The sequence below is a fragment of the Anopheles funestus genome, chromosome X (assembly GCF_943734845.2).
Source record: "Anopheles funestus chromosome X, idAnoFuneDA-416_04, whole genome shotgun sequence".
In the NCBI taxonomy this organism is placed as follows: Eukaryota; Metazoa; Arthropoda; class Insecta; order Diptera; family Culicidae; genus Anopheles; species Anopheles funestus.
The window spans coordinates 9,216,321-9,468,652 of NC_064597.1; the positions used below are offsets into that span (position 1 = coordinate 9,216,321).

At 42.9% G+C, this 252,332-nt stretch overlaps 15 protein-coding genes and 1 long non-coding RNA gene across 32 annotated transcripts in view; 5 read left to right on the plus strand and 11 right to left on the minus strand.

The window, feature by feature from the left end:
* Positions 1 to 47,603, minus strand: part of LOC125766591 (netrin-A-like) — a 61,851-nt gene extending 14,248 nt beyond the window's left edge. The window contains exons 1-4 of one of the 2 annotated variants that reach the window (XM_049432759.1): positions 45,416 to 47,602; positions 17,371 to 17,559; positions 719 to 868; positions 521 to 646 (exon numbers count right to left, since the gene is read on the minus strand). In XM_049432759.1, the coding sequence (XP_049288716.1) occupies positions 521 to 646; positions 719 to 868; positions 17,371 to 17,559; positions 45,416 to 46,733 (1,783 nt within the window). In that variant the 5' untranslated portion in view covers positions 46,734 to 47,602. Of the gene's footprint in view, positions 1 to 516; positions 647 to 718; positions 869 to 17,370; positions 17,560 to 45,415 lie in introns of both variants that reach the window. The other variant, XM_049432769.1, reaches the window with a different exon arrangement.
* Positions 47,604 to 62,098: 14,495 nt separating this feature from the next.
* Positions 62,099 to 62,558, minus strand: LOC125766945 (uncharacterized). Its single transcript, XM_049433058.1, has 2 exons — positions 62,295 to 62,558; positions 62,099 to 62,221 (listed from the first exon to the last, which is right to left on the minus strand). Exons 1-2 carry the CDS (start codon positions 62,466 to 62,468, stop codon positions 62,174 to 62,176), a joined length of 222 nt encoding a protein of 73 aa, XP_049289015.1. The 5' UTR covers positions 62,469 to 62,558; the 3' UTR covers positions 62,099 to 62,173.
* On the minus strand, positions 62,504 to 63,494 carry LOC125766853 (uncharacterized). Its single transcript, XM_049432922.1, has one exon. It carries the CDS (start codon positions 63,492 to 63,494, stop codon positions 62,568 to 62,570), a length of 927 nt encoding a protein of 308 aa, XP_049288879.1. The 3' UTR covers positions 62,504 to 62,567.
* A 443-nt stretch (positions 63,495 to 63,937) lies between these two features.
* Positions 63,938 to 65,727, minus strand: LOC125766969 (odorant receptor 67d-like). Its single transcript, XM_049433121.1, has 3 exons — positions 64,466 to 65,727; positions 64,300 to 64,399; positions 63,938 to 64,212 (listed from the first exon to the last, which is right to left on the minus strand). The coding sequence occupies exons 1-3, from the start codon at positions 65,299 to 65,301 to the stop codon at positions 63,949 to 63,951; spliced, it is 1,200 nt and encodes a 399-aa protein (XP_049289078.1). The 5' UTR covers positions 65,302 to 65,727; the 3' UTR covers positions 63,938 to 63,948.
* An 8,552-nt stretch (positions 65,728 to 74,279) lies between these two features.
* Positions 74,280 to 135,320, minus strand: LOC125766634 (netrin-B-like). 3 transcript variants are annotated; one of them, XM_049432855.1, is made up of 8 exons: positions 134,968 to 135,320; positions 132,812 to 134,169; positions 81,443 to 81,631; positions 78,880 to 79,029; positions 78,336 to 78,431; positions 77,183 to 77,248; positions 76,845 to 77,046; positions 74,280 to 76,768 (listed from the first exon to the last, which is right to left on the minus strand). In XM_049432855.1, the coding sequence occupies exons 2-8, from the start codon at positions 134,043 to 134,045 to the stop codon at positions 76,627 to 76,629; spliced, it is 2,079 nt and encodes a 692-aa protein (XP_049288812.1). In that variant the 5' UTR covers positions 134,046 to 134,169; positions 134,968 to 135,320; the 3' UTR covers positions 74,280 to 76,626. The 3 variants fall into 3 exon arrangements, with proteins under 3 accessions (XP_049288812.1, XP_049288821.1, XP_049288802.1); XM_049432864.1 differs by having other exon boundaries at positions 134,924 to 135,320; XM_049432845.1 differs by having other exon boundaries at positions 134,787 to 135,320.
* Positions 135,321 to 138,240: 2,920 nt separating this feature from the next.
* On the plus strand, positions 138,241 to 139,880 carry LOC125766805 (uncharacterized). The gene is made up of 4 exons (XM_049432919.1): positions 138,241 to 138,375; positions 138,446 to 139,145; positions 139,211 to 139,412; positions 139,492 to 139,880. The coding sequence occupies exons 1-4, from the start codon at positions 138,273 to 138,275 to the stop codon at positions 139,738 to 139,740; spliced, it is 1,254 nt and encodes a 417-aa protein (XP_049288876.1). The 5' UTR covers positions 138,241 to 138,272; the 3' UTR covers positions 139,741 to 139,880.
* A 68-nt stretch (positions 139,881 to 139,948) lies between these two features.
* On the minus strand, positions 139,949 to 142,380 carry LOC125766866 (glycine receptor subunit alpha-4-like). The gene is made up of 3 exons (XM_049432928.1): positions 141,356 to 142,380; positions 140,620 to 140,800; positions 139,949 to 140,525 (listed from the first exon to the last, which is right to left on the minus strand). The coding sequence occupies exons 1-3, from the start codon at positions 141,433 to 141,435 to the stop codon at positions 140,016 to 140,018; spliced, it is 771 nt and encodes a 256-aa protein (XP_049288885.1). The 5' UTR covers positions 141,436 to 142,380; the 3' UTR covers positions 139,949 to 140,015.
* A 1,335-nt stretch (positions 142,381 to 143,715) lies between these two features.
* LOC125766506 (uncharacterized) lies at positions 143,716 to 177,584 on the minus strand. 4 transcript variants are annotated; one of them, XM_049432559.1, is made up of 13 exons: positions 176,962 to 177,583; positions 176,482 to 176,649; positions 160,366 to 160,793; positions 158,697 to 160,229; positions 158,336 to 158,432; positions 157,351 to 158,260; positions 156,991 to 157,288; positions 156,737 to 156,906; positions 156,378 to 156,488; positions 154,610 to 154,792; positions 154,362 to 154,544; positions 151,576 to 153,030; positions 143,716 to 151,507 (listed from the first exon to the last, which is right to left on the minus strand). In XM_049432559.1, the coding sequence occupies exons 4-13, from the start codon at positions 159,150 to 159,152 to the stop codon at positions 151,444 to 151,446; spliced, it is 3,927 nt and encodes a 1,308-aa protein (XP_049288516.1). In that variant the 5' UTR covers positions 159,153 to 160,229; positions 160,366 to 160,793; positions 176,482 to 176,649; positions 176,962 to 177,583; the 3' UTR covers positions 143,716 to 151,443. The 4 variants fall into 4 exon arrangements, with proteins under 4 accessions (XP_049288516.1, XP_049288502.1, XP_049288494.1 ...); XM_049432545.1 differs by having other exon boundaries at positions 154,362 to 154,547; XM_049432537.1 differs by having other exon boundaries at positions 154,362 to 154,547; positions 157,351 to 158,432; positions 176,962 to 177,584.
* Positions 144,739 to 227,830, plus strand: LOC125766898 (thymosin beta). 2 transcript variants are annotated; one of them, XM_049433004.1, is made up of 3 exons: positions 144,739 to 144,844; positions 224,274 to 224,621; positions 225,735 to 227,830. In XM_049433004.1, exons 2-3 carry the CDS (start codon positions 224,366 to 224,368, stop codon positions 225,872 to 225,874), a joined length of 396 nt encoding a protein of 131 aa, XP_049288961.1. In that variant the 5' UTR covers positions 144,739 to 144,844; positions 224,274 to 224,365; the 3' UTR covers positions 225,875 to 227,830. The 2 variants fall into 2 exon arrangements, with proteins under 2 accessions (XP_049288961.1, XP_049288956.1); XM_049432999.1 differs by lacking the exon at positions 144,739 to 144,844 and adding an exon at positions 216,508 to 216,641.
* Positions 183,861 to 194,184, minus strand: LOC125766531 (uncharacterized). Of its 4 annotated transcripts, none has more exons than XM_049432581.1 (11): positions 192,499 to 194,184; positions 190,637 to 190,869; positions 190,508 to 190,557; positions 189,987 to 190,431; positions 189,070 to 189,904; positions 188,861 to 188,995; positions 188,014 to 188,795; positions 187,882 to 187,941; positions 187,216 to 187,802; positions 186,820 to 187,144; positions 183,861 to 186,749 (listed from the first exon to the last, which is right to left on the minus strand). In XM_049432581.1, exons 2-11 carry the CDS (start codon positions 190,676 to 190,678, stop codon positions 186,582 to 186,584), a joined length of 3,429 nt encoding a protein of 1,142 aa, XP_049288538.1. In that variant the 5' UTR covers positions 190,679 to 190,869; positions 192,499 to 194,184; the 3' UTR covers positions 183,861 to 186,581. The 4 variants fall into 4 exon arrangements, with proteins under 4 accessions (XP_049288538.1, XP_049288548.1, XP_049288529.1 ...); XM_049432591.1 differs by having other exon boundaries at positions 190,637 to 190,872; XM_049432572.1 differs by having other exon boundaries at positions 192,097 to 194,184.
* LOC125766749 (serine/threonine-protein kinase S6KL) lies at positions 194,301 to 213,430 on the minus strand. 5 transcript variants are annotated; one of them, XM_049432916.1, is made up of 10 exons: positions 212,965 to 213,430; positions 210,548 to 210,793; positions 209,401 to 209,597; positions 209,096 to 209,342; positions 208,887 to 209,010; positions 208,404 to 208,502; positions 208,055 to 208,213; positions 201,331 to 201,419; positions 194,604 to 194,894; positions 194,301 to 194,519 (listed from the first exon to the last, which is right to left on the minus strand). In XM_049432916.1, exons 2-10 carry the CDS (start codon positions 210,704 to 210,706, stop codon positions 194,448 to 194,450), a joined length of 1,437 nt encoding a protein of 478 aa, XP_049288873.1. In that variant the 5' UTR covers positions 210,707 to 210,793; positions 212,965 to 213,430; the 3' UTR covers positions 194,301 to 194,447. The 5 variants fall into 5 exon arrangements, with proteins under 5 accessions (XP_049288873.1, XP_049288871.1, XP_049288870.1 ...); XM_049432914.1 differs by lacking the exon at positions 212,965 to 213,430 and adding an exon at positions 212,349 to 212,646; XM_049432913.1 differs by lacking the exon at positions 212,965 to 213,430 and adding an exon at positions 211,107 to 211,626.
* On the plus strand, positions 198,384 to 201,280 carry LOC125766837 (mucin-21-like). Its single transcript, XM_049432921.1, has 3 exons — positions 198,384 to 199,268; positions 199,827 to 200,814; positions 200,904 to 201,280. Exon 2 carries the CDS (start codon positions 199,841 to 199,843, stop codon positions 200,789 to 200,791), a length of 951 nt encoding a protein of 316 aa, XP_049288878.1. The 5' UTR covers positions 198,384 to 199,268; positions 199,827 to 199,840; the 3' UTR covers positions 200,792 to 200,814; positions 200,904 to 201,280.
* LOC125766873 (autophagy-related protein 101) lies at positions 201,792 to 207,939 on the minus strand. Its single transcript, XM_049432942.1, has one exon. It carries the CDS (start codon positions 207,534 to 207,536, stop codon positions 206,874 to 206,876), a length of 663 nt encoding a protein of 220 aa, XP_049288899.1. The 5' UTR covers positions 207,537 to 207,939; the 3' UTR covers positions 201,792 to 206,873.
* Positions 227,831 to 229,839: 2,009 nt separating the features above from the next.
* Positions 229,840 to 232,010, plus strand: LOC125766928 (AP-3 complex subunit delta-like). 3 transcript variants are annotated; one of them, XM_049433035.1, is made up of 4 exons: positions 229,840 to 230,037; positions 230,110 to 230,551; positions 230,852 to 230,987; positions 231,056 to 232,010. In XM_049433035.1, the coding sequence occupies exons 2-4, from the start codon at positions 230,464 to 230,466 to the stop codon at positions 231,129 to 231,131; spliced, it is 300 nt and encodes a 99-aa protein (XP_049288992.1). In that variant the 5' UTR covers positions 229,840 to 230,037; positions 230,110 to 230,463; the 3' UTR covers positions 231,132 to 232,010. The 3 variants fall into 3 exon arrangements, with proteins under 3 accessions (XP_049288992.1, XP_049289001.1, XP_049288984.1); XM_049433044.1 differs by having other exon boundaries at positions 230,852 to 230,981; XM_049433027.1 differs by lacking the exons at positions 230,852 to 230,987; positions 231,056 to 232,010 and having other exon boundaries at positions 230,110 to 230,460.
* Positions 232,011 to 233,405: 1,395 nt separating this feature from the next.
* On the plus strand, positions 233,406 to 235,740 carry LOC125766975 (uncharacterized). Its single transcript, XR_007418708.1, has 3 exons — positions 233,406 to 234,035; positions 234,100 to 234,799; positions 235,415 to 235,740. It is a non-coding gene; the product is annotated as an uncharacterized LOC125766975 (long non-coding RNA).
* A 3,123-nt stretch (positions 235,741 to 238,863) lies between these two features.
* On the minus strand, positions 238,864 to 240,857 carry LOC125761885 (uncharacterized). Its single transcript, XM_049423446.1, has 2 exons — positions 238,981 to 240,857; positions 238,864 to 238,933 (listed from the first exon to the last, which is right to left on the minus strand). The coding sequence occupies exons 1-2, from the start codon at positions 240,855 to 240,857 to the stop codon at positions 238,864 to 238,866; spliced, it is 1,947 nt and encodes a 648-aa protein (XP_049279403.1).
* Between the last annotated feature and the right edge of the window lie 11,475 nt (positions 240,858 to 252,332).

Here is a 252,332-nt window from a genome sequence, read left to right on the forward strand (position 1 = left end):
CGCTCATTAAAGTGACCGGAGGCTGAAGATATCTCTGTATTTCGTTGCTTCTCCTACTTCTGGAGGTGTATTCCCATGTTCCGGGATATTCCACACGCTTGGCGATCAGCTCGTGATCGGTATTTGTTTGGACATTAATCATACGGGTGTGTTTGGCTACTGGCATGCTGCCAACGGACCGCTACCGTTAACGGAGATCTGGGAATCTTTTAGGCATTCCTGTATACCCGTTTGCTTTGACATGGTTGTTACGTTTTGATGAATAATTCTGTTATCGAATATTGCTCGCTGGGTACCAATTACCGGCCCTTGTACAGATTGATCATAACAAGCTTCTGGAGATATGTTAAAAGCAGTAGTCAGCTCTAGGTACTTCAAAGATTGAGCAAAACTAACAGATGTCTCTAGAGAGACCAGATCACGTGGGAAGACTAAGACATTGCTAGGCACGATGAAGGGGACACGCACGGGATCGGGGACAGGTTAGATGAAGAGTGATGAAAAAGCGGCACTTACTTACCCCGTCCGGCATGCATCCGGTAGGAGGGTGCTTCCGGCTCATGATTTCCACTGCTGACGGCGTACTGGTGATTCTCTTCCGGTGCTGTATTTTGCGAATGTACCATGTTTATGACCCTCGGGATTTCTGGAAGAAGAGGTAAGAATACAGCAAGTGATCTAGGCAATGCCTTAAAAGACGCTTCATGCTGAATCTTACTGATACACGGTGCGATGTGTGAACGACTCTGCTGGTAACCTCTGGCACACCGGTTACAGGTTAGCCCCGTAACGCCATCTTTGCACGGACACTGGCCAGTTGTGTGGTTGCAGGTTTTACCAGACGATCCAATCGGGTGACAGTCACAAGCTGAAATGGAAATAAAGCAATATGTGTGCTATTAACAATTTAATTCGTAGCGTTGTCGCCCGCTATAGCATTCTGAACAATATTGCTCGAATGAGGAGGACTTCATTATTATCTTCTAATGGTAGTTGGGTTCTATAAAAATGGATTTATTGAATGTCCATCATGGATGGATGGGAGATCAAGTTTTTTCTTCTCTCTCTCTCTCCTTCACAAATAGCTGTACACATCTGGTTCCCATACTCGTACCATAAAATACCTCAGATGACCATGTCCAGAAGACCTCAGCAAGAAAACCGCTTACATTGAAGGTGTTGTAAATTCCGAGCGCAATATAATAAAGAACAAAACCAAAGCTAATACATTTATCGGCAAAACCGGCAAACCGGTGTATGTTCGTGCCGAAGGTCTATTAAGTTTTTAACTCGTAGCAAATGGATGCGACACTCTGACCTCCAATCAAGAATAGACGTATATCACGAATGCTCGCCCCAAAAGGGATCGCAACGGCAGAAAACAAAAACAATATATGTATAAAGTTTATTTTTATTTGTTTTCTATGTTAATCTACGAGCATACACATTTGAATTCCACTCCCTAACGAGCCATAACGATAGGCTACCGGAGCTACGCAAACCTCCATCTTGCCCTGTCCGGTGAGTGCCTGTGTGTTTGAGATGGTTCGCTGGCATCTAATAACGAGAACACCCCTCGGAGCATAAATCAGCAGTTTATTGGTTTCTAATACAGATATATCATACCTTAGCCAGGGCACCTTCCCTGACCAACGTGGGTTCTTGTTTAACGCCACGTTGAGAGTAATCGCTTCGTTACTGAGCAAATGGAGTTGCAATATCTCTAGGGGATATGGATTTTTGGGACGACCGGTGTATTGCGTACCTGTTTGCGAAACGATATATAGAGTGCTAACAAAAATTTTCGCACAAATATTCTCTTGTGTATAGAAGTCAATTGGATGTTTGCGAGGGTTTTTCTCTGGTACGGTGTGTTACGGTCACTCTCTAGCTCATAAAGGAACTTACCGGGTACCTTAACATTGGAACAGGACCAATGTGAGCAATAAAACTTTATGAGTTTCCTTGCTGATGATCGGTTGTGCAAAGCTGAGATCCTATCATGCAAAAGGGTGTATGTTTATTGAAGATGACTAGACCTGTTCGATTGCTATTTGGACTGTTTCTTGCAAACTCCAGGCTTAATGGTGTACAAATGATTGAATGTTGCATACATGCAGGCGTTTTACTGTAATATCCTAAAGAATTTGAAGTCTTATGTAAGCAATCAGGACTGAGATAACAAAGATAGAATCAGATGTAAAAGTGCTTCTGAAATGCAACCAGAGTTGCAGCAGTCTTAACTATTGATATAGGAAAAGAAAACCCCAAAATAAAAGAAAACAAACACAGAGCAAACCACCCTCCGTATAGCTCTACATCTTCGTCGAATCGAACTGTTCATCATACAACACATCCTCTCCTGCATCGTATCAACCCTCGCCGTGCCCCTAACCGAATCGTTCCCGAAATTGGCCCCCAGGAATGGATGGAATTTATTGATGTTGAAGATATTCCAGTAATTGGTGTAATTTATCACCTCGTTTCTTTCGTTCAGTCAATTTTGCCCACCCATTTTTGTTTTCTCGTTTGCCTGGTCGTGTCTCGATATCGTACAGTAGACGATGGTGGTAGAATGTGTGATATGTCTGGACCATTCTTTTCATGACCACCCTCGTGATCTGTGCCGTGTGTGTATGTGTGTCCAGCTTTCCGTGCCCCGGTATGGAGGTGGACGTGTAGTACCCGTTGAGAAATATACCAACGTATTTTTTTTTGCCACCCCGAAACGTTGCAACACCCAATCACTCGGCACTTGTAATGATGGTTGTAATAAAAACGATATGAAATATATGTTATCGTTATCGCTGATGCTTTCGCATGCAGTCCACTGTATCCGTTCAGCCGAAAGGAAGAGAAACACAGGTTCGGTGGATTACTTTCTGTCTAAAGTTACGAACCATATAACGAAAGAGGTGTCTGGTTGGTTGGGATGGTTCAGGTTGCCATCACCTGGAAGTTCGTCTGATGTGAAGATGTTGTCCAAAAAAAAAAAAAAAAGGAAAAAGGGTGTCAGTGCATCTCGTTTAGACAGCGAACGGGCGCGACCCCGCGAGATGATTGGTTTCGCCCGTGATCGGACAGGGAGATGATCGCAGCATGCAATAATTTATGCTAAGCAGAGTCAAGGAAGATGTTATAAAGGTTTATCGGTAGTAACGGAGATTTTTCTGTTAGAGATATCGGTGTGTCATAATCGAAGCCACCGTGTAGCAATTTGCCTTATCCACTCATGGAAGTGAGGTTAATTTTTTTTTTTTGAAGGTAGCCGTCGGACACTTTACAAATCCCGGTGCGAATTCAATTCTTCTTCGTAAACATAAAATTGCGTTGGTGATTTACCTTTCCATACGTTCTAGCTTTCCAAAAAAGCGTGTGAGATATTTCTCGTTATCGAATCGAATGCAGGCCAAACGGTTTCTCTCTAAGTTCTAGCGTCAGGAAAATAGCACGACCATTTATTTGCAGATTTGTCACTGTACACTGACCTGGAAAAGAGCAACACACACACACATACAAGAAAACAAACCGACAAGAAAAGGGTAGCTTTTGCGAGAATGCCCATAATTTTATCCACCACACAAATTATCGTTTTCTTTCATCCAACCACCCGACAAAAAAACAATTTTCAGCATGTTCAGCTACAGCGCAAGAGCGAGAGAGAGAGAGAGAGAGGGTAGTCACTTTAAGCTGCCCCAAGAGTCATGGGCTGCTTCCATTGATCACCTCAGTTGCCACCTTCGCTCCGGCTTCGACAGGATCCTCGTGCTAGACTTATGCATCGCATGAAATATTTCAAGACTTTACATCCTGTCTTAATCTTGACCATAAATAGGAAGCTTAACTCTTTTTGCTACTTCATGCTATGAGCGATATGCCCGAAGGTGTGGGGAGAGGGTAGAACTCTGCAGAGAAAGCTAGCACAGGGTGAAGAGAGCAACAAGGAAAGGATTTAGTAGTCCGTGTACTCCCCGACCGGCTAGCAATGGAAGCAAACTGAAACAACAATGTATTAAGATACGGTAGAAAAGATCTCCTGCAGTGTTTTGGGTTTGAAGGAACGTTGGTGGAAAAGCATTCAACATTTTTATTTTATTAGAATGTTAACTACAGTAGATAACGAGATCATTTCCGGCTGGCGAATGCTGATGGTTGTGGAGGAATTTGAATGTGGTTATCAAACGATATCAACAGCATTGGTGGGCAAGGAGATGAAGAAGAAAAAAAAAGTACACGACTCCATAGCATTCCCCAACACTAATCGATTTGTATTCGGCTCGTTGATGTCGAAGATTAAACTCCTCTACCCAGCTTCTTCAACTCACTGCCACACATACCGTTAGCAGTGCGCTCTGCCACGGCGTTTTTGGCCCCGGAATCACAACACTGTGATTAATAAATTTAAATCGCGCAGAAAAGTATGCAATCTCCCCAGCAAGGAAAATCAATTACCACCCTTAGGTTGATGCGGACGGAAGGTATGGAGCAGTACGCACGGTCGAACATCCTGCTTCGAGGCTTTTTTGAAGTTCTGTCCCGACGATAGGAGCGGGCGTGATACTTACTCGACCGTGCAGAAATAATGAAATCAGAGGCACGTCTAATGTACAAGCGTACGACGTAACGTAAACGTTTTACACACCGAATGGCAGGAATCCAAATCCACCGAACCCGGTAACCATGTTCGGTTCGTAAATAGCAAGAGTTGTACATAAATCTACAGCAGCTTAGCAAGAAAGAAGCAATAACAAAAAAAAATACATACCATCCACCCAAGCACACAGCATCGTCGTCTTTCACATTGATTGATTCACAGTTTGTAACCTTCCTGCTACTTTAGCACGCCGTTGCATGATGTGCTGTACCGGAAATGTCACAAGCGTACGCAATCCGTGAGCTTATCTGACGTGAGTTACTGGCTAATTTTGGGGTTAAGTGTGAGACTGTTTAGTGGGTAATTTGAAAAATTAGTCAGCTCGTAAATCGTGCACCGGAAGTGGCCTGCTTTACCGAAGGCCTGGTAAAGCTACGTGCGAAGAAGGAACAGACCTTCGGGAACGGTTTACGTTTGTGTATATATTTTAGCATGGTTTTATTGCACGCTTAACCCGGGTTTAAAATGAACGCATTGCTGGTACTAGAAGGCATCTTGTAATTCTTTTACCACACGTTACGCCTACTTGATGTATGGTTGGTGAGTCGAGTAATAGACATTAAATTAATTAAAACAATTGTACTTCTTTCTTCTCAGATATTTATGATGGAGAAATAAAAAGCATCTATGGATAGCGGTGCACACTACGGCGTAGTATAATTACTTGTAAAATCTCTTGTGAAGATAGGAGCGCAACTTCTACAACTTCATGGACTTTAGTTACCCAATATTGAGCATAAGAAGAAGCGAAAAGACAAAATTAATTGGAGAAGATTTTGAGGAAAATGCGAAAGGGATTCTCAGAGAAATAGTATTAAGTTGTTTGAAGATATAAGAGCACCTATGACTGATATTAAAATTGGAGATTTGAAGAAATAGGATAACCCTTCATACATAACCTGGACATTGAGGTATTCCGGTACCTGGAAATTCAAAACTACATTAGCTAGACTTGATCATAATAGCGGACTAACCAGAGTAATAAGTGCTAAAGATATCTTGAGCATCCTTGAATTTCCGATTTCCTGAAGTACTCAAAGACACCCTTCAACACTAAGTTAAAGGTTAACGTCTGAGACCTTCATAAGTAATTCGAATACCCACAATCCATTTCAACTTCTTTAGAGTTGCCAGATTCTATCCGATACCGGAAGTCCACACACCGGTGCATGTCTTGTATAAAGACTCTTTCATCCATTAATCAGTCAGATTGATTAAAACCATTTCCGGTGCAGGTCACACACTCGTTTATACGGTTTCTTTCGTTGTGTGTTTTTTGTTTTGCTTTTCACACCGAAATCTGCGATCCTCCCTAAATCAACTGTGCCTAAATCTTAATTTAAACTGCATTACCTGAGCATTGTTCATGTTCTGACGCTCGGTGCGTGGGCGTACGAACAAGGCTTCGTGCAGTGCGTTACGGAACAAGACAGTAAAGAATGGGTGTCTCGCCAGTGTCTCAACCAGAACAGGTTCGCACCGGGAGTGTTCATCACCGAATTTGATACACCGACCCGTGGACGGGGTGCGGGCGGGGAGGGAGTTCCTGCTGATGGGTACACCAAGGCAACAGGACCAGCGATCGCGAAGTCGCCCGGAGTCGTAAATTGTGCTCCAATTATTTATGCACTGTATCATCTTGAAAAACACCGGAACTGTTCGTACAGTTCCGCAACCGCTGCATGTGCGACGCAGGGAGGCATTGGTTTGTGTGGGTTTTTGTGTTCGATTGTTTGTTTTGTGCTTTCTTTCTGCTGCGGCAAAACTGCGTCATGGCCGTTTTCGCACCAACCGGTAAGCACGATCCCCACGGTCGTATTTACGTTTGTTCTTGGTGTGTATTTATCGGCTGCCTACTTGATGCTAGCGGATGCCAAAAATAATAGTTGATCACTGCTTATGCCACTCGGTTTTAGATTCTCTGCTTTTATAGCACGTTGGAGGTAGTATTTTTATAGCAAAAAAAATAAAAGTATAGATGACCCTGAAAACTTATGTTTAGAGTAAGAATTTAATTGATGGAAGAACAATTTTTTTTTGTAAAAATAATTCACTCAACTGGGGATATAGTATATACAAGTAATATAAAAAAATATGTAAATTTATATAAAAAAATAGAAAAAACCAAATTACCCTTAAAAATTGGTCCAATTAAATTTAATGTAATGAACAATTTCAGATTAAAAAAAAAACATTATAAAAGTAAATTAGCCAAAAAGAGATCGATTTGAGGGATGGAACGTGTGAGTTGTGAGAATCATCAACATATGATAAGCACTTCATTCTCCTTTATTGAATCGTTCACATAGACAATGTATCATAAGTTAGCACACTTCAGCCTATTTCCGAGGGTAAACGGTAGCAGAAATTCGTTATTCAATCATGCTTCTTCCTTCCTTCTTTGCACCTTTGCTCAAACCCTGTTCAGCGTCCCCCCGTCCCCAAAGTCCGCACAGTTTAAAGTGAATAGCAAATCCTTCCGGCGAACATAACCGGGAAATATAAATCGACCCCGGAGATAGAGAGAGAGAGAGAGCGAGAAAAAAGTAAATAAGTGTTGGTTAAATTATTTGAGAAAATAACTCGTCTTCCAGCAGGCCAGAACAGATAAATAGAAACCGTAGGAAAAATCCACAAACGCTTTGCATCCTCTCCTGCACCTCCACCATCCCCAGATTGAACGGTGGTGGTGAAATAAAGGAAAATCCATCAAAATAACACCGAGCAGGGATTTGCATCATCCGGTATTCGGTTCAGGTTTTTCGCATGCGAGAGCAATTTGCCGAAGGGGGAAGTTATCGGTACGGAGTACGGTTATTGAAGCAACAGTGAAAGAAAAACGCTCGTGTGCGTGAACGATTTTGTTAGCATTCGTTTGAAGTCCTTTTGCCAGCCGTTGGCGGAATGTGCTGTGTTTTTTTTCCTGAGGTGCGTTCCTGTTTTCCTTTTATTTGGAATGGGCAATTCCAGTGTGATGGATTTATTCCCCGTGCTTCCTGCCGTTCGCAGGAAAGAGTTTAAGCACGTGCCAGAAGACCGAGTGTCGTTATGTTACGTGCACGAAATGGAAGTTGTTTGGTATTTACTGAGTTTGCTTGAGAGCTTTAAAAACTTTCCAAACGTCATCAAGAGATCCCGCCGTAAAATGCTAAAAGCAGTAACAGTGCTTTTTACTATTAATTTTAAACATATTCCGTACGTAAGCTACTCCAGAAACATTCAACCCAGTCGTTTCATCTTGAAGTCTCCAACTCCAAAAACACTGGACAGAAAAAAAATCTGTCACGAAAAGTTTCTTCCCGCTTTTCCACCAGGAGATCTCTGTTTGGAGTTTATCACACGAGCGAAACAGCTTCCCAATTCCTGCCCCAAACTCGATGTTTCATGTTCCCCTGTGCTGCGTTTTTTTTTGGCGAGTTCATGGTGCATTCCAAAGGTGTGGAAGTCTTCGGGGCACTCCGGTTCCGCCTAAAGTCTGAGCCGAAACCACGGACGAATACCGACGCAGCTTGGTGCGAGGTTATAGTTGAAGGCTGCGAATGTGATACTTTTTCATGCCTTAACGCACACATGAACTCGTTAATGATGGTAGGCATTTCTGCGTTATTTTTTGCACCCCGCGTATACCTTCTCCTGTGTCTTGCCGTTTTGCTCTTCCCATTTCTTCCCATCTGCCCAACGCAAAAAAACCCATGAATGAATCGAGTCAATCTAGGAAGGACAATTTCTGTGCGCTCCATTTGTGTTACGCATCCGGAGTTTTGTGTGTGTGTGTGTGTACCCAGCCCACGGTACACGTAAAAAGGGGTGTTTTTCGGAGGGGAGAGGGGAGTTTCCCTTTATTGGGGAGGATTTTTGGAGGCGACGATTGAGACAGACCGGTTGGTTTACTTTGTACGGGAGGTTTTTTTTTTGGGAAGAGCGTACGGTTGGAGCATTTTAACGAGATATGGTCGTCGAGTTTTTTTTTGCTCACCCTGTATTGTCACGAAACACTGGTCCGAAAGTCCATCCATTTCCTGTTGCGTACGGATCATTTGCTTTGATCTGGAGTTTAACCGACGGTTTATTGGTAGATGGTAGATTTGGGAACTCTTTCGCCAAACATTGATTGGTTTCCGAGGTTTAGCAGTAAATGACAAGTTATTGTTTTCGTGGGAATGGATCTTTAGGAGTTCTCGCTTACTCTTAGTAGATAGAGTTGGATTTTTTTTGAAGAATTTTTTCCCTAGTTTCAAATACATCGAGGAAGCAATATCCAGAATATCCTGAGATATCTTGAGCAGAGATATTCTGGACATCCTAGAACTACTTCCAACTAAAACATATTTTCAATTTTTGAAGACCATCCTTTGAAGAATTTGAAGAATCCTTAATCACTGATTTAGACCTATCTGGAATAGCAAAATTTTCCAGAGTACTTCAAGAATTGCAACAAAACTTAAAGAGTTCCAATAAAATTTCTGTTTACAGCAGAGATGTTTTACAAGTGAAGAAACAGAGTCAATATCTCAGGTATTTTATCTCTATTATGGAGGTATTTACTATTTGTAGGAAAGATCCTTTAATGCATGCATTAAAACATTTAAAACATTTAAGTTTTTATTAAAATCATTTACATCATACGAATTATGGTATAACTCCACGTTGTTTAGTTTGAACTCAGCATAATTTAAATATTAAATATAAAACAAAATATTAGTAGCATTACCGTTCCCAAAACCCAAAGCAGTATCTTCAATCAGTGTGAGCATACAGAGTAGGATAAAGGTATTAGACGACCTCAGCGATGAGTCTATCCATTTTTCTCGCACTCTATAGACTGTCTGAGTGTCCTAGCTGTTATCCCCTTTCAGTTCTATTTGTATTCATTGTGGGAAAAGTAATAAAAGAGATTCGTTTAAGTATCTGCATGATAGGAGTAGATATAAACGCACCACAGCTCGTATGTTATCTACAAACAACCCCTGTATGCTGCACGATCCCTTTTTTCCATTTCGCTTGATTTTCATTATAGATTCTCGTTGTTTGGCGCTACACCCATCCACAGCCACAATGATTTTGCATATCTAGGCAACTTTGTACAACTTGGAAGGATAACCCAGGGAGTACCTTATCGCCGAATCCTGACTGTATATTTTTTTTGTGTGTGTTGGGAAACACGTACTCCTTCCCACAAATACAAATAGAAAATAGGAAAAAAGTAACATAAACAAAACAAAGAATGTGACTTTCGTTTCGGAATAGGCAGAAAACAAAAATTGACACATAAAACCCATGGAGCACCTTGTCAACGGTAACGTCTGTATCTCTGGTTGTCTGGTTGAGCCGGCTATAAACTGTAGGCAACCAGTCAGTCGAACGAGGAACACCAGTGCGTACGGCTATAACGTTGACGAAATACTCTGGGGACACATTGCATCTCTGGACGAGCGTGCGTTTCGATAATGAAAGTACGCCATAAAGGTCGGCTCGATTCACCTTTTTCGCCCAGTGTTTGGTCTGAGGGGTGAGTCGTAGACCTATCGGGCGCACAATTCATCCGGGGGGTTTTTGTTCGATGGTTTTTGGTCCGTGCATGTCAAGAAGCCGGTATCCATAACAAGTCATGGAAGCTTACGAATGCTTTTGCCGATTCTGTCACGAGTTTCGAAGAACGAGGAGCGCATTAAATGTTAGCTGTTGGTCAAACGTACGATGTTGGGCCTATGGCACACTGGGGAATTTTCAAGTATGTGACAGCTCGAACTAACTGGGCTAGGTTCCATTTTCTGTGCCGTTGGAAGGAACTGTTCCAGCTTGGACTAATTCAATTTCAGTTGGAATTGAAAATCTTTCATAAAATCTTTGTCAGCTTGCTACAGCCGATGGACGCATTTTTTGCGTACGTCAGCTTATCTAAAGTGCGAAACTGCGTACTACAACTATTCGCACACATGTGTACGTCACATCCGCCCAACGCATGTACATCATCCCAGGAATGTATCTTCGTACGGGCATAATCGGCAAATCTCACCTCACACTTGGTTGCGGCGGTGGTCTTGCCACGATTTAGATTATCTTCCCCAGATGCAAGAAGCTGGTACGGTGCACCAATCTTTGCCGAATGGACGACCCCCACACCGAAAAGCTGCAAGTGTCCGGACCCGGGGTACCGTGTATTAAATCAAAACATACCTCCATACACACTGGCGGGGGCCGCACACGATGTCCGAAGCTGGACAACGAATGTTTGGGGAATTTCCGACATGGTGAAGGGTGAAGGAGGCACAAGAAAAAACACTTTGCTACTTTCAAGCAAAATTTTTGCAACCAGGTAGCTATAATAGCGATGATGATGTTGATAGCAATATCGCTGCTGGGCTAGTGACGGGACAGTACACCGAGTACTGTACCACTCTGCGACGGCAGAACGAGAGACAGAGCTGCTTGGTGTTGGCCATGTATCCATGCAATTGAACCGGACCCGGGAGTCTACAACGACAAACGACCCCGCCGGCACTTTGGGAAGCGCATGTACATTAAAAATTATTTAATGCGATATTTTGGTGCAGCAAAGTCATAAATATTTTCACTCCTTCTTCGCTAGCGCTTGCTGCCAAGCCGTATTACTGTACGTTTCGCTGCAAGCGTTGGAGGTTAGGTTTGCGACCCGAAACTGCAGGAACACGTCACGGAAGCTAAAGGTGCGAGAAAACAGCGAGTCCAGAAACGAGAGAAACGAGAGTGAAGATTTCTTGCCTGTTGCCTTTTTGCTAATGTTGTTGTACATCTTGAAGGATGGGTTAATGTGTTGTTGCTTCAACCTTATGAGATGCCTTTTTGTTACAACGATTTCTGAAGATATTGGAAAGTGACTGATTTTATTGCTATTATAGCACATGGTTTTTGGTAGTAGTAGACATTGCGAGTCTTTCTGGAGGTTAAATTCTCCAATAAATAAGACCTTTGTAGACAATGTACGCTTGGAAGGGTGTTCAGGAATTTGTAGTACAAACTGCTACACAAAACAATGTAGTAACCTTAACAATAATTCATGGGCAATTTGGTACACCCTCGAGTCAGGAGTATAGACGACAAAGACCCCATTACTGGGGAAGATGTATCCGAGCGGCATGGAAGCGATACTCGTCCATTCACTGGAAAGTGCTAAGTACACCTGGACATCTGCTAGAATATTTATAAATTCATTACCAAACTCCCATGTCGTACCATAAATCGAGCGTGTTACCTCCTGCGTTGATGTTCACAGGTGCGGTTTATCTAGTGGTATCGTTCGATCGAAACCAAAACCTCCCAACACACCATTACCGGGCATAGTTTGTAACCTCCAACAAGGGTAGGCTTCTGGGAGCGTTTGTTTTTTTATTTGCTGTTATAACACTTCCGTGTGAAACGGCGCATCAATTGCAGTCCGATCGATTAGCGCACAAGTTGACAGATTCATTTCAAACCGTTCATCCATTAATGAGGACAACAATTAAAACTGACCAATCACACCGATTGTCAACTGCGGTGTGTTGCGGCTTCCGGTAGCCGATATGTTCCAAGCGTCCAGAAGAATGTGATTTTCCACCGTATTTATGTGAAGTGCTTTCCTCAAACTTTTGCTCTCCATGTGGCGGACCGCTGCTGGCAACAATGCCTTTTTTGGGAAACCATCTTTCCTGCCCGTGTATCCCGGCCGAAGACGATGGACAGCGTTCGGTGTACGGTAGACGGGTGAACAATTAAAATTCAATCATTTGCAAAGCGCGCTATGGTACCCCGTAGCCTCCGGTAGCAATAAGTGCGCCGTACCAGCCGAACGTCGGTGCGTGTATCTGTCGGTGGCTTTCCCATTCCTCCCTTCGGCCAGGAAGGAAAACGTTGGAACCAGTGGAAAACTCTTGATCTGCCTCGTAATTCCGGGTTTCAGGTAGTTTTTGGGCCTGGTAGCCCGCCGCAGGCTGTATTCTTTTTGCATGCCGTTATCGGCTTTTACCGATCCCGATCCCGACGATGCACGAATCTCGCCAGGACCTGGTGAAATTAAATTTTGGGCTCATCATCTGCCCCGCGGCCATGCTAGACGGCAACGCCGTTTCGGGAAACGGTTTCACGATGAGACTCTAAGCTTACAGTGTTTGCCGTACGACCAGCCACTCTAGGTTGAAACGTTCGTTTGACAGTTCTTTCAGCAATCTGACGGATGGCATATCACATACGCTATTCGGGAAAATTGGACATACATATTTTCAGTTCTTCAGTAATGTTTGGAAGTACCTCCAGAAGTTACTGTTGAGAGATAGTTACTTTTTTGCAGTTTAAGCTGACTTTAAGCGGTTCTCTCTTTAAAATGGACAATACAATTGGAAAATTGGACATACATACATATTTTCAGTTCTTCAATAATGTTTGGAAGTACCTCCAGAAGCTACCGTTGAGAGATACTACTTTTACTTAGTTACTTTTTTGCAGTTTAAGCTGACTTTAAGCGATTCTCTCTTTAAACGTTATCATCAGCAGTGAAGCGAATGTTCGGGACAGGAAAATGCAAAATGGCTATTGCGGTTCAATAGTGATAATGGTTTTATCGCATTTTCGCTTGATGAAGTTTTGCAAAAATTCACCAATCGGAACATCTCGCCCTGTTGTTCTATCCGATTCGACTAAATAGATTTTAATCACCATACCGCACATACACATCCACACACACAAACACACGCTAGTTATCATCCCGATTCGAGGTATCAGACATTCGCCGTACCGTACTTCGACGACTTCAACCCAAAAATCCAGTAACGAACAAACAGTCTGATGACCTCGAGTCAACACCAATCCGTCCAATACATTCATCGGCAATACTGGCTGGTGCGGATAGATACGGAAAATCCCTTCCCATGCCTTCATACAGACAGCCTGCACGAATTACCCTGGGCCTTTTGCTGTTTGCACGTTCGTGCATGCGTACGCAATAAAGCACAACACATTCCGGGCACACTGGTAAAACAAATTTCGAAGGCCAACTTCGCCATACGGCCGAACCCGGCATACCAGACCACCGTACCACGTTCAATGCAGTCAATGCCTGCGCACCACAGCCGGTCCACGACAGATTTGTAGCTGATGCACTGGGACACGCTGGTTGTTTGTTTGTTTGTTTCGTCCATTTGTCCGATGCTCTCTAATGTTGATATGATCCGAAATTATGCCCTTGAGCAGGGCGGGCAGTACAAAACGCTTCGTCAATATATCGCACTCTCCCCGGTCCCCACGTCCACCGTCCACGTTTTCGACACGCTCACCAAACAATTGGTTTACGTTTGAAGTTCCTGATCCTGAAGGCAGGACAGGCTGGATTGGTTGTGATGCTGGCAAATGTGCTGTGCGCCTTATCGTACCGCTGGGCACCGTTATCAGGTAGACCGTTCTGGGATGCGTTAACTTTTATCCCTTGCCTAATGTCGTTTGTGCACCGCACGCTTGGTAGGGAGTATTACGTCCAGCCCCGGGGCAGGATGACTGCTCAATTTCAAACGTAAGTTCTTATTTCGGACACGTCTCTGTACGATCGGTTGTCACACAAAAAAAAATTTATCGAACCGACTCAATTTGCAACTAAGGAAACATTGTTTTCTCACTCCCTGGCAGCTCTGTTTACAAGCGCTAGTAACGCTCAGTCGAGACCAATGCCTCGATGTACTAATTTATTTTTAAAATATTAAGATGAGATCAAATTTAACATTTTTTTCTTTCTATTTAAATTAAAAGTGAACTCTGCTTATAACCTAACTTCAATCCAAGTCCAACTAAGGACAATCAAGTTGTTTATATAAGTGGTGGGACCTGTTAAGGGGTCATATATTATGAGTTCTGATGTGAATAAGTCAAATCATTTCAAGAGCAGTGAAGTAGTTATGCAGCTTAAAGGTTTCAATTATAAAATTTAGATAAAACAAAGGGGGACCCGGTGGTGCATGTGATAAACGGCGCCCGTCCACACGGCAGGACCGGGTTCAAATCCCATCCGGACCGTTCCCCCGTAGCAAGGACTGACTATCCTGCTACGTGGTAAAAATAAGTCTAGTAAGCCAGAAATGGCCGGCGTGACCTGTAAGGATGTTAAAGCCAAGAAGAGAGAGAGAGAGAGAGCTTATAACCTAACTTTAATCCAAGTCCAACCAAGGACAACCAGTGGTGGGACCTGTTAAGGGGTCATATATTATGAGTTCTGATGTGAATAAGTCAAATCATTTGAAGAGCAGTAAAGTAGTTATGCAGCTTAAAGGTTTCAATTATAAAGTTTAGCTAAAACAAAATATACAAAAGTCAGAAAATCCTATTTTCGTTAGATATTGTTGGAAGAAATACGCATCTTATGCCATTTAATATGAAGTCAAGTTGAATACGAAAATTCGCAGTCCAAAATCCTTCGAACCGGACGTTCCATTTCGTATTCCCGGTACATTTTCATAGCTATTTAAAACGGAAACAGCACACCCCAAAAATGAATGGGTTTTCCCACATACAGTGGGTGTTGCGTGCTAAAAATACCACAGCTACTTAGACGCGAGACGAGATCGGCAACCTTTTGCGGGAAAGCAAACATGGTAGCGGCTTAACAGCCGCATCCATAATTCATCTATAATCGCTGGTCAGCCCCGTCAAGGAAAGGGGGGGTGGATAAAGCTGACAGACATAATAACGGTCCGGCACAATACGGGCCGTCCCTAGCCCCGAAGAAACAAGCATTCAAGTTTGTGGGTTTTCGGAAAGGTTTATTCGGTCGAATTCTTGGTGAAGTTGGGTTTACACGAGCTTTTCCCTAGACCGCCAAGTCCTTCAAAATGGAGTTGTTTTTTTTTTGTTATGCTTTTGGAAGGAGTTTAGTTATCGGAAATGTTCTAGAAAAGAAATTTAAATACTCATCTAGCTACCATATGCTATCGTTTAACCATAGCTTTAGGGTGATTTATTTCCCATTTTATATGCTCACCATCGGCCTATGTCAGTTCGTCAGTCACAAAAGCTAGAAATTGTTGCAAAGATTCCCTCATAAAAATGCTCTCCAGTTTTGGCGTGGGTTGAATGAAGGATGTCGAATTTTGGTTTTTCCACCCCCCATTTTACTCATGCTCTCATGTTTGGAGAAAAATGAGTCGGAAAGGAAAATGCAGCCAGACGTGAAAACGTGCCCGTATCCAACAAAAAAACCCCCAAACATTGGGCAATCCTCGACCTCGGGATGTGAATGTAGAATTTCTGATTTCGATGAACTGCTACTTCGTCCCTCCCCAACCCCCAAAAAAAGACGAGAAAACGTGCTAATGAAACTGACGGAAGAAACCGAAACGGTGAAGCGTAAATTGAAAACGTCCTGCCGGGGCCGAAGTAACAAATCGGAAAATTGCTTCGAGTGTGAAGGTTTTTTTTTCCCTCCCCCGCGCGAAAAACCTCCCCTTGCTCGGTTTCGGTAATGAAAGCTTCCCTTTTGCTGTGTTGGTTGGAGCGAAAAATTCAACAATACATTTACCGCGCCCGCTACCGATGATGGATGGGTGCACGGTGGGACGGAAAAAGCAACGCAAAAAGCCCCGGGTGCTAGCCTGTCTATTTTCCGCCAAAATCCAAAAAAAAAAGAGAGAAGGTGCCAAGATCGATGGTGGAAGGTCTAGGGTTTGTGCTGCGGCAGAAAACACACCAGCGCATCGAGCGTGGTGATGAATTATTAATAATCTTCAGAAAGAAATTACTTTCGAGCGGAAAGAAGACCCACCACCGGAAATCCGGAATCTTTTTTCTTCCCGGGGAACGCACACCGTGGCCCACTTCCTGGGTCGGTCTTGTGATGTTTGCAAAGCGTACTACCGGTACGGTGGTGATAGAAGTCGAATGCGTGCTACCGTGGACTAGCGGAGTGCTTCAGCTCAACCAAGTCAATCAGTTAAAGAGCGTTAAAGTGGAGATGGTGGGAGATTTATGATAGAATTTCTGCTATGATAGACTTTAACAATTACAGAAACTGAAACTGAAGAAAATGGTTCCGAAAACTTGCCCGTGATGCGTTACCAAGGAATTGTAATTAGGAAGATCCGGACATGCGATATGTCGTAGTATTGCCGGTGTCCTTATGGACTTCAAGGATTTCAAACATTGAGCAACTCTATCCACAATGTAAAGCGCGGCAAGATAAACTACACCAATAAATAAACCGCGGTACCGCGATAAGTATGCCAACAGACGAATTTGTCACCTTTCCGTTGGTTGCATTTGGCAAGGAATTCAAATTAGTTACCGATTATGGCAATACGTACGCTTGCAAAAAAAAGAACTCCCCAATGTGTAGGCTTCACAAAGAGTGTTCGTAAGCACAAATGGTGGCTCCCAGTATTGGATTTGCCGTGCTGCCGCGTGAGAAATGATTAATTGAGTACGTTCGGCGAAACCGTGTGCGAACATTGTCGGCTATCACGCCTGAGACAGACATCATAAATCTTCATTAAATTATGTGATCTGATGAAATTTCGTTTTCTTCTACATCGGAAAGCATATGACGGGAAAGGCGATGAGAAGCTGACGCAGAAATGAGCATTGACAGCAACAATTTGCAAATCCTTTTTTTTTGTTTTTGTACGGAGATAGTTGGAAACTAACGAATTTGAGGTATCAATTAATGTTGAAGAGCTATCTGAGATGTGCGAAATGTATGTATTGGAACAGAACCTGCTACTTACCTTTGCAAACCTTCCTGTGGCTGATTGGTTTAGTTGCGTCCCGATAGTAACCCTCCCGGCAGTAGTGACAGTGACGTCCAGTAGTCGCATGGCGGCAGCTTAGACACACGCCACCGGATATCCGGCCGGACATCTTGTACAGCTCCATGTTGAAACGGCAGCGGCGTGCGTGTCCGTTACAGTTGCAGGCTGGTTTTTAATGTCGACAATAGGGAAGACCATCCGGAAATGAGAGTAAAAATGAAACGATGCATGTGAGATTAGCAGAGAATGGATACGTTTGGGATTTGAAGAGATATAAGAGTCTCGTGTTTTTTTTCCCCCAAGAACAACACCGATTGGAGCATCCTCAGAATTCTCGTCTAAAGTCACTAGACGAGATCTGCCACCCGAAAATAGACCTCGCAATACGTGATTCAGCGTCGCTTGTCCAGATTAACCATTCCGTACTGGTCAAAGTGAAGAAAACGAGTCATATCCAGACGTAGCTGTAGCACCTGAAAACTCTGGATACAACGCCACCTCTCGTAAGCCAAAAGCCAATGAGTCAAACAATGATTCCCTCCGATAGGGAAAGGTATGTAGGCTTTTGGTCGCTATTTAATCTTTAATTTCCGTAGCGAGACTCCGGAAAGAGCTGCCCTGGTGACGCACCCAAAGTTCCGACACCGACGCACTCTGCACTCAAAGCCAAAGGAGTCTCTCAAAAAGCGGATGAAGCGGGCGGGTGTTTTAAATTATTCATAGTAATGCACCCGGGGAATGGTACGAAGATGATGTGCCCTGGGAACGCTGTTTGAAACTTCCGTAGATTTGCACGCAAACCGACAGGGGTAAAAGGGGGGTTGAAGCACAAAACAGCGGTAAAGAGCAACTGAACACCGATCCGTAGAAACAAAGCCGACCGGGTGACGGTTGCGTTGCTGTGACAGATTCGTTTGTAAATAATAATTATTTCAGCAGTAATGGCAGCGTAACAAATGAGAAAAGCGCGTCCAACATTGTCGGGGTGGGTTAGCAACAATGTCAGGAAAGCAGGAAGCAGCGTTTAAGTGTGTGTGTAATTCGTCTCGATTATATATTTTTTATGACATATCTGTCACAGTACGTGAAGAACTTCGCGTAATGTACTCTCAAACAAAAACGCTTGCCCACCTACGCTCCAGTGGAAAGATTCTGAAAGGTACTACCGAGAAAAGAGGAGTTCAGGAATCGAATAAATAATGCCAATTTGTGCAGAGTGTATCACAACATCTTCATTGTTGTTGTTGTTTTGCGCCATTCTGACAAAACATCTCAATGTTTCTATTTATCATACCAACAAGAAGAAATGGTAGGTAAGACCAAATCGGGGGGCATTCCTCCAACAAAGCCAAGGATCTCTTTCAAGACTGGGCTATGATTCCCATGGGCTATTTTGTACGCCAGCCTGAATTTCTAATGGATCTGATATAGCTCATCAGGTACCTTGAGAGTTCTTGAAGAGCAGTATCTCTATGCAGTGGAACACTTTCTCCAAGGTGGACTATTCCCCAAGTCAAAGCCTTCGCAATCAGGAGTTCCAACAGGAGTTCCTGATATAAATTGATGCTAGCGTCCAATACTCTCGTCTCGACACCTGTTGGAGCGTCGCAGTGGAATACAAAATTTAGAAATCTCACTCAATTAGGACAAATCGTATTCGCAACAGATACGGCAAAATGTGCAGAAAGCATCCCACCACAACGGCAACAACGCCCGCGGTGAGTGTGGAAAAGTCCGCAATGTTGGGCGATGTTGGGAGCAGCTAAATCAAAATCGGCCCCCGGACGGTGCGTTAGCGAAATCTCACGATGAGTTGCTTTAATTCAAATTTAAATGCAAAAAGAGGGAAGAAAACAAATACCAACAACAACGGCTCGAACCGATCGTTTTGGGGTCGTCTTGGAGTGGATGGTGAACGAACGATTGAAACGATGCGGTGAGTTTAATCAAGATAAATGGTCACACGATAATCTTCTCATTTGAGCCGTGCCTCCTACAAAAAGGCGTCTGTGCTGCTGTTCAAGATTTCTCCCCGCGGTGACCTGTGCGGATGTGTGTTTGTGTGTTTGTATGTTGATGCTCTTCTTACAATAAAGTACCGCGTGCGAGGTATTTTGGAGGTAAAAACGTCAAGAGTCCCTCGCATCAGATATACTGCTGTTGTTTGTTGCTTTTGGACGTTGTACGAAGCCGAAGGGATGTGACGGTGACGGTGGGTTGTTGTGTTTGTTTCTCTCACTGTATTGTTGCTACAGCTTCAAAGTATCGCATCGCTGCGATACCGCCACCGGCTTATCCGTCTCCATGACAGTGCGTGGTACATAGCCCAATACGAGATCGTTTGCCGGCGTACCTAATTTCAATTAAAAGATGTTTGTTTTTAGAGCGGGGACCTCGGCTATACAGTTCGCTCGCATTGAGGTGTGATTGTTGGGCGCGAGGCTTCGCATACCCACGAAAGACGTGGGCCAGATCTGGTGGATGACGAGTTTAAGGCATTATAATGGACGACGTTGGGGAATGATGATGATGATGAAGCAGCTTTTTGCGGTATGTGCCACTCACTCGGTTGCTCCAGATCCTTCGTAACGTCAGCAGGTGGCACATGCTCTTCGCCATCTTCGCTATTAGTGCACAGTAACCAAGACACCACTTCACCACTTACAAACCCACGGTTACTCCTTGCACTAGCCCGCACCCATCTGTGCGGAATCATAAAAAAAAAAAAACGTGAGCTCATTTCAAACGTGACCACCCAATAATGGTGTCACTATGATACGTTTAATTGTAATTTGGTGATGTTTTCTTTCGCTAACGCTATTCGCCACAGCTTTTGCCTCATTTGAAGCGTATTGCCGTACGTCCAATCATTTTCTCGGCAAGTTAACATGGCTCAGTTGATTATCTGCCTTACGCAAAACTAATGTGGTAAAGAGAACCAGGATGGAAAACATCTTCTTTGTTACATCATTTAGCTTCATTTATCGACTTTTATGTCATGTGTGAAATCAACTACTGTTTTCTTGTCTTCTTGTTTAATGTTTTTTTTTTTCAATTAACGATCTAGTATGTTCATTATTACAGCTTATTATGTTTGTTACTCCATCTTATTTTAATGTTATTCAATTGTTTTATATGATATAAGGCATGAATAGTTCATTTTTCTTCTCATTAACGTGTTTTTATGTATTTTTAAACTCTTTTGTATATTAAGCAATTTTGTTACGTTTTAATTAAAAGTATATATCTACTTTTATATCTTTTTATACGGATCATTGTATTTGTCTGTTTGTATGTTTATCTTTTTTCTCGTCAGAGTTTGTTATTTATAACTTAATAGATTTTTATCTTTAGGATGTTTTGTGTTAAGTTTTTTAGAAGAATTTTCAATTAAATTTGTTTTTTCTGTTCAAACTTGTGTTACAGTTCTAGATGAGAAAAATGTAGAGAATATCATTTATTGGAATAATGGATTTTTATTTTTAACCAGCACTGTATCAATCTGATTTTTTACTACTGTACGGATTGATTTTTTTTTTACAACACCTTATTCCATTATACCTCCATCTTATTTTAATTTTATTCAATTGTTTTATTTGTTCTAAGACATGAATAATTCATTTTCTTCTCATCTCTTACGTGTTTTTACATACTTTTAAACTCTTTTGTATGTTAAGCTATTTTATTTCATTTTAATTAAATGTAAATATCTACTATTATATCTTTTTATACAGTTTATTGTACATGTTTGTTTGTATGTTTATCTTTTTTTTTCTCGTCAGAGTTTGTTATTTTTTTCTTAAAAGATTTTTTATGTTTAGGACAAGTTTTTTAGAAGAATTTTCAATTTTTTTTTTTTTGTTTTAAAACTTGTGTCTTTGTGTTTTTTATTTCTTCTAGATGAGAAAATTGTCGAAAATACAATTTAATGGAATAATGGATTTATATTTATTGTCCGCACTGTAAACAATTTTATTGTTTAGTACTGTACTGATTGATTTTTATTTTCTAACAGCTTTTATTAATCTTTTTGCAAAATAAAGAAAATCATACTATAAAGCCTTAGGTCATAACTAGTAAAATGATTTTATTACACATCAGACATCTTTTATTATGCAGCCGACCACTAGTGTTGACGATCCATTGCGGCTACCCTCTTCTGTTACATTACATTTTAAGCACATTAAACTTTACCATCGTACCGTTAATGGATGCAAATTTTGCCTTGTCTGACCCTCTGATCTGGGCGGAATTGCTTCACACGCGTATCCACCCACGGGATAGATAGAAAAACAAAAGGTCACCCACGAAATGGGCAAGCGTGCTGTTGCAACTGTAGCACAGAACAGTGAAAATGGCACGAAATGTTTGCCACGGAGGTACGTCAAAAAAAAAAAGATATAAAGCCAACAACCGGGAAGGGATTGGTAATTAACTTTGATGTGGTTGCCTCCGTATGCCGGGGGTAGATCCTGTGTGACGTTAAAATATGTTGCATTCCACCCATCCACACCCGTTTGGGAATGTGTTTCTTTCCTTTTTTTTCCCCCCCGGTCGGGATGCTGGATGGTTTTTCGGACGGAATGGCTCTTGCTAACAGGTTGGTGAAGTGAAAAACTCACCGCCGCTAACAGCGATATTTTTAATGACCTCCAGCAGACCGGAGCGGTGCGACTTGTTGGACACAATGTGTGGGGTGTCAAATTTTATGCTCCCGAAACCCGAAGCACCTGTCCGACTGTCATAAGCCGTCAATGGGCAGCCCTGTTTGTTCGCTTTGTACTTTGCGCGCACTTTGTTTGTTCTAGATTGCTGTGTTCCGTTTCAGGTGATGGTGGGTTGTTTTTTTGTGTGTTTGGTGTTGGTGTTATTTCATCACACGTTTACATTGGTTTGGACGTGGTCAAGCCGTTTTGTTGGAAGGTTATGTTTTGTACGTTAATGTTTTTTTTTTTTGAGGGAGAGGGAGGTTTAGATATTTAAGCAGCATAAAAGGGAATTTTACTATAGAAGTCCGCACAGATGAACTGGGTGCGGAAGTAAATGTTTATGATTTATTTCATGTGGTATTTTATTAGCTACAAAAAGGGTGGCAATATAGCGCTTGGTAAATAAACGTTAAGAGAAAGTGGGAGGGAGGATGATTAAAGGTAGTTCGCTGGTCCTATTTCAGCCAATCTGAGCAAAGGTTGTTCGGTGTCATTCGAATGACATTATCTGGCATCGTTGTGGTCGTTTTGAAATCAAGCTTTATTGGACTGTAATGGAGGAGTTTAATAAACTTTTGAAGTGAAAATTTGAAGAACATTTAATTTATTATAAAAATTACTTTTACTAAAAATTTTAAGTATAGTTAATAAAATTGTAAAAATATTAAATAAAAACTAAATTGTCTTTTTAGTCTTGAATAAACTTTTGAGTTGAAATTTTTTAGAACATTTAATTTATAATGAAAATTATTTTTACTAAAAATTTTAAGTATAGTTCATAAAATTTTAAAATTTTTAAATAAAAAATAAATTGTCTTTTTAGACAAAAAAAACAAAAACTTTCTCTTAAAATGTTCCCTTTAAATATTTAAAGAAAAAATAAATATCCTCTCCTTCGTAATTTACATATTGCAAAGAGAATTTAGAATGTGCATTATTTTGAAAAAAAAAACGTCATAAGAAAATATTATCACCAACAATAGCTTAATGCCTTTGTTAAGCAGAGGATTTATCGCATCAGTGACAAAAACGTTCCAACATAATAAGATAGAGTGTCGAAGTAGATCGGCATTGGCACGACCGAATTGGCAAGCTGTTTTGGGATAAGCCGAGATTAAGTTCTGTCCCCTCCCCCCACAAGAAAGTGTTGAAACTTCTATCGTTTCTTCGCCCGAGAGTGTTTTAAGTATGCGAAAAATTGAAACCAGAATACCCGGCGAAACATATTTTCAGATCATTCTCGTTGCGGAATATGAATGGTATAGCCACCCATACCATGCACGGATGGAACTTCCACAAAACGTGTGTGATCAGCTTAAGAAAAAAATGTGAAAAATACAAAAAAGCAACATCCATTCAAGGGGTGTGGTAGGAGAAAAAAAAAGATACGAGTGACGAAATTTACATCACAAAATTGTTCCACAACCTAATCAAAAATGGGTTTTTTTTTTGAGAAAATCTTCAACGTGCGGTATCTAGGCGATAGTAACCGGGGTTTACAAAAAAAAAGGAGCAAAACGCTACGGAAAAGGGTTGGCCCGGTTTCTCAGCTTCCATTTCCTTTCCGGAGCGAAAATCTCACCTCTTTCCCTGCCCCCTCCCCAAACCGTTTAACCCTTTCCGAAGATTACTTTGCCTGCATGCCGGAGGTTTTTTTTAACCTTCTTTTGGGGACTTAGGCACAACATTCGCTAGCCAGACGTGGGGAAGCGGCCAGGAAAAGCAGGAAACTGCTCCCGGATACTCCCATTAATCGGTTCAATATTCCGAAAGGCATTTTTTTTCGGGGTGGTGGTTGATTGAGTTATGGCTCGCTGCACGTTCCCGATCAGGAAATTGCAGTCATGGCCGCTGCCAACGATTTACACTGCGTGATTTATAATTTGGTTGCGAGAAGTGAGGTGTTTAGGCAAAAAAGGGAACGAAAATGTGAATGGACAAAAAGGGAAAAATAGAGAGAGAGAGAGAAAGAGAGAAAGAGGGAGAGAAGGGGTGAAGATAAGTCTATTTTATAGATTTAGTTATGAATATATTTATTTGATTTGAATATGATTTTAATTGATTTAGAAACGTTTTTCAATTTTATTTTTTTTTATATTTCCTATACCTTCCTTTTCTTCTTTTTTTTTAGTTTGATTGAAACATTACACGATGCTTCAAAATATTTTAAAAATTTAAAACCCTACCTTTCTTGTCTTTTTTTTTTGTTTGTTGGCCTCCATTTTCCTTCTGTATCCTTGCTACTCAAACTCGTTTATGGTGAAAGCGGAAAAAAGGCTTTCCATTCATGTACGGTTCCCACCATCTGTGTGGGCCGGTTGTATGGTGTGGCAGAATGCTTCAAAACCTACCGATCAATTAGAGTGCACACATGTTGCAAAATTGCTTCCAATCGTTTGCGGTCTTGTACTTGCTTTTGCCTGGGCGTAATGCAACGGTTACCATTTTCTGTAAAGTGGTGGGCGTTATTGTAGGATTATTTTTTTTTATTTCATATTTTCATAAAGCATTTTATATTTGGGTGTGCCTTTTAGTTAGTAGCTGGTAGATTTATTTTGCACAAAATTAAAAAAAAAACATTTAAATATTTTTTCACACTTGTACTTAAACGCTGCACTGTAGCACATTGCACTGAACGGAAGTCCTGCTAGATACAATTTTAATACCTGTGCACCAACGTGGTACCACGGTATCAAATGCAATTTCCCATACGACTGGGACCGCTGTCCGTGAACGGAAACGGATCGGTAAAAGGGGGGGGGGGGGCTTTTTACGGTTGGTCAAACGCCTGTATGAATGGAACCCGATGAACGTAACACGAACGTACCGCATGGAACCGTACCGATGGTTGTGAATATAGCCGCTGCACCGTGCACCGATTCACCGAGTCGTTTATAAAGAGTGAATGTGGAAGCAGGCAAGGAAGAAAAAAAAATTTAATGCTATTAATCAATTTTTCAGCCCATCACGTACTATTTTGGGTTTTTGCTTTGCCTGTCGCTAAAATATTCATATTTTGACAGCCGGGTTGACAGTTGTTTTACATACATTTTACCGTACAGTCACATACCTCTCCCATTTATCTGGATATGTATTTCGATGTACTGCAGTTCATACGTTTGCACGACTTTTTTTTACGTTATGAGATGGAAATTTTAATTTGTCAACAATGACAGCTGTGAAATCTGTGTATTGTTGTATGTGTGTGTGTGTGTGTGTGTGTGTGTGTGTAGAATATTCCGATGGTGAAGATGCAGATATGAGAGGTGACATTTTTAAAAGAGTAAAATTAGTATCCTAAAAAAATACATAATATTCGACTATTTTCACTAGAAACACAATTCTTCGTTTTCTGTTCCAAAAATATTATTCCCCAAAATCAAAAGATACAGACAACATGAAAATGCATAAATCAACTCTGGAAAGAAACAATGCCATTCATCCACAAAACTCACTCAAAATCTTTGCTTAGATCTTCCTAAAGCTACTGAAGAATGGCGCAAAACAGGGATTGAAATATGTCTTGACTACGGTAGAGGCAACCGTCGGGACTTTTCCACGTAAAATGGCACGTACCACGTGCGGTTACGTACGTACAGTAAGGTAATTTGTACTTTCGACACTTCGCCTAACCGGAATGCGAGCGCAGCGTACTGACATCGTGGCGAATAATCCTGCCAAGACTCACACACACACACACACGTCATCAGCTGATTCGCAAGCTCTACGAGCTTCGTCTGTTACATCGCGAATAGTACTCTGGTTTTGATGTAACACGCACATACTCCGGAATCCTTGACATTCCAGAGTTCTCAAGTACTTCGTCTCGAAACGAGTGATGTCTAGAGTCGCAAAACCACATACCGGTAGCGATCCGGTACGGAACCGTCACCGTGTGTCTGGCCTGTCTGCTCCACATCAGTGCAGTGGTTAGAGTAGCGTGTCCTACGTCCAGCTGTACCAAAACTTGTTACGCAATTGTACGCGAGTAGTTCCAGGCCTTTGACATCTTGTTTGAATGGTTTCAGGATCTTGTTTTTTTTTGGTCGTCGTTGTTCCGTTTCCTTCTATTTTCACTTTTCAAAATACGACAAGCGGAACAGACTGTGCAGTCTAGCCGTTTGGCACGGTGACATGAAATTTCACTTTACAATCTTTTCTGAACGCCGCCGGCCAGATATATTTCGGGAGCATACCGAACAACGCATCCATCTTGTCATGTCTTTCGCCCATACCCACGCTGGTACCTTTTGCCGTAGTACAAAGACCAGCTTCCGGAGTGTGGTCTCGAAAGTAAAGTTATCAATAAGACCACTGCCAGTACTATCGCAACACGTTGCCTAGGAGAAGCGTGTAATCCGACTCGACCATCACTTTCGCTTCGACTCGAACACGATCCTGGTGCTCTTCCTTTCTCCCCCGGGGAGAAGGGTGGCAGAATCCTTTACGCGGATATGCGCCTACAGTTAGCGAACGATTGGCAAACCGAGCGTCTTCTTGCCACCATTAGGCTAATTAAATATTTCCATTAAATTGATTGTCATCGTCTTTCGCACGAATTCTTGGGCACCTTTCTCGTAGCCCGCCGGGCGCTTCCGTGTTGTGACGATAATACCGTAATTAAAGCTCACCGGTTTGGCGTTAAATGCCAACCGGTGGATTGGGCGCCGGTTTTTGGAAACCGTTTTTTTGCCCCCGCCCCCCCGAACAACAGACGGCAAAAGATACAGAATTGGAAGAACAAGCAACAAAAAGAACAATTCTTCCCCCGGTGACACAGAAGGAAACTTTTGCTTCATTAGTGTCGGAAAAGACGAAAGCTTGAGGAGAGCAGGTTGATTAAATTTGAATCAACACTAAGAGGATTCGTCGGTTCAATTAAATGCTTCGTCTCAGAATTCTATCTTCAATCGAAAGGGGTTTTCAAAGTAAATTAAGCCGAAACCAATACGCTTGAATGAGACAAAAGTGTTTTTGCGTGTCGAGTTGATACTTTTCTGGAGAAGAAAAGTGTTTGTTTATTAATGGTATTTCGATCGCTAGAGTATTTTCTGCGCTCTGGATGTATATTATTGGGAAAGAAGGAATTTTTATTTACTTTCTACGTTTTTTTTTTATTTTTATGGACAAACTTTAAAATGGCTGCACAGTCAATGCTACAATCCTCAACATAACTCAAAGCACTGAAATAAAAACTATTCGGTTCAGTCTTTAGTTCTACCAGTGTTTACTTCAATCTCCATTCTGCTTTTGTCTCTAGTCTCGTATCTGGTCTCGTCTTTAGTCTCTCATCAAGCCTAGTCTCTAATCTCATTTTTAGTCTCTAATCGAGCCTAGTTTCTTGTCTCTTCTTCAGTCTCTAATCAAGCCTAGTCTCTAGTCTCGTCTTTAGTCTCTATTCAAGCCTAGTCGCTAGCCTCGTCTTTAATCTCTAATCGAGCCTAGTCTCTAATCTCGTCTTTAGTCTCTATTCAAGCCTAGTCTCTAGTCACGTCTTTAGTCTCTAGTCTCGTCTTTAGTCTGTATTCAAACCTAGTCTCTAGCATAGTCTTTAGTCTCCAATCGAGCCTAGTCTCTAATCTTGTCTCTAATTGAGCATAGTCTCAAGTCTCGTCGTTAGTCTCTAATCAAACCTATTTTCTAGTCCCGTCTTTATAGTCTCTATTCGAGCCTCAAGGATAGTCTAATCACTAGTTTAATATAGTCTCTCGTCTAGTCTTTCGTCTAGTCCTTATTCTAGTATCTAGTCTAGTCTCTAGTTTTGTCTAGTCTCCACTCTTGTATCTAGTCTAGTCTCTAATTCTCTAATCGTTAATTTCTAATTTCAAAAAGTTGCTACTCTCTACTCTATTCCAGTCTTTTCTAGTGTGGTCTAACTCCTAGTCTAGCCTATTCTCTAGCCTAGTAAAGTTGCAATAATGCAACAATAATTTAATCAAATAATAATAAACTTGAAAATGAAGCCAAAACGCCCCAAAAACAGCGGACGTGAGGATGAGATGCAAACTCATACATTCTTTTCTTTCTAAACGCTTCCCGCATTAGACATTAATATCCGTCAGTGAAGATGATCTAGATTATCAATATACTACACGACTTTTTCTTTGTTATTGCCTTTTGTTTTTTGTTTTTCTATCGTCTTATAGCTGGACCATCTCGTCTGATACTGCGATTCCTGATGCAGCACAGTAAAATGTGTTTAAAAAAAAGAAACCAAAGTATGCCTAACATTTGCAGCAACTGTCTGCGTAATTAATCATAGAGGAATTTTCGCAACAACAAAAAAAACCCGTATCAATCTTAGTTCAGGCCGTATGAAAAATTACTTTTCCTTCTGCCAAAAATTAAAACAAACAGCAAGGACACGTCCATTGCTACGACTGCACTAGTGTTCGTGTGGGAGTGCAGTGACGGTACCATACTTGTGTATCAACCAAAAAAATAAATAAATCACACAAACACCAACAAACTTGTCCAGGCATCATCAATCATAGGGCCGATACGAACAAAGACGTTCCCGGTCCTTGCACCTTCCGCAGCAACAAAACACAATGCGCCAAGGAATAATCTTTCCTTAAAAGGGAAAAATCATTGGCCGAATCCACCGATCACTTCCCAAGTGACTCTCGCCTGCCTGCTTCTTTGACATGCGGGAAGTAAAACCTTCATTGAATTTCTATGATTTTCTTCTCCGCTTCTTCAGGCACACCGAATCGCCCTTTCTTGCCCTGTGGCCCTGTCCCAAGGGTAAAGGCTGGAAAGCAAAACAAAACAGCAAAAAAAAGAAATCATTCCCCCACTTGACATCAATTGGCAGCACTGCCTTACGCCATCACAGCCTCCCGGACAGAACATGGAAAACTCATCCTTGAAAACAGTCGTGCAAATATGAAGCGAACGAAAAGTAAAAACAAAACATCTTCCTTATAGACCTCTCAGTACCAGTGTTTTTATACGCAAATCCATCTCAATCATAAGGTGTTTATAAAGCCAGTCCTTTTTTGGGCGTACCGCCCGTGATACAACCGTTCCATCACATTTCGCATTACGTTACGCGAATTTTTTATTAGAAAATTCGTACCGATCGTCGGGCTGCATATGCTGCGGAAGTACTTTTCCCTAGCAAGCAACCGTCAAAATGAATGATAGCCTCTAAATGATTTTTTGCATCATTTTTATTTTGTAAAGAAAAAGGGTACGGAGAGGTTCTTTTTTTTTGGAAGACTTCTTGTGGATGAACAACCGTTTGACTAGGTGGACGAAAAAAAACGTAGCGAAATGGAAAGTGGCGTTCCTTTGCTGTCGCTTCACCCGAAACCTTTGTCTCTGCTCTCTACGCTGCATGTCCAAAAGTTGGGCCTGTGAATGGAAAGACTTTTCCATACTTCCGGCCCTGTTTTCGGCGTAAAGCGACGCTTGAAATGTTGTGTGATTTGGAAAGGAACGCAATGACGAGTTGACGAAGGTAACAAAAGTTTTCCGGAAAGTATGAAAAATACGTCATGAAAAGCTGTAGTACCAAAAAAAAAACAGAACTCAAAATTTCGTATACTTTTTTTTCCAGTTTTTTATTTCAAGAAATAGAAAAGTGGTTTGGGAAAGATTGGAGAAATATTGAAAACATTTATTCATTGAACATATGCGTGGAAAACAAAGTATAAAGTTCCTTTTTTTAAATAGATCGAGAAAAATTCCTTCTTTACAAGATTATATAGGTAAGAAATGGTTAGGAACATTAAATGAATGAGAAGGATTATTTAAACAATCAATTAAATAATCAAATCAAAACTCTAACAAAAAAAGACAAATTCAGCGTAATTTATAACAACCTCGGTGTGAGAAGTCTGTGGTATGATAAAATAGAAAAGAAAAAGAAAACCCTACAGAAAAATCGAAAAAAGCGAAGGGTAAATGTAAAAGGGTGAAGATACCAAAAAAGAAAACAGAAAATCAGCAAGTTAATCAAAACAATAAAAAAAAACAGGAGAAGAACAAAACACACGCAAAGAATAGGAAGCGACATAAGCAAATGTTGACACTTTTGCATCGTTACAAATACAGACGGTTTCACGGCGTGCAGTCAATGTTTAGTGTGTCTAGGAATTGGACAGCGCTAAGCCTAACCTCAAACATTGCACAAGACAATACACGCGACAAACAGCTTAAGCAAATAACGACTCTACCAATGATAGCAACGATAGGTGGTTCGGGGGCTGGATAATAGGCTGAGTGAGAGAGAGAGAGAGAGAGAGAGAGAGAGAGAGAGAGAGAGAGAGAGAGAGACAGAGAGACTCAGCAACAGTAGGAAGAGAAGATCCTTTCCCTGGAGTTTCCTTCGTCAAACTTCGTCCAAATCCCCGTTTCGAAATCGGAAGCGAAGAAAATCCCAACCAAAGAACATAATGGAGAAAGAAGAAGAAGGGGAAAAATGCTTCTCCTGATACTTCCTCCTGGTCCTGGGTTGATGTTTGTGTGTTTATGTGTGCAAGAAAGGACACAAAAGGAAGCGAACCATATCCCGTCCGGCATCCACGTCCCGAGATGCGTCCCGGGTACGATGCCTGCTACGGCAATGATAACCGCACTAATGATATACAAACAAAAACGGAACGGATTTTGCAAATCACCCCCCGGGCCCCGATGGCCCAATGTTCTATCGCCCTGTATATCCGTCACCCGGTGGCGGTTTGTGTGCAGCGAAGGGTTTTTTTTCCTCGTGTATGCAGAGATTGAGCTTTTGCGTAATCTGGTGCCGGTAACCTTTTGCCATTTGCTACCCGCGTACCGCTCGATTTTAATAGTGTCCGGAATAATTAAACAGCTCAACAAACTCGGCACTCCGGTACTGGGATACCGCGCGCGCTAGTTAATCTTTTTCACAGCCTTCTTATCGCTTCGTAAACAAAACTGGCACAACAAACACACGTACCATTTTTGTCTACAACGATGCCCACACGTATGCTTCCCGTGCCTTTGTTTGTGTTGGTAACGTTCTGTGATAGAGCATTTTGTGGTGATTTGTATCCTAGTGATTAGCGCTAGCAGCACTGTTTGTAACTGTCATCGTCTGTCGTCACCTGTCGTCACCTGTCAACCGTCAGGTCGGGGGATTGAGGATTTAGTATACCGGAGTGCATCGGATTAAGACTTGTTTTGTTTGACTTGTCGCATTACATCCGGACGATTGCTTGACTGATTGGTGTCTTCAGGTGAATGTTCCAAATGAGTGAAGCCGTACGTTGCCTTATCTCGGTTGTATTATCCCATAAGGTTATTGGTTGTTGGCAGACAAAAACACCTTCACCAGCCGAAACTGACCACCTTCAACTGGGAGTAACACACACCCCGAAACTGACCACGATCTCCAGACCAGACCTCGCTCTATTGTCCAGAATTCATCACAATGAGCTACTACAGAGTCGCTACCATGCGAACCATCTGAAGAATAGGACGAAAACTGCACAGCACATCAGGAACTCTTTCTGCCAACAAAACACAACACGGAACAAAGTGTAACAACAATTGCCCAGCTTCAACGTGTGTGGCAATCAAACCATCACGCTGTTGCCCGCTTCTTGAGATACAACGTACGAAAGGAATGTTTTGCAACACAAATGCTTACCACCTCCCCGAGGGAGTGATTCCCTGGGGACAATGGACGATGTCCCGTTGACGTTTTACCTTTACCACTCGGTAGTCAGCTGCGGTTTGGACTGTTAGCAACGAAGTGTTTCGTTTTCCAGGTAGGAACAGGTGTGCTAGAATATGTGACCAAAAATACGACGTTCCCTTTTGTTGTGACAATAAAATGTTAGGTTAGCTTTTTCTTTGGATTCTTCTACCTCCTGTAACTTTTGGGATTTTTAATTGCTGCTGAGCTACGGTACTAAGTGATGATGCTGTAAGAGGTTTTTGGGAAGGAATTTGCCCAAAAAACACGGTAGGAGTTCTTCATTGTTGCAAGATGTATAGATCCCTCCCAACATCGCCTATAGTTAGCTTTTTCTGTTTACGTTACCTAACCAGCCACACTTGATTGTGCTTTTTTTGTGACAAATATTCCAGCACAATAGTTCGCTTGCTGTGAAGTTCACATACGTCCATAACTCCTACGCTGGGAACGGTTCGGAAGAATAATGCTTCAGTTCTTCAAATGTGCACCGTTTTAATTATCTGAGAAGAAAAAAACGCTCACTGTTTATTGTTCTAGCAGCATTCCCTCTCAAAACCATCACCAACGAAAGCGCTTCCGGTGTTTCGGTGAAGTATTCCAACTCTCCAAACTGTATCAGTTTGAAATTTTAATTTACTCTTCACCGGAGTGCTTTCAAAACAGTCACCAAACCTAGGTCTTTCTTTGGATGCGTTTCCCATCCACGGTGCCACAGTCGGTCTCCAGCTGGGCTCGGTGGCAATCTCATCAATTAAGCACTGGCAAGTTCTGGTAGACAAACTAGCACCGCTTTTTTTGTTGCCCGCAGGCAATCCGCTGCAGTGATGCATCAGCCTTCATTGGTCATATATTTTCCGGTGTCCGGGATTCCGTTCGGAAAGCTTTGCCGGTTGGACACGATATTTGTCTTGCGCTATTTACCAAAAACCGACAATCTCAATGCGAGGCCATCTTTTGCTGAATGCTGGTCGACGTGGATGGAATATATCGAACCACTGTTTGCTCTCGGCTGAACGTTCTTCGGAAGGCGTTCGTTTTGATACGGTTTTTCCAGAAGATACGCTACCGCTTTGTACGGGGTACCGGTTTGCCCGGGAGGCAGTTAATAAATTGCATTGACTTCCGATTTCCGACATATATTTGACGGGTACCCGGGTAACCCTGAAGCGATTGGAAATCGATCCCGGTGAAATCGAGTACGCTTGAGCCGGGGGAGGTCGGGATTATTGGGGGGTTTTTCGTTTTGCAAAGATTGACCAGATCCTTTGGAACGGTTTGTCGGTGATGGAAGGCCGTCTTGGGTGGGGACGAACTCCACCGAAAGGGACTGTTTTCCTTTCTCCGAAAAAGACAAACAATCTTCCGCAAATCGAAAATGCAAAACGCATCGGACAAAGAGTAGTGCTATTTGAAATGTAATACATATCTCAGGAAGCTAATTGTGTACACCAGCCCTCGAAACGGGTTTTGATGGTTCGCGGTATGCTCGAGCCACCATTCCTGCTCCAATATTCTTCATGATCCTATAAACCCGCAATCAAACAAGAGCGTGAAAGCTGCTCACTGCGTATTGGGGAACCCTTCTCCCCAATACTGTGAAGATATTACGTCTAAAGCGCTTCAGGCAGCCCACCGGACGTGTTGGGAATCGGTTGATGAACGAAGATATGCGGCCACCAAGGCAGTGTTCGGCCGTTTTGAAACATTCAACCAGACATCTGACAGAATCGGTAAGACAAAAGCTAAATAGCCGAGTTTTGCCTAATGGAACATATTAGTAAAAGCTGCAGCATCAGGGCAATATCAGTAGTAGTAGTAGTAGTAGTAGTAGTATTCGTAGAATTCAACGAACACTGTCCACGTTGGATACGGTTCGATGGTAATTTCTCTCACTCCCTTCGTTTATCTTCGCATTGCATCTCAATATATTGTTATAGTTCCCGCCCCCCCTGACGGATATCCTCTTTGCGGATGCCGCATTCTCCAAACTTTAAGCTCTTTTACGGCTTTTACACGCACTCAGCCGCCACCACCCCCCAAAATAAAACCCAACCCCAGGAATGTGTGAACCACATTCGATCCTTCTGCTGCTGTGTCTTCTTTTAACGCAACTCGCACAGATTTAGCGAGGCATCTTTGGCTTGTTCTCATCGGTTTGTTTTGTTGGAGTTTGCTTTGTTTGGTGTATCGTGTTTTTTTTTTTTGTTGGTACTCTCGTTTTGTTTCTTTTGTTTTTCGCCATCTTTGCCTCTTGCGTCTCTTCGACTCTGATCGTTGATTCAGGTATTTTCGTTTCTTCTTCATTTCCCAATCATTCCCTCTTGAAGACATATTCTCCCCGTTCATTCCTTTTAATTTGACGTTTATGGGTGCACCGTTTCATCGTGGTGCAGGCGGTGCGATACATCGATATAGTGCGATGCAATCCAACGGATGCCAACGGTGATGATGGTGAATTCCGGTTGTCTTAGAGATTTGCTGGACAACACGTTTATGCTCGGGTACGGATACACAACAGCCACTTTGCCGTATCGGTTCACATTGTTTCTCGGCTTTATCTCGTCTACTCGCTTCATCTTCGAACAGGCACCCATACATACAGAGACGCACTTGATCTTCCTGTAATCATGGATTCGATCGAAAGTGTAATAAAACGCTCAATCGGTGTTCCGCCTTCATCGCTACTTCCTCCGGGCATGCGGTGAACCTGAATATCCGTTCCCATTCTACCGCATCGTAGTGCAGCGGTGATCAAGTGGAATGGTTGGGCAGTAAATAATACACAAAATTAGCCACAAACAAAATACCGAAAACCATATTTACCTTTAATGCTTCTACACAAATGTGAAAAATATCAACACCGATCAACAACGTGTAATAAAATCGGTTGCGATGAAGTCATTGCTAGTCACGGTGCAACAACAGCAACAAAATACTCATGGACATTACTGGTAAATATATGACTCACTTTGTACCAAAACGTCAGCTAGCGGGGACGCTTAATCAGTGGCGTGTTGGGTGGGTATGAAACCGATCGCTCGACACAGAAAAGCTTCCACCAACCAAGAGCGCTTTTGATCGATCGCGCTGTTACCTTGAATGATCTAACCCACCTCCCCCCGCCGTGGCAGGCAGCCACGGGTATTTGAAATTAAGACAATAAGATAGGAAGCGTGTTAGAAAACAGAACTGTAGAGTAAGAAAATTGTGTTTTGAAATGTGTTCGTTAGCGTTGACCGCACTGCGTCGAATGCTGGCAGCTTCTGAGCAAGCAATCCTATTAGTCGATAATTGATTAAGGTGCAGGATGGAAGTCGCTGAGAGACTTTAAATAGACATTGGGCGGCAGATACGGTGCTCCCTCTTCGCCCGTCTTCGTATCGCACTCGTGCAGTCATGAAAGTCATGTTCATTATCCAAACGTGACAGTAATGATTGCGGAATGCTAAAACCTCACGCTTTGCAGCTGTAATCCAAGCGGTTCCAGCGGTTACTACTGGGCATGATCGATTGCAAATCATGAACCGAAACCTTCCAATCTGTCCCATGTGCCGGGTGTGTTCAATTAGCAAAACCTGCTGGTAATTAAAGTTGCGTACTGTTTTCTAGGAATTCTTAAGACGAGTTGCAAGATTTATTCAAATTCGAATATCTGGACCAGAAATGTTGAGATATTGGCAAAAGTTTAGAAGGCACTGGAAGAAAATGTTGGAGAGCTCAAGTCTCTTGACAGCATTGTCGTCGAAGATCAAGACCAGAAATGTTGAGATATTGGCAAAAGTTTGAAAGGCGCTGGAAGAAAATGTTGGAGAGCTCAAGTCTCTTGATAGCATTGTCGTCGAAGATCCAGACCAGAAATGTTGAGGAATTGACTAAAGTTTGGAAGATACTGAAAGAAATTGTTGAAGAGCCCAAGTCTCTTGATAGCATGGTCGTCGAAGATCCAGACCAGAAATATTGAGGTATTGGCTAAAGTTTGGAAGACACTGGAAGAAATTGTTGAAGAGCCCAAGTCTCTTGATAGCATTGGCGTTGAAGATCCAGACCAGAAATGTTGAGGAATTGGCTAAAGTTTGGAAGACACTGGACGAAAATGTTGGAGAACCCAAGTCTCTTGATAGTATTGTCGTCGAAGATCTAGACCAGAAATGTTGAGGAATTGGTTAAAGTTTGGAAGACACTGGACGAAAATGTTGGAGAACCCAAGTCTCTTGATAGCATTGTCGTCGAAGATCTAGACCAGAAATGTTGAGGTATTGGCTAAAGTTTGGAATACACTGGAAGAAATTGTTGAAGAGCCCAAGTCTCTTGATAGCATTGCCGCGTGATTAAGACTTCAAATTCTCTACTCCTTCCGGGTATCAAGAATGTTTCTTCCATGTAACTTACACAAACAGTCAGGACTGTAGAATTGTTTTCACCTCTCGTGTCTTCACGGTGTTTCCCTCTCATTTCTACCACATCTGCTGAAGGTTCTACGAAATCTGTAGCTCTAATTAAACTGCCCGCAAAAGAACCATCCATACCGAAAGCGTACCATCCAGGACTGGCAGCTTCTTCGCTCGAGAAACCGCTAACTAACCAAAGCCCCTCTTTCGCCCTCTTTCGGTTCGGCCGCCCTCAGGCTGTGGTTTTATTTCTTGAACAAATATTTTCATTCCTAATGAAGATATCGAGCAGGCGGCGGAGGTTTGTGGCTGTGCGAGGATGATAAATGCCACCGATAAGCGGTGGTCGCGCAAGCCAACCGGGTCGGAATCATAAACCCCTACCAAAAAAAAAAAAACAACCCGGTACGGCCCCCGGTACCGGTTGTGGCAGTTACAGCCCAAAAGTGGAATGGCATTGTTGAGGATCCAATTTTTAGATTCCTAAGCTTCGGGCTTTGTACAATCCGGTGCGGTGGTAAAGCCACCGCCGGGGGTCGTCGGCTAGTGTGCTGGATGGTTGTGCTGGCAGAAGATAAACCTAGTTGAAACAACCGAATGGGAAAAAGGGTGTGAGTGTGTGTGGAGCGGTGCAGAGAAATAAAGAAAGAGCTGTGTTCCAGTGTAGCTTGGAAGAAAGTGTTCAGGTGAAAATGATGACCTCCGGACTCGGTTACGATCAACTGTTCCAGGAACATCAACACCTTTTTGACAACCGACACGATACCGGTTATTTTTTTTATGGGCTTGTTATGGTTTGCTCTGCTGTGTTCGTTGGTTCGTTCGCTTGTTGAAGATGTTCTAGTAGCGTGCGAGCATGCTCGTTTCGGCTCAATTTTAGACAGCTTAAGTCATAAGCATTCTGTGTCGATATTATGCTATATTTCACACGGTCTAGTTTCGAATAACTTACACATTCGTTGGAATTATAACGAGCCCGTTATCGATGTATTATTGCATTGTTATGAAAGAAGATTCCTTCAACATTTTTTGTGTCCTTAATAATACTGATGGCTAGGGGTGACCCGGTGGTGCATGTGATAAACGGCGCCCGTCCACACGGCAGGACCGGGTTCAAATCCCATTCGAACCGTCCCCCCGTAGCATGGACTGACTATCCTGCTGCGTGGTAAAATAAGTCTTGATGTGGCCAGGCCGTTCTAACCGAGCAAAAAAAAAAAACAAAAATACTGACGGCTATTTCTCAATCAACTCATAGTATAAGATTTTTTTATAGATCCCACCAAATTCTTTTTTTTTCGTTTGAGTTTCATTTCATTGTCTTTCTTGGGTTTTAAATTTCACATTTATCACCATCGCTAGCTTGTTCACGAAAAGTATGTTTAATGTTTAAATTCTCCAACGAAACTGTCAAGATAAATGACCCAGTACCGTGTAGTTTAGTAACATTCTCCGCACCCTATTATACACTTTGTCAAAGCAAATATTGAATAACAACCATTTAACGTTGGAATTCTGTTTGAAAAACCCGAAGGGAAACTACTGTAAGGATGAAATTAAAATACCATCGTCGCAAAATATCTTCCCCCTCTCCCACCATCACTTAAAAGCAGGATGCACTCATACACACACACTCGCACGTAGCAGCAAGTGCTGCCTTTTTCTCTAGTGCTGCCATCATAAAGTCATAAATTCCTAATGGTTATTAAAATTCATCGACATACCAGTTGCTGTTTACACAAGGCTGCGTACTTCTGGTCCAGTATCCCCTCCCCCCTCCTTCACCCTCCCCTATTCGTCCCTCACCTTTCCCCTTTTCGTGCTTTAGGGTAGCAAAAAAAGGGGTGTATTTTTTCTCTCTCTCTCGCTCGCTCTCTCTCTCTGTCATTTTTGTTGCAGCAAGGAACGGAAACAGGAACGTCGTAAAAATGTAGCAATATGGCAGAACGGTGGAGGCAGGTGCCGGAAGCTCAATGATGGATGTCGGGTATAAGGGAAAAAGATGGATTGAATTCCAAACCGCTCAACCGGGTGGGGGGGGGGGGGGGGGGGGATGGAGAAAAAAGGGGCTGGGGATAGGAATAAGGGGTTTCAGGAAAATAGCGGCTACCCTGCAACGTGCTTTGGTGGCAGGACTACGCTATATCGCTAAGCATTCCATGATGGCCATGATGAAGAGGGGGGGCAAAAATATCGTTTCATTCCGAGGGCAACAAAACAAAGCAAAAAAAAAAAGAGGAAAAATAAAGCCCCAGGACACTCGTCCACTACGGTTTTGCAGGAAGAAAGTATGAAGTTCGAAACTCAACGATTTTCTTCTGCTTTTTGCTTTTCTTCTCTTTTTGCCCCTTTCCCCTTCTCTCTCTCACTCTATTTTTATTTCCCGTTTCTTCCATCCTGCCTCCAGGACGCTCCTAATGCAGAGCAAACTCTTCCGGTGAAGCAGGGAAGCAAACCTGCAGGCAATCCGGTGTACGGGGACGAATGTGTGAGTGTACTTGCCCCCCCCCCCCCCCCCTCCGTCAGCCGGGATCCTTTTTGTTAATAAATTTAATCAAAACACCCCAACTCGTACGCATCTATTTAGCTTTAATTTAATTTCCCATCCCTCCCGGTCGCTCGATCCCGACTGTTGCGGATTTTCTTTTTCCACCCTGCGGTTCTGGAAGTGAAATCTTCGCCCAAATGCAGTTATCTTGCTGCTATTACTAACTTCCTATCTACCCGGCAAACCAAAATTACTCGACTGCTGACAAGATATTCATCGCATTTTTTATCGATTGCAGGTCAGACGACACCCAAGTGCGGGCTATCGTGCGTAAGGTAAGTTGAATTTGATCCATCATTCATCAGCTTTGTAGTCCATTTTTGGGCCTTTTTGAGTCCGCTCTTATTGAAATTGGATATTAATCCTGGCGACAATTTAATGTAACGATACGGCAGTGAGTGTTCATTGTTAATTTTTGATAGATACTGGAACCACTGTTCCGTCTATTTGATGAGAAGTATTCTTTGTGGCCCGTTTGGGGCGAAAGTTTCCGTATTAAGATTGGACAGTAATGAAAGTTACCGCTTCTTACATTTAACTACCACTACCGCTCATCATCCTGTCAAACCGGCATCAGTGGATGCGGCTAGAAACTAATGAATCCTTCAATGTTCGACCGAAGGTGACACTCATCCCCATCATCATCACGTCTTCTTCTATTTCCCTTCCCGGATTTCCTAACCTTTTTGTTTTGTGCGGAACAAAACTTTCACCATTTGCCATAAAATTCTATAGCAAGCGACCATCAAGCTCACTACTTACCCCCATCCCCCCCCTCCCTCCCTCCCCAAAAGGGGAAGGAGTTGGAGGGACAATGTCAGTCGACCTCGGGCGAGTGGTCAGTAAGCTCCGTGTCGGGAAAAGGGTTCGCATCCGGGATGAAAAACCATTTCTCAAACCGGGCACTAATCCGTGTCAGGTCGGCATTAGGTGGAAAAAGGAAAACAGTCATAAATATATCCTGCCACCCTGTTGCCGGCCCTGTGTCGGGTGAGTGAACCGGGTCCATCACACCCGGCTCGTGGTTTACTGTGATGAGTTTTGTGAGATGCTCCAGTAAAGTGCAGGTGCTTAGTGTCTTTAGGTGTTGGGTCTATCTACCCAGTTCTAGGCTAGTTCCCCATTCAAAGTTATTGTGCGAGTTGCGATGATGAAGGATGCGTAAAGCTTTACGAATATGGGATGTATCTCCAGAAGTATTACCGCAATACCGAGCGTCACATCCACCCGGGGGGGAAATCATCAAATCATGCGAGTCATTTTGCAATCATTTCCCCACTTTTACGACGACTAGGAGGAGTAGTTAGAGTTTTATTACGCTGCACCAATAAATGACACACTGGTGTGCTATATGGATTGATTCTACGGCGAACTTTTCAACGAGATGCGAGCAATATTAATATCTCAAAACGCTTTGATTAAACATATAAAAGTTTGAAGCCTGTTTTGTACATTAAACTCTTCCAATCACTTCCACCGTGAGTTCAAATATTTGCACATACCACTATCGTGTGTTCGATTACCAGACGCATAATGCAGCGACTCTTAGCAATATATGGTTGGCTGACCTAGTATGCAGAGGTGCTGTTAATTTGGAAAGGTACTCATTGTGGTGAAGGCGAGGAACCAGTTTTTTGTTGTTGTTGTTGAAAGCTTTCTGCTAGCTGTTCTACATGCACCGGAAAACACACACACACACACAGTACCCATTGGACCTGCTAATGGATTCTTGTTCCTGTCTGTTGCTCCCCACCCATTATTCCGCTCCGGGAAGGGTGCGTGTCATTGCGCTACGCCGCTTTATTATCACTTTCATCTCTTCGAGGCTTGTTCGATGGGTTAAAGGTTTGGTGGAAGGTTGAAGGGATGTATCAGCGATATCTCGCTTCCCCCTCCCCCCAAACCTTTTAAATAGCGCGACTGCGGGTTTAGACGTAAAGTTTGACAGGACGGAGCGCCGCCAAGGAATTGAAGAATGTTGGAGGTTTTTGGGGGGGAGGTGGACTCCACGAGTGGATCGAAGGGTAGAAATGAATCATTTTCATCTAACATGTATTTTGAATTAGTTTGATCGATTTTAATCCCCCATGCCTGTCACTTCCGCTTCCTTCGGGAGCACTACCTAGCGTTGGCAATACTGGGCTATACAACGCATAGACACTATTGTTATGGTGATTTTTTTTTCTCTCTCTCTCTCTCTCTCTCTCACTCCATCCCATTTTTACATCGTACCACCGTTCCAGGCGGACCACACCGACGTTCCAAATGAAACATGTTGAACATCACCCACGTCAACTGCCTGTTGTAAGCTGGAGGTCTAATGTAACTGACCCCATGGGGAATGACTACCGAGGGCCAGAAAATTGGGGAGTTACTCACGGTTGGTTGTCGATCTTAGTTCTAGGTTACAATCGAAAACGAGATCAGGGTTGTAGTGTTTTGATTGTCCGATGTACACGTATTTCTGAAACAGTCAACATCTTGGACTAACAATCTCCCAGCCAGTCATGACGGGCTATCGACGAGGGACACTAAACTGTTTTGGGGTTCATGTATAATGGATGGAAGAGTCTAAATGCCTCATCAAACTATTGTTCGTGTGATCGTTCTACAAAGCGATTGATACACAAGAGGGTTTTGTTTCGTACTTGGAGAAAAAGTGTGATTTATTCTTGATTGGGACTACAAGGTACCTCCTCTAGCTCAGTATTGCATTCAGTAACCGTACTGACATTGGAATTTCCTCCCCAAGAAAATAAAGCAAAACTCTCAACCAAAATCAATCACATGAAATCGGGCTGGTTTAGTTTCGTTTTACCATGCGAGGAAGCTCTCACTTACTTCGCATTTTCACAGCAAACCAAAAAAAAGGAGACATACAGACTTGTGCACAAAAAAACAACTCCCTGCTTTTCTGGTCAGCCAAAAGCCTTCAGGCGTCGGTCAAGCGAAATTTGCCGGTTTCGTCTTCCCGAGCGAGGTACGTGGCTTGGTTGCCAAAAAAACGCACACCACACATACAGACTTCCTTCATTCGGGTAACCGACAACCCATCAAGGATCAGCACACGGGAACACGAACATCTTCGAAACCTCGTTGCATGCTAATGCCCTTGGCTTCCTGGCTTTCGAGCACAAAATCCCACCCCGTAAGATAGAGCGAGACCGAGAGGTAGAGCCGACCTTAGCAAACTCCGCACAAAAATTGCGTCTGATCCTGAACGAATCAAAACCAAAAACCCGGAGGAATCCGTACGAACCCGGGTACGAAATTTTGCAGGCTCGCTCAGGTATGCTAATGAGCTGAATATGATTTTAATGATCACGAGATATTGATGCGATTTTAATATTTAATAAGTTTTTCGGCGAAACTCGCCGGGTTCGGGCATGGGACCGGTTTTATTTTTTGGAGGGGGCAGGTGTAGAACGAACGCCGTTAGACGTACAGAAACGCTTGGGAAAAATTGGACATTGGACGTCTAAGTGTACGAAGGTGTGCAAAAACGGTTGGATACATCAGCTTTTTCATCGGTATTCATGCTGCTTTAGCACGTACTTAGGAAGGGGGACACACGTTTTTCGACCGGAGCCCTGTACCGATCTGGATTTGAGATCTGGCTGGACGTTTATTGGATTTCGAGTTTACCCAGCAAAGACGTTCCTTTCATTACAAACTCACGTGCACGCCAAGTAGCTGTCAGATGATATCACTATCTTGGTGTTCAATTTTATCATACAACGTTGTACCTTTTAAGCAGCAGTAATTTAAAATGAGGTCAAATGAAAAGCGTGATCTAATTCGAAATCGCATACTAAGCGCCACACCAATATCCTTATCCCTTCACAATTTGAGGTTATGTTCGGATTTTGTCACCTTGGGTATTAACATTATTACACCACATCACAGGCATTTCATTCTGATCACGTATTGAAACAACAGGCACATGATTATTGTGTGTGTGATTTACATTTTAATCAACTTTATGTGCAAATATAGAAATGAAATATCAATTTCTTCCCAAAGAAAAAGTTCAAGAAAAGTCAGTTAGAGAAATGTTGTACAGTTGTTCACCGTCTTTGTGTATTTTCACCATAATATTTTGATGGCGTACACAGTGATCTTTGCCGTTGATAGCTGCTATTGAAAATCCTTTCCAAACATGAAGCCGCTCATGCGAATAATTAAAAAGTCCCGCATTCTTCCTTCAACCCTCCCGTTGACTGTGGACGTGGGCAGGGTGAGGCCTACCGAATTGACATTACCGAACGGTTACGTCTACAGTGAACGCGTGCAGGTTCTGCTAGTGACAGCAAAACTAGGCTCTGGGGTATGAGTTCGGGCCCCATCCAAATACAACTCTCACAATAGATAAAGTGCGCAAGATACCGTATATCCCTGGTGGAACCAGGTCGTCGCAAGTCATAAATTGATCAGCAAGAAGTGAACCGCAATTTCTTTATCTTGTGTCCTCAAAAAAAAAACACGCACCAACAACCCGTGGGTCAGCAAATGTGTCGCACTCTAGGCACATGTAAATTAGTTAACCCGCGTTAGCGGGTAGCACCGATGGGTGTATGACATTCCACCAGCCCAGCAGGACGTCCTGGCGACATCGAACTTTGAGCGTACCGCAACCAGGACAACCATCCACCGGGGGTTGCGGTGCTGCTCCAAGGTGGGAAGGTTACCTATCAGCTACTACCCAGATACTAGGTAGGTTGTTTAGCGATCGTGCAAGAAGTATCGACGTTGGCAGGCACCTTAAATTAAATTCGCGATAAACCTAGTGACTGGCGAAGGTTAGTTGAGGTTATTTCTTTCTGTTTCATTTGTATATGGGTAGTTCTCGCAGAGGCGTTCCATTGCCAATGCTTTACAGCTTTAACCGGTAGTGCAATCTGTCGTAGTGATCGCGGATCTCTTCAAGGTGTAAGGAGCGCTGCACTACACACTAAAGATTGATTTATTTGTGTTCCCCTTGGCTGGGCTGTAAGCATTTTGTTGCGTTTAATCTGGTACACATTTAGGCAAAACAACGGGTAAACGGGGATCACATCGGGATATCAAGGGTAAGTGATTTATCGTTCACCGGTACCGGTACGGCTGATAAGTTGTGCCGAGTGCCGAGGTGTTGATCCTACGGGATGAATTAGAACAAATATGCGGCCAGACTTGCTTTTTGTCGACTTTGCTGAGAGGACAAAAAATTACCTCACTTGCACCGAAAAGGGGTAACAGACAGTATAACCTATAAGATCCCAGAAATTAGCAATTCATACGGATATGACCATTCCCGAAACAAATTGCTCAACTCGACAAATTCACCCCAGCATTCGGGGTGGGTTCGGTTCAGGCAAACATTCCTTAATGGATTAACGTCCATTGGAGTTCTCAGCGCGGTTGCATAAATACAATATCTGCAGCTAAATCTGTACGGATCGTATTGTTGAGGTCGAGTACTTCATCATTTGAATGCCCAGCCATGTGTCATCTGGATACGTGCAGATTTTATGTCTCGAGTTTTTACTGCTTATTTCTTCAAAAAAAGGACAAGAAAATGTGTGTTCCCATTCCTAGAATACCTAGCAAAAAAATAGTTTCTTTGGGTACTTCAAGCTTTTAGATATTTGGAATTACCCGAGGCACTCTCCAATAAAATAGCTGATTCATTTCTTTCATAAACTACGTACACAATTAAACGACTACATCTCTGTAAGATTGTATGTAACGTACTACCACCTGTTTGTTACTCTCACCTCCAGAACCGATGGTGATGTTGCGATTCTGACCCTTCGCCATTAGTTGCACGGTTTGGACGATTTTCCAACAGAACACACCCCTTTTTGCCTTACTCCCTTCAAACTTTAAAGTACCGCCAGAACTTATTCACCCACACCAAACCAGACGAAAAGAAAGAATGAAAAACCCCTATCCGCTGGTGAAATGTAAGCGGATAGGGACAATATGATGCCGATGAAACTTCGCTATTTGGAAACTTCGAGTCCCCCGGTTTTTTTTTTTTTACTTGGGAAAATATTATCCATTATCCGGTAGCACGACCCCGGCTCCGTGTTGCGAAGACGCATTAAAAGGGGCCAAACCATTTCATTTTCCCCGTCCCCTTACGACGCGGACCCTTTTACAAGCACCGCCGAGAGTATATTGGACTCTCCCATGCCGTCGTCTAGCGACACGGTAAGACACGCAAAAGGTTGTGTCGGGGTGTGTACAATATTTGCTTTAATTGACCGTAAATCAATTATTTTTTCGCCTACTGTACGCGCGTGCCGCGCGGGGTTTAGTCCACAGCCTAGGCCTGTGGACCATCGTCACCATCGGGATTGGGTTTATTACAATTATGTGAAACAGATTGTTTAGATTTGTCCACTAGTAGGGGTTTTTGCCTGGCTGGCTTAACATTTAATTTTGTGATTCGGTGAAGGGGCCAACCGGAAAAGTGTAAGGGAGAATGCGTACAAACAGTGAGCCATGAAGCAGTTGGTTGTGTATTTTTGGGTGGGGTGCAATAATTTTGTTGGATGCTTATTGTGTGGATGATGAAGAATTATACGTACAGCCTGCGTTTTTTGTTGTTGGACATATAGGAAGAGATAATTTATACACACTGACCATCGAGAAGGATCATCATCGTAAAGCCCACTGCCTTAGTGGAGTCCGTAAAGATACATAAAGCACTGCCTACCTTTGCATTCGTTGGCGTCCCGTGCATTGGCGCGTCCCCACGGACGATCGAAGTGGAACGGTTTGCAGCGTTCGCAGTCCCGTCCAGCGGTGTTGTGCTTGCAGTCACAGCTCACCTCACTCTCCTTCCCGATCGGGATGCAGCGAAAGGCATGCCCGTTACATTTGCAGCGTCCACCGACGGCAAAGTCGGAAACCGCGTAATGATGGTGCGGTTGTTGTCGCGTCGACGACCCAGACCGTCCGCTCGGCAGCAACTCCGCAGGTGGTTTGATGGATGAGTTTACCGGTTCCGATGCGTTTGATTGTGATCGAACCTGGGGCGCTTCCTCGGACTGGTAGTCGGGCGTTGTGGATAGGGTCGGGAACTCTTCCTGCTCAGAAACGTTCTGTTCCTCCTCTAGATCGCGTGGCTGCCGGCGGAAGGATGCCGGTACCTGGGCGGAACTATGCAACAAATACCAAGGATCTTCAAACGAATCTTCCGGCGGCATTTGGTGACGGTGGAAGACAATGCGCACATCGGTAGCGGTGACCCAATCCTGCAGTACGGGCGAGGAATCAAAATCCGGTGCCGACGGTCGTCCTTCCAGCGTGCTAAAAGCGATCCGTGACACACTCGGTCCGGTGCCACCGATGCCCGATTCACCGCCGTGCCGATGCGCATCGGTACAGCGTGCCTCCTGCTCGTTGGCACGCGTGATCGTCGCCCGGTTCGGTCTACCGTACACCCGCCGGCACTGGGAGCTGTAAAACTGGAACGGTTGCCACGACTTACCGTAGTCCGCACTCTTGTAAATGGCGATCGAGTCCGGTTTGATGGTACCGGGACAGAACGTAAGGCTGATGTACGTCAGCTCGTACTTCTTGCCGAGCGAGAGCGTTAGCGTTACGTTGTCCGGTGGATCGTTGATGGATGCGGGTGATCGTAGCGGTTCGGAACGCCAACAGGTAACGTTGTTCGAGTTGTTCACATCGGTCAGCGCGGTTGGTGGATAGCGTTTGCGCGGGTTCCCATCGTCACACTGGACACAGCGCGGCCGTACCTGCTGCACATCGCACAACCGCTCCAGTGTACGCTGGCCGCATGTGGAGGACGCTACCACCGGCATACCGAAGGCGCCATTTACAAAATCGGGCAGACAGCGGCGTGGACGATCCTCATCGTAGCAGGGATCGTACGCGGCATGCTTGGAGAATGTACCTTCGTCGAGTTTGACCGCGTGGGTCGGTGTCGATGCAAGCAACAGCGCGCCCAACACCAGTAGATACATCACCGGTAAGGTGAGATTATATCTCCAGGATACTGGAAACACCATATTGCACCAAGGACACGATCAAAATATGCACTACAAACTAAGATTACACCTTTAGCTCTTCTCACTTCACTACTGGGGAGATCTAGCGCAAAACATACAGTTGTCTATAACTATTGGAGATAGCGTAACTACTGTACTTTGGATATCATTTGCTACTTCCTAAACAAGTCTCAGTTCCTTCAATACGTTCAAGAATAACGATCTAGTGAATTATCGCACGAAACAATCGATCACAAACGATCCTGCGTCACTACGGAACACCGTTGGCGTTAGTATGCCATCACGCTCCACACCATCTGGTATATCCTGTTCGCGGGGTGTTTTTTTTTTGTTATTGCTCTCGTTGGGCCGAAAAGAGGCACGTATACGCACGCCCGTTCGAAGGACTTCTGCGACGCACATGCACCGATGAATGTACCGGCTGGCGACTGACTGACTAGGGGTGCAGAATTCGGCTACGTCAGGCTCATCTCGTACTCGTGCTCGAGTACGCGCGCGAGTTCGGCCGTTCGTCCGGTCTTTTCGGGAACTCCTAACCGGGGGGGAGGTCGGGTGCCGCACCATCCCCCGCAGGATACCGCGGGATGAATCCGTTGACCCGAAGTGTGCGACTTGTTTTGATGTGCTGCTTTGGCAGGTCTCAGGTTTGACAAACGCGCGCGCGGGAGGTTTTGTTGGGAAGACACTGGAAAGGAAATGAGCGAGTGCGTCCCCAGTTTTGCCGATCCAGCTGTAACGAATGTTTTGCGGTTCATTGGCAGCATCCGTCTTCGAGGGTGGGCGAATATTACGCACCACCCCGGAAGGATGCCGGGTGGCAGAGATAAGGAGCAACCACACAAAACCGGAACCGTTACCCCCTTTCAGAAGGTTACAATTTCAAGAGAGCAGGTATACATGAGTGACTGCGCACCGCGGTTTTGGATGCTGTGTCGCTCGTTTATCGTTCGGCCTCGTTGCCGTCCGTCCGTTTGGAAATGGTCGACTGGATCGTCCGAAGCGTACAGCATCTCGCTGAGTTCCACATATTGTTTCCCCTCTTTTCGCTACAGAACCGATCGAGAACGCACGCGCATTCGGACGGTGAGTGGTCTTACGGACGTGTTGCTTTCGTACCGGAGTACCCCGTACGTGCCGACTCTCGCAGACTCACAGGCGTCGTGAAGCGACGCAGATGATTGCTAGACGGTCTGTTTCGCAGTGGTCGCGAGAGACACAAAAACAATTGGAAGATGAGGACGAACGGATACGGTGCTCTTAAGAGCCGGACCGAAAATCATTTGTACACTGTTAAATAATTTTAAAAAAAATTGTGTTGTGAAAATAAAATTATTTTTTGAAGCCGGGAGCAAATTAAATGATTTTCACAAAGTAGTTTTTATATTTAAAAATTAAATTTAAATTATGTTTTAAAATATTATGACTACTTTTTAATGTTTATACACAATGTTTTATATATTTTTATAATTTATAATTATTTTATATTTAATTTTTTTATCAAAACATTACCCTAAAAATAAATTACCCTAAAAAAATTGGGGCGGCCCGGTGGTGCATGTGAAAAACGGCGCCCATCCACACGGCAGGACCGGGTTCAAATCCCATCCGGACCGTCCCCCCGTAGCATGGACTGACTATCCTGCTACGTGATAAAATAAGTCTTGAAACGTGCAGGCCCCAACCGAGCAAAAAAAAAAATTACCCTAAAAATCCCATAAAATCTAATTATATTTTAGACGAAGTTATTTCGATTACATTATTCAACAAAATATTTTCTCTTATTAAAAACGAAACTATTTTTTTTGTTAAAAAAATCATTTTTATCACCACCTCAAGCTTACAATAACAACAAAAAATGTATAAAAAATAATAATTATTTCACTCACCCGTTTTCGCAAAAACAAACAGATTACTCGTAACAACAAGCAAATTGTGCAAAATTCCACCGTGGCTATGTGTGGAAAAGCATCCCGTTTTGCATATGTATCTCCCGGTGCAGCGAATAAGTACCAGCTTACGCACCCATTCGGGGTAGAATACATGTTCCACGCCACGATATTATTGTTGCAGCGTGAATCTTAATCCGCGCCGGGAACAGACTGGATGGAAGTGTGGTACAAAACAAGTGGGAAACTACTATTTTACTGCTAGCAATTAATTCCGCCCGGATCGGTTTTGGGTGCTATAAAGTAAGGTGCACTTGTTCGGGGGTATGTTTTTTGTTTTGTTTTGCTGTTGCTCCTTCTACACGCTACTGTTTGCCGCTACTGGCTCTACTGCACGTACTATTTGTCCGACCGTTTTTAAGCAGCTTTTTGTTCGACCTTCGTGCGCTTATCGAGCGGGGCGGTTTTTCTCTGTGTCATATTGTTAGCTCTTCCAAGCTTATCATGGGAATTATTTACTTGTTGCTTTTTTTTATTAACGTTTGCTAGCTCTGTGTTTGTTTTTATTAAATAAATCTGACATAATAGAAATATGTTACAGTTTCGTTTATAGTTTGCCGGGATGCCGAGTGTTAGTACCGTGTGGAAGACCACCGTGTGGTGAATTATAATATTTTGCATTTTATTAAAAACACATTTTTTTTTAAATTTCTCCAGTTCTATTTTTACACACCGAAAGGTGAAATAGATATAATCCAAACACCCAATCTCATTAATGTGGTGGATTTTTTTCCCCCCGGTAAAACCTTTGCGATTAAAAACCAACACAGGAAATGCATAATAACGTTGTTTATGTTCCCGAAAAACTATCTTTACCTTTGGGAAATTTTTGGCACACGTAACGTTTGTACGCGCGGTATGGTAGTGATTTTTCCAAGGATTTCTGTTTGATTTCGGATCGACTATTACGCTAACGTACATCATCTGCGAACGCAGCAAAACCAGCAACTCGGTCGCTACTGTTTTGCCTTTTGATTATAATTTTTATTGCCGTACCATTTTTGCCTTTCTTCCCGCGGTGTTGGCGCGCATTCTTCCGCTTCGAACAGTGCTCGGTTTTTTTTTGGGAGGCCTTTATCGACTGGTACGCATTTCGATTGCTGCTGTCGGAAAATGCCCAGTGGCGCGGTAAGAAATGGTGAAGCGGAGAGGAGTGTTAAGTATGGCGGAAGCGCCATGTTAATTGAATTTTATCGATTCGCTAGTATAGCCAGTGGCGGTAGCCAGATCGAACAAAACTATGTACGTTTGTGCTGAAGGTAAAAAGACGTTTCTACGTGCTTATTCATTGATGTTTTTCTTCCTCCACAAAAAAAACGCAATTTCCAAATCTGAAGATGTGAAGAATTTAGCTTTTTTTATAGAGATCTCAAAACCAGATCTTTATGGACATTAGTAATTCTATATGAGATAAGTAAACATGCATTCCTGGAACTTCTGCTGTATGTTTGGAGTCCAGTCTTTATGGTTTCTGTTCAAGATCCGGTCATAAATTGCAATTCTGAGGCAAGAATTAACCTCCAAAAACCTAAAATCCACAACTTCTAAAAGTTCAACTTTTAAAGTACACACTTAGAACATCACTCCATTACACAGACATATGCAGACCTCACCAAAGCGATCATCCGACCCCGTGATGATCTTCGACACCTCTTCGATTAGGTGTGAATAGGAGCTGATAAGTGTCGCGGTTTATTCCACCATTGTTATACCTGTCAGTAAAGTCAATCCTGAGCGAGTGCCGTCGGGGTCGGCCAGAGTCACCTGGCTGTACAGCAACGCCTTCAGTCGACTGTATAGTCCTCTTGAGACGCATGCCTACCAGCCTGGACGTCCCTCTTCCCCACGCGCATTGCAGAGGTTCACGCGTCATCCAAAGTGACGTTATAATTGCTTGTACGCTGGGTCGTAGAATCGGCAGAATCTGGAGGAAGTTGTCTAGCCCGTGCACACAATGCAATCAATCGCACTCGTTTCTTCACTGCAAAAACTTTTTCCCACCGTTTCGTTTGCATCTCTTGCAAAATTCCTGTTCCCCGGGCAAAGTTTCGTACGCTCACCCTCCATGCACGTGGAGAGCAGTCGGCAAAGTTTCCAGCCACCCAGCCAATCGCTTCCCAGCCTGGTTGTCAGATTTGCACTTACGGCCGAAACCAGTCGTATGACGGCATAGCTAACATTACACCAGATATTGATTGATATCTGGCGGTGCCGGTGAAGTAAAATGTAAATATTTATTGTTACCTTCGGGTAGGACCGTGTTGCCGATCTGCCATAATGATGGTCTTCGCGTTCGGTAATGAAGATGACGATAATGACAGTGTTGAGGTTTTCTCCTGTTCCGTCTGTTTGTGCACCGGTGCGGCGTTTTTTTTGCGCACGCCTTGCTTTCACGGCAAGAGATGAGCAGAACACACAAAACGAATTGTAGAACTACTCTAGCGATGACAATCCATTATGCTCCAGATTGTCATGCAGTATCTCTGCGCAACGTACGCTTTGAGGAGCAGGACAGTGTTGCCATCTTTTGCTCATTTCTCACCCAACAGTTAAACCATTCATCTAAACATTAGCTGTGACATGTCTATTTCTTTACTTGGATTTCTTTTTCTAATTCCGTGTTAATTTCTTCACAGCATTCCAGCTCGATTGTATATGCTTAATGATTAACATTTGCTAGAAGCCCTGACAGACAGCAAAGTCTGATGTCTTACTGAGATGACATGAAGTCCCAGTACAGTGTTCTGCCGGTGTCAATTGTTTCCGGTTGTTCTTTGTGAGCTTCTATCTGTCTGTCCGTGTGCGTACTTTTTCTTACAGTAGCCTTGTTCAGAAACAGGTTAGCCGTACCTGTGTCAATCACACGTAATGTAACAATAATTATTGTAATTTCCTAATGATGATTAGGACTTTATTGCTCATCTTCGGTACGATAATTTGAGGTTCGTGATGATTATCTGTGTCACCACGGGTATGGTGTAGCGGTGTCTGGAATAGACCACCGAGATTGAATTTTTTTCCTGTACATTGTCAGAATATGTGTAGAAGTCGTTTATCTAATTCAGTCCTTTCCCGGATATCTTAGAGTAAGGGTTGTACATCAAAAATGACTCATTTTATGACAGACTACATGTAATAATTTCTCAAGCAATTCTAGGATTCCTTGGAAATTTTACTGAGCAATATAAAAATTGATAACTGACAGAGTACTGACACATCTGTCAACTTGTACCTAACTTTGCTATACCAAATCGCCTAGTGTCTTACTAGGTCACTCACATCGACTAATCACACCTGTACTCAATCAATAATGGTGTTTCTGGTAAACCGGTCAAACAATTAAGAATTTTCTCAAACCTCTTCCTGCTCTGTGCTTTGTTTAGCTCCGTTAAGCTTATTCTGGTGTAGTTGTCTAACTTACTTCCCTTTCTCGCACACGACTATTCTATCGTTTTGCAAATGAATTTCCCCATATTCATATGCATCCCAATCCTTTCTCTCTTGGGCTCCTCGCAGCCGCTTTTCATGTTCGAGCCCACATGAAAAGGTAATCCATTTTTCCGGTACTAAGCATCGTGCAAGATTGGAAACTAATCTGCCTAGCAGCGAGGTGTGCGGCAACCGGGTGAAATAATCGAAATTACAACACATACATGCACACGCATATCAACACCTTCCAGGTGTTTCCGACTGGAGATGGAAACACTTCAGTATGCATGACTCGTAAGGTGATGAATTTTACAGTGCGCTTACAACGACACCCAATCGCTCCGAACTTGGAGCTAGAAGTAATTACAGCTATCGTTACTATATTTAATTAAATTATGAATAATTTATATTGGTTTTATGGTAGCTTTCTACCAGGTCTTTGCTTTCACACATGTGCAAAATAGGGGTGCAATTTTTGGATCTGGGTTTTCAGGGGTGTGGAGGGGCTCTTCCACCATCGGGTTTCTGACGAGCGGTTACTCAAAAACCACAACTTTCAGATCCATGCACCATGTGTGACTACCTAATATACCAGGCTGTCACACCTGAACGTACTCACCCGAGCACACCATCGCTAACTTTAATACCATATTTCGGAACTTTATACAAATTTTGCCGTAGGCCAGTATTGATGGTAACTAGTTTTGATTTTCAACCATAGTGACTTCCATTTTCGCATGCTCTCCTGGAGTTGCGAAGTTGTGGCAGTAGCCTACCATTACCCCCCAAAAAACACATGTCACTTGTTTGGCTTTACTGACCACAGCTTGTCAGATGCTGTTGAAAATTGTGTTAGTAGGTGGTGAAAAGTGGACAGTGGAGTTGAATGTGTACATTGACACCCACCGGGAGTGACTTCGCAAGTCAAGAATGTCCGGCAACATATATTCTACGCATGGGCAAACTTTCGCTGTCTTGAAAATGGTAGTGTTATGAGGTTTAAAGAGGGGGAGAGGGGGAAGAATTTAGAAAAGTTTCAACAACTTACTTAGAAGCAAAGAGTAAGACAATCAATGAGGAAGAATCCAGCGGAATGTTTGATGCATGTTCAAGAACAACAAAAAACAGGAAGATAAAAGAGTGGCAAAGCAACACAAAAAGAGGCAAAGCGCAGGTAAAGATATTCCATATCAGAGGGAGTTTTTTGTTGTTGTTGTTGCACAACTTCCACATATTCAACAAACGTGACTAAACGTCTCGCTACATATTTTCCTGCCGCCGTATCTTTTGTTGAAATTCTTTAAAACTTCATAAAATATTCACCATTTTACCTCTTCCGGCCCCAGTAGCCGGAGGGGGTTTTGGGGGGGGGGGGGGGGGGGGGGGGGTGGGGGGGGAGGGCGTCCAGCTTTTCTGCCCCCCGGGATCCAGGGTTAGATGAATATACCATCGGCAACGTTTAAGCCGAAACTTCTACAGTGTCCCACAAGCAGCAATGGCGAAACAACCGAACCAAAAGTATGCATATTTCAAGTTTTGCAAATCAAAAACTCCTTCCAAGGGGAGGGCCCTAAGAGGGGAGTGAGCAATATTTGTACCTTAAGACTTCAAAACTTGGCACATTGAATCACAGAAGACTTTCGACAGCTTGGGCCTTATAAGGCGGTTGTAATCGCAGTTTCTACAGCGAAGATTTTATAAAACCTTGAGCTGCTTGTCTAACGCAATACAATCGCGCCCTCATACGATCGTTGGTGGATAGTACCAGTTACTGAAGACATTTGGTCCCAGGGTATCCTCAAACCTGGGATGCTGTTCAATGGGCATAAACCGTGTGCACCGCTCGGAAGTCGCCGGAATGGCGCAAAAATGTTGCAGATATACTGTCCATGTGTACCGAACAGAATCCACAAAAAAAACAACAACAACAAAACCCTCCGTATGCAATCGCACGACAAAAGCGATGACAATCATGGAACATATTTTTCATATTTTCTTCACGCCTTCCCCTTCCCCATGCCACCCTGTTCAATGGCACCGGCTGCACCATTGAACTTTCCATCGTTTTCACCCCTACCTCCCCCTCCCTCCGCCCCCTCCTTTCTTCCCACCCACCAAACCCTTCAGAAATCTTCTACATACCGGTTTATGCTTGTAATTTTCAATTGCTACATTAAACCCGGGGACGCGCTGTGTTCCCATTTTTTTCTCCTCTTCTTCTTCTTGGTTTGCCTCAGAATTCCAGCAGCAGCAGCACACAAACACACAACGTCGCAGTCTGCCACCGGGGGCCTTTGTTGTCGGTTTCGTATTCGCGCCAATGCGCGATTTGCAGATTTTAAAACCCGATCGCTCCACCGTTCGAACCGATCCCGTCTTTTTGCAAATCGTCCCGGTATTGCTACCAATACCGCCGGCCACTCACAGTCGCTACAATTTTTTTGATATTTATCATGCATGTATGCGTGTGTGCGTGCGTGTGTCTGTGTGGTGTAAGTATTCAGTACAGAAATGGTCCGGCAGCCCGAAGTTACAAATGGGACGGATGGGTAACGGCAGCAAACTGTGTAGCCCTTTTGCCGTTCCCGCAAAAAAGGAACGACATCTCGTATTTAATTCATCGATTCCAATCGGAAGATGTGACTGGTAGCCTTTCGGTTACCAGTCGGATATTAAAGGCAAGATCTACTTCGCTTGGGGTTTTTTTTCCCTTTTTGCCTTTTTTCTTTCTCTTCATGTCCACTTGCATGCGACGGCGCAGCAACCGGCCGGTGGTCAATAAGTTTGCTTGCATACACTTTTGGGATCACTTAATCCCCACGGCATGAAGATCGGAAACCGATGGCGTTTTCTTTTGCTTGGTCACCATAGTAAAAAAAAACTGGGGAAGTTTCGATCCATTTTATTGCCCATTGTTGATTTCGTACCAAGAAGCCGGCAGTAATGCCTGGGCCGGGAACGGTACCGGCTGTGGGTGGCTAGACTTCACGTACAATTAAGCTGAGCTGCTTTAGAAAATATCGGAACGTGTATCGTTGACTACATTTGCGGTAGTTGGACGAAAAATCGAAACCAATAAAATCTAATGGAGGTTCGGGTTATGAGGTTATGAGTGAGTACGCGAACGTGTACGTGTACGATTCGGTATACTTAATGTCGTGGGTTGACATCTGTGGCAAGAATGAATATTATATGTATCTTTGGGACTATCTAAGACCCAGCAGACACGCGTGACACTGTTCGGCATTTAATAGAAGAATCCATTAAATTTAGCCTACTTAAGGATTAGGTTGGTTAATAACTATCACGAATTACTGCTGAATTCATACAATTTTGTTGTGCTGGAACTCCCATCAAAACTGGACAGACTTCTCGTTATTTGAGGCTTACGATATGCGGCTTTCGATTTGAAGCATAAAACTATAGAGCCTATACCTTGGAGACTGATAAATTTGGTAAGTTCTTAAAACAATAATCTCGATTAACCTTGTGCTCCACATTTGAACAAATGAGACAAGATCTTCACTGATTCTGCAAATATCACAGGAACTCTGGAAAATATTAAATTTGAGAGCGAGAACCGCCTTTGTGACATGAAGAGCTGGGCTGGTAGCTAGTATTTCTAAGATATCTCTGGATCTCAAGGTATCTCAGGATCTCAAGATATCTCAAAATCTTCAGGATCCATCCCTGAATGCTTGAGAGGGTCTCTGGAAGTCATAGCGCGATGTCTTAGACACTTTACCACCAATTTCTTAATAACTCAAACTTTTTCTTCTCTACTTCATGATGATCTCTTTTGGATGAGATACTTGCAGCCGTTCAAGAAGAATCAATCTCTTCATTTAACTACCAGTCACCCCAAACTAATGGACAAAAGTAATAAAATTAGCACTTCCATACCATTTGTCAATCTTTTATTGGAGGAAATAGAAAGAAATGCATCTCAATGCTCCAAACCGATCTACAAACCTAACACCTTCAACGTCTCAAAACAAGATACGATAGCAATTGCAAGTCTCGCATTGCCCTTACGCTATTGCACCAAAGGTACGCGGAAGCACACACTCGGTCGCGTGGTTGTATCGTTTCGCGCAGTGTTTACATATCGGAGACATTTGTTAAATTATGCGAATTTATCTGTTTTAGATTCTAATCGGCAACCCCCCGGGTTTGACTGTAGCCCATATCTCACACACGGGGGTTTTTTTTTTTTTGCTGCAGCTGGGCCCGGTTGTGTCCAGTACGCCGGAGGGTACCGCCAAACCGTCGGGGCGGCAGTCTGATATGACTGAAATATTAATCAAACCGCCACGATATGATCTAATGAACGTCCTCCTTTCGGTTTCGTCTCCGCCCTCATCCCAAGTTCCTTTCGGCGCTAGTGGCGGTCCCGTGAAACTGAACACGGCAAACCGTACCGGGTTGACTAATGGCCGGCAGCCATTTAGCACCCGCATAAAGCGAGCAACCATTTTGTCACCTGCCACCGGACCATACCGGGGTTGGAAGCCAAACCTGACAGACGGTACGCGGCGAAAGCAATAATAGTTGCCACTTTATCACGCAACTGGTGGACTGAACCGGTGCGATCGATAGCGTGTAGGCGTCAGGAAGCACATGGGTTCCGTGCACACCGTCAACGGGGGGGGGGCAGATAGGTGATGGCACTCGCACCCGCCTCAACCTGGCAGAGGCTATCAGGATCAAACTCTGCTCACGTCCATGCGACCGGCAGGCATATTGATGGCCGTCACTTTGTTAGGTGACATTTGTGAGAAACTGCGTCGTCCAGGCGTTTGCGAACGGTACGCATATACGCACACGCACATACGCAGGCCGGAGCCACCAGCGATGAGGGTTTTGAAATACCAACCGGTGGTACGGTCGGTGCGTAATCCCATGCAACTATCGCCACTCGAAACCATTAGCTAATTGACTTCAGCATCGGCGCGCGAGGGTTTTTGCCTTCAGGGCTTTTTTTCCACATATCGCGCACTTCCCTGCGTACTGCAATGGTGGTGGGTAAGGAAGCGCCGTATCAACCAGCCGTATGGCACATAAATCAAAATATGGAAAACAAAACTGCAACAGTCGCGCCTGCAACCATCCGGTGGAGTTACCTGGCGGGAACCGGGGGGCCGTTAAGGTGTTAATGGGCTGCATGCATTTAGCTAATACTTGTGTAGGAACGCTGCAGGTTGCCGGACCAATTTACACCCATTTGTCCATCCCACCCCGTGATCTCCGCCAGAAGAGTCTCGCATTTGCGTCGTTCGGTTCTCACTACCCTATCGCATCGCGGCTTATCCCGGTTTTAGAATTCTTGTTGAGAATTCTTGAGAAAAAAAGACACACACTTCTCCACTCTTGAGGCTTACATTGTGGTAGGGTTAATTGATAAGCTACAGTAAATCAAATGTTTCTTGGTGTCACGATCCTGTTCCAGGTTGACATCGATAAATCTCGTAACCAACAATTAATCGATTTGCTACGGTGTGTCGCACGGCACCGTCCACAGAGTCTCCAACGTTCTCCAGTAGATTTGACAGGCCTGCGTACCTTTACCTTACAGCTCAGTGCTGTAAGTAACGGATCTGCTTCAACATCATCTGCAGGACCTCAACCTTATCACTCTAACGCCCAATGACTTGGTGATTGGATTTTTTGCATTTTATACCGGCGAATCAAAACTGCACCGTTTGGCCGGGGTTCTTTTGAGACACCTCAGTCACTTCGACACGCTCGCAGCAATACGCAAACAACCCCGTTGCCTGGGAGTTGACAGCAGGAATTCACCCAGAGACAATGAGCCCGTTGATTACTGCTGCGCTCTGATGATTAACAATGCAAATTGTGCCTCTTGCGGAAGAATGCTGCGCAAATGAGGAACGGAGTACTAGTACGCGCGTCACCTTAGCGCAAAAAAAAAAGACTAAAAGAGTGAGAAACACCTCCACCGCGAGATGTTGGAGATCCCGTTTATCTTGCGGTGATTGCAGTGCTCCACCGCAACCGCCCGTTAACCATCCTCATCAGGTATTCCGTACGGTTGTCCAACGGATGTCAACGGTGCCGATGAAATGAGTTATCAGAATTTTATGAAAATGTCCACTGTCTTCCATGGTTCGCCGTGTCACACTAGTGTTCCAAGAATGTTTGAGAATGGCATTGCCTCTGGTAGGGGAGCAGCCTCTGGTAGAGAAGGGGGTAGGCTGTAATCGAACCGTTTGCTATTCCTCCTGCATGGTTGGCTCCGTTTGGCCTCCGTCGTCGATCAAAAACCATTTTGCCCTTCCCGCTGCTAACTCCCTGTCCATGCTTCCAACTAAACCTAGGGTACATGAGCGATTATGTCAACTTAATCATGTTCGGATCGATTTGATTTGATTTCTTGCAACGGGGCCCTGGTCCGAACGAAGTGTAACTCGATGTGGGCTGACTTAGACGTAGTCAGCCCGGTAGAATGTGGGTACTTGACGAAGGGAAACACACAAGTGGAGAAGGAAGCAAAAAAGAGACGAAACAAGATTTTCACTCTTCACCTTCGCCACACACACAAAAAAACCAGGTCCAAATGTACCAGTACCACTACCCTTCGGAGAGGCTTCACGAGTGAACGACACCAAAGGCACACCGAACCGAATGATGCCGTTCGAATTTGCTTTCTGTCACTCGCCGGTGGAGTCAAACCAACCGAACGGACCGCGACGAATAGGCGTCCTCTTCCACCGCTGAAATGGATCTCCAAAGATCTCGAACGGGTGCGCCGGCCGAGGGGGGGGGGAGGGAGCGGGAGAGTGGGCCGGTGACCTTCCGCAACCTGAAGAATGGCTACCATCGAGAAAATCTCCAGCGGTGCATTAAATGACGCGTTGTTCCAAATTTTAGCACTTCGGTGTTATCTTTGGACAACTTTTGATTTCTCTATCTAGCCGTATTGATCTGTAGCCACGCTCGGCACCGGCATGTGATTGCGTGCGGTTGGGAATGTTCCGTCATACCGTCATCCCTTCACGATCGGCACAACACATCGGGTTAACGGTGAACTCGTGGTCGGATCGGATGATGTAGGAGGAGAAACAGAGAGAGAGAGAGAAAAAGGGAGAGAAAGCAAGAGCCTGCCTCAGTGTCTTAGCTAATAGCTTCTTTGGTTGGCTACTTTGATTTCGATCATATTTTATGGAAGTTGATTCCTCGACCGCCACACGCTTCGACATGATGGACGTTCGGCCGTTCGTAAGCGTAATTGACCGGCACCCAACATCCCCAGCACGAACTACGTATGTGCGGCTTGCCGGTAAGATTTCGACGCGTAAAAAACGGTGATCTTTTTTCGGAGGAGACCCTTATATGCGCGAAGTTGCGCCGTGTGGTCCACCTTTAGCTCGAGGCATAAATTAAGCGAGCTGGTTCGGTGTGTCCGGTGCGTGTTTTCGAAGCTTCAAAAGAGGGTAACCGAAGCAGGAAAGTATGTGGAAAAACAATCCATCGGCAAACTTCTGAGCGTGTGATGGCGGAAGTGACCTTTAGTCGGTGGATGTTGCTTGCTGTTCTTCGGTTACTGATGCTCTTGTGTTTTTTGGTGTGCGTTTCAAGAATAATACGCTATTCTTCCACCTCAAAAGAGATGCACAACTTATTTCCGGCTATAGTTTTAACATCTTTTCAGAGTTCTCAAATTTCACAGAGTTATCGACAACAGTTCTAGCTTTTTTTCTAACGTTTGTAGATATCTCGCTTTCTCTCATACAACAGATGCCTAAGTTGTACATCCCTGCTTTACCTGGCTGGTTGCGAGACAAACCGACAATGTTGCATATTCTAATTAGACCACACAATCAGGCACTTGCATACTGCCCATATTGCATGGTTATTGATGCCATAACGCAAGCATTATTGGACAGAGAGGAACATAAACATTACAGCTTTACGATTCATTGCTAATGCAGCTTGGTATCATTATTCTACTGATGTATCTTGCTTATTGAGAATGAGTAACCAGTGAGGATAATTGTTGGGACTGGGACGATTCATTTCTGGTGAATTAGACGTAAGTGATATTATTAATTAAGAAATAGGAATAAATGTCTATAGGGCTGAACTAACGAGTGGAATAGTGTCCTAGCTTTTGAAGTGAAGTTCTATAATAATTACTTCCAAGAATTTGAGATCTTATGCACTAACCTAGAAATGTTGTACTTGAGTTTCTTGGGTTTCTTGTGATAAAATGGTAAACTTCATCAAGAATTTATTGGAGAATCGTTAAGAAATAATGTATACCAGAAGCAGAACAGTTTAGTGACATTGGATCTTGATGATGTCTAGTCCCCCGTTAAGACAAATTAGAGTTATCCTAAACCTAGCATCCAGTCGCTAGCATTCCGTGTAAGAGGAAGCTGTGCTTGCGTATACGTTTATCGTCTGTTCACACTCTCTTTGTTACTTTGCTACGTCTAAACCACTTGGCCAACCAGCTCGATGTTTGAGTTTGAAAAGTTTTCAACTCTTCAGCGCAGCATAGAACATGATGCATAAGTGGCAAGAGGAAACTAGGCATTTGCGTTCGCTTGCGTGTGTGTGTGTGTATATAGATCTATTCTCTTAACGCCCACGATATCATGACTTTAACCCTTGAGTGCTAGGTTTGGAGCAAGCAGAACACGAACTCAAACACGCGGTAGTGCTTTCTCGCGCGTTTACACAGTTCTATTCCTGCCCCGAAAGCGATTGTGTGTGAGCGGGCACAATCGCACACAAAACTTCCTTTCGAGAACGTGCAGCTATTCGTGTTTGGTGCTCATTCAACCTCGAAACCACGGCTAAAAACCGGGAGCGTCCCATCCGCAGCAGCCCCAAGCACACCGGTTAAAGCCGAAAGCCAGGCCGGAAAGTGTTTCATCGATAAACATTCTTCCACCCGGTACCACCCTTGCGGACCCCGGCGGGGAGACGACGACGACGACCGGCGGGATGCGTATATACGTGGTTCTGCGATATGAAATTAATTAGACAAATTAATGTATTAACACGTTTCTCATCAAACAGTACGGGTGATGCGTGCGAACGCTTTTGAGCGCTTGGCAAACAAGTAAACAGAATGGCTAAAGGGCTCACGGCTGCCGTACCGAGAGGGTGTGGAAGGCGGCATATGTCAACATCCGGAATCACGTTTTCTTTCCCGCTGCCTCTTAGCATGGCGAGCCGAGATGTAGCGTGATCGATGGTGGTGTTGAAGAGTAGCGAGAAGGCGTACCGAAGTATATATCGGCTGGTACCTTTTTTGGAAAAGATTCATTGAAAATCTATAACCAACGAAAGCACATAAAGCATTGACTCTACCAGCACCAGTCACACTTACTAGTCAGGCAAACTTACTCTATCGGACTGTAAAAATAGATTTCGGATTTTAAAAAAGACACCAAAAAGGATGATGCAGAGGTCAAGTGCTAGAAACATCCCTGTACATTGCTAACATTTTCAGACTTCAGTATTAAACACTCACAACCCTTGATCCGAGGCTGCAAAGATAATTGCCTTATATTTGTTACAGCTCTTGTGTGTTTCCTTTCGATTATTAACTCATTTTGGGTAGCAAAAGGCTAACAAAATGCTGCATAATGCATGCTTCTAGTCGTGAGTATTGTATTTATTTCACACAAAAAAGGTGCATTTTATTGGGGTTTCCATTTTGTCAGCTTGCTTACCGCCAGATTAAGCCCAGATCAAGCGTAGAAGCAAACCTGATGCTGTGAAACGAATTTCGGATATTTTTAAGTTGCAAATACCCGTATGCTTATGCTTGGCGAACATTGAAGATTGATGTGAGTGGAAATCAGCGGGTGAATGTTAAAGGTTAATGAGCGATCGAGTAATTATAGGTGCATGAGGGTTAAATCAAAAGACCTGCACGCTGCACAGAACGGTGAACTTCTATCTCTCTTTTTCTCTCTCTTTATCTCTCTTTCTCTCTTTCTCTTTCTTTCTCTATCTCTTTCTCTCTCTCTCTCTCTCTTTCTCTCTCTCTCTTTCTCTCTCTATCTCTCTCTCTCTCTCTCTTCTCAGTTACATATTTTCCAGCATCATAAAAATGGAGTACACCTTTTTCATAACCTGTAAAAAAAGAAGAAGAAAATCCCCACGTGAGTAAGATCGCACACGCATCTATCGCCGCTAATCATCGTACGCTCATGAACAGATTCATGTCAATGTTAGCCATTCCGGCACAGGTGAGTCCACTCGGATGCTGACTACGGTGTAGCAACAGGTGAAAGATCCGCTTGTTCTGCTGATGCAACTCGTGCCAGGCAATGCCGTAGATCGTATCCGTCAGATTGGATGCTTTTACCTGGATCAGCATACCCGGTACGCACAGTATGAACAGCTGTATGGTACAGAGCGGTATCAGAAATAGCCCCGGTAGCCACAGGCTCTAAGGAAGAAACGTAATAGCAATAGGTCACGAAGTTTTTGAGTACAGTTGGAATTGTTTGGTATTGAAAGATGAACAACTTACGGCACGAAGAACATATAGCGTTAGCACAAGCTGGAACGTTAGGGACAGTACCTCGACGAACGCCTGTTTCGAATAAACCTGCTCAATGGATTGCACAAACTGTTCCAACCGTCGCTGGCGGACAATAATGTCGCACAGTTTCGCTCGAACCGCATCATCCTTTCCCTCGAGATCCGTCCGCTGTACAAGCACGTCCAGATCGGCTAGATGCAGCTGCAGCACATCGTACTGGATGCAAATGTTGAGAATGAAGGCAAAGTAAATGTTCTGCGTTGCGGTCAATCCGGGCGGTGTCCACAGGATACAGCTCATCTGGTACAGGTAGTTGAGTTCGTAGCCGGTACCACTGTTCGGATCCACGAACGGCAGATATACACCGAACGGTAGTATCTTCTCCCCATTGTACAGGTACAGCAAGGCCGGACCGAACGATGCCATGATGGCGCCAAAGAGAAACATCATTGTGTAGAGCATTACACCGCGCCAGAAGATTTCCGTATACCAGCGCAGGAGGGCTATCTGTCGTTCATCGTTAACACCACTGAGGTAGGTGTCCCGGGCCATCTGCATCAGCTTCGGGACATCGCTACGGTATGCCCACGCACCAACGATACGACCCCAGCCGATAAAGCCAAAGCAGATGGTGGCCATCACAAACGACTTACCGAACAGGTCGTCACGAAACAGCACCAGAACGTCGTAGAACGAGACAACCATAAACAAACCCGCCATCGTCATTATGGTCACGGACAGTGGGTTGAGCGTGAGTCTTTTCGTAAACGCATCCATGCCCAGCATGCGAAGGATGTGGTACTGCCAGGACAGGATACGATCGAACCTATCAATTGGACTTTCGCTGACCACTGCCATATTGGAACAAGCGGATCAGACGTTCAATGAGCTAATCCAAACCAACTGTATTCGTGCGGAATGGTTTGTACAAACACACTTCAAAGCGATTACCAACAACGAAAAAAAAAGGTGGGAAGATAATTAACTCTGGTGAGGTGGTTTATTGAGGATTCCTCATTAGAACTACGGAATGTGTTGCTGAAATATTAAAACCATAATTGAGGTCACTTTGAGTGCTTTGAAGACTACAGACATTCTGGGATGTGCTTGAAACACGCTAGCGAGTATTATAATTACACACTAGAATTCGTTTGGAAATGAGTAGCAGGCACCGCCCTGATTTCCTTGAAGTGTAATGTTACGTGCATTTTACATGTTACGTAACATCATGAAAATTGAGTAGAATTTCTGAGACATCTGGAAGTATGTGTACCATTACAGATTATTAAACCAAAGCAAAGAAATACCAATATTACATTAACTTACGCACATTAACGAACAGATTCAAGCAGATCGGTGTCATTCGCGCGCACGTGAGCGTTTTGGTTTGTTGAGAACTCAGGAGCAATAGGCGAAAAATCTTTTGATCTCCCAACGACAGTTCGTTCCAGGTAAGGTTATATACGCCGTCCGAAAACTTAACACCCTTATCCTCAATGATAGTGCCGAGCAGACAGAACAGAAAGAGTTGCAGTGTGAATGCCGGTATCAGCACCAGACCAGGGATCCAGAGAGACTAAGGGAAATGTAGGAAGAATAGGGCATTAACTAATAGGGATTAACTAATAGGAGCTAAGGCACAGCGTTGGTTGATAATACGTACAAACTGCAGTACAAAGAGCGTGATTACAATCTGTAGTCCAAGCGAGAGTACCTCCACTCCAGACAGTACGGTGTGCGAATCTTCAATGGTCGTGATGAAGCTGGCAGGAAGCGGTCAAGCTGTATTACTGTTCCATTTCTGCAAAGATTTAATCTCCCATCCTTACCTAAAGAGTCGCTGCTGTCCATGCAGGATGGTGCGTAACTTTTGGGCAATCATTACCTCCCGCATTGGACCTTGGGAGCGAATCAGCTCGTCTAGGTCCTGTAGTTGTACTCCCAGGATGTCATACTGAATGCAGATGTTGAGTACCAGCGCAAATATCATGCACTCGGATGCAACCAGCCCGGGCGGTGTCCAGATGATGCAGCTTACCTGATAGATGTAGTTCAATTCGTACCCCGTCTGGGAGGACGGATCGATGAATGGAAGTACCACACCGTACGGTAGTACACGCTCCCCAGTCATCAGATAGATACCGATCGGAAGTATGCCGGCAGCAATGGATGTACCAATAAACACAAGCGTGTACCCGTTGACAGCACGCTGGAATAGCTGGGTGTACCAGCCTAGAATACGTAGTTCACGCTCGTCATTCTTTATCACCTGGTACGTGTAGTAGGTTTGGAGCAGCAAGTTCGGTAACACTTTGCTGTACACCAAAAATACCGATATCCGACCAAGACCGATGGTGGCAAAGAAGATCGTAATCAACACATAGACAAAGTTAAACATGTCGTTCTTGAAGAGAAACAAATCGTACAATGAAACCACGAAAAAGAACAGTGCCAAACACACAAATAAGAAGGTTAGTCCGTGGAAGCGAAACTTTGGATCGTAACTATCCACACCGATCAGCTTCAGCAGCAACCGTTGCCGTTTAATCAACTGATCAAATGTGTAGATCGGATGCTCAACCATTGCGGTGCGATTAGGGGATGTGGTTAGAGTCGAATGTACTCCTAGACTGGAAACGTGGTTTGCCAGCCACGGGTTAGACATTGAGCTCCAATAATTAGCTCCTCATTAATTTTAAAAGTATCCATTGTCAGCTGTTGGCGATTACACAGATATCCCTTTCCAAGGATTGCTATTACCTCAGGGAGGTTTTTTCGCAGTATTCATGGCGATCCAATAAACTATAAGGCACCTCACTCGTCTTCAAACCTATAGGATCTCAGCAAACAGGAAGCGAGTGTGCAAAGATCCTCAGGATATTCATTGCAAACAAGGGCCAAACCGAAATACATTATATCACTTCCAAACCGCTGGTGTACAGCTCGTTTTCAACTCTCTGCCTGCCCTGCTACATTCGTGCAGGGTCCATGTTTCACACCTTCGTACACGGTAGAACGCCCGCTTCACATAAGATGGTGTGCACCTTAGGAAACAGTCAGTGAATTTGCAATTCCACCAGGGGCAAAGTAGATGATGGGGACAAAATGGGCAAAACGACGGTACGTACGGGGTGTGAATTTATCGATCCTCCGTACGCGGTTGTAACGCTATTCGTTACGTTTTGCCGACACGTGGTCAACCGCTCACCCATCCCATCCAGTGACGGCCCATTTAAGGATCAAGCAACGGAGCGCCATTAATTAGCAGCGCACGGTGCGATATCGTGAGCTATAAATCATCCCCACCGAAAGTCTTGGTTTTTGCAAGAATGTACGACCAACGGGGGGAGGCGAGTGAGTGTGCCGGTGTAGCTCTACGTGCGGCGTATAGTTCATCCATCGTAGAGCTTTAATTGCGCGCTAATGCAAGGTAGTAGCTTTTATTTGTTGTTGTTGTAAATGTGTGTGTGAATAAAAGCTTTCATGATGCAATAACTACATTGTGGAGAAGATCGAAGTACTGTACTATTTAATTTAAAAATATAGTTCTAGTTCTTAAGACTTAGGTATCCTGGTCACGGCACCAACTCACCAACATGAAATGTCAAAACAAAAAACGTTTGTTTTTCTTTAAACATATTAAAACGACTGAAAGGAATTCTTCCAAACAAAAAGCATTGAATCAACACGAGAGAATAAAATTAGACCACCGCCTAAACCTCGGGTTTCAGGTCGTACTCTTTCTCGAATGTTTTATCTGCACGCAACTTTAGCTACTTGGACGGCTTTTTCCACATCTTTCGCCCATTTACCAAAATCATCGCAGCAAAAAAAAAACCCGCCCCGTTGTACCATTGTGTGTAAATGAGACGAACCTATCACGGATTCGGAGAAGACGCTACGCAAAACGCATCCGTTTACAAGGTGCGCTTCAGTAGTCGAACACGTATAAAATCATCCTGTACGGATGGAAACATGTCGATTGCCAATGAAAACGATGCCGTTTCGCTACTCTTGTTTCTTTAGTAGAGTTCACCTTCCTCCTCCCCCACCTCCCCCCTCCCCTCCGCCGAAGTCTTTCGTTTCCTTCCGTTGCGCCTTCCAGTCTTTCAGGATGGCGCGGAATGCTGCGGAATGTTAGAATGATTCGCTTCCTTTTAAGGACGCATCGTTGTGCAAATGCGAAGAGTTTTGTTTTTTGTTTTTTTTTTGTGTTCTCTCGTTCAGTTGCATATTCTGGTTCGGCACATTTCTCATCACCGAACTGAATTGTTTGCTTTGTATTGTTGTTCGCTACCGGGTTCGTCGTTTTAATATTTTTCGTTCACGTTTGGCGATTTGGGCGTTTTGGCTCGATTCGGAACCCCAGGGTCCACATAAAAATGGAATATTATTTGAAGAAAAAAAAGAAAAATGCATGTAGGAAATCGAAGCTTTTAAAAAACACACACACAAAACGCGGGAGGAGCAAAAAAAAAAAGTTACAAAACAAAAAAAAACCCTACTCACATGCAGCAATTGTGCAACGCATAATACGATCGTAAATCAGACATTGATCGACGCTTGACAAATTATACGTGCCATAAGTGGACTTTGTGCGCGGTTTGCTGGTTGGCGGTAAAAGGTGGTGCTGCAACGGGGGGTTTGGTTCTTTTTTTTGTGCGGAACCGGCCCGATGACAACGACGTCAGCGGGTTGGGCGGCGAATTTATGGCCGCTGATCGCTATCGCTTTAGCCGCTGCACGGTTTAAAAGGGAAGAGGTAGATACATTTGGTTGAAAAAAAAGGAAGGCAAAGTAAAAATGTAAGATTTATTTTTCTTTACGAGCACATTGTAAAACGCTACTTATGGCACTTTAGCTTCACTGGATGCGGTGAGAAGGAGCCAGAGTTCCGTTTTGGGGGGGTTCTTTTAATGTGCAATGTTATAAAGTTTTTCCATTAATGCTATTATTGGTATCAGTTAAGCCAATTTCATTGGAAGGGGGTTTTAATATTTAACATGTTACCCGCGTACAAAGAACCTTGTTGGATGCTGGAAGTTTGAGAAATTAAAATAACACATTATCTCATAGCCATAATATTATTTATTATTTTAATTTTCATACAACAAACAAACAAACAAACAAACTTTACACGCCATTACGCTTGTAACATCGAAGAGTAATTACAGCCATGATGAACACACGCAGCACACGTAACGCGTTATTTATCACTCCAGTTTATATTCCAAGGTTGATTAGTACTATAAACAACGTTAGCTCAACCGTGCACAACTTATGTGAAGTAATAACGGACAGGCATGCGTGTCTATACACATCGCCAATCTCCCTATTCCGTTCTCCACACACGGAGAGACTTTCACACACATACACACATGCACGCACACGCTCACACAAGTGATCTGAGTTATGAGTAGAAATTTTCTTAACGAATCGGCCCATTTACCAACCAGCATCGTTATTGGTTTTCGCAACAACAACAGCAAAAATCCATCCCAAAACGTCCTTCGAATGGCGCTAGAAGAATGCTAGAATGTCCTGTCCCGCAAGCTTACCGCAAAAGCTGCACGGACGGGATGAGGAATGAGCTGATTAATAAGTCTGCCGTAGCCGAGGCGAATGTGCAACATCTGAAACGCGCTCCTGGAGGCTGCTTAGCGGCGGTTAGCAGTTGTAATAGGATCAATTAATTTCCATTCCTTCGTTTGCCATTGCCGCCAAGAGCACGTGCGCATGATGTAGCATTCGCTACGGCACCGTACCCGCTTCAACTCTAGCCCGGTACTGCACTCTAGCTCTAGCTGTATGAAAATTTGACACTTTTCGAGCAACAAACAGTGTGTTTCACCATTATTGGGGAACATTGGGGACGTTCGGACTCCGTTCCATGATTTGCCGTAACATTGAAGTATGTTTGGACGAGAAAAATACTCCTGAAGACATCTTAAGTTTGGAAATTGGTAGGACTTTCAATGACTCCGCATGGTCGTCGGCTACCCCTCTTTAATACTCCACAATCCGGACACTTGCGACACACGAGCGACTTATTTCAACCTCATCGAGAGAGAGGAAAAATAAAACCCCCGAAATGAAAGTAGTTCAGTTGGCAACACTGAATTCGTAACGCCTAACGTGATTAGATGAACTGTCGAAGCACAAATCGCACCACCTTTAAAAATCATGGCGCAAACCGAGCGAAAATTGGAAAAATGCGCAAAAGGGAACTCCCGTTTCGTCGTCCTTAGGATCTCGCTCCCTCCGTACCATCCGGACGAAGATTGATGTTTTTTAATTAAATTAGGATTAAACGAATTTGCTACGCCGCTGGCGCTGATGGTGGTTTGCCCCGTGCGCGCTACCGCCCCCCATGATGCCCAACTCACCGCACCGCTGATGCCCTGTAAAGGGTCGATAGGTCGTTAGGCAGATTAATATGGCGACCTGTGTGAATGATTAGCTGGGTGGGTAAGAAAGGGCACCATTCCACCAGGACGCAAACGGATACTTGCGTTACAAACTTCTGCTGCGACAGAAGCTGAAGACACCGGGAAAATGGCTTCGTCCAGATGAAGTTGACTCCTTCCCCGCGCCGACTTTTCGCTAAAACGAACTTTCCCTTCGTTCTGCTTCTGAACGCGCAGTAAAACTGCAGTCTCGAAAATCTCACCATCAGACGTTTCGCATTACTTCAGGTCTGCTGCAAACTGGAGCAGTAGCTTTCACACCACTCCACGTACTGAGTGTAGTACGGGGTCTCCAAGTTGCGAACTTCCGGTACCATTTTACTGCCACTTTGCTGACTCACATCAAAACCTCGGCACGAGTGTCTCCCCCAACGGCCGGGTACGGAACGGAGTACGGTATAAAGTAAGGAAACAGCACAGTGGGAAACTTCATGAAATAATTACTGGTAAATCGTTACCAGTGGCAGAGACTCCCGCCACACTTCGGTTCTGACGGGCGTTACGGGCGGCGTTCTATGTACGGCTAATTACATTTGATGACTTTTTAAGGAAGTTTTCCTCCCCCCCCCCAAAAAGGCTGGCGTTTCGCGTACGAGTTAGATTGAACTTGAACGAGTTGGCGGTAAAAAGGTAAACTAACAGACGCACCGTGTCAGTCGCAGAGTGTTGCCATTATGCAATCCGTGATGCAGAATGATTTTGAAACTTTCTTCCAGGTAAGATTTGAAAAAAAACTCCAATGCAGTAGCATATACGGGCGCTCTAGTGCTAATGGATAACTTTTTAAAATCACCAAAAATGAGTGTTATCAAAAGTGAAACAAAAAGTGATAAAGTGCTTTATACAGCAAAACTGTGCGAATAACTCAGATTCAAAAATTCTTCAACACTGTTATGGATTCGAGATTTTAAATTCTTTTTTACAATAATACTACTCAATTCTTCTTGTAAACCTGATTGATTGATTGGATGACATCAAAAAACCTTGGGGAACCTGAAATCCTTGGAGAAATACACCAACGAAGAACATCACAAAGACACACTGGCTACATGAAGATGCCGCGAGAAATTGAAGTCTTCCAACATCATAGTCCAAGATATCTAATCCACGAGGACCTCCAGATCCCAGAATGTGTGATGTACCTAATTAATACTTCTTCCAAATTTCTTACATAAGTTGTTTTTCGGGAGTCCGCATACTCCTTTCCGAATATTGAAAAGTTAGGTTAGGCTCTAGTTAACAATCATTTTGTACCAAAACTAAGTGTACTGAGCATAAGAAAACTTCTGAACATCTGAAATTGAGGTTAGTTAAACTTCACATTTTTCATTACTCCAACTATAAAATCTTCAGTATAAACTTCTTCAATGTTTGAAGAAGTATTATTTCTCCATCTCACTAATCGTTACATCCACGATGGCAGTTTTGCGAATTTGCTATCCCACGGCATTCCATGACCCCGTCGGTAGTATATCCCAAGGAAGAAAAAACAAACTGATCATCGTAAGGTATCTTCTTCACATTCAGCAGCCGGGAACAGTTGAATAACCGCGGGGCCTGGACACAGCAAAGGGTCGCATCTCCAAACCGGAAGATCCACGGGAGGTCTACGCATTCGCGCATTCTAGCATCCGTACCATTGTTACGTCGTCCCGTTTGAAGAGATGTATAAATCAGTCAAGAAATGCCGCGCTACCATCCCGCCCCCTTCAACAAACGTTACCAGCTTCCCGTTTGGGCAGAACAACCGCGATCGGTTTGGTAGCGAGCGCGATGAAGACACCGTAGCGAAACCGATCGGATCGTGGAATAATTGTAACAATACATTCGCTGAAACGGGCAGAAAAAAAATCCCATCCCTGGATGGGAGTTTGAAGTCATTTTTTTTCTTTCTTCGCCCGCATCCTTCCCGCTTTGCTTCTCGCGCGCTTGTATTGTTTTGACGTACAGCAATCCCTTTTCTGCACGGACTACGCCCGGTGCCGAACTCGCCCGTGACTACTGCATTTGCATTGAACAAGCAAAGCAAAAAAAAATAACAAAACGTGAATATTTTAATACCACGTACACCTTCCTTTCGATGTACAACGCTATCGCCTTACATGAAAAGGATGGCGATGAAAAAAAAAATACAACCATCGAGCGCTAGAACAACGCTATCCCTTTGCGCAAGGTAATGCCTTCCCTATCCCCGATCAAAACAGCTTGTTCTGGCGTCCCCAACGTGAAACCTGCACCCGGGAGTTTAACATTTTCTTCCCAAAAGGCAGGAAAAAAAAGATGCGCACGGTGCATTCAGAAAATCAGTCGTGCGGTTTGTCGGTGGCGCTCAGATCCCGTCAAACCGTGCACAAGAAAAGCCGGGAACTGCGGGGTCAAAGATGCGGTCCAAAGGGCGTGCGGTATCGCTGCGGCCGTATCGCGCAGGATTCGGTTCGCGCTACACCCCCCGCTGATCAATGAATGGTGAAAGTTGTTCGGCCGTTTCGGCGCAGCAGGTACTTCGATTGGACAAGCAGCAAAGCGGGATGGTTGTGCCGACTGCAAGTGCGGCATTTCGTTTGCCGTGCGGTTGTGTGGTATGCAAAATAAATGTTTTGTGCATAGGACGGTTGTTTTGTGCAAGCGGGCAGAATAGTTACCGTGGCGGTATGGGGTTTGCATATCTATAGCTATTAAATGTCGATCATTATCATGGGCATTTCTAGTACTGGAAATTCAAGAATTCGTATTTCATGTCCAGTGCTGTGTGAGTGTACTGACGATACTGATCACTAGGTATTGCTCGCTAGTTATTATTTGGGAAGCAACTCAACATGTGTTTAAAAAAATATAAATATAAATTTTAAAATCATTCACGGAAGTCAGTCACAGAGAGGACACTCATCTATCACCTGTAGAAGCGAATGAGGGGTCGCCACCATTACAGCCAAAATACAGCGACGATACAACATGGGGTCTCTAGTTGTATATGAAGCAGCGAATGACAGCAAGAGCTCCAGATCCAGAAGATCACCTTCCATCCTCCAGGTGTAAGATTAACACTTGCATGGCAACAAATGACGTAATCGAAGTGAGCCGTAATTGGCTGAATTCTAAATAAGTAAGTAATTAAGTAAGTAGTTCTAACTAAGTAAGTAATTAAATAATTAAGTAAGTAAGTAGGTAATTCATAAATAAAAGTGAAAATACTAATAACAACTAACAAATCTTTGTAAGACATAAGAAACTTATATAATAAAGAACAACAATAAAACAACAACAAAATGGATTGAATTTTTTTGTAATTCAAACGAAGGAAGAAAAAAAATAAAAATAGAAAACAAACTAATAAATATGTAAACATTGGAAAACATTGGAATAAATAAACATATAATAAATAACAACAATAAAACTACAACAAAAAGGATTGATTTTTTTCGTAATACAAACGAAGGAAGAGAAAAATTAAAAATAGAAAACAAACTAATAAATATGCAAAACGAAAAACATTGGAAAATATTTAAATCATAATTGATTGAACAAATCCCTTTCAAACGCAGAACACTCATCTATCACATCTAGAAACAAATGAGGGATCATCACCACGACAGCCAAAATAAAGCGACGATACAATGATAGCAATGATGATAGCATGAGCTCCAGACCCAGAAGATCACCCTCCATCACCGGATGAAGAAACCATGGAAACGTCAACACAGCAATATCAGATGACCCCAAAGCCACTTTAAAATAAATATAAAAAAATCAGATGACAACAGCGTAAGATTAACACCTGCATAGCAAAAAATGACGTAAGTGAAGTGAGCCGTGATTGGCTAAAAATAGTTTTCTAAGTAAGTAAGTAATTCAGTAAGTAGTTCTAACTAAGTATTTAATTGAGTAAGTTATTCTAACTAAGTAAGTAATTAAGTAAGTAAGTAGGAAATTTATAAATAAAAGTGAAAATACTAATACTAACTAACAGATCTTTGTAAGACAAACAAACTTATACAATAAATAACAACAATAAAATAACAACAAAAAAGCATTGAGTTTTTTCGTAATTCAAACGAAGAAAGAAAAAAAATTAAAATTAGAAAACAAACTAATAAATATGCAAACGAAAAACATTGGAAAATATTTAAATCATAATTGATTGAGCAAATTCCTTTGATAGTAAAAATTTTTTTTCCTTAATTTATGAGAATGATAGATTGTATGTGCAGCAAGCGAAAACCACTTACCTTTGTGAAAGTTTGCACGTTAAGTGCAGTGTGTTTACAGCTAACCATCCTTTGTTTTCGTAAAAAAGCAAGAAAAAAAAATGTTTTTTATAAAGTAGAAGAAGAAAACACCATAACTTAACCATTTTCTTGCATTTGTCGCATTTCACGTTCCTGCGGGTAACTGCTTTTAATAGTATGAAGCAGTAAAGGGCAACTTTTTCTTCCCACCCCCCCTTCCAGCACCGGAAAGACTTTTAGCTACTTTTCTTCCGAGCACTTTTAACATTTTCAGACTCGCTTTTGCCATCCCCAAAATAGTGCCATCCCTTTCGCGAAGCTTTTGTGTGGTGCACGCGGCCATCATGGCAGCCATTTTCCCGTTGCCGCGTTCATGGGTTGGGTTGGTGGGTCGGAAAAATGTTTTCGTGCTTTCACAGGCAAAAACCCGTCAACAGCAGGTGGAAAAACTTTTCGTTTTTCCAAGTACCAGTTTTCTTTTTCTTCTAACCTCACCACTCCCTCCCCGCCAGTTCGGGCTACGGTGGACGACACAAAACTTTCGACATAAAACACTTAATACGCTCTTTTCTTCATTTTGTTGAAATTACCACGTGCGTGCTATGTACAGACGGACGAAGAAAGCCAGCCGAAAGATGCTAGCGAGCGTGCTGCTACGTCAGACGGAAACAACCAAACTATGGCCGAAAATAGCAAACAACACCACTTAACTGCAAGCGTTCGATGTAAATAATGAAACAGCATCTTAACGGTCACGCAATGTAATGAAACTTGAATAAGAATTGAAATACGACGAAAAAAAAGCGAACAAATAAAATTACCTCCACCACTTGGGAAGCCACATACACTCTAGAGCACATTATGAGAATGACACCGAACAACCAGCAGAACAAAAAACAAATTTCTTTCATTTGCGCGCGTGTGGAAAAAAAAACAAAACAACAACGAAATGAGTTATTGGTTAGGAAAACTTTATAATATATACAGATAAAATTCTCATCACAATCGTCATGCAAATTGTTTCCTCGTGTACGTACATCTGCTTATCGTTCTCAGCTTTCTTGCCTTTTCCGTGAGCACATTTATCGTTAGCTTCCGTCACATACTGCTGATCACTAACTTTATTTGCTGCGCTAGATGTTATTCCATTTTGCCATATTTCGCTTCTCGCTTTCCTTTCCTCCTACCTTTTTTGCTTTGTGTGTTAGTATTCGTTCGATTAATTATGCTTGTGTAGGTATGCACTAAGGGACTTCGCCTTCGCACCTTATTATTCGGGGCCAAAGGATGCAAAAATGAAATGATTCACTACAACTAATGTGTTATATATATATGCGTTTGTGTTTGTATATATATATATAGTTTTATGTTATGTTATCGGAAGTAACGCTTGTAAACGAATCTCCTGCACGCTACAAGAGCAAAAAAAATACCCATTGGTGGTTGGCCTATACTTATGGTGTAAAAGTGAATCCTAAAGACGAAACAGCACGGAACACAAATTACAACACGCAAAACGCCGCACACTATCTACCGCCTCTCCTTCCAGTGTGTGTGTGTGTGTGTGTGTGCTTGTTTACATTGATTTGTGCGTGTTTTTTCTTCTTCTTCCTTTCTTTCTCCATTTTGCTTCTATTTACGTTAGCCGTTTTATTTTTTGCTTTTTTTTCTTCTTTCAATCGGAGCTTTTGCTTTTTTTTTATTATAATTTTAGTATGATACATGGGACCCTACCCAGTCAAGTCAATATTTGCTCTGGTCGGTGCGTATGTGGGTGTGTACTTGTATTGCAGTCCACATCTTTGTATGTGTGGCAAAAGAAAACTTTTTTTTGTTTTTCATTTAAAACTGTAACAAAATATGTACAATAGAAGTTATAAAAGAGAAGAAAACAAAAGTGGATAAAATATAAAAAAAAAACATCAAACTAATAAAAAAAAAACAGAATGAAACAAAAAAATAAAAAAGTGAAGTAATAAAATTAATAAATTATCTAAAACGAAGAAAATATATAAAACATAAAGTTAAATTAAGGAAATAAAACAAGTAGCAATTTGAAACCAACAAATGTTTGGAAGCAGAGTATCAAATAAATGATGGAAAAACCGTACCAATTCTCACACACATTTCTTCGCGTAAATCCTTCATTTGTGCATACATGCACATGTATATTGCACACATCGAATGTACTGTAGTTAGTGATCGGTTACACATACGTACACAAACACACACACACACACCGACACGCGCACTGTCCCTTGTCTGAAGTTTTTTGGCCATAAGTGCATAAACGCAACACTGTACCGGGGAAATATGTTCTCCTAACTCTCGTTCCTACAACTTACGCGCTACTATTTAACTTCTTTTGGGGAGGAGGGTTTTCCTTCACTGTATTACTTGTATGTGTGCGTGTTTTTTTTAAATTTGCAAAAAACTCTGCAAAACACTTTCTACTGCAAATGGCACCGGAACGAAACGGTAAATCTAGATTTATTTAGGATGAAGGTATATTGAAGGGAAAATGAAGGAAAGTAAGGATGATTGGGGGAGGGGGGGGGGAGGGGTGTAACAAAACAGTAACAAACGAAATGGTTTTTTGCTTTAGTTTGATTTACCTTTCGTTTTTTTTCTTCCGTCTTCGTTAACAATTAAGCTTCTAAATAGAAATGAAGAGCACATGAACATCCACTTTCGGGTTGACATTACAACTCTCCCTAATGGGTGATTACTCTACTCACCGCTGTTGTGAGGATCATATACAGATCCTCTTCAATAAAAAAAAAACGAAAAAAAAATAATTCCCTCCTACTGATATGCAGATGAAGCGGACTGACACTAGGCGTACAAATGATTAATAGAGATTACATGGGTAATAATAATTTATTGGAAACAACTTCGCACTACTGGGTGGTGCCGGCAAGAAACGTCATGCTTCGCACCTGATTCGGTTGCAGCAAAAAAAAAAGGGATCACAAATCAGGCTGCGAATGTGGCAATGGTGGGGAAAGGGAATTGGATTGGTTTGTTGGAGAGAAAAAAAGGGCGACATGAAGAATACTATTTTGGCGGTATGCCATCTCGCCGGCTTGTATCGGACGATATCCGGAAGCGCCGTTTTTCGGGGCTCACGTACAGCTATAAAAGACATCAACACTCTTTCTGGCACCGAACGATCTTAACGCTACGCCCCCCTCTTACTCTGCCGATGAAGCGAAAGAGTCTCTCGGGTTACCTTTCTATGCGTAGTTGGGACGAAATACGTCACCCTTTCTCTGGTTGATCCCTATCCCTAGCGGCTTAGTAGCAGGAGCCCGCCTGTTGCTGATATCGGCGGAGCCGCCTATTCCAATCATCCTTCCACTCGATGATGATCGTTTTCGGGCCAAGCATCAAATTTTCCGCATTGCTCTTCGCATCCATGCCGAGGATCAGGTAAGATCTGGTGACGAAAAAAAAATACGGAAACAACAGTGTTGTACCATGCCGGTAATGGTCTGAAGAACCCATTCACTTACTTGTTGATCTTGATGTTCGGACAGCGGCAGTCGAGATTTTTCGACGGTACAAGCAATCCAATGCTTGACTTGCGCTGGCTCGCCAGTAGCAGCGGTCCGTTCGATTTAAAGACCGATTGAACCTGAAGATTGAAGCGTACCTCGTCACGGGGTGAATTTTTGCCTCCAGGTGTCGTACGGCCCGTCACCTTCGCCATGATAGCTGTTTAGAAAAAAAAATAAAATAGAGAGAGAGAGAGAAAGAGAGGGTGATATTGTAAACGTAACAAGATACAGATTTGCCGAGACAGAGACAATCCGACTTGTAGTGCAAATTGGAAATGTAAACAACCAATTACCATAATCGCGTTTGCAGAATTTGTTCAGGTTAAGCCGCTTCGTGTCGAATTTGCATTTGCCACAATCTGAAAGTGAGACACCATTAGAAAAAGAATTAAATTATTTAAATAAAAACGGCAGACAAAACCGAAACCCACTAGACCTGATAGCTGATGGTGAAATTTTTTATTGCTTTAACCTGGTACAAATAACCAGGCGCACCCATTTAGTATAAAAATAAAAATAAAAAAATAATTTTAGTATATTTTATAGCAAGTCATTTTTCGGTTTTCCTTTCTATTTTTATCCAAATCGGCATCAAACATTTTAAGGTTTAAAATATAAAGTAACACAATTATTAAATAACTGACCTTTTAAATAATCAAATATGGACATTAAAATTGCTTATATGAATTGCAAAATATTTTGAAGATTCTTTCTAAATGTTTTAGATAATTTCTGACAATTCTTTTATCTATTTTTATGAATTTTTTCTGTTATAAAACTTATTTACCAATAAAAAAATATTATCTTCAACCTAACAGTTTTATAAACAAAACTCCAACAAACCATTGCAGTTTTGTTGGGCAAAAGTTTCTACCGTACATTTTATTTATATGCAAATATTGTTCCACCATTCCCTGCGGAACGGTTGGTTGAGATTTTATTATTGCTTTGCTCTTATTTTTATCTGCACTTCCGCAGCTACAGCACACCGACAATGGTCCCTGTTGTTGTGTTTCATTTTATTTGCACCCGTATGAATTATCAGGCATATAAATTCCCAATAAGTGAAACGAATCGAAAATAACAATATTTTGGCTAACGACCAGATAGTGATAGTGTGCTATAAAAACAAACCGCAAAAACAAAACAAAAAGAAATGAAAAAAAAGTGCAGTCTGGCTACAAAATAACAAAATTGGACAAACAAGACTGGTAAAGGAAATTGCAGGGGTTGAAGAATTGGCATACAGTTTGGCTAAAAAATAAAAAAGTTAAAAACAATTTTTTTTTCGTTTTTTCGTGCTATAAATTTATCTTGAAGGTAGAATTTTGTGGCATTTTTTTTTCAACATTTTAGAGACCAATTGTTTGCCGAACGAAACTTTAGAAAAAAAAACCACCCCCTTTCCTTATCGTATAAACATAAACAATACGTTTGGTTACTTACTTTCTTTGGTGCTTTCGCTTGCATCCGGATCGTACTGGTAGGATTCTGGTGCCGTATTCTGCGCTTGATGGTTGATGTTAATGACGCGAGGAATTTCTTCAAAATTGTACAAAAGCAGGAAACGAAAGAAGAAGGAAAAAAACATGTTACTGATGATAAGAGATTTCAAACTACCTCACAGAAGAAATTTATATTTTTTATCTTTAACAATTAATTTTGCATCTTTATTTTTTTTTTTTTTTTGCTAAAACAGAGCTTTTTAAAGCGATAAGGGGTACTATAGGGGAAAAAAAATCAGTCACTGGAATCAGACTGCACACCGAATGGAAACAGTTTGTATTTTCCTACCCACACCCTGCATGTGTAGGAAACACTGGTTTCGGTTTTAATTAACTGTCTCATTCGAGTGTACAGTTCCGTTTCCAGTGGTTCTGCAAGGTGGAAGGTACAGCGTCTTGCACATTGGTTGAATTGTCTACTACGCTCCTGTACGCTACATATATATTTGCATTGTTCCCTTCGCCCCCTTCGGTCGCTTACGTACTTATGCACGGTGCGATATGCGAGCGGCTCTGCTGGTAGCCGCGGGCACATCGGTTGCAGTTCAGTCCCGTTACGCCTTCCTTGCAGGTGCACTGGCCCGTCGTGTGGTTGCAGCTCTTACCGGACGACCCGATCGGATGGCAGTCGCATGCTGAAAGAGATACAGATACAGAGGAAAGGGAGAATAGTGAGATAGAGAGAGAGAGAGAGAGAGAGAGAGAGAGAGAGAGAGAGAGAGAGGGAGGAAGAGAAAAAAGGGAAAGGAAATGAGAGAACGTCGAATCAAGGGAAAAATAAATCAAACGAAAACTAGAGTAATAGTGTAGTGGAATGATTTATGAAGCTCTGGTGCGCTGTGGTGTGGCCCAACCGTGGGCCAGCGCCAGGCTGCAGTGCAGGCAAAGTACATTGGTGGATGGTACAATTTAGCGTGGTTAGCGCTCGTGGTAAGATGGTGGGATGGTGGAACAGATACACACAACAAAAAACGGGAACGTAAAGATAAAGCAAGATCTATCGATTGTTAGTGTACACCCAGCCGGTGGAGCAAGGCCACGGACTTGTTGTTTATCTTCTGCCCGTATCAGCTTCCCAACCCTGAAGGTTACACGTCCAGCATACACGAGCTCCGGAACGATTTCTTTTTAGGAAACCCCCCTCCGTCCAGGAGGGGTTGCCACTTTATTTTTGTAGCGTACCGTTTTACCGTTATTAAATTGATTTGAACCGGTGAAGCACTATGCACACAGACGTTCCGGAGGGAAATGGATCGGTGCAGTAGATGGTCTGGCTACTGGCGCACTGTCTGGAGCACCCGGGCGGCGGGGAAACGAACCCTAATGATGATTGACTCCTGCAAATCGAGCATATCGTTTCCGCAAAAGCATCACCGGTACCGATGAAGACGAAACAGTAGGCTAATTAGTCCTGTCTGTCTGCATCAGACTCGCTCGCGGCTGTTGTCTGGAGATTCTTGTTTCGCCCTTGACAGTGATCTTTAATCAAACTATTCTTCAAGAGGTACAATCGGGTTACGGGCAAACTAGATGGATTGAAGATATTGCAAAAAGAAACATGCAAATGCTAACAAATCCCTTGGGTGAGATACCTCAGTAAGTCTGAGACTTGAGTTCTCAAGATCCTGAACAGAACGTCGATAGCATCAATTCATCAAGAATTCGTTTGCTTTCGGTTGGCTACCAGTTCCACACGCTAGACAGCTTCAGAACAACATTGTCTATACGTAAAGGAGAAGAAACCAGACACCAGAGCACAGTAGCAATATGATACACTCCAGCATAAATCTTGTCGCGTGTCGCGTGGGCCCACGTACCCACCGCAATTCACTTTCAATGCACTTGTGAATGTCTCTATTATTTACCTTAATTAAAACAAACCATCCGTTCATCACGCACCCGCCGAGAGTGGCTTGAAGTCATATACAGAAGCAGTTGCCAGATGACTTTAACATAGACACTTACTGCCTAGCGGAGTCTGGAACTCCCATTACATCGGCAAAAGGTGAATGCTCCTCCTCGACAACGATTTGAGTTGTTTTTTCTCTCTCCTCCTGACGTTGTTTTGTCACACGCAAAACCGTTTCAAAGTAACGAACAAAAGCAAACAGAAATAGTATACACACGTGCACATTTATCACATATCACTTGACACACGCACGGTGCGTCAAACTTGGAGCACAGATTGAGTGAGTGGGCAGTAAAGGAGCCTCTCCAAAAGTCGGCTAAACAACAAAAAAAACAAGCGTCTCCCTACTCCCTAACCTGGCTACCGAAGTTACAAACGTTAACCTCCAACACACACCGTGCGGACGTTCAATCGCTCAGGTGTTGAAGGACAAACACACCATGGACAGCTGTACCCAAAGGGGGGAGGGCACATGTTGCTTGTTGGATCAAAATTAAGCAAACCAGCAGCAATCCCTTTAACATCAAAGCGGCAACATTTTGCCGTCCACTTGCAAATGTGTGTAAAGTGCTACAAGTCACCCTGGAATAGAAATAAACAGTTACCACATGCTGCTTCAACAAAAAATGGCTTGTGACGTTTGGTTTGATTCAATTATTTGTTAGAAATGAATCGGATAAACTCTAATCCAGTTCTCCAATTCTGCAAAACTCCTTCGGGTGAGTAAATTTAATTTCCATTATGTAACATCTAATGAGTATTGGGGGTGGTTCCATGGTCTTGTGCCTCAGGACTAGTGTCTTGGATACCTAAGATGTCTAGCAATCTTTGATCTAAATCGATGCCAAGGCGAAGGTCTTGCGTGGCGATGACAAATAGTAGCTTGTGCAGCGTGATAATCATCCGTCCGGTGACTATACGCTCACTGGTTCTTCTGGAGCAATGACAGTTGCGTGGGTACTTGAGATGCTTGATGAATGACTCGTTTTTAAAAAACATCTTTATATCTTAGGATCTTTCAAGTAAGCTTCTCCAAAATAAAGCGTTACTACTAAATACATACTTCAAAGTTATGTCCATCTGTCTCTAATAGGTTGGGATATTAAAATGTATATATGTAGCAGTATTGCAGTACTTACGCTTGCAGGTTTTCTTGTGGGTGATCGGTTTGGTTGGATCCTTGTAGAAACCCTCGCGGCAGTAATGGCAGTGGCGCCCGGCCGTATCATGCCGGCAGTCAGTACACACACCACCCGAAACACGTCCCGACATCTTGTACAGCTCGAGATTGAAGCGGCACTTCCTGGCATGGCCGTTACACTGACAGGCTAAAGAAGTGGAGCAGAGAATGGGAGAAATAGAGGGAAGAAACGTTAAACATCGAACCAATGTTACGAATGGTACTGTTTGGGAACAGACATTCCCAAGAGTGTTGTAAAGGGAATCAAGAATATGGATTGGTTTTGCGCGTCTTCCAACAATTCCGTTTCTTCCTTCATCACACACACACGCACGGTTGCGTTTCAAATTGCCTGCAAATTGGGTCGCATATTTTAAAAAATCAAAAAGAGACAGGCCCCCATTTCGACACCCGTGGTGCCGTTGGTTCGGTGCAGAAAGAAAAAGGGACGTAATTGATAATTCATTGCTCTCCCCCCCCAAGAGGATGGGAGGTTCGGCGCGGGTGCGATTGCAGAAGGGCGCCGACATGGACGCATGCAGGCAGCACCCTTTTAAGGCGATTACGCCGATAGTACCCGTTTCCGGAAGGACGCCCGCACCCGGTCCCCCCCCGGGGAAGTACCCTGGAGGCAGCGCGAAGGCGAAAAGGAAGACATCAGCAATTTGTCGCTTCAAATGAGAAAGTGCATTTGCGGTGTGCAAGCGATCCCAGCGACGGTTGGGGGTCTTCTTCCCATGCACATGGTACATGCCCTTCCGCAAACGGGGGGGAACGTACGATCGTTCGGGGCGATCAATCGAGCGAACGACGTCGACGTGTCGACGAATATGGAAACCTGCTCCTGCGTGATGCCATGTCGTCCACCAACAAGGTAATGCGCCCGAAAACGGCATGATAAACGGCAAGATACGTACCGTGTGATAGCGACACGAACTGTAAGTCCGGGCTGTATGCATCAGCCGATCCCCGTGCCGTGGAATCCGTCCACCAGTTCCGCGTACCAAACCTCGCAAAAAAAGGCAAGTCAATCGCGCATCTCGCGAATTGCCCGGGGACACTCGGGAGTTGCATATTGCCCGGTATGGATGGATGCGCTCACACACAGCAAGCCGAAAACTATGCAACGGCATCCCTAGAACGCGTTGCTCCTCGCGGGAGGATAGGTAGAGTTGTTTGCCAAAAATAATACCAACTGTCTGTAGGGACGCTGCCACCGAAAAAAAAACCCCCGGTGTTGATCCGGGTCTTGGATCACAATGGAACAATAAACGAATCAGACCAGCGTCATGTTCGTTTGCGATCGTGTACAGTGTCCGGACACAAACTGCTGCCGTTCGTGACGGTTTCGTTTCGCTTCTTGGGCTTCTCGCTCCCCAAGCACTCTGTTTGAAGGTTACCCGGAGCTCACACAACACAACCGGCCCATAAAATTGTCCTAGTACTTCGGGAGCACGATTTCTGTGCTCCGTATTGATTGTCAACAAATTTGCTCAACCCACTACCTTCAGTTTTGAAGTTGCGCGAGTATCGCCGTACTGGTGATGTACGGCTTTCGGTGCAAAAGTGAGATAGACTGGGGAGGAGAAGTGCGAACGGGACTGCATTTTACCTTCCACACCTTAGCTTTTAAGGTGCATTTCGTGTTACGGGAGTAGTTTTTTTACAATTGATACAAGAATCTCTCGGTAGGTGTAGGTAAGAGTGACAGTGGAGCTCCCTATTAGCTTCGGTACTGTTCAATCGCTAACCCTGTCAAAGGCTTGGTTCCCGCTCTACGTGACCTACACCACCATGCTCACCCCTTCGCACCCAAAAGAAGACCCTTCCTATCTGTAGCGTGTGCAACAAAACCAGAACTCCTAAGAAGGACGTCCCATCGGCACACTGCTTACACACTGATGTCCATTCCTTTCCACACACACACCAGGAGATACCCAAAGAAATGGCGAATGTCGACACGTCGTCGTACATCCTGAGAAGCTGGCAGTAGAAAGAGCAACCTTTTTCCATGCTCCCCCCCCCCCCCCTTCCTCTCTCACCACTTGGTTCCTCGCATCAGCCATTCCGGCATTCGATTCGCACATTCCTGTGGTAAAGGTGTGTGCGGCAGGTGCCCAATGCCCAGAAAAGGCAGTCAAATTAATATCAATAATCATTTGCCACGAACGTTTACGTTTGGTGTGCTCGTTCTCCCTGTTGCGGTTTAGGGTACCCGGCCGGTTGGTCGAAACCAGACCCGGTGAGTGACGTATTGGCGTTGATCGATCGATCGATTCGGCCGCATGCTACGCAACCTGTCCTGCTGTGTCGATGCCCCGACTCATGACAATTCGTCTTCAACAATTATACACTATGTATAGATGGTTGTATGCGTGCATATAACATTGGTACACTTGGCTTTTTTTTTCTTCGGGTTACGCAAACGTGCGGTGTTTGCTAAGGATAAGGAAAAACGGGCAAGATAGCGAAGGTTAACTTTTGTGCCGGGGAATTGTGTCACCGAGGCCGAGGAGAGGATGTCGTGTTTCCGCGTCAGTTGTTCAAACACACTGCTCCAACTACTCGACGGAGGCAATCATCGTACGCAGACTCTTTTGTGCGGCATAAAGGTCAACCAGCCCAGCACCAGTCCACTGTGGATGTACAAGATGGCGGAACGAAGATAACCAGGTACGGCGAAACGTATCTTCGTAATACCTCCGGTACCGTACATTGTAGCAATAAGTTCTTGAATAATCTTCCCAAAAGCAATGATACTACATAAGATATCTTGGGGTTTTTTATTGCTTCCATTTGTTTCCAACGTATAAAACTAATAAACTTTACAACATTCCGAATATCCGTAAAGCCCCAACGCGTCAGATATTCCAGGGTATTTATTGATATTTGTCCTCAAGGTTTTCATCAAAACTCGTCATAAAATGATTGGAAATGTAAATTATACACACGGATGTAGACAACGTAGAAAATCCTTCCTATTCCATAAAGCGCATAAAATTGTCTGATAGAGAAAGTCGGAACGACTTCCTTCTGGAATGACGTCTGAGGTGACAATCTTGGAACAAAACGTTCAAAAATGATGCCAACAACAAACTTGAGTAAGATCTCTAAGAACTCTCTAATTTCCCAAGCATATTCAAAGTGGTATAGCGTTACTATTTGCAGAGGAGTCAACCTGGCATACCATATCCATATATACAGCAGCTACCGGTTGCCTACCAAATTGGGTATTCCATTTCCATCGATTGCCAAACCCAAATATGGCACTAAATCAACACACTGAACATGTGTTTGCTTCTGTTCGAACAGTGTGATTCAGGTCAGTGTGATGCATCACTTCCATTTGCAGGTGTGCAAATAGGTACAATAAGAATAAATGTGTGACACCACGATTGGTTCATCATTAGCTTAGTTTACGACTAATATTTTACGCCAATTTTTTTTTGCCACTTAAAATGCTTATATTTTTATTATATCCCAAATAATAAAAAAAAGAAGCGCCATCTCGAAAATATTTAGGTGGATACCTTATATGTTTCCTCCCTATATCTTTCCTCTTCTCCACTCCGTATAAGTGTAGTGAACATGGGAAATAAAACCAAAACTTTCGTTCCCTCCTTAGCATTTTTAACCGTCCGATGGTGCTCGTGCACACGTCGTCCCAATTTACTGTCGGAACCCCGAAACGGGGTCCACAAACACGGGAAGGAAACAAAGCAAAGGTACAATAAATCAATTAATTAGTGCCTACTAACGCCTCTGACCTGCGGAGTAGACAACAGAAAGTGGCAAACGGAATTAATTGAAATTTAAACGGAAACCTACTGCCTGACATGAAAGTCCCCTTTGAAGAAAAGAAATCCACTCGTCCAATAAAATTACGACATAAAAAAAAATACAACCCACTCCGGTGACTCCAATCAGCTTATGGGAGGTTGGCAGTGGCTATAAAGTTTGGTGATGGATTTATTTTTGGGTTCGTCTGTTTTTGTTTCGCAGAAATCACCAGGTCCACGCGCGTGTGTGTGTAATGTTGCACGACTTTTAGACATTGCAAACTCGTTAAAATTTCTATCCAGATAAGCCGGATGCCCGAAAATGGCTGGAAGCGTTCAACAGAAGTCGTCAAACGTTTACCACTGGGTTTGGTAGCATTTGCAATCCGGTGAAAATCTTCCCATCATCTTCCGTTCCCAGCGAAATAAAAACCTTTTTTTTGCGGACATTAAGATCTCAATGAATCTCTGCGTAAAATACGCTAGAACTGGTAGGTTCTCTGGATGCTAGAATCTCTCCATGAGTTCATACACTATCAAATACTCGTGAAATCAAAATTCTCCTGAACTGTGCCCATCAGTAGCGGTAATCAAGAGATAAAGTTGATTATATTAATTAAAGTTCGATTAGCAACAGTCCAGTCCACCAGGTATTGTAGACTTTAGTGTTAGAAACGCACGCAGTAAAAGGGGAAAAAGCCTCAATATCGAACCAATAATCGAATTCCCCCTTCTGGGATTGCCCAGAATACCTCAAGTATACCGAGGAGTAGAATCGCCGTGCAAAACCCGCTTGATTTGGGACGAGCTCATGTTTATTTAATTTTATTTACGATTTTTTTCTTCTTTGGTCTAGCATTTCCGTCACCTCATCAGAATGCTGCAGGAAATCGAATAGAATTTGGCGACCCGATGGGAAAACGATTGTTGGGTCCGCATCACGAATCCACACGTTAACCGGTTTACTGCGGTTCGTATCATCAGAAAAGCAACCACCAAGACGATGCGACTGTCAAACGCGATGTGACAGGTACGGTCGTCGAAACTGATCGTCCATTTCAAAATATCGACCTCCTCACGGTATGTCCGCCTCCCCCCCCCCCACCCCCCCCCCCCTGCACCTGGAGGAATGGTACTGTTTCGTCTATCATAAATTGCTATCAGCTTCGATTCCCTGTCCTTGCGCTTCCACCTCTTTCACTTTCCAGAGCTACAACAGGTTTCCGGACGCTCCCCCCCGTTTGTACGAGTGGCGTGTGTTTATGTAAATTATGCAAACAGCATAAAAATAATGAACAAACCATATCGCTGATATCAGGCTGTTTTGTTTTTTTTTTTGGAAGGATGGCGCACCGTCAGTGCCGTTTGTCGCTTATCTTGTGCAAGAGACGCCGACCTTACGCCGTGTGCTCGGATTTCAGACGGCTTATCTACTACACCCGGAGCATGTTTGACACCTATCGACACTTGAGACATCATGCGAATCGGCTAGCCGGGGTGTGATAACTCGTAAATATAAGCGTCCTGTCAAGGGAAGACGATAAAGTTGTAACCTGATCTCGCGCCACGACACGTAACGTATTATACACCTAGCATTAGGCGCTTCTGTTTCAATGGCTCCCATACTAGAGACGCTCAAACGTCTGATCAGCATATATCAAACGTCTTATCAGCATATATCAAACGTCTTATCAGCATATATCAAACGTCTTATCAGCATATATCAAACGTCTTATCAGCATATATCAAACGTTTTATCAGCATATATCAAACGTCTGATCAGCATATATCAAACGTCTTATCAGCAAAGGTACAGATAAAATGTGTGTATAGAGTATTGTTTTATTATTCAAACCAGTGGAAGACGAGTTTCAGGAAGAAATGGTAAACAACGGTGTTACTGTTCTATTTCTTGTCCTCAAAATTCCAGCATCCTTAACTTCCCCCGCGGAAGATATGTGACATTAAAAAAAAAGAATTAACACTTAACAACCCATATCGCTATCGGACATAATTACCATGACGCGCATCAGTATTGATCACAAGAGAAATTTAGCGTCCAAATTAGTGACGTTCATTAACCGGTGTATTGGGGGGGGTCTAATGTCACTCATTACTGAGACTCCTCCTCCTCACATTCGCTCACACCTCTTACCTCCATATAGAGGAGACGCGCGCGCGCGTCACCCTATTATACCAAACCGACCGCGGCACAATCGAGACCAATTCGAGAGGTGCAAATCTCCGCCTGGCGATCCCCGGTCCGCCAGCTTCTAGATTTGAACTACGGACTATATACCCACAACACACCCAGGTGCTCGCACGTCTGGCTAGCACGACCACCTGTATCACACCACGCCGAACAGTGCGCGCCCGCAAACGTATGTACAGTATGGTTACGACGATCGTCATTAGCATTAATGACACGCCAATTAAAATAATTCTCACCTCACGCATACGGGGCTCGGCCCCCCAACCGAAACCGATATTCACCGCGCGGAATGTACGTTTTCGAGTCTTTCTCACCTTATTATTAGTGCTTCTTCTGTATGTCGTGTTACTTACTGCCACGGCTTCACTGATCCGAGAGAGAGAGGATTTCTGGCCCGATCTGGCCAAAGGAAGGAAAAGTGGTACGATTATGAGGTTGGCGCTTAAAACGTGAAGCGAATAATAACCCTCGCGAGCGTTTCCTGTCGTTCTCTGTTACACCGAGGTATATATACATATTTTTTGTTTGTTCACCCTTCGTACGATTGCGACCTCGTTGCATACTGCACACGACTAATGCTTTACTTGCACACACACACAGCCTGTGGATGGGCGAATGGATCGGTAAGGAAATAATATCGCAATCGATTCCCATCGACCCGATCTGGAATGTGGCTTGAAACGGTTCGGATCTGACGTGTCCTATCATCATGCCGTGTTTGTACGTGCGTGTACAGACAGGTAACGTACACAGCTCAGTCCTCACCGACATGTTCGCGACGCAACGTCGGAAAAGTCTTTTCAATTCATCAAGCTGCTCACTTCCAGCACCCGAAAACTTCTCCCTGTAGCAACGTTTGGTGACAGTTGGGGTTTTTTTTGCTCTTCTTGTCTTTTCTGTGGCTCGTCTAAAGCTTCATTCCCATACATTGCGCTCAATCGTAAACGATTCATCGGATGTTTTTTTTTGCAGAAAAGGTTTCAAATTTCCCAACAGCAACAGCAACGGTACGGCTGTGTGGTTATGTCGTACCGGGGAAGAAAACACCAATACGTCCGGATTGCGATTGATCGATCGCAAAATGCCGGTCCCGGTTTAAGCATATCACATATACTACCTCCCCCCGGTCTCATTCCACCATTCAGACACACACACACAAACACAAGTCATAGACAGTCTTGACCTTTCATGGCAAGCTGGATCCATCATCGGAAAAGCATCAAATGGTTTTAATGGAAAATTTATTTGAATTCCTATCCTCCAACCGGCCAGGAATTTGTGGCGAGGTCGAGACCCGGACGACTCATCCTCTTCCAATTTTTTTCTTCTCCTGCCGGACGATGCCGGTTAAACGATGCCACTACCCGATTTACCCCATTGAAGACCTCCACCTCCCCGGTCCGGGTTTTTGTGGGACAAATTGGAATTTATGTGAGTGGGTCCGTGTTTATGACGATCCGAGCAATTAATATCGATTTATCGTACGATGTGACGCGGGTCGGCAAACGGAAAGATTTGCTGCCCCGCAAAAAAACCCCGGTGTGGGTTTAGGGATTCCTTGGCGGAGAGGGGGGGGGGGGGGGGGGAAGATTTTATCTACAAGTATGTTCCAAAAGTGGTATGCCTGTACGGTGCAGTAATCTTGAGCTAGCAGCTTGTTTTTAATGTATTTGATCAATTAATCGGATTTGAGACGTATTCCGCCTTCTTGAGCGAAAAGATCGGAATTAATTTAGATTGATGATGATGTACATTGGACACAACTTGGAACGATACTTGGGGACATTTTTGGGCTACATTCACCCACTCGCACAAAGTGCAGTACCTTCCGAAAGGTACTTCACTTGCTTGGGCTTTTCCAAAGTGCATGAAGTACTACGCGTAGGATGGTCGACGTCGATGTTACTCAACCCAATCCATACCGAGCGCAAGATCGTTACCTAATGGTCAAACTACTTCAAAACTTTCCCACACCATGTCCCCCAGCTCATGAACTCCATTGATGACGATTTTTATCACCTTGCTTTTAGTGTTTTTTCGCCTCGTAAATCTCGAACTAGCAATCCGAACTCGAAGGTCGAACCCTAAAACATTGTAACCCCCCCGTGTTGGCCATCTTGCACAAGTGTGCCATGGAAAAGGGGGGGGGAGGTGCAACCCTTACGTACAATTGTACTTCCTTGGAGCGCGAATGGACGCTCTTACGTACTTCGAAACCAACCCCAAAAAAAACGCAGTGTTGTTTGGTGCCAAACCACACGAGTAACGAGTTGTAATGTGGAATGGGTAGAAGACTTTTTTCGCTCGACCAACCGCACAACGTCAGCGATCCTGAATGGGAAGACATCCTGAGAAGACCCCCGTTCGGGTTTTTGTGGATCGCCAGCAATCAAGAAAGCGCAAAGACAAATAAACGCACCGGTAAAGTCGTTAGCATTTAGCAATGTGCAATGATTTATGGCGTTGTTTATCGACGACTTTGGTGCCGGGTTACTTGGGAACGGTGATCAGTAGCGCCACACATCCACAACGTACCGCACGAGGCGTGGCGGAAGTGTGTAGGCATCGGCGGCATCAGATCTAAGCGAGTGATCCAGAGCGTTTGGCAATCGCGTAAATAAACACGGCGACCGGATAGAACGGTAACATAAGCCGTCACACCACATCTGGATTCCCCCTCGTTTTGTTGAGAGGAGGAACCAGGGGGGGACTGCCTGTGGTGAGCTGGTGTGATTCCGCACGATCCCTTCCGCACTCCAGCAACTCCATTGCCCCAAAACCGTGATGTTCCCTCTTCCCTCCGAAACAAGCTGAAACAAACTCTGTTTCGGTGCACCGCTGTGCAGTATGTGCGCCACTGTCATCAACGCCTCTCACTGTGCCGTTCCCGGTTACGACTGCATAAAATCGTCATACCGCACCGGCCCAACCAAATACCCGCACACTGGTCTGTGCGAGCATTCGAGCCTGATTACAATAAAATTATAATAAATTACCAGTAATGGCGATCATTACCAGCGGTACCACCATTATGGTTGCTATTATGAGCGCAATAATATTGCATGCTTTGTTTTCTGCCTCTTCTGCCGCACTTCGGGGTTCTCCGGATTCCCACACCTGGGTGTAAAGCCCGCGCCCAACCGCCTGCAAGTACGCGCCTGGTGGAGGTCTACCTACACATAGCTGGAGCGAGATAACGACGCAGCGTTTTGACTTTTGAGACGATCGCACACGAGGTTAAATGGTTATCCAGAAGAAGGACAATTCGTGTGGAATGCGTGGTACGTACATGGAGCAGGCTTGGAGATAGGCGTTTTTTGTTCACTAGATGCTGGAGATCAAAAACAAACTACAACTAAGCAAAACCGATTAGTGATCTCAGTGATCTTGAAGATCTTGATGTTAGACGATGAGCGGCAATAGTTTCAACCCATCGAAATCGGAGCACCTGGGAATAACCCCGTCACTTTCACCAAATCTTGAAAATGTCTGAGAAGAGAGTTCGAAACACACTGCCCAACATTCAACCTAACCTCAACCTTAACGCTTACCAGCATCATTTCGCACGGAGATCTCAACTCGACGGCGATCATCTAAAGTTCATCCCGAAAGAACATCTCTTGGTCGAAAATTGAACGGTATCAAAAACACACGGAAGCGTTCAGCGTGGGTTGGTTAGGTTGTCACGAGTTCTTCCAAACGAGTTCACTTTCACTCAAATGCTGCTTAAAAAAACGCACCAATGACGATAACGCTAGCCCGCTGAGCATTAAATCCCGTCAAGTGCTGAAGGCGCATCGTCAAAACCTGTACCCAGTGTCTATACTTTTTGGCGGCGGGCCAGTGTGCCAAGAAAGAAAGAAGGATGAACCGCAATTCAGGTCAGAAGCGTGACCGAAGGCTATCCGGAAGGATGCGATTGGACGTCATTTTCGGAGATTGGGGGGGAAAAAAAAGAGTGAAGCTTTGTTCACCGTGGGAACGGCTAAGACGTTTGGATGCCTTTCGAAACTCTACCTTCGGCGGCCAAGTAAACGAACAGAGGCGGTGTGAAATGTGCGTTCATCAAATAGCGCCACCATCTGTTAAACAACTGTGCCGGAACTGTTATTGATATGTACTCACAGCAGATGCTTGCTAATTCTTCGCCGACACGTTCCGTCGACAGCTTCTCGAACGGTCGGTTCGGATGGCTTGTAATAATAAGTAGCATCTCATCAGCATCTTCACCTATCGTGTAAATAGACGATACCGCACTGCAACGCCTGTTAACCTTCGAGTGTCGTGTGTCTGTTCCTTGGGTATTGCGTGATAAATCCAGAAACTCCTATACTTATCAACCAGCGAGAGACTTCCAAGGTAATGGCAGATCTAGCATTAGAACTACTTTTTGCAAACATGGCAAAAGCAAAACATTCCTCAAATGATCTCATTTCTTCCGAAGGGTTGCATTTGTATCGCTTCCGAGCCGCGCAGTAGAAGATCTCGTCTTTGCCCATGATGAAGATTGTTTATTTGGATAGCTTATTGACAGCGATCACTTAATTAGCACCCGTTAAGTACACTAGGCACTAGGGGATTTCTGTTCGTTTTTTTACACCCCAACAACACGCACAGTTTCCAGTAGCGGTTCAGTGGCGTCAGCAGCATGAATCACAAAACGCGCAGAAAACGAGAAAAACCTTAACTGTCAATAAATCAGATTGTTTGTTTACAAGCTCAGCTAAAATTTTATCGGCGGAATGGTATTCGCATTTGCATGTGAGTGGCTCCATTCTTGGAACGGTTATTTTTATCATATAGTGCAGAAAAGATAAAGCAATAGACAAAACATACGGAAATCAGGACAATGCAAGTAAGCGTCGAAGCGATAAAATCGAGCACTGACATTGAACAAACAATGGCTGTATCTATATATCTTGGCTGTACCGACGACAATCACCAGCGATAATTGATCAAAACTGCTATATCATCCGTTTGACGATTTGTTGTTTAGCAATGTGAAATACAACCCATTCCTGATCACATTCCATGTCACATCATTGGGTAGATAAAAATTGCATCCACTGCCTTACGACCGGATGCGAACGGTCGTTAAACGGTGATCTACTGCTAGTACACGTTTTTTGAACTCCGGTGCTATGTTATGAATGGTTACCATCTGCCCTGAGTCAACGCGACACAGCTGTAAACAAAAAAAGCAAAGAAACCCCATCATCGTCATCTTTTGCTGCTTCTCTCATTGCCCTCGGAAGTAACGCGGAACGCCCAAAAAACGACGTAAAGTCGAAGAACAACCGCGCAACCGCTGATGAAGCTCCATGAAACTGGAGGACGGTACTGGTGGCTATTAAAATCAATCAATGTTGACCATGCGCGGCCCGCTTTGGTGCACAAAGTAATACACCCGGGAGGCTAAAGTCGCCGCAATACCGCAAGTAACGCAAGTAACGTCACTAATTACATAAGCACACACCTTTCTTGGGATGAAAGGGGTACAACAACAACAAGACATTCGGTACGAATGGAGGGAAAGCTGCGAGAATGAAGATGCAATCGAATTATACTCATTCCTCAAATTACCGAGTGCCTTTTACCGTTTCCCTTTCATAGTACTTGGGGCTTTGGGGCGTCCGGTGGCGCTTCAAGATGGCGCTGCAAGCGAAAGAAAGTAAGGTGTTCCCTGCTTAAGTTGGTGAGATTGTGAGATTGTGGAGATCCACCTTTCGGTGAGGTGAGCTCTGGAGGTAGCTGAGATATCGCACAGCTGTTTGGTAAGTAAAGAGCACTTGGAACTTTGATTTGATTGGAACACCCAGATCAGTGAGGAGCGGGACTTCAATCTTCCTCAAAGTTTGTGAGAATGCAATTTCTACAAACGAAGGTAAACAAGCAGTCTAATCTATCAAAACCTTATTTCAGCGCCAAAACAAAAAACCCCACTAACAAGATAGAGACCTTGTACCCAACTCAACGTCCATCGCGAGTTTTGATGCAATCGTCAGTGCGAGATGCGTCAGTTAATGGTATTTTATTGAAATGCCACAGTTTCTTCGCGCCAGCTTCGTTTGCTTGTTTAGAGAAATTCCAATTCCAAACGCCGCCGGTTCGAGGCCATGCATGGACGTGTTTGTTTCGTTTGCCCGGTAGGTATCGATTTACCCATCATTGGAAACGATCGAATGTATCATCACACAGCGACATGGGCGCGTTTTTTCGAGTTCCATTTTTACGATCACTATCAATTTGTCCAACTCCCCGCTCTTCACCGTGCGTGCCGTAAATGGAACCCGAGCCTAACCGGGGACAGTTTCGAGTAGCCAGTTCAGTTTCATCGCTTCTTCAACTACAAAACCTTTCATACCTTAATCCGTCAGAAATTTCGATCCCGAAACGGCAACAGAAACGGATTGATACGTCGTCTCCCGTTCTCGATCTTCTTAAATTCACACTCTCTTTCGTGGACGCCTCACTACAACGCGTCCAAATATTAAACGTGTAAGCTTTATTACTGGGCTGCCTAGCGGGGTAGCAGGAAGCTAAAACTAATCTCCCCAGACCACCTACCACACACACGTTAACCTCACAATTAGCTTCCCTTCCGATCAACGGCGGTGGTGATGGATTTTAAATTTATGCCAAAGAAAAAACAAATGTGTTTCATAGCACCAATCCATCTTGCTGATGGATCGTTTCAATCAATCGCCATATTTTATTGTATTTTTAATGGAACAGCATTTTGGTCCCCCCCCCCTCCTCTTCCGAAGATTGAAGATTAGCTCTATCGCTTTACAACGCCATTATTTTGCGTTGTTCCAATTTGGCACGGGATCGTTCTTTGTAAACAACTCACCAAAAACTTTCTCGACATTAAAACTGTCATATCGCCCATCATCGAACACAGTGAAGACCACCTACACGTTCGAGCAGGTTCGATCTGCTCGATTTGAGGTAGCCACTAATATACCGCACCCACGAAAAGAAAAAAAAACAACAACCTTAAATCGCATCACAATGCAGACATAAATGCAGATAATACGAGCCATGAGCACTGTGCCGATAATCTCTCTGCCCGATGACTGACGTTCGATGGGTGGATACTTAGTGGCGGATGTAGCGTTTACGACTCAACCTTCAACGATCGGGTTTAACGACTCGGTTCGTAAGAGTTAACGATCGCGACCGTTCGTAAGATGGTGGCTAGCGACCCGTTGACGTTGGGGTAATGATAATTCCGTACAGAAATTGATTGCACGTTAACGGGCGGGTATCGTAATTTATAAATGTACTTTAGGTTCGCCCCATAGCTGTAATGCCCGGTTCCTGCAGGAGCATTTCCAGCAAACAGAAGAAAAAAAAACCCGTACGTGCGGTAATGATCGTGAATCATTAAATCGGGTAACGTTTAGGATTAAGTATTTAAATAAAAACATAATTATGAACAGCGCCAACGGCACTGCTGCACGACGTAAAACTCCTTGAAGATATCACATCTTCAGAGTACAACTAGGTCCATTCATAAAAACTGGTTGACAACTTTTGCCCTAAATAGTACTACATCCATCAGATTTAGACATCAGTTATTTTGAAGATAAAATACAACTTTTTTTTGTTGGAAAGATCTAGCTACACCTTCAACACCTTCAATTCCTTGCAATAGCAGAAATACTGAGCAGTGTTTCTCAACCATACGGCACATACCACACTGAAGGGAGCTGCACATTTGCTACCTTAATTAGACATGAAGATATTCGGTTACACGATTGATCTTTTCCGCTGATTTCGCAAAACCATCTGTTGATGTTTGCTGCGAAGGTGTTGCTACCCATTTGCCTTATTATCTTTATTACCTTCGCACGGTGGTTGCAAATACATCAGGCACATGAGGCAGAGCGACGCCACTACACCAATGGTACGATTTGTTTCAACAAGTGGCATCGGTATGAAATGGCATTAGGTAGTTGGCGCACAGAAAGCTTTACAAAACCTGGGCCAAGATCTCTGGGCAGAGGTGGTAGAATAACGCGGTTTAGCGTAACGCATTCATCTATCTTCTTCACCTTAATACAACACAAAACCCTTTTTGACATGCTCTCTCTCCATAATCCGTTGCATTAAAGTTAAGGGTAATGTTTTATTCCTCGCCAAATGGATTCTCTGGAACGCGCAGATTAGCAAGTCGCCAATACGTCCAAAAAACCGGTGTCCCACGGGTGCATCCACTCGCGGCACAAATCCAGCAGAGCGTACCCGATACACACCATGGTTTTGCATAAAATTGCCATCATAAATCTTCATTCGAAGGTAATTTAGTCATCATAAACGTCAACCATGTTAAGCCAATGTCACTCAGTGTGGGGTACCCGCGCACGGTGGGTAAGCGAATCGTTTCCCCTTTGGTCAGCATCTACACCTGCACTGGCCATGCCTGAGACGCGAAAAACAAGATCAACTGGCGATGGGTCTGCGGTATCTTTTTCGATATGTTACGTACGGATTCAGTGGACGCTCACCCACTCGGTGTGTCGTCTTCGGCGATACGGCAGACTATCGCATTAGCAACCGTAACGATTACATGCAATTTGCAGCACTTTGCCAGCGCCCCCGGTTGAAGATGAATGTCTTATGGATGATTCAAGTATTACGTAACGCAAATATTGGGAATTTTTATCCCTTCCCTCTCTTCAAGAAAATGCAAGGGTATGTAGAGGCATGGAAAACTAGGGAAAATGCCGGGCAAACTCATGTCAAAACCAGGATCTTTGGAGTATATGTGTAGTCGGACATTAGTTGCGGCGATATCACATTATTTCCGTCTCGTACTGACTTGCATCGCAGAGATCTTGATCTCTGAGCGCTGGGGAGGGGCGTGGAAATAAGAAAACATTTCCATCTAACGCTCACCAGCACAGCATGTCCTAGGGTTCTTATTGGGCAAAGATAGCAAGGACTTAATAGTATTGTGTTTGCATTTTCATGCCATATATGTGATTTTTTTGACAGACCTAGCACCATGTCCCTTGGGTACCTTGTTGGGCCTACACATATTCTTACAAAATGAGCATTTTTTGCTTTACAGAAAGTAAGTGTGACCTCTCCCGTGGATGTTCTCTTGGTGTCGAAGAATCGTTTTTGGTGCTTTTTACCGGACGATCATGAGGAAACTAACGAACTTTACTTTTTATCCTCCTTACTCACACTAACGATCATGTGTTCCATAGCTGGTATTTTTCAAGAATATATTAAAAAACAAGAATTTTTGTTACGTAACACAAATTTAAACCTACCTCCCTCCCCCCCCATTAAGCTCTGTGTAACAAATCGTAACGCTGGCAGTAACGCATCTTCCCTCTTCCAAGTGTTACGTAATATTTGAATGATCCCTTACTTAAAACGAAACGCGAGCGAAGTAGCAAACTATACGAATAACCAATTCCGTGCACGCCTACAATCGGTACCGATGCTGCGAAATGATTAAAAGTGTACGTCGTGCAAAGAGTTAACACCCAGTAAGATAGGTTGCGGATGAAGCTTTCGTATTATTCTCTAGACATTTGCTGTAAAGCAAGCAAGGACGAGCAGCTTCGGTTGGGCGCGATCCATTTAAACAATGAGCTTATTTATGTAGACTGTGAAGTGTATGTTATATCTGATAACATTCAACATCCGCCAAACACCACCTAGACAGATCACTGTCAGCCGAAAGCGACAAGCGGAGGCATTAACACGCCAGCCTAGGACACGTGCTCAAGAAATTTGGTTTTTATTTACCATCATCCAAAAACATTCAAACAGGGAAAACACAAGCGGGAAGTTCTCGGGTGGAATGGCTTTTCGTAAATAAATACCATCCAACCCTCACGGCTCACGGCTGCCATTCATTGCTCACGCACGGATGAAGAGTTATCGTTTTGAAGAAAGAAAAAAAACCCCTTTTTTCTGTTTTCTTCAACCACGGATGTCCTCAGATATATTGGGACGGCGTGCATACGATGCTCCAGACGAGCGTCTTGGATGTAGACGAGCGAAAGGAGTACATCGGAGCACCGTACACACAATACGATGCGCTGTGTGAAAGGGAGAGAGATTTTGAAAATAAAAGTACGCAGTTGCTGCGAACGCCTCGCTTGTACTTTCTTGTAGCGCCTAACGCTTCCAATCGCTTCCACCCGCCCGTGTAAGATCCGGGGCGACCATCGCGAGGGGCATAAATCTTGTGGCAATAAATTAACTGCTCGAGCAACGAATTTGTTAAGCCAACCGGATTAGAGTCGTTGGGTAAACATCCCTGAACTAGGATAAAGATAGATACCGTACGTACTGTCGCACCAGATAGATAGCGGCACTAACCCGCTCGCATCGCCCGTCATGACTTCCCAATGTACGGACTCCCAATGGAGAAGGAGGGAGGAAATGCACGGAAACAAACACGGAATCCAAACGCTAATGTTGCTGGTGGTCAAGAACGTAACCTAAACCCGTTTGCGAACATTCCAGCCATCGGAGAGAGAGAGAGAAAAAGGGTTTGCCCGAGCGCTCCTAAGCGGTTACTAATTGATTTGAAACCTCCGCCGAAAACAAAAAACTGTGTATACAATTTCTCCAAACAAATACCGCAAACGCGTGACGTCCACGCGGGACGACACGGTAGCATGTTTTGAGTGTCATTTGTCAGTGGTCTTAATGCGTAGACCACTCCGAGCATGCATTAAGGTAGCATTAAACGTACGGAAATTATTATCCAGGAGGGGGAAGGGAGGGGGAAGAGGGTAGGGAACGAAACCACTCCAAAGAAATCATCCCAATTGGGGACTTTTCCTTCCCTTTCCATTCCGACTTTATACACCGCATTAGCAAGTTTTAGTGTTTGTTTTTTTCCTTGGGACTTTCATCAACTTAAAGTACCCACCAGATGGCGCATCCTCTTATCTGTCCTCTTAATTGTATTGACCTCAGTCTTCTTTAATACCCACCCCACCCTTGACACAGCCCTTTAGCCGATCGAATATTTCGGTATGTTTATTCCCCTCCTCCTCATTCCCAAGTTCTCCCCTCCCCCTTTTCCTACCCAAAATTTCTTCCCTTCACAACGGACGGTGAATGTATGTTTTCCCAAAAACTGCTTTAATGCACGTAGAAAAACCGCACCGCTTTTGCGCTTTGCCAGCACAATTTATCGGAACTGGGGCCCAAAAGACTAATGAGTCATCCTTCATCCGTTTGACAGATGTTTTTGGTGCGCTTTAAATGTGTAAAGATCTACCAGAGGGAAAGAAAAGGTTTTCTTCTCCTCCCAACCCTTCGTATCCGTATCTCACACCACATCACCTTAAAAAGAGACGGACGGAAGGAAAGTTTTGGGTTGCCCTTTAGCGAAACACGCGATATTTTCCACCCACCCGCGTGTGAGAAATGAAGTTAGGAGAAACAAAACAAAAACAACAACAACAAAAAAGCAATGTTTCGTGTTTTTAGCGTCCTATTAGCGGACCATAAAACAGCAGTGGCATGATACATGCTTTAGTACACCATAAATAAAGCCGACCGGTTACAGCGTCGTCAGGCGCCCCATGTCTAGGTTTTGCGATTTGCCGCCGGCTTTGCTCAAGGTTTTTTTGGCTGGGAACCTTTTTTTTTTCTCGGAGAAAGTCATCCCGTCGTTCAATCAGTGACGATCAACTGAAGCTATTTGAGATGTGCCGTATGTCCACTCTCGGTGACTCTCGGTAAGACATCTCTTGGGAGGTTCTTATCAGAGTTGGTGATACGCACCGCATACAGAAGCAAGTCCAGTAATTCTAGGAACTCCGCAACTGATGTGCGTCCAACCTCCTGAACCACCTTCTTCTGGTACCCAAAGTGAGAATCGCGTCGTGACAAATTCGAACAGACATTGGGCGCACAAGATCTATCGAGTGCGAGTGCGCCTTATCGTGAAACGACACCCATGATGAAATACGCTACGGCTGAGGTTTGCCGTAACCTCCACAACATTTCTGTCCGTGTTTACCTCGCTTCACTGTTTAAGCCAAACGGCATGCAGAACCAAATAAATAACCAAAAACCAACAACAACAGCAAGCAAGGGAAAAAAAACAAGATAAATTTCAAGCAACGTGCAGAATTAAAATTATTGAGGATTATCCCCGTATACCGTATTAACGTCGTAAATGTCAAGGCGTATTTGATTCGGATTGTGATTCTGAGTTGCGCATATAGCCCGCAAAACACGCAAGATCACGAACCCGAAACCAGGGGGATGTGTTCTCTCTCTCTCTCTCTCTCTTCCTCTCTCCCTCTCTCTCTCTCTCTCCTCCCACAGCCCGGCCGCTCGGGTTAAGTGTTTGCTAGTCGTTAAGTCTACCTTTGCACCGTCCGGCACGGATTCGCTGCCGTGTAATTGAAAAGCAAAGCTACTCTACTTAATCTACGCCCGGCGCACACGGCATTGCCGGACGGCCATCCACGGCTCATTCAAAGCGCACGGCTACGACTCAATCAGTGACCGTGGTGTGTAGGGCAACGAGAGCAATAAAAAAAAAACAACAGACGACCATCTTTCCCGTTCCCCTTCGTGTGCAGCTAGCCTTGGTCCTGTATGGAGTTACTGTTCCGTTGCCCTTCCTTTAGGGTTTTTTTACTTGTAAAGGCGCGGAGAGTGGCAGAAGCAGAATAATAAATTTATTGAATGCATCATCCAGAAAGGCACTCTTTCTGGCTGCTGCTCACCAGCCGGGGGGACGTCCTGGAGGGGCCTGGACCCATGGAATCGGCTAAGAACGCGCGTAGCAAAAACGCGTGCAACAATTGACGAAGTAATGGTATGATGGAGCTTTGTTTTCGTTCCTGCCGCCTCATCCGCCTCTGATGGTGGACATACATCCGTGACTGACTTTTATTGGTGTTTACTTTTTGTACCCTTCCAGATGGGGGTATCATTACGCGGCAAAACGATATTATATTCAATTTCATCCCAACAGCGAGTTTGTCCACTAATGAGACGTAATATTACTGAGCACCTGTAACCTGTCACCTGAGAAGGGGTTGCGGGATGCAGGATGGGACACATCTGTGGCTCGGTATGTTAGGTATTTTAATTACATTTTATTACTCCACAAAGTTGATGCACACCTTCGTACACGGATGATCAGACGTAAGTTCCAACTTAAAAAAAAATGCCATATCTTTGGAGATTTTTTTTATTCAGGTAGAAATCTTTGGAGATTTATTGTCTAGAGATATGGAAATTGATCTAAATGGTCATATCAGAAATTTTTTGGGCTAAAGTTATCAAGATTTTTTTTGGGTTTCTCCTATCCCCATCCCCCTATCCCCTTCGCTAGGAGAAATGGATCAGTGAGGTGAAGTAGATACTCGGGTGCGGAACTTAACCGTAACAAATTTATGACCCAAAGTCAACGTGACGACAACTCTTTCCATCTTGATAATAAAAGAGGACTGGCGGAGCTTCGCCAACAACTCCAGTGCACACCCTTCACCATGTTTGTTGTTTCGTGTTCGGGTGGTCGTTAGCGAACATCGTTGGGCCCTTTTTTTTTGAACGCATTTCTCGTACGCCCTTCCCAATACGGCACGTATAAGTCGTCCGAACAGCGTATAGCCCCGTACTCGATCGACACTGATTTCGAACGCGGTTCGAATAAAACAGCACTAAAGAGAATACACCGACACCCGTCGCCCTGATTCCTTGAAGATGGTGGTGAAGTTACCGGGGAGACAGCGGACGGGGTTTTGCCGGTTTGAATATTTTGTTTTGAGGCATTTCATTCTTGCATTCTCCCGAGAGAAGAACTCCCCCTCCCTCCCACTGCTCACCGTACGGACAGCAAGAAATGGGCGTGGTGTGTTGAAATGGAGTGTAAATATCGTCCCTTTTTCGCCTGGTGCGTTCGTTTCGACTGTTTGCTGCTTAAATTGCCAGAAAGACAGAAACCAGATCAGGCGGACTTCTCACGTCCGTGGAATCCCCCCTTCGAAATCTCCCGGACCCGAATCATCCGGAAAAAGGGGACCATTCAATTAATTTTATGGCCGCTAATTAGCGCTTCTAGATGCTGGGGTTTCGTTGGATGGACGGCCTAACGTTTGAGATCGGTGCTCAACATGCGATCCCACCGCGTGTGAAAGGCTACCGGAGTTTAGACGAGAAATTGGAGACCCTGCGTCTCCTCGGCAACTCCGCTCGCGTGTTAATCGTGTTTGAACAGAGCATCGCATCTTTTTTTTTGTTAGCAATTCGTTAAGTCATCGCCCATACGACATTGCACCTTACAACTTGCACCTTGAGGTACGCAGAACTCAAGAATCCAAACCCTGCGCCAGCACACAGCGGGAAGAAATTCTTCTCCACCGAAAAAAAAAATCCAACCAAAACCCCGTCGCACACCACGCCAATTAATCATATCTCACCGACACTGCGATATCCCTGCTGGGCTGGGCAGATTAATGAAGTGGCAGAACGGTCGTATCATCACGTCCACGTCGTCATACGACAAAAAAAGCGCGTGCAAAAGAAATCAATGCACCCGCATCGTACTACCACCACCATCATGCTGGACACGATCCACACGAAATGGTGAAGCGGGAGGGAGTCCAATGACCATGTAACGATCAGCCTGGTCACGTTTCAATGTTTTTTTTGTTTCTTGAAGAAAAACTTTACAACCCAGAGTTCAGTTTTATATATTTCGCTGCGTTTACATTGTTTACAAAACCAGTGCAAAGCATCAACGTATTACAACGCTCAACGTTAAATATCTCAACGATACATCGTGTAAGACACAACACAATTAGGTTGAAAGCGGGAAGAATTACTTTTTTATAGATGCGATAACGACGATGTCTGGAGTGTGTTTTGAGTGGCAAGTCAAAATACGCCTCCAGCTCGTTTTACGACCGGATATTGATGTCTTCGTGTGTCTTTTGCCCTGTGAGTCGCACGTCCAGGATTTGCCTCTTTTTGCCTGTCCAGAGGTGCTCCAAATTGAAACGAATTTGTGGCATTCACTTTGAGTGCAGCAATTAATGTTGCTGGTTGATGGTTGTTTAGATTAAATAGGAATATCTGAGAATGTTGATGTTTGACAGTTCGTTGTCCAACAAGTTTGTATACCGGAGAAAACCATTTTAGGCATTTTCCTGAGATCTGTTGGGCGAATGAAGTTTATGCTATAAATCTGAAACTGACTTTAACCGCACGTGACCGTTTGCAGCTGCACCATATGGTAGTGTACTTAGCCATCTTGCCATCAATCGATGTGACAGCTGGTGGTTGATGATTGGATCGCAAAAACACAACAGTTACTACTTGGGAAACCCGCATTCTAACCCGGTTTCGCTGTACTGATCTTCCACTTATCGATCATCCGAAAACGCATTTGGCTAGGAAATCGCAAACTGTCTTGTTTTTTTTTTTGCGACTACATTCGTCTTATTTCCTTGTAACTTATAATCTGTACTGAATCGAACGTTTAATACGTTTCGCGACCGTTTTCGAATGATAAATCTTGATTTTTTTTTTTTTGCAAAACTGTGATGTTGAAACGTCTGTACCTGTTCGACACCGCCAGGACACACGTTGCGAATGTCAAATAAAACTGTCAGTTTTGCATGTGCACACTTCACGCTGCGGTACACCTTTCTGTGTCACCCTCCCACCCTCCCCTCGCGCAATATTTCCATTGAGGCGTGAGATTTAAATGAAGCTTGTCGGACATACGGTGAAACGGACCGGGCAACAAACGTTCTCGCTGTCGTTCGGTATTCGATTCCCCCAATCAAAACGGTAAATCAATCACACTCGTAACACTGTTCGACACTTTCCCAACCAAACGGGTACCACAGCAAGGTAGAGGATTTTATATTTCGCTTTTCGCCAACCAAGATTGGCGGCCGATCGTGCGTGCCGAAGCAAAACTGACCCGTTCGAAGAAGCGAGGCAAAGAAGAAAATATACAAATACCGATCGAATATCCGGTGCCGATGGTTTTACTCCATGCGGGAACCCTTGTGCGTGATGCGTTTGGACCTTCTTCAAGCTGGGAGCTATAAATTATGGGAAAGGCTGAAGCAACGTTTTTTTTTAAGCATATACCTATTAATTCGCATTATCATGCTACGTGCCGTGCTTATCTAACATCGCATAGAGCAAACGGACCTGATTAGCAATTAAGACATTTTTAGATTAGCACGAAACGGAAGGAATTTGGGACTCGAAGTTAAACGACGGTCGATATTTGCTATAAATCGTAAGCTTATCGACAGACGGTTGCCAACATTTAGGCGAGAAGTGTGACATTTACTATTTTAATGTACCCTTGAATGGCTTGTGTGTGTCATTGTTACAAATTATTGGTAAAATTGATTAAAATAAATAAAATTTAAATAGTAGCAGGAAAGCATAGTTATATCTCTCTAATTTTTATTTCACGCATTAAAAAGATTTATTTTTAATTTAGGATTAATCAATTATTGAACCATAATAAACCGTTTTGTGGTTAGAAGTTCATATATAGTCGAGAATTTATTAGACAGTTTATTAAATTTCAGATAACAACTTGAACAACATTGAAAATTACGGAGATTTTTCTTGAACAGATTAACAAAATATATATGTAAGTCAAATAAGCACATAAAAACGAAATATTGCATACTTTTAGGCGTTGCAAATAAACGCATATTTTACTAAGGTAATTTATTTTATTATTATTTTTTCAAAAATTATTTTTTATTATTTTTTCTCAAAATTAAAAAAAAATCATATTTATAAGTAAACGTTTGCATTACTCCAGAAACCACCCCTCGAAGATTTATTGCCGAGTAATGCAGTCGGGTGCGTTAGAGTCAATTCTTCACTACCATTTAGATATAAATCTCAATTGCAAAAAAAAACTTTATGACAGTCTATCAGTGAGGAGCAAACGAATGAAACCGACCTTCCTCTAGGGTTAATCTAACCCGTTGCTCAGCCCCTTGAAGCAGCTCAAAAAGCCCTTTTAACGAAGGATCACGGACGATAAAGCACGTGCCAGCTCGGTTGGGTGAAGTCCTCACCTTCGAAGATGCTGGCAAAACTGGTGAATCGTTTGACGAAAAAAAACAGATAAACCAAGAATACTCTCCTGTTCGCAACACCCCCCCCCCCCCCCCCCCCCCCCCCCCAAGAAAAAAACCGATCGACAAAAATACGTGACGCTTAATACGCTAACGGGCAGTTTGAGTTCGCCACCCATGGCGACTTTTTTCTCTGGCGAATCGATGAGCCGAAAAAATTTCGTCCACTTATTTACTTTTAGTCTCGTTTGTTTTTTTTTCGGTGTTTCTTTCTTTCCTCTTTTGTTTATGTCTTTTGCTTCTTCTTTTTTTTGTTGTTGCTACGCTTTATAGGTAACAAAGTTATTAACTCGTAAATCGGCTCTCCCTTCCTGTGCCGATCGTTTGTGAATAGCGTCCCAAAAACACGGTCAAGACCGAGAGTATGCAATTTTCGTCAACTCGAACGTTTTCGATAGCCCTTTTTTGTGATGGACTTCTTTTTTTCCAGTGGTTTTCCCATTCCCCGCCGCTATTGTGACGCGATGCAGTTTGCCTGTTTGCGGGGCAGGGGAACACACAGACGCACACCGAAAATGATCCAAATTATTGGCGGAAATGCGCGAACGAAACGAAACCGATTTTGCAATCAGCCCGGGCGACCCCGGGAACTGGTGGTTAACATAATTACTTTGATCGACAATTTGAGTGAAAACTGCGGCACGCCATGGGCAAGTGCAGACACTAACCTGGCGGAAGCAATCATCTCCATTCATAAATGGGGGAGGATAAGGGCGAGGTTTTAAGGGGGGGGTGGGAGGGGGAAAGGGTGAACTGATCGTTCAAAATCGTGGTGAGAAAAAAAAACACACACATAAAGCAACGAGGTAGCAGGGTAACAACGTGGTAAATCTTGTGGACAACACCAACAGCAAAAAAAAAACGTCGTCGGGGGACAAATGAAGGGCGCAAAACCGCTGAAGAAAGATTGGTTCAGGTGCCAGAAAATGTACGGGGACGCGGAACCACACAAAAGTGTCTGGAGTTCTTCGTTCGCTCGCATCATGCTTTGGGCTATCTTTATTTTCCTGGTGTGTTTGTTTTTCTTTTTTAATATTATTTCACTTACCAAACCCGAGTTTGGAAAAAGAGGAGAGAAAGAGAAAAGAAATGAACTGTCGATAGTAAATGAATAATAAAGCAGAATACGAAGGGAAACGAAATAAAACTACAAAAACACACACACACACATCAACCACTGCGCTTCGTTAAAGCGTAATCAAAAATAATCAAAACAAACAAAGTAAAGACGCAACAATAATTTACGAGTTGTGAAAGCACCGATTACGGACAACCAGCTTTAACACCGCTCGTTGCACGGTGCAGCATCCTCACCCGGGCGCGGATGACGTTTACCTATCTTTCTCTCTTGGGGTATTTTTTTCTTAGTTTATTATTTTTATACACTCGTACCACCCAAAACGCACCGGTTTGATTTTTTAGACTCTTTTTTTACTCTTTCTCTCTATCTTTCTCTCTCTTTCTCTTTCTTAGTGCAGTACATTTGTGGGAATAAACAAAAAAAACCATTTTCACTCCAAAGACGGCTAAAATCGTTTTGCAATCACAAGGTTTTAATGAATTAATTGCATTGACACTAGAACTACCAAGCGTTTGAAGCGTTTTTCATTCGTCGTTGGTTTTAAAACAATTTCCAAGAGTTGAAGCATATTTTATTGTTTATTGCAGATCATACTATAGAATATAGCACCATAGGATTGTTTAACCCCAAAAAATAATGAGATGAAAATGAAGCGTTTCGGTCAAAATGACTGGTCCGGTAGTTCTAGGGTTAATAGTGTTTTATCTGGGGGCGACTCGGTAGTGTATCTTAGTGATGAGTAAATCCTCAATTTTCCCGGACTCGGAATAATCCTACTCTGAGACGTTATGGAGTAACTCCCGCATTATAAACGACTGGGGGTGCACTGAACACCGGAGTGTCTCCGGCATTGTTAACAACACGGTGAGATTCCGAAGTTACAATCGGATATTGCTCTGGATGCAGTATCGAAGTTTGCTCCGGAGTAATTCGGAGTCTACTCTGGAGTAATTCGGAGTCTACTCCGGAGTAATTCGGAGTCTACTTCGGAGTAATTCGAAGTATACTGCGGAGTAATTCGGAGTCTACTCCGGAGTAATTCGGAGTCTACTCCGGAGTAAACTTCGGAGTCTACTCCGGAGTAAACTTCGGAGTCTACTCTGGAGTAATTCGGAGTCTACTCTGGAGTAATTCGCAGTCTACTCTGGAGTAATTCGGAGTCTATTCCGGAGTAATTCGAAATCTACTCCGGAGTAAACTTCGGAGTTACTCCGGAATAATTGCTCCGGAGTTACTCAGGATTACACCGGAGAAATTGCTCCGAACTTACTCCGTAGTTAAATCCGAATTAATTCGGAGTTTTTGCTTCGGAGTGTACGATGGAGTAGATTCATGAATCCACTCCGAAGTACCCACCGCTATTGTATATGATAAACGACGCCGGTCCACACGGCAGGACTGGGGGGAACCTTCAAATCCACTTTTGTTCACAAAAATAAACACACACATCTCTTTGCATGCAAATTTTTGGAACAACTGATGTAGCTGTTTGCAGCATTTAAGTTCCTTTTCAAGCAGGGTTACTAAAAGTCGGTTAAGCAAACATAAGCCTTATATGTTGCAAAACGGATTAAAAGTAGCATCTTGTTTTTTTGCATTTAAATATCGCGCGAATAAACTTTCACAAAAGGTTGCATTGTATCCACGATTCAGCGTACGTCCGCCGGGTGGAAGCGTCAGTAAAATTTATTCAAATGTGACGTTTTGCGCGTAGTGATGCGTCACCAAATTTTGCTTCCCACCCGAAAAGTTCGCTGTGCGAAAGCTTCGATTTTGAGCGATCCACATTTCTTACGATTCGTTCGGTTTTGTTTCGTTTTTTTTGCTGCTCGATCTTCAACAATTCTGTTTGCTTCTAGGTTTGCGCTATCGCGCTTTGTTTACGACCGGCAATTAGCATAATATGCTCATAATCTATGCTAAACGGATAAGCCGAAAATGAGTGATCGAACCCGACGATAATGGTTTCTTTTTTTTGTTTGGAAGTAGTGGGCATGCGAACAGGAAAAAAAACGATTTCAGTGCTGAACCTGCAACTCTCGTGGTTTTTGTGTGTGTGTGTGTGATGTGAGGAGTAAAACCAAAAAACCGACCCGCTCAAAACAAAATATAAAAAAGCATCCCCAAAAGGTGGAAGGTGCTGAACGAATGAATTCACCGACCGATTTGCAGAACGAGACAACCGTTTTGGATAAGAAAGATTATAAACCTTGGTGATATGCGGTTACGATTGAGCTTGCGGTAGTGGACGAAGAAGGATAAAAAAAAACAAACCACCTTCACATCCTAAAGCAACGAATATATTCATCCCACTGAGCAGTGAGCTGAGCTTAATTTTTGGTACGGGGCGAAGCGTAACACTAAATATCAGCAGACGATAAATCACGATTCCCGGTTTGGGTTGAAATTAACGATAAGCTATCAGCGAGCGGAGATTTCCGTCTCGGCGGGAGTTCCGGCCGAAGTGAAAGACTGAAGAGCAACAACAAAAAAACTGATGCCAAGAGGTTTCCAAGTTTTACGGCTCGTAAACTACCGTATTACTCTATCACCGGCACACACCGCGGTGCACACTTGTCTAACGATTTCGTTTTTATATGATTTAATGATAATACGGTAAAATATGAAACAGTGCAGTATTTGCAGAAGTGAGCAGAAGAGACAAGAGAGAATAAAAAAAACGAGCGTTTCATGTGCCGTGTGTTCTGTGAACAAACTCTGGACGTCCAGTGGTAACGCTCGAGGATATCGATGCAAGCTGTCAAACGTAGACTTGTTTTAGTTTTTTGCTCACTGAAGAGATGTCAACCAGATCAGACGGCCATAACGCGGAATATCCCTGCTGCGAGACTTTTGAATGGTAATATTGTTTTGATGATGCGCAATAAAAAAAACCCCCTTTCAGGCAGCACTCCTCCGTCTATTCCGACTTGTTCCATATGCAAAAAGCTCCAGCATTTCAATTTACCAACAACAACAACAAAAAATTCCATCATCAGATGAAGCGAAACGCAAAGGACTCGATGCGAAAACAGTCGCGCCCATTGATGCGAACATAAATCTTCATCGTTTCCCAATTTTTGCATTCGCCGACCCTTCCGCGTACTTGCTTAACGCTTTGATTTTCATAGCTTTTTTTTTGTTGGTCTTCGTCTTCTGGTGTGTCACAGCTTTTCACACCTTATCCTCAAAAAGCAACGAAAAAGAAAAAAAAACAACAATCGTTCCGTGTTCGGGTGCGTGTAGGTGTCCCTGCATGTAGCCATCAGTTTTCGATTGGACACCGGGGTTTTAAGATTACAAACAAATACCAAAAAAAACGAGTACGACGAAATCCACCATCTGTCAACGGTTTTGCAGCGGACCCCGGTGTGACACTTCACATTGCCGGCAGCAGGTCTCGTTTTCGTAAAAAGGGACACAACATGCAAGATTCTAAGAAGCGTTGACAGCACTACCAACCAAAACCCAGACCAAGACACTTTGCCGTCCGAAAAATCTCCATGCTCCTGTTCACCAACAGCTTCAGAGCTGTCTGCGGTGTGTGTGTGGTGAAGTAAAAATCGCCACCTCTACATCTGCCGGTCATGTAATCTTCATCCCGCTGCCAATGTTTCAGTACCTTCTCCACTCTTGGAGGGAAAATACGAGATGAGCAAGTGCGTCCTAAGCGTACTAGCCGCTGCAGATGTACGATGATGTACATCTTCACCTTCCCAGATCTACCAGATCTCCTCTATATAAGTAGATGAAAAATTTTGGGTTGATTTATTTTTGCACATATGTTTGTCAGCATGATCATTAGCATGGTGATGCTGCCTTCCGAGTAAAACACCCAGAATCCCTGGTCGGGTAGCGTCATCGTCATCCGGAAAATTTTGCGAAAACATTCTGGAGAAATGTAGCAGAGCGTATTGGTGGTGATTGCCCCGTTCGCTTGGCTGCCAACTAACTTCGTCCCACCCGAGATTCTTTACACTCACGTAACGAAAGCAAAAAGAGGCAAAAAAAACCCGGCAAACACCCATCTACTGAGCTGACTCTGAACGTACGATCAACCTTTTTTGCAGAATTCAGCACCAGGCAGCGACAACTGACAAACACAAGAACTAGAGGCAACACAGACGGAGAATGCGAAAGTGAGACACAGTGATATATGGAGAGCGAGAGTGAGGTTAACAACATAATAAATTAATTGTGGGCTTGCCCATAAAACCCACCGTGGCGATACTGAAAATAGAAATTAAATGTTTGGATAAGTAAGATATTCGGGTGTCAAGTGAAAGCGAACGACACGATCGCTCCGAGCGTGCGTGCTGTTTTTGTTGGGCGCATGCAGATCCCGAAATTAATTATCACCCAACACGGCCGGTACGAGATAGCGTAGGATATCTCAGTTGCACATAGCGCAGCGCAGCTGACGATCTGTGCTGAGCCGGGCAAAACAAGCAAACTCAGATGCGACTGAGTGCACCCGCTATCGCGCGAGTTATTCTATCACCAAATTTTGCGACATGTTCCGCAATGCTGCAAAGTCCGACCTTTCGCCGTACCAAAGCAATTCCTTGGTGTCTTGGGTTAACTTCCCAACAGGAAGCGAGAATCGGTATGTCATAAAACAAACCCAACCACCTCGCCCGTTACAAGTAAGGCAAGCCCAATCAGCTGTCAGCGCGCGTTGGAACAGGTATACTACGCCAGCACACCTCGTGGAAATCCTTGGGAAGCGTGAGTACGCGGGCGCACGATCAGGTCTGCTTCGGTCATCATTAATCGCCACACTTGGCCAACGGTGTCGGTTACCCTCATCGGGTTTTTGATAAAGCCCACACGAAGATTTATGGACGTGACGGGTAGTGGCGTCGACACCATGTCTACGCTATCTGTTGCGTTTCCGCTGCACACACGTCACGCGCTCGATCTGACACCTTCGTCGCACACACACACAAGAACCGATGTGACAGCGCCATTGAGCGAATTTCTTTGCTGGAACAAGCTGTTTATTTATCTACCTCACCATCGAGTCTGATGAAAAGACTGTCTCCAACTTTTTTTTTTGAAACAACTAATGCACACAATAAGCGCATATCATCAGCACATTCCGTCTATATCAATACCGTACCGGGCCCGAAAGGGATCAAAACAAAGCTAAGAAAATGTAGACATATCCGCGCGCACACACCGCGTGAGCGGTATGCGAACAATTTGTCGTGACGCGGATGAGTAGACAAAAACAATCAAACATCAAAATGCGAAGGGTACAAGGAAAAGCGAAGCAACAACAAAAAGAACCGTCCGCTTGACAGAACTGCAACTGGGCAGTGGGATAGACATACGAAAACAGAGCCACGCACACCAAAAAAAAAGTACACAAATTGTTATTTTTAGCTTAAAAACGTTACGCTGTAGCGTTTTGTCAAGTGGTGAAAAATAAAAGCGATATAAACTGTTCGCTTTCCAACTCCCTCCCCAAAAATACATGCATACTGGTACGAGGAGGAGGATGAGGAGGTCAAACACGATGCCGGTATCTAATGTGGTGTTCCGAATTTCAACCTTTAACGCTAGCAAAACGAAAATCGAACCGAATATTTGAATGTACGCAATACATTATATCCGGCAAGTAACTCATTTCATTCAAGTGTTTCCAAGACGCTAACCCTAAAAGTCACATCATATCGGTACGATAATCTCGACCTCAGGGTTGTGTGTTTTTTTCTTGTTGGTTGCCTCGGATGCCCCGGGATGCAGGTAGAAGGCACAGGCACAAACACGAACCGGATGACGATATGGTGCACAAGGTACACAGACAACATCCATAGCGGCCCACAAGCGCAGCACGATGCAGCTCCCAACGCTTCCCGAAAAACCCAATCGAGATAAGTGGTGTAGCATCAACGTATCAACGGCTCGTAATCGTTCGACAAACAAGCAAACATCCATGCACGCACGACAGGCCGGCGACAGGCGCACACACACACACAACGAACCCATTATTGTACGGTGTGTTGCCAGGTTGTATAGCCTTACCTCTGCAGCCTTTGGTAGAGCAGGGCAGTTCACGGAGGCGCAAAAAGCAAAACAAAAAAAAAGGTCGAAGATCTACCCAGGTCGACCACTTGTACGGAAGGAAGCTGCAACAAAATCGCGTAGGTGTCACGTGGCTATCGATAGCGGTTGAAGTTCTTGGTGTTTCGGTTTTTTTTCTTCCGCACCCCTCAAACTACACTCAACACAACGCCATTTCCTGAGGACCTTCAATGTTGAGGAGTATCTCCACCTTTAGTCTGCTGATCTTTCTGAGCCTAACCTGACAGGTGAAAATTGAGTGTCCGTAGATAGACGTGGACGTAGCTGTTGAGTACCCTCCAATAAGAATTTATACTGTAGATCGTTTAACCCGGCTATATAAAGCGACACTCAAAACGACACGCCGAAAGGAGGTAGGAATTTCGATACATCCACAACGTACGCTCTTGAGCAAGTCAAACACTTCCCTCGCCCATGCGAACTACGGTGACTCGCCCGGTCATTATTGCACAATACCCAAACCCCGTAAAGATGTCGTCAAGAATTATCCCGCATCGACATGCGTTCGTTCAGGGAGGGAGTTTTTTTTATTGGATTTTAAACGATTACCCAAAAATTTCTCTACCCTCCCACATCATAAAAATCAAACGCGATCCCAAATAAGATGCGTTGCCGTTTACGCACCAGCTCACCCACATAAATGTGCTCCCTGTGTGTACCAGATCAGTCTGAGAGATGCCAAGAATTGGAAGTTCCCCAAAATTTCCCCAAGAGCATTCGGTGACTGTGGCACGTAAAACCGCGTTCCCACTAATTACTCAAAACGAACTTAGATTCAGACTTTTAATCAGACCATCAAACTCCAACTGTGGGCTCACATACCTGAGTGACTCGCTTTATAGCGAGTCACTTTTTATAGCAAATTCTTTCTTCCGTCTGTTTTCATCCATCACCGCAAAAAGGGAATTTCGTTTCGTATTTCATATGAAAAAAATGGCTTCTTCTGGTGGGTTATAAAGTGGCGGCATGGTTCATCGATCACGATCGAAATCGCATCTGCATCTATATTGCAGGCTGTTCCACATTCCCAACGCATAAACCTCATACACATCGCATTAGGAGCACACGTACGCGGTGCGTGATTCTTAGGATTTTGCGTTTTTTCTACCGGATCAGCCCGGTTTCCCACAAGTCGGGTTTTTTATTGAGCGGGTGAACACCTTTCTTACCATACGGGCCATAAACGTCATCCACAGTCATCTGTTGCCGCCAATATGAGGCGACAGGTAAGTTGGGCAAAACGTGCCGATGCATCTCCGCATGCGACGAACCTTTGTGTGCTGTGTGAACCCACACCGGTGGGAAAATTGATCGTATTTCCTCACATCTTAGCCGTCTGTTACAAAAGCCTTCAAGCCGAAGACGTACATCAATCGAACCGAAGCGAAAATAACTTCCAAAGCGTTACAATCACCCGCTGTAACGTACAACATGTCACACATCTATTGTTTTATGTTACATCGTTACACGAATATATTGGTAATAGCTATCGTAACGCTCTACAACGTCATCTACCGCACAGCTGACTCTTAAATCTTTCCAACCAACTCCATCTCGAAGCGCATGCAAACAGTGAGTGCTTACTTAAATATCCAATTATGGTAGCAACAATCGTTCCAGTGTTGCCGCCGCCAGCACGACTCGCAAGCCGTTAATTCAAGTGAACCCAAAACTGAACAGACGGCTAAGGAAACAAACCCAAAAAAGGGGAAAAACTAAAGGCCCAGGCGTTACGATCCGGTTTAATGTATGGATGCTGGAACTCGCTCCAGTGCAGCTTGTAATAATTAAACAAACTGACGCATGTCTGTACGGTTCCCTTTGCCTTCAGCGCACTATCATATCATGAGAGATGCTTTAAGTGAAACCGAAACCATTCTGTACCAGAGCAGACAGAAACTGACCCTGATATATTCAATTTGTTTTTGAATCTGTTATGTTATTTTTTTTGTTTCGTATAACGTTCTTGATCGTAACTAATCGCAACTAATCACGACAGCTCCCTGTCAACGAAGAGTTTTACCATTCCGTTTGATGCCGCGACCGGTTGGGTTTTTTTTCCACACCTCCTTAATTATACTCCCTCAATTACGCTGTGAAAATCACGGCCGGCCTGATGCGTCCCCAACTGTTTGCAACTGTCACGCGGTATGGTTCGGAAACCGAAATGGAATAACATAAAACCAAACCACTCAAACTGCTGCACATCATCATCGTTAGCACCTTCGCACGGACGGTTTGTGTATATATGTATTGTCACCCATTTGAGCGTGTACTTTCTTTGCCGCGGTCTGGGCACAACCGCGTAAGCGATACTCGCATGTGTTTGTCGTTAGTCATGATTTCAATTAACGAACGCTTTTACAAAAGTGCTGGCTAAAGCAATATGATCTTGTCAAACGGTTTTACATACACTGTCACGGCCATCTTTATGGGGGAAGAAAAATTAAAAACAAAAAACACACCATGCTGCTTCTGGACGAAGACGAGTAGACAAACTAGCAGGGTTTTTGATAGGCAATTGCCTTGTTGAAGTATTATCGTGTCACCTTTAATCACCTTAGCTAGAGCACCTCAGAAGAAGCGTAAAGAGGTTCAGAAGGTGTAAGTATGGCAAGTAATTATTTTTTTAAAATAAATCCTAACTATTTGGAGGAGGATCTTTTCCCTGAGAGATGTCAAGGAGGTGACAGTATTGACTGTTTTTTTGTCCTAATCATGTTCTTTGTGGGTTTCTAAAACTCCTAGCTTTATAGCCTAATAATTATATTTAACATATACTCTTGTACAACGAATTCGCGGAACACACGCTGAGCCCACCCAGCACCGAACATATGTTAACATGAAAGCGTAAACTACTGCTGAAAGTTATGAATTATGTTACCTCCGCATTGTTTGCGCAATGCATCATGATCACGGTGATGCAGAGCACCAACAGGGGGGGAAAAACGCTTTGATGTAGACAGTTGCACATTTCGACCGGGTACCGGGTAGCAGTGAGTAGCTACAGTATATTTAACTCTGCGCTCATAGACTTTTGGCCTTTTCTCCCGGGCGGTTTTTTTTTTGTTTGTAACTGAACCAACCATAACTATTGCTATTGCTGACTACTGTACCCAGGCACTCCCACACAACGATTCTTGGGGTTACATGAACACATCTTCGAACGTTTGATGCCTTTTTGTAGCGATCGCTATTATTGCAGCATTGTACCATGAGTTCCAACAATATTGTTGTCGCACGAATGGCATCGATCCAGATGTAGCGGATATGTTCCAAATATCGACAATAAAAAGAGTTGCATCGGATATCGGAATGAATGGGTGTAACACAACTCTTGAAGCATGTTGTGATATTTTGGAGATGTAAAATATCACAAACTTTGACCAGAGTTCCAGACATCTACATTTACTGAGCACGAGATATCTTGGAGTCCTGAGGTTCAATAATATTGAAGGATTTTAACAAACTATCCCAAATATAATTCTTGTTTTTTCGATATTCTTAAACTGAACTCTGGACATAGAATGATATAGCAGCCTGGACGCATATATGTTTCAAATATCGACAATATAAAGAGTTGCATCGGATATCGGAATGAAAGGGTGCAACACAACTCTTGAAGCATCTTGTGATATTTTGGGGATGTAAAATATCACAAACTTTGACCAGAGTTCCGCACATCTACATCTACTGAGCACGAGATATCTTGGAGATCTGAGGTTCAATAACATTGCAGAGTTTTAACAAATTATCCCAGATATAACTCTTGTTTTTTCGATATTCTTAAACTGAACTCTGGACATAGTATGATTGAGCACAACTCGTCTCTTCGAGCGTCTCATCACATTTTTTGGTGATGACCAACTAACGAACTGTCAAATGTATAATGACTTGACCCAATCAGTTAAGCTGCGATATCCGCGATACTGGTTGTGACTTTGTCTGTGACAGCTTTCCACTCCCATTCCTACCCGGCCGTACCTTCAAAAAACCCGCAAATCTCGTCAATCGACCAGCATGATGCATTGCACCATGAGCCTGATTAATCATAGCCCCCGCCTGGTTCGCGTCCTTCACCCGCACATCCCGCAAAGCCGGCATTGCGCTCACTCGGAACGCAACGATACATCATCCAACAGGCATATCAGCGCACACCCACCCTCGTGCACCATATCGCCGTGCAGCCGTGCGACACTTGCACGCGGATGAGGAGAAAGACTTCAGTAACCAAAAAAAAAAGCACGTGCGTACCCGTCATTACACGCGCGGCTACTATTATTAAAGACGAAAGTCGTTCTCGCTCTCGTATTAAGCAATCGATCATCGACTTCGTCAAAAAGGTTTCTTCTTTGCTCTCCTGCATTCATCACCTCGTCGCACAAACTCGCATCTCGTCGCAATGGAAACCGAGGGAGGGCGAGACAGTTAACGGGCTTGGCAGACCAGCGGAAGACCGACAAGGTCTCTTATATACATCGGCACCGGCATGGACGCCAGCGTAAACGTGCACAATTTGCACTTCCTCAGCGAGTGCGCTCGCTGTGCCAGAACCGCACCGTCGGTTACTTCAAACGTGTTTTCTAAAACGCCTTCCGGACGCCCCGGCCGAACGCCGCCGGTTTTGCGGTACAAGGCGCTTCTGATGCGACATAGATGCGACATAGATGGGATTCCCTAACATCCGTACCAAAAACAAAAAAACCGCGTGCGAACTGGTTGCTCGTTTTTTCCTTCCTCGTCCTCATCTTCGTTGCCCGAGGACGCAATATTGTCGACGCGCAGTGGCAATTAGTTTACTAAGTGCAATAGTTACCACACCTTTTACGCTTGCTCATTACCACGGTGGGAAAGGTGTTTATGGGTTTTCTCGGCATCCGGGCTCCTGCCGCAAAGTGGTTCGACTAGGGTGTCTATTGATGTGTTTGACAGAAGTGTCGCCGAGAGTCGGATACACTGGTTCCGCTGCTAAGTATAATGATGTCAATCACCGAATGAATGTTAGTGCGATGCTTTGATATTGTCCTTAACATTTAGTGAGCGTGCCGGTTTTAAGTCTTTAACCGTGGAGTGCTTTTTTGGGGATGCTCTATTCTACGGAAAAGAGCCACAAAGGCAAAGTTACTGTTCAACCACCAACAGAAGTCACTATTTTGAAGAGCAAGTTTTCACTTTCTTCACCTTGTGCCGACCTCGGCATGTCTATCAGTCATATCACGCTGATAATAATCATAAGCGGCACTACATCACTACAGGACACTCACCGCAACAAGCTCATAAGCCCCGGACTCTTACAGTACAATCCAAAAGTCCAAAGGTATTCTTATTACTGTGAATGCTAGTGTCCGTGCTAATGGTAAACTGCAACGAACTTGAGCACTACAGTGTGCACCTTACGTAGAGAACCAACCAACCAACACTTCACTTGCTGAAGTACGTCTCACTCTACCGGTCGGGATGTATAATAAGCATTAAGTGAAGGTACCGGAAGCAACATCCGGAAAGGTCCTTCCTTTCCTTCTTAGCGTTACTATTACCGGATGACACCTGAATGGTCATTGGTAACTCTCGAGAGGCTTTTCCCCCGGGGTAGTGCTCTTGTGATACTGCAGTAGCACGAGTGAATTGAATGACCTGTAAGCTTCTGCTGTGATACTTTAAGCTACAAATAAATCAGCAAAACACCACAAACCATCCAATGTTCTAGTTGGTTGAAGTAGAAATAAAACAAATAAACCATTTTTGGTTAAAATTAATACGATTCAGGTCTATTCAAGGATTTTCTCCAAGAACGACTTCTTGGAAGAAGGGAAATCCGCTGAATGCCGCTGCCATTTCAAGTGAAATAATTCAACCCACGTAAACACCAACGAAAGATTTACATTTAAAAGCCAAACCAACAAAAGAGCCGGAATGACGGGAAAATATTTAGTTGACACAGCGTTACGACAAGCGCAACCAACCAACCTTAGACGACAGCAAACGGAACGAGAAGATTACAATTAGCTGTCATTAGTAATCGTTTTGCAAATATTTGCGTCTGGTTTTTGGTAAGAAGTAAGATCCATAGTATAAACTCCATCCAAAATAGCTACATTTAATAGTCGTATTACCATTAGCCACCAGAAACTGGGAAAGAAATTCACGATAAAAGCGAAACCAAACATAGCTGGTAGATTTATAGCACCACAGGGTGCCGGACACTGGTCTAGCGTGCTGCTGCTGTGTGTGTGTTTTTTTTTTAATTCACTCGCCTCTTTTCCACCCTGTTGCTAGTTAATAAATGAGCATATCACTCAACCACTTAGGTCTCCTAAGGGATCGTTCTCGGTACGGTGCCGGATGCAGGCATTGAAGGACCTAAAATAGCCAACGCTAAATGTTTGCACCGCACGCTAAAGTGCGTGTTGCTGCCGCAACTTTTAACCCGCCGGAAGCTAACCTGAAACAAAACAGCTCACTTATACACCAGACATCAGTTTGGGGTGGTTATTTATTAGTTAGCAGTCTATCGAACTAGGTACACCTGTTGGGCAGTGTTGGGGAACCATTTTTACAACACAGACACACAAATTCTAACCAAACAATGTAACATGCTATAAAAGATGTCATGTTTTATAGCTTACCAAAATTACGTCCGAAGTGTATGACAAGTGCGTTTGTCAAAATGTCAAAATCTTCATCTTCTTCCTCCATTTTTGTTTACTATTTATTTTTAACTGTCATAAAATATATTGACCATTTACAAATACGTTTTTTTTCTATCAACTGGAACTTTAAGACATAATCGAAAATAAACATCACCCAAAGTCCCACCAAATAAAGGTCACGCTCAAGGTGCGTCCGATAAATCGTCAGCTGCCAAGTTCTCGACATGTACGCGACAGATACCTACGCGAACCATTCATAAATCGTGACGACCATCCAAACGGAGGTTTTTTTTTGAGAGAGAGAGAGAAATTTGCATGTTTAATATTATTTGTCCATCGTCACGTGTCGCTGTGTTAATACATGCAAAAATCAACTCTGCGCACATACCCCGCAGGTCATCGGCTAGTTGGCCACGGCAGTCGTGCAGCCACAGCAAGTGAGTAGGCATCTTCCCGGCACACCGTGTATCGAAACGGTCGAATCGATACGATCGATTGGCTGCGATAACGATCGGTACCGGGTGTCACTCGCCGAGAGAGAGACGGAAACCCGAACGCACCGTCCATATCGTGACAAGCCGAGTTGGTTGGGTCGGAGCCACTTGGAAAACTGGTGAAACTACCTCCGAAGGCAACGTGTTTTCTGCTGGGCTGGATGTACACCGGGCACGTTTCTGTCGAGCTGGTACGTTACCATTGCTAGGCTAATGCTGGAGCTTTTCGGAGCTAGCTGATGATTAATTCATAAGCATTCAAGTGGACCTATAGGAGTGTCTACATTACACCCTACTTGAGACATGGTTCTGGTGCAAGTGGTGCTTACCGCTGGTTCACCTGGCTTTTGAGCCTGCCACTAATCAAATATTTCCCCGCTCAAAGTGATTATCAACGTGTTTTAAACACGTGATTTACTTCTTTCAGAATGTAAGTCATCTCCCCAAAAAAAAACCTGAAAATCTCATTCAATATCACCAACGCCTCTTTGCTACTACTAAAATATTCATCACTCAGTGTCTACTGTGAACGTACAGAGCAGAGAAAAGGGAAGGAGAGAGAGAGAGCATCTACCCAAATTCTTTTCGCAAGTCAGATTCGCACAAACCCGAAATATATGCCAGCTTCCGTGCCTCTTTCTGCCGATCGTCTTGCAACAGTGGAATGTCCCTTCAGTATGCCGCTTACGCCACACGGTATCAGAAAACCCGAGCAAACGCGTACGACGTTCACGGGATGCAAATAAGAACGGGGCGGAAACGAACCGGCCAAAGACGACAACCACTGGTTCTTCGACGTAGTTGTTGCACGGGAAAGTGATGGGTTCTCGCGTCGTTTTCCTTCCATTTTTTTTCGTTCGTTCGTTCGTTGTTGTTGCTTTTGTTTATCACACCAAGGCGCCAAGTCAAGACATTCAATCGACAGACGGCGTTTTGCCATGGTTCCGTACCACGCAGACACACCCGATGCACCCGATTCCCAAACTTTTCGCTGCATCTCACGGGCCCAATTTCCCTAACCAAGGCGTACGGCAAAACGGTGTAGGACGCGGACAGCTAAATTTATGGAAACACCACTGTCAGCCAATCTGGCGCACCCGGCACATACCGACCCCCGGCGGGGCACGGCTGTTCACGGCGGCTAGTGCGCGGAGTGAAAACGACCGTTTGTGTCACTTCCTTTCGCAACATTGCAGCGCGTGCCTGCGATTCCACCTAGTGTTCGCCCTAGACCCGGACTATTCTCTCCATATTGCTTTCTTTTTGCTCGTGGTTTTTCCTTTCTTGCCGCAGCCGCAGTTTTTCATTTCGCGTAATTATGTCTAAGACCTCGGGTCGGTCGGTGTAAATATCTGCGTACGACGCGTAGGAAGCCGGTGTGCCGGGTATGGGAAACAGGACGGGTAGGCATGATTACTCATACCCCGAGTCGCTTTCGCCCCATTTCCTGTGCGACATTTATACTCCCGTGGAGTTCGCGAGAGAGAGAGCACCAACAACAAAAAAGCGATTCCAAAGACGTCATTACACGCTTTGCATCTCATGAAATAGAGGAATTGGGAGCTGTTTTCTTCTGACATTTTTTGTTGTTGCTACATTTGACTTTGAACCCATCTGTAAGAACTTTTATTGGAGTTTCGTACTTTTTACTCAGGATGGAGAATACTTTCTCAAGAATATCTTCAACTTTTCAACATGCCTTTTTTCAATTCCAATGCGTAACTACACCTCAGTACGGGGACCGTCCGACGACATTGCTGGCGATGTCTAGCGAACGCCATAGACTACCCTCTCGAACTTGGCCAAATGCCAAAGTCAACCTGAGCGATCCGATTTATCCCTTTCTGTACAAAACCGTTTGACGTTTCGCTGTACGACTTTTAACAGACCGAACGCAACTCCGCCCCCTCTACACGTCCTCCACCGTAATACGGCGGATGTGCTACTACTGCTCGCGGTCTACGTCAGATCAAAGATCGACAGCGTGTCGGACAAGCTATCGGTATGTGTTCACTGTATCACTGGGACGAATTCCGCACAATTGCACTGTGGTTGAGTTAGAGGTACCTCCACACAAAAAACTGACTCTACTCTTCCGTATGCAACTACACACGATGGGAAATGTAAATCAATTGCAAGATGTGCTTCAAACAATGCTCTTTTGCTGGAAGATCGGAAGATTACTACTGCAATTGCATCAGCCCACGAATTGCTCGCATCTTTGGCAACGACCCCACATTGTGTAGATCTCTCATTCCCCAGATAACCTCATGCAAAAAGGAAAAGTGTCAGATGATTGCTCGTTTGACAGGTCTACGTGATGCAGAGCGTGCTATTTTTTGACTGGGATTGATTCTCGCTCGCTCTCAACATCCGAAGGTGTTGATCAGTCAGGTGCAACGGATTGTTCCGGTAAGGGGTTTTTGGCTGGAACCTGGGAAGACCCATCGCGAATTACACGCGCAGTGCGTCACTTGCACAATGAATAGATTTTTGGTTGCAATTTTGTGTGTGCTTTTTAGTTTCGCCATTCTACTGCACATATCGGTGTATGGGTATGCACAATCTGCATAATCGACACCTGGCGTACCTACCATCAGTACGATCACGCTCGGATGATCAAAACCCGATATACAACCCGCAGAGTCCACAACCGGAAACTGTATAGTATTTAAAGTTAACCCTCCCTGCACGCAGTTCCCTCGGTTCCAACACTCCTCCTACAGTTACTGACGCCAGTCGGCAGGTTACTGAAAATAGCCTCAACCTTCAACGTTCGACGCCGCTTTTGGGATGGGGGTGAGCGTGCCAAAAATTCTACCAAAAAAAAACATTAACCCGATGTACCTGTACCACCCTTCACAGGTGTTGGTGAGGGGCAGGTGAGACCGGGCAGATGAGGTTACATCTCTACATACATACCTGTACACTGTCTGACCTTTGACGTTTGTCAGCGTTTAGACACTACCTCACCAGAGAATAGATTTTCATTTCGTTCTCCTGTCTCTTTTCTTCTTGGTTAATCAGTATCTTAGTTTATTACTTAAGAAATGAACTACGTGTTATATACTCCCTTGTCAAACCATAAAACAGATCTTCATTTCGTTCTCCTGTCTCTTTTCTTCTTGGTTAAGCAGTATCTTAGTTTATTACTTAAGAAACGAACTACGTGTTATATACTCCCTTGTCCAACCACAAAACAGATCCATAACTCTATCTAAGGACTCTCTAAGGACTCTATCACTTTCTACTGTTTTTAAACCCTCTCCTTAAGGAGTAGATTTCTCTACAATTAATAGGACCACAACGATGATAAAGCAGTCTTTACACGATTATCAGTTTAAAAATTCTCGAGACGTTCCAGACTACAGTAGCACTGGCAGAAAACACACCCAGACACTTCTCAAGCACCCAAAATCCAAAATATAACTTCAGACGACGGTAGTGCAGTAGTCCAACCGAAGTGAACGAGGGTGTGCGTGGCTCGTAAATTGCAGACTTGATAGGCACGTTTTCATCGCTATAATTGAAACGCCGTTCGTGCATGGTTGTGGATTCAACCAACACTCTGTTTTATTTTTTGTTTTGGGCGTTCTTTTATCTGTTTCACTAAAAGCATCTAAGCTAGCTATTCGGTGCAAAATCGTACAATATAGCATCGAAAGAAAAAAAGATGCCACAGATTATGTTGTTTGGTCTTCTGTTTTTCATTTTTTTTTGTTTGTATTCTTCACTTCTTTAGTGTATCCATTATTAGTGCTTTTCCATTATTCTTCGAAACGGAAGGATCGGTTCGATCGGTTCGATCATCTGCAGAAAGATAGTTTTAAAGCGTGTTTTTTTTTTGCTCCACTTTTGCTCGAGCCTTGTTAATACAAGGCCGAGAACGAAGTTTTGGATGCAAAGTGGGATGCAACACAACAGTGGGATGAAACCTGCCATTAAAACGTCTTTCGTTCGATTGCTCGAAAATACGATGGCACGATTTTTTTTTGTTCTTATTTTTTTTTGCTTAGATTAAGTCGAATTAATACTTTAAAAAAAAAGCACACACAAACATATGCAAATTCAACCAGAAGAGCATTGCTTATATTAGCACTAATTTGTTCGAGGAAATAATTTCAGCTTGCAGTATCATTAGATGGCGTGTCTCTCGCCACAATACGCGAACGCCATTTTTCTTGTAAGATGGAAAGAAATCGTAAAAGCGCTTTTTATTGCCATTTGGGTTGTTGTTTTTTTTTCTCCCCCCGCTTCACTCGTTTCATATTCCCAGCATAATGTAAGTTGATGAGTTGCTGATGAAGGTGATAAAATCTCCAACCGTCTACAGGAAGGGAGCTTCAGCTCCAGCAGAAGCGCACGGTGTGTTGTAGTCGAAAACTTGAAGCAAATCACCCGAAATGAAAACATGTGTTATTTTCGTATCTTTCCCCCTTCACCAAGAGCCCAGCAAACTGTTCTGCTAAAATCGCCTAGCAGCAGCAGCAGCATCGAAAGCAGCAGATCGAAACTGTCAAGTGCCTACCGTGTCTACCTGCCTGTCGCTACCATTCCACTCAACTTGCGACAAATGTGAAGTGACAGTAGCTAATTAAATCTCACCGACCTCCGCTCGTGAAGTACTCGCGATGGAGGGTGGCAGTGCGACCAAACAGTAGCCAACCGTACCGTAGCTTCCGAAAACCGAAATCCAAATGTGTGTTTCCCTATCGTCTATCGGCCTGGAGGGGGTTTTTGTGAAGTTTCAAATTCAACCCCCTTAAACCTCCCCTCCTCCACTCTCGCGCGTGAAACGTTGCACAGCGAAATTCGATTCCTTTGGTCGCGCTCGCTTGAGATTGATTTTAATTACAAATTAAATATTTTCAAACACAATTTTATTGAAATTCCTTTCAGTGTTCGTGTGTCTCTAACCTTCGGGGCCTTGATGGACATAAAAACTCCCCTTCCCCACCCCCCTCCCCCCCCACCCTTCTGGAACATCTCTCAGATAGTTGGAAGGAAGCATTTCCAACCTGTTCGCTCCACGGTGGAACCCGAACCGAACCGATGTCGCTTTTTAATTGCTTGGTTTTCCACGACCCAGCACCCCAGTACCGCACCTAGGCAAGCGGAGGCGATTTTGCTTTTCCTATCGATTTTAAACAAATAAATCCGTACTGTGACCCAAAGCGCACGTCAATCAAGGTTGTTCCGCGGGGTGGTTTGCCGGTGGTGTACAGGGGTGGTTAGTGTGAAGCGAGACGCAACTCCACTCGTAGATAAGTAAAAAGCAAACAAAAAAAAACCCCCCAAACCATTAAAGTCGTGGGAAACGCGATAGCGAATAGAGCCTAACATCCTTTTCCATTTTAGCCACACACAAAAAAACGCGTTTTATAGATTAAAACCGAAATGGCCCGAAAAAGATGATTCAAACCACCACGCGATAAGCCATCTGCGATGGGCAGAGCGGTTTTAAGGTTCCGCTGCGAATCACTGATAGATTTTGGGCGCTCGACAAACGTGTCCGCGAACACATTTCGCCCAATTAACAAAACCCCCCCCAAAAAGGAGGTAGCCCAAATCGAACATCGGCTGAAATCGTTCTAGCTTTATAGCGAGATATATCACCAACGGAGACCCACCAAAAACATGGGTGACTTCATTAGCCCAATCTCCAACATTCAGGGGAAACGTTTACATGCCATGGATCGCATTTATTTCTTGGCAAACAACGGAGAGAAGAAGAAGACGAGAAGAAGAAAAACGCCATACGGCGATGAGCCGTAATCCGCACCAGAGGAATGCAAAAACTCGAAAGCAAAGCAAATTTTAAGACGCCTGCCAAGCTCGTTAAATCAAATCCAATTAGGCAAACGGTCAACGCGGTTTACCCGTACTCCCCCCCGGGTGTTCGACTGGAACTTGGTTATTTTTTTTGATGTGGTACCGTAACACTATCCCCCAAATGAGCATTATAAACATCCTGAGCGGTTGTTGTGTTTTTGTCTTCCTTCCCGCTCTCTCTCGCTCTCGCTCGCTCGCTCATACTGTCAACTTCTCCTTTGCCGGCTGTCGACAACGTATGGTTCGTATCTTGGACAAGCAACATCCACGTAGTATCTCCCATTACAGCTCGATTTTCTATGCATATCAGATCAGTGAACCAAACCAAAAAAAAAGGTCACAAATGTGAAAATTGGATCAGAAACTTCTCAGGATACCTACAACAACAGCAAAAAAGAAGGAAAAAAAAATACAAATCAAGTTCGCCGAGGACATAAATGTCCCGAGTACCTCCGACAAACTGGATGGGTTCTCGTCCCCTGACCGTTTGGAATTCTACACACGTGAGCGCTGCTCTGGCCAGCAAAGAGCGGCACACAGAGGTTCCATACAGAGCCGAACTACTTCCCGAAAACTTGCCGCCTGTCCGATTCGCTCGGTGTTCGGTGTTTTGGAGACCCTAAGCTTCAAATTAGCCAAATCGCGGAACGGGCAAGGGAGGAGCGTGCGCACTAATGAAACGCAGCAAAAAAAATAAGCTGCCATACTGCGACACGATCGCTTTTCTGCCACGTTTAGATGATCGTTAAGAGTGCTCCAAACGGCCAGCATTTAATCGACCGCTTTGGCAGCGGGTTCCGGTTCGGGGGGTGTGTGTGTGTCTGTCTGCTCCAGGTTCCAGATTGGAAACCAGTGCAACGATGGATCCGAGGGAATGTCTTAGGAAACGGACCAGCACTGCGGTATCGGTATCATGTTGCGCCTGTTGGAGTTTTTTTCCTTTTCTTGTTGTAGTTGCGCTCCTTCCAACGGAGCGAACGCGGCGCAAGGCCTACCACGGCGGTCCTCTCCACCAAATATCAGGTATCATCTCAATCTTCGATAAACTGTCTAGCCGTTCGGTGCGGCGTCCACCTCCTTCCTGCGGCTTTTGGAAAATATTTTACGAGGTCACGCAAAAGCAAAGCAGAGCCCCAGATAAACCCTTTTCCCTCTGCGCTCTGCTCTGCAATGTGCATGGCAGTGCTGCTTCACGTTGCTCCGTCACAGCAGGGATGCCGATCGTTTTGATTATCGAATGATCTGGACAGTCGAACAGAAGCTGCCAACCGTGCACAAAGATCAACCCCAGGCCTAATGCCCCAACAGTTTGGCGGAACCTTGAAGCTAAAGGGCTCTCCAATCTATGAGGCAAATGTTGGAAGACAGGGGGGGAGGGGGGCATCTCCCATTTCGAGCTCAAGGGGGGGGTCAAATCGCTTCGGGGTCTAATTTAACTGTCAGTCAGATTTTCGGTGGGCAAAGAAAAAAGAAAAAGGTGAGGAAACTCTCACCGGACACAGGAAGCTGAAACGTTTAAGCGGTGGCCGCCGTGTGCGTCATCCGGCGTGCCTTAAATTGCAGAACTGGCTAGATCAACTCCAAGCGATAGGTTAGCTGTCAAGTTAGCAAAAAAAAATGGAACGTTTAGTGTCCATCAGCTTAAAAGCTTTTTTCTTTAAAACTAGAATATTATCAGGTGTCTGGAGTGAAAAGGCACACTACGCAAGAAGATCACACCATATCTGCAAATCTCCCACTGATTTATCGCACTTTCTTTCCTAGAACCCCAACAATAATCCTTTTTAGATCCGTTTCGGCAAACCTTGGAAAATAAATTTCCCAAACCCAAAAAACACAAAACCGCTGAGCATTCACCAAAAACGCAAAACTTTCTAACGTTGCTGTGCGAGCAAAATTTATTACATTCACCTGATTATTCATGGCAACAACTTCTTCATCCACGCTGTAGGCCGGCAGCATACAGCACACGGTTCCCTTAAAAATTTCGAGACGCCTATAAGACAAGGTGTTTAATTAGGAGCAACCTTTAAAAGCAGCACGAGCACGCTGCCGGCCGGGGGCTTTTTGGGAAGCTTTCAATAAACAAAAAACCAACGAAAACAAAACCAAAAAAAAAGCAGCAAGATACACCCCCAATACATAAATGTAAAACGAGCCGCAAGCGTGCGAGCTAAGATGGCGACGAAAATAAAGCAAAACTCCATCCACCCAAAACACACCGCAAAGAATATGGTAAAATTTGCATTTTTTTGTTTTGTTGCTCTTGTTTTTGTTTTAAGGAAGTAACTTTTCGGTACGCAATGTTAGATTATGGTGAGGTTGAAGTGTTCCTTATGCCGTACGACATTTTGTTTCGCCATTTTTCTGTTTTTGTTTTTCATTGTTTTGTTCTTGCGAACAGAAAAGCTTCTCCAAAACACGCAGCTTGAAGTGTTCTCTCGCTTGTAATGGGGGGATCGTCTTTCCGGTTACCGAACAAGCATTATTAATGTTAATGTATTTGAAAATGTGTAAATTACCGACCGATTCCGGTTAAAGGAAGGAAGTTTACACAAAACCGGCAGCCATTTGATGCCGAATGATGGCATTTCGCACAGCCTGTGATTGCCAACACGGTGAGTAATCACGGCAGGACGGTTAGAATTTTTTTTAGTACAATTTTTCTTAGTACAATTAATTGCTTATTTTGATTTTTTTAAATAAATAAATTTATTATTATATTTGTAACAAATATCTTTGAAGAAAAATCACATATTGAATTATTTTTATTTATTTAGTTCAATTTTAAATACATTGACTACATTTTTAAGAACTCCAAAAATTATTTTCAGATGTTCTAAAATGTTCTAATAACAAGAAATTAAATAAAGCATTGGTGTAAAAAATCACAAATTGAAAAGGAATTATTTTTCTTTTGCCCACAATCTTCCCTAGTCGTGCAGAGCGAATTGGTAACGACGACCCTCCCGGCAAACGATTAGAACCATCATCAACCTGCTAGTGCGTGTCCGGCTGTGATTCCAGCAGAACAGAACGTACAAAGATAAACAGGAAAGCGAATGAAACGTGAAGCTAACGGTCGGCCAAGCAAGGTGCAACAAACGCCTGCAGACATCCACCGTCATCCACCATGCTGTGCCATCGAGGCTGATCATGCTGTGGATTGTGGATTTAATACGAAAACTTTTGCATCTCGTGCTATAATCTCCGTACCGTCCGGTTCCATCCATATTGGTGCGAACGAGTTGGCGTACCCGGGTGATTTAGCACAGATAGCATCGCGTTGAAACACTGCAAACACACACAAAAAGGGCTCATATTTCGGTGTTTTTTTTTTTATTTTTGTAGTCACAAGTGTCGCAAGAATTCTATTTTTTCCGCTTTCCAGTTTTTGGTTGGGATTTCGTTAGCAATGAAGACACGAGGTTGCGGGAAGCTTACATGCTTACAGCGAAAAAAAGAAACTTCAAGACCACACAGTTGTGGGTTATGGTGCTGTTTGCACTAACACCTTATCTACGTGCGACGCATCGTCTACCCGATATAACCCTTCCGGTGTACGTACTTGTCAATGGACAACAGAAATCATTCATTACCTAAACCACCCCGACGTGTGACAACCTATTGAACGGGCGATTCCGGGTGACTCAGTCAAAGACTTCCGCCGATAGTGCGTTATCTAATCGGTGTGAGGTGTTCCCTTTATGGACGACAGGGATTTACACAGATTTCTACGTTACCACGTCCGAAAGTTTGGTACGGCGGGGGGAAAGAGAAATATTCCAAACCGGCACATATCGATGGACGATTAAAACCTTCCAAAAATACTGATAACCAGTCGGTAAATCTTATTTCATTTTTTGAGTTCCACAATCCCACCGTTTGAGTTCCGCAAAGCCTATGAACATTACAAGAAAAATGGAACAATGAAAATAATGCATGATTTTATTACTCTTTCCTTAACGAAGTACGCTAGCGAGAATATTTCACCGTGCTGCAGTACTTGCGCTCGTCGATCTTCAAATATTTGTTCCGAAAGAAACAAAAGAATTTTAATCATTTTTCGAAATCGAAATTAAAAACCCCTCACACACGTTATAGATTTGTACCGATTAGCTGACTCTGTTCGCAACAAAGAACCCACTTCACATACGCTCCGATGCATTCTTTCGTGCTAAGCACCGACCCTTGCAAATCTTCTGTTTGCGTTTTTTTTCTTTGCTGTTTTTTGCACCAGAAAAAAAAAACGCAAACCCCTCTAGGCGGAAGTGTATTGTTTCAAGAGTAGTACGAAATGGATCTGTGAAAGAACTTGTATGCGAAACAGAGGGGGAAAGAAATCTTGTTCCAATAAAGGGCAAAGACACAAATCAGTTTTTAGCAATAATATATCATTCAAGCAATTATCTAGGGTTTTGTGTAATGCAGATGTTCCTCAAAACGTTGTCCAACAAAAATGCGATTGTATTCTGACAGCTGCGACATGTCCGATTGTGAGTTCCGGTTACATTGGTGTACATTGTCTTACGTCTATAGACTCTTAGGCTCTGTAGCAACCGGACAGGAACTGAAGCACTGACGCACAATTTCTGCAATACACCAAAGAGAAAATGAAACAACACCCAAAACAGTCGGAAAGCAACAAATCTCTGACATCCTTGGAAAAGTCGATCGCTCAACAGCAAGTGACCTTTTGCGCGTAACACTTCCCGAACAAAGTGACAAGTAGTTGCGCGTACGCGGGGAGTCATTAAAAACTGGGATTTTGTTTTCGGTTTATTTTTTTGCTCCCCGAACAAACAACACAACCACAAAGTTACACACCTTGTACGTCTATAAATGTTCGATGTTTTTTTTTTTTTTGTCTTTGTGTATGTCAGGACTTCCAGAGTTCGGATGGCTAGGCACCGCGGGATGTCTTCCCATTCTTGCTGTGACGCTACAGGATGGTTAATGTCTGCCGGTGGGTCTTAACGGTGCGCGTAAGGTTAATGAATATAAATGCAGCCTATTAAGTGAATCGCTTCCTCAATTTCTCCAATCGCCGAACAAACGAGCATCGGAGCATTTGAGTGCCTTTACCGTACAATGACAACAGCTGCCAGACCGATCGTACCCCGTTGGTATTCGATTTTTGGTACACTCACACAAGAGAGAGATAGCGTAAGATGCGAAAAAGGGAGTATAGAGGGAGAGGAAATAGAATAAAAAAGAAAGATGGCATTGACTGAGAGGAGCAACGTTACCCATCTACTTGATCCAGCCACAACAGCTAATCGCACATACGAGCGGGCGCACATCGTCATGCCCAAAATCGAAACTCAGACAGTGGAACCGATATACGAAAACAAGGATATCTCTAATCTTCCACTTCAACTCCCCCTCCCGGAAAGACTCCGTTCCAGGGGCGATAAAGACATCAAGCAGACAAGAGCATCCGAGACACTGTGAAAACGCAAACCACTCGTAGCAGTACGGTACCACTCGTACCAAAGCTCAAGGACCCTGAGGCTTCGGAGGATTTGTTTTATTTCTTTCTTTCTTTCTTTTTTTTGCATTCCCCTTTATCGGGCTTACCGGGATTAACCGGGGTTTCGTACCACATCCCTTTTTGGCACGCGGTGCGTGTTGCAGCGCGTGTTGCAACGCGGCGGTTGGAGCACGGTTTCGAAGCACACAGCTGCAAAAATAATGGCAGAAGCGAGCCGAGTCACCAACGGGATGAAGCAGATTGAAGGGAAGCGGAACTAAAACCGGGAACCACGCATGAGGTTTTTTTTTTTGGGCAGAAATTTATCCCATCCATCTCGCACAAACACGGTTCGATACGTCCCTGAAGGGGTGGATTGTTGTTGTTTTTTTTTTTGGTCAAAATAATATGGGGGAGGCATTCACTGTACGGTTGCGGTACGTATGCTTCTGCTGGACAGTGTACAAAACTGACCGAAACTTTGCATTGAAATGTGATTGCTTTTTTATTTTTTCTTTTGCCAATTTGAAGATTCTAATTCGTTCAATTCCTCAATTAAAAAAAATTAAAAAAAATCTTATAATATTGAAAAGCACTGTAAAATGTTACTTGAAAAGAGGTTTAATTTCGACTTTGCCTTCAGATTTTTTTTTTGACAATGGTTTTGTAGTTCGGTTTGGTAAACCCTGCACCAGGCAAATGCAAAATTAACCTCAAGGAAAGAAAAACAGGAAAAGCGAACGTAGTGCACGGCCATGTTTACCAAAACCCATCACGTGCAGTCGTCCGTGTCGCGTGGAAGGATCGACGACAAGTCTGTTCCGTCCTGCAACCCACCTTCCACACCCCCGAAAAATCCAGCCGACGGTACGGTGCACAGTTCTTGCAGTCACCCACGCCACTCGAATAGAGACCGCCTGCTGTGGACAGTAATCCCTTTTTGGAAAGCGCTACAAAGCGATGCAAAAAATAACACTCACACACACACACAGTGAGAGGGAAATTTCGACCCAACAAATATCGGGATTGGGTAAATGGAGATGGACAGTGAAAGAGGAGAGTACGGCCAAAGGTTCGAAGGCATTCCTCTTTTTGGTGCGGATGTGTTTCAGGTTGCGCGCCGCACCCGGAAAATGGAAGATGAAACTGGATGAAAGGGAAAACCGGACGAACGGATAGCAACAATGGTTGTTTGGGATCGAACGTAGCCTAGCCGCCTGTTCGGTACACACGGTCATGTGCAGAAGTTCGTTCGATGTGTGTGCACCCGCCAGGAACTGGACAAGACATGCAAAACTCGACGGGTGTGTGTGTGTGAAATGGGATAGAATTTCGAAAAACAGGACAAATTTTTATGCTCGTCCAGCCATCCCGTCGCCGGTGGTCCTGAGACGGATTGTCGGCAAACCAGCCGACTTGGTGGAAGTGTCAGTGTCCCGGGACACATAAGTTATTTATTTCACGCCGAGAAACTGAAGCGTCCGATCGATTGTGAACCATCCCAACAAGGGAGTTGCATCACATGCAGGTCAAATGAGATGAGAGCTTTTTTTATCTTTTCTCTTAGGATCATATCAACGACTGTACAGTCAGCTCATGTTAAGGATGTCGTTAGTTAACTCATCAGAAACATGACATTTTCTTTGAAACCCAAGATGGTACGTCCGCTTCTAGAAACTCCAACAAAAAAACCAAGGTTTCACGCGACTTATTTTCAATTACGCTCCGAAACAGAGTGAAATAATCAAGTTCTATGATGATGAAGAATCATATCGCTGAGACACACGGCACTAGATGTCATCCTGTGCAAATAGCGTCCAGAGTGGCAGCGAGCTCCGTACGGCAAACGGAAAGAAGACAACACGCCAAGCATAAATATTTATCCTTAGGAACACGGCCCAAAACCAACATGGAAGCAGTGCAGACGGTGAACTTTTCTCTCCTATTTGCTTCCAACACCCGGTGCACTATCCAGACCACTTTTTGTTCCCTTTTGCATGTCCTGTCCAACGAACGGTAACACTTTTTTCCCCCTTTCCAGGACACAAAGTTCGTTTTACGTGCACTTTCCTACTTAGTTTCGCTCGTGGATCTGCACCTTATCTGGTGTGCACCATTCGCCCATCGCTTCAGCTGCTGCCAAGGTGTATACAGACCAACTTGGGATGGAAGAGAAGAGAAACAGAATCCATTTTTCTTTCAGCCCATCACCCCGAGCTGCAACTTCCGCAACAAAAAATACGAAAACATTTTAGGTCGCTTGGCAAACTTCAACTTCGACCCCAAAAAGGTATCGCTCTGTATGCGAACCCTGCCCATGTCTGTACGTGAAGTGGAATGAAGAAATTGAATTCCTTGCTCACTGGAGCTAGAAAGCAAGACCTGTTTCTTCTGCCTAATGTAAATGGGTGGTTTTTTTTTTAAATTGAATTTCGCCCAACTTCAACTCAAATCTGGGAGAGACTAAGATATTCCCTCCTCAATAATGTTAGTAATGTCCGTATAGCCTTTCCAGACTTGTTTGTGACTCTCTTCCCGCTGTAGTCCGAAATGGTTCGAGAACAGCCTCGTCTAGCTTTACTTACCTTTGCATTCGTTCGCGTCACGCATTGTACCGCGGCCCCAGGGTCGATCGAAGTAGAACGGTTTGCAGCGTTCGCAGTCCCGCCCAGCGGTGTTGTGCTTGCAGTCACACTCGAGCTTCCCGTCCGTGCCCTTCACGCAACGGGACGCGTGCCCATTGCACTTGCACCGTCCACCGACGGCAAAGTCGGACAGTGCGTACGTTAGCACGCCGGAACCGACACCCTGGGTACCGAAGTCTCGTGGATGCATCAGGAAGTCGGACGCTTTCTTAGGGACGCCACCAAACTTGCCACCGCCGAGCAGCTCGGTTGATTGCGATTTCGCGAGGGATGAAGATCCACCACCTCCGCCACCACCTCCACCACCACCGCCGCCTCCGCCGCCGCTCGCCGGCTGGAGCCGGTGAAAGATGACGCGTATGTCCGTGGCGGTGACCCAATCCTGCAGGATGACCGAGTTGTCAAAGTCAGGCGCAGACGGCCGTCCCTCCAGTGTGCTGAACGCAATCCGTGACCCTTGCACACCGTCCACACTGTAGCGGTTGTGATCGACACAGCGTGCCTCCTGTTCGTTGCTGGGCGAAATCGTAGCCTTTGTCGGGCGGCCGTACAGCTTCCGGCACTGGGAGCTGTAGAACTGGAACGGTAGCCAGTTTTTACCGTAGTCCGCACTCTTGTAGATCGCCATCGAGTCTGGCCGGATTGCGTGCGGGCAGAACATCAGGCTCACGTACGTTAGCTCGAACTTTTTGCCGAGCGACAGCGTCAGCGTCACATTGTCTGGACCGGCGTCGAGCGTACCGCTGCGCGGTTCCGACCGCCAGCAGGTGACATTGTTCGGGTTGTGCACATCGGTCAGGGCGAGTGCGGAATAGCGCTTGGTCGAGTCCGCATCGTCACAGATCTCGCAGGTGGATTCCACCATCCCGGACCGGCCACCCGCCATTAGCCCACCGTCGGACGCTTCCTTCAGATCGCAGAACCGGGCCGGCTTGCCCTGGCCGCACGTCGACGACGCCTCGATCGGTACACCGAACGCCGCATTCACAAAGTCCGGCATACAGCGGCGCGGACGCTCCTCGTCATAGCACGGATCGTTTACCGGGTGGGTCGGAAAGCTGCGCAGATACTGGCCACGGTGTACGGCCCATCCGTTACCGGCCAGCAATAGTGTCAAGAGTATCGCACACTGCCACGGACTACCGCCGGGCACCATCGTCGCTGTTGGTCGCATCCTGGTCACGGCACCACTGCACTTCACCAAACTTCGCCCTTTTGCGTGGGGCGTATCACGCGTATCCTCGAGGTTCGAGGTTCAATAGAACGCGAGGAGAGGGGGAAAAAAATGCTTGAAAACCCTAGAAAACAAAAATTTCCATAATCTAGAGTATCCGATCGTTACAAACTTCAAAAGAAATGAGAACCCCCAAGAAGAATAAAATCTAGACTATTGTGGAGCATTAAATTTCTCAATGACGAAACAGTATCGCAATAAGATGTTGACATCAACAATGAAAAAAATTCATCTTGTAGCTCCCGCTGCCATTAAGGCACGCTAAAGGACATTAAAACAAAAATGGGCTGGTAAAAACTTTGAGACTCCCGTTTTCAAATTTGTTCTTCAAAACCAAAACGAATGTTCGGTATAGCGATCAGAACACGCCACTCGTGACGGATGCTGCGGGCGAATGCGTGTCGCAAATATCTTCAGTCAGCTTCCAGTTACCCAAAAACCGGTGATGATGTTCCAATTTTAAACTGCTCGTTGATAGTAGCGTTACGGTGTTTGATAGTAGAGGGTGTTCCTTCCCCGTTCCGGGCACTTCTGTCTGAATGGACACACATCACAAGCCTCACAACCACGGTGGAGATCTTAAGCGTTAAGCCACCACCGGCTACAAATGGCCTATTAAGGTGAAGCAAAATGAAAACCTTCCCAAAAAAAAAAGGAACAATGGCAGACGGTACTACTAACCAAAACAAACACACCACACACACGCGCGCGCGCGCCTACTTTTTATGCCACCACCACCAGGGATAACCGGGATCCCCGAAAACCGTTTCAGATTGTATAAGGACTTTTGACGATTAAAAAAAAAGAATTTCCCCTACCTAACTACCCCCCGCGGGTTCCCCAAACACGAACGTTCCGATACCGTTTGGTGTCTGCACGGTTTTTGACACTGTTGCTCCACACTGCACCACACACACACACACGCACAAACACTCTAAACACTCGAATCGCAACCGCAACACGGGATAGAAAACGCACAGAAAGCGGACAACAAACGACCAACCGCCCAAAAACAATCCGCACGGTCTTGAAACACAGATTCAACTGAACGACCAGCGGTGGCCACCGTATCCTCGCAGCGCAGCACTCTAGTCGGTCCGAACCATCTTTAGCCGTGGCACTCAGAAATCTCGGCACCCGGCACCAAAACGAAGCAACAGCGCCGTCGCCATTCGGGTGAGAGTGAGTACCCCCCCATCCAAGTGGGTCGGAAAAATCTATCTCTCAGAGTGGAAAAGTTTGTACACACCAGCACACGGTACAGCACGGTTTCTTGAAGGTGTGCGAGTGAGACCCCCGCGGAACCGTGCGAGCAGGACAGGTGATACGCATTTTTATGCTGTTGCATGAGAGAATGGTAAAGCGGGAAAATGAGTTACGCTCTCGAAATGTGTGCGTGCGTGTGAGAGAGAGAGAGCGAGAAAGAGTTGTGAGCAAATTCCACACTTCGTGCATTCAATCGGTGCTAGCCGTCCACTCCGGATTGGTTTAAATACGGGAACTCACACCACCCGAAGCGATTCCATTGGCCGAGTGCTGGCCACGATTGGTTCATGCTTCGTTACGCATGGATGGATTTTCCCCTCCATGCTCCGCGAACTCAACGATCAGAACAAAAGAGAATTGCTACACTGTAAACTTTCATGGAATGACAAAATTATTTACAGTGCTAATAAATAAGTTAAATTAAATAGTATTTTATACTATTTAATTAATAATAAAATAGTATTTTAATTAATAATTTTAAAAAAATTGTGGAATCTTTTATTTGAAAAAAAAAATAATTTATATAATATACAAATTTCCATTTTTGAAGTCTTTTATAATTTTATGTATTTTATTTTATTCTCCTTAGTACGTTTCTACCATAAATATTAGAATAATTGTTTTAACCCACATTTATTAAAAAACTTAAATTTAATCATTTTTTTACACTATTTTAACCATTTTATGTAAAACTTCCATACTCTAAGCTATAATACAAAATTTAAAAATCTCCCGCATATACTTAAACTAGCTTCCTTCTGTTCGTTCTTCGACTTAACTCATTTGAAAATAAAAATTAAATAACCTTCATTATCGCACCGTCCCGCATAAAGTCTTCATCACCGAAAAGGGACAAGGTCCTTCATTTAACATTTGTATCAGAAACATACTCACCGACACATGCATAAATATGTGTCACTTGTGAACACAGAAATCCTTCCATCCAACTCTCCGGGCAAATCAGGTCACCGTGACAATGCGTGACTTTCATCACTGAAAGCCACAGGTTCGCGGTGTGCATGCTGCGGGTAGTAGCCTCCCACCCGTTCCCCCCGTACTTGATACAGCTCGATGCGAAAAATCAAAAATCGTGCCACTGCCATCAGGCCGGTACTATACCATCAGATCAGGTCGGTTTTCTCGTGCGGTACAGTTTCAAACAAATGAAAAAAAAATAGACAATAAGCAAAAAAGCCACGATCACTTCGACTTACTAATTCCGCATGCAGCATTGGACCAGTGACAGACCTTTTCAGCGACAAAACGTGATTTAGCTCGTGATCGGTTGTTTGGAGTTGATTACGGTAGCAAATTGGGAAAATTGTGTAAACATTTGGCGATCATTTTGAAGCTGACAACGATGGTGTATCGATTGCGTATGTGTTAGAAGATTAAGCTGTTTTGAAGACTAGTTACAGCTCAATTCTTAAGCTTCTTTTTATTTTCTTTGCCATTTAGTACAAATTAAGATTAAGCGCTTAAACATTACAATATCTTTTTATCAAGAATAAGAGAATTATAAATAAAACAATTCTTTTCAATTTTATTATCATTTTCGGCACACCGAAACATTAAATTTTATGCTCCCCAGACATGTGGAGGACGTGTACTATTTTGCCACTATTTATCGACACCGGTAATAAAGTCATCGCATTGCGTCCTTACATTTCATATGCTAATGAATCGTACTTTTGCCTAGTGCCCAGACATAGGAGCTCGTCGACGCAAGGTTGCATTCCTCATAAACATGGACAAAGAATTTCACACTCTCAGCGGTTGTTACTTCCCTGTCTAGGGGTTGATACGCTATTTTGCTACGAATAAATCAAGGGTAGAGATCAGGAACATACTAATCTTCCTGCTAAGCACTCATTAAATCTGCTAACATTTATTTACATTTTTGAACGAATAGAAAAAAGGAAACTATAAATTCCACCGCGTTGTTGCCTTTTTTGTTCTTAAGCGAATGTGAGTAATGTTGCCCACCGCCAGGGCAACAAAGAAAGTTTCACGGGCAAAACAGGAAATGAAACCCATCTTCGGGGCGAGTGGGCAGATGATGCCGCCCCCGCAACGCTAACACTTTTACGACTTCATTATTCAAACGCGCGCGCGCCCAGTGCTACAGTGCAACATTTTGCTGCAATTAAAATAGCCCGCCAGTGCGCCAATTCCATGCCCATGCTTCGATTCGCGGAGGGCAATTAATTTGCTGCACCGTACGGATCGATCCGCATCGGTACGGCGACCCTTTCCGAGCGGTGTGGGGTTTTTTTTTCGTTCTAGGGAAGATTGTAAATTGAAGACTTTATTGTCGTACGACAAAAATGGAGGATTTGCTTCGTGCATCGATCACGGTGAATTACACATGCTTGCCCCTAAGTGCGGCACGATTGTCAGTGTATGTTGATTTATCCTCTTCACTTTATTTACTGCTGCTTGGGTTGAATATTCATTACGATCAGAAGCTGATGTTACTGAGTTACTTTGACCCAAAACACATAAAAAAAAACCCTCCACTACGTCCCAAAACGTCTCAACGACCTTGCTAAAGCGGCGTAATCGAATATGTAAGAGAAAAAATTTCCATGAAGAAGAAGAATTGGAGGTGACGAATTCCCCAACTCCACAACTTCAGCAAAAACAAACACTACACGTCTCGTTTATGCCATCGCATTATTATCTAGAACTTGTATGAAAACATACATCGTGTAAGACAAACTTTGCCAACAAACTTTCTATACCTATAATTTGAAATTACCACTAAATAAAGTTGTTCCAAGAATTGCCATTAAACATGTATGAGCGTCTCTCCTATATAAGAAATTCAGTAACAACTGGAGCCTTCCTCACTAGTGCTAGATACTTGCTTCGACCTGGTTGTCTATTCTTCTGCTAACTATGACACTCTGGAACTACTTCCGTCAGAAGCTAAAACCCTTGTTGGCACTCCAGGAAGATAGTGACTTCTTTGTGCTTCTTAACTGGCAGTACATCTTCAATGGTAAGTTATTATCCCCATACCTGGGGCTCACTCTAGACGTGGGATAAGCATCTCCACTCTTCCATTCTAGGTGTGCAGCTCAAAACCAAGCGTCCCTGGTTGCGAGCACTGTTCCTGCTCTATCAACTCCTCCTACCCACACAATGCGCTATCTGGCTGTATCGAACGTGGGCTGCGGCTTATATCGAGCACAACACCACGCTTGCACTAAGCTTGCTCTGCGGTCAGTTTGCCCTTACCAGCATATTGTTTCGCTGTGTACTATTCCTCCGCAGCTACGATCAACTGCAACCCGTACGGTCCTACATCAACTCCAAGCGCTTTCTGCACGGACACTCGAAGGCACGCGAGCTGAGGCAGCGTGCATATCGCACGAACAACATCCTTATACTCGGACTGATGGTTTACGGGTTGATTAACTTTTTCATCTACGAAGCGACCGGTCTACAGTGGCACGAGATATTCCGCATGCCCAACTATCTGATGCAAACGAACCGCCCTCTGGCGTGGACACTGCATATCATCATGCATCCGATGACGCTGAACGGGCTGGGTGCGTTCATTGCGAGCTTTCTCAGTATGCACACGATGCTTACAGCGCTGCAGGCGGAGTTTCTGCTGGTGGAGTATGCGTTCGTCGGGCTACTCAAGCGTGTGGAAGAACAGGTCCAGGGAGTCCCGACAGAGGATGACTTTAAGCAACGTTTACTGTGGCAATCATTCAATCGTGAGATCGGTAAATGTGTACGGGAACACTGTGAGGTTGTAAAGTACGTACAACCAGTCGGCACCAAAACCAATCCAACTTCACTTGAACTCGTCTCTTCTGTTCTAGACACATACGGGACGTAAATCGGGTGAACAGTTTCTCCATCACCGTGCAGTACTACACAGCACTCTTGTCACTCGCCATCGATACCTTCTTCATCTCGTACCATGGGGTAGACTTTGTCGCGCTGTCCGTGCTCATCTTTTCAGTGCTGCTCGTCTTCGAGTGGTACTACTGCTGCAAACTCGTCGAAGATCTCCAAGCTACGGTATAGAGACTTTGTTTACAAAAACCAAAAAAACGCATCCCGCTTCCTACTCATACTCTCCTTATGCTTCTGTCAGCAGAACAAACGTATCGGATGGACCCTTTACAACGATGACTGGCCAGCCTGGTTGCAGCGCGGAAAGCATCAGCAAGAGTCTTTGCGTCAGTTTCGCATCACGCTAAGCATTATACTGCTTGCCTCACAGCAAAGCCTTTCGTTTCACGGAAGTGATATCGTCGAGGTATCGTGGCAATCCTTTGGCGGTATGTTAAAGACGAGCTACTCAGTGATGATGTTTTTGATCGAGCTACGAAAACTAAATCGTTAAGCTGAAAAGCTTAAAAGTGTAGTAAGTTGTGTTTGAAGTAATGGAAGATCTTGGAACTACATGAACATTAAGAAATAAACGTTTACTACTAATAGTTCAAATTGCAATTAACGTGTCGAATATCCTCATTTGATAAAATGAATAATATTTCTTTATAATAGTGATATGCATACTAGCAGAAAATTTGAGAATAGACACTACGTCCACAAACTAGAAATACACGTTCTCCAACAAGTTCCAATTTCCCAGCCTACGCCGCCTTTGTGGCACGCAATCTAGATGATAAAACAATAAATACTATCACACACCTCCTCAAGAAAAATTCTACTATACTCACGAATAGACGAAACTTGCGAATGCTCAGACATCTTCAAGCGGGGTCTTCCTCGAATTGCCGCAAAATCCTTCCAATTCCGCAGTAAAACCAGACAACGCTTCGGCAAGTTCCCTTCAAAGCCAAAAAACCCATACTTACAACTTTCGATCATCATCGAACAAATCTGCGTATCATGCGGGTAGGACTCGAACTTCATCGCACAGGACAGCACGAGCGTCAGCTTGGACATGTACAGCAGCGTCTTGTCGTGGTACAGCCAGAGGTAGTGGTTCGGTATGCTCATCTCGTGGAATGTTACCTTTTTGGCGTTCTTGAAGAAACAGTCCGGCCGCCAGATACTGTGCAGCCAGTCCACGTCCAGTATCCGGTACTCTTCGCTCATGTTTTCCGGTAGCCGTAGGCGAGGATCACGCCAACTTTGTGCCAAAAAGATGTCCGCTACGTACGTCTGTTTCGGGTTGTTTCGGGGTGCGGGTAATTGCGAATAAACAAAAACTGTACAAGAGTACATCGATGGCGGAAATACGGAGTACCACACTTACCATGGACTCCTCGTTAATGGAGTCGATCGATAGGACAGTGACATGAAAGTAGACGACTGTCGGTTGACCTAGCAGCTTGGGTGCTCGGTTTTTATCGTACGTTTTCTGATGTGTTGGCAGTATATCGGATAGCGATAAGCTGGCATGATTCTTAGACAGTTCACCAATATCCGAGTAATTTCTGGAAAGATGAACAAAGCAAGTCTGAGTTGAGTTTTTTCAACAAACCCACAAAAAACCGATCAAGGTTTCTATAGGAACAGTACGTAAAACTGAACAACAATTGTGAAAGAACAACCGAAAGTAACTTTGAGATCCAATGTCAGTAATTTATATCTGATTGAAGAACAGAAGTTTGATCTGAAGTATCATCTTGAGCATCCAGAATTGATTGTAGATTGATGGCTACATTGAATGAAGATTTCATGCAGCAAACACTTCTGGCAGTCTTAATGTCTGAATACCACAATTAGCATCACCATTAGGTGGAAGAGTCCCAAAACTGCATTTGGCAATATTGACCTACTTCCAGCTACCTTCATTTGCAATGACAACCAATACACGGCCGTAATACACTGTCTTGCCTTTCTTTCGTTAGCAATCACACTTCCATTTATACAACACTGCTTTCGTTTTCCTCATTCCACGTAAACTACTGAGCAGCCGTAAAACGGCACTCTAGTGTTGGTAATAGGTATAATAAACACATTGTACCTACATATTATCTGCAACTTACCTATAGGTCTTGCCATCAACTGCCATCGGTCTCAAGCTGGCCAACACCAAACCGAGCACCACCGCTACCCTGGTCGCCATATCCGATTGATTCCGGTTTTCGCTCTCCAGACAAATTCTACAAAACTTTACCACTGAACAAACGGTACCGCTTTCACACTCCGCTAGCTGGCGGTAGTGTACTGATCGTGGAGGACGTGGACGCCACTTCCGAGAATCAGATCTTCGGCGATTCTTTAGGAACCCTTGTCCCAACCAAACCAACAGCAACCAAAAACCTCCAATTCACTACAATTCTTGCTTTTTTTTAGTCTTCTGCGATAATGATGATAGTTGTAATTTGTGTGACCGTGTTCGTCCACACTGTACGTGGTAACAGTGTAAGGGACGGCCAGCGGTGGTTGGTGTATGTATTTCCCCCGTTCGGCACTAATCGTCATCGATTTTTAGCCCTGCCTGTGTGTGATATAAACAACCTTGCCGTCGTTGGGGTTTTGCCCCGTTTACAGCTGCGCGACCCTCGATACTAACCGCGCGCACCTTCACACCCACTACCGGGTCGAACCCACGGTACCTCCCCCTCCCCGCTCACTTATACCACCTTCTCGGTTTGGGCTTCATTGCGTTCGCCGTGCGCCGTGCTAGGCCTGTGGCTGATGTAATCCTCTCTTGTTTGCGACCTACTGACAGCTTGAACTCCGACGGTACTCCACCGTCGACTGTTGGTGTACGGGCACTAATTAATCGTACTCGAAGGTATTGTTGGGTGGCAAGATTCGCACACTGACACTGGCAGGAGATGAAGCTACTAGCCTGTCGGTATGGCTCACAGATCACATGCGCTACAGCAGAACACCTGCCCGAAGATCCTGTTGCAAACCGTGTACTGCTCCAATAGAATTAACCTCACTTTACGCTGCGCCACGATTACCACTTAGCAGCAGCAGTACGCGATCCATCCGCTTTGCCAGATGCGTGAGAAGTCGCACCCAACAAAACGCGGTGCGATAGTATCGGGTCTATACTCGGGATCGAACTGAGCACGAGCCCATCCGCGCAAAATGGTGGTATCACCTGGTTCGGGCATTTTGCCCATCGGGTCTTCGCTTCCAAGGACCGCGTCCCACACCAGTCACCTGGGCGGTTCGATGCCTTCGCGCAATTCGCAGGTTTGCATAATCCTATTTACGGCCGAGCGTCCTATTAGCGTGCCGAAGGCAAACCAGCCGGCCCAGATTGTCGTCGTGGCCGTCCCGCACCCGCGGGGAGGTATAGCTTTTTTTCGCGGAACGGCTACGTCTTCCGGGCCCTTCGCGTGTTCACCTGCAGCGCACGTCCCCAGGCTCTTAGCCTGGTGAACCGGTGTGAGATTGGTGCTAACGAAACTAAATAGCTGGGATTGGGAAGCATAATCCATAAACGTATAGCCAGCGCACAGATAGTCCCGGTGTTGGTGGTTCGCTTTCGTAGTGATTTCGCTGACCGTTGTGTGCAGTGTTGGCTATTGTGTGGTAGCGCTTCCATTTAAGCGAGCCATGACGATTGGTTCACGTAATCGCAAAACCCAGCAACCACACACACACACGCGGTATCACGGCGTAGGGTTTTTTTTCATCGCAGATACATGTCAATAATGGGCAACGCATATGCAGAATCTAATCGCTCAATCGGACGGGAATATTTAGCTATTTCATGACCATTGACTCTGTTCAACATTTTTAACGATTAGAGTAAGGCTGATACTCACTAGTAGCTTTAGAGATATTGAACTCCTATAAGTTATAAAAGTCCCCGGTCATGTCATGTAAATGATACCGAACAACCCAACTGCAATATAGGAAGTCTCTCTCTCTCTTCTTGGCTTCAACGACCTTACAGGTCACGCCGGCCATTTCAGGCTTACTAGACATATTTTACCACGTAGCCGGATAGTCAGTCCTTGCTACGGGGGAACGGTCCGGATGGGATTTGAACCCGGTCCGGCCGTGTGGACTGGCGCCGTTTATCATATGCACCACCGGGTCCCCTTTGTTATATCTAAATTTTATAATTGAAACCTTTAAGCTGCATAACTACTTCACTGCTCTTCAAATGATTTGACTTATTCACATCAGAACTCATAATATATGACCCCTTAACAGGTCCCACCACTGGTTGTCCTTGGTTGGACTTGGATTAAAGTTAGGTTATAAGCTCTCTCTCTCTCTTCTTGACTTTAACGACCTTACAGGTCACGCCGGCCACTTCTGGCTTACTAGACTTATTTTTACCACATTATCACATACACCACCGGGCCGCCCTATAGGAAGTCAGGAAGTAATAAAGCAGTTTCTTTCTCTTTCCTTCAAATCCACAAACGGCTTATCCCGATCAGCGTGTTTATACTTTTATTGTAGTTTTATTTGATTCTCTCTACAACATAATGATATAGCAATGTTTCATCTGTTTTTGTTGTTGTTGTTTTCCTTCCAAGGATCGCCTTTGTACGTTTTGCAATCTCTGCATGTTTGTACCATATCTCCTGTATGTCCACTTCTTCGCACCCAACCAAGTCTCTGCTGGTGTGTGAGACAAGCTAGCCAACCATTTTGTTTTTTTTTTCATTTGCATATCTTTCTCTCTCGCTCTCTCTCTCTCTCTTTTTCTCGCTCTCTGTCTCTCTCTCTCCCTCACGCACACAAAAACATACCACCGCTCGTTCTCTTTTCTCTGTTTTTCTTCTTCTCACTTTAAGCTACATTCCTGTCAACCACCACAAGCGGGAAATAAAATTTCTCCATCTTTTCAATCACAAGCTTTTCTGAGCGCATCTGTCACACGACAGATAGCGCAACTGTCATGCCGCGTGATGGTGGCTCGGCACACATAAACAAGCGCCACACACTGTACCGCATACCTTACGCACACCATTGCCCGTTTCGATTCCATATCAATGTTTATATCTTTAATTAGTCATAACATTCACAGCGGTTTAAGAGTTTGTTGTTTGGTTGATTTAATTTTGAATTTTACATCAATCCAATGCAATGTAAGGAAATAGGGCTGCAGAATGAATGGTAGTGAATTGTATTGTTATGCTTTAACATCCTTTTTCTTGTGTGACAAATGGTGGAGATGATTTTGTTTTTTTTCCTGTTTTAGCCAAATCGTGGGGGTTCACTTGCGTTCTATTGTATAACATTTGGTTTTGCTTACTTCCATTACATTACATTACCGACAGGATGTACATACACAAAACACACACACTAATCGGTGTATTTTTTTGTTTCTTTATAGCTTCGGTTGTTGACACTTTTCACGGCGATAGATGGCTTGTCAGCTGGTACACTGGGCAAGCCACAGCCTCCACACGCACAATTTGACGATCCGCAAAGATCGACGAACTGGCTCGCACATGTGTGTGTGTGAATTACAGGGGTATGTATGATTTTGCAAAACAGCTTCTAGCCACTCTCTTGTCACTACGATAGCCGAGCCACAAGTACAATTGGTAAGTTTTGTTTTTTTTGTTTTTGTTAAATATAAACTAAATGCCAAAATTATTACGCTTCACGCGACCGCTCTAAGTAACATATTAGATGAAATTAAAATTAAGCACCAATGTCTGTTCTAAACCTTATTTTGATTGTTGCTATTGTTTATTTGCATATTTTGTTAAATTTTGTTTTTTTTCCTCGAAACATTTTCTGTCAAATACGAAGCACTGAACCCCAATATGTGAACGAAAGTTATTCTCCATATTGGAATAATTCAATATACGCGTGTGTGGGGGAAAGAGATCGAACTACCAAACAACGTTCAATTAAATGTCAAATATCTATTATTTAAATGTCAACAATCGAAACCGAAGCATAAGGTTAGTTTAACAAGCAACCAAAACCACACAAAACACAAAACTGACCGAGAGACCAATCTGACGTTTACGTTTTACATCTGCACCTATACATATCAATTTCAAAATGGGGTTTTTTTTGAGTATATAGTGTTTGATTGAACATTTGCGTTCGCCGGCTGCCCATATAGCAGCGTTTGTTTGTTTGTTTTTTTTTTGTTGTGTGTTATATATTTTTTGTCTTTTTAATATTTCCTACCACTCTTTAGCTCTCTACACCTGGTTACGCACTATACTCTATCACTCTTTTGCCCTCCCCGGTTCACGCACCTATAGTTGTGTGCACAAGTGTTGTAAGATAACCTGTTTGTTTTTTGTTTTTTTTGTTTGTTCTTTATTTCTTAATTTTGACTTACCCGAAAAAACAGAAAATAAAATACTTACGAATCAATACGGGTGTAAAGGAAAAATGCAGATTTGTCTAACCCTACTTTTATCGCCCGCGGTTTTTGTTTTTTTTTTTGGTTTTTTTAACTATACCCCACATGAAGCTATTGTTCTCCAATATTTTTTTTTAACACTTAGACTTGGAATTTTGTAACAATTTAATAAATTCACCAATTTCATCTAACCGATCCCTCTATTCTTTTCTCTTTTTCTCTTTTTCTCTTTTTTTCTCTTTCACCGTCTTCCTCTCTCTCTCTCTCTCTCTCTCGCTCTTTTTCTTAACCATCCACGAGTCTTTAAATTTTCTGGTTGATTTTATTACTCATTGTACTATAATAATACCCTTTTAAAGACGTATGCCGTCTACTAGTTACGTTGAAAAGATTTTCCCATCACTTCCTAATTAGGCTGCATTTCTGTGTCTTACTTCTTACTACTTTAAATGCCCTCTCAATATTAGTTTAGCTCACGTTCCTTGGAGATGTTTTCCGTTTTCCCTTCACATGGCAAAAGATCTTTTCATCTTCTACCGTATCCCGTTCCAGTTAGAGACTGAGTTTGAGACAAAAATTGTTGAGACTAAACCAATACTTGACAGCAGGCCAAAATTTCTAGTGCACAATATATTGTAAGTTTAGGGATTCGTTTTGTTTTTTTTTGTTGCACTTTGCAATTTTAAATGGGGTTTATTTGAGTATGCATCCAGTATTATTATTCAATTACTTCCTAACCGGTGGCATGTTTTACATACTTCGTTATTTTTTTTTTGTTTTTAGCTTGATTTTATTATGTTCACTAGATGGGTTTTTGCACATCATCCTGTTGCCACTTCCATCACTTTCCGCTTCCTTTCTACAACTTTTTTGTTCCATTTCTTTAGACCGCATAAGTTATCCAATTTTGGGGGGGGAGGTTTGGCTGTTTGCCATACTGCTTTTGGCAATAATACAATTTAGGGGCATTTTAATACATTGGTGCCTTTACACGAATAGCGGTTTTTGGTTGCTAATGTTTTGCACTTGTTACAACGTTTTCCTTCTCTTTCTTTTTCTCTTTTTCTTTCTCTTTTTCTTTCTTTCAACTTTTGCATTTTTCTTTCTCTTTGAATTTCTTATATCTCGAGTTTTTGTGTTTTTGTTTCTTTGATTTGCTAATAATTCTATCCATTCTCTTTGTTATCCTGTTTCTCACTCGTTATCATCCGGTTTTTTTTCGGGGGAGGTTTATTGGTTTTTGGTGTTTCCAATTACCATCCCCAAATCTTACTAATACACTCGTACTACCTTTCAGATGGGAAACAGAATGCTTAAGTCTTTCGAATTTTCTTTTCTAAAACAAATATTTAGAAAGAGAGAAAATAAAAGTAAAAGAGCAAAAAATGCTTAAGTTTAAAAGAAGGAAAAAAATGCTAATAATTTTGATTAATATTGCAAGATTGTTTTAATAATTGTTAATTGGTTTCTAATTTATAATGTCAAAGTTCACTTAAAATAACGTAAAGCTTTTGAACCATCTTATCGTCAGCATCATACTGTGCCGTAATGGCTGGCCGGTAGTATCGCCATATGCGGCCATTTTGTAGTATCTCATTCATACAAGCAATCTTACCATTTCGTTTGATTTAGTAATCCTCAGTTAGTGAGAAAAGTCTTACTGCGCATTAGATATTTATGATTGATTAATAGGCATCTCAATTGGATTTTTGTTGTTTGTTTTGCAAGACGGGCTTATTTTTGCCTATTATTTGGATCCTTTCTGCCCCTAGTTTACCTAGTGCTGCCCACGCACACACACAGCTAAATACTACACACACACATACACATACGGCGGTACGATTGTGTGACAATCTTGGGGTTTCTTTTTTTTTCTTGCTTTGAGTTCTATTTCATTTGACTGATTTGAGCTTCATTTTCTTTCTATCTGAGACACTAATGTTCTCTTATTTTTTTTTTCTTGTCCGTATGTGTGCTCTTTTTTTGTTTTACTTTAAGAAAGTTTACCTATGCATTCTTATTTTTTCAATAATATGTTTCTTTCTCTCTTTCATTCTCTCTTTTCTTCTTTATTCCTTTCTCTATTCCTCTTTCCTTTGCTAGGATTATGAAGGTTTTATCTTCTGTTTCATGATTAGCTATCGAGTAAATAGAAAACAGCTTCTAGTGTTATTTGTGTGCGTCTGCTTCAGTTTTTTTTGTTTTGCAAAAAGTACTTTGTTTTCGCTTTATATGTAAAACAACAACCATTCCACATGGATAAATATGAAGTGTTTTTCAGACATATTTGTTTGTCTATTGTTTCGGAAATTGGGGTTTGTTTTGTTTTTTTGTTTGTTAAGTAAATATTTTTGCCACCCTTCCGGCTCATGCCTGTTCACATTCACGATCACTCCGGTTACTATTATTGCATTACTGTCATACTGTTCCTTCGATCGCAAAACCGTTCCTTAGCGCGCGTGTTTGTCCCATACGAAACTCACTGCAATCGGCAATGCTGGGATTTAGGTGTGTGTGTAGCAAAGATAGTATGGTTATGTTGCTAGATTGTATGAACCGTTTTACACATTTGGCACACAAAGCGTTTTGACATGACAGCATCGAAAGAGTGCACGTACAAACATTCGTAACACTGTCACATCTCGCCGCCCGTTCGAATGTATTAGGTCGATCTTTATATCACTAGTTGCTTGCTAAAACGGAACTAGAGGTCTGGTATTGCTACCATGGAAGATTAAAAATACATTCTAACGTTAAGAAATGATAGCGAGCCCACGGTCGTTGGACTTGACCTACGGTCAAGCACACGACTCGGTCGTGGATCAAATCCCGAATCAAAAAAAAATTATAGTAAAATTATTAGTAATCCAAATGCACACAGAAATGAAATGAAAGATTTTATAGCAAATTTTATAGTAGAAAAAAACGATAAAACTTTCAGAGAAAATAAAATATAGAGTTTTTCCTCACAGTATACTAAAGTTGTATAACAGTAGATTTTATAGCAAATTTTATAGGAGAAAAAAATGATAAACCTTCCAGAGAAAAAAAATAGAGTTTTTCCTCACAGTACACCAAAGTTGTATAACAGTATACCAGTATACTTAAGATTCAACCAAACTTGTTATACATAACAAAACTGAAGGAGTTATTAGTGTAAAACTCGAAGTACTTTGGATGTTTTTTTTATATCAAATGCCGTTATTATGCATCAGCTGATCAAACGATATCGATTCCGTTCTGTAACCTTAGAAAAACGCTTCCAGCGCTTTTCTTTTTCCCATCTCGTATCCCATGCCTGCCCATTTTCCAAAGTCGCAAACATTATTACACCTAAGCAGCTACTCTTTCTTTATATACCTTAGTAGTAACGTCCCACTAGCTTAACTGTAGCGTTACCCGCTAGTTGCTTAATGTCACCAATATTTATCGAGCGCCGAGTAAACCTTAAGCTTAGTTACTTGAGATAGTTTCATCCGGGATCCGCAATGTTTGTTTTGCTAACCGGTATTGCATTCAGTTGATTAGAGGCATTGATTATTATGTTTTTAAACGTGTTTTTGTTGTTGTTGTTGTTTTGTTACAAGCATCTATGGTGTAATATTGCAAATTTTATTCCTATAAAGAGACTTGCGCTAACTTGCAGGGGGGTTTTTTGTAGTGTTAGCGTCGATGCAGAAGGATGTGATGATCATTTGGTAAATGTTAGGATATGTTGTGATCCGATGGGAATGGATGCTCTCTTACACGGGTAAGGTGCGAGTAGAGCGTTAGGTAAGTGAAGAAACGACTCGCGTAACGCGTTACGCGCTAAACGTTACGTCAGAGATGGGGCAGGGAATATGCAATGCGCACTCCTCAGGAAAAGACCTTCCTATACCCTATATTGCGTGTGAACACTACAGTACCACAACGTACGGGTACTATGGTGGTTTTCCAACCTAAACGAATTGCAACAAAATTGGGTTTTCTTCTAACAAAGTGTTAAGCTATTGCTTTGCTATCCACCAAAAATGCTACTCAAGCGAATAATACTGTGAAAACGTAGTCATTTTGCAATTCCAAGGAATTCTATACTGATGTTATTCAGGCGAAGCACACGGGAAAGTATTTAACTAATTGCCTATGTTTATATTAGGTGTTGTTTCGCGAACGAAAAGACCTTAACTAAAACGTTTTGTTAATTAAAGAAAAAGCAAATTGTTAGCTATAGACTTTAGTGACGATCCTGTTAGCGTTACACTAGCAGGTAACGCATCATTAATGTACGTTTTTTTTTGCAAAATAGCTGCTAATATCGTACCCACTACCGTATTGTACCGAATGGTACATAAAGCTGATAAAGTACCTTCTTCACCTTCCACTACGTTTTGTCACTTGCCCTTCCCAGGGTTTTTTTTTTGTCTACATGTCTAATATGAGTAATACAATGTATATGTTACCCGTTACGGTAACGGATTATTTGCTTTGCTGTTGCTTGGTTACTATTGTTCCCTCTTTCCACGGAAGATGGGTATGCTAAGTGTACGCGTACGTATTGAGTATTTATGCTATAACTAGTACATTTTGAGATATTGAAATTATTGCACCGCGGCAACCGGGCTAACCTGAGTCCTGGCAGCATGCATCCTTTTTTTTTCTTTTTTGCACACGATATGAATCACTCTCAAACCGGAAGACTGATATTACTGCTTAAAAGAGTGCTGCATTTCTCACAACAACAAAAAACAAAATACGAATGTGTGTGTATGCTTATTGCTTAAATCTACCAATGGCTCACTACAAACACTAGTCGGACATCTCCTCAAAACTGGTCAACGTTCGCAAATAGTTCTTGACCTTGACAGTCATTTAATTGTTTTTTTTTGTTTTGGCTCCATGATTTGTCACACCCGTGTGGTCGCATCCTGGAATGGAGACGCAGATAGGTTGGTAAAGATCAACTGCTGTACGGCTTTCGTGGCACACCGTTTGCGGTAAGGGGCTCCAGCATTGCAACCGTACCTACCTCATCCTTGGGGATCGGAGAGAGGGGAGTTGGGGTAATTGAGAATGTGGAGGAGGAGGAGGAGGAGGAGGAGGAGGAGGTGCAAAGAATATCTTCCGCGGTAGTGTGCATTACCAACACGAAAGCCGTTTGTGTGATCGCCATTTACAGCCTATCTGTATTGTCCAGGTCCGAGATCTCACCCAGGCGCCACAAGTCTAATGGCTGGTCAAGATCGTTATATTTGTCGCATCGGCGGAATCGATATCTCTTGAACTTGGATTTTATTTTCTTGCAAAAGGGCTCTTTGATTGTTCAACTTCCAAGTGACTTACGAGTATTCACTCAATAAGAGATATTAGTATAAAATTTTATGTTGGTATAATACTATTATCTGTAACATATAAATACTTACAAAAAAAACTATATTCACCTTAACCTAATACACTAATATGGCTCTGTACAGTCAGCTGCACATGAATGTAACTGAAGCAGATGGGAAGAAAACACACAAATTAACTTCCAAATGGTGTACACACAAATCGTGACCAAAAAAATCAAAATGGTGACACCAATCTACCCAAAAAACACCCGAGTACAAGGCAAAGCGATAGTGTCCAGTAGCTACGAAAGGAGGTGGCGACTCAATCTCATCTGATGCATTGTGTCCAATTATTGCTTTGCTTGGCTCAGCCGCATCAGCAGCCAACGGGTGCCATCGGTGTGTGTGTGTTTTTAGCTCCAAAGTTCACACATCTCATCGCTTAACCATACTTTGCTACACTTCCACCATATACAAACTGTACACTAGCTCTAGCTCCGTGAGCAGTCTACAGGTATCCCAGCGTGGAGTAAGTTTTCACGTACGGTGCATCGTCCGCTGCTGATTCGCTTCTGGAATTTAAAAAAAGAAACAAATAAAATTAATATACCCAAAAACAATATTTGGGGAGCGCGCTTACTCATCATCCCACGGGCAGACGGCGTTGCCCTTCCGTTCGCTGTTCTCCTCTTCGCTCTTTTGCGCACGAATCGTGTCCTGCTCCCGATCCTTGCGCTCCTTGCGCTTGCGGCGTTTGGTAAGATCATCGACAATAACGACCGTCGCGGATGTGCTGGAAGGTTGTTCCGGCGGTGGTTCGTTCGTCTGCCCACAAACCGCAGACGGTTCGAGCTCGTCCGGTTCCGTTTCGTCGTCCGGTGGATCTAGCTCTACCTCGGCGAGCGGTGCTATTGACGGTGCGGGCGTTGGTGCCGGTGCAACACAGCCGGGCAACAACCCGCTGTCACCGCCGTCCATGATGATGTCGTACACGGATGGATCAATCCCGACCGGGCCGTGTGGTTGCTGTCGCAGCGACTCCACGTAGAACCCATCCTCGACCTCGGTGAGCGGTGACATGTCCTGCCCAACGTCACCCTGCAGCACGTCAATCGTTTGCGTTGCCGCCGTACTAGTGCCGGCCGGATGCTGATGCATCGAACGGATCGTACCGTCGGTCGCTATACTGCTCTGTCTTGGTTCGCCCCTTGCACTGTCGAGCGTTTGCATCCGATAGAGATCACCGCCTTGCTGCTGCCCTATGGCTTTAACCTCCTTCTCTACCGCTTCGTCCTCCTCTTCCTCCTCCTCTTCCAACTGCTTTTCGCGCGTCTGCTCTTCCTCGGGTGTATTTGCATAGATTACACTTATTCTAGGTGTACCAGTGGTTGATTCCGGTGCAGTGTCCACGTTCGTCGGACGCTGACTGTTCGCATCGATCGTCTCCCTAACTCCACCGCCCATACCGGCCGACGACGTGCATATAGTAGTAGTAGTCGGTGTGTTCAACACCGCTTTTGTAGTTGCTGGGACGCTGCCCGTACCGTATGCTTTCTGCTGCATTATGTCCACCGTGCCCACTGTGCTGAGCACCGTGCTGATGGAATCGGACGGTGCACTCATGATAGTATCCGTACCACAAACAGTGGCTGGCAATGGTTGTGGAAGCGTTCCGTCACGTGCACTAGTAGTTCCAACACCATCCGCAGCACTCCGCTCCTGTACCTTGACGCCTTCGCCACCTTCTTCGCCCGACTGTTGCCGGTGGCGATCCTGCAAACGCTCGTGCGGTGCGTTAGCATCTGCCGGATTGATAACGCCACCTAACGCAACGTGCTCCTCGGTGATGGTTGGTGCGGTGCCTGATTCCGCATTGTAGAACACCGTACCTGAACCTTCCTCCTTCTCCTCGAAGCTCGTCGATAGCGATCCTTGCGAAATGCGCACCGATGACTGATGCTGCAGGTACTGCTGATGTCCGGCGATAGGTTGCTGCTGCTGTTGTTGCAGAGTCGCCAGACAACCGGTACTGTCGGGTGGTGTTGCACCACTACCGGTAGAATTTGCACGCATACAGAACTGTAGATCCGACAATCTGGAGAAAAGTAAAACGATTATATTCGCATTCATGGTAGTGATGGGTAAATTTTAAAGTTTGCCGTCGTCATCTGGAGTCGGAATGACTCCGACGAAAGTGAGTGAGGGGGGGGGGGGCGGAGGGGGTAGATGGTCGAGGACCGAGGCTTGCAAAATGTCCAAATTAGTCATAGGTACTGAGGTTAGGATCTACTAGGACCGGTTAGGACCGGATTCGACCGAACTCGATCGGACTCGACCGGACTTATCCGGACTCGATCGGACTCGATCGGACACGATCGGACTCGACCGGATTCGATCGGACTCGAACGGACTCGATCGGACTCGACGGGACTCGACCGGACTCGACCGGACTCGACCGGACTCGATCGGATTCAATCGGACTCGGCCGGACTCGACCGGACTCGATCGGACTCGATCGGATTCAATCGGACTCGACCGGACTCGACCGGACTCGACCGGACTCGACCGGACTCGACCGGACTCGACCGGACTCGACCGGACTCGATCGGACTCGACCGGACTCAACCGGATTCGAACGGACTCGATCGGATTCAATCGGACTCGACCGGACTCAATCGGATTCGACCGGACTCGACCGGATTCAATCGGATTCAATCGGACTCGACCGGACTCGACCGGACTCGACCGGACTCGACCGGATTCAATCGGATTCGATCGGACTCGACCGGACTCAACCGGACTCGACCGGATTCGATCGGATTCGATCGGACTCGATCGGACTCGATCGAGCTCGACCGGACTCGACCGGACTCGACCGGATTCGATCGGACTCGACCGGATTCGACCGGACTCGACCGGATTCGACCGGATTCGATTGGATTCAATCGGACTCCACCCGACTCGATCGGATTCAATCGGGCTCGACCGGACTCGACCGGACTCGACCGGACTCGATCGGACTCGACCGGACTCGACCGGATTCGATCGGATTCGATCGGACTCGATCGGACTCGATCGAGCTCGACCGGACTCGACCGGACTCGACCGGATTCGATCGGACTCGACCGGATTCGACCGGACTCGACCGGATTCGACCGGATTCGATTGGATTCAATCGGACTCCACCCGACTCGATCGGATTCAATCGGGCTCGACCGGACTCGACCGGACTCGACCGGACTCAACCGGACTCGACCGGACTCGACCGGACTCGACCGGATTCGACCGGACTCGTCAATTTTGGTTTTTCGTCGGACTCGGAATCAATTTTTCGTACGCAGAGTCGGAGTGGATCCACGATTCCACTCCAGATTACCCATCACTAATGCATGGGTATATCCTCAATTTGCAAGAACTCCTACTTACCTCGGAGCCATCGTCATGGAAGCCCGTCGCTGTTCGGTCACAACCGGTGCCAAACGTTTGGTGCTGTGAAAGTCACCATCGAGTGTGTTCTGGCGCAAACCACACGATCGTTTCATCCGTTCAGAAACCTCGCTTATCTCGGTAGTGCTTTGCGGTAGATCACTGTACTGCTTCTGCTTACTGCTGCTGGAAGATATTGCATCCGCGCGTTAGTTGGTGACACAATCTCAATACTCTTCAACACTTACTCCGTTTTTGCCGGTACCGGTTTTGCATCGGCACTGTCCCACGGACACACCGAGACAGAAACGGCGGTATCTGAGGCCGGTTTCTCGATGACGGGCGTATCCCAAGGGCAAACGGCACACGATCCCGATACGGAACCTTCCAGCGTTACCTCGAGTGTAGTTCCTAGATTTTTATTCACATCTCTATAACGGGGGAGGTTCGGGTGTGGGAAGAGGTTGAAAGAATACAGAACGTGTAGCGTTAAGCAATTGCTCGTACTAGATGTACTAGAACCGACGTCACGCAAACGATTGTTCCGTGAAAGAGGTATGTCTTTTAACTAAAATAAACACTCAGCTAGAGTGCGAAAGATAGGATTGGATTATATAAGACACCTAGATGCTGGAATCGGAACATGGTACACATGGACAACGGAAACATTCAGTAAACAGACGTAGTGGTGTGTTCAGAGCTAAAGCGTTGTCTGGAAGGATCTGGTACGGATGGAACAAGGAAACATGAAATGCGGTTTTTTTTTTGGTTGTTGTATGAATGCTAGATACAGACCAAACGTATGGATATACCGATCGAGTGATACGATTGATGGATGGTGTAGATACGAGAGCATGTGCTAAGGAATAGAACATAACACGTCGAACAGTTCCAACAGACGTCATAACAACAATTACAGGAGCAAAAGAAGTGATAGAGAAAGAGTACGGTAAAATAAAAAACACAAAAAAAGAAGAACAGAAACAATCCGCACCCCGCCTTCAGAAAACGCACAACGCGGCGCAAATAGAAAGCACTTTGGACATCGAAACAAGAATCTAAAATAGTAAAAAGGGTTTATCGACTCGAAGAAATATATCTGGAAGAGCAAAAGGAAGATGGTTGGTGCTTCTTACAGGAAACGAAGATTCATGTGCCGACTACTCGATACGTAAGAAGTCACACTAATTATATATGTAAAAGAATTCACACAGCTCGCTAGGCGACGCCTCGCGTGAACGTTAGACGTCGAATTGCAAAATTGCAATAAATCCAAAACTTAATTCGTGGCACTTTTAGTTGGTTGTTAAACCCTATGAACGCTACGAATTAAGTTTCAGACCAAAGGTTTTCTGAGGACAACTAAGTAAAATAACCAAACCTTTTTTAATGTCTAAATTACAGTTGGAACAATACAGGGTTATCATATTTGTTTTCGCTCTAAGATCATGAATTATCGGAACACGCACGAGAGAGGGGGGAGGAGGGGGAGGGGATATCAGTTAAAAATAGTGACAAACTATTACCACAGCAAAAACGGCACAACAAGAAAAAAGTAAGTAAACAACGCGAGTAGATCAATTGGCATAGTTGGCTGGCATTGTGGAACAGCAAAAACACACACACACATACATTTATATATTATATATATACGGAATACATATTTCAGTCAGAGAGATAAAGTGTGGTAGAGGATGGTAAAGTTATGGTAAAGTGGTTGAAGCTGTGTATCACATATACACTTCACAGCAAAACGTTTAAAACCAATATTTAGCGGAAATTGGATTACTAAGACCAAACGCTAGATTTGTTTTTTTTCTCCAAAGTTCACAATCACTTCAAACAGTCAACGGAATAGAAGGTATCTACACATTTGTTATAAGAAGTTGTTTGAGATAGTAATACAGTGGTAGAGATAGTAGTAATGGTAGTGGTTTTGACTGTATGTATAGTCCGTAGGCGTATCGTTTACTAGTAACAGTGGAGTGATTGTTAGCCGTGGTAGTGTATTCTTACTGTTGCTTTCCACCTGTCACTCGTACGTTTCCCCGCACGGGTGTACTACTAGATGATGATGAGACACCCTCATAAACACCGGACGGCATATCACCACGGTAGATCGATACGCTGCAAGGTCGTCGAAACAAACACACAGGGAGGAAAGAAAAGATCAACTCAGCACCAAAAAAAAATCCGAAAGTGAAGTAGATAGTACAAGACAAGATCGACAGAACCAAACATCGTACGATCAGTACGAACGACGCCTAGTCAACCTCAGTTTCGTGACGGATAAGAGAATAGTGAGACGTATGCGAACATTATACTTCGACACTACCTGGTGTACTTTGAAACCGTGCCAAAATCGTACCGCTTACCTGTAAGGAATGTCACTCAGATTGCTTTGGCTATGAGAATGTGGCACTTTAGAACAATCCTTCACGCCCGATATCGCCAGTTCGTGCGCTGATCCGGACAGGCTGCGATCACTACCGCGTCGCTTGGACAGACTGTTGACGTTGCCCGATCCTGCTGGTCCGGCGGAGGGCTGATGAGATGACAGAGGCGTACATCAGTTAGCTTAACGTCCCCAAAACAAAAAAAACCCTCCCTCCAAGAATTAGTCACCTACCTGCGTAAGCATCGATGGATTCGGTGCGGTCGAGGTTGAACCCTTCTTCTTCGCTCCACCACCAAAGCCAAAGAAACGCTTCTTGAGCGATGGCTGTATCGCGTTCACCATCAAGCTCTTGTAGTGTTCCGAGCGCACGAACCGTGGATAGCAATCCTTCTTCAACAGCAGCGTGTAGATGTGTTCGGCTGCTGCATCGAACGCAAATCGGGACGGATTTTTCAAACCTTGCTGTACCTTCTCCATCGTTTTACCGTCGATGTTGATCTCACAGGGTGCGCCAGGCTCCAGGAACTCTCTGTAGGTGAAGTGAAAACTTTAGACCAAACCCCTTCAGATACCGTGCGATCCGTCACTTACTCGTAGATTTCCTTCACCTTGCGTGAAATCTGCGAATGCGAGGAGCGCCGTAGATCGTTCACCGCCATCCAGAAGCGTATGTTTTCGTGCGAGTACTCCTTCTTGAGATAGTGCGTAAACTCCTGCAGCCCTGTCGGATCCGAGACGACCTCCTCGATGGAGATGCCCCAACGCTTGACGCGCTTCTCCGTCGGTATCTCGACGACCGGGTTGTTCAGCTGCCAGAAGCTTACGTCCTCCGTCACCCACGGGTTCGACGGTAACGGTGGCTGCATCATTGGATCGTACTCGCTGAACGTTTCGTAGTACACGACCAGACTTTCGCACGCCTGCGACATCTTCACCCGGTTGCGGCCGAGCGATGCCTTGAGGATGTCGACCTCGCGCTGCCAGTCTTCAACCGTACGCTTGCGGGGTTTACCCTGCCGATCACGCGACGGTATCGGACATGGTTCGAGCGGTGTGAACTGCCCGGGTGGTGGTCGATGTACACGCCAGTACGCCCGTTCCTGCGAATCACCCACGATCTTGTCGCCTTTTTTGCGATCCTTCGCCAACCGTACCTGCTCCTCCGCCTGCATCAGTATGAAGTCCCACTTGCCCTTCAGGTTCTTGTGCAGGCTGGCGAGCGCTTCGGTTTCATAGTCCTCCAGCCCGTGACGTTGCTTGTTGCGCAACGACCGCTTGGCCAGATAGATCGCGTACTCGATCTGATCGGGTGCCTTCTGCTGCCAGGGCCAGTAGTATGGCGTTTGGAAGCGATACAGTGAGGAGTCATCCTTCACCATCAGCGTCTTCGAGTCGGACACGGGAAAGAAGTAACCATGCTGGCACAGCTGGTTACTAATGTTCAGTGCCTCGGACTCTTCGATGCTTAGTCGCTCCATCAACCATTCTATCAAATCGTATCCTAGAGGTGGATAGTACATACGGGATATAAAAATAAGTTCCAATGTTTGCCCAACTCTATATACACAAAACTTACCCATGAAAGCAGATGGAATAGACGTCAAGAATAGTTTCTGGCTGCGTACGGGTACGCCGTTCTCTGAGTCTTGCATCTCCCGGACTAATGATTCCATCTGTCAGAGAGAGAGAGAGAGATAGAGAAAGAGAGAAGGAGAAAGAGAGATAGAGAGATAGAGAGAAAGTGAGAGAGAGAAAGAGAGAGAGAGAGAAAGAGAAATAGAGAGAGTGTGAGAGAGAGAAAGAGAGAGAGAGAGATGAAAAAAGAAAGAGAGAGAGAAAGAGAGAGAGATTGAGAGAGAGATTGAGAGAGAGAGAGAGAGAGAGAGAGAGAGAGAGCGTTAAAAGGTGAACCGAAACGAATTGAATTTTTAACTCACCTTATCGAATGCCATCGGACGTGATAGGCGCTCGATAGGAGGCGCTGGCTGCGAGACATTCGTTGAAGCCAAACTGGAAGGAGTTGCCACCGCGGAACTGTTCGACCCACCGGCGACCGATTGTAGCTGGCCGGCTGAAGCGAGCAGTGCCGTCGGTACGGCAATGCTCGTGAACTGGGTGGCACCAGCACCGCCACCACTACTGCTCGGCGGCGTTACCGTCGCCATCGTAGTCGTCGACGTAGTTGTGGACAACTGCTGGAGCAGCACCACGGAGCGCTGCTGGTGCCCGGCTACCTCACCCGCTAGATGAAACGCCGCCGGTGGTGTCTGTGGATGTGCTCTGTGGTGTAGCTGTAGTAGCGCCGCTGTGGTAGTTTTACTACCGCTACCGGTTGCTACTATGCCACCTTCACGCTCCGGCGATAGTACTACATCGGGAGGATCCATGGCCATCGTGTTCACGTCGACGTCGGTTTTTTTTATCTGGGCGGGCACCTTGCGTCAATCGTCAAGATCGGTTCGGTATCGACGACCACGACTGGCAGCTGTCAGCAACTGGCTCAACTTACTGCTCTGCAGCCGTCGCAGGTCGTCGCTGCTGTGTAGTCGTTATTATCGGTAGTGATTGTTTCGGGTCTTAAGAATTGGATAGTACTGATGTTGTTGGTGTTGCGTGGTAGGTGTTATTGATTATATCTGCTCTATTGGTTCTGTTTTCAAGGTTTTCACGCCAGATGCCTGGAGTTCTGAACAATGCTACTGACGTGCTTAGTCTCAAATCGGCACAATTATTTAACTAGTTACGGTGGATGTCCTTACAGACAGACAGTGAGAAAGAGAGCCAACGATAGCACAAGTAGTAGTAGGCCCGATAGCGTAAGTGCGTCAAAGGTAGTTGAAGGTATTGGTAACGGAGAATTTTCTGGAGAGATATTGTTTGTGGTGAAGTTTATGCTGTGACTGCGTACGGGCTGGATCACGCAGTCATAGTAGGTTATTTTTACTGGAGTTTACTTAGTGCTGAACAGTGTAGCAAACCAGACACTCTACCAACGACTTGGAGATACTATGGATGTACTGGTTCAGCGATATCCTTGGGCTGAATCTTCCTCTCCACCACGTATCACCACAACTGCTGCTCGAGTGCCCTTTGTGGCGGTAGGGGAAAAGTTGTACAGGAGTAATACCCGTTCGGTTTTATGTGGATATGGTTTTGGAATACTTCCAGACGGTGACGTTTTCTAGGTGTGTATATGTGTGTGTGTGTTTTTGTTGTATCTGTCACCGGCTCTGCTTTCTTGCTGGGTTGTGAATGCGTCTGCGATAGTCGTCTTCGGTTTTGCTGCTGTGATTATTATTATTATTTTTTTTTTACTGGAGTTCGGTCACCCGTGTGGTTAGTGTGCGTATTTTACTACATTTGCTTTCACTCCCACTCGAGAACGAGATTTTACACCTTTAGCGTTGTTCACTGACGGCCCGGTTCCATTCCTAGCCAAACTCCATTGTTTTGTGCGTTAGTTGAAAACTCTGTTTTGTGTGTGTGTGTGGTAACGAATCGGATGATAAATTAGTCATACCCCTTTCGGCTTTATGTGTGTGTGTGTGTAATAGTAGTAGTAATTATTCATCCATATTTACCGGATCCATATCCGGTGCTACTTACCATGAAAGTTTGAAGAAGAACGTCAAACGAATGACATCCACCGTACGCCAATCGCACTGATGTACTGCAGCAAATAGTTGGTGTAGTATGTTAGTGGGGGCCACCGTTGCTGTGCGTGATGGACAGCTGCACCGGACTGTATATTTGTACCGACAATACGGTGGCTATTGCTGCATCCAGTCAACGCAAACCGTACGTCGCCCGTATCACGGTTACTCGCAACGGAACGGCCGTTGCTGCCGCTTCTTCCCTCGCTGCTGCTGCTGCTGCTACTGTTGTCCTTAGTATGCGCTTGCTTCTTCGATCGCTCGAAGAAATCGGTACGAGACGGAAGCTGGGGGGGCTGCGACCGGGAGAACAGAAAGAGATCTGCAGTTGACGGTTCGAGCCCCTGGCCCATCTCGATGTCACCCCCTCATGTATCTAGGCTTGTGTATTAGACAGATGCCAAAAACGGGGAAGTGTTCACGATGTTCAGGAAGCAAACGTAGCGGATGTAACGAAACGGAAGTAAAAGATTAAAAAATAGTATTAGTAAATTGCGTACCAGCATTGTAGGGTGCTAGGGTTAGTATTTTACATGAGTTTGTTTCATTATTTTCCACCCGGAAATGCCTGAACTAAACCCCTTTAATAACGTCTAAAGTTCAGATGGATTTTTAAAAAGATTAACCTATCAAAGGACGTCACTTGGCCATAAGTGTTGATAGCTCTAGGTCCGATTCCAAACGCCAGTCCATGGCATATCTAACAGCCATATCAACAGATTAAATAAATAAATCACAAGCCACGCTTAAACTAAGGCAGCCAAAACTAACACTGCACACTGACAAAAGCAAATGTAACGACGCTGGTGGTAAAACCTCATTATGCTGGTTTCAATCAAAAGCAAATGGCATATAGGAAGTTGAGCGTAAACTGAATTGATATATTTAAATTTAATTATTTCTCCAGTAAAAACCGCATGTAACAAATAATAATCATTTGACTAAAATTAATATTTACCGATGGAGGCGCCTAGTACTTTATTAAAGTATGAATTAAGTAGTAAGTAATCAAAATGTAAACTCGCTGGACGGACCTAGCCATTTTGATCAGTTTTTACTTAATTCATACGTTACAATTCCGTACCAGGCGCCTTCAGCGAGCTTACAACATATTGACAATTTATTATTTAATTTGTATTTTTACCATATACTAGGCGCCTCCAGCAAGTTTAACCATGTACCAGGCGCCTCCAGCAAGTTCACATTTTGATCAATTATTGCTTAATTCTTTAATTAATTCAAAGTATTAAGTATGATTTTAATTTAAAGTATGATTTAATTAATAACTGAACAAAATCTTGTACACCAGCTGGAGGCGCCTAGTACTTGGTTAACGTGTGGATTAAGTATTAGTTGATCAAAATCTTGTAACTTCTAAGGAGGCGCCTAGTTGTTGCTTAAAGTATGGATTAAGTAATAACTGATCAAAATCTTATTAACTCTCTGGAGGCGCCCAGTACTTGGTTAAAATATGAATTAAGTAATAACTGATCAAAATCTTGTAACTTCTAAGGAGGCGCCTAATACTTGGTTAAAGTATGGATTAAGTATTAATTGATCAAAATCTTGAAATTTCTAAGGAGGCGCCTAATACTTGGTTAAAGTATGGATTAAGTATTAATTGATCAAAATCTTGTAACTTCTAAGGAGCCGCCTAGTTCTTCATTAAAGTATGAATTAAGTAATAACTGATCAAAATATTGTATGCTCATAAAAGTATGAATTAAGCATTAACTTATCAAAGCCGTATACCGTACAAAAATAAGTTTAAGAATCATGATATAATTTTCAACATGTTTTGTTTCTATAGATAGCTATGAATCAAGTATGGGTAGTGGAGTATAACATAACAAAACAAAATTATTTCATTTTGGTTCTCACTTGGTGTGTTACTGCTCTAAGCAAAAGTTCACTACCGCATACTATCGCGTAAATCAAGTCAAACTACTCGAACGGGATCGACCATTGCAGTAGCCTTAGAAAATTACTTTCACTTAGCTACGTCAGATTTTATCCACCCCATCATCATCTTTCGATGAACGATGGCAAAATCCCCTAAAAGAAGTAACACCATCAGAAAGATTGTTTGCAATGTAAATAATTATTTCTCGCAACGGATAACTTCCGCCCAAACAATCCATCAATGCATTCTGTCATAAAATTTGCACTCATCTTACTTACACCTCTCGATTGGCCGCCATCACTCAAGAAATGGAACGAAAAATTAAACCTAAAAAAAGTACACTGGTGACGAAAATTTGTTGTGTTTCTTATTTTTTTAATGCTCCAATTGTATTTTTGGTTGAAAAATATGCAACAAAAGCATTAGCATGATCAAATCACAAGCATCGAATGAATTTTGGGAGAAGAAACGTATTAGGGGAAACGATAGATTTAAGCGATTAAATTCTATACTTAGCATCTGCATGTGATGAAGCTGATCGCGCCATAAATGTTTGCAGCAAAACCCATTCGATACGCTTTTTTATGTCATTTGCTTTCGCGAATATAGAAAGCAATGCAGATCTTACCACTGAATGGGTGCCATTTTAGGTTTTGTTTCGGGAATTAAATGGTTTTTATGTGTATACATAACAACGTGATGAGAGAAATATTTGTGCGAAGATCTTTCTTTTGTGTTTTGTAGTTCTTAAGCTTGATCTAAAGGTAAATCATTATTAAGAGTTTATTTTAATGCTTAAAGGTCTAAGCAACATCAATTAAAAAAAGAAATAATAATAAAATATAGTGATAATTTTCAAATTTCTGTAAGAACATTGTTTAAAGAATTGAAACTAATATATAGCAAACACTTAATATAATATAAGCGAAGCCTTAACGTATATCCTTTTCTTGAACCTTTTTTTCTCCATTAGTTTTACCTCTATATCAAGTGAAAATCTGGTGCAATTTCTTCCCTATCCAACTTCTATTCGTAAGAAAAGCACCCTATAGAATGGCCACCATCTTGTCTGCATGGTTACCGAAGCTATCCATCGTCCAGCAGACGCGTTTTGTATGCCAACGTACAGCCAAACAAAATTGTTTCTTCGTAAAATATTCATGTTTCCATTACCCCACGGGCACTGGTGTAAGCATGGATTTCTTTTTTTTTGTTTTTTTTTTGCGCCAACTTCCATACTTTCCTGAGCAAGAGTGAGAGAGCCGGGGCGTATCGGATCGGATAAAGCGAACGAAGCGAACCAAACAACACGCGAGGATGGTAAAAACGAAAAGGGAACAGATTACAAACCTCCCCCCGCTGGAACCGAAAACTATGTGACACTAGCGTACGTTTAATCGTTCAAGGCAGCGATAATAAATCGTAAGCTGCAGCAGTGAACGGCGATGATATGGCGGGAACCTGGAAAAAAGGGCAAAAAAAGGAATGGTTTGCTTTCTGAGATTTTCTCTTTCTCTCTCTCTCTCTCTCTCTACCAAAATCTATTCTTTTTTTCAATTGCGGCAAGCTGTTCCTATGTAAACAACCTGTATCCTTCTATGTAACGAGCTCTACGAATTATACTTCAAGAAATTGAACATTTTACAAATTCTCAGAATGGAGGACTCAGAACCTCTAGAATAGCTACGCCTTTACGTTACAGGGAGGATATGGAAGCTTTCACTATGGCAGATTATGTTACTGTTTCACAACTGATGACTTTGATTGGTTACAAAACTGTACGATTTAATATTAATAGAAAAATAAAAAATATATCTAAATAATTGTTTTATAAATGTTTAAAGATAAAAAAAAGATCTCTTTAACAATCTTTTACGGGATCGACAAAAATAAACATTATAAAATCCTTACATTGCCATCATTTCTACTACATAAGCCCGTCGAGGATATTTCAAGATTCGATTCAAATATAGCAGACGCATCAAGCAGACTTCTTAGTCCGAATACTTCAACAGTAATCTCTCCATCAAGCGCAAGTGTTCGGAGGCATTGTGTAAACGGGTCGATTTATAACGAAACAAACAGAGCGCGAAAACATTATAATAATGTTAGTGTTCTTTCAACAACAAATGTTTCCCATTCAAAACATTAAATATTCAACATGAAAGTTAATACATAATTTATTTGCATCAAATAATTATCCTCATAAAAAAGCAATAAAAAATTATTCAACGAAGCAAATATTTTCATTCCAATTGGGTCGTTTATACGAATGAAATATTTCATATTGCTTTTCGATACTAATGACCATTCTCCCCCACCCCCATCTTTTGTTTTCTTTTTTTCACAAATTATATTCAATTACAAAACGCTTGTGCCCATAATAATGAATAATTAGTTCATCCCACGCCTTTTTTGCTAATAAATGGTGTACAATTAAAATATTTCATTGCAAAAGTTACATGTGTACGATTTGTTGAAAATTAAATTCATTAAAAAAAATATCGAACCATTAATTAATTGTGCAGCAGCAAAAAAACAAAGTGGGCAGTAACAAGTAACATAATATCCTCTTTATTTTATAAAAAAAAATTACTCCCATAATTATACCGCGAGCTGCCATTGCTTGAAGTCCAACAATGCAATTTAAATACAAAACCCGTGGCTTGCTGTGCTATCGGAGCATATATGAGCATGATGTGTGTTGAAATGAGACATTGTTTTATTAATTTACATTCAATGACAGAGCATATGTCCATCATTGAATGCGCCCACCCTTTTTTTGTTTTGTTACCTAATGGTGTCACTTAAATTGATAGCCGGAAATGTTTTTATGAAGTTGTTGTTCAAAACTGCTTTTTCCCCGTAATACCACAACAACCAAATAACGATTTTATCAACTATATAATTAAACCACATCATTGAGAATCATAACTGGGTACCATTGTCATCAAAGGGTACAATCAAAAACAATCAAAAGCTATTGAAAGTGCCTAGCAATCGCATATTATGCATTTGTAGCCAGGCTGTAGAGTCTGTAGAAAATATATGGTTTTATACTAACATCAAAGTATATTATATTATTATTTTACTTGAATATACCTATTTTTTCTAATCTTAATAAAATTAAAATTGATTAATTTTTAATTAGTTAAAAAAAATAAAAAAATAAAAAAACAATAAAAATAAAAAAAATATTTATCAATCGATGGAGGCGCCCAGTTGCTATCCTAATGGAGGCGCCTAGTGTTTGTTCCGATGGAGGCGCCTATTGTTTGTTCTGATGGAGGTGCCTAGTATTTTTCAAAGTGAAGCTATGTAAGGCAATTATCGAAACATGTAATTGAACTTGATGCGACAGTTAGAAAACTAAGCGACGGTTAGAAAATATCAATGTACAAGGTTTGATTTTTCACTTGGTTCATTTTGTTTTCGCCTAATATTACAATGATTAGTATTATCGATATCGATTTGATCTTTTCAACCATATAATTTCAAGGCTAATTGATGAAACATTATCCTGGCAATTGTTTGATGTCATCTGATATGGTTCATTAGGGGCAATAGAAAGCAGCGTAATAATGAGCATAATATGTGGAGAGAAAAACACTTTTCTACGCTTCATCATTTAGAGCCATAACACTCAACTTGCTGGGAACTACCGGAATAATCTCGTGCAGTAAACAATCAATGTTTTCAAACATTTCTCGCAAAACATTCCCAGTGCTTCCAAGAAGGAAGCAGTCAATGCTATAACATCGGATATCTAAATACAATAAGAGCAAAGATCGAACCGTGCATTATTGTGCAGCAAAATCAAACTAGCGTAAACTGCAGTTCATACTGAATGTCAACCAGCAACAAGTCCGGTAGCCCCCCTCCCCTCTCCCCTCTTTCAAGGGGGAGGAGCAGCGGGGAGGCGAATATATGCATCCAATCGCATGCCAGCAAAAGCATGAAGGTCACTGCAGCTTCGGATAAAATTATGAACAATAAACATTTGCGATTGTGAGAGAGAAAAAAAATCCCGTACACAAACCTCGCTTCCCTAACCCATCCAGCTGGAAAAAAACAAACAAAATCATCAAAACAGTGCGCTACGAACTAAGCGCAAAACTCCGCACAAAAAAAAACCCCCCGACACGATACTGAATCGATAACGATGATGCATCGAGAAGTTTCACTAACGAGCTTCACTAACTCCGGTAACGATGAACGACACCTACACACAATGGTGGAAACATTCAGCATCCACGAAACCCAGATCCCGGGAGGTTTACGGCGATGGGGGGAAGAGGGGAGGGGGAGGGCGTTCCAGTCGAGTAGGAGCGGCAGCAGCACAGGCAGACAGGACCGAAAAAACAGTACTGACTGGCTGGTGGTGAACTAATGGCAAAGTGGCAAAGGAAACTAACTGAGAGGGTAGGGTTGGGAGCGGAAAGGGAAGAGGGCGGGTCGGGAAGGACAGAGAGGAAAGCTTCCCGATAGGCAGGAGACTTCACGCATACCCGGAGTCAATCGAACCGTATGCAAAATCTATGAATAATCGACCATAGGCGCCATATCTAACCCACCCCTTTCCCCTTCCCTCTCTTCACCCTCCCTCCTCCGGAATCAATCGTATTGCAGGAGGAGCACTGAAGCGCGCTTTTTATCCGAGTAAAGTCTCCCCCGCGCATACACCGCGATATCGTGACCACCGGCAGTACCATTCGTTGCGCCCTAATTGCATATACCCTTCCGGTTGAACAATACTCAACCGTGGGATCGTAAACAGTGATCTTAAAAATGATTTTAGGCCACGTCTGGAGCACCTTCTTCCGGCTTAATGTTTCCTGTACACTTGTTATGTTTTTTTTGTTTTTTTTAAGCAAAAATCTTCGTAAACAAATTTCCGAGGATTGATTCCGATTAGTTGGTGTGCCGTGCCCTGCGCACTCTGCTTCATCAATAATTGATCCTTCGTATTTGTGAACGAGAGGTAGTAGGGACAGTCATAGGACAATTGGGCACTCGTTTCGTGTATAGTGGCAATTAAAAGTGATTGCATTTCCAGAAAACCTAACTATTTCCAGATGTGGAGATAAAGAAAGCGACTTCATCTCAATAAATATTCGGAATTGGGAGCGAGTACCAGGATTTCTGGTAGAGTTATTGTAGATTAAGCAAGTCTTCCAGAAGTGTAAAATAATTTTAAGAACTTACTATTGTTTAACATCTAGATCTAGTAAACTTCAAGATTTGCCACTTAACGCTTAAGTTACTTCAAGGAATTTTGAAGAAATTAGATTAATGTGGGTTGAAGGTACTTCCAGGTATTCTGAAGATTTTAGACATGTTCAGAATCTCTCAAATTTTACCCGTAACTATTTACCAAAGTCCAAGAAATTAACATTCCACAGAGTAAGGCACATCTGTCATAATTATGTCTCACTGAAACCAAGATCTTTCACCCGATATGTTAACGAAAGCCCAAGAACATCCAGACCGCTGAATTGATAGAAGTAATAGTGGTCAGCTGAATGTACCTTGCAACGGGGTTAGGTACCAGAGACAGCCATCGGACAATTGGGCACTCGTTTCGGGTATAGTGGCAATTAAAAGTGATTGCATTTCCAGAAATCCTAACTATTTCCAGATGTGGAGATAAAGAAAATAACTTCATCTCAATAAATATTCTGTGTAGGGAGCAAGTACCAGAATTCTGGTAGAGTTATCATAGATTAAGCAAGTCTTCCAGAAGTGTAAAATAATTTTAAGAACTTACTATTATTTAAGATCTAGATCTAGTAAACTTCAAGATTTGCCACTTAACGCTTCAGTTACTTCAAGGAATTTTGAAGAAATTAGATTAATGTGGTTTGAAGGTACTTCCAGGTATTCTGAAGATTTTAGACATGTTGACGATCTCACAGAATTTACCCGTAACTATTTACCAAAGTCCAGGAAATTAACACTGCACAGAGTAAGGCACATCTGTCATAATTATGTGTCACTGTAACAAAGATCTTTCACCCGATATGTTAACGAAAACTCAAGAACATCCAGACCGCTGAATTGCTAGAAGTAATTGTGGTCAGCTGAATGCACCTTGCAACAGGGGTTAGTATTTGCAATGCCTACTTTTAATTGATCCCATTCCATGCCGGAACACAGCAACATCTTGAAGTGTATGCCTTCCACGTCCAAAGTGGCTGGTAAATGGTGTACGATGGCAATCCTTTTGCCATTCGCCAAACACTTCCTGCACACATACACACTTTCCTGCATTCAGGGTGCTCATTTCCTGCGGATAGCTCGTGCCGGAGCATTCGATGGCAAACCGGTGCAGAACCAATATTCGCAACGGTATCGTTCTAATAGCACAAGGTCCCCTAAAGCCTAAGACTACCGGCAGAGTGCAAAGTGCTTGCCTACCGTGCACCGTAACGGTTTCGCACCGGGCATCGGGCATCGGGGATAAAACAATTAATGCAGCAAAAACGGAATACAAACAAACCATGCCAGGTGCAAGGTGTGTGGGGGGGGGGGGGGGTTTGCCAGCGCAAATGATGGATGCAGAAATGTCGCATGTAAAGCAATTTCCGGCGCCTCGTCTTCCGGATGCAGTGTTGCCAGCCGATATCAAATACCTTCGTCGCCCTTTCTCCCCCTCCGACACGATGATGATGGCGGAAGACGATCAGAGCCACCGTTCCCGGATCCCGTCCAGAGTGTGTGCAAGTGTTTGTATGTGTGTCGCAAGCATTTAGATCTCTGCCCACAAAGCTCTCTACGGACCATTAAGATATCACATCAAGCGCACCCTCGTCACCATCGCCATCGCTTGCGCTCAACGAATCGGACACTGATTTAATATTGATTCACGAGAATCCGGACGAAATGGATGCGGAAAAACAAAACACACGCGACGGTGTGGACACAGTGGATCACCTTTCTCCCGATCGGTATCGGCTGGAGGGGGGGTGGAACCGTGAACTGCAGTTCGATTGGTGTGCTGATTTGCGATGCCGGACATTCGTGTCGTCCTCCCTGGGATGGTGCTGTCGCGATATCTTCCTTGTGCGTGCCTGAACACCATTAGAAAACGTTGCGTCTCGTACCGACGCGCCTTCGGTTGGTACACACGCCATCAGCAACCCCCCCCCCCCCCCCCTCTCCAATGATATTTTCCCCCTCCCGGTTTTCCTAAACGTCCGTTAAAACGTGATACCCACGGCGACATTAGCGTTCAGTGCATTGTTGCTGGTACCATTGATGCCGGTACCCACCAGATGGTTGGTGTGCAGGGTTGGAGGAAAGTTTACTCAGTTGCATTCTCTATTTGCGTTCTACAAGTGGTTCCGATTTCATGTGAATCCATTAGCAGGCAGGCAGCAGTATGTCCTTTCCTCTCTGCTTACCTGATTGGACGATTGGATTGTTTTTTTTGTTCAACTGTTTTCTTTCTTCTCTTCCATTTCACACCCTTAAATACTGCATATTTATTTCCTTCAATGACAAGTAATGAGCAATCAATCTTGTACCAATTGATTGCGTATGCCTTGGAAGAGATCTCAAGATATTCCCCTCATATCATATAGCTAATGAGCAGCATGTGAGCTGGTATTGACGAAGGTAATTAATTTTAATGTGTCTACAAAATGAACCTTTACAAAAAAAAGGGAGATACTCTTTTCTTTCTGATTAATCAATCATTCACAATACATCAATGAAATTGAAATCTCAATCTCTTCATGATGCTTCTCAAGGATTTCTAGAACATTCGAGCTTTTCTTCAGCATTCGTACAGGTGTGCTCAGAACTAACTCCAAGAAAACCCTCAGGATATTCACCTCCAAGCATAAGCCATTATTCTTGGTGCGAGTTAATACCCATGTTTGAAGTTCTCGAATACCTTGAGGTCTTAGTGTCTATAAACCCAATGTAGTGGAGTTCCAAGGGAAGAGCCAGGAAACAGAATTCCCATTGAAGATCCTCACAGATAAAATCTTCTTGTAGGGTAGGAATAGATATTGGAAAACCTGGAGATCGCAGGTTAGAATTCCTGGTCAAACCTGGAGATATATTTATAGAACCAGAGAATTCCTTAAAACAAGTCTCTAAAAACAGTTAAGTTTAGCAGATTTACAATCCGAATTCAGTGTTGTAAAGCTGACAGCTATCCCTGCTCGCCGCTAATAATTTTAGACAACCCATCACCCAAAACCTTTCAATCAGATTTCAATAAAATTCCCCCACACACGAGACAGCAATATCAATGAAGACAAATTCAATTCTGCTTCCGAAATATGTAAAAGCACCCAAAAAACCAATTATCAATTCTACCATCCAGCTGTCACTGTCACACGTCAATACGGTTCCCCCCAAAAAAAAAAAAGAATCATATCACCGTTACTGAGCAATCGATGTAAGAAGATTGCACCTCGTGCACATGAGTTGCAACTCATAAAATCCTGCTTAATTGAGTGACATTGATCATGAAAATGCAAAATACCAACGCAAGTTTTGCGCGGGCTTTGCGCATCGCTGTCGGATCGAATTTCCGATTTAAAATCGCATGTCCAAAAATGTGTCCAAAACGAAACCAAAAAAAAAACAGACATTCCAATGTGAATCCGTCAATGTGAAAATTGGATTGGAAAACTTCCCAACATGTGGTAAAACCCAACAAAAAAAATACAAAAAAAATCTACCTATCAACCAGCATATTTTTGGCTCTTTCTTGTCACCCCTTCTCCCCTCTTCGTCGCCCGTGGAATACAAAAAAAAAACTATCTCCTATCAATCCATTAATGCTATCTGTTGCACACGGCAATGGATCCGGATCCATCATTCGCACTAAAACTAATTGTCCGACACTGCCTGATGGAGGCGACACTGGAAACTCATTGCATTTTTGTCCTATTTATATCCCTCATCCAATTGGGTGCCGTGTGTGAGTGTTTTTTTTTTTTGCACGGTACGCCTTTTACACTTCCATTAGGACTGTTGAAGGTCCCGGATCGTCGATCAAGTCACTTATCGCTCATCGAATCAGATATGGGAGAAAGAAGAGCGGAAAAACCAAAACAGACCCAATAGTGTACGGAGAGAAGAAGTATTAAAAAAAACCATGGTAACGAGCTGATGATGTGAGCATCACTGACAATCCCTGTGCTACCACTAACGTACTGGATAACCTCTTCTGCCCAAGCGCTAATGTGGCGGGGAACCTGAATGCAGCGGCTAAAAATATATGCCGCCAATATCGGCGAGCGAACAAAACAAACAAAATCAGCGTGGCCATGAGTTGTTGGAGCGAGATCGAATCTTAAGAATTAGCTGCATCTGGGAAGTGCGCTGGGAGTGCGTGATGTTGATTGAGAAGGACTCCATGTTTGTCATCATTGTTCCGCATATCAGCCTGTTTATCAACCTGCTGCTGGGAATGCTTGTTATGGAGTGCAACAATTGCAGGCAGCTCCTCGGGGCGCGGAGGGAGGGTAGAGGAGAGGGAGAGGGAGAGATATCCTTGGCACACGGGTAAAGTTTGTGTTTGTTGCTTTTTTCCGGTGATTTATATCAATCCGAAGCAGATGACAATATGGGGAAGGTTTTTGTTTGCCTTCGTCATTATTTTGTTTATGCTTTCTTTGCACCCCAACCCCCCTCCCCTTCCCTCCCCTTCCCCCGTTATCTCGCTAGGATAATGCAGATACGCCGTAATAAACGCTTCACCCGAGGGGGTTAAATGGAAGCATCTGGGAGACAACTCACCCACCAAAGGAATCACAAAGCAACTGGAATATGTGTTTTTCAATTATTTTTTTTTGCTGTTGTGTGTGTATCTACACACAGATCACATTAATTATGTATTAGTAGCGTCAGTTAACTTGTTTAACAACCCTCCCCCTTCCACCCTCCAACTCCCTCCTCGCCATGATTTGAGACAAAAGCAGCGAAAGGCCGTACATTGAGCTGGAGATTATTGTGCATGAAACCATCTATCTAATAAAAAGTGTGACCGCGAGATGATCCAGAGAAAACTTTCCTTCCAACAAGGTGCAAAACCCGTTTGACCTTTGGAATTTAACTCAAAAAAAAAACACATTTCAATTGTAACCTCTTGCAACCGACCTTTTGCGAAAGTCTTTGCTAATTAGCATTGAAATCCATGTTTCAAGTGCATATGTCATTCAGTGTTACGGAATGGTAATGTTTTCATCGCATTGTTTTCACATCTGCATCTCGATGTGAGAATGTTTAAACAAACATGAAAACAAAGATTTATAATTAACTGCGCACGGTAGCGCACAAACTAATGATTATGCGATGTATAAATGAAATATTTTTTTTTATATATTGCATCGTATTGTTTATTTCATGTCGGTACTTCTAACACAGAGTTCTAGGCTATAAATACAAAATAAGACCTAATGAAGTTAAAGTTTGAAGGTGGTATATGTGATAAACGGCGGCTGTTCCACATGGCAGGACCAGGTTCAAATCCCATCCGGACCGTTCAAGGACTGACTCTCCGGCTACGTGGTAAAAATAATTCTAGTAAGCCAGAAATGGCCACCGTGACATTAGAGGACATTAAAGCCAAAAAGAGAGAGCGAGAGAGAAGTAAAGGCTTAGAAGCGACCAAAAGAGCCTCTGCAAGGCCTTTCAACAAGGTTTATACAGGCGTCCCCCGAGTTTCGACTGTATTTGGGACCCGAAAAAGAGCCCGAAACAAGGCGTAAGTCGAAATCATCGTAAATCGAGAATACATCGTTTATAACCATACGTAGAAGAGTCGATAGCTTTATTCAAATATTCTAGTGGAAAAAGCAATCTAGAAATCGTTTATAATAGTATATTAATTAATCTTTTCAATATCTGTTCAATATTTTCTTAAAATATAGATGATAGATAAAGTATAAGTTTATTCCAGTCATTTAATTTTTATATTGACCATGATTTTTTAACGGTTGTCGATGAAAATTTAAACAAAACTGTGAAATATCAACTGTCAACTGTCAAGAGCAAAATCGTCGTATTTCGAAGGGGGGCGTAACTCGTATTCTGATTTTAATCAGCCAAAAGAAATTTCACAACAACTAAGGTTAAAACTATAATCGACTCTTAGCTTAGGAAAACTTTTTAAAGCTACTTTTTCGAATAGCGTAAGTGTACCAATTATGGACCAAGTTTGTACAGCGTTTTCACAAGAACGACGATTGTGGCAAAACTTCTTAACTAAAATTTATAAACAAGAGTACAATCGATAGACACACGTGTTTTACGTATTTTCCTTTATAAGTTTTTTAGTTTGAACATTTAAATAAAAAGTTATAGTCATTTTCGTAAACCTCTTCGATGCACCAATTGTTGTGCTATTTTTAATTGCGATAAAGGTTAAGGAATTTCGCATCGTTGCATTATCAAAAAAGATATGGTTTTAGCTAAAGTGAGCCATAAACTAGTTTTTAAAATCATTTGAAATCATGGTTGAAACATGGTTTATGTTTTAGATAATCGTTAAGATATTGCAGATTTTTTAACAGCATAACTAAAAATCGTGATTTTTCGAAAAAAAGCTTATAAAATTAATGAAACTTCTGGGAAAATAAGAAAATCGGTAAAGTTATGGGAAGAATTTTTTTGGGAACTGTAAATTACCCTGTTGTTTCCATATTATCCATTTTTCCGACGATAGCACAACAATTGGTACACTTACCCTTAATACAAAAAAAAATTGTTAAAAGCAAATCAATTGTTTTTAATCAATTTAATTGCTATTACGTATGATCGATACCGTTCGGTACAATAATCATCTGATTGATGTCTAACTTTGTGAACTGCCAAAGACACAAACGGGTTCTGCAAAAAACCGGGAAAGCAATTTTAATAATCACTCACCGGAATCGCATCCCTTTGATCTGTGGCTTGATGGCCCGCAGGAAGTTTGTACCTGGTCGTGGTAGCATGTAAATGTTCTATTTTAGCACGTGTCGCAACACTTTCCGCACATGCTATTCTTCAGCTGCGTGCAATCAGCTAAATTGATTTTCATGCAAAACAATCGCAATTATTGTTTTGGAAATGACAGAGCTCTACTGGCACCGGTTACGGGCGCATACTAAAAATCCATTAAAACAATTAAATTTTTGGTTGAATTTATTATTATTTTTGAATTTATTGTTTTAATTTAATTTAATAATATTTTTAAAAAATATATTATTGTACTTTTTTTATTTTTAAGAAAATACTTCTAACCCTTATCCTTATCTAACCCAAAATTAAAATCAATTTTAACCCTAGAATTACCATGCGTTTTAAGCGTTTTTCATTCGTGGTTAATTTTTAAGCAATTTCGAAGGGTTGATGAATATTTTATTGTTTATTGGAGATCGTACTATATATTATGTATGTAAAACCCGTGTTTCATGATTTGTTAGCCCCAAAAAATAATCTGATGAAAATGAAGCGTTCCAGTCAAAATGACTGCTCCGGTAGTTCTAGTGTTAATATCTCCCACGAAGGATCAAAAGTGAAACACAAAATACTGATGTGAAAATAGTGAATAGCGACCCAAGATACTAAGGCGACTAATATTTTTTTGTACTAAGTATATCTTTTTATTATTTCTTGGACATTAAATGACAAGAAAAATGTAAACATGAGAAAGATACACGATCACTGTTGAATTGCATTTAACATTTATTTATCAAAATTTGACGTAAAATCTGGGAAGCCATTTTGAAGTGCGAATGTCTATTCAATAATTTCAGTTATTATTGAGTAGTTATTAGAGTTAACAAGGAACGATTTTGCGTGGTAAGAAATAGTTTTTACTCACCTATTACATAGTTAATTAATTAAATTAAATAACAAATAAGTGGTAGTGTTGTAAAATTTTAAATTCTTAGATAAATAATTATTATAAACAATAAGTTTGACAGATCGATGAATATTTATATATTTTAAAATTATTTTAAAACATTACACCCTTCAACAAATATTAGATTTTTATATATTTTTCAAACATTTTGTTCTAAAGTTTAAAAAGAGTTATTCGTAAAACTTAAATCAGAATTTTCTTCAAAATTTCTCAAAGTTTATCGCTTTTTTGATGAAATAAAAAGCAAATCTAAGGAGCTAAAAACGACAAATTAATCTGGTTAAACACGAGATCACAACCGAGTGAAGGAAGAAATTGTAAATACCTCAGATTTACTTGAAAATTTTTCAAGAACACCCACAGGTGACAGTTTCCCTACATCACACCCATCACCAAAGTGTTTGAATTAATAAAAAAAAACCTCTACACCACAACCACATCCTCATCAAAGAGACGAGCGTAAAATAAAGCAACAAGGGAAATGTAAGTAATTGAACTTGGACAGAAATAGCCAGTACCTCGAACCAGGGTATGTGATGCTTCTCAAGAATGTGCGACACCAGCTAGGCTCGATCGGAAGAACTTTATATAGCTGCACCATAATGCAAAACGCCATGGAATTACATTAAAATGCGCCCTGGAAGACATCCATCAGCGCACATCCGGGCGGGGTGGTTAGAACGCGTCCGCAGCAAAAACCCCAACGACTTCGACGAAGTCACGAAGTCGAACGCAACATCTTCCCCACTCGATGGGGTTACACTTTCCGAATGGTCTAATGGCGGTGCATACTTCAAAGGGAAGGAAAAGAAGAGACTCCAAACGCCATTGTTTTAGCGCAGATACGCATCAAATAGAAAACACAAACCGGACACATACATCCGGTGTCGCGTTCAAGAATTATTCTCCAAGATTCCTAGAACCATTCCATTGGAAACAGATGAGAGCTAGTGATATCGCCCTTAAAGTCCCCATTATCTCGACAATCGTAATCAATGGGGAATTGTACCGAATTGTGCGCTATTACAATTAGACATTCGGTACGACTCTCAAGAGCTCTTTGTTACGTTTTGAGGTTAAGGTTGCTAGAATCCCTAATGTATATTGCAATATTTCACGATGAAATTCATCAGGCAAAAGTTAGAGTTCGTCACCCCAAAAAACCGCGCTCTACTCCTCCAATCGGAACTCTTACCAAAACTCATTGCATTGAATTATTTAACAATAAAATAGTATTGAATAATGTTAAACAGTAACATTTAGCACTCAAGGTCTACACATGCAAAGGTACTTACCGACTGAATCAAGCGTGTTGCATGTCGCCGAACGTCCACTCTACTCCATCCACAGCTGTAATCTTGGATGTTGCACTATCAATTCACACAGTGGTTCGGTTGGTCTGATCTTGACTCGATCTCTCCGGATATCGAAACACTAATGCTCTTTAGGTTGGAATTCGAGCCCTTTTAGAAAATGGTTAATAAAGAAAAGTTACCGAAGAATTCCAACATGGTTAAAATGATGTTTTTTTAAAAAAAGCTAGAAGTAATGCATTTTCTATTTCTCTCCAGAGTTTAGTGGAGTTCCTCGTGAAATCTCAAAAAGCTCAACATTTTTTAGACGAACTTTCTCCAACTTTGGACATCAAATCAATAGGAGTAATAATACTTATTAGCAGCAAATACTACACACTAGCTACAGGGATACGATCACTTAGGTACTCTGGATACTCAACCATAATTTGTATAATTCGCGACAAAAAAAATATCAAAAACCTTTTTGTAAAGAATTCCTCCACGGTGTATTGTGATGCGAGTTTGTTTGAAGCGTCTCACGAACGTTTTGATGCGTGAGGTACTGTTAGTTGATTGATGTGAATGTTGCGTTCAAAACAAACACTTGGAGGAAGTTGATAGATGGCTGCACAAAGTCTGCATAAAATCCGTCAAAAAAAATAAAACCAATACCGCCCTATCTGGTACTTCAAAAAACCCTACATTCCTACTGCGAGAAGAGTCTACCAGTGTAAACAAACAACGTTACCGCAGTTGCACGACACCAGAACTATAGCCCGAGTCAACCAAACCAACCGAAACATTGGCAAGTAGCAAACGCACCAGCGACTGCACTTGCACCACTACTAAACGCACTGTACGAGACACTGCACTGGAATAACGCTTGCCGTACCAGTGGCCGTCCTATATTAAGGCAAACGCACCCCCCCCATCCCACGGTTGATAGTTGGCCGTCGTCGCTCTGCCAGTTACGCTCTCGGGAGTTTTTTGGGATGTGAGTGCACGCAATGCACGGTGACCGGCCACCGTCTCCGGCTGAGAGAATCGTTCGGTAACTGTCACTCTAGCTTTTGGAAGAGATTTTGGTCGTAGAGGAGGGGGGGGGGGGGGGGATGGAGTTGGAACTGCAACGATCATATCACACTCTCTGCAGCGCAGAATACACGCACTCAACCCCCCAACTCCCGCTCCCCCGCACATTCATCGCCGACCAGTCGCGCGCATTCATGTATGCCTACTAAACCACCCTCCAAAGCTGCACCGGGATCTTCTTATAGCTCTCCGTCGCGATGCAACACTCTCGCACGTTCGCATCCGAACCAGCGCGCAATTGCTCGTTTCCCTGCCCAAAACACTATCACCCCAACGGGTGCGTTGATGGAGACGCGACTATCATTCCCCCCATGGAAAGGAATAGGAAGGGGGGGGGGGGGGGGGGGGGGGTACCAAAAGAGTTGCAGGAGGGCTGGGAATAATGGTACCTCGAGGATATATTTGCTTGTTTATTATAGCCCGCCCGCAAATGAACGCTCGGGCTAAGGACGTTCCTGTGTGCTGCCCGCGACGTTTATTGTTTGTGATTCACCGGAATCGATGCAACCGACGCGCAAAAAGGCGTACCATTTTGTTCTTCCGTTAGGTTTTTTTTTTATTTTGTTTTGTTTTGTTAGTAGTTCTAATCATCCAGAACAGCTCGTTAGAAGTTTGCGAAAACAAATACATCATCCCACATCGATGGTTCGAACGCATCAAAACAGTGGTTTTTCGTTATTTCGCCGAGTTGATTCTCTTAGCCTTGGTGCGCCTGAAAGTATGCAATGCTTGGCACTTTTTATGCGTATCACGTTTTGATTATTTGCGGGTTGTTTTGTTTTTGTTTTTTTACTTAACAACGGACCGGGTCTTGCCTGACGATATGATAGCTGTAGCTAGACCTATTTTTATCTACCCTTGCCTAGATGAGAATCGAGGAAAAACTATAAGGTATGTATATTATACTGAAAGCCACAGAATGTAAAGAGACAATTTTATACAGTTCAACTCACGGCACGGATTTTGTCAATTTTACAACCCACATTACGTGATTTATAAGAAGCGAACGTGATCCTTGAGGTCTATAATATTACAATAACAAGCACATGAAGTTATTAGTAGTTGGAGTCGAATATATTGCATACTTCTAGGCGCACACCTTTCAAAATCACATCCAATCACTAAGGCATTGAAATAATCATTGCTTTTCTAAACAAAACACAAGAAAAAGACTCTCTCTCCAAGCAATATGTACAGAGTATGCTAAAAACATCACCTCTTCATGTCGATCTTCACTGAAAAAAGTAGTATCTGCGACTTCCAAACAATGCGTTCGTCTGATCTTCAAGAGTTCTGTTCGGAGTTTGCCAAAACAAACAAAACACGCTCAGCTTGATGTAAGATTTGCAATTCCATCGACACGATCGACACTCTACTCCTAGTTCAGACGTGCTGGTACCATTAGAGTAAACTACACTTCAAGCTGGTAAAACATACTTAAAACAAACAGCATCTCCCGGCAAGCATGAGATAAACCTTCTAGCTATACACACACACACACACCCGACCCACCATAAGACACACATGCACGCAGGCGTAATCGAGTTTTCTTTAATGGGAAAAGACGCACATTACGTAAACATTGGAGCAAACAGACTGCCGCCAACAGTCGGCGAACGATCACACCACCGTTGCAGGTCGCGAAGCACCCGCGACTAATGCTATCGTGTGTTCCAAGATAATATTGTAAAATCCACGTGCGAAACATTTGCCGCTGCGCTCGACTTTCGACTGGGTTATGAACAAAAAACTAAAGTTTTCTTCTTTTTCCTCTCTTTCTGTGCTGCAAATCTGCGCGAAGGAACTTCCCAAATCGCTGTTAATATAGTTTCTCTGCTAGTTGTTCCAAAAATAAAGTAGCCCTTCCATGTACCTTTTGGGAACTTTACCTGTGGACACGCGTACACATAAGGTGCGGTGTCTAAGTTGGTGGAAGTTATATCGATAAAGCAACTCCAATAAAGTTGGGACATATAATATCTCAAGTACAACCCACTGACTAACGCGCACTCTAGCTCTATAGGCAGTAAGGCTCCATCTAGAACAGTAGTATAATCGTACATTATATATAGTTTTGAATTCTTGAAGAAAATTCGGAAGAATTCTCCAAAAACTATAACCTAATCGTCTGTAGATAACTCATACACACGCGCCCACGTCAATCATCGGAATGACGTTACCAATGCCTTCTAGTCTTTAAGATTCTTACGATATTTTCCACTTCTTATCTACAGTTCCGCTAATTCTTAGTGTCCTCAATGACTCCCCCTCAATCTCCCATTCCACCGCCATTATCTTCAATGCCAACGGTCGTGTCCACATCTCGTTTCGCATCGATTCAACCATGCTTCGCTTCATCAAAGAACAGATTTTCTCGACCACCACCTCCACCCACCGGTTACGGTTAGGGTGTCTTGTGGCTTTTGCTTGAACTTTCTTCGTTTCTCACAGTTTTTTTTTTACAATTACTGGGTCTTTTTTTTTGCTTGAAGATTGACGGTAGACGAGGTTTCCGAAGCAGACTCTCTCTCTCTCTCTCTCTTTCGCTCTCACTCTCCTATTCTCTTTCATACATATAGCTACCCTCCCCTTCTATCCCCTTTTTCTCTCGCTTGAGAGCTACTTCACATTCGCAATCGGCAGATGTTGATGTGCCTCCTTGACATCCTCCTTGACAAACTTCACCACCACCACCACCAACTCATCCACACACCCACTGAACCGCACAACCGGAGGACCACGCATCGGTTCGAGGCTCCCGTTTTGTGCGCGCGTTCCAATAATAGAAGGAAGCGGTGCGGGAGCGGTGTTGCCGAAACCGAGGATATGAAGATGACGATATTGTGAAGCGCACTAGATCTGTGGAGCTTCCGTCAAACTTCCGTGTCGAACCAAAAAAAACACATATCGCCGTCGTATACCCATCCGGGTGGAAGAAGAAGAAAAAGGGGAGCTGTTGAGGGGAGAGGAGGGGTAGTATGGCGAAAGAAAATTGAGACCAGGATTCGTGACAAAAAAAAACCAAAACTCCCCCCCCCCCCCTTCATCCTCCCGAAGACACACATGTGCAGTGACGTGCACATAGACGAGAGGAGCATATCTTCGGTGGTAATGTAACAGCACGGTACACAGGTCGGTCGATTACCACTTCGTGATTTTGCCAACATTATAGCTCCTAGATCGGGCTCACTACCCTTTTTTTTTCGCTGTACCAGCTCATCTTGATACGCTCAATCTAATGTGCCGTCCTGCGGACTGACATGCGAAGGTTTTCCACCATTCACCAAACCCAGACTTTGTCCAGAGCGAGCAAGAGAGAGAGAGAGAGAGAGAGAAGGAGAGAAAAACTCCCCAAAACCCGGGAATGGGAAGGTAACAGAGTATCCGAACCAAATCAGTTCCAGGGAGACATTAAATAATTCTTCAAGTGTGTCTTGGCTGGTACAGCGGGAAGTAGTAACCATTTCTTGAGCCAATATCTAGTCAACACTCCCAATGCAATGAAACTTCCCTTTTCCCTTAGGTAGGCTCTTCCTACACAGCTCGTACCAGATGCCAAAGGGAAGAACGCACACTCGGTCTTGCCGCTACGTTTTCTTACTGTCGCACTGGTTCAATCTTTTTCTTTCCATTCTCCTCCCCCTCCCCTCCCCCCTTCGCCCCCCACCGGCAAGACGCTGTAACACGCAATGTACGGCACCGGCCCCATTCCTGGTACGGCATCATTGTCAGACATTATTCGGATTGTTGGGTTGGTTGGACAAAAAAATAAGACCACCCCGCCCGCCACATACACAAATCCGTGTCCACTTCCGCCACCTGGATCCAGGGATCTTTTGCTACGCAGCGAAAACCATGGCAGACAACTTGGTGACCCGATGATGATGGTGGTCACGTTTTTTTATCGCTTTGTTTGTTGGTGGGTATCGTCATTGAATGGTTGAATGGTTGCGAAGCGGAAGGCGGCGGAGGGGGCTGGGGGGTGGGTACAATTTTGTTCTTCCTCTCTCTAAAATAACAACAAATAATCATGGTCGGTGTACCGACACTGCTTTATGGCCATTTTTAGCATTTCCTTTTTTTGCTAGAAATGATTCGCTTCAGCAATGGGAAGGAAACGTAACAATCAGTAACAACAGCAAAAATAGCAAACTCCACTATTGCTGTGGTATTATATTGTCTTGCACTATTCCTTTTTTCTCTTGCTCTCACACACTGTCTCACTCTGTCTAACACACACACACACAGATATGGATGCATACACTCTGTTCCTTATTGTAAAGGACACGCAAAAGGACACAGATCACCTTCGTTACGTGCCTGTTCGATGGGGTTGATCGGTGTTGGCTACTCCTGGGGAGCACCGGAACATGACACGCACATCCACACACACACAAACAGAGTCACGCATACACACACACATGCGTCATCCGTTCGACCGGTAACGGATGTGTGTGTCTGCTTGTTCTTTGCTGAAGCGCTTGATCGTTGTTGCTTGGGTACGAGGGGGGAGAGGGAGGGGGCGATCCGATCACAACACTAAAGTGGCGCTGACCAACCGTTCTAGCGTTCGACGTTGAGTGTGGTGAAGAATTATTACGTACGAAATTCGCGTACCTACGTAACACACAAGAAATCACTAGTGAACATTCCACACCAGAACACCGTAACCGTACACATTTATTCGTCCCTTCCTACCTTTGCCCTTTTTCTCCTTCTCTCTCTCTCTCTTTCTTTACTATCTCTCTGCTAGTGCTGTTTCTTTTTGTTCGTAAAACAAATCTTACTCTTGCACTCACTCGCAAAACAACAGTCACAAAATAAGGGGATGGAAAATCATCGACGAACCGTTCCTGTCCCTTACCTACCCCCACCCCTAACTCTTCACCCCTGCGGGGAGGGAGAGAGCGGGACGGTGCCCTTTATCACGAGGCGTGGTAGGAAAACAATAGGAGAGTTTTTGACAGACCGCAAAACAGCAGGTGCAGGTGTGCAGAACAAATCACCGCACCACGAAGCAGCACAACACCAAGTTTCGAAACGGGTTTGGATTTGTCTTTTGCACGAAATCCGTGCACGAAATTGCACCGCAGCACACACGCTGCGAGCGAGCAGAGGTTACAGGCACACACACACAGCAAACAGCAAAATAATACAAACAATACCCGCTTAAACGGAAATGAGCGCACCTCTAGTGCGGGTTATGTAAACTCATCGCAGTGGAAGTCTTGATATGACTGGTGCTTGGAAGACAAAACTATAAAAACGTATCCACCCGAAAACACACGATACACGCGCGTGTACTAGGGCCTAATGTATGTTTGTATCGGTGCGTCTTCTGCCACTGGTGCTGGAGAGTGGCCGCCCGAGCAGCGACTTCCTGTCTCCCGTTTTTGCTGTGAATGTTTGCGCACGCGTTGCATACTGTCCCTTACACATCCCCCTCCCTCTCCCATTTTCCCACCCATCCCCAGCCTCCTACCCCTCCATCACACAATCTTCCACTGTGCTTGGGTTTGCGTGTATGGGTGTGTGTGTGTATAAGCATTCTATCATTTCCCATTTTTTTTTGCTCCATGCCCGTTTTGGCATGGTATGTGTTTTCCCTTTTGGAAAATAGGTAGAAAAAGGGGGAAAAAACGGGGGCGAAACGGAAGGAAGTAATGGAAAAAGGGCTACACTTTGGAAAAGTGATGGAAATGAATGGGAGGGAAAACATCTCTTCCCGGGAAAAGTTTCGCGTGTTGTAAAGAGCACCAAAAATCCAAAATGAGCGAATCTTCATCCGTTAGGCCTCCGTGTACAAGAGCTTACAACAGAGTGGGAGAGTTGTTTTGTTTGTTTTTTTTTTGGGGGGGTCAAGGGATTGGTTGCAGCTTCATTGCATCTGTTAAACTGGGTTTGTTGGCTAGTTGCTGCTGTATCGTTTGTCTGTTCTTAGTAGAAACAAGTGGAGATATTTTTATTTGGAAGAATTCTTCTAAAGAAAAAAAAAACAACGTATCGCCATTATTTCTTGGAACTTGTAAATGTCACAAATCTCGATGACAGTTGCAAATCCTTGGTACATCTTTGCAGTTTTTACATCTAGCTGTTTAATTTAAAATAATTTAAAATACTCGTGCATTTTAGAGTTTTGTAACAAATTGTAACTTCTTTAAAAAAAAAACGCCATTTGTTCCACTTCTTTGGTAAAATTGATTTATCAAACGTCAAACTCGACTGTACATCCGATACGATTTAATAGTTAATGTACCGAGGTTTTTCGTCTGTTCGCTTATTGACGTACCTTCAACTTACATCATACAGTAAGTGCAAGGTTTTTGTAGCTATGGTAACGGATTTTGAAATATTATGATGTTTACGTACGTTCCGTACTGCTCATGCGCCGCACCATACTGTTTACATTTGTCGCTGGCACACAACATCGTCGTGGTAGTTATCTCTTGCCCGGTTCTTACCGCACGTGTGTTTGTTGCGTTTTGCTAGCAGAATCTATTAGCTCAGCACAATATGCAGAGATGGTACAGATAACCAGTACGGCAGGTGTAGATAATATCAAATAACCGTAAGAAACATCTACACGCTGGGAATGAGTCATTACCTTCGTGTTTAAGTAAAACACCAGGCGCCTCCAGCCATTTATTTTTCAAAATTATTTATTATCTTTTATTTTATATAAATTTCTTTCATTTACACAAAAAAACGCATCGCTCTGAAGAAGTATATTAACCATTTGATAGAATTTAAAACCATTACATACTTTTAAATAAAATATTCACATTAGTATTTTGCTTTATCCTTTAAGTAAAACACCAGGCGCCTCCAGATATATATTTTCTAAAATTATTTATTATCTTTTATTTTATAAAAATTTCTTTCATTTACACAAAAAAACGCATCGCTCCGATGAAGTATATTAACAATTTGTTTAGAATTGAAATTCATTACATACTTTTAAATAAAATGTTCACATTAGTATTTTGCTTTATCCTTTAAGTAAAACACCAGGCGCCTCCAGCCATATATTTTCATGTTTTTTTTCAAAATTATTTTTTTTTTAATTTCTTTCATTTACACAAAAAAAAACGTCATGTGATTTTGGTAGCATCGCTCTGAAGAAGTATATTAACCATTTGTTTAGAATTGAAAACCATTACATACTTTTAAATAAAATGTTCACATTAGTATTTTGCTTTATATTCCATATAGTGTGAAAGCTTAATGTTTTTGCGATGAAAATGAAGATTAAAGCGGGGGGAAACATACAAAAACAAAACTAAAACAAACCGGTAAAGATAGTTTTGAATATTTTCCATCATACGTTAATTATCACGTGCAATAATTCTTGAGCGTCGTTAACCTTCCAAACAGCCAGTCTCGGTGAAAATTAAACTAAACTAACTTTAACAAAAAGCCTCTCAAACCCCATTTAAGTTCCTCTAAAGTGTCTAATTTTTTGCTTTCGATTTTTTCTTACCGACACTAAGCTTTCTTTCAGTTGAAGTAAAACCATACACTATCTCGAGCTGCTTGAGTCATATATACGACACGAAAAGGAAAAAAAGACACACGATAAAACGAACAGGACCCTACAGATAACGTCCGACATGGCACCATTACACATTCGAACAAGACAGCTAGAGGAAAACGCATTAATGGGGGTAACACCCTTCAGAAAGATTTAAACATTGAAACGGTCAAATCTACCGTATAGCACCGTATCGAGTGATAGAAGGTACTATTCTACCGTTTACAGCCAAACCCGATAGTGATCACACATTCGCACCACACAAACATATTTGCACCTATTCCACTTGCATCTAGCTGCATCCCGTACATTCCAATCCAACACAACACACCCACACACGCGCAATCAATCAATTAATTAAAAGCAACAAGAAAAAGTATCACATTTACTCGCGCTTTAACGAAACAGAGAGCTTAACAAAAGGAAAAACGCCGTAAAGTATGCAATGTGCACGAAAGGATAGTATTATTAGTCCTACCATTTTTTCCAAATATGTTTTAGACAAGTTTATTGCGTAGGGAATAACACAAAAATATCACAAAAAAATTGGAAAAATAAAAGATTAAAAATAAAAAAAAAATATTTTAAAAACATTGCAAAAAAATTACAATATCAAAAAGAAACAAACTGTGAATAAAACCTTTTAAACAACGATCACTTTCTTGGCCTGTCAACATACATTTTACACACACACACACACAAACATACACACACATCTATACATGTCTCAATTACTTGCTAGCATTAAATCCATTTAGCGCATGTATGTTGAATAAACGAGTTTGAATAAGCGGTCATCACCCATCGCAATTGATCACCTTTTTTCTTCTTCTTCTTCCGTTCTCTTTCCACAAAAAGAGCCGTTCACTATCCCATTTCTAAACCATATTATCCTAACTACCGATAATCGCAAAATCGCTAAACCGTCGACATGGTTGGATGCTGCTGGGTGGGTGTTTTTTGTTTTTGTTTTTTTTTTGTTTGTTTTCAAATCAATAGCTACTTATTTTCCCAACAAAGGAAAAACACTCTCAAACAAAACAAAACATAATAAAAAATGAAACTGTTTATCACGTCCAACGATATTGTACTATAACTGTACTGTTTCGTGTGGCCCATTTCATAATTGCCTTTATCGCTATTATCGCAGCCTTGACTGCGGTAAAACGGGAAGCTTTTACATTCCCCCTGTGCCACCCGGCAATTCAGGTCGGTTCGGTTCAAAATTTTAAATACTATCTACAGCCACAGAAAAGTCGCTTAAAGTAAATCCCTTGTGTTCATGTATCGACTTTTGTTTTGTTTGGTTTTCTGTTTTTTTTTGTAATCAATGTTTTAATTACTACGGAATTTTTTTTTTAGTATAGTATTCATTAAACACTTGCCCTTTAAACTGTTTGATGCAGATGGGGCAGATGTATAATAGTCACAGCAATCAATGAATCATATAGGTTTGTCGCGCATAGTGGCATCACGGTCACATAAAGGATGGTGACGTTTTACGCGACCGTGACGATTTCGATGCTTTCGACGGGCTCTTCAGGCTGTGGCGCGAACCACGGTCCGATCTGGAACGTTCCGGGCCCCGGTCACACCACGGTTCCGGTGCCCTTCCGCACCAGCGTATCAGCTCTTGCACTTCGTTCTGTAAGTGTGAAGAAATAGACAAATGTTTAGAAAACAATGTTCTTTGCGTGAGTGTTCCGACACCATACCTGCAGATACACCGGAAGTTCCTGGAAGATGTCAAGTTGTGTCAGCTCGGTATGCTGCGATAGGTACGATAGGCACCGTGCCTTTAGTGCGGCCGCATTAAAACGATCCGATATCCCGTACAGACAGATCACTGACTCGCTGTCGATCGACGCAACCAGCGTTTGCTCGCAGATCGCTTTCAGATTGTCGACCGAATAACGATCGGCAAGCAGCATCAGCTCGCAAAGCTGATCGACACCGACGGACCGATCGACCGGTGCACCGTACAGATACAGTAGCAACCGGCGGAAGATAACCGGCGAGGTATCGTAAATAATAATTTTACTGCAAAAAAAAGAAAATATAGAAAGCGTTACAATTAGAATATACAAGCTGATAGAAGCAAAACTCGTTACCGATTAATATCCTCCTGCATGCCGGACAGCAGTGCCTTCTTGAACCATTCGCACCGGGCCGCCACTATCACACGATGCGCCTTGAAGCAATGCGACTGTGTACCTTTCGTATTGCAACCTTTAGCGTTACTACCGTTACTACTGCCACTACTGGAAGCATTCACAGCCGTTGCGGTTTCACTTCCCCCACCACCACCACCACCATTAGCACCCTTGTTCGCACCGTTGAGCAATAGGCCCTCGTCCGGGCTAAAATCGCATGACGTCGTCGGCGTAACGCTTTCGTTCTGCTGCTCCATCTGCGGTACCACCACCTCAAACTCCATATCCGCCAGCTGACCCGAATGGAGCAACTTCAGTGCATTCTTCGACAAGCTGCTGTGGGCAGCGGTCGGTGACTCACATAAAGTTTGCACCAGATTCATCTTGACGGTGGCATACTCAAGCTGTCGCTGCCCACTGGACCGAACCGCACTGCGCCGTGCAGCACACTCGTGCAGCAGGGCTGGGTCGACGCTTCGTTTGTCCAGCAGACCCAATTCCACAAGCGCACACGTAAACTGTTCCTTCTGCACCAGGGTGGAGATCTACGATGGAAGAAGAAGGATGCGAGAAGATACACGTTAGTGTTTGTACAATGTAAAAAGCATTAAAAATACTACTTACATAAAACATTGCATCATTTAGGGCAGACTTGTGTTCCAGCAGCTTTGAAACAATGCCATTCTGTAACGATTAAGCAAACGGGATAGTTATTTATTTTATCCCGTAGTAACATCTCAAGCAAACTATCATTACCACTTGACTGGTGAGAAATTTGAAGCAAAATTTAAACTCCTTCCAACCAATCTTCTCGTCTATCGTATCGCAAAGCTCCTCCAGCTGACCGATGGCGGACGGTACCTCCATCGCTAGCTGCTCCAAGTTACGCCGTACCGTTTGATGCTGGTGCAGCAAATTCATCTCGTTGAACGTGTTTTTCTTGTGCAGTAACACCTCGAGCGCATTGGTAACGCGCCCGTAAATATCACGCATCTTCTTCACCTCGTACATGTACAGGAAGAACTTCAGATCGGACTCGGACGTGCTTTGGCCGAGCCGTGACTGTACGGTTGTGCTGCGCGCATGGCTACGGGCACGTTCCGTACCGGATCGGTTACCGGACAGCTGGGTTGATTGGGTGCTACGGCCACAACCGCTCCGATTGTTGCCGGTATGCGTACGTCCCTGCGGCTGTACGGAAGTTTCATGTAGCTTTTGCTGTTGCTGCTGCTCCTGCTGGCTACTTTTCAAATCCTTGCAAACCTCTTCCAGCGATAGCTTTATTTCGGACACGGCCGATGTTAGTACCTCGAGGGCGCCGGTTATTTCCGGCACCAGATAGGACACTAGATCATTACGATCGTCGGGCGATAAGCTGCCCAGCACGAGGTTCACGTTCTGCAGCAGCTGATGCACCTGCGACAGATAGATCGGCATGCGGGTACGGACGTACTTGATGATCTCGTGCCGCTGCTGACGCGTGAAGGTTGTAGCATCCTTTGTAAAGATGTTGCAAAACTGTAGCAGCTTCACAAATGCTGTCGGAGAGAATTAGAAGGTCTCCAATGTAGACAGGTTGACAACCCACTCACATATTACTTACCCGTGAGACACTCTTTGACGCCTTCTTTAAACACCTGACACAGTACGCACGGACTGTGGGATATGGTGCTCGGATTAACCATCTGTATCATATTGTTCAGACTGTCATGCAGGTCGTTGATGATGTCGATTACAACTATGAAGATACAATCAAACGTAAACGATTAAACAATATTCCCACCAAGAAGTATATACCTTCAAGTAACTTACACTTCTTCAGCTGTATGTTTCGCAGATAGTTCTTGCACGGTTCGCTCATGCGGCTAAGCGGTGTCGTACTTTCGCACATATTGATCAGCTGAATGCAGGTATCCTCATCCAGCTGGTCGGGCAAACATTCGCAGTACAGCCAATGGAGGATAGTAGACAACATCTTTGCCGGGATATTGTTCAACACCGAGAGTGGAGTTAACGGTGAGGATGGCGGTGTATCGAGCGTCGACACCGGAAACGGTGATGGACTTCGGGCGCGAAATGGTGATGATGGTGGTTTAAACTTTACGCGACAGGTAGCCGGTACCGCATCGGGAAAGAAGAACACATTCCGATCGATGTGCAGGTTCGAATCCGAACAGGAGGACGTTTGATGGGCCGCCCGCTTTGGCACATCGAGAAATATGGAGTGTGTGTTACCGTCCGTACAGTGCGTATCACCCGTCGGCATGAGACAGTTGAACGAGTTCGATATGTTTGCCACCAGCTTCGGTGACAGATTGTACGAGTCGAGCGATGTTGGCGGTAGCAGAAAGTTTGGATTCAGAATCGTTGGGCTAGCGTGTGCGCTCGGATGTAAGCTGGGGGTGGCGCTCGCACTAACGCTGCACATCATTGCGGGTGAACCACGACCGTACGTGTTGCTACCGGTGCGCACTGCCCGGGCACACGGTACGGAGGAAACCTTCATCAATGGTGGATGCGTGGCAGCAACCTGTGCCTGCGCCTCGGCACACTCAAACCGACTAGCCAGATGCTGATAGGTGGAAGCCGCCGTCATACTGCTGCAGTCAAATCCGTTCAAGCGCAAAATTGGCGAGTGCACGTTGTACTATGGACAAGAGATAGAGAGAGAGAGAGCAAAGATGTAAGAGATCTGGTACGTCTGAAACAAGACAACATTTTGAACTTACGATTACATTATCACAACTCTTGAGAGTCACATCACAGAAGTTGCCATCGTCCAGCACGGTGATCAGCGTGAACGGTTCCTCCTGCCCGACCGACTGGTCCTCCTTGACGCGCTGACAGTGCAGCTCACACCAGCAGTCACACCGCAGCGACATCTGCTCGCCCGGATTGTAGTGGTTGGTGCGAAACTCGATGCTGTGCCCGGTGTACGCACCGAAGATAAGACCCGGCCCGTTCGACGACAGCTCCACCACCTCGAACGTTTCGCAGCTAAACAGTACCGCCGCCGAATCGTTGATCGGGCAAAATGCCGCCCCATTCAAACTGCTCAGCCGTGGATTGTTGAGCTGCGAGTCCCGCCCGGCACCGTTTTGGGTGTTTGAGTTTGTGTTGATTAGATCGTTGTACCAGATAATGTCCCCCATCTCGTCCAGCCGGAACTTGATGCTGTGTGGTGTTTGTGAAGTTTTGCGTAGTTGAGATATTGAGTTATTCGCCGTGATTAGACGAGATATATACGTACCCTTCGAGACCTAGCTTTTCCGTGGTGCCTTCCAGATGCGACTCCACTATCTGCAATCATGACATCGAGAAGAAAAACGAGAATTCACAACGATGTACAGATGTTGTAGGTGGCAACCAGGAATCTTACCTCCCACGTCCCGATGAATCCATACGATTCGTGTGCCGTCATGTTTAATTGATTCTATTACGGCTCGCGTACCACCAGAAGTTGTTGCTGGTGACGTCCAGTACGCAGCATCTAGCGTTCAGTTCCAGTTAACTTCGTACTTCCCATCCATTAATATATCATCACTATGGGAATGCTCCAGTGCTCCAGTGTCGTCTATCCACTATACCAGGGGAGGGGTTTTGGGGCTGGTGCTGCTGGGAAATGAGAGTACGTTTACGTCTATGCGCTGCGTCCAATTCCAAACGCCACCCTAATGCACATAATTCTAATTGAGTATCTCACAACCAACTACTGCCTACCGAGACTGGCTATCACACGGCCTTGTCTGACATTTTTCGCATATTTGCAGCCCATTAATTAGCACAACCACATGTACCGTGTTTTGGGGTAGAAGAGAACAGGTGAGACGTGCTCCGGAGATATGCTCCGTGATGTATATGGTAGCTGTTACACGAGCGGCTTGCATACACCGAACAAAGAATGTACCAGTGGTGATATGCCGAGTCTGAGCGTTTTGACCAGACAGCACTATATCTCATCACGTTGGCATTCAACTCCTTCACTCCACAGACAGGTAGTGTGGTGATGTCTTCCAGACATTGGAACTACTGCTAAAAAGCATAGCGTAAGCACAGGTGCAACCAAATCTCCAACTCTGGTCGCGAAAAGATCTTCCAGTTGCAGTTAAAACCCACAACACACACATACACAGACATGTACTCTTACACACCCCAAAACAAACATCATGCAGGTGTGTTTGCAGGGAATTCCATCCACTGAAAGGAAGGGATCTGTTCCAGAGACAATAAGTACGCTATCCCACAGATCAGGATGGTCTCGTCGAATGATAGGTAGTGCAGACACGCTGTTTTACTACTTTGCTGCTAATAATTGCCGATGCCCAAAAATGCAACTCGGTCACCAACGCACACCACCAACGCACTACACACAATAACGCGCGTGAGACGCGTATATGCGCACAAATCGACTCTGCCCGTCGTCATGCATGCGAAGGGAGGTTAATATTTGTTGCATATGACACCCCACAAAGTTTTCCATTTCGGCATTGCGTGCGTTTTTCTCTCTTTCTCCCTCTCTCTCTCTCTCTCTCTCTCCCGTGTTGTGACTGGAGTTTTTCCTAAGTTTCAGCAATGTTTCCGCTAGTATTTCACACTTTTTTTTTTGCAAACGTAACCATCTACTAGGATCTGTAAGCTTATGGGGTAGGAATTCTTTATCCTACGTTCATTGTAGTTTAATTTTCTCTTAAATCAATAATTTAAACATATGTCTAGAAAGTTATATTACAGTAGCTGCGTATTAAAGCACTTCTTTCGCAGAAACAGTATGTCCGCAAATTCTTCTTTCTTTAGATAGAACCAGACAGTACTCATTACCGTATAAACTGTTTTACCCACCTACAGCATTCACTCCCCTTTCACGACCAAACACACAGACGGATGAAGGTGCTACTGCTGGATTTTGCATGCACTTTAGCACTGTTACCACTGTTGCGCGTAGCACACAAATGCGTCTCGCCAAATTTGCCACCCTTTTGCTCACAAAAAGTTTTGCCCAGAATGCAAAACCGTTTGACAGCGTCCTAGCGACACTTGTGGGATTTATTTACGTTTCCACAAGGTGGAAAAGCGCCAATGCCAAACGCATGCATGGTTGATGGTAGTGGTTGACCATTTTTCCTTTTTTCTTTCTCTCTCTCTCTCCGTCACACTACATCTCTTCCTATCTCGTTGGACTTACTACATCATGCAATGAGGGGGACGGCTAACAGATGGTAAGCAAGATGCACCCAAACTCACCTTTACCAAACCGAATATCCTTGGCGTATTAATCAAAGCCCACCATCACTGGACACCATCTGAAGGTTTTCTCAAAGTAGACCATCTACAAACGAACCACACAACAGCAAATGGAAAACCAAAACGGGCTAGCTTTGGTCAAACACAATCTTTGGGTTTTTGGGAACACGATCCGGGCGGTATGCGCCCAGACTGCAAACATCGACACGATGGAGCGAATTTTCTCCGTCAGCCGTGGGCACTCGAACGCAGGCACATGCGCGGACTTTCCCCCAAAAAAAACATTGCACCGAAGAGCGGGTCGCGTACGGACGTAAACGTCATCTCCGTAGAGACAAAGAAAACCTATACGGGTTTGAAATTGAAATTTCTTCCTTTCCCGGTTTGAAATGCTACAAGGTACAGTTGACTACTTGTCAAGAATTAAGAATTATCCGTAGAATACCTTGAGAAGGAGGCCGAATTATTTTGTTGAGAATTCGCTTAAGCAATACTTATCGTTTTGAGGAATTTTTAACGATTTTTTTATGTGTTAAATTATTTACACCTAGAACTTATTTCTACGAAACACCATCTACTTTTTTGAATATATTCAAAAAAAATTCTTTTCGGATATATTTACCGCAATTGCAAAATTTTAAAAAGTGCATCAAAGAGTGGCAGAAATTCAAAACTTAAGATCAACAATCACAGGCAAAACAGAAGCTTTATTGGAAGTGCTTCCAATTAAGCTTCAACTTAATGGTTGCCCGACCTTGACGGCTCATCTTCCGGAAATGATCCGAAAACCTCCAACAAGCGAAATACCCCAATTCACGGCACACAACCTTCACCGGGTGATACACCCGGAAATTACAACCTCAATCCAAACGCATACCCTCCCTTCCGATTGAACACTTATTTGCATGTTTTCATTGTTTTCACCACCAAAAAAAAAATACCCATTACAAGCGTTAGTGTCTCCGGTACGGTTGTGGCTGTTTGCGGAAAAGTAAAGCAAAACCGCGCGTCTTTCACACAGCATCTTCGAAATGGACGAAATTGTTGAAACGTTTGATTGGTACGCAGGGGTAATGGGTTCGTAAAATCGTTCGAGGTTAACCCATGAGCCGCTGTACCGAGACAAAACTAACCGGTAATGCCAAATGGAATGGAAAAGGTTAAACCGGCCACGGGTTCTTATCAAACATTATCCGCACGGTAGATCAAAATTCGATTCAGAAAAAAACCTCCAAATAGGTGAATAAAAATTAATTTAAATAAAAAACACAGATGATCGTATCATCAGCAACCTCCCCGGACCCGCTCATTAAATCGAGCACTCGTGGCATAATAGCTGCTGCTGCGAACGTGCCCACACGCGACCTCCCATTTGTGTAGTGCGCGCGCACTCGCATCTTCGCAGCGTCCTTCTCCGTCCGCCCGTGAAGGGGGATAAGCACGCGATCCGCAACCGCCACTCGGGTAAAGCATCTCCATTGAACGACTCTCGCACTCTTCATCGTGCCCTCTTCATCGGGCGATTATTACGAGCGCTAATCACATCACGATCATCATCATCACCTTCAAACATCTTCACACCAATAAATCGCCCGGGACAATTATACCTCTGATTGTGGTGCACTAATGGTTGCTCCACCACCGCTGGAGCGAGTGCCTTTACCGACCAGAAATTGAATTCAATGTTTTTCAAGACGAATATACGAATACGTGTCATTCGCCTCCCGCTGTGACCTAGATCTTGGTAAGTTCTTGCACACAGAATAGTACGCAAACAAACAAAAAAAAACGCAACTAAATCGTAACATTACTCAAATACTGAACAGTTCTATTGGAGTCTTGATATCAACAAGCAACAAAAAGCATGAGGGAAACTATCCCTCCCTATACGTCTAGTAGAATGTGCGTGATGAGATTCTAATAAGTGCAGGTTCGATGATCGATGTTCATTAGAATTCCGGAAACGAGATATCTTCCATTTCTGTTAGGCACTCATCATCGAACAGATCTCGAGGTAAAATCTAGAATAGAAATAAATATCTTGCATTTATTTCTCTCTCCATCTCTCTCTCTCCCTCCACTGAATGCATTTCGTAACACTTTACCTTCATATTGCGTACATCCTCCCACCTGTAGTGCTGGTAGAGGGCGATACGCTGGAGTTGCAGCAGCGAACGTAGCCGATCTTTTGGATCTGGTTGAAGCAATCGCTGAAGCAGATCGCGTCCTTCTGGTACTAAGCGATCGACCGATTCCGGCAATAGCCGCTCCACTCCGGTGATGGCGGTGGCCGTGTATGCCGAGACACGTTGAGCCGTCGGCGGCACTGTTGCTGGCTGGACGTCCAGCCCAGTCGCTGCTGCCCTCAGATACTCTGTCGGGTCCATGTTTGGGTACTGTGGGAAACAAAAGTAAAACACATAAGAAAAAAAAACATGTGTTACAAACCGGTGCAAAGCAAAAGGACTGAGGAGGTGGTTGAAAGGTGGTTCAGGGCTAGTAGGCTGATTTGCTGGAGTCGCATGCCAATTTACGACAATTTACGCAATTCCACAATCATCAACCGACTCAATCGAGCCCCTGACCTCCCTGGTGACGGAAGCCATCACTTGCAGGCATCGGAGGAAGAAACGAAAACGCTGACTGCGCTGGTTGCGTTGTCTGATCTGTCAATCAGGATCAGACAGGTGAATTTCACCTAGACATTCGTGTCTTATGTCTAAAAACCTCAAATTCTACTTGTGGAGAGGTTCTACAGAAGATAAGAGATGCGTGAGACACATGTAGATGTGAGAATGTAGATCACTGTTCGAAGCAATAAAGAGAGATCTTCTCGGCAACATTGCCCAAGGACATTGATGGACCAATTTTCGCTGTCTCCTCAACATTTTTTTCCTCATTATTCCTCCTCACTCATTATTTTTCCTCAATATTTCCGGAAGTTGAGCACCGTGCGCGTGCGTCATGGTAGCGCGTGTAGTTTTAGAAGAGAAGGTCGTCGCTGCCCAACACAACATGCGAAGTTGTGTTTTTCCGCCACAGATCAGCTGAAGGTATGCTAATAACCACACTCAACATTGCACCGTAACAGTGCAAGATGGGTCTCCTCTCCACTTGTGGTTTGAAGCGTGGAGTACTCACGAACTACTGAGGATTCTTGCGCCACGATTCACGGTGGTCATTGACCAAGGTCCAGCTATTGCTCATCGGTGGTGTTTGTAGTCACATCCTCGAAGTGCACATCACCCAAAACCCTATTCTTCCCCGCCCTGGCGGTCCCCTCCTGCCTATCAGACGCAGTACAAAACGCCTGCCGCGGTCGGTAAACCGGTGGTTACGACCTAACGACGCTAAATAATTCAATAACGACCGGAAATTTTTATTACTATTAAATTCAATCCCGCCCGATCCCGATGTCAAAACCGATGCCGTGCCGCGTTGAAGCTGCATATCCCGAATCCCGACACCGCCTGAGCTTCCTTTTGGGAATGGTTGTTGCCGCCTGCGGCTACCATTACAGCAAATGCATCCCCTGCTGCAGGCAGCATATTAAGGGAGAAGCTGGCTAAAGATGGGAAGTACAATTCTAGCAGCGCACCAGGGCAATTCGCAGGGGCAATGCTGTACGGGTACCTCGGGAACTTTCCAACAATGTCCAGAACCCGGATCATCTCCACGCGTTGTTTAATGGGATCTACACACCAATTCCCCATCTGTGATCAATTGCCACCGTGAGTTGTTGGGTTTTTTGTTTTGGAGAGGGGGAGAGACGGTGAGCCACTTTGCTGCTGTTGCTTGCTACTTCCGATGTTAATCGCCATCGATTAACAGTTTTGTTAACAGGCGAGACCTGGCGAGGGTAAGGGCCTAATCTAGCCCGAGACCGAGCCCGAGACTATTCCCATCAATCGTCATTAGGGCGCAAGAGCTGCTGGTACCGGGAGCACACGTTCAATTGTGCCGCACACTTACCAGGGTGTTTTGGTGTTGTTGTGTGTATGACCCGAAAGGTCACGTTGGAAGCAGCAGTAGCATCGGTAAAAGCCGCCAGCTTCTTCGCGCTTGAGCAATCCTAGCGATTCTTCAATGACCCGTACCGCGAGATGAGGAATCGCGTCCTAGGACTGCAGCAGCCCGCGAACCATAATTATTTTCCCATTATACCCAGGGGCTGGGTGGGACGTGGACACCACACCACAGGCCCATAATCATTTGCCACCGGGTCTCGAGGTGGACCCAGCGTGCGAGGCGTGCCCGAGCTTGTGTGCGGGGTGCAACCGAACGAAACCGTTTCTCAATATAGCGCTCTTGTTTTGTTGCTTTTTTTTTCTCGTCTTACTGCTACTTTTATGTTTTGTTTTGTATGCTCTTTCACCTTCACATAGAGCACGACCCATAGGTCTGCTGGAATCACCAGCATTTTGCCGGAATTTATCTCACACCGCAAACAAACGGCACAACACACACACAAACACGCACGCGAGTTGGTGATTTTTTTTAGTCTATCCGATCGATATTTCTATAGAGATAGAAACACGAATGTTACTACCCTTTTGGTGTGGCCTCGAACACCGAATGCAGAGAGGCATACGGTCTAGAGCAAAACCCCCGCCTCATTCATTCAAATGCGCAATCGGAACGCACAGCACGGAGTACACGTTGCCACAGAGCGCATCGTGACGTTCCGTCCCTTTCCGATCCGGCCTTGATCGGAGCGTGCTGGCGGGAGGGCTCGCTAAGAAGACGAGATTGAAGCTTAGGCGCGGCATATAGGCTCTCACCCCCACCCCCAACCCCCCCTCCACCCACCGCTGGAGAAGAAATCAAATCGGCACACACGAACCACGAACATGAGCATGAGGGAAGAGATGAAGGAGAAAAACAAAAAAAGCTTGAAAACAGAGCTTCTCCTACGGAGGCTACCGGGGGGAGGGGTGGCTACCCCATGTCTTCAGATGCTAGCGCGCGCGCTAACAAACAAGATCGACTAGGCGGATAGATAAAAGTCCGTTCCGTGATCGCGAGTTCATGAGGCGGTTTTTTTTTTCAATGTTTTGCCCATAATACTGGCCCCCGGGTTTGGTGGGTTGCCTACAAAATTCTCGCCTCCTAGAGGCGCTAGATTCTAAAAAACAAACCCCTCCGGGAGAAGTCGCGGAGTCGTTTTGCTCACCACCTGGCGCAAGGAGTGGTCGCTCTCATGGTCATGCTGGCGTCCGACGCCGTGTACCATCCTTTGAAGAGGGTCGCGAACGGTTGATCTTATTGCCCCGAGGCGGGTGGCGTGTGAACAGCTTCCACTCCGGAAGCATACTGCGCAGCTCAATGGATGTTGAGGTTTTCCCACTCCGTTGCTGTTGTTTTAGTTTGTTTGGTGCGAACTAACCAAACAATCCCAATGTACTGGGATGCACGATAATGCGCATTTGACAGATGTCCTCCGAGAGATAGTCATCAAAACTCAAGTATTTCTATTGCTATATTGAAGATATTCGGCTATTGAAAGATCTCTCCAAAAAGTACAATATAAAAGCATTTATTATAAACGAACGAAAGGAGCATGCTTTCCCAAAAAGGTGTTTATTGATTTTGTACTTGCTTTACTATTTTAGTGTCATTACTGATTCTGTATCTTCCTGACAAAACTACAAACAGGTTCTTCTTAAAGCAAGTTGTACGGAACAATGGCACCGATTGGCACCACACCAGGCGCGCACTGAAATATTCAGTTCGGCTGTTTTTTTTTAAATTACTCCCAACAACCCTTTTGCTGCTATTCCCTATACCCTATACCCTTTCCTCCTGGTGACGAATATTGGGTGAGAAGAAATGGGTAAACCGGAGATAAATAATTCTCGAAGGACACGGACGAATTCCGACCCGTCAAGCAAATATGTGGTGGGTTGAAGGACACACGGTTTGTGTTGTATCGATCGATGGCAATCCCGGGGAGGTTTTTTGTGTGCGATAAGAACGATTGTATGGAGATAAGCAGAAAACAAAACGCTCCAACATGGGATGTACTGTACGGAGGAGGCTTCCAGACGAGGATGCAGGATGTACATGTCAACTGAAGTACTGCTGAGAAGAGCTTCCCAAAAGCACCCCAGACCATGTTTAAAAGGCTCTAATTGTATAAGTACCTTTCATGGGTGGGGGGAGGTGGGTTTAAATTCTTTCACCCGAGCCTGTTGTCGTAGGTTTTGTAACGAAACTAATCAAACACTAGCAATCTTGGTATGCGATCGGGGCGAGATAATGTGCATGTTACACTGCTCTTCCTGGTCAGAGCACCGTATAGGGCAAGGAACCCACACATCCATTGCCAACTATTCGTGATGTGGAAGATAGAAGCAGAAAAAAATTCTCCTCCCGCAAATCCCAAGCCCAAGAAACAACCAAAATCCAAACTTTTGAGAAAAAAAAGAGGGAGATCATCGCCATCGGCATCGGAACGCATCGCATCGCCGGCGGGGGGCGGCCTTAGGTTTCTCGCGTGGTGCATGGTACCGGCGCGCACTCGTACGTTCGTTTGCCCCGCACAAAGTAGGCGCTGACAGGAGCGAAGGTATAAAACCGGACCGCAATGCCAGCTCCTGCTCATTGCTTATTCGGAAGCTGAATCGAACGGTAGTGTAGAGCTTGAAAAGTACTTGGAACGCTGTTTTTCTTTTTACAACGTTCGTTACAGCTGTAAACCGGTGCCGAATTCGTATACGATCTAAACTACACGCAGAGAGTAGACAAGTTTTTCCACTAGCCCACTAAACGTAAGTATGGCTTGTTTTGTTTTTTTTTGTTTCGTTTCGACCCTACACACACAAAAGTGGGAGTTTGTGCAGCTCGGTAGAGATTGCTTTCTACCGGACCCGTAAGAATTTGAGCGGTTTTGATTAGTGCAAAACTCGTAACTCTATGTGAATCCGAAAATAATGATACCCTGAGCTACTGCGTGTCGTCCAACAACACTCCACAAGAATAATGCCAACCATTTCTATCAACCTTGTTACACGTGCAGCGCGATATTTTTGTGCTTATATATATGTGTGTGTGTGTGTGTCTGTGTGTAGAAATTTTTTAGTGAATATCAAATGAAAAGTGTAAAAGTGTCTTTTCAACTAATCAGATATAAGGAGATACATACAATCCAAAGTGATGTCTAAAATATGAACGCTAAGCATGGAGTATCATGTTACACAGAGACTGTTAGTTGATAGATACTTGTAACTATCTTTAAGAGAATACAAAAATTCCAACAAAAAAATGCTAATTTCTGGATGTTTTTCTTTATATGCCCACATCTACTTTCCCGCTGGTCGCTTTTACAGGTTCTGTGTTCGAAATGAAGCTATTACCAGTACTGCTGTTGACGCTCGGCGTTACCTTCTGTTGGGCTAAACCTGCCCCACAAGAGGTATCAGAGATGGCAGTGGATATGAATACCGCCGAAAAGCTGGAAACCGTGTCGACCCAAAACGAGGCAGAAACTACTACGGTTAGTGCTTCAACCACTACTACCACTGTGCAGTCGATGTCATCGCAACCGGTAACGTCCGTGGAGACGACGTCTGCAACAGCTGCCGCATCTGTGGATGAAGCCGTCACGAGTGAACCGATGCAAACTACTGCAGTGGTAGATGCTAGTCCCGAATCTTCCACCACTAGTGAGACGGTGGCAGAATCTTCCACCGCTAGTCAGGTGGTAGCGGAATCTTCTGCTGCTAGCCAAGATGTGATGGAGTCTTCTACTAGCACCCAACCAGCCTCAACATCAACGACCGTTGCTACCGATTCGGTCAGTGTACAGACAGCGGCGAGTGAGGAACCTGCCAGCAGCAGTGGAGCCGCCGCTGCTGCTCAGGAATCTTCAACCGGCACGGCAATGGAAACGTCCGATACCAACACGGAACAGACAGCTGTCAGTGGAGCCGCTGCTGAAGGTGAGCAGGTGACAACGGTATCGAACACCGACACTACCCAGGCACCGAGCGTCGAAACAAGTGATGCCACCAGCGTGGTACAGACGTCGGCAGGCGACGCTACCGTCTCCGCTGCAAGTACTACTGCTGCCGAAGTGAGCGATACCACCACTACATCTGCATCCACCTCAACAACATCAACCGCGGCTAGTGTTACCACTGCCGAACCGGTGTCAACCACGTCCGCAGCACCAGTATCAGCCGAGGTTACTACTACCACCACCACCACCACTACTACCACTACTACCACCGCTGCCTCAACCGAGGTTGATGCGTCCAATGACTCTTCGTCCGGTTCTACGGAGAGTGCATAAATCTTAATAATGTTTTCAACTAGGTAGGAAACAACAATTCCGTCAGATTGCTGCAGAGTTGGTGTATCAATCTTTTGTTTTTTTTTTATTTCTTGTTCTTGTCACTTTGTAGACAAGATGTCAGCAAATTAAACATTCCAAATCTCCCACAAAAAAAGAAGAAACAAAAATTACACTAAATTTAGCATTGTTTTCCACCACTCCAAAAAACGACCGGAAACAAGTGTGCACGAAAGAAGAGATATAGAAGTTTTATATATAGCCCACGATTGTGCGCTAATGATGAGCAAATTCGTGCGTAAAAGTAGCAAAAAGCACGTGCTGGTCCAACTGTAGATTGTAACATACGCCTAGCATTTACTACAATTACCGTACCTACTAGTGTAAACCGCAAGCGCACGTAAACGAGCTGGTAGGCGCATGGGAAAGAAGGATGGATACGAAAATAATTCCCCCCTAATAAAATCTGTTAAACACGTTGGCGAACCATTTGCGGGAGGTTTGTGAAATTATAGAGGGAAAGAAAGCATCTCACTTACCCGGCCTGTGTACATCCGGCACGCTAGTACCCCGAGCGCCCACCAGTCGACGGCATGTCCGTACGGTTCTCCACGCAAAATTTCCGGCGCTGTTCCAAACCCCCGCAAAAAGCGATGACACACACGCGGTATTAGCAGCAACAGGCCACAGCCAGTGGAAACGTCCGAAATGAAGTGAAGACAAAAAAATAGAACAGAAAAAAGAGGAAAAATAAAAACCGAATTAGACACAAACTAACAGTTACTTACCTGGAAGCAAAGAAGTCGTCGCGCAGCAGATGACGCCGGATAACTAATCAAAGCAGTAAATATATATATATCGCAAAATACAACTTCCATGTTCCAGACAAGGGTACGAAATGTCGAATACAGTCAGCCAGTTTTTTTGCTAACCATAATAGTGTGTGCGAAATTGTGCATTTTCTCAATCTATGTAACCAGGGATGTTTTAGAATATTGTTTTTCGTTTGTATGGTTCATCGTTTTTTTTCTTCTCATGAATTATTTCTTTACAGTTTTCTTCTTGCTTTTGTTTTGTGTATAACCCTAGTATTGTTTTTTTTTTCTTGTTTACTTCTAGCCGGTTTTTTTCAACAATCCGACCACGGGTTGGCTTCACCTTCTTTTCATCATATTTTGGTTAGTTCGTAAAATGTGTTTTTTTTTACGTTCTGTCTCCGGTTCTTAGCTAGTACCGCTTGTGCTTAAAACCTAATCGCTTACGCTGCTCCACTTATTCGCAAATGTGTTTGTTCTTGTTCTCACCTACAATCAATTTGCAAATTACTTTCCTTGCCTAGTCCATTATCAACTATCGCTTTTTCTTCTTTTTTTTTAGCAATGCCTTTTAGTTGTTGTCTTTGTTTCACTTGCAAGCATCACTCTAGGTACAGGGTCGTCACCTTATTGGCCGATTATTGGCTTTCAGTAGTTTGTTTTGTGAAATTTTTCAAAATTGACATTGCAAAAGGAAAAAATCCAACAAACGCTCGTGCCTACAATTTACAAAGCGTTCCGGACAAATCCCTTTCCCAACACTGCGGCTGCATAGTGATTGTTTGGCATCACACACCGTATGCTCATCTCGGCGTACTTCAACCTCAAGAATAAAGAAACGACACAACACAATCGATTATCCTGCCCGAAGCTGGGGGGATTCGGAACATACAACTGACTGATCACGGTGGTGTTTAAAACCCTGTCTACTACAGTCCGCTCGAATATATGTGCGTAATACTAAGAAGAAAAAAATCGCAATATCTGCATGACCCCTAAACGTGTAGCGTCTACGTCGGCAACAATATATAGCTTACAGGCGTGTAGTTTCCTTTCTTTTAAAGAACAAACAACATCAAATTAACACGTGCTTAAGTACTACTCTACAGAAAAGAACTTGTTAAACGTAGATGTTAATTATTCCTCTCAACGTTATAAAAGTTCGTGCATGTAGGTTTTTTTGTTTTGTTTTTTCTTCCTTTAAACATGTCTGTACAGGTAAAAGTAGAACGTATTCAATTTGGAATCGAATTGCTACACAAGTGATACCATTATTACCCCACCCACTTTTTAGTGATAATCTTAAGTAGTTGCCCCTTTATTGGTACCCGTCGTTGTGGGTGTTTTTCGTCGATGTAAATAACAAATGTTGATCGGCCAGTAAGTGGGCTCATCTGGATGTGTGTTTTTGTGTTATAACTGATAACTCTCCCAAAAAGGGCTAACTTCACGCATACGGTGACTGATGGAGTATGGATTATTTAAACCAAAAAACCCCCCTTCATTCTCCTGTCTTTTTGCTTTTCGTTCTATACACCTGATCAGTAGACACATTTTGTTTTAAAAAAAGCACTATACACACATACGCATATCCTAGTTACGTTATATACACTTAATCACAGCGTACTCAATCGAAAACATCGACAATAATGACAGGGAAGCGTATAAATTTGAACCAAAAAAAGAAAGAAGAAGAATAGTTAAAAGTAAACAGACAAGACAATTAGCTGAAAATATCAAAACCCAAGGTTATCAAAACGCACAAAGTTAAGATATTAACGAGATGCTTCCTGGGATCCTGCGGCAACTGTTGCATGTGTGTTTTTGGCGTGATGACCTACTAGGGCCATGCTTGTCATAAGCTAGTTTACAAGGCTTTCATCCGTATATGCTTCTTACATTCCAGAACGTATGCGAGTCCGACCAACAACGTGTGGTGTGGCACTTTTGGGACCGTCTTTCAATTCTGGTTCATAACTTCACTTACTCCCGTAACGCAATCTATCGTACGGCGTTGGCTTATGTACATTTAGATTAATCATGCCGTTTTAATGTCTATCGTTTGTGAACGTAGCGCTTATCCGGTGTAACTATACTATCCTAGACGACAGAACACGTACAACACCTTAGTAAAAGAATTTAGTGTCACTAGTATTAACATTCCGTGTCTGCTTTCTGCTGCGTTGCCTTTCTTTTTTTTACAATGGCTTTTGCTACCGTTTCATTCCATTTTAACTATAACTCTTTTGTTTTCTTTTTTTCCCCCTCTCGTTATCTAGAGTTATTTTCTAGTTTTATAAGATTTTAAGGATTTATTTTTGTTTCTCTCTCTCTTTCTCCCTTTCTCTTTCTCTTTCTCTCCCTCTCTAACTCATTCTCTTGTTCACTGCCTTGTACTCTCTTTTTTGTTATTGTTATTATTACTATTTTGTAATATTTTACATATTCCATTTTGTTAAGAAACAAACTAATGCGCATCATAACTAATAATACGGTAAATAGAGAAGAAGAAAAACAAAATATCGACAAAATGATACAAAGGGTTACAAAGCCTTACAGTAAATAATTCGATCTATTAACCGCTAATGTTACTAAAGTAATGACTCATCAAATAAACATATCTTGCTATCTTTGTGGTGTAAGTAAAACAAACAAACAAAACCCAATGGAGAAAAATGACATCACACAACACTGCTGCCTGCTGGTTACATTACCCAAATGTAACAAAAGGTTTTGTCTAGAGCAACTAGTTTTTTTTAATACCTGTGATAACGACGTTATGCCTCATGCGTTACTACACAGAAACCATTGTTCAACACAAACACAAAAAGAAAAAAATGTGTGAATAAATTCTATCCAACAGTTAAGATACAAATTCATCTGCCTAGGGATACGATATTATACGTATAGAAGCATATTGGTTTTGTGTTAACATATGTCCACTATGTGTGCTATATCTATTGAGATGTCTTTAGGAAAAGTGTTTCGTAATGTTCGGCTTACTACGCACGCACAAAACCTTACGTCTACCGGTACATGGTGGTTCAAATATTCGCTTAGATAACCCGTATGATTTTTATTTTGCGTTTTGGAGAAGAAAAAAACATACCTACTCCGCTACTTGAAAACTGAAGAAAATCACAGAGAGAAGCATTTGGCACGCAATGTAGCAAGCTACACACACGTACCGACGGACGTTAGCTGTAACGGCCGGAACGTTCTTGTACAATCGGCTTCACTGGTAACGCATCACGGCAGGACGCATCGCGCGCCCGTTTATAACGCATCGTACCGGATGCAAAACCGTCTGAATGTATCTGCTCTGCGGTGCCACGATACAATTATGGCCCGAAAAAAAAAGGAGGTGTTTCAAATATGTATGGAGATCATTTGTTACTCTCATGCTACTTCACGCATTAGACGAACATCCAAAGCGTGCAATGATGAGTGAGGATAGCAGCGGCTTACATTAGTGACAGGGGTGACAGACAAAACACCTGCCCGTAGATGGGTGAAATACATAATGCTAAGATGGGATACTTTTAAGACTAGGCGCTATTTGTTTGCTGACGTGGCAAGCAACACAAAGTTGCGTTTTGTTTCGTGAACCGTGCGTCCTCTAATTGTATTGTAAACTAGCTGTCTATTAACCGTATCCGTCTTACGTGCTATTTTGATTTTGTATGAGCGTTGAGTACAGTGTGAAATATCAATTTACCATCTGTTTACATTTACAAGCAATTAATAGTACATTTGTGGGTTCTTTATTTGTTGGTACGTAATCTCGCCGCCATTTTTTCCCCAAATAGAAAACAACAACTAACATAGAGTGTGCGAGTTTCGGCAGCCATTTTATAGAAGGTTCAGTAGTAACGCATAGCCCCGTTACGAGCCCCGTTACGAGCCCGTTACGAGGTATAATCTCTACTGGACACGTTGCTTTACACGTAGTGGTGATCAGAAAACTATGTGATAATGCGTGGATCGAAAATCATTCTAAGGCCAGATAAGAACGACACATTTGTATGTATATGTATGGATATGCAAAACAATCTCCATCAACAGTTTGTGTTCTTATCTCATCGTGTTAGTACAAGAAATTTGTAACCTATTCGCAAAAGACTTGCCAATTACGATGCTATTTGTTAAGTGAACGTTGCAATGAGAGACAAAATAACAATAGAATTTAAACAAAAAAAACTATATACCTCATTTAAAGCCCACATTAAAAAAACATTATATAACATGTACCAATTGACGCAAATAAGGAATGGCTTAAAACAAAATCCTCACACGACAGTAACTGTTCCGCATCCCATCCGGGACCGTTCGGTCGTAACCACCAATAACTTGCACACTAACCGTTACTAACCGTTACTATGTACGTGCCCGTCTGCTCTTGACCGTTAGGTGATTTCTTGCATTGATTGTAAAACATTGAAATAGTTGCCTTTAGTTACACTTTAGATTAGAATATATTTTCTTTTTCGGTTTTAAGTCGGTGTATATGGTAACGGTGCCGATCTCTACACGACAGTACCGGGTATGAAATCTCAATACCATACCGTACCCTTGTACGCATAACTAGACTATCCTGCTACGCGTAAATAAAGTCAAGGAAAGCCAAAAATGGCCCTTATGAGGTTGTTGCGCCACAAAAGAATAAAAAAAAACGAATAAGTAAAGTTTCAAAATTTAAACTCGAAAATATTATTAAAAAAAAAAAGAAACTAAAACATAATGTTAAGATTCCAATGAATATTATTACATATTCTAAAACGACATAATGTTTTGCAAAAATACAAAGAAAAAAAAGCCCCCAAATTCGTATTGCGGGCCATTAACATTTTCGCACGGTTTAAACGTGAAAGAAGTGTGATTTCACTGTTTCTTACTTTACTAAACTTATCAAACGGTGTGAGGTAAATTGAGCAAAACATAGAAATCCAATGGAATAAGTGATTCTTACGTATCCGATTTTAAACCAAAAGCAACACTTCACTATACACACACGGTAAATAATTGCAACGAGGAAAAAAAACTAACAAGCGTAAAACTAAAGAAAACAGTCCCTTAGATCCTGAATAATGTCGCAATCAGAATAGAGAGTACAGCACAGAGAGAAGAGGAGAGAGAGAGAGAGAGAGAGAGAGAGAGAAAGAGACAAACGTAGAAGAACAAAACAGAAGGTAGAAAATCAAATCGGAATTATCGCTTCACCAGCCACATACTACCGTCAACCGTACACCGTACCGGTGGCGTATTAGTCACAAGGAAACATTTAACGTTTCCTTGATCAGCTTCTTCACGGTGTTGCTCACGGACGTACCGCTTGGGCCGGCCGTACTAAACTTAAACTGAAACAGGTACGGCTGTACGTCCGGATACGTTGTGTCAAACACCATATCGAGTTCGGTCTGGTTCGGTATCTTCGGCACGTAATCGTGCCGGTTCATAATATCCGTGATGCAGAAAATTTTGTCCGTCAGCATATCGCTAACCCGCTCCCGGCACACCAACCAATCGTCCTCGTTCGTGAGCGTCATCAGCTCGAGCCGTATCGTCCAGACCTCCCACGGGATGCAGTCCGTCTGGAATGGCCAGCGCGTTTTCTTGCGCTGGAAAAACTCTAAACTGATCTGTCCGGTACCGCCACTGTCGTTGCTGCGCAGCTGCCGGCTAAAGTTGCTTATCTCACGCCGAAGCGTTTCCTCGAGCCGTGGCGATGTGCAGCATACGTACGTAAAGTCGAAAAAATCACAATCCACATCCCGGTAACCGATCGTACCGACCGAATACATTGCCTCCTCGGTGTACATAAACTTGCCGAGGCTGCGATGGAACAGTATCGTGTGGAAGATGCTCAGGACGGCCTCATCCACCTGCCGGCCCTCCATGCGCAGATCGAACGTTTGCGAACGGGCATTCATCGTGCTTGCTGGTATCGTAAACCGTACGGTTTTGCCCCCTCCACCTGCTGTGTTGCTTTATCCCTCAAAACCGGACACTGTGCCCGAGCTGTGTACCGTGTAAATTTGAGCCCGGTATGTGCACGATCACGCTTGCAGTCGTATCGAAACCAACAGAATCGTACATGCTAATATTCGCACAGAAATGTATCATCGTCTGCCGGTTGCACCTGACGTGGACTCAAGCTGCAATGCAAGACGGAACTCTTTCGAAGCTCAACGCAATGTTTCACATTTCACATCGTATCACGGACACACAACGTATCTTGCATTTATCAATATTGTGCCATCGCATGTAAGAAACTCGGTAGCAACATATTTCCCATTTGTGGTTCCATTTGCACTGTTGCTTCCGCAACCATATAGTTAAACTACTAAACGTTACACATAAACGGTTACGGGCGTTACACGAACGTACAGACTGACTAATCCTAATAGTATTAATATTGCAATTGGTTGTATTACGTATGCTTCGTTACCCATATACTGTATCGTGCCGCAGAGCGTTGTAGTTCGACTACCGATGCTAAGCCACTTGCTGAGCCCAAAGTCAATCAGTTTGATGTGATAGCGATCATCGAGCAATATGTTCTCCGGCTTCAGATCTCGGTAGATGATGCCAGCGTTGTGAAGAAAATCTACAACAACAACAAAAAACATAACGATTCGTATTAGAATTAGTATCGAAGCTGAAACGCTCGATGTAATAAGGCAGTAGTAAATAAAGGAAAAATAGTTGTAAGTAAAAAAATAACTCTAGCAATCAAATTTGCTATTTTATATTATTATTTTATATTATTATAAATAAGAATATAAATTCATCCATACCGATAGCTAAAGCTAGCTCTGCCACATATAACTGAACCAACTGAACGGTGAAGGACTTTAAACGATGAAATAATTCTCCATTGCCGTAAAATTCGGACACTGGAAAGATCAGAAGAACAAAAATATTAAAAATTTTTTAGTAAAGCAATAAATATATCTTTTAAAATGATTTACGACCAACATTTAGTGCAAATAGTTGGAAAAAGTTATCATAAGCTATTTGTGTTACATTTTTTAACACTAGAACTACCAAGCGTTTTAAGCGTTTTTCGTTCGTGGTTAATTTTTAAGCAATTTCGAAGATTTGGAATTGATTTTATTGTTTATTGGCGATCTTAGTATAGAAATAATGTGATGAAAATGAAGCGTTTCAGTCCAAATAACTGATCCGGTAGTTCTAGTGTTAAGGTACAACTAAACATTTTTAGATATTTTTTTCGGTGGTTGTTTGTTGGGACTTAAAAGAAATGTACATATACTTACACAGAAATATACTAGTACGATTTTGCCAATAATCGATACACGGCACTATAAACGGATGATGCCCACAGATTGTCTGTATCTTGACTTCGTCCCTTACCTGTCCAGCTGCATCAGACAGAACAATCTGTAATCGAAATTGGCAATTGAAAATTCGTTTCCCCCAGTTTCATCCTCACTGCCGGGAATGCAGTGTGTGTGACAACACTTACGGTGGACTTTTGTAAAATCTTCAACGCGTACCAATGTGGACGGTGCTCTAAGGTTGCACCCTCACACGCGTCCTGTACGCGATAAACCCGACCGAATGCACCATCCGCCAGATGGGTGCGCTGAACGTAACGCTCGCAGCGCCGTTCGTCCACCGGGAAGGTGGGTAAAAACAAGCGTTCGGTTTGCGGTACCGGCCAACAGCTTTTCAGCAGCTGTGTCTCACTGTCGAGTGTCGTCTGGTGCCACCTGCAAACCGTACATCAGTGAATCGGTTCTCACAGCAACGGCGAACGAGCGAACTTACCGTCGTCGGGAGATGCGTGCAAATGGCCGTGTCCGGTGGGTTACGCGCTTACGGGAGTTCGGCCGGATCGTACGCAGTACATTCGCGACCCTCGACACAACACCATGCAGCCAGACGATGTAACTACGATGTGCTAATGTTTCATGGTACCACCGTGCAACCAGGCCCAAATTCGCACCGTCAGCTGATTGTGGTAGCTGATAAGTCGATCATGCATGTTTGGCATGTGTTGACACGAAGAATGCAATTTTGTTGACCGTGCAAAGAAAGCAGAAAGAGAAACATCATTAAAACACTAAACAAAACAAACAATCTTCTGTAAGATGAAACAAAGGAAGTAAAACGATACAATCAGTCAAACACCTGGCAACTAAACCACAACAAATACGCAATAACCTTTGTTTAAAGCTACTGGCCGTACTTCCTTATTTACAATTATTGACATTATTTATTACGATTACGTGCTTGCTTTAATGTTCTCGTGTCTAGTTTTTTTTTATGCAAATTGCTTGTAGCTGTTTAAAAATCATTTCCTGGTTTATATTATATATTTTACACAGCAAACAAGAACAAAATACAGAAAAGGGATGGAAATAATATTAGAAAAAGTTCATTATAATGTTCCCTGAAATGAATTACATTTGTAAGACGGAAGAGAAGGAATTGTTTACGAGAGGGATATTAATTTTTGTATTTTTTCTTTTTAACATAAAAATTACATTCATAATGAATGTCACCAATTTAAAAAGCTAGTAACATCGTAGCATTTAGTGATGGGTTCTCGGAATCGCACCCACGGCTCCGAACCGCTTCCGAGTATAGCAACTCCGGCTCCGATTCCGGCTGGAGCCGGCCGAAGCCGCCTAGTCGGCAGCCGGAGCCGTCGGAATCGTCCGGAACCGTCGGAGTCTTTATTTTTTTTTATTTTTACCAGATTATATAAAATTTGTTGATAGTGCAATAGTGCTCCGGACGGCTCCGGCTGCCGACTAGCGGCTCCGGACGGCTCCGGGCGGTTCCAAAATTTATGGAGTCATTCGGAAGCGATTCCGTTTTTTTTTGTCGAATTTACCCATCACTAGTAGCATTTACAAAACAGAAGCAAAACGTTTCTCCATTCCTTCCTATCATTCATCAGCAGCCATACCTGAAACGACACGACCCGATTGTCCTTGTTCCGCTTCTTCCGCTCCTGGACCTCCACCGGTACGTCCTGATTATGGTTGCCTTGCAGTTCGCTCTCTAGTGCGGGATTGTTGTTGCAGCTTATCGCAGGCTCGATAGCCCGGATGTCTGCGTTGCCCATACAGGCCGCGACCAAGCGCCGCAAGGTAACGTTACGAACGATGGTTCCCCGAAAAACCGGACTTCCTACTGGTTTGACTGATCAGCGCTGAAAAAAAAAACCGTTTAGACGGAACAAAAAATACATATGACATTAAAACGGTTTTACAGCTGGTGCCTGATTGGTTTGATTTGTTTTGACAAAGATTGGCACCAATTATAAGTACATTGATTGAATGCATGATGCTTGGTGGGTTGATTGCAACGCAGTATGCACCTGCAAAACTGTGCACGACCGTGCAGGAATGGAGAGTCTCGCCTAACACGGCATGGAAAAAGGTTATCACCTTCGATGTATGGAAGCGCGATCCCTCTCCCCACCCTTTCCTGCCCCTTCTCACATGCAAGGCGCATACACTTACATGATGTGAATTGTTATTGATTGTGCGGGAATGGTTTACTTTTGTTTCACAACATTGTATTCACCCTGTCATCGCGCAATATTTGAGCCCTTCAGCAAACCCCCGAAGGGTAAGAAAGGGATTCTTGTACGCGCAGAGATAAAACATAAACACACACGAAACGCGGGCACGCACACACACAAACTAGCAAATCGTAAACACACCTATGGTGAACGTAACACTACCAGGCACCATTCTTTATACACAGCTCTTTATGCAATCCGCAATCACAAACCTCGGAAAACGGAGGGTAGAAGCTTATTGCTGCCTTATTGCAAAAGTCACGGAATCATCTTGCAAACAGACAAGATGCAAGATGAGCAGAACCATGACATGGAATATTTGCTAGGGCGCTTGGTAAAAGGAACAATTGTTTTCTGAACAAAAACACTGCACCGTACGCGATGACAGCCATCGAGTATGCGTGACAGGTAGTGATGGGCAATTTCGGAGCGGAATCGTGGATCCACTCCGACTCGGTGTATGAAAAATTGATTCCGACTTTGACAAAAAAAACCCAAAATTGAGGCTGGTGGCAGTACTCAGTCGTATAGGACTTTTTTCAAATTTTTGTATGAAATTTGACAGATAAAGTCAGGCGACGTTTTCGTATACGACTTCTTCCGTCAAGTTGAACTCGCTTGTATAAACGTGAAATTAAAATAATTTTTCTAGATGTTATTGTAAACAAATTGTTTCAATGTTATTTTGATTATCAATTTAAAAAAATCGTACGACCAGATCGGTAGCGCAAAGACACCCCTTTGGTTTGGTCGTGCGATTAAAATAGTCGTACAACTGAGCACCGCGAACAGCCTTACTCCGGCGAGTTCGATTGAATCCGGTCAACTCCGGTCGATTCCGGATGAGTGCAGATGAGTCCAATCGAGTCCGACTAGCCATGGATAAATTGTAAATTGTTCAGGACTCGATCCAACTGATCCGAGCCGGACTGATCCGACTCCTGGCAAAATTTATAATTTACCCATCACTAGTTACAGGTCGTTTCCACCAAACAACAAAACTCTACCACTTTGATGCGCACAACGAGTGTATATTTCGTATGCGGACTCTTTATACGTACTTGGCAGCAATAACATTAACGCGAAGCTACTACGATACTACTTTAGAAGGACGATTGCGCAGTATAGTCTTTGTTTTCGTTTGCCTACAATACGGCTTTCACTGTACGGCTTGTTTTACCTGTCAACGAAGACGGCCAGCACTGGGCACTAGCGGGCAGGGACACCGTAACCGTGCCTGTTCCGATGCACGGAATGGACAAAATGACAAAACGTATGCCCCAGGACACCAGCAGGATGTTTCAAACCGATGTGTTTAACGCACCGTCATCCGCCACAACACCCTGGCCTTCGGCTGGAAACGGCTGACGATATACGTCAATGTCAGGTAAACCTTGGCGCTATCGCAGGTAATGTCGATTCCTCGGTTTACGTCGTGCTGTCACAGCTGCTACACGTTCAAATCTTGTATCGACGGGGACAACCGAAAAATATAAGTTTACATATAACGTTTTTTTTCTACCCTTACACTCATGCTAACAGTTACAAAATTCCAAAATTTACTTTTAAAACAACAAACAGATTTTGTTGAGGGGAAAGTAGCCCACGATAATTGAAGAAACGATTATGTACTGAAGATAACAGTAAACGTTAATACAAATAACGTGTAATAACATTTGGTTCTGTCCCTTTACGTTTTTGTTTACAAATTAGTCCCCCCTCCTGTAAGTGAGACACATTCCTTCTCAGTAAAAAGGATAACTAAAGCAATCTTCAATAACTATTCAAACACCTACCATTCTGGAATTAAACGATCACAGAACTTCGACAGCATTGGGTTCCATTGAATGCTCCGCGATAGTATTACACTTATTCACTAAAGTATTTGTCGAAAATTTCGCTTTGTTACATTAATTATTTACACATTACAGCCAAAATAGATAAATCGTTCCAACTTCGATATTTCAATTCAAGGAACACATTGACAGCAAGGAAGACCGTTTGACAGTGACAGTTATGTCGATTAAAAATAAATGACAATTCCGATTTCGTCGAAAAGTCGACGAAACAAATCGAAGGGTGACGTTCACATCTACATTTAATTTAATTTTGCATTAATTTTCATACAACACCTAGCGTGAAGGTAAACCTTTTAAATTTATATACATTGTATGTATTTAGATGGTTTGAACTAAATTAAGTTTAGCAAAATACGAATAACAAACACTCTAGACTACAGCCAGCTTAGATTACAGTCCAGGACAATTTATGCTTCACGTCGCTAAACTGTAGAATTAGAATAATAACCTGTAAAAAGTGAACTGCAATCACAATATATAAAATTTAAAATATCACGACATACTGGCTTGAGATGCATCCCAATCAAGACGAATTAGAACATGAACCAAATGCTATGATGCATCCATCGGACATATGGCAAACATGTGAAAAGATATGCTTTTAACAAGGCCAGTATCCCTATTTGAAAACAATACTCAGGGCAGCTGATTCAGTGCACACATTAGCCAAGTCAGATGAAATGGATTTATTCCATCTAATTATTGCATCTACCGGAAAACTTTTCAAGGTAGTAATACACGGTTGGCCGTTATATTTGAACGGAGTATCACACCTGCCTATAGATTCGCATTGACTTGCATTAAACGGCAAACGGCTTTTGGCTCGTAAACCCGTCCCGCAACCAGCATGCATCGCAATGACCTTTTCCATTTCTGATGTTACAATATGGATGCTTCTTGTTTTGGAACGAACGTTCTGACTAATGCCTTTTAAATCAATCGTCCTAGATTAGCTTTGTTAGGAACATCGTACAGCCTTCATGCACATATCTTTCTTACGTCGTGAGAATTGAAGGATGAATCATGTAATGTAAAACTCGTTTGTACCAGACGATTGGTCAGCTTTGAGGTTAGATGTGTCATTCATGTGAGTTAATTAAAACCCTTCATGTTTGTAAAACCCTAAATCTTTCTGAGTGCCTGTATCAAGGACATTGTTAGCGCGTTATCAAATGCGCTTTTCAAGATAGGAGACGCTCTCAAAACTACTGTAAAATATTAGAATGTATAGAACTGCAATTCCATTATCTTCTGCAAAAAGTATTGAGTTTCTACAAAATGAAACACCTAACGTTGCTGTTCTCTGTCGAACTATTAATGTTATGAGATTGATACCGAACGACCAAGTATTGCGTGCTATCGGCAGCTAGTCGACCAACAAGAATTTGTCCTCATTAATAGTCCAAATCAATCAGGTCTTACACCGGACATTTCGGAATTCGTATTATCCATCGCAATTGATCCTTTAATGAGGTTAGTTTTACATTTTTCATCATCCCAACTACCGTCGAGCGATTCTTATGAGACAGAATTGATAGATTGTTCCTGTTCCATGGCTTCCGGGGGGTTGTTAAAGGAGAATGAAGGTAACAAACTGCCAACCACGCTGTTCCCTTGTGCATTATCACACACCACACAAAAAAAACAAAGAGTAAAAGCGGCCAACGGAAACTTATCCAACTGTACAGTTTATGGTATGAAGGTTAGGCAAGGAATAGAACCACAGCCAAAGAAACGCACCAGCCCCATTACGATCAATAATTCAATCAGGTACACCGACGTTTGTTCACCCGGCTCCTAGACGTGGCCTGTTGCATTGTAGCGTAAACGGAAGGCAAGGTAATAACGGTCAGTCAACTACGACTACGGTTGAGGAATGAAATCACCACCGAAAAAACGAGCTACCCATCCATTCGTATCGCAACTAGGATGTGTGATGGGGTTGCCACCGCCCGGCAGAAAGCCAGTACTTTGCGCATGAATGCACCGGCAACCTTAGGAACCCTTGCCACGACATCCCCCTCCCCAAAACCAGGGGAGGGGAATGAAGGGTGGAAGAAAAACGTCTTCGCGAGTTTGAATCTGTGATGGGTGATGGTGAACTCCCGGTAACGAGGGACAAAAGGAAGAAAGAGAAGGAAAGAGAAAGAAAGAGCGAAAGTAATGCATAGACGGCAAAGGAAGAAAACCCTTCCAAGGTTTGCCACATGCGCTTCTTGAATGCACATTCACCCTTTTCCGTTGTATATGGCGCCCCCTCTGCCTCGTGGCTGTGGAGAATGCTCCCCAAAATGCAACGTTAGGTCGGCGACACGCTGGAAAACGTGTGGTAGGTTCTGACGAACTGGAGATTCCACACTAATTTGTATGATCTTTATTGGTACTACGACCATCATCTGCCCATGTAGCGTGGTGTTCTCGTGCAGATAAGATGACTCAACATGGAGTTCTTAGTTGCTCTTACTACACAAAACTAGTTCAGCAAACGGAACTTGTTTCACCGAAAAGGGATGCACAAAACCCATTCAAACACTCCCACACCCCATGTTCTGTCTGTTTCTTTGCTGACATGATTGTTCAACTTACGTTTTTTGAGAACTTTCTACCGAACATTCCAAAATGATACCAAACTGAGCAGCGTGCAGTGTGCGGGTGCATTGAACTGGATAATTTAAAACATGTGTGGGGACATGTCCGCAAACGATGGCTATCGGTAACGTCAAACCTCAAGGAATTGTAGAATCAAAACATTGAGGAAAGCAAAAACAGAATTCCCCATCTTCGGGTCTGTGGCCTGTGGAGTTTGTAGGGGGGAGTGAAGACACAAAAAAACAATGTCTCGCCCGCTAACTGTGATCGAAACGGCACAGAAGGAGCACGTTTAGGGTCGATTGCAGTTTTATTCCCACCTCCTCCATCCTTGATAATGCCCTAAATTGTGTTTCCCTCGTCCAAAAAAAAATTCTCGTATTTGGTACCATCATGGTTAGCCGGTTAGCCGCTCGTTGACCGTTTTTGGAAAAAAATACGAAACACATTAAGCAGCGAACAACATCGAAAGGGAGCATAAATTGATGCTGAGCTTCTCCAGCTCTCTATCTATCTCTCGCTCGTTTTTGCATTTTCTCTCCCTTTTTCTACATCAAATTAGCTGAAACTTCCAATTTACACTGCGACGCAGCAAACCATGGTCGCCATGTTTGTTCAGCTTCCAAAAGTCGAACGTTACGATCAAGGCTGTAGGATAGCATGCACACTAGAGCAACTATCGCACACAAAGAATCCCCTCCCTACACACACACACGCGCACATACACAGCGCACAGATGCGTGTACGCGGAGTGGATTGTCTGCACCACCGCCACAGGGTGTATCGTACGGTTCGCTGCTGGAGAAAGAGCGAACCACCGCCACAACAAGCGGCACGCGTATGTGTCCGGTGGTGTGCGTGTGGTAGTATCGCTCGCTACCGCTATGTATTGGACGGTTCGGCACGCGTCGCTTACCATTTGCAGTCGTGCTTCCGTGCAGTGTGGTTCATAGTGAAACGGTGATCGTCCCCGGTGCTTCAAGTCAGGCAACTCAACTTTCAACTAGTCCTTTCAACAACGCAAGGTGAATCCCCCTGGACAACCATATCTTCCCTGCATGGATTGCTTTTCCTCAGCAAATTACCCATTTTCATTCCCTGCCCACCTACGTACCCTTGTTGTGAAAAGTGTTTTTCATTTATTGTTTCCTTAAATACTGTGTGAATTTGCGTACAGAAACGAACGTTATGTGTTTTAGGATATTTGAAGCAGTACCGGGGTTTTTTCCTTCATCCCCTTCTTGTCCAATCAGTAACGCAGTGAGCTATTGATTTGTTTTTGTGTGGAAAAATCGCATTAAACCATCAACGTACGCGCTTTCCTTGCAAGTTGCAGCGGTTTTCTTTTCTCATCCCACAATACGCAGTGTCTAAATTGGGTTATGTTCGGCTAGAAATTAGTAGGCTTTGGAAGAAAAAGTACAGAACAGAGCAAAGGGCACTTTTGTAATATAAAATCCTGTCGATAATGATATTTTCTGTCATTTCGAACTAACGAAATTTGAGGACGCCATCTTTATTGCCTTTATTATTCGGTGTGTCATTTCGCTTTCTTCGCCGGCTGCTCCGTTTGTGCCGTGTATCCATTTGGAAAATGTACATTTTCCAGCACCAGGGCAGCCCTTTGTACTTTGCTTGCCGGCATTATTATCCGGTAGCGGAATCGTTTTTCTTTCTCTTTTCTTATGGTTCATCTCTTCAGCCGGCTTTTCTAACTGCTTCCGTGTATGCGCGCAAGCGTGCGTTCGTTTCGCTGTGTGCGTGTTTGCAAGAAGTGCGAACCGAAAGGAAAAGGTAGAAGAATTTGCACACACCCACACACGGACACACACTGTTGATGAATAATTTCACTATTTCTCTTTCTTTCCCATATATTACTCATCCGTTCCGCTATGGCACGTAAGGGGAAAGAGTGCAACAGAAATACATTCTAATGCTATATTACTCTTCACACTTTAGCTCGTTCACACGAGAAGAGAAAGTAAAGCAATAATACGACAAATAAGAGCACGACTTAACGCCGTTAAAAATTTCGTTGCGTCTCTTTATGTTGCGCACATGCTTTGCCGTCCATGTGTGTGCGTGTCGCAGGATATAAGTTTTACATATAAAAAAAATCTCTATTGCGAAAGTATTTTTTTGTCTTTTTTTATTGTCTCTTCCATGCCGGCTAACTTTGTGTGTGCACAGATGCATTTGCAACAACATGACTCATCATCATACTAACTGCTGAAGTATAAAGAAAGCGAGAGCTCAGTTATAGCAGAGTTTGCACAAAGTGCAATGAGTCACCGCACTAGACTAGTTTTGAAGAATTTTTATTTATTTTTAATTTTTTTTTAAATAATTATTATGTTGCTAGAAAGGTTAAAGGTTCTGTCTTAAGGTATCTTAGCTTCAACTTTCCCTTTTTGTGTTTGTATGGAGGGAGAGAAATGTCTGTGTTTCGATGTGTGTGTTTAGCAACAAGATATGCTACCCCACAAAAGGGATGAAAAAGGTTCAATTCTATCTCTTTTATTAATTTATTGTTTTTTTTACAAAATTATAAAATGTCATAGTGACATTTGTGTTTTTTAAAATTTCCGTTGTGTGTGTTTTCTTTTTTTTTTTCATTGTTACGTGGCGTTACATGGCATTTGTCAATTTTTGTACTTTCACAAATTAATACTAACGAACGTTGTACAATATTTTAGGTAAAAATTAAAAAAAATGAAACATGCTTTCCCGGACGTGATCGATGGGCAAGAAAAAACCGGCTCACGCCCGTTTTTGGGCGTGGTGGGTAAGGTTATGATGAGTCAACGAATTCATTACGCCCATGGCAAACACAAATAAAACCCCTCGCTCGTACGAGTTGTATCGGTTTCGGGTTTTTTTGCTGGCGATTAATTTGGTTTTGCTGTATTGGGGTCCCTACCCCCCCCGTTCGACGACCGTTGCCACAATCAGCATGTTTGAACCTTCCCTTCAAAAGACGTGGATCGTTTGCGTGGTGCACTTGTGTGATCCAATCTAAGGGCGTTTCCTCGTAAGGCGGAAATCGTATGCAGGAAGAGAACGAGTGGAAACGAGACGATACCCAACAACAACAAAACAGTAAACAAACCCTTTGCCACACACATACACAGTCGTCGTTGTCAGCAGGCGACATTCCACAGAAGACAGACACAATGTACGGCTTTATCTGCCCGGTTTCCGTTCGTAGCAACATATGAATGTTGCATCGATATATGTTTTTTCTTTATCCCGCTCTACTCTCCCCGGATGCGACCACTTCAAAGCACGAGAGGGTTGTAAGATGATAAAGCAACGCCAAAACCCCGAAGGTTAACACATTTGCTCATAGAACACCGGCCCACAGGAAAAAAATTTGTGTACAGTTTTGCGGGGAAAAAAAGAAACTCCATTTTCCGGTTGCAACACTACTTGGCTCCCAAAAGCTGAAGGGTGAAGCTCCCAAAAAAAACATCCGGCCCGCACGCACAGTAGCATTATGCGCTTCTCCATTCTATTTCGTTTCACTCCTTTTGCAAGGGGGTTGCTTTCAATCGCGCATTGAAGTTTTTTGTTTTCTCCGTTGTACACTACCTAGCAGTTGAAAATTACCTTCCCAAGCTACACACGCCAAACACTCCTTTTTTGAACGCCCAACAGTGCATGACAGTGTTTCACTGCCAGTGGGTTTAATTGAAATTCTGATCAGATTAGTGAGCTGAGCGAGAGGAAGAGTATGTGTGTGCATGTGTGTGTGTGTCAATTTGAGTTGAATTGATTTTATGCATTATTTGTTGCTGAGCATTTTATTACAATTTTTAACAAAAATTGTATTTTACCTCGCATTTGTTTAGAATGTAGTCATGTTCCCTTCGATTCTAAATATAGCACACAAAAACAAAATCGAACCCCAACGGAAGTGTGCCAACAAATGCGAGAGATAAGCCCCTAAAAAGCAACAAATCCTACAAACACACAAACGCACGACGAATGCACTTGCATCGGTTTTTTGTTCGCTGATTTTTTTTTAATATTTATTTCTTATCGCCAAACCGATATCTCCTGTGCACTCATGCGACGAAGACAATAACAGTAACAACAACCAAAAATTCACATTTTATAATTAAAGCAAACGAACAAAAAAAACAAATGGTTTCCAGAATAACGTCGCGCGCGCGGGGCGATAAGGTTTTTTTTTATATTACACTGTACACACTGTTCGGAAATGGCATTGGTTGAATCCATTAACTGTGTAATTACTTTAAGCATGGGGAAAAAGTGCAAAAATTTTAAGCACTCCCCCATAAACTGTACAAAATTACTGTTGAAGAAATTGTTGGCGATCATGTTTTTTTTACCCGATTTTAAGTAAACTTACCACTCATTAAATGCAACACACGCCGTGGCGCCGTGTGTAGAGTGGCACCTATCAGTAGGAGTTAATAGTGTATTGAACAAAAACAAAAAATAAATTAAACCAAAGAGAAAGAAGCATTTTACACCAACCGAAACCATCTGGCATTAATACACGTTTGCCTTTTTTTTTTTGTTGTGTGTGCCGGGTTTTGTGCATCGTTGACGTTAACGTTTGAATTTTATGACTGTTCATGAATTTTAACAACAAAAATGAAGGAATGGGTTCCGAAATTGGAACGGCATCGAAGTGAAACGGCATGGAAACCGACCGAAGCTAACTCGCGTTTCCCTCTGTGTGTGGATGGTGTAGGGATAATGTGTGAATTGCCTTTCCTGTAAACTTTCTGCTATATTTTCTGTTCTATTTTCTTCCACCGTATTTCGGTGTTCGTTTGCCACTCCAGCCAGTGAAAATCTGATTGAAAACTCCCCAAATTATAGGCTAGTTTTCTTCTTATCTTTTGTTCGCTTTTTTTCTCTTTCAAAAGCAGAATAGAATTCATTGACCTCTACAGGCGGGGGGAGTTCTATTTTTTATATTATTATTTTTTTATTGAACTCTCTTGCTATGTACAGGAGAGGAAAATTTACGCTGAAGTTTGATTCGTTTTCAATGCAATTGATACGTTGCATTTTTCGAAAAAGAAAGCTTCAAGAAGACTGTAGCGTGTGTTGCGTGAATATAATAAAATAATTAAAACATGTATTATTAATGAGATGAGAATTATATACCCAGTGTAAGCAACACGGTCAGGCCATAATCTTAAAAAGAATAAAAAAATAAGAATAAAAAATCAACGATCGAACATCTGTAGGGGTTCCGTCCACACTACATCTGCTAGTAGCAGCAACAAGTGGTGTAGAATAATCATTGACACATTCCAATACCGACCAAGGTTGATAATTGCTTCAAGCAAAACCGAAACCTCAAAACAGGTTAAAATTTGGCAATGGTTGAATTGTGCATCCAAGAGAAGATGTTCTCACCAGTTTTGCTGTAGCTGTGTGTAGTATAAAAAAGCACCAACGCTTCTCGATCGCAATCAATCGCAAAAGAAGAAACAACACGAAGAGGAACGATGGAGCGAACGAATGAAATAGTCCGATTTTCAAGTTTCTGCACTGTGCTGTACCCGTTCCCAGTGTCCATCCAAAAAAAAGATGGCTCTTTCCCTTTTTTTAACAACCATCCTCAACACCCTCGCCGCTTCTTCGTGTGGAAGCCGGGCATTAATGCTCTAGCCTCCATGGATTATAAAGTAGCGTTAGGCTGCTACCCCCCAATATGGGCTCATCTTACCCCAAAAAAGAGTCTCTCTCGAAGAAGAGTTTTCGGTACCGAACGCGGACTGGTTCCCCTGCAAGAGTAAAAATGCAGAAATCGGCTGTGAAGCGAACGCAGGGAAGTACGAAGAGTGGCAAGAGAGAGGGGCATGATTAAGCGGCTTTTTCTACCGTGCGAAGAAGCTCTCCAGCACTTGTGCAGCACACAGCATAAGTAAGCGAAACACGCGCGCGCCGAACGCCTCTTCTGCTTCGATCGGGCTTGAAGTCAAGCTTCTATTTCAGCTTTATCTATCTTCCCCCCTCAATCCCCCAATGGGCTGTTCCGGTTGGATTCCGCTGATACATGCGCAGGCATTGCGCAGAAAGCGAAAAGAACGGGAAGAAAAGGTTAAGGAGAAGTACACACAGACATATATACAGGGAGGGTGTGGAATCTTGCAGACTGTATTTGCTGAATTATGATTCGTACGAAGAGTTCCCCTGAGCCCGCCGCATACACCAAGGCCAGAAAGAGGAGAAGCACAACATCAGAAATAATGTGTGCGTGAATGTTGTGTCATCTTATGCACGAAGTTTCGGAACGGACACCCTGGTATAGCTCCCCAAAACAAGCAAAAAGATGGATGAATACGACGCGCGGAGAGGTTCATCAGAAAGAACTTGTTATTTTGTTGGTGTTATTACTATTTCTGTTGCGTTTTACTACACCTCGTCTCTATTAATGTTTCTTTGGCGTACTTTTTAGATGGATAAGAGGCTGGCAAATGCGCCCCATCGACCGTATAAAACATGGAACCTAGCAAATAATGTAGGGAGCTGGCTGACAGGTGAATTGCTGGCTTGGTTGCTGCGCCACAACCGAACCGAAAATGGAAATCAAATTAAGAGAAAAAAAACCGCAAAGGAACTCATTCCAAACGCACAGAAACACACCTTTTATAACCCAATGTGCTCTGTTTGGAATTCTGCATATGAAGTGTTCTGCAAATGTTCTTTTTAATCCACCGCCTTAGACACGTTGCGAATTGTACATTTTGTCTTGCACATTAGGATCTTTTGCTTTTTTTAAAGCTTTGGTGTAGTTTCTTTTTATATTTCTTGTTTATATTCCGATCCATCTTGATCTTGATCGGAGGAGATGTTATCTTATTGTGTGATGAAGCTGCCCAAGGTGCTTATAGCATGTGGGATATAGAGATGTCTATATTTTTTGTTGTTTTTTTATGGTCCGCCCTCCAATTTTGTACCTTGTTGAATTGATTAAAGAGTGTTTTGCTGAGGTTTCTTCTCCAACACGTCTATACTTCATTCTAATCTGCATGGCAAAAATAATAATGAATTGATACTTAATGTACATATGTACCTTCTGCAGCTCGCTTTGAAGCTTACAGTTATTGACCAGAGGTTTTTTTGTTTTGAAATCACACGTAAGTGTTGAGAACTAACGTCGCTACATATTAGCAACTTGCCTGGGTATACTGCGACCCTTTTTGTATCCAATTCCATATGCGGTCAGCAAACGACACTAGAGCCAGGTAACTAACCGCCTTCTAGTAGTTCGCCGATACGCGATCCCCGTTGTGCTAAATTCACCAAGTATGGTAAACGCGCTCACCAAATCTCATCTCCACCGTTTTAAATCTTAACCTCGAAACGTGTAAGGAAAGGTGCAGCCAGAGTGTGTGCGCGCGCGCGCATGGTCGGTTGACCAATTCACTTTAATATATCGGCGCAAAAAAAAAACGGCACAACACGTCTGTGTTTTAAAGGCGCATAACCTCTAAAAAGAGAGGATGGTCACATCAAAATGTGGGGACGGGATAGGCAAAAGACGCAGGAGAAAGATGGCGTCAAAAAGAAAGACAACGCTGGTAAATCGGTGTGCGGTGCGTGTGCTCGCGCACATGTGTGTGTGTGTGTGTGTAGATTGAACGAAAACACCACCCGTCGGCAGATGACCATATAAGGAATAAATCAAAGGAAACGGGGTGCCCACCAAAAGTCCCCAACCTCTCCCCACTCCCAACCGACGATGGCTGACGCAGTTGCCCCGTTACCCTCTGGCATGACCGAGTTTCTCTACCTCTCTACCTCACCCAACCCGTCGGACGAGAACCTTCACCTCTTCACCCTCCCCCCAATTTCCTCGCTTCTCTTCCTCTTTCGATCCGGTCCTTTTTTGTAACCGCTTGGCCGAGATACTGCTTTTGGGTTTGGCGGGTGTACAAATGCAATCCGTAATATATAGTAATCGTCGCCGTCACCGATTGCCTTATTTGTGCGCATCAGGTTCTGGCCCAGGCGTAGCCGATGACGCCTGTCCGTTTGCTCTCTCGCGCGGCCGTTTCGTTCGCAGTGCCGTTTGCTGTTCACGACAATTTGCCTTTTTATCGATCGCTGTGGCGGAACGCTTTCGTTGGGATTATTTCACCTTTTTTTTTGCTTACAAAAAGGGTCTTGTCTGAAGGGGTTGGTAAGTGTTGCGTGCTGTTCACAATGGAGGAGGGAATGAGTGTCGTATTGGTGCTATGCAACAGACGACACGTTGATGGAGTATATAGACCTTGACCAACATATCCTGATCGTGGTCGGGAAAGAAGGGGAATAGAGCTATGGCTGGGAAAAGAGTGTGAGATCTTTCTGGAGAGTAATGCATGTCGGCTCTGATGTCTGTGCACCAAAGTTTCTATTTTAAATCACTTTCGAAGAGGCTTGAAACTTCAAGATACTGTTGGATAACATTCAAATGGGTTTTCTTGTGGATATCATCACATTGATCATTTCTACTCCGGTGTCTGATTAGGAATGGATAGCTTGAAGACACCTTTTTGAGCAATATACTTAACGATGTCAATGATGAATATAGATGGTTCATTAACAGCAGTATCAACATCCAACCATAATCATGATTCAAATTATTATCTTATAACCTTATTTTTTTTCTCCTTCTCTTTTAGTTCCAAGACTAACAAACGCCCTAGCCGCGACACACTACCTGACTTCACAAAAATCCGTACTCAAGCCGTAAGCCGCAAACAAGTCATATAAAATGGAAGCTACCGGACAGGAGAACTCTGCCACCGCATACCCACGCGTCAAGCCCGACTTCAAGTCGGAGCTGGAGTCGTTCCGCACGGAGACGCTCTCTAAGGCGGACACGCAGGAGAAGAACTGTCTGCCGACCGCCGCCGACGTACAGAGCGAGAAGGCCCAGCGTAGCGTGATCGAGGGCATTGAGGGATTCGATGCCTCCCGTCTGAAGCACGCGGAAACGAAGGAAAAGAATCCGCTGCCGGATGCGGAAGGTAGGTGGAGAGAGCTTGCCGCTGGAACAAAGAGCAATTACTTATCAGCTTTTTTTTCTGCGGTTTTATCAGTAGCCCTTTAATTTCCTTTCTCCAAGATTTGGAGGTTTCTTTGTGCGGGTGTTAGGAGGAAGGTTTTTTTTGTTTCATTGTTGTAAAATTTTTCCAAACAAAAGTATTTTCTGTAAAACGATGTTTAGTACAAAAAAAAGTAGGCCAAGTTCTGTATTGCTTGCTGCGCAATTAAATTTTGCACTTGTGCACACAACACTGACAGTGCGCTTGTTCGCCCACAACCCGGCAGCTTGTGTCGTCGTCCTGTTGCATTCTCGGTTGCCACACCGTGGCTGTGGCGGTTTTAGCGAATCAATCAAGCGCGTGTACACGCGACAAGATATGCATCGGCACGGTTGGTTTTTTTTTGCGGTTGGTGTGTATGTATCCCACACACCCATCAACACCCCTCCATCCAACCTCATCGTCCCATCGCTTTACGCCACCACCGTTGCATGAAGGCAAAGCAATAATGGACGAGCTCCGATGCTTCTGTGTAATGCTTGATTGAGATGGAATAAAAACATTATTTACTTGCCGGTCTGGGTATATCGTGACCGGTTTTGTCGGTTGTTTCCAATACATCACGTTCTATGATACATCTGCTAGGAATTTCTTTATGGGTCTGGGTCATATTTCTTTTTGTTTGTGCATGCCCTACCTGTCGTTCAACATGCGCCGCATATTTTCTTTGCCACCGTCTATTGCTTCGTTTATCGTTGCACGTTGCACGTTTACAAACAATTTTTCTGTTCTGCGTGATGTTTCCTTGTTTACAATTGGTAAAGCTTTCTTGATGCGATTTTCTCGCTTCGATGCATCTGGGCTATTTACTGTCTCGGAATTGCATAGCTGCCGGAATGTTTGAGGACTATATTTGCCTTTTTTCCTCTGGCTTCTAAATTGTACTAAATTATTATTTAACTTGTACTAAATTATTGTTCAACTTGTACTAAATTATTATTTAAAGTTTTAACAAAAGAAAATGATGCTATTAAAGCTAAATTAAAGGTTTGTTGATAACAATATTAATGTGTGATGTTAATTTGTATGTTGCAGCTATCCAGGCTGAAAAAGGCGTCCAGCGGTTCATTGAAGGTATCGAGCAGTTCGATACTTCGCGCCTGAAGCATGCTGAGACGCTGGAGAAAAATCCATTGCCGACGCGCGAAATTATCGAGGAGGAGAAGCGCGCTTAAGAAGCGCCAAACATCAGTAGTCGTGCTCACGTCCAGGGTGAAATGGATACGCGGTGGTGCATGTGGCAGCAGTTGGAGACGTAGCGGGCAGCAGCAGATGACAGCAGGATGCTTTTCAGTAGTAGTGGCAGTGTAGTAAACGCGGGAAGAGGAATAGTTAACATCCGGGCAGAGGCGATCGAATGGCGAAGAAATAGCTGTGAAGCGTGAAACCAACGAACGAAGCGAAATGCAATCTTAATGACCGAACACTCGCCCAGACTCCGTACACGTATACGCTCGAATGGCATGTTACAAGATCTTGCAAGCAATCGGTTTTTTTGCGTATGTGTACGTGGGTGTATTTGATGCAGTCGTCCCCTTCCCCGCCTGGGATACATTAATGCTGCTCTCCGTTTTTGTATTAATGCCCCACCCGTAACGTTTTACCTCCATCATTCTTACCTCCCTTCCTCTCAACTGCGCTCTCAACTCTATACATTCATCTTCTGGAGATATTCAACTCAACTGTCACACGCAGAACTGAACAGCTCAATGCTGGCGACAGATTTCAGAGCGAAAAAAAGCGATCATTCGATTGACATCCTATTTTAAGAAGATCTTCACGTGTGAAAGGGTTTCGAATCAATCGTAGATCTAAAAAAAAACGTTCCTTGCATTATAAACAATTGTACGTGAAAGAGCATCACAAAAAAAAAACGATTTCGCTCACTAATTACCTCGGGATCGCTCTTAGTAGGGATACAACAGCATTTACCAGCATTTACAAATATGTAGCAACATTTCAAACGCGTACCAAGAATTTGCATTCATTCAGAATAATAACATCTCTAGGGGGAGAGTTATTATTGTTTTTACGAAAAAAATCCTCTCAAAGACTTAAAAACAGCAACCAAATGCAAAATGTAAGTAGGAACTAGCTTCAGCAATATAAAAGAAGCGAAAAACAGAAGACGAAAAAAAAACACACATAGAAGAGCAATCCGCAGATATTTCACCTTTAGTTTACCATAACACTCAATCGATGTGTAATCAATACCTTATGTTTTTACGGTAGGGATGATGGGAGCACGACTATTACTTATAGAAATAATAACTATTATTTAAACTCGAAATCAAACGAAACAAAAAAAAATTTGTGCTGTTTATCCTTAAACAAAACAAAAAACCTCTCCCCCCAAAAACATAGTGAAAAATCCGGGGGAGAAACATTAAAAAAAAGGGTGGCTCTAGATAATGGTAGAGACGCATTTAAACCAGGCAACAAAATCCTCACGCATTTTTATATACATGAAAAAAAAACAAGACTGTGTTGCGCGCGCTGCGCTGTCGGAAAAAACGAAAAGAAAAAGAAAACACACACAAACACGCAAAATGGACAGAAAATGACAAGCAAAACAAGTTTTTGGGGGTGGAAAAACAGCGTGCAGACTATTTAAATTGCGTCCTCAGGGGTAGAGAGAAGAGTCTGCGCGCCGTGTATTTTTTGTCAAATTAATGCTATTAATTAGTGTTTTCTACTGCAGCGAAACGAAAAACCCGATTCCTTTAGAAACATCATTGTCGATAGCTGTGCAAGAAGAAGAAGAAGAAAGTGGGGTGATAAAAAAAACAACAAAACAGTGGGACTGTTTCTTCCTAAGCCTAGCACACAAATGCATACCAAGAATGCAGAAACCATGTGGTAAAGATATGACACACAGATGTGTTTTGAAACGAATTTCATAACCACAGAGACAGATACACACACACACACACACACATAAGTAGGTGAAACCAAAATAACGTATAGAGTTGTGCATGAATGTGATGCAAAAACAAATGGGCTGAAAGTTTTATTATAGCAACTACCGTAAAGACGACTTTTACCCTCAAACTCGTTCGAATGTTGCCAAAGGCAATCGCATAGTTTCACGATCGATCCCCCCCATTACTGCCCTACCGGAAAGCTTTCAGCCTTTCATTGAAAAGTGGAAGAAGCAAAAAAAAAACAGAACTAAACCGATGTGCAAAGCATGATACATCACTCCAAGCAGGTTATTAACGTTAAAATGATAAATTCACATTCTACGTGGCGCTCTCTTGGCCACTTGGTGCTGTACCAAAACTAGGCGACGAATAAAATCCGATCGACCGTCATCAAAAATCGATTCCATTGAATATAGGGAAAAGGAAATTGCGATGCAAAAGATAATGTTTACGAAGACGAATTCTCTCTTTAAAAGAAGAAAAGGAACTTTACAGGTAATAATTAACAATGGAGGTATAATTCCACAAACCCGAACGTTTCTGGCCCCCAAAAAATGGTTAGGGAAGTAATAAGTAAGAGTTAAAGAGCTGTGACATGTGAAAAGTAATCAGTTTTTGTTTTTGTTTCGTAAAATTGCATAAACTATGTTCAGAAAGGGGGAAGGCCAAAATCATATTTAATTCCTATTTTGATATTCTCCACAAAAAAGACAATTGCAAAGCAAGAGAGGTTTAGTTTTGTGTTGCGGATCGCGTAATTAGCATTTATTTCACATGCTTTTCTTGAAGCAAAGCTCTCTCTCTCCCTCACACACTCTCTAAAAGCGTTGAGGTACATCAATCGGAGATGGTACCACAGCCTCTGTATGTTACCATTGTTTTTTTAAACTAAAGAAGAAAAAAAACTTAAACGTGATAATGACTCGAAATGTCGAGTAGAAAAAAGGAACACACTAAAGCATTTACCGATGGTTGCAAACCTCTACACGCTGTATTTTATATACATAAAGGTTTTTGACAAATCAAACCACACCAGAAGAATGGATTTCCATCCCTCCATTTTTGTTTTGTTTCTCTCTCTCTCTCTCGTCCCCAGCGAAAGTGGCGAAGATGCGCATTTGTTTATTTTATTTTCATCTTCTTTTAATACATTAATCTTTTTCTGTGATCGGGGTTGGTTTTTTTTTGTATTTCTAACATCCTAGATGTTATTTGCATATTCTTTTTTATACCAAACCGTGCATAATAGTATTTTTGTTTGTTTGATTGCATTTTGTGTGTGCGTGTGAATACATTTTTTTCTCTCTTAAATGTACGCCATTGTTTAAAGGGGCAAGAAAGGGGAAGACGCGAATCGCAGTATTTTTTTTTTTGAAAATATATTTTCTACATCATCTTCGTAAATGTGTGCATGTGTGTTGTCTGTAATATGTAGAACAAATGGTATTATATTTAAAAAAAAAACCACGAAGTCAAGTTATTCAAAGAATCGAACGAAAGCGTGATGAAGTTAATTTGATGTATTTTTCCCCAATATTTTTTTTTAATATGGCGTCTTTTTTGCCACATTTTAATTTATCCATTATCCCCCCTTTTTTTGGAGATGAGCTCTTATAGCCTGACATTCTTTAATATACTATGTTTAATTATTTTGTTCACAAATCCAATGCAACATTTTGAGAAACACGATATACACGATTGGGTCGTAGCACTGTTAGGCTTAGCCTTTTTGGGAAGATTTAGTTACGGTTCCTTGGTTCCTTGGCCGTGCAGGGCCGTTTGTTTCGCTTTCTCTCGGTGGTAGGCCCCTGCCTCCCCGCAAAACAGGGAAAAACATGCCAATCAATGTAGGTAAACGGTAAAGGTCCTTGGAGACACGGGGGAGTGTATGTGTGTGTGTCTGTACGTCCTGGTCGAACCAAGTAAAGCTCCTGCTTATGTATCTTTATAATAAAAGAAGAAGAGAAGAAAAGCAAAAAACTACGAAGAAAGGAACAATAATGAAATCGAAAAAAAAACCGAATAATCTTGGTCATGGCATTAAATGACGTGAATTTTATTGCTACACACTACTGCTAACAACTATCACTACTACTTTACTAAAGAAATAAATATTCTATAAAATATACAAAAACATGAACAAAAAGAAAAGAAAAAAAAACAAACCAAAAACAAAAACAGGAGAAGTTGCAGTTTTACATCTCGAAGGAAATTTTAGACAACTTTTTTATTGTTTGATTATTATTTTGATTTCTTACATATGGTTTTTATCATTTTAAATTTCGTACCATACATCAATACCGTGATTGCTGTACTGGATAAGCATCAGTAGTGGAATGCCAAATCCAAAGCGCTTCCATACAGCTGTGGGGTCCAGAAGCTTCGTATCCTGATCGAGGATTCGGATCAAAATCGTATGTATTATTTTGTTATTGTTTTCTTACAATATTTACTCGATTAACTGATTTCATTCCTCCCATCCGCAGTGAAATGTCTAGGCCTGCTCGCTATGTCCAAGATCTTGAAAACGCATCCGAAGAGTGTGCAGGCGCACAAGGATCTGATACTAGCCTGTTTGGACGACAAGGACAAATCGATACAATTGCGGGCGCTCGATCTGCTGTACGGTATGGTGTCGAAGAAGAACTTGATGGAAATCGTACGCCGGCTGCTCGGCCATATGGAACGTGCCGAGGGTTCATCGTATCGAGACGAACTGCTGTACAAGGTGATCGAGATATGCTCACAGGGTTCGTACCAGTACGTCACCAACTTCGAGTGGTACCTAACCTCGAGTCCGGTTCGGGGCATGGTCGTCTAATTCCGTCGCCGTCAACGAGATGGCATCGCTCCTAGCGACGTACCCAGTAACCGCAGCACCGAACGGTACGATGCAGGAGGTGCTGTATGCGGCTGCCTGGATTGTGGGTGAGTTTGCCACACATCTGGACTGACCGGAACGTACACTAGCGATGCTGCTGCAACTGAAACCGGTTGCCGGCCACATCCAGGCGGTGATAGTCTTGTGATAGTCTTAACTTCAATATAATGAATGATCGAGTGATCGAACGATGAACTCTGAAAAAGATTTCTAGAAAATTTTAAGAACAGTGTCTAGAAAATTCTTGTCGAAATTGTATCAAATCCTAAAATCTATTTTTTCATTATTTTGTTAAATATTTCTGTATTCGCAATGGCATTAATATAAACTTGTTTGTTCCCACACAGATCCCAAACTGATACACGTTGTTAATAGGGTAATTGAGCTACCAGAAGGTGCAATACTGTCCGACACGGAGGATAAGAACAATGCCGACCCGAACGATCCACACCGGGCACCTGATATCCATCTGGATGCGTTAGTGTAAGACGTCGCGTATAAATGCGTCATACGCAACACATAATAATTTATTTTTTTGATTTTCCCCGCAGCCCGTTCGATGAAGTGAAAATCGGCCAATACCACACAGCATCACGATATGATGCTGTTACGGGATGGAGACGGTAGTACGAACGCCAAAGCCACCAGAGCCGGCACGACTGATCCTGGCAAGGAGCAACAGCACCACGGCACGGTAACCGCTCATCGTTGAAGCACGCGAAACCGACGGCGGAACCCGATGATGGCCCCAGTCCGGAGCGTAATACACGGGAAAAGCAAAAGAAAAAGAAAAAATCTTCCGGTAAGGAACATTCCGCCTCATCGTCCGGTGTGAAGAAGAAGGCAAGCGAACAGGCGGACACGATGATGCTGATGATCGATGAGGAACCGGACAATGGTGCGAAAGGTCGATCGAAACGGGAAAACAAGAAACCCAAGAAAATATGAGAGGAAGCAAAACCAGGTGGATATAGATATAAATGGTCGATATAGATTTTCCCAAGTTTTCTAAGTGAGGTAAAAGAAAAACGAAAGCAAGATGCGAAAGAAAAGAAAAGGGATGGAACAATTTCATTATTACGCCAAACACGATTTCGGCAAAGGACAGTACTAGCCCCAATTAGCAAAATGTGGTAGTTTGGTGTGTGTGTGTGTGTCCTTTCGTCTAATAATATATTAATTAATTGCTATTATTATTGCCATTATAATACGAGATATTCTTTGCGAGATTAAAACATTTACTAGCTTACTGGAAAAAAACAATAGTTGCGCCCTTTTAAAAACAAGACACATAATACAAACCGTAATGTAATGAAAGCTTCGCCTTACTAACCCTCTAATTCATCTTTAATCAAATAAAAACATGTACCAAAGTCCTTTTTTTAAAAGAAAAGCAGATGCAAGGCAGATGAAAGAATTAATTCTTGCGTGCTTTCGAGGTAACGACGAGAAAGTTATGTTTTATGAAAAAGATTATAATTATTATCATTACACAACAATAACAAACAAAAACTGATTAATCATTGTAATTCGAAAACATACAAAAAAAGGAAAGAAGTTCTTTCTCTTATTTTAAAAGCGATGCGAAATGTTTCAGTTCTAGATATTTTTTTGTTTTTGGAAAAATAAACAATTACAAAAAATGTTACAATAATATTTTGTTGTGTTTTTGTACTGTTGAGAAAAGAAATTAATTTTTAAACGGCTGGCAGTTGCGGCTAACGGATAAGGTTTTAAAAAATCGAAAAATATATTTTATTTATTTTATTTTATATAACTCCAAGAGAGCATCCTTCAACGGAGGAAAGATCAACTGTCTCTTCCTCCATTCGATTTCAGTGTTACCTTCTACCATGGATGCTCTCTTGGTGTTGCAGAAAACTGATTCTTCAATACTAAGAAAGAATATTCTTTTACACTTATGGAGTAACCTTCTAGTCGAGATGAAGTAGTATGGGTGATCGGTAGTTTCTCAACATCAAGAGAGCATCCTAAAAAGGAGGTAGAGGTGTTATCACTACCATTTCTCCAGCTTAGTGCCTCCCTTAGCGATCTCTCTTCCGCATGTGGCGGATTATTCTCTTTTTCGTGCGGATTATTTCCCCTCCATCCGAATGGATTACCTTCTACCATGCATGCTCCTACTAGCCGGTATGAAGTAGTATGGGTGATCGGTAGTTTCTCAACACTAAGAGAGCTTCCTTCAAAGCAGGTAAAGGTGTTATCACTCCCATTTCCCCAGCTTAGTGCCTCATTTAGCGATCTCTCTTCCGCATGTGGCGGATTATTCTCTCTTTCATGCGGATTATTTCCCCTCCAGCCGAATGGGTTACCTTCTTCCGTGGATGCTCTCTTGGTGTCGAGAAATCATTTTTGATTTTTAAGCCGTCAGCGTTTTCGGATCGAAAAATGATTCTGCAACACCAGTGAGCATCAAAGGAGGTAGAGGTGTTATCACTACCATTTCTCCAGCTTAGTGCTTCGCTTAGCGGTCTCTCTTCCGCATGTGGCGGATTATTCTCTCTTTCATGCGGATTATTTCCCCTCCATCTGAATGGATTACCTTCTACCATGGATGCTCCTACTAGCCGGTATGAAGTAGTATGGGTGATCGGTAGTTTCTCAACACTAAGAGAGCTTCCTTCAAAGCAGGTAAAGGTGTTATCACTCCCATTTCCCCAGCTTAGTGCCTCATTTAGCGATCTCTCTCCCGCAGGTGGCGGTTATTCTCTCTTTCATGCGGATTATTTCCCCTCCAGCCGAATGGGTTACCTTCTTCCGTGGATGCTCTCTTGGTGTCGAGAAATCATTTTTGATTTTTAAGCCGTCAGCGTTTTCGGATCGAAAAATGATTCTGCAACACCAGTGAGCATCAAAGGAGGTAGAGGTGTTATCACTACCATTTCTCCAGCTTAGTGCCTCCCTTAGCGATCTCTCTTCCGCATGTGGCGGATTACTCTCTTTTTCGTGCGGATTATTTCCCCTCCATCCGAATGGATTACCTTCTACCATGGATGCTCCTACTAGCCGGTATGATGTAGTATGGGTGATCGGTAGTTTCTCAACACTAAGAGAGCTTCCTTCAAAGCAGGTAAAGGTGTTATCACTCCCATTTCCCCAGCTTAGTGCCTCATTTAGCGATCTCTCTTCCGCATGTGGCGGATTATTCTCTCTTTCATGCGGATTATTTCCCCTCCAGCCGAATGGGTTACCTTCTTCCGTGGATGCTCTCTTGGTGTCGAGAAATCATTTTTGATTTTTAAGCCGTCAGCGTTTTCGGATCGAAAAATGATTCTGCAACACCAGTGAGCATCAAAGGAGGTAGAGGTGTTATCACTACCATTTCTCCAGCTTAGTGCTTCGCTTAGCGGTCTCTCTTCCGCATGTGGCGGATTATTCTCTCTTTCATGCGGATTATTTCCCCTCCATCCGAATAGGTTAACTTCTACCATGGATGCTCCTTCTAGCCGGTATGAAGTAGTATGGGTGATCGGTAGTTTCTCAACACTAAGAGAGCTTCCTTCAAAGCAGGTAAAGGTGTTATCACTCCCATTTCCCCAGCTTAGTGCCTCATTTAGCGATCTCTCTCCCGCAGGTGGCGGTTATTCTTTCTTTCATGCGGATTATTTCCCCTCCATCTGAATGGATTACCTTCTACCATGGATGCTCCTACTAGCCGGTATGAAGTAGTATGGGTGATCGGTAGTTTCTCAACACTAAGAGAGCTTCCTTCAAAGCAGGTAAAGGTGTTATCACTCCCATTTCCCCAGCTTAGTGCCTCATTTAGCGATCTCTCTTCCGCATGTGGCGGATTATTCTCTCTTTCATGCGGATTATTTCCCCTCCAGCCGAATGGGTTACCTTCTTCCGTGGATGCTCTCTTGGTGTCGAGAAATCATTTTTGATTTTTAAGCCGTCAGCGTTTTCGGATCGAAAAATGATTCTGCAACACCAGTGAGCATCAAAGGAGGTAGAGGTGTTATCACTACCATTTCTCCAGCTTAGTGCTTCGCTTAGCGGTCTCTCTTCCGCATGTGGCGGATTATTCTCTCTTTCATGCGGATTATTTCCCCTCCATCCGAATAGGTTAACTTCTACCATGGATGCTCCTTCTAGCCGGTATGAAGTAGTATGGGTGATCGGTAGTTTCTCAACACTAAGAGAGCTTCCTTCAAAGCAGGTAAAGGTGTTATCACTCCCATTTCCCCAGCTTAGTGCCTCATTTAGCGATCTCTCTCCCGCAGGTGGCGGTTATTCTCTCTTTCATGCGGATTATTTCCCCTCCAGCCGAATGGGTTACCTTCTTCCGTGGATGCTCTCTTGGTGTCGAGAAATCATTTTTGATTTTTAAGCCGTCAGCGTTTTCGGATCGAAAAATGATTCTGCAACACCAGTGAGCATCAAAGGAGGTAGAGGTGTTATCACTACCATTTCTCCAGCTTAGTGCTTCGCTTAGCGGTCTCTCTTCCGCATGTGGCGGATTATTCTCTCTTTCATGCGGATTATTTCCCCTCCATCCGAATAGGTTAACTTCTACCATGGATGCTCCTTCTAGCCGGTATGAAGTAGTATGGGTGATCGGTAGTTTCTCAACACTAAGAGAGCTTCCTTCAAAGCAGGTAAAGGTGTTATCACTCCCATTTCCCCAGCTTAGTGCCTCATTTAGCGATCTCTCTCCCGCAGGTGGCGGTTATTCTCTCTTTCATGCGGATTATTTCCCCTTTTTTGATTTTTAAGCCGTCAGCGTTTTCGGATCGAAAAATGATTCTGCAACACCAGTGAGCATCAAAGGAGGTAGAGGTGTTATCACTACCATTTCTCCAGCTTAGTGCTTCGCTTAGCGGTCTCTCTTCCGCATGTGGCGGATTATTCTCTCTTTCATGCGGATTATTTCCCCTCCATCCGAATAGGTTAACTTCTACCATGGATGCTCCTTCTAGCCGGTATGAAGTAGTATGGGTGATCGGTAGTTTCTCAACACTAAGAGAGCTTCCTTCAAAGCAGGTAAAGGTGTTATCACTACCATTTCCCCAGCTTAGTGCCTCATTTAGCGATCTCTCTTCCGCATGTGGCGGATAATTCTCTCTTTCATGCGGATTATTTCCCCTCCATCCGAATAGGTTAACTTCTACCATGGATGCTCCTTCTAGCCGGTATGAAGTAGTATGGGTGATCGGTAGTTTCTCAACACTAAGAGAGCTTCCTTCAAAGCAGGTAAAGGTGTATCACTCCCATTTCCCCAGCTTAGTGCCTCATTTAGCGATCTCTCTTCCGCATGTGGCGGTTATTCTCTCTTTCATGCGGATTATTTCCCCTCCAGCCGAATGGGTTACCTTCTTCCGTGGATGCTCTCTTGGTGTCGAGAAATCATTTTTGATTTTTAAGCCGTCAGCGTTTTCGGATCGAAAAATGATTCTGCAGCACCTACAAAGCAGGTAAGATCAACTGTCTCTTCCTCCAGCTGATTTCAGTATTACCTTCTTCCATGGATGCTCTCGTGGTGCTGAAGAAAAATCATTCTTCAAAACTAATACACAAATTTAAAAAAAATCCAAAAATTTGAAAATTTCATAACGCTTATTTTTGTACCAAGTTTTTTGCCTATATCTCGGTCGATATCCAACGGATCGCCAAACTTTAACCTGTGGTCGATAGATGGCAACAATGGCTACATTTTCTTCTTGGACAGCCATGCCCTTAGATGTCTGTGCCAGAAGTTATTCGAGGAACCAAGTTCCTTACCCTGTTTGAGAAAATGTAAAATTTTCCTCATTTTTGAGCAATGTAGCAAAAATATTAAATGTGATATATTTTGATGGGCATTTGTTGCAATAAGTTTCTTTTCACTTAAATAGTGCTTTATATTAAAAAAAGAATAAAAAATCAGAAAAAAATTTCAAAAAAATTTTCCACTCGAAAATTTCATAAGGCTTACCCCTTACGATTTTTTTGGGAAATTTTGCAAAAAAAAATTTAATTGTTTTATTTTAATGCCAATGGGTTGCAATGAGTTTCTTTTCACTCTAATAATGTTTGAAATAAAAAAAGAGTGAAAAATAATTAAAAAAAATCAAAAAATTCAAAACAAATGAAAATTTTCCTCATTTTTGCACCAAATTTTGTCTATAACTCGGTCGATATCCAACGGATCGCCAATCTTTAACCTGTGGTCGATAGATGGCAACAATGGCTACATTTTCTTCTTGGGCAGCCATGCCCTCAGATGTCTGTGCCAGAAGTTATTCGAGGAACCAAGTTCCTTACCCTGTTTGAGAAAATGTAAAATTTTCCTCATTTTTGCACCAAGTTTTGCCTATAACTCGGTCGGTATCCAACGGATCGCCAAACTTTAACCTGTGGTCGATAGATGGCAACAATGGCTACATTTTCTTCTTGGTCAGCCATGCCCTTAGATGTCTGTGCCAGAAGTTATGCGAGGAACCAAGTTCCTTACCCTGTTTGAGAAAATGTAAAATTTTCCTCATTTTTGAGCAATGTAGCAAAAATATTAAATGTGATATATTTTGATGGGAATTTGTTGCAATAAGTTTCTTTTCACTTAAATAGTGCTTTAAATTAAAAAAAGAATAAAAAATCAGAAAAAAATTTCAAAAAAATTTTCCACTCGAAAATTTCATAAGGCTTACCCCTTACGATTTTTTTGGGAAATTTTGCAAAAAAAAATTTAATTGTTTTATTTTAATGCCAATGGGTTGCAATGAGTTTCTTTTCACTCTAATAATGTTTGAAATAAAAAAAGAGTGAAAAATAATTAAAAAAAATCAAAAAATTCAAAAAAAATGAAAATTTTCCTCATTTTTGCACCAAATTTTGTCTATAACTCGGTCGGTATCCAACGGATCGCCAAACTTTAACCTGTGGTCGATAGATGGCAACAATGGCTACATTTTCTTCTTGGTCAGCCATGCCCTTAGATGTCTGTGCCAGAAGTTATTCGAGGAACCAAGTTCCTTACCCTGTTTGAGAAAATGTAAAATTTTCCTCATTTTTGAGCAATGTAGCAAAAATTTTAAATGTGATATATTTTGATGGGAATTTGTTGCAATAAGTTTCTTTTCACTTAAATAGTGCTTTGAATTAAAAAAAGAAAAAAGAATCTGTGAGAAATTCTCACGGAGTGCTGGCTGTAAATTTTCGGAGTTTTTTCCACCAAGCCGAGAAAGCCGTAATCGTCGCGCGCCGTTCTGTTTGTGACTGTGTATTCGTCTGTCAAATTCATTATTACATAGTTCATTTGCTAATCCTAAAGTTCACTTACTGCCCTAGATGAATAGTCCAATTAACTAATTCCCTTTCAGTTCGTCCGTGAAACATTTCATGAAAGATTTCCTATAATTCCGAATCTATTTTCAACATTCCCGGCCACCAAAGAAGGAACTTCTTTTAATTCATGAAACCTAATAAGCTAACTAAATGTAATTCGTAATGTGTACCGGAAATTGTACGATTGATCTGCATTGTGATTTGATCGATTGTTGCCGTAATCGATGAACTAGCCTAAACTGTCAGTTTTGTTTACATTATCCCGTATGCGAAAAATGCGTGTGTGCATACTTAAGGTGCGAATGATTGCTAGCCTTCCAAATGTTGATATCACGTTGCTGCTGAGTACCGTTATCTCAACCAGCCAACCACGCTTGAGTGTATCTCTAAGATTTCCTTTGCCACTAAGGTAAGTAAGTACGTGCCATCCTGATACTAACTACTTTCTTCCTTTATAGATAACTATGCGAGCTAGCTATTAGATTGAGCTGATCGACAGCTTCCCTAAAGTTCCCGTACAAACCTATGGGAGAACTTTCTACCGTAATGAAGTGTACTGACACTGTTCGCAAATTTAACTATTGCCTCCTATACTACGCTGAACATCGCTACGAATGTGCGCATGTTAGATACCAACGCGATGCTGTTGTTCCGACCGAAAAACATAATTGGACGCCGAGATGAATGTATGTGAATAATATGTGTGTAGTGAACCCGGCCACCGTCACACATATTCCCGAACCGTACGCAGATGATGTGTAGCAGCACCACATGATGAAACTCATTCCGATTGAGTAGTGTAAAGAGTGTGTAAATCTCTTTACCCCGAATATGATGCCTGATGAAGCCCGTTGCTTCGCGATGAAATGATACGCCGATAAACGTGTGATGGTATGTAGATATTGATCATTCCAATATTCCACTTGTAGATATCGATCTTGTTGTTTTCTGTTCTTCGCAAACCCAGGCTGGTGAATGAAACCAGCGTTTATGATCCGAATGATAGTTTGGTTTCCAACGATGTGACACGTTTGCAACGATGTTTGCATGATAGTTTACCGAATTGTCACGAGGGCTATACTTCCAGCGCTTGGAATGACGTTCGGCCCGAGAAATACATCGGTCTGACCTTGACTTTGATGCCTCTAAAACGATGCCAAAATTATGGTAGTGAGGTAAATGTGCAACATACCTTCCAGGAACTTTATTATAAACAGTGGAACCCTTCTGATTTGTCTTCTCTTCCGTAGGTGGACTTCCGTAGCCCGAACGATGACATGGTTGAAGAGGTGTACCGTTTGATGCATTCCCTGTCACGCTCCAGCCGAATGATGTTTCCACGAGCCAAGGTTTGCCCGTGCCCATAGATCGTTTTCGTCCTGAATGAACCTCCCAGAACGTGTCTCCGCCGATTACGATGTCTATGTTGCCCGGAACATTAAATGAGGGATCTGCCAGCTGCAGATCGGGCATACTCCACGATGAAGTATCGATGGGTGTAATTGGAGTATGCGCAAATAGTGACTCCAGAACGAGGAACTCCAGATGATTAGAATACAATTGATTCCTCGATGCCACAGTTGCGACGATCGACCCTCTCGCCGACTGTGCCGTTTTTCCGATGCCCGTGACTGCCACGTTGATTTTGTTTCGAGTAGCCGTAAGCTTCCGAGAAAGTGATTCGGAAATAAAATTCGACATGGAGCCTGAATCAAGGAGGGCCCTTGCCTCATGTTTCTTTCCGTCGTCACCCACGATGAATAGGACAGCCGTTTCCAGGATCACCGAACTGCGATCGTCGTGAGCTGCCATCGTGATCGTTGTAGTGGTAGGAACATGCAAGAGTGTATGGTGTCGCTGATGACACGTGCGACAAGCATGGTCCGACTTGCAGGATTTCACTTGATGGGAATCTCCGAGACAATTCCAACATAAGTGTTTCGATGTAACCACTTCCCGACGTTGCTGCACGTCCTTACTGCCAAACACCGGACAGTTTCGCAAGAAATGGTTCTCCGTGCACTCCAAGGGACACTTCGGTGGTGGTGATACAATCATCCTACTTGACACTGGTTGTGCTACGGCTGAGTGAACGATTGTCTTCCGCGAACTTGGATAACGCTGCGTACCAGCCACCTTAGTGGTACTAGTGTCATCTTCACAAGTAGTACTCCGAGTCGCCTTCAATATTTGTATTCGATCTTGTACAAAATCGATGAGGTCCTTGTATTTGTCCTTCTTGGCATGGACCGAATGCTTTTCCCATGCCAAAACAGTAGCGTGATCTAGCTTCATAACCAGCAAATTTGTCAACGGTGTATCCCAATGATCGATGGGCTCGTTGAGCTTTAGTAACCCATTCACATGACGAATGAATTCATCCACCAAATGCACTAACTCATCCACACAGTCCGCGCGTACGGGCGGAAAGGAATGTAGCTTCCGATAATACTCACGGATTAGTGTACGTGGATTATCGTACCTTTTTAGAAGAGCTGCCCACGTCACCGAGTAGTTGTCCGCTGTCAACGGCGTGTGTTCGAAAGGAAGCCCCGCTTCCCCTTTCAATGCTGACAGCAAATATTCCAGCTTCGCAATCGAAGGAAGCTCCGGTGAAGCGTCGATCATCGCGATGAATCGGTCACGAAACGACAGCCATTTCGTTTGGTCGCCATCGAATGATGGCAACTCGATCTTCGGAAGACGTAGATGTGGTGCGTTTGGCCGACCAAACGCAAGCGTTGAAGAAGCCAAACCCGATGTGTCGTTTAGCGTACCCTCTTCCCGTCGAAGGTTGTCCCGTAGGAAGGATTTTAGCTTCCTACACCGCTCCTCGATGTTGATCCTGTCCATGATGCAAGCTTCAATCGCTTCATTACTGTCATCGAGCTCTTCCAGTTTCGATACCGCGGCGAAGAACCCTTCCTTATGCCGTTCCAAGTCCTCTAACGCCTCCGGAATTTGCTTGGCGTCATCCCCAGAAAATTGCACTTGGAACCGTTCGAGAGCACTTATATTTTCCACCGCGATCCTTCTTTTTAGTTGAGCGGCCTTTATCTTCTTGTCCATGATTTTGCACGATATGAAAACACTCACAGGACGAAATTAAACACGAAAGAAAACGTTTAAGTTTGGCGCGAAAATTCAAATAAACGATGGCGCTGAAATCGTTGGCCGTTGCCCTTGATGCGGAGCGAAACGCGATGGCGTGAAACGACGCGACGAAGAATTGTACACTTTGCCCTTGTTGCAGAGCGTTAAACCGACCGAGCTCTTGTTGCAGAGCTTTGAACGAAAAAAAAACTCTTTGAATTCACAATCCGGTTCGAAGGACCAAAAATGTGAGAAATTCTCACGGAGTGCTGGCTGTAAATTTTCGGAGTTTTTTCCACCAAGCCGAGAAAGCCGTAATCGTCGCGCGCCGTTCTGTTTGTGACTGTGTATTCGTCTGTCAAATTCATTATTACATAGTTCATTTGCTAATCCTAAAGTTCACTTACTGCCCTAGATGAATAGTCCAATTAACTAATTCCCTTTCAGTTCGTCCGTGAAACATTTCATGAAAGATTTCCTATAATTCCGAATCTATTTTCAACAGAATCAGAAAAAAAATTCAAAAAAATTTTCCACTCGAAAATTTCATAAGGCTTACCCCTTACGATTTTTTTGGGAAATTTTGCAAAAAAAATTAAATTGTTTTATTTTTATGCCAATGGGTTGCAATGAGTTTCTTTTCACTCTAATAATGCTTGAAATAAAAAAAGAGTGAAAAATAATTAAAAAAAAACAAAAAATTCAACAAAAAAATGAAAATTTTTCTCATTTTTGTACCAACTTTTGTCTATAACTCGGTCGGTATCCAACGGATCACCAATCTTTAACCTGTGGTCGATAGATGGCACCAATGGCTACATTTTCTTCCTGGACAGCCATGCCCTTAGATGTCTGTGCCAGAAGTTATTCGAGGAACCAAGTTCCTTACCCTGTTTGAGAAAATGTAAAATTTTCCTCATTTTTGCACCAACTTTTGCCTATAACTCGGTCGGTATCCAACGGATCGCCAATCTTTAACTTGTGGTCGATAGATGGCACCAATGGCTACATTTTCTTCTTGAACGGCCATACCGTCAGATGTCTGTGCCAGAAGTTATTCAGGGAACCAAGTTCCTTACCCTGGTTTTGAACAATTTAGCAAGGTTGAAAAATGTGATATATTTTAATGGGAATTTGTTGCAATATGTTTCTTTTCACTCAAATAATGCTTTAAACTAAAAAAAAGAATAAAAAATCGAAAAAAAAATTTCTAAAAAATTTCAACTCGAAAATTTCATAAGGCTTACCCCTTACGTTTTTTTTGAGAAATTTTGCAAAAAAAATAAAATTGTTTTATTTTAATCCCAATGGGTTGCAATGAGTTTCTTTTCACTCAAATAATGATTGAAATAAAAAAAAGAGTGAAAAATAATGAAAAAATCAAAAAATTCAAAAAAATGAAAATTTACTAAGGGTCATTTTTGCACCAAATTTTGCCTATAACTCGGTCGGTATCCAACGGATCGCCAATCTTTAACCTGTGGTCGATAGATGGCATCAATGGCTACATTTTCTTCTTGGACGGCCATGCCCTCAGATGTCTGTGCCAGAAGTTATTCGAGGAACCAAGTTCCTTACCCTGTTTGAGAAAATGTAAAATTTTTCTCATTTTTGCACCAACTTTTGCCTATAACTCGGTCGGTATCTAACGGATCGCCAATCTTTAACCTGTGGTCGATAGATGGCACCAATGGCTACATTTTCTTCTTGGACGGCCATACCGTCAGATGTCTGTGCCAGAAGTTATTCAGGGAACCAAGTTCCTTACCCTGTTTCTGAACAATTTAGCAATATTGAAAAATGTGATATATTTTAATGGGAATTTGTTGCAATATGTTTCCTTTCACTCAAATATTGCTTTAAACTAAAAAAAGAATAAAAAATCGAAAAAAAAATTTCAAAAAAATTTCAACTCGAAAATTTCATAAGGCTTACCCCTTACGTTTTTTTTGAGAAATTTTGCAAAAAAAATAAAATTGTTTTATTTTAATCCCAATGGGTTGCAGGAGTTTCTTTTCACTCAAATAATGATTGAAATAAAAAAAAGAGTGAAAAATAATGAAAAAATCAAAAAATTCAAAAAAATGAAAATTTACTAAGGGTCATTTTTGCACCAAATTTTGCCTATAACTCGGTCGGTATCCAACGGATCGCCAATCTTTAACCTGTGGTCGATAGATGGCATCAATGGCTACATTTTCTTCTTGGACGGCCATGCCCTAAGATGTCTGTGCCAGAAGTTATTCGAGGAACCAAATTCCTTACCCTGTTTGAGAAAATGTAAAATTTTTCTCATTTTTGCACCAACTTTTGCCTATAACTCGGTTGGTATCCAACAGATCGCTAATCTTTAAATTGTGGTCGATAGATGGCACCAATGGCTACATTTTCTTCTTGGACGACCATACCGTCAGATGTCTGTGCCAGAAGTTATTCAGGGAACCAAGTTCCTTACCCTGTTTCTGAACAATTTAGCAATATTGAAAAATGTGATATATTTTAATGGGAATTTGTTGCAATATGTTTCTTTTCACTCAAATAATGCTTTAAACTAAAAAAAGAATAAAAAATCGAAAAAAAAATTTCAAAAAAATTTCAACTCGAAAATTTCATAAGGCTTACCCCTTACGTTTTTTTTGAGAAATTTTGCAAAAAAAATAAAATTGTTTTATTTTAATCCCAATGGGTTGCAATGAGTTTCTTTTCACTCAAATAATGATTGAAATAAAAAAAAGAGTGAAAAATAATGAAAAAATCAAAAAATTCAAAAAAATGAAAATTTACTAAGGGTCATTTTTGCACCAAATTTTGCCTATAACTCGGTCGGTATCCAACGGATCGCCAATCTTTAACCTGTGGTCGATAGATGGCATCAATGGCTACATTTTCTTCTTGGACGGCCATGCCCTCAGATGTCTGTGCCAGAAGTTATTCGAGGAACCAAGTTCCTTACCCTGTTTGAGAAAATGTAAAATTTTTCTCATTTTTGCACCAACTTTTGCCTATAACTCGGTCGGTATCTAACGGATCGCCAATCTTTAACCTGTGGTCGATAGATGGCACCAATGGCTACATTTTCTTCTTGGACGGCCATACCGTCAGATGTCTGTGCCAGAAGTTATTCAGGGAACCAAGTTCCTTACCCTGTTTTTGAACAATTTAGCAATATTGAAAAATGTGATATATTTTAATGGGAATTTGTTGCAATATGTTTCCTTTCACTCAAATATTGCTTTAAACTAAAAAAAGAATAAAAAATCGAAAAAAAAATTTCAAAAAAATTTCAACTCGAAAATTTCATAAGGCTTACCCCTTACGTTTTTTTTGAGAAATTTTGCAAAAAAAATAGAATTGTTTTATTTTAATCCCAATGGGTTGCAATGAGTTTCTTTTCACTCAAATAATGATTGAAATAAAAAAAAGCGTGAAAAATAATGAAAAAATCAAAAAATTCAAAAAAATGAAAATTTACTAAGGGTCATTTTTGCACCAAATTTTGCCTATAACTCGGTCGGTATCCAACGGATCGCCAATCTTTAACCTGTGGTCGATAGATGGCATCAATGGCTACATTTTCTTCTTGGACGGCCATGCCCTCAGATGTCTGTGCCAGAAGTTATTCGAGGAACCAAGTTCCTTACCCTGTTTGAGAAAATGTAAAATTTTTCTCATTTTTGCACCAACTTTTGCCTATAACTCGGTCGGTATCCAACGGATCGCCAATCTTTAACCTGTGGTCGATAGATAGCACCAATGGCTACATTTTCTTCTTGGACGGCCATACCGTCAGATGTCTGTGCCAGAAGTTATTCAGGGAACCAAGTTCCTTACCCTGTTTCTGAACAATTTAGCAATATTGAAAAATGTGATATATTTTAATGGGAATTTGTTGCAATATGTTTCCTTTCACTCAAATAATGCTTTAAACTAAAAAAAGAATAAAAAATCGAAAAAAAAATTTCAAAAAAATTTCAACTCGAAAATTTCATAAGGCTTACCCCTTACGTTTTTTTTGAGAAATTTTGCAAAAAAAATAGAATTGTTTTATTTTAATCCCAATGGGTTGCAATGAGTTTCTTTTCACTCAAATAATGATTGAAATAAAAAAAAGAGTGAAAAATAATGAAAAAATCAAAAAATTCAAAAAAATGAAAATTTACTAAGGGTCATTTTTGCACCAAATTTTGCCTATAACTCGGTCGGTATCCAACGGATCGCCAATCTTTAACCTGTGGTCGATAGATGGCATCAATGGCTACATTTTCTTCTTGGACGGACATGCCCTCAGATGTCTGTGCCAGAAGTTATTCGAGGAACCAAGTTCCTTACCCTGTTTGAGAAAATGTAAAATTTTTCTCATTTTTGCACCAAATTTTGCCTATAACTCGGTCGGTATCCAACGGATCGCCAATCTTTAACTTGTGGTCGATAGATGGCACCAATGGCTACATTTTCTTCTTGGACGGCCATGCCCTCAGATGTCTGTGCCAGAAGTTATTCGAGGAACCAAGTTCCTTACCCTGTTTGAGAAAATGTAAAATTTTTCTCATTTTTGCACCAACTTTTGCCTATAACTCGGTCGGTATCCAACGGATCGCCAATCTTTAACTTGTGATCGATAGATGGCACCAATGGCTACATTTTCTTCTTGAACGGCCATACCGTCAGATGTCTGTGCCAGAAGTTATTCAGGGAACCAAGTTCCTTACCCTGTTTTTGAACAATTTAGCAAGGTTGGAACATGTGATATATTTTAATGAGAATTTGTTGCAATATGTTTCTTTTCACTCAAATAATGCTTTAAACTAAAAAAAGAATAAAAAATCGAAAAAAAAATTTCAAAAAAATTTCAACTCGAAAATTTCATAAGGCTTACCCCTTACGTTTTTTTTGAGAAATTTTGCAAAAAAAATAAAATTGTTTTATTTTAATCCCAATGGGTTGCAATGAGTTTCTTTTCACTCAAATAATGATTGAAATAAAAAAAAGAGTGAAAAATAATGAAAAAATCAAAAAATTCAAAAAAATGAAAATTTACTAAGGGTCATTTTCGCACCAAATTTTGCCTATAACTCGGTCGGTATCCAACGGATCGCCAATCTTTAACCTGTGGTCGATAGATGGCATCAATGGCTACATTTTCTTCTTGGACGGCCATGCCCTCAGATGTCTGTGCCAGAAGTTATTCGAGGAACCAAGTTCCTTACCCTGTTTGAGAAAATGTAAAATTTTTCTCATTTTTGCACCAACTTTTGCCTATAACTCGGTCGGTATCCAACGGATCGCCAATCTTTAACCTGTGGTCAATAGATGGCACCAATGGCTACATTTTCTTCTTGGACGGCCATACCGTCAGATGTCTGTGCCAGAAGTTATTCAGGGAACCAAGTTCCTTACCCTGTTTCTGAACAATTTAGCAATATTGAAAAATGTGATATATTTTAATGGGAATTTGTTGCAATATGTCTCCTTTCACTCAAATAATGCTTTAAACTAAAAAAAGAATAAAAAATCGAAAAAAAAATTTCAAAAAAATTTCAACTCGAAAATTTCATAAGGCTTACCCCTTACGTTTTTTTTGAGAAATTTTGCAAAAAAAATAGAATTGTTTTATTTTAATCCCAATGGGTTGCAATGAGTTTCTTTTCACTCAAATAATGATTGAAATAAAAAAAAGAGTGAAAAATAATGAAAAAATCAAAAAATTCAAAAAAATGAAAATTTACTAAGGGTCATTTTTGCACCAAATTTTGCCTATAACTCGGTCGGTATCCAACGGATCGCCAATCTTTAACCTGTGGTCGATAGATGGCATCAATGGCTACATTTTCTTCTTGGACGGACATGCCCTCAGATGTCTGTGCCAGAAGTTATTCGAGGAACCAAGTTCCTTACCCTGTTTGAGAAAATGTAAAATTTTTCTCATTTTTGCACCAAATTTTGCCTATAACTCGGTCGGTATCCAACGGATCGCCAATCTTTAACTTGTGGTCGATAGATGGCACCAATGGCTACATTTTCTTCTTGGACGGCCATGCCCTCAGATGTCTGTGCCAGAAGTTATTCGAGGAACCAAATTCCTTACCCTGTTTGAGAAAATGTAAAAATTTTCTCATTTTTGCACCAACTTTTGCCTATAACTCGGTTGGTATCCAACAGATCGCTAATCTTTAAATTGTGGTCGATAGATGGCACCAATGGCTACATTTTCTTCTTGGACGGCCATACCGTCAGATGTCTGTGCCAGAAGTTATTCAGGGAACCAAGTTCCTTACCCTGTTTCTGAACAATTTAGCAAAATTGAAAAATGTGATATATTTTAATGGAAATTTGTTGCAATATGTTTCTTTTCACTCAAATAATGCTTTAAACTAAAAAAAGAATAAAAAATCGAAAAAAAAATTTCAAAAAAATTTCAACTCGAAAATTTCATAAGGCTTACCCCTTACGTTTTTTTTGAGAAATTTTGCAAAAAAAATAAAATTGTTTTATTTTAATCCCAATGGGTTGCAATGAGTTTCTTTTCACTCAAATAATGATTGAAATAAAAAAAAGCGTGAAAAATAATGAAAAAATCAAAAAATTCAAAAAAATGAAAATTTACTAAGGGTCATTTTTGCACCAAATTTTGCCTATAACTCGGTCGGTATCCAACGGATCGCCAATCTTTAACCTGTGGTCGATAGATGGCATCAATGGCTACATTTTCTTCTTGGACGGCCATGCCCTCAGATGTCTGTGCCAGAAGTTATTCGAGGAACCAAGTTCCTTACCCTGTTTGAGAAAATGTAAAATTTTTCTCATTTTTGCACCAAATTTTGCCTATAACTCGGTCGGTATCCAACGGATCGCCAATCTTTAACTTGTGGTCGATAGATGGCACCAATGGCTACATTTTCTTCTTGGACGGCCATGCCCTCAGATGTCTGTGCCAGAAGTTATTCGAGGAACCAAATTCCTTACCCTGTTTGAGAAAATGTAAAATTTTTCTCATTTTTGCACCAACTTTTGCCTATAACTCGGTTGGTATCCAACAGATCGCTAATCTTTAAATTGTGGTCGATAGATGGCACCAATGGCTACATTTTCTTCTTGGACGGCCATACCGTCAGATGTCTGTGCCAGAAGTTATTCAGGGAACCAAGTTCCTTACCCTGTTTCTGAACAATTTAGCAAAATTGAAAAATGTGATATATTTTAATGGAAATTTGTTGCAATATGTTTCTTTTCACTCAAATAATGCTTTAAACTAAAAAAAGAATAAAAAATCGAAAAAAAAATTTCAAAAAAATTTCAACTCGAAAATTTCATAAGGCTTACCCCTTACGTTTTTTTTGAGAAATTTTGCAAAAAAAATAGAATTGTTTTATTTTAATCCCAATTGGTTGCAATGAGTTTCTTTTCACTCAAATAATGATTGAAATAAAAAAAAGAGTGAAAAATAATGAAAAAATCAAAAAATTCAAACAAAATGAAAATTTACTAAAGGTCATTTTCGCACCAAATTTTGCCTATAACTCGGTCGGTATTAAACGGATCGCCAATCTTTAACCTGTGGTCGATAGATGGCATCAATGGCTACATTTTCTTCTTGGACGGCCATGCCCTCAGATGTCTGTGCCAGAAGTTATTCGAGGAACCAAGTTCCTTACCCTGTTTTTGAACAATTTAGCAAAATTGAAAAATGTGATATATTTTAATGGGAATTTGTTGCAATATGTTTCTTTTCACTCAAATAATGCTTTAAACTAAAAAAAGAATAAAAAATCGAAAAAAAAAATTCATAAAAATTTCAACTCGAAAATTTCATAAGGCTTACCCCTTACGTTTTTTTTGAGAAATTTTGCAAAAAAAATAGAATTGTTTTATTTTAATCCCAATTGGTTGCAATGAGTTTCTTTTCACTCAAATAATGATTGAAATAAAAAAAAGAGTGAAAAATAATGAAAAAATCAAAAAATTCAAAAAAAATGAAAATTTACTAAAGGTCATTTTCGCACCAAATTTTGCCTATAACTCGGTCGGTATCCAACGGATCGCCAATCTTTAACCTGTGGTCGATAGATGGCATCAATGGCTACATTTTCTTCTTGGACGGCCATGCCCTCAGATGTCTGTGCCAGAAGTTATTCGAGGAACCAAGTTCCTTACCCTGTTTGAGAAAATGTAAAATTTTTCTCATTTTTGCACCAACTTTTGCCTATAACTCGGTCGGTATCCAACGGATCGCCAATCTTTAACTTGTGGTCGATAGATGGCACCAATGGCTACATTTTCTTCTTGAACGGCCATACCGTCAGATGTCTGTGCCAGAAGTTATTCAGGGAACCAAGTTCCTTACCCTGTTTTTGAACAATTTAGCAAAATTGAAAAATGTGATATATTTTAATGGGAATTTGTTGCAATATGTTTCTTTTCACTCAAATAATGCTTTAAACTAAAAAAAGAATAAAAAATCGAAAAAAAAATTTCAAAAAAATTTCAACTCGAAAATTTCATAAGGCTTACCCCTTACGTTTTTTTTGAGAAATTTTGCAAAAAAAATAGAATTGTTTTATTTTAATCCCAATTGGTTGCAATGAGTTTCTTTTCACTCAAATAATGATTGAAATAAAAAAAGAGTGAAAAATAATGAAAAAATCAAAAAATTCAAAAAAAAGAAAATTTACTAAAGGTCATTTTCGCACCAAATTTTGCCTATAACTCGGTCGGTATTAAACGGATCGCCAATCTTTAACCTGTGGTCGATAGATGGCATCAATGGCTACATTTTCTTCTTGGACGGCCATGCCCTCAGATGTCTGTGCCAGAAGTTATTCGAGGAACCAAGTTCCTTACCCTGTTTGAGAAAATGTAAAATTTTTCTCATTTTTGCACCAACTTTTGCCTATAACTCGGTCGGTATCCAACGGATCGCCAATCTTTAACTTGTGGTCGATAGATGGCACCAATGGCTACATTTTCTTCTTGAACGGCCATACCGTCAGATGTCTGTGCCAGAAGTTATTCAGGGAACCAAGTTCCTTACCCTGTTTTTGAACAATTTAGCAAAATTGAAAAATGTGATATATTTTAATGGGAATTTGTTGCAATATGTTTCTTTTCACTCAAATAATGCTTTAAACTAAAAAAAGAATAAAAAATCGAAAAAAAAATTTCTAAAAAATTTCAACTCGAAAATTTCATAAGGCTTACCCCTTACGTTTTTTTTGAGAAATTTTGCAAAAAAAATAGAATTGTTTTATTTTAATCCCAATTGGTTGCAATGAGTTTCTTTTCACTCAAATAATGATTGAAATAAAAAAAAGAGTGAAAAATAATGAAAAAATCAAAAAATTCAAAAAAAATGAAAATTTACTAAAGGTCATTTTCGCACCAAATTTTGCCTATAACTCGGTCGGTATTAAACGGATCGCCAATCTTTAACCTGTGGTCGATAGATGGCATCAATGGCTACATTTTCTTCTTGGACGGCCATGCCCTCAGATGTCTGTGCCAGAAGTTATTCGAGGAACCAAGTTCCTTACCCTGTTTGAGAAAATGTAAAATTTTTCTCATTTTTGCACCAACTTTTGCCTATAACTCGGTCGGTATCCAACGGATCACCAATCTTTAACTTGTGGTCGATAGATGGCACCAATGGCTACATTTTCTTCTTGAACGGCCATACCGTCAGATGTCTGTGCCAGAAGTTATTCAGGGAACCAAGTTCCTTACCCTGTTTTTGAACAATTTAGCAAAATTGAAAAATGTGATATATTTTAATGGGAATTTGTTGCAATATGTTTCTTTTCACTCAAATAATGCTTTAAACTAAAAAAAGAATAAAAAATCGAAAAAAAAATTTCAAAAAAATTTCAACTCGAAAATTTCATAAGGCTTACCCCTTACGTTTTTTTTGAGAAATTTTGCAAAAAAAATAGAATTGTTTTATTTTAATCCCAATTGGTTGCAATGAGTTTCTTTTCACTCAAATAATGATTGAAATAAAAAAAAGAGTGAAAAATAATGAAAAAATCAAAAAATTCAAAAAAAATGAAAATTTACTAAAGGTCATTTTCGCACCAAATTTTGCCTATAACTCGGTCGGTATCCAACGGATCGCTAATCTTTAACCTGTGGTCGATAGATGGCATCAATGGCTACATTTTCTTCTTGGACGGCCATGCCCTCAGATGTCTGTGCCAGAAGTTATTCGAGGAACCAAGTTCCTTACCCTGTTTGAGAAAATGTAAAATTTTTCTCATTTTTGCACCAACTTTTGGCTATAACTCGGTCGGTATCCAACGGATCGCCAATCTTTAACTTGTGGTCGATAGATGGCACCAATGGCTACATTTTCTTCTTGAACGGCCATACCGTCAGATGTCTGTGCCAGAAGTTATTCAGGGAACCAAGTTCCTTACCCTGTTTTTGAACAATTTAGCAAAATTGAAAAATGTGATATATTTTAATGGGAATTTGTTGCAATATGTTTCTTTTCACTCAAATAATGCTTTAAACTAAAAAAAGAATAAAAAATCGAAAAAAAAATTTCTAAAAAATTTCAACTCGAAAATTTCATAAGGCTTACCCCTTACGTTTTTTTTTGAGAAATTTTGCAAAAAAAATAGAATTGTTTTATTTTAATCCCAATTGGTTGCAATGAGTTTCTTTTCACTCAAATAATGATTGAAATAAAAAAAAGAGTGAAAAATAATGAAAAAATCAAAAAATTCAAAAAAAATGAAAATTTACTAAAGGTCATTTTCGCACCAAATTTTGCCTATAACTCGGTCGGTATTAAACGGATCGCCAATCTTTAACCTGTGGTCGATAGATGGCATCAATGGCTACATTTTCTTCTTGGACGGCCATGCCCTCAGATGTCTGTGCCAGAAGTTATTCGAGGAACCAAGTTCCTTACCCTGTTTGAGAAAATGTAAAATTTTTCTCATTTTTGCACCAACTTTTGCCTATAACTCGGTCGGTATCCAACGGATCGCCAATCTTTAACTTGTGGTCGATAGATGGCACCAATGGCTACATTTTCTTCTTGAACGGCCATACCGTCAGATGTCTGTGCCAGAAGTTATTCAGGGAACCAAGTTCCTTACCCTGTTTTTGAACAATTTAGCAAAATTGAAAAATGTGATATATTTTAATGGGAATTTGTTGCAATATGTTTCTTTTCACTCAAATAATGCTTTAAACTAAAAAAAGAATAAAAAATCGAAAAAAAAATTTCAAAAAAATTTCAACTCGAAAATTTCATAAGGCTTACCCCTTACGTTTTTTTTGAGAAATTTTGCAAAAAAAATAGAATTGTTTTATTTTAATCCCAATTGGTTGCAATGAGTTTCTTTTCACTCAAATAATGATTGAAATAAAAAAAGAGTGAAAAATAATGAAAAAATCAAAAAATTCAAAAAAAATGAAAATTTACTAAAGGTCATTTTCGCACCAAATTTT

Bases quoted from the DNA above. Each gene is read 5' to 3' on its own strand.
- LOC125766945 (XM_049433058.1), bottom strand. From the start codon at position 62,468: ATGCTGATCCAGGTAAAAGCATCCAATCTGACGGATACGATCTACGGC. The intron at 62,222-62,294 runs GTACGATGATTA...CTTTTTTTACAG, and splicing joins ACATGAATCTGTTCATGAGC to GTTATGAAAAAGGTGTACTC.
- LOC125766853 (XM_049432922.1), bottom strand. From the start codon at position 63,494: ATGGCAGTGGTCAGCGAAAGTCCAATTGATAGGTTCGATCGTATCCTG.
- LOC125766969 (XM_049433121.1), bottom strand. From the start codon at position 65,301: ATGTCTAACCCGTGGCTGGCAAACCACGTTTCCAGTCTAGGAGTACAT. The intron at 64,400-64,465 runs GTAAGGATGGGA...GCTTCCTGCCAG, and splicing joins GGACAGCAGCGACTCTTTAG to CTTCATCACGACCATTGAAG. The intron at 64,213-64,299 runs GTACGTATTATC...CATTTCCCTTAG, and splicing joins CGCTCTTTGTACTGCAGTTT to TCTCTCTGGATCCCTGGTCT.
- LOC125766634 (XM_049432855.1), bottom strand. From the start codon at position 134,045: ATGCGACCAACAGCGACGATGGTGCCCGGCGGTAGTCCGTGGCAGTGT. The intron at 77,047-77,182 runs GTAATTGGTTGT...TTTTCTAAACAG, and splicing joins ATTCTGCAAACGCGATTATG to CTATCATGGCGAAGGTGACG. The intron at 76,769-76,844 runs GTAAGTGAATGG...TTTCGTCACCAG, and splicing joins CCGAACATCAAGATCAACAA to ATCTTACCTGATCCTCGGCA.
- LOC125766805 (XM_049432919.1), top strand. From the start codon at position 138,273: ATGACACTCTGGAACTACTTCCGTCAGAAGCTAAAACCCTTGTTGGCA. The intron at 139,146-139,210 runs GTACGTACAACC...CTTCTGTTCTAG, and splicing joins GAACACTGTGAGGTTGTAAA to ACACATACGGGACGTAAATC. The intron at 139,413-139,491 runs GTATAGAGACTT...TTCTGTCAGCAG, and splicing joins TCGAAGATCTCCAAGCTACG to AACAAACGTATCGGATGGAC.
- LOC125766866 (XM_049432928.1), bottom strand. From the start codon at position 141,435: ATGGCGACCAGGGTAGCGGTGGTGCTCGGTTTGGTGTTGGCCAGCTTG. The intron at 140,801-141,355 runs GTAAGTTGCAGA...TCATCTTTCCAG, and splicing joins GTTGATGGCAAGACCTATAG to AAATTACTCGGATATTGGTG. The intron at 140,526-140,619 runs GTAAGTGTGGTA...AACCCGAAACAG, and splicing joins CCATTAACGAGGAGTCCATG to ACGTACGTAGCGGACATCTT.
- LOC125766506 (XM_049432537.1), bottom strand. From the start codon at position 159,152: ATGGCCATGGATCCTCCCGATGTAGTACTATCGCCGGAGCGTGAAGGT. The intron at 158,433-158,696 runs GTGAGTTAAAAA...TCTCTCTGACAG, and splicing joins GTCCGATGGCATTCGATAAG to ATGGAATCATTAGTCCGGGA. The intron at 156,489-156,736 runs GTAAGCGGTACG...ACGACCTTGCAG, and splicing joins CTGAGTGACATTCCTTACAG to CGTATCGATCTACCGTGGTG.
- LOC125766531 (XM_049432581.1), bottom strand. From the start codon at position 190,678: ATGACGGCACACGAATCGTATGGATTCATCGGGACGTGGGAG. The intron at 190,558-190,636 runs GTAAGATTCCTG...TCATGATTGCAG, and splicing joins GATTCATCGGGACGTGGGAG to ATAGTGGAGTCGCATCTGGA. The intron at 188,796-188,860 runs GTAAGTAATATG...TCTCTCCGACAG, and splicing joins CGTCAAAGAGTGTCTCACGG to CATTTGTGAAGCTGCTACAG.
- LOC125766837 (XM_049432921.1), top strand. From the start codon at position 199,841: ATGAAGCTATTACCAGTACTGCTGTTGACGCTCGGCGTTACCTTCTGT.
- LOC125766873 (XM_049432942.1), bottom strand. From the start codon at position 207,536: ATGAATGCCCGTTCGCAAACGTTCGATCTGCGCATGGAGGGCCGGCAG.
- LOC125766749 (XM_049432916.1), bottom strand. From the start codon at position 210,706: ATGGGCAACGCAGACATCCGGGCTATCGAGCCTGCGATAAGCTGCAAC. The intron at 209,343-209,400 runs GTAAGTTCGCTC...TACGGTTTGCAG, and splicing joins GCACGCATCTCCCGACGACG to GTGGCACCAGACGACACTCG. The intron at 201,420-208,054 runs GTAACGAAGCAT...GGTTTGGAACAG, and splicing joins CGGCACGATACAGTATATGG to CGCCGGAAATTTTGCGTGGA.
- LOC125766898 (XM_049433004.1), top strand. From the start codon at position 224,366: ATGGAAGCTACCGGACAGGAGAACTCTGCCACCGCATACCCACGCGTC. The intron at 224,622-225,734 runs GTAGGTGGAGAG...TGTATGTTGCAG, and splicing joins TCCGCTGCCGGATGCGGAAG to CTATCCAGGCTGAAAAAGGC.
- LOC125766928 (XM_049433027.1), top strand. From the start codon at position 230,133: ATGTCCAAGATCTTGAAAACGCATCCGAAGAGTGTGCAGGCGCACAAG.
- LOC125761885 (XM_049423446.1), bottom strand. From the start codon at position 240,857: ATGGACAAGAAGATAAAGGCCGCTCAACTAAAAAGAAGGATCGCGGTG. The intron at 238,934-238,980 runs GTATGTTGCACA...GCATCGTTTTAG, and splicing joins TATAATAAAGTTCCTGGAAG to AGGCATCAAAGTCAAGGTCA.